Raw genomic sequence first — 229,667 nt, 5'->3', positions numbered from 1 at the left:
GGCCACACGTGAGGGGGAGTGTTAAAGTATAAAAGATTAAATAATTCCATCTCCAACGGCTTAAGCTTGTGGAGTAACTGGTTGTTTGACATTGACATCCATTTAGAGGATCTTAATCAGATAATTAAGATAATCAGATCAACATGCTTTTATCATCAAAGATCTATGTCTGGAATAACAGACTCTATTGAAGCAAAGGTTCGAGCTCTTCACTACAGTATGAGCTTATCTAGGGACCAAATGGAAGGGGAGTTGAAAGTAGTAGGGGATTTTTCAAATGTCATTTCTTGGGTTCAAAGTATGAGCACCGATCTGTGGAGACTGGCCAAGTTTTTAGATGAGATTAGTTCTAAGATTAATGATAGTTTCCTTTCTTTTGCGCACGTATCACGTTCCTAGGTGTGCCAATGATTCTAGCGGATCGACTGGCTAAATACAAGGCTCTGAGGGACTTAATTAACTACGGGTCCACTCTCCCCGTTGATCTGAATCTGTAATCACTTTTTACTTTTCAAGTGAGTAATAATAAGGGGTTTCCCTATGTTTACATGAAAACCTAATAAATGTTGTTTTATAAAATCAGTGAAGCCAGAAGTGTGTGGGAGGACATTATTTCATTGTGTGAAAGAGGCATTGCAAATTACAAAAATAGCATTACTATTTTTCTTATAATCCTTATTTGATTTCTCTCTTAGTGGAAGATGATGATCACACATGTAGGCATATTTACCATTGTCAAACCACACAGTTTTTCTGGTCTCTTCTGTTGGTATTTTTTCTATATTTTATGGAGTACATATTTACATATTTACTGGTTGTGTGAGTGGATTTTGTGGTAGATCACCACAATAACTATCAGAGCCAAGTTGGAATCTTAGGCGTGGAACCCGACGAATGCGATTCTGCCTTTAGATCTATCCAAGTCTTATGCGTAGATCAATGAAATCATAGGTTGTTACACATCTTTAAAAGAAACAAACCAACTATAAAACATTTGATTTACAGTAGATGTTGTTGCTTCCATTACCTAACCCTTCTTTAAAAAGACTAGGAATAAACAATTTTAAAACACTGTGTTGCTTCCATAATTAGTTTCCTAATTACACTAAAACTCTTATTTACTTAGGACTCCTTTTGAGAGTTATCCTAATTATCCAAAACCCATATGATAGAAAATCACCATAAAGAAAAATAATAATCACCATAAAACAAGATCTTGAACTCCAACAATAGCAGAAATGCGAAACTAACATCAGAACTAAGAATTGGTTTACCAAGAACGAAACACCCAATTTTACCAAGAATCAGTTTAGGACTCAAAATCAATTATCAAAATCCAAAACAAACATGGCGTAAGCTTATAACTTCTAAGCTCCAGTCTGATCATGTATTCCTCTTTAGTGAGTCGAATCATAGCAGAACTATCTTTTCAATTATGGATTTAAATCCAGATAGTTGATGTTGCTAACGAACATACAACAACAGCGTGGACAAAAAATTCATTGGGAACTCACAAATCAATTAATATTGCATTTTAGATTGTACTACAAATATATGCAGTAGCAATACCTTTTAAATGCGAGTCAATCTCATCTACTACTTATCTACAACTTGAATATATAAAGATAGAATTGTACGGAGAGAAGAGTGCTTCTTGACAATAGTGCTCTGGTAAAATGAAAAACCCAAATAAAAACTCACAACCTAAAATCGCAGGTTACCAAAAATGGAGCCCAAAATCAGGGAATCAAAAACCCAAATCAGGGTTTTAAAAACAGACAGAACAATGGTTTCTAACATGGTCGAATAAAATCCTTCCTTTTCAGAGGATAGGGTTTTAGAGAAGAAAATTTTCTTGAAATTCATTGAAGGTTGTCCTACTTGTGTAAGATGTGTTCTAGGTTCGAGATGGAGTAGTAGTAACTTTGTCTGGTTTTCTTAGCTCCATGAAATATGTGTAATCTTTCACTGGCTTGGGTTTTTGGCTACGTTTTGCCATGCCGGTTGCATTTCCCCAATTAAGCTCTGGATTCGGCATATGCTTCCGATTCCGCCCAATTCTAGCATTTGGTTGATTGGCTGGAATCAAAGGGATGGAATTGAGACAGGGGGTGGAATACTGGAATTAAAGGGGGGAATGCAGGAGTCTGTTTCCCGTCCCAATAGCTGGTATTCTAATTTCATCCCGGAATGGAATTTTTTGTAATTAAATTTTTTATTTTATTATTTGTCAATCCGTTTAAGGGAGAATCATATACGAATCAGATTAACTAAATAATTGATCCTATTTTGAGTAGAGTGTTTTGTTTCCTGAGACTAGTTTCTTAATTTTTGTTTCCTGATTTTTAGCCACTTCAACCTCATCTCTACTGAGAGACACTGATGTATCATGAAAAAAAAAAAATCATGGTAGCCAAACGTGCCCTCAAGGTTAAGTCTAATCCTAACATTTCTCTTATGTGTATCTTAAGCCTATGCCATTAATGATTCATTTTCATATATAACCAATAATGTCCAACTTGACATAATGTGCCTGTTAGGAATTTAACCGGGTAGAACTCACCCCTAAAAGGTAGCCATTAGAGAGAGGGTGCCCATTCCCTTATAACCCATCCCCATCCATTTCACTTATCTAAAGTGGGACTATTTGCTTTTGCGTGGAACCCCGACAATCTTCCCCTCTATGCGGAAGCAACGTGGACAATCTCGCCCCTCCACGCGGCGGCAATGTGGAAACCACGAGATACTACACCGGGGTTTCTGAGATCTTCCTCGAGCGACATTCCTGCCCTCGGAGGCAAACCAGGGTTACCACGCCCTGAGCTTGATACCATTTGTAGGGAATTTAATCGGGTGGAACTCACCCCTAAAAGCAAGTTGTTAGAGGGAGGGTTTAGATCATCCAGTTCCGTTAAACAAAGTAACTGATAATGAATTATGTGTCATTAGAATAGTTGTTTGATCCGATAACCTATTCAGTCATTAGAATTTAAGCGGTGAGTGCGTGTGAGGTCCAATATTTCTTAGGATGATCCTAACCCTCCAATCTATAAAAGCTTCTAATGGGCAATACCTCTTTAGATCGAAGGGTTAGGATCATCCTATGGAGATGATCTACATGGTACAACCTACTTACATTGTGGCCCAACAAATGATTGGTCTAGATCATCCTATGAAGTGGACTCCAATATACTTTTGCCAAGCTAGTCGATTATGTAACTCATAGGCATTGAGCAGTTCGATTTCCTCGGTTTAGAGTTCCTCTTCCCAAAGTTATGGATCTCCCTTCCTCGTGTATTTCGAGTTAAGGATGGCGTATTGTGCATGCATCTTTTCTCTTTTTTTTATCAAATAAACCGGTAGGGGTCCCTGCGAAACTCTAGCTTACCCATAAAAAATGAAGTGGACTCCATTGTACTAATTTTTTTTTTGGTAGGAAAAAAAATACTAGACTTCACATGCGCTCAACTAGTAAAATCTCCCATTACCACTATTCTAACCATCATGAATAAATGTAAAAATAATCCCTTTTTGGTAAAATACAAACATTTTTGGACTTATAGATATCCATTCAATGCGCACAAAATAAGTGTCTCAAATGAAGAGTGGGCCCTTAGATTACTGCTGGATTGAGGAAATGTCACATGGCAATATGGCATATAGTCGAACTGGTTTTTATTCTTGGGCCATTGAGGATTAGGAGAATTGAAATTAAAGGGCTTAAGTGTAATATAAAAGAATAATAAGGGCTGTTGCTTACACTCGAAGTTCGCCCACAAAATGTACGTGAAGCCGTTCAAAGTCAATATATCTCCGTCATCTCATCAGAGGTCCGATCAGACAATATTCGGCCGCCGTCTCTGACTGTTCGTGGCTACGTAGCTTTGTTTCTTACTGGTTTACGAAATTACCCATGCTATTGCGGGAAATAACAAGCCCGCGAATGACCCAGCTTAAGAACCCTCTTTTTTCAAATGACCAAGGTACACAAATTTTTCTTAATGGGAGACGAAGTTCGCACCCCGTCGTATTGATATTTACACTCTTCCATTTTTTTAATTTTCAACTCCTCCAGCAGCTTTTAATACTCAAGCGCTTCTATGTAATATCCAACGGAAAAACTGTGAAGGAAGTAAGGAAGAGTGGAGCGCCTGTATCCAAATTTGGGGGCCTCATGACTATTTTCTTGGTTTTAATTTGGTATTGGCCAAAAGCCCATCTCGTTTTTTAGAGGAAAAATTGCAAATGGAGGACACCAAAATACGAGAATTTCCAACTGGGGACCCTCTTTTGAAAAATTATAAGCGAGGGTCGAAAACGGGTTTATCAAGTCTAAACAGGGGTTATCAAGTACGAAATAGTAAAGACCTGACCAAAATGCCCCTAGGGGTTATCAAGCCTAAAACGGTGTTATCAAGTCTACAGAGGGGTTATCAAGTACAGATAATCAAGTTCATAAAGACTTGATAACCCCTTGTGAGACTCAATAACCCTATTGAGAACTTGATATCCCTGGGCGAGATTTGATAACCCTGTTTAGTTTATGGTTGTTAAATCATATTTAGACCTCTTAACTAGTTGATAACCTCTTTTTAGACTTGATAACCCCTAGGGGCATTTTGGTCAGGTTTCCCTGCAAATTCCGTTTTCGACCCTCATTTATAATTTTTCGAAAGAGTGTCCCCCATTGGCAATTCTCTTATTTTGCTGTCCCCATTTGCAATTTTCCCTTTTTGAGAATCCTCTCTGCCTATATGATGGGACCCACAAAACTGATGCCAACATGACGTGGACATTCATCTAGCCATTAGAATCTCGTTGATAGGGTCATTGGACGTTACCATGGTTTTAAAATTATTTCAAATTTCGGTTTTCAAATGCATTTTGGTCCTCACCGAAACTGAAAATTTGAAATTTCAACAGAAATCTGACGAAACCAGTAAAAAATATTTTATTTCATACCAAAGTCTGGCCAAGATTTTAGTCGAAATTTCAGGAAAATATTAAATAATTTAAAATTTGAGATTTTTGGTTGAATTTCCTTAAATTTCGGATGTAATTTCGGAAAAACGAAATTTCGACCAAAATTTTCGGCTGAAATCCTATAACTTTTCATGTATTTATGATTTCGGTTTCGGGGTTGACTGAAATCCAAAATATTTTGGTCAAAATTTAAAACCATAGTTTTAAATAGTGGACTGGCATTACCATATTTTGATAGTGGTACTATTGACTTCGTTTTACACTTATGATTGGATGTTGATAGAATATTGGGTTTTCTAACAGCCTTGAAAAACTAGTAAAAAAGTGTTAAACGGCAAATAGTGCAATTATCAAAATATGATAGTGTGGATATTGGTCCTCTTATAAATATACCATAAATTATGGTATTGGAGGGGTTTGTTTGGGAATATTTGAATTTTTTTTTATAATTGGTATCAGAAGGTCTGACATCAACATTTTTAAAGGGAAGTGCCAAACTGAAGACTGCGCTTTCAAAAAAAAAATACAAGGGCGCCCCCATTGGACCATCTCACCAAAGTGCATTTATTATTCATTTAATTGTTTATTTTTTATGGCATTATAAATGCATTTTGGTTAGTTGGTCCAATGGGGTGCCGTTGTAGCTGGTTTTTGCAAAGGAGCCCTTCAGTTTAGAATCCCTATCTATTTTAATGGCCGATACACTAGAAACCAAAGGTGAAAGAGACCAAGGCTCTCAATGGTCAATATACTTACAAACCAAACAGAATAAGAGACAATACACTAAGAAGAATGCAGACACAAAAAACCAAACAAGATAAGAGAAAAATACAAAAAAATAAATAGAAACAAAGAATCAAACTCCTCATGTGGGAGGTCAAAGAAGAAAATAAACATGGCCTATATAAGATAACCTCTACACATTGATTTGCGCACTTGTGAGTCATTAAAGTGCAAAAAACAAAAGAAATACAACAAACTAAGTTTGTATGATATTTGCTTGAAAAAGGAAAAATTAGCAATTTACTATAAACTAATTTCTCTCTCCACTTTCTCTCTCTGACCCAAAGGAGAGAGAAACACACATGGGAGTCGATTTATCACTGCCCTAAACTAATTTATTACAAAATAATGGCTACCGATATTGCCACAATCCCACTGACATGTCATGATAATGAGAGAAACTCACCTTGTCTTTTATTATTTAACCAGCTGTCAAAAGCTACTACAATTCCCACAAAAGCTTTCAGCAGCCAATTAAAAATGAAAAGACAAGGTAACTTTGTCTCGTTATCAAAACAAGTAAGTGAAAATATCAGTAGCCAAAAAAAAAAAAAACGCACTATCTGCAAACACGATTCATGTAAAAAAATTTGTTTTGTATGACTAATGTGTTTGTGGGGCCCACCACTTAGACCTTCGGTCCCATGAGGCACACGTGTGTGGCCCCATTAGATGACTTGCGTGGTCATGGTCCCCCGTCACACGGACACACCCATCTGTAAAGATTAACAATTTGGCTTTTGAGAGTTTATTGGTCTTGGTGGGATCACCTTTCTTCTTCTTCTTTTTTATTTAAATGAGTTTAACTCACATTATAATATATCATATAGCAGTAAATAGATTCCCTTTATTAGTTCCTTCTTATTGCTAGGCAATTTTGCAGAAAGCCATTTCGCGGCTGATCGAGCTAGTTTTGCAGGAGAGACCAACTACCTCAGATGAATTAAATGAATAAGACAAAACCTGCTAAAAATCTTTTGAGTGATCATTAGTTTTTTATTTTAGTTTTGGTAAAGAAAGCAATCATCTACATCATGGACTTTGTGTTGAGTGTACGGTGATCGAGTCCATGAATATTGCTGGCCATCACAATTTTCACCCATGCCTTACTGCCATCCTCATCGAATGATTCTTGACCCAAAAATTAGGTGTACATGTATGCTCAGGAGTGCCTATTAGTGAGGCCAGGGTTGAGGGCCAAGATAATCAATAGGGCACACATGTATACTTAATAAGGGAAGTGATATATTTGCCCCCTTTTCATCCCCAAGTCACCCTCGTTAGTGTATTTATGGCTACTCTTTTTACATTGCTAGAGGGTGGCCCGGGGAAGCAAAGGGGGCGAATATGTCATTTCTCAATAACATATCAAATAAGACGAAGTGGGACCCACATATAGAATTATAGATCAACCAAATACCTTATAAATGTGAGTTTCTTTATAGTATAGGTATCAAATATCTTATACGTGTAAATTTCTCTTTAGCTATTATATACATAATAGATAGAGGGCGAGCCTTGGCGCAACGGTAAGGTTGCTATAATGTGACCTGGTGGTCATGGGTTCAAGTCATGAAAACAGTCTCCTTGCGAAGCAGGGGTAAGGCTGTGTACATCTAGCCCTCACCAGACCCTGTAATGGCAGAAGCCTCGTGCACTAGGCTTCCCTTTTATATTATATACACATAATAGATGTTTCTTTATCGCCATGGTTATAAGGTTTAGAATTGGAAATACATGGGCAAAGCAGAGCCCTCTCCTTTAATAGAACAAATTGACCATAGTTAGATGTATCTTAATCCATAGGTGGTGTTGGACGAATTTGTGTGGTCCCTCTGTGCCTAAGACACGGGATGTCAAACCATGAATGAGGAAAGACACAAGAGAAAAGCATATTGGCTAGGTGTTCTCAGCCACAATTCTTGACCTCCAGGGAGAATAAAAATTAAAAAATGTTTGAGAAAAGTTTGACAAAATTTTGGAAAAACCATATGATTTTAATATTTACTATATAAATGCTACTGATACTAGCGCGACCATGTTTTAATAAGTGCAGAAACTAAGCTGTCTTTTCCTTTCTTTATCCGGCTTCCAAGAGCTTCTTGGGAATTATAAATAATAAAAGACAAGCTAAGTTTGTGCATTTATCAAACCATGGTAGTGCGCACGTGACAAGATAGAAGAATTGTAATAGCCAATGATCTTTTTTTACCAGATGGTGCGAGTTTTTGAATTGTTAGTAAAGTTTAAAAAGGGGGTAAAAATTTGGGATTTTTCTATTATGTGGGGATTTTTTTACTATATTTATAGCTGTTAAATACCTTACCTTTTAACATCTAGCTCAACTTTTACCTCGTAATAAAACGTAAAAACACATATGTTTATTGGAAAAACACTTCTAAAATAGAATTCCATCATGAAAATAAAGGCGAAAGTGAAAATGACCAACGATTTGATTATTTTCACCGTGTTTTTTTAATGCTCGGTGGGGATCTCACCCTTGTTTTATAGCGCACGTGACACGATAGAAAATCCTTATTTTGTTTTTTTTTCAAAATGGATTTCTGTGTGCCTTTTTGTTATAAGGTTTTAAATAACCTCAGGCCGGGGCCATCCATGTTTGTCGTTTGTATATGATATCTATTAAATGCCCTACGGTCCTACACTATATTATATATATGGGATTTGCTAGCATCCATTGCAGAAGGCATTTCGCAGATTGTCTGTTGCATCTGGCAGCAGCCACCTCGTTAATGAAGACAAAATCTGCTGTAAAGTGAGCCTTTGTGGCTGCTGCAAGATGCAATAGACCATTTGCAAAATGCCTTCTGCGATGGACGCTAGAAATTCCTTGTTATATTAAGGGAGAATTTGGGTGTCCCCCAAGATTATATAAAACCTTATATGTAATGGAAAACATTGGGTAGTCACATGAGATTGTTTAAAACCTTACAAATGTGTACTTGTTTTTAGCTATTGAATCTACATACAACGGGAAACTTGGATGGCCCTTACAAATGTAAAGTTTCCTTTCATTATTAGATATCATTAAAATGCAAATTTTTTCAATAATTAGCTACAGAAAAAAATTGCAAGTACCGATATTTGCAATACCATGCTTTGATAATGGGACTAACTCTCTTTGTCTTCTATTATTTAATTGGTTGAGGAGAGCTTTCTGGGAACTGTAATAGGTTTTGACAGCTTATTAAATAATAAAAGACAAGGCAAGTTAGTCCCATTATCGATATAAGTAGCCATATAGTTATACAAGACATTTGATTGCTATACGGAAATTTCATTTCGTACATTAAAATTATGCATAAAACTGATGCCAATTTAGAGAGCCTTTTGGGAACTGAAATAGCTTTAGACAACTTAATAAATAATAAGAGACAAGGTGAGTTAGTCCAATTATAAAAAATGTAGTGCCAATATCAGTAGCCCTGTAGTTATATGGACATTTGATAACCATACAGAAATTTACATTTAACAGAATAAAATTATGCATAAAACTGATGCCAATTTAGGGAGCTTTTGGGAAATTGTAATAGCTTTTAAGAACTTCTTAAACAATAAAAGACAAAGTGAGTTAGTGCCATTATCAAAATGTTGTAGCGCCAATATCAGCAGCTATATATGAGATTTGCTTTTAACAACTTATTAAATAATTAAAGACAAGGTGAGTTAATGCCATTATCAAAACATTCTAGTGCCAATATCAACAGCCATATACCAGACATTTGATAGCTATACAGAAATTTACATTGATTGGACTGGTTAAAAGTTAAAACTACGCACAGAACTAGATGCCAATTTAGCTATTTTGACTATATAGCATGGGTATTTACGTCAAAAAAATCCACACATATATGGTTGATGCACAAATGGCGATGGTGGATCCTTGAGCTAAGCTTTAATTCCTTCTCCCTGCAGAATTATACTGATACTGGAGAAATATGGAAGAAGAAAACAACCCATCTCTCCAATCTCCTTTACTTCAAAACTCTGAAAAGAGCTCTGAGTTTTGTGGAGAGAGTACTCAAAATGGTTTTAGTAGAACTGAGATAGTTGCAGAGGTGAAGAAACAACTTTGGTTGGCTGGGCCTCTCATATCAGTTAGCCTTTTGCAGAACTGCCTACAAATGATTTCAGTTATGTTTGTTGGTCATCTTGGAGAGCTTGCTCTTGCAAGTGCTTCAATGGCTACTTCCTTTGCAGGGGTCACTGGTTTTAGCCTTCTGGTATATGGGTTTCTTTTTTCTTTTCTTTTTTCCAACACATTGATTTAATTAACTTCAATTAATAGTTGGTGCCCTTTTTATCTATTTTCCTATCTTAATGATGTTTTATCATGAAAGATTCAATTGATTGAAAGTTTTTTAGGAATACCCATCTCAAGCTCAATGATGTTTTATCCTGTAAGATTCAATTGATTGAAATTTGTTTTAGAAATAGCCATATCAAGCTAACATCTCTTTTAGTCAATGCTAGTATTCTTTTTATTGATAGTTTCTGTGTCTTCTGGTTTTCGACCATGAATACTATGAAAAAGAAAGTTCATCTCTTGGAAAAATATGGTAAACTTTTCCATATTATTAACCATTTAGATTGAGATAATGGATGTATTATCTGTTGGGAGTCTACTATTTAGATTGAGATAATGGAAGCATTATCTGTTGGGAGTCTACTATTTAGATTGAGATAATGGAGGTATTATCTGTTGTGAGCCTACCCCATGGTTCCATTCAAAAGGGTTGGGTGGTTCAATCCGAAGGTTCAAGAAATTTGTATGGAACTCTTCCAAATTCTTTACTACTTAAATTATCATGACATTTCATCTATCATTTTGCATTTTTACACATGAATATTCAAGAAAGGGTTTAAGAACCCACCGTATCGGAAAGAGCCGGCTTTAAAGAGAAGAGACAATCCAGTCATTTAAATGTCTCCTGGAAGATTTGCTGAATGGAGAGGAGCTGACTTTAAAGAGAAGAGACAATCCAGTTTAGGATGCTGTTTATATTAGTAATCTAGAATGGTATTGTTGTAAATTGTGCTGAGAAGGATGTGTTTTGTTTGAAACAAAAAGACCCTTATCCCACTCTTCAGATTCAAAATCCTTTCTGCTTTATTATTTTTATAGAGAAGTCTCTGTTTTTAAAAATTCTAATGGAATAAGGGTCTATGTTTTATCATGACAAGGCTGTTTATTCTGACTTTGTGTTGTCTACTTTTCCCAAATAGGAAAACACTTTCTATTGAACTCATTCAGGACCAATAGCCGAATCAATCCCCTTGTTCTTCATTTCTTTTATTGGGTGACTAGTATGCTGGGACTGGCCCATTCATCCTATGCCATCAGTTACAACTCAGTATGAGTCTTAGATGCCTTTTTTCTTTAGAACTCAAAGCTTTTAGTATGTTCATGCAATTCAGGATTCGAATGACATTATACAGATCCTTGAAAACTAAGTCTCTGAATTCTTAAATCATTATTTTCCATAACTTACAGTTTTCCTAATGAAGAGTAGGCTCTGTTTCTCACAAAGTCCTTGGTAGCTGAACCAGTTCTTATTCTCATCCATTGCTTATTTTCTCAGAAACAGTCTTTATACAATTTGACTCTCTAAATGCTTTAAATGCCTATTCAAGTATCAAGATATCTTTGTTTTTGTCTCCATTACTCTCAGAATTTTAATGGAAAAATTATGTCCTATAAGCCACACAAAGACAGACTCCAGTTCGAAATTCTTATTACTCCCAAAACTTTAGCAATTCTTTGTTAAATTTTATTACATGGATATCCTAGACTCAAGAGTTCTTTAAAGCTGAAGCAGATTTAGATTTCTCACTATTTCACTCATTGCTTTTCTGTATATATTGATAATTGGGAGACTCCCAAAAATGTGAACCAACAAAGGCATATCCTGATTAGCCAAACCAATGGAGGCAGAAGTTCTCATCTTCACAGATATGCACTATAGTATAGAGGAGCCCTGCAAGAGGTAAGAGCAAGATAAAAAGAACAACAGAAATATGCTACCTTCCATGATGGGGAGCTTGTCCCCTCCTCTTTGATAACATTGTAGGAACCTCTCATCAATGAGCATATACTAGCAAATCAAAATCTTCAACCTGTTCAGTCATGAACTTGATAGTTGGACCCTTTGAAACAAGAAAACTGTAGCTGTTTCATAGTATGATCAATCACCACCAACTTTATCACCAAGGCAGTTTGCTTAACATGCTGCCACTGTCCTTGATTCTTGATTTCCAAACAGTGAAAAAGAATGTGATGAATAATATTGATTTAGCTGCTTGTTAGCTTATGCCTCATACACACCTTTATAACCCAAAATTTTTGCCTTTTAATATGTTTATCAAGCTTGAGTTCATTTCAATCTAAAATTGTTTTTTACAGGTCTTTCAGTATTCAAAATATTTGTAGGCTAAATGAGCTTTCAAATCTCTACTCCCTTTATTTATCAATAATAAGTTTTTATCTAGCCCTCCCCATACCCCGCAATAGCGGGAGCCTCGTGCCCCCTATACAATTCTACTTGTATATTGTACAATCTTGGGATGGTAGAAAGTCAAGAAAATACTCAAAAAATCATGTGCATACAGTGGAAAATCATGTGCATACTAAAAGCTCTTTCTCATAATCTCTCTATTCAATTTCTCATCTAACGGCCACTACTCTAACCTGCATCCCAGCACGTAGAAATAACCATAGCTCAAACTTTTAATGGAATCTCTTTCAAATCAACCTAAACTTGTTATTAATCATGTAACTCTATACATAACCGAATCCTAGTTGAAACAACAACCTAATTTTCATAAGCAATGATTCTCAACTATATATCTTATCAAGTTGTTTAAGAAAATTCATGCATGAAATTCTTCCACTTCCTCTTTTCTATTGCTAGTTGGGTATGGGAAGCGCATTGGATACATTATGTGGGCAGGCATATGGAGCAAAGCAGTATCATATGCTCGGCATACAAATGCAGAGGGCTATGTTTGTCCTTCTACTTGTAAGTGTTCCACTTGCTCTCATCTGGGCCTATACGGGTAACATTCTCATGGTGCTCGGACAAGATCCAGAGATATCAATGGGAGCTGGACTTTATGCTCGTTGGATGATCCCAAGCATTTTTGCATATGGCCTCCTCCAATGCCTTGTCAAGTTCCTGCAGACTCAGAGCATAGTCTTTCCAATGATGATAAGCTCTGGAATCACGGCATTACTCCACATCCTTGTATGTTGGATTCTGGTGTTTAAATCTGGCCTTGGCAACAAAGGTGCTGCATTGGCAAATTCAATCTCGTATTGGATCAATGTGTTGTTATTGGTACTTTATGTCCAGATATCTCCTGCTTGTAAGAAAAGTTGGACTGGTTTATCAAAGGAGGCCTTGCATGATGTCCTCAACTTTGTAAGACTTGCTATTCCTTCAGCTGTTATGGTTTGGTAAGTCCCACTTTCCCACTCTTAAGCAATTTGTCTTTAAATATCAAGGTTCTTTTTTATTTTGCAACTGCCTCTGGGAGTAATTATATGTACCTCACACATGCACACTTGCACACAAATAAGTCTAGTCTTATTTCAGGACATTTTTCTCTTTGAGGAGTGTGAAATTTTTAATATTGTTCTTATGACTTGAAACAGCTTGGAATTCTGGTCATTTGAGATGCTGGTTCTCTTGTCAGGGCTTCTTCCTAATCCAAAGCTTCAAACATCAGTGCTATCAATTAGGTTAGTTTCCAAGTCTTAAAGTTTTCTCTTAGCAGATTGAGAGTTCCCTTAATTTGTTTTGTGAAGAAATGCTAACCACTGGCTTCAACCATCATATGGATAAAAGCAAGGGATAAAAATTAAAAAGAAGTTATTCCATATTACGTATATGCTTCTGGACCAACGTCATTAAATTTCAATATCATTTTGAAAAGTCGGTGCCCCCTTACTTACAACTGTAGGATCTATCGCATATAATTTTCTATATGACTATTCAGACTGTTATTAGTTGTTAATAATAATCGTCTTATCTTCCCAGCCTTAACACATGTTCAATGGCCTTCATGATCCCCTTTGGTCTTGGCGGTGCAATAAGGTCAGTTGAATTGGGCGCAACGATACTGTTTCCTTAACTCTTATTTCTAGATCTTTAATTTATTGTATGTTTCTTTTTCAGTACAAGAGTTTCAAATGAATTGGGTGCTGGGCGTCCACAAGCTGCACGGTTAGCAGTACGTGTTGTATTATGCATGGCGATTATAGTGGGTTTGGTAGTGGGGTCAACCATGATTTTGGTTCGTGGGATATGGGGCTCTGCATATAGCAATGAAGAAGAAGTGGTGAAATATGTTGCACAAATGATGCCATTGCTTGCAACTTCAAACTTCATGGATGGAATCCAATGCGTCCTCTCAGGTATGAACTATGTACTTTCAAATCAACTCTTATCGACATTAAGGGGCTGTTTGGATATGCGGATTTTAAAATCTTGGATTTTCTCAAAATCGTAGTTGGGGGACGAGAAAAAAAGGAGACCTACTGCTGTACTTCTCTTTAGAATCTTGGATTTTAAGTAAGAAATCCAGTTTTTAGAAATCTCTCCCACATCCTGAGATTTCTAAAACCTGGAAACATGGGATGATCTCCTGCTCTCTTACTGACGGAAAGAAGGGTGAGAAAACCGAAAACGATGGCCGGTCTCCTTTTTTCGTCTCCCAACTACAATTTGGAGGAAATCCAAGATTCTAAAATCCACGTATCCAAACGGCCCCTAAGAGTTTACCAGAAGTCGTAAAATTAAGAGTTTATCATTATTAAAGTGGTTTTATAATTGTCACTTTATGAATTCAAATTAGTTTACTCAACGCCATATTGGTTTCCATTAATGGAATTAGCTCTGTATTTTCTCTGGACTTCTCCTTTAGCTTTGAAACTTTTTCATGCTTATGATGATTGTTTAATTTTGAACTGATTGTGAATCATAATATCGGTGGGTGTCTTTGAACATTTAGGCAATTCTAGAGGATGTGGTTGGCAGAAGCTTGGTGCTTTTGTCAACCTTGGAGCTTATTACATTGTGGGAATTCCTTCGGCTGTTCTCTTAGCTTTTGTACTCCATGTTGGAGGAAAGGTTGGTTTTCATCTTTTTTCTTTGGTATGTTCTTGTATATATATGTTGTTGGTGTCGAAAACCATAATTTTGGTTGATGTTATGGTTTTTGGAATTGTTGTCAACAGGGGCTTTGGATGGGGATCATATGTGGGCTTTCTGTACAAGTGTTGATGCTTTTATCCATAACACTTAGCACCAATTGGACGCAAGAAGTAAGTGATTTCTTTCTAACTCATCCTGAATGGAACAAGGTGTTTCTTTCAGTTATTTTCATTATGGATGCCTGCACAAACACTATTTTATTATTCGATAACACAGATAGTCTAGCATTCTTGAAGTTATCATCTATGTTTCATCATGGTCAAGGAGGATCGTGTGTACATGTATGCTGGTAATGGATTTTCCAACTGCGGCAAAAGCTGATAAGATGGAAATGAGTACAGGGACCATGATTTTAACCCAAACATGTTCTCAAGGCCAGTATACATTGGAGGAATGATATGGTTTCCCGAGCCATTTTTGCCAAAGAAAATGATTGTCTAAGTGCAATTGGGGATTGAAGCATTCATTCGTTTCTCCCCATCATGAATAAGCCATGCCTAAAATTCTCTCCATTGGATGATCCTAAATTTAGAACTTTGGGTTTGCAGATGGATGGTTCAGAAAGTTAGAAGGCAGCAGTGCAAATATACGCATAAATCAGAGGGTTATGATTTTCTAAACCAGGAGACTTTTGGTATGATATCAGTTCATTGTGAGGCCTAGGAGATAAGGGTTTGGAACACCATGCTATTTAAACCCACAGGTACTTTTTCCGCCACACTGACCTCATCTGGTCAGGGACCATCCAAGAAAATCAATGCAAGACCTAGATCCAAATATCCAATTAGGGTTTGCTGTCAATAACATGAGTAACAGGTGTATGCCTTAGATCGGCACATACAATGCTGGTACCATATATAGTTTCGAAATTCCCCCATGTCATCTTGGACTTCCCCGAGTCAACTCCCTTTTACCTTAGCTGCGTTCTTGTTCGAGTCCGCGTTTTGGCCTACTAAGTCAGTCACAACTCCTTAGACTCGCTCGAGTTATTACGACCACAGCAACTGAATACTCGACCGCCTCATGCTGAGTTGACTAGGATTTGCTTTGGCCGTGTTTTCAAACACTAGGTGGTAGTGCCCAAAAGATTTATACTTATGCAAGTAGCTTGTTCAAGACAGATAAGGCCAGATGAAATAACGCTAAGGAATAGTTGGGCGTCTGTTTTTCTGTTTTGGAATCAATTATATTTGTTCCTCAGATCTTAAGTTCAAAATAGATTTTAGTGATTCTCAGTTAAAGGAAATAGAATACTTTCAGTTGGTAATCCTTCAATAAATGGTAAGCCAATCTTTTTCTATTATCGATAGTCATTTGATTCTTGTGAAAATCTTGACCAAATGTGTAAAGAATTCACTGCACATGCTGCCTCTTTATTTCAACCCTATTTATTTTGTTGCACATATCTTTCTCATCCTCACAAGAAGTTTATTCCTTCTGTGATTTAACAGGCGAAGAACGCTAAGGATAGAGTTTATAGATCCAGCATCCCCATAGACATTCAATCATCAAGCTGACATGTTACCACTCCCAAGTAAATTTTCACCACAACTATAGTTCTACAAACCCAAATCACATTATTCTGTAATTGCTATTGAACACTTTGAGTGAACTGTTTCGTCTTGATCTGTTACACGATCATATCAGCAAACTTATATCCATAATGTGGCATTACAACGCAGACATGGTGCAAAGTTGTTGCAACTATAAAATCACATTAACACCCATGGAGTGCATTAAATCTGCAGCCAACATTTTCATGATAGATTTAAGTTTTTTGACTGTTGAGGTATAAAACATTAAATAATGCCATCTCCAACAGCTTAGGTTTGTGGAGTAACCGGTTGTTTCACATGGTATCAGAGCAAAGGTTCTGTGTTCAAAACTCCTTGATATTAAAAACCCGTGATTTGCTAGAGACCATAGCAGAAGGCATTTCGCAGATGGTTTGTTGCATGCGAGAGCAGCCAAATAGGCTCACTTTTCGACGGAGATTTTGTCTTTATTGATGAGGTGGTTGCTCTGGGATGCGACAGGCCGTCTGCAAAATGCCTTCTGCGATGGTCCCTAGCAAATCACTAAAAATCCACATGTAATGGCCAACTCAAAAGAGACATGTGCCACGTGTAGGCCAACCCCAAAATAGAGGTTCCACACGTGAGGGGGAGTGTTATAAAGTATAAAAGATTAAATAATTCCATCTCCAACTGCTTAAGCTTGAGGAGTAACTGGTTGTTTCACATTGACCATCCATTTAGAGGATCTTAATCTGATAATTAAGATAATCAGATCAACATGCTTTTATCATCAGAGATCTATGGCTGGAATAACAGACTATTGAAGCAGAGGTTCAAGCTCTTACACTACAGTATGAGCTTATTTGGGACCAAATGGAAGGCGAGTTGAAAGTAGTAGGGGATTTTTTCAAATGTCATTTATTGGGTTCAAGGCATAAAGCATGAGCACCGACCCATGGAGATTAGCCAAGTTTTTAGATGAGATTAGTTCAATGATTAAGGATAGTTTCCTTTCTTTTGCTCACCGTATCACGTTCCTAGGAGTGCCAATGATCTAGCGGATCGACAGGTTAAATCCGAGGCTTTGAGGGACTTGTTTAACTACGGGTCCTCTCTCCCCGTTGATGTGAATCTGTAATCACTTTTTAGTTTTCAAGTGAGTAAAACAGGGCCCAGTCTAACATTTTTGGGGGTTTTATATGCTCTGTGCACAAGAAGTCCAGTATTTTCGACAAAGTATCGTGGGCCCCTTCTTAGGATGATCTAAACCGTTCATTTGTTGAGCCACAACATAAATAGGATAATCCTGACCCTCCTATCTGTTGGGGCACTGCACATTAAAGAAACCTCCATAGATTAGAGGGTTTGGATCATCATATGGAGATGGTTTACAGCGTACAACCTATTTACTGCACATTATAGAAACATCCATAGATTGGAGGGGTAGGATCATCCGAAGATAGTTTGGATCATCCTATGAAGTGGGCCCTCAGCGCTTTTTATAAAAATATTGGACCTCACACGACACTCTCTTAGTTTGGTTGAACTAGTAGTTAATGTTCGTGTAGGATTAGGATAGTTGATTTTTAAGTGAAAGACGTCTCTCTTGAGCCCTAAAAATTAAGCTTTGTAAGTTGATTAGGATGTTAATTGAATGATCTCCCTTCTTTTTCTTTCATCTATTTAGAGGGAAATAATTAGGGTTGGTTCATTACCCGTGGCCGTGGGTAAAAAGGTAGTACATTCATATCCGAATTCGAACGATATCCGGCGGATACGAATTCTGTAATAAATATTAAATATCCGTTGAATCCGAATCCGGATCCGAATTCGGATAGTGTATGTTGTAATCGAATTCGGATATAGCCATATCCTCTCCGAATTCAATCCGTTTACACCCCTATCTATCCTCATATTTTTCCTTCTATTTTTTAACAGTTTTAAACCTCGGTTTATCTATTTTCTAATTGGCCCTTTACACTTGTGAAGTACTGTTTTAATCAGTTTTGTGTGCATTTTTAGCCCATTTAGAGCAAGTTACATCTTTAAACCCATTACATTTTAGCTGTTCTCCCCTAATTAGTAATTCCCTTCTTGTTTGCTACAGAGCACAAACTTGTATTCCTATTTTTTTGAACTTTGAACATATATCATGGACTTAGAACCCCTGATAATTAAAATGTGTAACTTCTTAAAATAATTCCTTAGAAAGGAATCCATTAATGTTCCAGTTTCTCCATTATAAACCTTAATTTTTTGTGTTTTCATCAAATATTGTAAGAAGAGAAAAACAGCCCACATACCAGCAAGCTGAAACCAGTGACACTTGTGAAGGAAGTAGCCATTGAAGCACCAGAGAGAGCAAGTTCTCCAAGATGACCAACAAACATGACTGAGATCATCCTCAAAGAAGAGTGCAAAATGCTAACTGTTATCAGAGGCCCAGCTAACCAAAATTGCTTCTTCACCTCAGTAAATATCTCTGCTCTCCTATAACAAATTACACTCCTCTCTCCTCCAAATTCAAGTATCTTGTGAGAGCTTGGAATTAGAGAGGATTTTAGAGATGGGTTTTCTTCTTTTCCTTCCATTTCTAAAGAAAGAATAGAAAGAGAGGTCCTGAAGAAAATATTCAAAGTTCAAACTCCAAAGATATGAGATCCATTGCACCACATGCAGGTAATTTAAGTATCTAGTCCAAGTTGGAAAAGTCATAATTCTTGACTAGGGAAATGATATTTCCACCCCCTATTCGACACTTCCACCACTGGGGTCCTGTGGCACGTTCGTCAAGATGACAAACTGCAATGGTCCATGTACATAAATTTGCTTGGCCCCATCTCATTTATGAGTAGGATTAAAATTACCAAAAGGGATTTGCTAGGCAATTTCGCTGTAAGTCATTTGGCGGCTGACTTTTAGATGAGAGAACACCCACAATGACTCACTTTTCAACAGATTTTGTCTTATTGATTTCATTCATCTAGGCAATTTCGCTGTTGTTATTCGTGGAAATATTTTTTCTATGGGATAATGGCATTCGAAAATCTTCTCCCCAGAATGATTTTTCAACGGCCTATTTACGCTAGGGACAAGCTACTCCCAGCAACAAGGGCACCACATTGGATTTTGGGTTGCAACTCGGGTTGATTTTTGGGAATCCGGGTTGAGCTTTTACCTTAGAATCGGATCGGGTTGATTCCTATTCATTTTTTTAGCAAAATCTCAACCCGACCCAACCCAAGTTGATTATTTGGATCCACGTCTTTTGTATTTTTTTAGGGCCGTTGTAAATGCAATTGGGTGACGTGGTTCCAATGGAGCGCCCTTGGTGCTGGGTGTTTGCAAGGGCGCCCTTCAATTTAGCATTCCTTTTTAAGCTCTATTTTAAGCCTAAAAAAGGATGTAAAATTTGTTTTACGCTGTAAAAATGAACATAAAACAAATATTACGTTCATTTTTACGTCGAAAGAAAAAGAGCCTAAAATTGGGTGTACAATTTGTTTTATGTCCAACGGTCCTGATTGCAATTTGATATGGTAAGTACTAGTGCAACTCCACTCGATTTGTTTTACGTCGAAAGAAACGGAGCACTAGTACTTACAATTTGATATGGTAAGTACTAGTGCAACTCCACTCGATTTTTGGCAATTCGGGTTGAGATTTTACCTTAAATCGGGTCGGTTTTGCAGTGATTCCAATTCATTTTTTTTTTTCTTTTACCAAAAACTCAACCCGACCTGACCTAAGTTGCACTCTATTGGCAACCGAGAGTGGAACAGAACAAAATCTTTAACCAAGTTATCAATCTTTTCCTTGATTTTTGGCTTTTTGTTTCCTTTTAATGGCCAAACTACCTCTCCAATTCCAATATGGTGTTGGGGGATTTGTTCTGTTCCACTCTTGGTTTCCCTAGCAGCACTCTTTTTTTTTTTCTTATCTTTGGTATGGAACGAGAACCATGTGCGTCGTTACATAATGTTCAACAAGGTTAACGGTCCTGATTACACATATGTCCCAGGAACCAATTTTTGGGGTCCACATGTGCTAGATGGTCTGAAAAAGAGTGAGAATTTCAGCTCATTTTCCTTGACCCCCACCTAGATCGGATGATCCTAATCTCTTCATCCATCAAGCCTCATTTAGAGTTTCACTAAGAAAAGCTCGACCATTGATTTTTGTAGTTCTTTACCTCACTGATGGACGTACGTCCGTTGGGCAGGGCCAGAGGACCATGTGGGTCGGCCTCATGATAGTTTGCAAAATCAACAATCTCAATTACATGTACCCGTCACAATGTGGGTCCAAAAGAATTGATCATTAGGATTGCTCCATGTGGCCTCACTGTAGTGGTTTTCAAGTAGTGGTTCCACTTGGTGGCTTGTTATTGTAAATGCTTAGCACATGGCCCCCCTGGGCAGTTGTAAATTGGCCAATGGCCTGTGAGTAGTTTCTAGAATAGACCTATTTGTAGGCTGACACCCCATGCACCTAAGGCATGGGGGATTGAATGTGTATTTTGAGTGAGAGCTTCCTTGTAAAAGGCTAAGATTTAGAGTGGGAATTCTGTATGAGAGAAAGCAATAGAAATTTCTCGTGCATGTATGCACTGTTTGGCCCAACCACATTATGCATAAACTTTCTTTTTAATTTGCTCTACAGTTTAGAATAAGAAGATAACAAAATAAATCCCACATGCATAAAACTTCTCAAAATAAACTTATCCTAATCTCTTAAACAGATAAGGAGAAAAACTAGGAGATGATAAAGCTTATCACTTTTGTATTATTTTCTACAAGGAACATCCAAGTTTTAAAGATTGAATAAAACCAACAAATCCAATTACTCAAGAACCAACAGAGAGAGTTTGAATAAAACCAGCAAATCCAATTATTCAAGAACAGCAACAGAGGGAGAGAGACTAGACCTAAGAATTAATTTCTAATATGCATAGAAACTTGGATCAAAACAATTACAAACACGAACCAATCCATCTTTGAAACAAGATTTAGCACTTTCCTCTCGGTTGATTCTTTCTGCTAAATCAACAAAATGCCCACAATCAGCACCATTCTTAGTAAATGCTCTCACGAGCTTTGGGAAAAGTTGACGCATTCCACTAGAAGTAAGACAACCCTTACAGGCCTCCAAAATAGAGCAACCCCTTAGCCGAAAATGTCCCATCACAAAGTCCTCAAAATTCTTGGGTGGCCTCCATAAAGTCCACAACATTGTGTAGCACGACAATAAAAACACTTGTTCATTGTAACCATTAGACCTCCACTTTCCAAACATGGTTCCAGCCAATAATCCAAGTCCTGGCTCATTGAAATATCGGTCCGAATTTAGAACTAGACCTTGGATTGAAATTAGCAACTGTAAGATGCTAGAATTGCTAGGATTCCAACGCTCGATTCCTTTTCCTGGCCATGTGTTAAGAAGGCTAAGGCAGACTAAACCATTAGATTTCAAGTTGGGGTTCAGTCCGATGCCACGCGAGTGGTAGTACACGTAGGGTGGTCTAGTGGGATAATTGTGTGGAAAGAGAATGTCAAAGAAGAAGAGTCCATCATGGTATGGAGTTCCTTCGGCTCCAATAATCACAGCCCTCATAAGATCTAATCTCTCTTCATAAACTCTAACGAATATCGAGTCTGGTAAATTTTTGGGTAAGAATTTCCACTCTTTTTGGATAGTGTTAGCCCATTGTTTTGATCCGGTATTCTACTTATATTTCATGTAGTAGTGGTCTGAATAATCAACAACAGCATCAAATTTGATGAATCTATTTGACTCTTTCTCGTGTGGGTTTTCTTCTACTTTTTTGTCTTTCTTGCTTGAACTAAGTTGGGTTGGCACTGTTGAACTACTAGAACCCATTTCTAGATTCAGAAGTTTCTGTTGATCATCTCTTTCACCTTTCAAAAGCTACTAAATGAAATTCCTGTAAAGAAAAATTAGAAATCCAACATGAAAAAAAATGAAGAAAATACGAAAAAAGGCCTACTTTTCTTGCTAGGCCCTTAGTGGCATGGCAAACATATATACATGTGTAGGGCGGAACTTGAAGCTATATGGGAAAGTCCAAGCTTGTCTCCTCTCTCCTAGTTCAACTATATAATAGTATGACACAGTCCCTCTAGAGTCCAGGAAATCCACTGTATTTTAAAAATCAAACATCTCTTAATCCCATTTAGAAATCTAATCAATCTATGTAGTTTTCAGCCGTCCATGTTCAAGATAAAAAGTGAAGATCAGATAGATGCCTTGGATTTTGGGGCAAAGGAGATCCAGAGATGATAAGTTTGAGAGAATTTCTATTATTCTTGGATACAATACAATTAGCCCTAATGAGTGATTATATAGAACACTCGAAGGTTAAACATAGAAAGAGATAAACATAATTAAGGCAAGAGAAATCCTACCTATTAAGATTAGCCTAATTGCTAATTTAAGCTAGCTCTAGCCCTTTTGATCAAATGGTAAGGATCGTTTAATTAGTGAAGTTTTTGGTTAGTGAGAAATCTACCATGAGGCCTACAACTTGATCGGTTTTTATCACCTCAAATGTACAGTAAAATTTGAGGCAAAGCCTAAATTTAGTTGGTCTTGGAAAGAATTGCCTTCAATTTATAGAATGAAAACGATAAAGCGGATACATGGAATAAATGCATGCCAAAAAAAATTGTGGGGCCTACCTATTTGGATAATCTAAACCATTAATACCACCAAATGAATGGGTTAGATCATCTAAATAGGTGAGCCTCATCATATCATATAAAATCTTCGTACTGGATTGTATGAATTTTTTTGAAAAGTTTGGAAAGGAAAAACATTTCTAAAAGGGATTTACCAGCGGCCTCCCAGAAGGCATTTCACGGATGGCCTATTGCATGTGAGAGCAGCGACCTCGTGAATGAAGACAAAATCTGCTGAAAAGTGAGCCCGGTGTGGCTGCTCTCACATGCAACAGGTCATCTGCAAAATGCCTTCACGGGCAAAATGTACTAATTTTTTCCGTATCCGTTTATCAGGTAAATTCGAACATTTTATTGCAGCACTTCATATTTTTTCTCCATCTTACTCGAATGAATTTTCCAAACCCTAAAACTAGACCTTTACATTCTCTTCACAAAATCAACTCTCAAACCCTAAAATATATGAGATCCTCTTCTTCCTTTTAAAACAAAGGCAGAGAGAGAGGGAGGGAGGCGGTGGGGATGGATGATAGTGTTGGTAGTGGTCTTTGGGTTTTTCCCTCTTTTTTTTTGTATATGATGGAATGGGTTTGAGCTATTTTGATGGAATGGGTTTATGCTATTTTTCTTTTCTTTTAGAAACAAACGATAGTGTGTCATTACTAAAAATAAATATTAATGATATTATTAATAATAAATAAAAATGATTTACTTCTCGGATTCGGAAGTTAAACGGATCGGATATACCATTTACCAGATTCGCATCCGCTAAGAGCCGGATATCTCATAAACGGATTCGGATAATATCCGCTTGAAACGGATTCGGATAATATTCACTTTAAACGGATTCGGATGCGGACGGTAATCGAATTTCCGAATATCCATTTACACCCCTAAGGATAGACCCCATGTTATGAAGCCCCTTGCTTTGTCAAAGGGATGGGATTCTCTTTTCTAAGCTCAAACTGTCTCCACTTACAATGTGGGACTAAACTTGGAAAACAAACTGTAACAATGGAAACAAGTTTCAATACAATTTTTTTGGCCCAATAAATGCACACAAAAGCTTGTGAAATTCCATGTCAAAGCTTATAAAAACAACACTTCTTTCACATGGAAAGCTTCTTTTCCACACATTGATTTCAGTTCATACATTTTCCCCTATCACTCCTCTCACTTTACAATTCCAAAAGATCAAGACAATTGAGAAAAGGACTCATCTAAATGTAGCCTGCTCAATTCTTCTAGGATGACCTCCACACATTCCACAGCCCCTAAAAAAAATTTGCTTGTAGTATGTCCACAAAGTTTAGTTCATCCAAATTTTTATGCAAAGATATTTTAAATAAATGCAGGTTTCGTAGGACTCTTCAAATTCAGAAACATCCAAGTCTAAAATGCTTTCCCTAATCCATAGTCATTTTATTTTGCTTTTCAACACTCAGTTTTATATATAATTCCAGTTCTATGTATCTCAATTATTCATGTAATTCTTAGTTCCCTTTCTTATTTAATGAACAGTTGGGCATGGGAAGTGCATTAGATACTTTATGTGCGCAGGCCTATGGAGCAAAACAGTATCACATGCTTGGGATACATATGCAGAGGGCCATTGTTGTTCTTATTGTTGTAAGCATCCCAGTTGCTTTCATCTGGCCCTACACTTGTCCCATTCTAATGGCCCTTGGCCAAAACCAAGATATATCAACAGAAGCCGGACTTTATGCTCGTTGGATGATCCCAAGCACTTTTGCATATGGCATCCTTTAATGTCATATCAAATTCCTACAGACCCAAAACATTGTCTTCCCATTGATGATAAGTGCTGGAATTGCAACTCTAGTCCACATCCTTATGTGTTGGATTATGGTATTCAAATCTTGCCTTGGCAGCAAAGGCCCTGCATTGGCAATTGCCATCTCCCATTGGATCAATGTTTCACTTTTGGCACTTTATGTGAAGTTCTCCCCTGCCTGCAAGAAGACTTGGACTGGTCCATCAAAGGAGGCCTTGCATGATACCCTCAACTTTGTAAGACTTGCTGTACCTTCTGCTTCTATGGTCTGGTATGTAACACTTTTTGAAATATCAATATTTCTTTTTCATTTTCTTGCTGTGTTAAAAGTTGATGCACCTAGTCATTTTTAGTGTATCTTAACTCTCTTCAAGGCATCTGAAAATTTTAGTACTCCTTTGGTAATTGTGGTGTTCTTATAACTTGAAACAGCTTAGAAGTTTGATCGTTTGAGATTCTGGTTCTTCTGTCTGGTCTCCTTCCTAATCCAGAGCTAGAAACGTCAGTGCTGTCGATCAGGTAACCATTACCTCCATGTCTGTGATTTTTTTCCATAGAATTTTGATATTCCCTTCATCTGTTTTAAAATGTAAAAAACATCTAGCTACTAGCCCCATCTTTGGATTGACGAGGGCAGAGGATAACTAATTCAAACCAATCAGTTAGACTTTATTATCTAGGCCCTGTTTGTTTTGGATTTTGAGTCCAAAAATAATAAATGGACTCAAAATTAAACGTAATCTTGAGTCCAATAATCAGTCTTGGACTTAAAAATTTGGTTCTCAAAATCCAAATCAATGTACTTCCCAAGATACACCACTCAATTAGTTATAGCTATCAAATCTACCCACCATGATATTGTACACGACTTAAAGATGCAGTCTAGTCTTTCGCTACTAACAATCATCTATCTCTGCAGCCTTAACACAGCTTCAATGGTCTTTATGATTCCCTTTGGTCTCAGCAGTGCAGTAAGGTGAGTTGAGTTTAAGCAGTGACATTTTCTCATTATGAGTCTGTTATTTGGATCTTTATTTTGTTTTATGTTTCCTTTTTCTAGTACAAGAGTTTCAAATGAATTGGGTGCTGGGGATCCACAAACTGCACGCTTAGCAGTATGTGTTGTGGTATTCTTGGCTGTTCTAGTGGGTTTGATAGTAGGGTTAACCACGATATTGGTGCGTGGCGTTTGGGGCTACGCATATAGCAATGAAGAACAAGTGGTGAAATGTGTCTCAACCATGATGCCATTACTTGCACTCTCAAACTTCATCGATGGAATCCAATGTGTCCTTCCAGGTCTGAACTACATACCCACAGTTATAATCAGCAAACAGTTTTGAAACAATAGATTTCTAATTATTACAGTAATTTTTAATTAGACCATTTCACGAATTCCGTTTTCTTTCTCAAGTAAAACCATCAAACCTCTTTATTTCAATATACAATTTCCAGTTAGCTTTGGGTCGCTTTGGGTCATTTCTATTTTTACATTTGCGAAGATTGTTCAATTTTGAGCTGACTGTATATCAAATTAATCAGTGAGTACATTTTAATATTTAGGCACCGCTAGAGGATGTGGTTGGCAGAAGATTGGTGCTTTTGTCAATCTTGGAGCGTTTTACATTGTGGGCATCCCTGCTGCTATTCTCTTTTCATTTTTCTTCCATTTTAGTGGAAAGGTGGGCTTTCTTCTTTTTTTCCCCTCTATTTCTTTTACTGTATTATCAGTATGGGAAACCCTATCCCTTGGTGCATAAGTTTTTAAAAATTTATGTTAACAGGGCCTTTGGATGGGGATCATATGCGGGATTTTTGTACAAGCTCTGTTGCTTGTAACCATAACACTATGCACTAATTGGGACCAAGAAGTGAGTATTTTTCTGTTGTAATTCTATTTTGAAATCTATTATACTTGATCCTTAAATCAACTGCTCTTCTCAGTTTATGACATTCAATTTTTAATGAGAGAAAAGAACAATCGAGTGCTTTCATTTAGTAATTGTACATAACTTGAAATGGTTTGATTGCTGTGAAGATCATACACCCATTCTCAAGAACTATCACTTTGTCACGCCCCAACCCAAAGTGTAAATATTGTTCGGTTCTGGGTTTTTACACCCTCCCCGGTTTTGTTTTCCACCAGCACTAATCGTGCCCGATCCACTACATGGGGCCCGCCCTTTGGAGATGCTGAAAAACGCATCTACACAGGGACAGGGAGAATCAACACATATAGCCGATGTGGGATCTCACAACTTCATTAGTTCAATCCAACATCATTTATGTCCACGTCCCATTCCCACATCTAATTCCTTTTCTGTTTTCACAGGCAAAGAAGTCTAGAGATAAAGTTTACAGCACTAGCATCCCCATAGTAATGGCACATGAATCTGACATTTTACTATGCTTTAAAGCAAGTAAAAACCATTGAGATTATATCATTTGTATCTATTATCACAAGCTGTAATTGAAAGTGTTTATGCTTTCCCTTCATTTTTACTTTGAGGTAATGTTTGTATATGATTATGGATTTTAGGAGAATCTATACCCTTCTCTCCATATTTTGTCCTTCATTGTATTTATGTACTTAGACCCTGATAGGAGCATTTCAGGAATTTTCTAGAAAAGTTAGGAAAAGTAAAACTTTTCCAAAGTTTCATGATTTTTCTTTAGTTTATAATGATATCCCTGAAATTTATTATTTCCCACTAAATTTTGGAAATAAAAAAATCATAAGAATTGTTTTTCCTCAATAAAAGTTTTTCCCAAACAGGACTTTAAGTAGCTATATTATGTAGTATCCACAGTTATTTTTCCATAGAAAAATTCAAAGAGAAATACAAGCCAGCAAAAGTACATCTAGATGTCATCTATTAGGCTTGCTGCAGATGGGCTATGCCCCTAGAACCTCTCACCCTTCAGCAAAAGTCAAGAAGCAAAAGTTGGAGTTGGAAGGTGGGTGATTTAAGATTTTGAAAAGTGAAATCATATACTCGCCCCTTTTTGTCTCATTCTTCGAGAATCAGAAAAATCCTTTTCGAGTTATAATTTCTTCATATGGAATCTGGGTTCTTCTACTTATTTATTATTTATTTACTTATTTATTTTCTTCATATGAGAAGTGCTTGACAAAATTATCTCATTTCAACTTCCATAAAATTTCTCCTAAATACCTAACCTCCCCCTCTCTAATTGTTTGAAGCTGTAGGCCACTTGTGAGGGGATTTTGATCAGAGACACGGAAAATAGACACACAAATAAACCATGATCGAATGATCAAAATGCTCTAGCATGATAACTAAGTTATGTACCTTGTACAGTTTTATTGTTAGATGCGTGCTCATCATTAGCATTTTTACCATCACAGAATATGAATAACTTGACACAGAAGGATGCAGGTAGCACAGTTGGCAAACTTGGTGCTTTATCAACCCTGAATCATATTATGAACACTAAAAAGATTCTGCGGAACTTACTTGCTTGGGACTTTGGGGTGGGAAGTTCATGTTGGATTTTGTGCAAATACAGTTGCTTCTTATGAAAGCAAAAGCACAAACTGGGAACAAGGAGAGTATCATTCTCTTCCATTCCTGCAACTTCATTCTTACCTAATCAAAGTTTCCCTCCTACAGCCTGGCTTGTCGCATTATGCTAGTGTGTTGCAGCTTTCTCTGCAAATGATGTGCCATACCTTTTCATTTCACTTACAAATGTTACAAAAGTGATGCACTTAGTGTCCTGCACAAAATATTCAGTCGAATGGTTTAACTTCCCACAAAACCCTCAACTTGATTGACTTTCCTTCTTTTCTAGGCAAGAACAGCTCAAGTAGAATTTACAAGTCAATGAAGCAAGCAGATATGACAATGCTTGACTAAGTTATGAAACCGAAGTGCAGTCAATCTTGCATTTTTTTTTTCAAAAACCTAGGTGTATTCATTGACGTGCAGTCAATCTTGCAAGGCAGGTTGCATTGACGCTTTTTGGAAACAATGGCTCGAATTGCCTAAGTTCAGCAGATGAGTAGGCCAGTAGTTTCCAACCAACTAATGAGACAATGAACAACGAAACTCATGAAAGGATTTTTTTTTTTTCTTTTTTTTTGGGGGGGGAGGGGGTTGTTTACATAAAATGAGTTGCTAGAAGCTCCTGATTTGGCTAGACTGTCAGCCAAATCGTTGGCACTTCTGTGAAACACCAACAAATAAAGGGCTTTTTCTTCTTCTGTACTTGTCACATAAGTAGCAAGAGTCCGAATGGTGTAACAAGTCTAACCCCGGCTGTCTTTGACATGGACCCCTGAAAGGTTTATTCCGTATTTCTCCCCGGATTTTGAATCCTGGTATATGAAAGGGCATGCTATTCCATTCCCAACGAAGTCCTTGGTTAAGGGCTGGATCCATAGAGAAAGCATCTCTTCATAGGGAAATTGTCACTGCTTATCAACCTGAACTTAAGTGATCCATCCATGACAAGGATGAAGCTTGGGTGAAACAAAACTGATAAGAAATAACTTCAATGTTCAGTTCAGAAAGTTATCACTAAAGGGGTTCCGTTCCAGATTCATCAACTTAAGTACTCTGAACCCAAACTCAAAATCTGGCAGGCCTGAAGCCCCATAAAAAAAACTTGACTCTCCACAGCCCACATGGTGATGACTGCAAGAAATCGTAGTTCAGAGACAAAACAAAAAAACAGTTTGTGGGAAAAAGATAAAATTATTTCACAATTAGCAGAGAGAAAGAATTGGATTTACATTCACTGAACAATATACTTTTAAACTTCAACTTAATGCTTTTTCTTTTTCACTGAGAAATTTTATGGTTAAGAAAATAGCTCTGTACTAGATGCCATTGTCATCAATGAACTAGCTACTCTTTGAGCCAGCTGCAATGTCATCAAAGAGAATATATTTTAAATACAAAATTGAAATAGAGCAAACCAATATTATTGCAAAATGCGCAGTAGTCGCATCCAAAGAAATATTTGAGCATTACATGATCATAATTATATGCATCAACATTCTAACTTCATCTGGTTCAACACTATAAAAAAACAATATATCCCGCTACATAATCAAAGGGCATCTCAGAACTCTGTAACAATCTCCACCAAATAAGTTAACAAAAGTCATGGGATTGCATCCATGCTATCAGTAACTTAACCCTGTCTCATGGTCTTGAAATTTCAGAATTATAGAAGTATGTCGCAAGAAACCCACACTGGTAGCCAATAAAGCAATTTTTTTCAAAGAAAAGCAACAGCTAACCTCAGTTCTTGTGCTGCATTCTCCCACTCTCTGCACCAGCATAAGGATCAATTGTAACATTTATTACTGCTGGCTTCCGGGCAGAAAATGACTCAGCAAGAGCAGACTTGAGCTCTTGAGGTGTACCAACAAGATAACCTTTCCCTCCAAAAGCTTCAATTAAAGTGTGATATGCAGCACCTGGGACAAAAGAAGTCGGTGCGGGGTCTTCTTTGTAAGGCCCAGTAATTTCTTCAGGGTTCCTTCGATCGCCACCATATACACCACCATTGTTAAAGACAATCACAACCACTGGCAACTGGTACCTCACCAGAGTCTGCAAAAGTTTAAGAAAAACCAATATGGTTTCATGAAATGTATCCTTACAAGCAATTCACCAAAATAGTTTTAACATAGCAAATAATCAAACAAAAGAATTGGAAAAGGCTAACACTAGAAGAGATATTCAGGTTATCAGATCTGGTTTAAAGACTTGATAACTGAAATCCCCACATGTAGATCTCACCAGAAAATAGATCTAAAGAAATGAATAGGATTAAAGAAAATTCAAGCAAGGAGGAAAAGAAAATCAAAAGTGAACGAATATTAATACGATCCGGGAAACACAGATTTAAGGAAGTTTGTTCCCAAGAATGCCTTAAAATATCCTGTTTATCATTTCGGAACACACGAATGCAGGCACCTGGTTCCAAAAAAAGACCCATCAAAAATTAGTTTAATGATTGGAGGTGGCCGCTTTCAATTAGAAGCTCTCCTCTCTAGAACTTCCATCCATAATAATCTCTTACCAATTTCTAGATATATCTTGAATCAAGTAACCCCAAAATTCTGTCTACCCAACCAATTAATGATGAGACTTTTAATGTCCTGTACTAATTTTGTCACAGTCAATGCTTTATCCTTGAATATCCTCCGCTAAATCTCATTCCGAATGACCCAAGCCACACCAAACACAATTAGACTCTGCATGTTTAATCTGATTTGGAATTGAAAATACTCTCCTTATTTGAATGCAGTCACTTTTGCTCCGAAAATTTCTCCAAGAAAGCCCATGAACCAAAGGTTTACATCACCCTTCAAAGAGCGATAGAGCATTTTTTGTTCATTCACCGCATTTTAACTTGGTCAACCTAGGAAAGCTGGATCTGAGTGAATGTGATAACTACACTAGCAGAAAACATATACATAGCACACCACTCTTACACTGAACTCTTCCCATGATTAAAATAGGGTGCCATCATATGCACAATGGCACTCCATTATGTTTTGTGAACCAAGTCACTGCACGAGAAACAAAATAAAGCAACCACAGCACTAACAAATTGAGCAATGGCAAGCATGTCATCATACAGGAAGTGCTACAAATCAAACCATGTGGCACAATGATGCAGGGGTATCTGCAATAGAAGTAATTGTGGCAAGTGGCTGCGAAAGCTTCAAACAAAGATGATCAACTAGTTGAAATAAGGACTGAAATTATGTCACTAAGTCAATCCCTGGATAGCAAAAACTAAAAGCTTCCTAAAATTTATGAGTATTCTTTCACTTTCATTAACCACGAAACCTAATTGGATTATGAGAAGCATGTGCTCAATGCTGAACAACTCAGAGCTTGTAGCTGGAATCCTCAAAAGAAATCACAACAACATTCATAAGCAGGATGCTTCATATTCCTTAGAAGTCCTCTTTTACTTAAAATTTTCAACGAAAATTCATAAAATGGCAGCTCTCATTGGTCAATTCTCAGCATTATTTCATCCAGACATCAGCACAACATGATATCAATCTCCAAGCTCAATGATGAACTAATAAAATTTCAAATTCAACAAACACATTTCGAGTTTCTGTTGATTTGAGTATTTCTAAGATCTGACACAATGTAGAGTGATCTCCAAAAAAAAGATTATTGGAATGGTCAATTACACATACATTTGACACAAAATTTTGCCCCGAAGTTTCTTTCATCAATAAGATAAAAAAAATACTATGGATCTGGACAACAACCGTGTAGAAATGCACAATTTCTTCACTAGTGTGCAGTATTTTCTTGTATTTTTCAGCTGAACAGATCTTTAACAGGCAGAGGGTTTAGATCAGGGAAGCTAGGCCAGTTGATCAAGGAAATTGACTCAAAACATCATATCTAGGATACCTCTTGATGAATTTTTTTGTAATTTGAGCTCAAATTCCCCTTGCAGTACAAAATAATGCAAGGAATTAAAGCTTCTCGATCACGAAACCCTTACCAGTTAAAGCTGAAAGGACTATTGGCGGAAACTTCAAAACCTTAGAAATCACACGGCTGAAAACAAACAAGGAAGAAGCAGAGCTTAGATTCCAGCTCAAACGCTCCTTTTCTTGGACGAACTCGAGAGAAAAATTTATCCGAATTGGATTTTCCCTCCAAGGGCGAGAGTTACAGATCCCCAAATTTCAAAACAAAAGACAATGTAGTTTCCTAATGAAATGGTGAAATGTGGCTTTATATAATAGCCATTACATGAGCTGAAGTCCCTAAAACACCCCTAGGTTATTAGCAATTGTCTAATGACCCTATTAAGCCACTAAAGTCATTATTGTCATATGCAATCCAAATGAAATTTCCTACCAGCCTTGCATCACACGAATTAGAAATATGCTGATGATAAAAAAAAAATTCAAATGGGTGAAATGCGGCACCATAAAGAAATAAGGGTGAAATGTACTAACACTTGTCAAGACCTGGGCATAAATTGTAAGAGAGCACCACATGTGGGCATATATGAGCAACCTGTGGCATGCCTTCATCTCTCTGCATGTTGCCTTCCAATACCTTGATTAATTTTTCTTGTGGAAAAAAGGAACGGCATACACCATAGATTGTGGTAGTGATAGCTTAGGAAAAACACCACACACTATTTTGACATACACATACAACATATAAATTGACATACATTACATTCTACCCCACGATGCATTTACTACTAAAAAGTAACACCATCAATATACATAAACATACACATATATACCGAATGTCAATACAAAAAAGAAAATGCATGAGGATGAATATATTCATCCTCACATGCGTAAACATGCACACAACAAAGATGCATTATTTTGCATCATAGGAGTAAAAACACCCAGCATCCCCAGGCAACAGTTCCTCCCCCCCCCCCCCCCCTAGGAACAGGGCTTCAAAAAGAAAATCTTTTAGGCATACACAACAGCAAGGATTCTGTTTCTAAAATTAACAATTCTACAATCATACTTATTTTTTGAATGGTAATACTACAATCATACTTACGAATACATTTAGTAGTTTATCAGATTCAACATATTAAATCCAAATTACTGGTGTTGCTCACAGTTGATTGCATGAGAACATAGAGGAAAAAAACAAAATGCATAGAGCACCAGATATCTACATACTTATAAAAACTAGCAACAAATATAAAAAATGAAACAACAAATACCTTATCGATTAAGGTTCTAGCATCATCCAATCATGGTGGGATCAGCTGCAATGGACTGGGCTCATGGTCACCCACTAGATCAGTGAATCCCATTATGTACACGAAAAATACATGGGACCTAGAGACACCTTTTTTCTTTGCTTTTTTTCGTCGCATATATTACAATCACATTAAAGTATATAGTAATTAGATGGTTCGGGCATTTTGGAAAAAAATTATGTATCACAGGAATATAAAAGGGTCCATATTTTGAAGTCTAATCAACTTATTATGTATTTTGGAAAACAATTATGATTCACAAGAATGCGAAGACAAAAGAATATGAGCACCTGATCCAGGATGAAAAACTCACGATCACATCTTTTTTCTCAAATGGCTCTTCCCAAAAGATAGTCAGCATTCCCATGGAAGAGAGTGTGGAATGTCCCAGTTCCAACCAAGGCTCTTCAGGTATTCACATGGACAGTGGTAAGAAGAAAGATCAACGCATTGGATATGTTGAGGAGAAGAAAGTTACACCTAGCGAATCGAGGTCCCATATGTAAACCGGAGGAAGAGTCTGCAGACCACTTACTGATTCACCAGCAAAGAAAGGAAGACAAGGGTTAAAGTATTTAGAAGGTTCAAAATCAGCTGGATACGACCAAAGTCAGTCAAATAGGTCTTGGAGAGGTAGCGCTAAAACCAACAAGCCACCTTTTTTTTTGAATGATAATAAATAGCCACCTTGGGTCAGATAATTTGGAATATGGCTCCTATGGTAGTTTAGTGGGGGTATATTGATAGAAAGGAACAAGCGGACATTCAAGGACAACGAAGATAACAGGAGTAAAGTAGAGGTTAGGGCATTACTAACTGGTTTGCATTTGTTTAAAACAGAACTTTAGAGTAAATTATTAATCAAAGGAGATTCAGCAAATGTGATATCACAAATAGAAGGAAACGAAAGAGGTTGGAGACTGGGACAATATATAAATGAAATACAAGATAAAATGAGGGGAGTGGTTGAGGAGTGCAGACATATTCCTAGAAGTACAAGTGAAATAGCGAACAAGTTTGCAAATGAGGGAGTGGGTAGAGATGGATTGTTTCTTGGGAGATCCTTTCCCACTAATGAATCGTTATAGCATTTTCTGTTTTTTGTAATAAAGTTATCTTTCTTCAAAAATAGGTCCTAAGGGGACCCAGTCACTTGTTAACAATAATGGAAACCCCGTGAAGATATGCACTAGCAAGCACCACTTGATGGACAAACAAGCTCCTAGGTTAATAGAGGGGTCCATTTCCCCACCCAAGCCGGTAGTGCCTTCCAATGGTTCTAGCAAGCAGAAAATTTGGGTCCCTTAAACATGTACAAGTCACGGGCCATAAGCTAGGCGAACAACAGTACAACACTGGATGAAATGGCCATGAAACTAGGCAATTGCCTACACAAACTGACTTTGATAATAATGTTTATAATTTTGGAAACAAAGGCAAAAGTCAAGCAAGGAGAAAACCCAATTTACTTACCTCAGTTCTAGCATTTTGGTAATCTTCTATACGTTTAGAATGGTTCTTAAAATTCAAATATGATTCTATAGATTCAATATCTGTTAAATATACCATGTAGTGTCATCATGCCTGCATTATCATGTGTGTGTTCGTGTCATATACAAGGTTTAAAATTTCGGTTTCGGAACGGTTTCAAAACCAGAAATTATTATTTTATTCAATATTAAATTTCGGGGTGAAATATTAAATTAATATTTAAAAAAATTGCTTCAAATTAAAAACCGAAATTTCGAAATAAATGACCGTTTCGGTTTTCATCAATTTCGGATTTCGGTCGAAATTTAAAACCATGGTCATATATAAATGTATGCATAAGTAGAACATTGTCTATCAGTCCATACATTTTTTTTGTGTAATGTCCAAAATATAGATGTATACCTCAACTTCCATGGCGCTGAAACCAAACCCAGAATCCCCTTCAACAGCGACTACAAGCCGACCAGGTGATGCCACGGCAGCTGCAATGCAATAACCTAGCCCAACCCCCATCGTCCCCCACGTCCCTGCATCCAACCTCGTCCTCGGCTCTGTCTGAACCAGTACAGCCCGTCCCACATCCATCGTGTTGGCACCCTCCGAGACCAAAATTGGCGAGGGACTCCCTTCCACAAGAATCGCATCCCTTATAATCTTCATCGGCGTAAGGAAATTAAATGGCACAACCTCCTTCCCCAACTGAACTTCCATCCTCCCCACATTCTCCTTCGCCTTCTTCGCAATCGCCTCAACCCAAGGATGTGATTTCCCAAAACAAAACGGATTATCCTTAACCTCCTTATTAATCAAACCCAGAACTCGCCTTGCATCACCAACCAAACCTATATATGGTTTCCTAAGCTCAATTTCTTCCTTTGAGATATCAACTAATATAAATTTCACATCCTTAGACCACTTTGGCTGGTCCCCAAAATGCAACAACCAGTTAAGCCTCGCACCAACAACAACAGCAACATCACAACGACCAATTGCGAGAGACCTCGCAGCCGTGGCCGCGAGTTCGTGTGAATCCGGCAACAAACCCTTTCCCATCGGCGTGGGCAAAAACGGAATCCCCGTCCCCTCAATCAGCTTTCTCAATTCATCCTCCGCTCGCGCAAAAGCTGCCCCTTTTCCAAACACAATCAAAGGCCTCTTTGCCTCTCTAAGCAAAGAAACCGCTTTCTCAATTTCTAGGGTTTCTAGGGGTTTTCCTAGGGTTTTTTCTAGGGTTTCTTCTTCTTTACTTGCAGCTTCCACTAACCTATCCGCATCCGATTCACAAATCGTCTGGTGCAAAACATCAGTAGGCACATCCAAATAACATCCTCCGGGCCGGCCTGATACCGCGAAACGAACCGCCTCGAAAACGGAATTAGGAATTTCCGAGATATCTTTCGCTTTCACGGCGAATTTCGCGAAGGGTTTTACGGCGGCCATCTGATCGAGCTCTTGAAAATCCCCCTTTCCGAAATCCTTCTGATCACAGGATCCGGAGATCATGATCATCGGCCAGGTATTGACGGCGGCGTTGGAAAGTCCGGCGAGGCCGTGGACGCAACCGGGACCGGAGACTGTGAGAAGAATGCCGGGCCGGCCGGTGAGATAGCCATAGGCGGAGGCGGCGTAACCGGCGGATTGTTCGTTATGAAAAGCGATGAATCGGATTCCGAGAGCGACGGATCGGGTTGCGAGAGAGGTGACCGGAATTCCAACGACGCCGAACATGCATTCTAAGCCGGCACGGGATAGGGATAGAGCTATGAGGTGGTTGCCGTCGATTAGGGTTTCGGAATTGGAATCCGCCATTAGAGGTTGGAGAGTTTGAAGTGGAGAGGAAATCATGACTGATAGAGTAGGGGGAAGAGTATATAAAAAGCCCGAGTCCCTTAGCAGAGCCCTTATACCTTATAAATAGGGAAATGATATCTCCCCCCCTAAACGGATAAAATCCCGTCCTACGGTTTCTGTGAGAATGGATAAATTCACCCCCCTCGAACGTTTTTCTTTGCCTTCAAAACTTAACGATTAACGTTAAAAGGGGGGGTGGATTTTATCCGTATCATTTCCCTCTAAATATAGGAGTTCAAATATGATTTCCCTTCTAAATTTAATAAAGAACCACATTTGGAGTCATTGGATTGGGACGGTACTAGAAGGGAAAGCCAAATCGAATGGGCTTTTGAAGTTCTGGTTGAAGAAGTAGCCAAATCACTCACGGAGTCCAACACTCCAGCCTAATAAAAATACCCCTATTTCAACAACAAAACCCTTATGCACTTAACCGAGGACGGTGCCTTCGAAAGTAACGACCTTAAAGTGACCATTATGAATATTTTTAAAATTAATGCCAAAGCAAAGAAGAGGCATGTGGAGGGTTAGATACATCTGAGTCGGAACTCTTTGATCGCTTTAGCGTATCAACACTAGGGGTGGGCCAAACAGAATGGACTGACTGCACAGTGACAGAAGGAGTGATGAGTAAGGCTGCCTCCAGGGAAGCGGATTTCAACTATAGGGGCCGGCCCTTCCTCAACGACTCAGGTATTGGTCCGTCATTCAAGTGGCGGTAAGGCGGTGGTATGGGTATACTGTTGAAAAAATATAGTTTGTCCAGAGGGTCTGATTTATGGCTTGATCAAATCCAGAGATGAAAAAGGTTATTCGGTCTCCACAAAATTGGGTACTGTTTTAGATTTCCAGTACGAAAATAAAACGGATTTATACTTATCTGTTTTGACGAAAACCTTGTAAAATCAGTATTGAGGAATAGAGGTTGAGCCGTGCCTCACGGTCACTCTCCTTAAAAATCGTATTCGCCTCCTACGGTGCAACGGGATCCGCGAACCGACGCTTCAAGATAAAACATCCAGAAAGGCTCCAATCCACGTACACTCACTAACTGGTCCTCCTAAAACATGATTAATTACCCATTAGTTCCTTAAACATTTCTCTCCTAACAGTCACATTCCAACAGTGTGACGGTTGGTAGGGCACTTAATAGGGGTGCTAATACTAAAAACCGTGGGAGATTAAACTGTTTTAATTTAAAGGAAAAAATAAAAAGATTTTGGGCACTAACAAGATACTTTAATTGTACTCAGACCCGGGCCACGGGCCACCGACCAAGCCTTTCTCCAACTCTCCATCTTATATGGATGGGTAGAATTTTCTTCCAAAGCAATGTGGGACTATTTGATTTAGCTTGTAGATGAGAACCCTTTTTAAAACACACACATCAAGGTTTTCGGTTCAAGTCCCCATTCAAACAAAGTCTTTTGTTTTCAAAATAAGAGAGGGAAACTTTAATTTGAATTTTCTCTCTAATTTTTAATCAAAAGAAAAGAACATCTTTGACTTTTCAACTTTAAAAATTCTAACATGTACTCATTGGTCTTGTCTTGGCTCGGGGAGATGCACTTCATCTCAAAATGAGGTTATGGTTCGAGACAACTTACCTACACAACCCATGTTTTGATAATGAGACAACCATTTTTTTTTTATTGAAGGCTGCTAATATTTTGCACAACTCATGTTTTGATAATGAGACGACCTCACCTTGTGTAGCAGAGCTCTTAGCCAAAAGATACAAATACCCCTGAACACGAAGTGTGTGATAGAGCACCACAATTGTCTTCCCATTTTGCTTTTTTTGACCTAACATTCATATGTTGCGATGACGGCTTTTATATCTTATTATAACTAAAATTCTAATCACTGAAGTATTTGTAAAAATGATTATCTTTTAATATATCATATAGATCCATAAAATTTAATTTACAAAGAAAATCTTTAAACTTCGAATCATCTAATTTTATTAGGGTGAATACTAATAATAGATCTGTAGAATGTGCAAATATTCAAAATTTAGAGTCGTTTACATGTTTCCTTTTCAGATTTTAAACTTTCATTTTCAAAATAAGCTAGCATATGTGATTATGTGGCCGTAGCTTGCCATAAACTATGAAATTCATGACTTCCTATTTAGCCGTTACCCGTATCTTCTGACCAGTTAGAATTGTACCAAACCATCAAAACTCTTGTTTTTTTTTTTTAATTATATTTGGTAGAATATCTAAGTCTCAAGTCGACTAAAATTCTGACAAAGGCACGTGTAAGGCATTCAAATAAGTATAAAAGAGATATACAATAAGATATAATTTATGCAACCCTACGAGAGAATGTGAGGTGTTAAAGTATAAAAGATTGAATAACGCCATCTCCTACAGCTTAAGCTTTTGGAGGAATTGGTCGTTTCACATGGCATCAGAGCCAATGGTCCTAAGTTCCAACCTTCTGGATGGCTAAAATCCGCATGCAATGGCCAAACCCTAAAAAAGGGGCCACATGTGCCACATATAGGCCAAACCCAAAAAGAAGGCCCACACATGAGAGAGAGTGTTAAGCTATAAAAGATTAAATAAAGCTATCTCCGAAAGCTCCCCCCCGGCCATGCAGTACACATTCACCCCCTTTTTAACGTGATTTAAAAGGGGGGGGGGGGGGGGGGGCGAATGCGTACTTAGGGCTGGCAACAGGGCGGGTCGGGGCCGTATGTTAGGGTCCCCTACTCCTTCCCCTTTGCGGGGAATTTTTCCCCTCCCCACTGCGGGGATGGTGGGGAATCCCCCTCCCCTCCCCACGGGGAATATCTAATCCCCCATCCCCTCCCATTCCCCGCCCCGCATCCTTCGGAGACAATCACTTTACTTTCTCATTTTACTTTGTTAAATGTTAGGTTTAAAACTAAAGATTTGCTAGGGACAATCACTTCAGGCATGTTGCGGCTTGGCTGTTGCATGTGAGAGTAGCCACACAACCCACATAGGCTAAGATTTTATCTTATTCATTTTATTAACCTGGGGACAAAGGTGGTTGCTCTCAAATTCATTTAATTGATCACTAGTCCCTAGCAGATCCCTAATTCCCAATCCCACTTACCAAAAAGTACTGTACATGCCACACCATAGGAAGATCCAAACCGTCCATTTGATGGGCACACCATACTACCATAGGCATAGGATGATCCAAACCTTCCACTTGATTGGCACATTGTAGGATGATCCAAACTGTCCATTTGATGGGCCACAACGTAAATAGGTTGTGACCCAAAAATCATTTCCATAGGACAATCCCAACCCTCTGATCTATAGAGGAATTGCATATTATGGTACCTTCTATAGATCGGAGGGTTGCAATCATCCTATGGAAATGATTTTTGGGCCACAATCTATTTACTTTGTGGCCCATCAAATGGACGGTTTTGATGATCTATGGTGTGGCCTGGAAAGTATTTTTAAATTGTAGCCTATGAAATGGACGGTTTGGACCATCCTATGGGGTAGCCCATACATTACTTTTTGAAAAATAATGGACTATACGAGCGCACACCATATAAAATCTCATCACTCATCAGAGAGATGTTGCCTTTATTTGGGAGAGGGATATTTTCAAAGAATTTAATGTTGCCTTACAGTGATGGTTCGAGGGAGAATTTTAGGGATTTCTAAGGGTAATATACTAATATAATGAGGGACAATGCCCAATGGATTATGGGTAAAAGAAAGCATAAAAAGCTATGTCATGGACAAAACTGTACTAATGGATATTATGAAAAATTTGGGAGAATCTTGTAGATATGTTTTGATCCAAGGGGTTTGTAGTAGTTTTCCCAAAAAAAGAAAAACACTTAAAAAATACAAGAAAAAAATGACATTAATGCGGGGCGGGGCGGGGCCAACTACATCCCCTTCCCCACTCAAATCGAGGAATCCCGCGGGGCGGGCGGATCCCCGGTTTTTCGGGTGAAATTGCCAACCCTATGCAGCTGCGGGGTGAAAATATCATTTCCCTTTAATTTACAAAGAAAATCTATAAACTCCGATTCATCTAATTTTATCGAGGGTGAAAACTAATAGATCCCTACAGCATGCATACATGCTGTGCAATGATTAAAAAAGAAAAGACAATTAAAGTTTGTGTAATTACTAAAACATAGTAGTGTCAATGTCAGTATCTTAAAATTTTAGATTCTAAGTTAGACAATCCTTGATTTTTTTTTTTTACCTTGACTGAACTCAATAGTTTTCCTATGTTCTCAGTCTAAATCTTTACATCTTCACTATCATTCTAGCTTAAATCATTGAATTATATATCTAATCATTGATAAGGCTCTAGATCAAGCAAATCTACACTAAGTTATGGAGGATATATTTATTTGATTTTAAGGTTACATGAACTAAATCAAACGATGTATCCTCTCTGTGGTAGCCTTTTTAATCATATACTAGATTATCTTATTAGTTTTTACTTTATCTTTTATTTTTTTTAAAAGAACTAAAACAAAAATTTTCCATAAAACTATGATCTATGATTTGAATTACCTTCAGTTGGATCTGAATTTTGTTTAAATTGATCAATTGTATGCGACATACGAAACATTGTAAGGTTGTAGCATATCCATGCTGCTTCTTAAAAATAAAAAAATAAAAAAAATCTCAGGGGCTGTTTGGATAAGTGGAATTTAGAATATTGGATTTCTTCAAAATCATGGATAGAGGACGAGAGAAGAAGGAGACCATCTGTCGTTTTTTGATTTCTCGCCCTCCTTTCCGTCGAGCGAGAGAGTACGAGATCGCGTATTTCTAGGTTTTAGAAATCTCAAGATGGGGGAGAGATTTCTAAAACCTGAATTTGTCACTTAAAATCCATGATAATGGATTTGTCACTTATAATTCACCAGATTTATCAATTCTAATTTGTGATCTAATTCTTTTCCATAGGATAATCCTAGCCCCTCGATTTGTAAAGGTTTCTATTATTCTATGCCGTCAGCCTTATTAACATTACGAGATTAGCAATTTACACAGGATGTTTTGAAGGCTTAGGATGAGAAGATTTTTAGGGCATGGTTGATCTACGGAGGGACCAACTAATGAATGGTTTCGATCATCCAAATAGGTGGGCCCAAAAACTTTTTTCTTAGTACAAAATACAAGCACACACATGCCGGTGCTCATCACAATTTCCAAAGAGCTCTCATAACCAAATTAATATCCAAAAGACAAAGTGAGTTTGTGCCAAACATGGTAGTGCCAATATCAACAGCCAAAAGAAAACCTACATTGTTCTCACTTCTCAACATGTTTAGAAGGCGAACGCTAACTCTCTGCTCTTCTCTACAGTCGATCGAAAGCTGCAGGAAATGATAAAGAGGCGTTTCTACCGTCAAGATCATGCTGATAAAAACGAAGCTTCGGATTCATCTTCTTCCTCTTCAGATTCAGATGCAATAGAGGAAGAAGAAGAGAAAGAAGAAGAAGAAGAGAAAGAAGAAGAAGAAGAAGAAGAAGTAGAAGAAGAAGAAAAGGAGGAAAAACCATCCTCTCCATCTCCTGGTTCGTTTTTTTTTTCAGTTAGGTTTCGTATTTTATAGATTCATCCTTTTTCATCTATAATCTGATATTTTTCTCATAAATTTCCAATTTTTCGGTGATCATGTAGCTTGTGTTTCTCTGTCCCTATTCTGCATGTTGCCCTAGTTTTTTTATCTGTTATTGTTTTGAGGGTTTTTGGATTCTAAATGCTACCTATACATTCTAGAGCTTTCTCTGTTTATCTTGTTATTTAGGTTGCTCTGATTCGGGCTTTTGTTCATAAAGGCTCGTTTTTACCTTATTTTTATTTGAAAAATCAATTTTTCCTCTGTCCTATTGGGTGTTTAATTTTTATTTTTGTTTTAAATGTTTTGGTTTTTGCAAGTTGCGTTATGTAGATTTAGTGCTATTTTTGTATGAAATATAGGAATTTAAATTATCTGAATTGTATTCGAGTTTGAATATTTTGTTTTGCTTGATAAATTTTCTTGTTTTTAATGTTAATTATACTAAAGTTACTGATTTTGATAGGCTCTGGATATGAGAGCGAGGACAGCTCCGCTAATGAGGTCGACTGTGATTCTCCAGGTGTGCTTTGTTTCTACTCTTGTGCTGTAAAGTTTCTGAATTTTGATCCTCTTAGATTTTTTTGTGGGTCTTTGTTATAATTTGACTTCCATTTAAGAAAGCCATTCCTCCATTTTCTTTGTTAACTTCAAGTAATGTATTTATGTTTTGGAAGCACAATACATGTCAGGCAGGTCAAAATTAGATACCACGTGTTTACTGACATAAACGATAAATATCTTTAATTCATGTAGGAAAATGTAGGGTTGCAACTTGGGTCGGGTTTTACCCGACCCACATCGACCCGACTCGAAAATAGCATGGGTCGGGTCTTAGTTTACAAAACCCTGCTCAATCTTGGGTAGGGTCGGGTTTAAAGAAAAAAAACCCGAAACCCGACCCTACTTATGTAGGTGTACTATGACATTTTTAATTATCTCTTAATCAACATAGCAAATTATTTTTCAATATATTGATTTAACTGTTTTCATTGAGGTGATCATGTTTGTTATGTGGAAATATAGTTTCCTTCTTAAATTTATACACTGGATTACATAAATATAGAGATTTTTGGTGTGAAGATTTGTTTTTTTTTTCTACAATGCGTCAAGGTGAAAAAAACCCGACCCGACCCAACCCAACCCGAGAATTATCATGGGTAGGGGTTTGGGAATCGTGGGTTTTCCAGAAAAAAGCCCGACCCGATCCGAGATCTTTCTCGGGTAGGGTAGGGTTCTTCAAAACCCGACCCGCCCGACCCGAGTTGCACCCCTAGGAAAATGTGATACTTATTTCAATACATGAAACATATCGGATGCTACACCCATTTCTTGAAGCAAAAAGAAATAACTCTAAAAATTTCAAAGAGAAATGGAAAAAAATAAAAGAAGGTACAAAAAGTGTAGTACATAGATAGAATAACATTTATGAATTTTTGACATATTTATGTTGTTTGTAATTGTTCAATTTTGTATTGATGCACTTGTGTCCAATTGCCTTTTTTTATTTCATTATATATCTTGACATGTTCAAGGTTGTATATGAAGTTATGATATATGACACTATGTTGCAGTCACTACTGTAAGATTGGGTAGAAGTGTAGAAGCAAAGTAAAAACAATACTAGAGCTATCAGTTAAGACTAAGGTCTACTGCAAGTCTAAAATGCAAGTCCAAGGATTCTTCAAGAATCAAGACCCTAGCATGGTTCGCTCATATTACCATTTATCCTTTTGGTTTTCTTCAAAAGAATCCCCAAAAGCACCCAAATGACCTTCCTGTAAAAGGAGGGAGTGAGGGAGGGAGGGTTGATTTTTTTTGAATGGTTACAAGTTCATTCAAAAGAAAGAGCAGTCCGAGATGGTCAACCGGAGTGTACAAGAAAAAAACCACTATGATATAAAGAGGAACAATAAGAAAATAAAACAGAGATCAGGGGGCACCTTGTTTCCCTACTCCATCTCTAGCCAGTTTGATTGCTACACGCCTACACTGTTTGCGAGCCTTCTAGTGTGTTTAAATATGATTGACGTCTCTTCCACCTGGTCTTGAATCTCGTCAAAGAAATTGGATTACTTAACCGCTCTTTGAGTTTTCATATCTGGTGATTCATGTTTGTACTATTTGATAAAAATGAAATGCCCATTTGTGCTTGGCGATTTGAAGTTATGGACATTCTAAGATACATGCCATATATTTGTATTGCCTTTTTTTTTTTTTAATAATAGCCAAGATTTTATTAAAAAGGAAAAGACCAAGATGGTCAAATTACAAAGCGGAAAAGGATAGACAACTGGATTTAAACTAAGACAAAAATCAAGGAGGGAGGGAATCAAATAAAGCTAAGGCTTCTTTGGAAACGTCGTCCCTCGCCAAACTATCCGCCACCGAGTTAGCAGATCTTCTGACATGGTGGAAGACTATAGGCCAAGTACCAATCCGATCGAACACTTCATCAAAAAGCCTGTCAAATCTCCAAGGGTGATTTTGTGATCTTCTTAAACACCGAATCACATTTATGGAGTCACCTTCCACCACCAAGGAAGCCATTTGGAATTGTTCCACTAGTTTTACCCCTTGTTGAACTGCCCTCACTTCTGCTTACGACGCATTCGCTTCCCCAATGAGCCAAGCAATGGCCCAAGCAACCTCCCCAAGATCATTTCTCAAAACTCCTCCAATGCCAGCCGGATCTAGATTTCCCAAACTTGAGCCGTCAAAGTTCAATCTGAGGAAACCTGGAGGAGGAGGTGCCCATTCTTGTACAACCTTATCCTTTAATTCCACACTGAAGCATATTTCTCTCCAACCTTCCCATAAATCATAAGCAGAGACAAATCTAAATCAAGGAAGGACATTAACCCGAGCTATTGTTAAGGCCATTGCTTTGATGAAGAGGAAGGATGGACTTTTGGACTCCCCTTTGAAGATTCTTGCATTTCTTTCTTTCCAAAGAACTCACAAAGTTGGTACTAGGGACATGTTCCACAGTGTTTTACCTTTTTTCTTCCATGGGATGTGGAACCAACCTTGGAAAGATTCATGAGGCTCGATAGGTCAAATTTAACCTTTTTTTTTGCATAGATTCATGAGGCTCGATAGGTCAAATTTAACCTTTTTTTTTGCATCTGTATTGCCTTATTAGGTCAAATTTAACACATATCATTCATTACATATAGAAGATGCTTAAATCCATGTTTCAAATTGCATCATGGGCAAATATTGCCTACACAAGATTGGCATGCCGTGCAGCTTGTGTTTTTCTCCGATTTGCCCAAGAACAAGTGATTGAGGAATCGACTTGTAACCTCAATCTGGTGAGGAGTCGTCTTGTCACCTCAGTCTGGTGGAGGAGTCTGACTGGTAACTTCTATCTGCCTTTACGTGTACTGAAGCCCTTGCTGTTCCCTTGCCCCATTAATGAGAGGAGATGATCTCTGTGCACCATAGCATCAGTGCTGAGGTGATCTTCTTGCTGATTGGATACTGACTTACCGAAAACCTTACTGCCTTGCTTTGACTATTTTGTAACATCAGTTTACATGGAGGCTAGTAGCAGCTTTACTTTCATCTCTATGATAGCACTGATAACCTTATTGAGCATATTATCCACTAAGATATCTGGATGACTTCTTTCACTTTTATTGTTTGTGTTCAGCTTGCATGCGAACGTAGTTCAGCCACTCTCTCTCTCTCTCTCTCTCAACCATCTTTACTTAATAATGTATTATAACATGCAATACATTAGTAACGTTACTATATATCATGCTGTTCTATATCTCAACATAGAATATCTGTGTATATTATATTGTTTCACTTTCCTTTTCTTTCAATATTTCTTATTTTCGAGTTTTCCATATTCATGTCTTCTTATTACCCTCTAGATCATAGATTAAATTCGCAGGCAACATCTAATATCAGTATAAATTAATTTGTTGGATGTATATCAGTATTCAGTAGTACCTAGCTCATATACCGGCAACCGTTATTTAAATATGTATACATTAACACAAAAAATAATACTATATCAATAAGTTAAACATCTGCCGGAAATTGATTATATATCACGATAAAATTACAAAAAAGAAAACTGATTCATGTATCATGATATAAAGGCAATATGTTAAATAAACCTTATCGAATTATAATCATGTCACTATAGATTGCACTATTGCAGTATTTGGGCCATGTGTCGGAAACCTTGTGACTAGTGCACTGCTTATTTGAGTCACCTATTCAGATGATTATCACTGATAATCATTTGAGGATTAGTGCTTTTTGACCTGTCCGAAGAAATTGGCTTTGGGTAGGGGCAGCTCTGACTCAACTTCATTAAGCAACAGAATATTGTGACGATCTCTACTATTCCTCGTCTCGGTTCATTTGAATAATCCCATTACCCCTTTTCCTCTTTGCTCTTTAACGCACATTTTATGGATGATATTCTTCTGCCCGAGCAACATATGGATTGATTCTTTATAATGTGGGGTTACTTAGCTGCATCCGCACTTATAAAAACCCGACTGATTTTGTTTGCATTTCCTTTTTATCTTACACTGGTGAGAAAATCGGGCGGAGGGATTTTCTCACCTTTTTCACAGGAAATTTATTTTGGTTGCATTTGAATTTTTTATTCTGGAACAATTTTGTAAAACATTCTATGGATATCATATAGTGCTGGATTGCCAAATGCATTGATGTTGCCGACAAAAAGGCCCCCACCTATGGATTCTTTCATCGTTATTTATATCAGACCACTGTCTGAAAACTCCCCGAGTCAACCACTGACTGGCTCAAGTCAACTTGGTTTTGAACCTACACGGTCAATCATAAACTCTGTTGACTCATCTGGGCATTAAAAACTTGACGTGTCAATCATCGACTTGCCTGTTTTGACTCAATTTTACCTTGGGGAAGTTTTTTTTTTTCCAACTATGAGATGAAACTACCATTTCAATATTTCATCTATGTTCTGATTAATTACATATCATTCGGGAAACCAATTATATCTAGTCTAGATGTTTGATATTTTTTTAAAATGCCATAATAAACCCAAGATGCTTTTGGTCAGTTTTCGGATAGGGTCAGTTAAACACTTTTCATTCATCTGGCTGGAATAACTCTTGCATGTTGGAGATTTTCCTTCTAACCTTTTATCTTTCTTTTGATTAAGTGTAACTATCATGGCCATATTCAGGTTTGCTACTTAATGAGGATGAAGATAGACCTGGAAAAGGCAGACAAAACCTTGAATATAGTTGGGTAACTAGTGAAGGCCCTGTTGAAACAACAGCAGAGGAGAAATATTCTAATGTTGAAGCCAAAGCATTATATGCAAAGGATTCATCCGAATCCGAATCTGAATCTGCTGACTGTATCTTAAAATGCAAGTCCGTCTTCAAGTGCAGGCTCTGCCCAAGAATTGTATGTTTGACCGAGGATACTTTAAAGGCCCATCTTAAATCAAAGGTAAGCACAAATCGACACTTCACTCTTCTTAGAGCTTCTCCTATCATGTACATTAAGGTGAGAACTCTTCTTTAAATAATAAAAAAAGATATGAAAATTTCATTAAATAAACTCACCACTGGGTTTTGAATTTTGATTGATCTAGTCTAGTTAGGCATAGTGTCAAAAATTTGGGTGACATTTTTTTGGGTGAAAATGGCTGATGGTTGTTCCTCTTCACTAAATTGTTGCGTTCACTTTTTTTGGGTGAATTTGATTCTTGTTTATGGATAGTGACTGTCATTTCTGCCGAGGAATGCCTCCCATAACCATTTTGGATTGTGCAACACCACATCAGTTTTATTTCATTTCATGACTTAAACAGTAGGTGAGAGTTTAGCAATTTTAGCAATTTGCAGAACATGATCCTTATTTTTGGTCCATTAATTCTCTTTGGAACTATTTTAAGTAGAGAAAATGTAATATGGCATACCCAGATACAATCACATGGGCTTTGCATTTCAAACAAAGGCCCAAGGCCACGGTGCACTTTTTGGTGGCCAATCCCTTGGAAGCTTATGTGTTGGATCCAACTCGGTCAGATAGCACCTGCTGTCTTTTTAAGTATTGCACTTATGGTTAGAGGTGGGGTTGCTTTGTTATGAATATCTCAATTCTTTTCTGTGTTCTTGATTTCTAAAGTATTTAGTGGCTTGTTACCATTTTATAGTGCAAGAAAAAGTTACTGAGTTCTTCTTGATGATGGGATCAGCAAGCCTGTAAGGACCAACATATTTCTGCCTAGCCCAAGAGAGGAGGAGAAGAGAACCAACACGACTTGTCGGGTTGAAATTTCTATTCACTTGGCGTATATTACGTCACTTTTAAATCACAATAATACCAACAATGATGTGGTACTCCATAAGATCTTTGTGTATGACCATATTGACTCGTGTTATTTCTAACACGCACCCTCAAAATGTACTGTGCTTATAAACATGTTCAGCTTGTCAAATAGATGAATGAGATGATGACTTGTGAGTCCTTCAATGAAAATTTCTGCAACTTTGTCTTTGCTTGGAACAAAGAGTGGAGCTATCTCACTACTTTCTGCTTGTTCTCTTACAAAGTGAAAGTCTATTGCTCGTTATTTCGTTCTGGCATGAAACACTAGAGTTTGTGATAATTCGATTGCACTTTGGTTGCCACAATACATATCCGCACTGCGTCTTCAAAGCATATGTATCAACTGAAGTACTTGTCTTAGCCAAATCATCTTTACAGTAGGAGAAGCCTTGGCTCCGTATTCTACTTCTGCGCTAGATCTTGCAATTGTGTGTTGTTGATTACTTCCCCATGAAACCATACAACTATTCAACATCACAACCCGCATAAGAGAATCCGACCAACTTTACTTCTTTATTTTGACTTGATACACATAACAAACATTGAGTCAAGGTTCTTTTAAGATACCTCATGACTCTGTTGGCAGCTTGTAAGTTCTTTGTATCTTGGATCATGAATAACTGGCACACTTGATTCACAGCATAAGTGATGTTATGCCAGGTGAAAGTCAGATACTAAAGTGCACCGACCATTCTTCTATTCATTTGTGGATCTGCCACTTTTTCTTTGTCTTGTTTGCTAGCCTTCTTATAGAGTGCAGGTGTTGTAATAGGCTTGTTGTTCAAGATACAGAACCTACTAAGGAGGTCCATAGCATACTCTTTCTGAGTCAGAGCCTTCCCCTTGTTCTTTGTACCTCAGTACAAAGGAATTAATGAAGATCTCCCAAATTCTTCTTGTCTGAATTTTCCTTGAGTCTTCTTTTTAGTTTATGAGTCTTGGATTATCTTCTCTGGTGGTGATGATAATATCTAGTATGTTTATAAAACAGTGATTGTCACCCACACTTACTTGTGTCCTCTGCTCTGAAGAGCTTTATTTATCCTCAAACCATGCTCTAGGATCTTGTTTTATACTATAAATAACTTTCTTAAGTTTGCACACATATACGCTCCTGTATGCTTCCTCAAAGCCTTCTTGTTTCTCCATGCATACTTCTTCCTTAAGATGACCATGCAATAATGCATTTTTCATGTCCATTTGATCTAGTCTCCACCCAAGATATTAGCTAAGGCCATGACAGGCCGCACTGTTGTTGCTTTGACTATAATACTGAATGTTTCTTCATAATCAAGGCTGAGGCTGTTCCATCAGGCTTTTATTTTACTTTATACACCCATTTGCATCTCACCACATTCTTGTCTTTGGGTTGAGCCACCACTCTCGAAGTGACATTTTTATGTAGAGCTATTAATTCATAATATTGAATAACTTTTCATCTATGGTAGCTTCTACAAATGAAGAAGGTTTGGTTGGTGGTGAGGTGCTAACTTGCATGTTCAGGGCTTGCTTATGTTTGTTAGGTTAAATCCAATTCCACTAGGGATTTTTACCGTGCCTAAACTCAAGTAGTAACGAGCGATTTTCTGGGGCCACACAGTGAGGAGCCAACTATAACTTGAAATAGAGCAGATAGACAAGCATCTACAGTCAGTTCTTTTGTCCCTGTCGATTTTTTTTTCACTAGATTAACTGGTGTAAATGAAAATCATCATCTACTGGACTCATTGCCCAAGCTCCAAAAATCATTTCTATTGACGATTAGTCCCATCCTTCATTTCTTTTTTTTTTTCAAAAGGTAACTAAGAATTTTATTCCATCAACCCAACTTTAACGTAGGGGGCAAGTTGTCCCCGGAACATAGTATTTCCGTACAAATGTATTAAAACATACAATCAGTATCCAGAACAATGTTAGCATTGAGTCTCCCCCACTATGGCTGTATCCCCTATAAGAATAGACTCGTGATCCACGTCCGCCTTTGCCAATTCATCTGTCATGTAATTCACAGACCTTCTCATGTGAATGAGTTGTGGGCGAATGATACTGACCAGATACTGAATTTCGTCAATCTTATTAGCGAGTCGCCATGACGCACAGTTCTTATTGGTCGCCCATGTGATTGTGTTTGTCCGGTCGCCTTCAACTATTAGGGGACCAAGGCAATGTTTTTCATACCATCCCATCCTTCATTTATGTGCATGGATATTTGATACTTTTGCATCACACCTGTCCCTTGACGATTCAATAGATGTTCTTTCAGTAGTCACTATCTATGCATTTGATGTGATTCTGAAACAGATAATCGCTGGGAAAGTTTTCAATGCCTGCTTGAGGGGGCAGTGTTTAAGAGTTGATATTGTATTGGCTGTGCTTCTGGATATGCTTATATGGTATGCATGCTTTTCTGTACTCGGAGTTTGTGTGCTCACTAATAGTGCCTGAACATTATAACGTTGTATATGCAAATATGGGTATTGTACTTCTTCATATAGGCTAAAGTTGAAATTTGCTAAACAGTGACCGAGTGTAAGGGTATTCTTCTTATGTTCTTTTTGCCATTACAATTGCATCAGTACCTCCTTTGGGAATAATGATTAATACTGGATAGTTTTTCAGTCAGCCTCTTCTTTTTTATCTATTCATTGTGTATATGCTTTCAAAAGGTTAGCTGCTTATTCATATCGTATTTTTTTGACATTATATTGTATCTATGTTTCCCCAATTAGTTTGGGACAAAGGCTAAGTTGACTTGAGTTGAGTTGTATGTTGTATCTATGTTCGGCTATATGATTGCTGAAAATTCTGTGGCTCAGGGAAAACCCAATCTTTGTGGAACTGTTTCTCTGACATAGAAAACATGTGCAAAAGTTGTCCCAAGATCCTGATCTTTCTGTCACATGGAACAAGTGTCCCCGATATGGGAAGCCCATTTCGTGAATAATTTTAGTTGTTTCCTTGAGGTGGACCAAGGCATGGAAATTGCATAGCTATTTAATGGGTAATAACGAGTTGTTTAGTAATATTAAAGCATCCTTGCAATATGTAACCAGAGAGTGCACCTTAATGACTGTACTGGAAAATTTTGCGATGTTCCACCATGGATGTGAATTTAGAACTGCAAAATCTTTTTTTTTTTTGAAGTGACAATATATTTATATACCTAAGTCGCTAGAACTGGAAAATCATTAAGCATCAATAGTTTTTCCCAACGTGTTTTCCTACCCAGAATGAGCAGGATTTTGCTGTATGTTGCTTTCATGAGTTTCTACTGGGAGTAATTAGCGATCGTGTAACCCTTTCCACCTTGCTTTCAATTTAAAATCCTTTTCCCATATTTTGCGTGTAATATTTAAGTATATCTCTTCAATATATTGCTCATGTTACATGTGTTTTTAAAGGGATGTTCATGCTTGCATGTCGAGATGCTCGGACATATTATCCTTCACAATTTTCTTTTTTCCAGAGACATGCTCGTTCCAAGAAGTTACTTGGTGAAGGGAGGCTAAAGCTCATGCTCAATAGCGACGGCGAGATTGAAGAAGACCAAGAAACCCATGCAGAGAGGCATTCTCGAACCGTGGCCCTTGCACAGGTTGTTACCCCTTGAATGCAGTTCATTGTTCTCAAGTCACAACCAAAAAAAAAAAAATGACAGGCATGCTCATACGTGAATGGGTTCTTTTTTCCCCTCCATTTTCAGGACTTGAACAACTCAAAGAAGAAAAATAAAGGGCGCCAGCGACAGAGACTGAGGTTAAGAAAGAAGGTAATATAATATGTTTTTCGCTATACTTCCATTTTCTTTCAGATTTTAGAGAAGGTTGTATTGAATTGATTTGTTGACATTTACTCAGAGATCACGAGATGGTTCGGAAAAGGTAAGTGGGAAGAAATCGGTGAAGAACTCAATGAAGAAAAGGCATAAGACGGAGGATTGAAGTGTGTGGTAACTTTATGTGCTAGACGAAGTTCTAGCTTTTTTTTTGGTAGAGATGGTTTTGTAATTTTTATTGGAAACCTTGCTTAGCATAGATCAGGAAATTTACAGAATCAGCTTATATATTATGTGCATGGAGATGCTATAACATTTCTGTGCAACCAGTGAGGTTCAATTACTTAAAACGTGTCCAAAATGATCATAGAAAATACCATACAGTTCTCTGGATCCGGATTTGCCAAATCCATTTCTCCTTTTGTTTCTGGAAATCAGGTTTAGTTTCCCAATTTGAATATTTTGGGATGTCTTCACAAACTAGGATTTTATTAATGTATTGCTGTGACTTGTTGAGAAATACATATGGGTAGCCTTTGGATTCTCTCACCATTTACCATGCAAGAAATCTCTGTATATCTGCTTTCAGAAAATAAGAAGAAAATAAAAATATGGGGACTCCCCATATAATTTCTCAGTCTAAGAACAATGAAAGGGCTTCTTCACTTTTTCCTTGAAACTGCTGTCGAAATTCCAATACATATCTATACTGAGGGACACACTTACCTTTTTGATGATATGGTTTTAAACGAAAAAGAAGTATGAATACACACAGCATATGAAAATATTTAACTGAACAGTAAGAACAAAGCTATGTTACACACAGCGGCATCGGCACCAGAATGCAGTTCCCCCACCCTTGCCTTGGGCAACGGCGATTTCTTCGTCCACATAAAACCAGATGAAGAAAGGATCCTTGGTGCTTGGTTCCCTCTCTTCTCTTTTACCCAAACTTATCTGCAAGGGACCAAGTGAACCAAACTTTATACGAACAAACTCGAAAATGAATGCCAACATCCTTTTCTCCCATGAAAACCGCCCTTCGAACGTCAGGGATCCGACCGGACCCAGGTATACTCCATTCTCAATCCTCTTTGCCTGGAAATCAAGTTTCTATTGTTAGTCCCTTAAGCACACAGATGAAACCTGACTTGAATATCAGCTGTTGATTTGAGTGAAAAATTCATTTTACAACTTGCTAACAAGAGAAATGAGATCCCACGTCGTTAACTGCACCAGTTTTCCATTGTAGTTCAAGGGTCTGATCTTACACAAAAACCAAAAAGGAAAAAGCTAACATCAATGCATAGGAATTTTTGTATTCTAACAAACCATTCCATCTTTTTTTTGTAACTCGTTTGTGAGAATCCTCCATGAGCATGTAAACGAATAAACAGATTGGGTTCTCCTATCATACTGGAGAAGCTTCTTGTATGAAGTATGACACTTTTATATCTTTGTGCTTCAAAAGTGATCTATTATTGGATATAAAAACAACAAGAAAATCACGATTTCGTAAGAACCCACATCCAGAATCAAGTTCTAGACATGATTTTTCTAAGAGAGAAAATAAATGAGCAGATGTTCTTAGGCTTACTAGACCCAGCTTCAACTAAGGGATGAGAACATCCCTTCTCAGCAAGTCTGAAGAAAGCAAAATATGGATATATTTCCAAGCAAATTAACAGCTCGTATGCCATCTCTTTCAGACGCAAAGGGGCTGCAATCTTTGCTCAATACATTATACACATCCAAAACAGAGAGAGCAAAGAAAAGAAAAGCAAAGCAAGACCTTGTTAGCAGAGATTTGGAAAAAACAAAAGGAACCCTGATCACAAGATACAAAGTGGGAGAGTGAAAGATTGAAGTCCGAACAGGAAAATTCACTGAAATCAATAATCACATGACAAATTCAATTGGACTTCAAAAAGAAGAAGGAACAGTAAGAAAAATGCTTACAGCAGCGTCGAATCGCTGAACGGCAGTGATCGGGAAATAGCTACCGCTCTTCAGTCGTTCCTAAACCTCAGTCCAAAAACCAATCAGCACCAAAACAGAGAGAATTATCAAAATCCATAACTTGATTAAACAAAAACTAGGTAGGAAAAAAAAGAGGATAATTGTATACCTGAGTAGTGAAAATAAGCATCCAGGTTCTCCCCGGCGATTCTGATCCGCCGAGAGTATTTAGAAATTCGGAGGAATCGATTTTCGCCTTCTTGATCACTGCAAGTGCAGAGAGGACTTCTTCCGCCGGGACCCGTCTCGTCTTTGCAGCATTCTTAAGCACCTTGATACTCTCCTCAACTCTCTGAATAGTAAAAAAGAATACAATCCAGATTATCAATAAATTGTGAAGAGCAGAAAGAAGAGACCCCAGTTTTTCAAGCAGTGTTTCAAAACATGAATCTGTGGTCGAAGAAAATCCCAGTCGACTCAGCACGATGTGGTCAAGTACTCGGATGATGCAGCCATAACTCGGTATAACTCCTTAGTGTGAGTTTTTATTGACTGTAATGCGGCAAGGGAAAAGGGAGTCGACTCGGGGATGTCCACAATGACGCAGGGGGTTTTAAAACTATGTTTCAAAGAAATGGAGAAGAAAAACAAAACCCAGGTTTTTCAGGGAGTGAAGAACCAATATAGAGGAAAAACAAAACAGCTTTTTTCAGGAGATGAATAACAGCAGACCCAGATTATGAAAAAATTGGGGGACAAAAGGAGAAGAGGAGAGAGCCATACTTGATTGTCCAGGTCTTCTTGGAGAAGAAGAGGGGTGTCATACTGCTCCCTTTCAAGGGCTTTGAGATTTGATGTTGAGAATCTAGTAGTGTGGTCTCTGATTTTGAGAAGTGGGTAGTTTGTGGTTTTGAGAAGTGGGATTTGGAGAGGGAGGAAGAGGGAAGGATTGGAAGAGGAGGGGTTGGAAATGAAGGAGAGAGAGGAAGATGTTGGTATGGAGGCCATAATTCACTTGGGTTTGAACATCCATTTGGAGTTGGGAAAATCAGGGGAAGATTGGATTGATATCTAGTGATGTGGATAGGTTTGTGTGGGTAAAATGATTGAGAGGCTGGACTTTGTTCTGATTTTTCTCTCTCGTTTTTTGTTCTCTCTAGAAATAATGAAAAAACTGAAAATGAACTAGAAGGAGATTTGCTAGGCAATTTTGTGGAAATCCATTTCGCGGCTCACTTTTGCAGGAGAGAATAGCCACACATGCCCACTCTTTAGTAGAGTTTGTCCTATTCATTTAATTCATCTGATGGGGCTGCTCTACCGCAGAAGCTAACCGCGATATGGCTTTCCGTGAAATTACCTAGCAAAATCCCTGTTAAAAGTTGAGGAGTGTCATTAACAATACAAGTGCGGGTATCATTTCCTTTTTGATGAGATTATCTGGGCCACCCACATGCTGGATCCCACATCCAATGATTCCAACGAGCTTTATAAAGACTGTTGCCTATTGAGTGTGCCTCAATGTGCAAGAGAGCCCCAGCCAACTGTTTGTTTAATAATAAAAAAATAACTCATTTAACTGTTGCAGGTAATTGCCATAATTTTAGCCAAAGTAATGGAAACTCTAGATAAGTAAAATTGGATTAGTTGACTAAACTAGTTTCATGATGGGAGGTGACATTATCAAAAATAAGGGAGTAGTAGGAGAGTCATTACCAACAAAGAGAGGAAAGAGAGAGAGAAGAGTGATAAATCCCAAGACTAGCAAAAAACCTTTCTTTTTCAAGTTTGTTTGGTTGGGGACAAAAGCCATGCCACATGGGCAGACGGAGCAAGGCAAGTAGTCACAGATTAATTTAACCAAACCTCACCAGTAGATAAGGTGGCACCCCATAATCCAAGTAAAAAAGACCCGACCATTGTTGGTAATAGTTTTCATTCTAAAGGCCATGCATAGTCGCTCCTAAAAAACTCCACCAGTGTTTCATTAACTTGACTGAGTCAACTCAGTTTTAGCCCTTCCAAGTTTATTAGAAACTCCTTCCCACGCATCCAAGTCAAAAAATACCATAGGCAAATGAGTTTAGAAGCACTGCTTCAAGTGTTGTGAGACTGCAATAAATATTCCATTGGAGCAATCGAAGAAACCATAAGTAAAGATCTTGAGCAAAACTGAAAGTTTTTTATGGAATTACAGTTGAGTCTGAAAACAACTTCCTAAATTCCAAAACAGAAGCATCAGCATGGCAAGAGCATAACCATGACCAACAATTGGGTAGCAAGATGCAAAAAACGGATGATGAAAATAAAGTAAATGAAACACTATTATACATGCCCATCAGAAAGAACTCCACAGCAATACAATGCTTCTGAATCTTGAATTAGACTTTACCATCAACCATTGTTCCAGCAATTCCTTTTCTTTTACCAAAAATGTGAAGACCAAAAGTTGGTGAGAAGTTTTAATTTTGGTGTGGAACATCAGGTACCGGTTCTTCGACAGGATGTTCTTCGACATAATCATCGGGAGATGGAGCAGGAGGTTGCCCTCCATTGTCATTTGTTTCTGGATGGAAATTGATGGGGAACTTTGTGACCCGGGGTTTGTCAGCCAAGATGTTTCTCTGGACCCTATCAATCAACACCTTTGGGGGTGGTTCCTCCCTTAGCTGTTCATCATCATAATCATTATTCACGTAGTAGCCTACTCTAATAAACTCCTGTCCAATATAAGAGCAAGTCAGCAGCAGAACTGTCACACCAATAATATCCTCATCACGGATCTTTGTGGGATCTGGTGGGTCAGCCTGGCAAAAAATAACTACACAAGTTAGTTTTGATCCCAAGTGTGAATATCAAGAAAATCAAGCCAACCTAGGGACTGCATAGGGAGTGAGAATTGCCTGGAAGACAAACCGATAGTTGCCCACATTGACAGGCCCAACAAGCACACTCTCCAAAAGTTGGTCGTAAGTCTCATCCTCAGCAGATCCAACATAGGTAAGTTTCCATTCCAAATCTGCAAGGGATAGGGTAGCAAATGTTATCATCTAGCAAGATATACCAAAATAGAAATCAAAGTTTGCAAGATTAACAGCCACTGAAATGACCATGGATGGGCATTGAGCTTGATGGAGGCTCGTTCTTTACAGGCCCAAAAAGATACAGATATGCCAAAAGATAAAAAAAAAAAACTTAATAAACCATGCCACATATTTCAAAGGAAATAGAAGTTGCAGTCATATATTTATCTTCCCAAGAAACTGTGTTGGATGTAGTTTGCAGGATTAACCACCACGGAAATGAACATGGATGGGCATTGGGCTTGATTCAGGCTCGTTCTTTATGGACCAAAAAAGATTCAGATATTGCCAAAAGATCACACTTAATAAACCATGCCACAAAAAAGATTCAGATATTGCATGAAACTGTGTTGGATGCATGAAACTATGAATTTCTCTAATGGTTGAACATAGTGCAACATCATTAAAGTGATGGAAATGTTTTGTGCGCATGTGTGTCATCTGGAAGAATCACAAAATCTCTATGTATCGAAAAATCTAAGCAACGAAACATGCATTCAAAGATAGCACAAGTCAACCTCATTTTACATAGCATAATTCTGTTTTCAAATGTAAAATCATGAATTAGATATTTCAAAGATAAAAATGACCACGTAAAGAAGAAAGACTGCAGATCCCTTATGCGGACATTGAGTTAAGAACAAAAACACATGTAATACAATTTTAAAAAGGCAAGGCCGGTAGATAACATCAAACAAACAGTTTTTGGAGCTACCGTGTATTCCTCCATGGTTTAAACAAGGCATAGGTGAATATAATTGTGATTTCGACTTCATTTTGAGATCGATCTTATAAAGTAGCAATCAACATCCATGAAACTCATTATTTCAATTCAAAGGCAATGGAAATTGCAATTGTACTGTTAAAGAACCAAGTCTTTGTGGCCGCCAGGGCGGAAAAGAAGGAAAAGAAGAAGGGAATATGTTTCCCTGATGAGGAATCCAAGATGACAAGAGACTCAATGGAAGCGGAGCTTAGCGGGAAAATTAAAGCCTGCATCGAGAGAGCATAACAGACTACAGGAGAGAGAGTATTGGGGATTTCAAAGGAAGAGATGGCAGTGTCAGAGGAAGAAGTGAAGGAGGTGTCGAAAATGGATGAGGTATCCTCAGAAGAGGACAAGGAAGAAGTATCAGAAAAAGAAGAAAAAGGCTTCTCCGATGAGTTTGAAAAAATGACGACAATGGGAGCCCACCTGGGGAATAGGGTATCAGGAAAATCTTGAAGAGACAAAGATAATGTTCTTTGACATAGAGAAGATGGACGAGGGGGCAAAAAAAGACAAAACCCCAAGGAAAGGGAATAGAGAGCTCATGCTCTCATGAAGTAAGGGGTTAATTCAATTTTCACCATCGTATCCTTGTATAGTTTTTCCTGGGTTAAGATATCCCTCAGTTTTTGGTTTCTGATGTAGACAGTTAACCAGATAGTAGGTTTCTGGTAGATTTTAGCCGAAGTTCAAGCATCGGTGAAGGAAGGTGTAGCTGCAGCTGATACCTTCTATGAAAAATGGTTCTGAAAGCTATCAGGAGTACCCGGTTTTCAAGGAAAACATGCGTCTCGGCCTTTGTGTAGGATCTTTATTAAGGCGACCGTAATGCCATAGGTGAGGAAGAATCATTTTGTAAAATGATAGATTTGGAAAGTTTATCTCCCAAGGCCCTAGAGCTCCTGCCTAGGCTTCATTCGAAGGAGCAAATGGGGGACTCCTGGTCCCTTCTAATGTAACCTTCGTATGATATCAATAAATATTCACTTTTCAAAAAAAAAGAAAGAACCAAGTCACTGCTTCAGTTGAAACCATCCATACTGCATACATATCATAACAGATAAGCTCATTAAGAGAGGAAGCAAAATATCTGGTCAAATTATAATCGTCAAAATTTCCAACTTTCTTCTCATGGGAATCAAATTACTACCAATAGGAATACAGTATCCTATATGGTGGATATATCATAAATTGAAATGGAAATTGCAATCACATTGTTGAAAAATCAACTCATTGCTTTGATTGACACCAACCATACTGCATAGAGATCATTACATAGATAAGCTCGTTAGGCATGAAAGCAAAACTCTATAGTCAAATTATAATAGGCAAATTTGTCAGTTTTCTTCTCATGGGAATCAAATTACTCCCAATAGAAATACAATATCCCATGATGGATTTATCAAAATAACGTATCCCTAAAAAACCACAAAATGAAACTAAAAATACAAGCAACTTGTCTATTCATGAGTTGACTTTAATATAATGCATTATTTTCTATACAGAATCAGGTGCAGCTCCCATTAGTCTACACAAAGAACTGACCAGAATAGCATAAGCAAAAAATCCAATTTCACTATAAAAAGATGAAAATGGAGGGGTCTCAAACTAGACCTTTGAAGTTTAATTTGGCTTTCTTGGTTTTCACCCTTGCTTGTATTTTCCCATACTTGTTAGTGAATTTCTACTTGCTGGATTGCCCATGGATGTAGGCCAAGTGCCTAATCACGTAAATCTCTTGCGTCTCTTGATTTCGTGTTTTTTTCTTTACTTCACTACACACTTGAATTGTTGAACAAATTTTTTAGGGCCTTTTCTTTGAGTTACCGGTGCCTATTTGTTGTTGTTTACTTTGAATAGTTTCTGTTAACCGGATTTCTAGTGGTGGGTTCTTGCTGCAACAATATAAAACTTTCCAACAAATATTAGATAATAATCATCAATATTTTTCTTCTAGATTCTTAAGCCAAACTTCTAAAAAAATTCTTTTCTAGGTTCATTTAAATTCTTCGACACACATAAATGGACGTTGCTCAAAGTTCTACACATCAACTGCTCTTGGCCACTGATTGAACACAAAGTACTGCGCAGCTTGCTCTGAGTAAAAAAAAAACCATTGCATGAAACTCTAAATTTAACTTAGGTATCCAAATAAACAAAATTATACAAACTATAAAGACATTTATCCATAGAAAATCACAGATAGAGCTTAGCAAACAAAGTTCCACGAATAAAAAATTAGGGAATCTAAATATCGCATCTCATGATTTACATGACATATTTTCTTTTCAGAAATTGAACTTCAATCAAAAACCCCAAACTAGCATAACGTTTACAATAACCTATTTTATTCCTATTAACTATTTCTACATGCACTTGCTTCGTTGTATGCAAAGAAAAGCAATTAAAAGGGAAGACCCCATCAAGGTGCATCAGAAACCCTAATATGGGTTGAATAACATCAGAAACCCTAAAATCATAAAAAAAAAAAAAAACCCTTGCGAAACCTCCAAATCGCTCACAATACAGCAAATCATCAAGAAGATGAAAAGAAGTGAGCATAGGGTAAGATCATGAGAATCATACCATCTTTGAGAGGAATCAAGCACTCGTAAGATATCTCGAACTGGAAAGGATTGAGAAATGCTGCGGGATTGTCTAAGACGGTGACGTTCGTTATATTGACGGCGCTCATGATCGCCGATCAGAGAGATTTTTCGAAACCCTAGATGATCGCAGAACCTTCATCAAAACGAAGAAATAAAAAAGGAGTCGAAAATGGAGGCCTCCGAGATTTATCTCGGAAGGTTTATATACGTACACGTCAGGCCGGTTCCCGGTACGGAGTGGCGGTGGAAAGGAAGGGTTATACCGGGAGTAGCCGGTCGATATGAGAGGGAGAGGAGGGAGATTGGCGGGAGATTTTGAGTTTTCCTTGTTAGCGGGTCGGCGAATGGAAAGAGGGAAGGGCAAAATGAAGAAAATGCTCTTCGTTTTTTACTTTTGACCCCCCCCCCCCCTAGTGTGTTTACGAATTACGATTTATGACTACTCTTTTACACTATAGGGGGCTGTCCCAAGTAAGAAAAGGGACGAATATATCATCTCCCAAATGTGTGTCTAATTAACATGTTTTCGTAGGCAAAGTCATTCTTGGATAGGCTTGCTATCCCCTCTTCCCGTTGGACTTTTTAATTTTTATACCAATCATGGTTGGAAATTTCTGACCTAGCCGAAATCCACACATTTCGGCCGAAATTCAGTAAAGAGGCACGAAATGTCGTTTTTTGGGACCGAAAGTTTGGCCTTCGGTCATTTCTGCTGAAATTTGGTATGGGAATAAAAAATTAATATTTTTTCAAAAATTTCGACGAAATTGCCTAAATTTCCAAAATTTAATTTCGACCAAAATTTGGTAGGTTTCGGCGGTTTCGGTTTCGGCACGTTTCGGTGTCGGTCAAAATTTCAAGCCATGATACCAATACATAATTGGGGAATAACGAATAGCCAATTTGAAGTACAGCTTATCCATGGATTTCTATCCCAGTGGCGAACAATCTCGTTGACACTGTTTGGCACAGCCGTGCAGCGATAGCTATCTATGAAGCGGTGTCTAAAGAAAGAAGAGGATGCATGGGAGCGTGGCAGTAAGCTAAACGTGATATGGCAAAAACCCGGCAGGGGAAATTTTGGGTTTGATCCGGATTTGGTGCAAAGAAAGGTAATAAAAATTAGTAAATGCAAAAAATAAGTTTAATGAATAGAAAATGTTTAGGAGAAATTATATGATGAAAGCCAGTATGAACACGTAAAGGTGGTACGGTGAAGGTGGCACCCTTGAAATTTGATCCAACAGCAGCTCCTCACCCAGCTCACTTTTTGAGGAGCTGCTGTTGGATCAAATCTCAAGGTTGGCACCTTCACCTTCACTGTACTACCTTTACAGGTTCATACGGCCTTTCATAATAATCCAGCAAGTTCACAAACAGCCCACTCTATGACAGCTTTCACTCTTACTTTCAGGGACTCCTTTTTCACAGGTCGGCAGCTAACTCTGCGATATACTTTCACTCTAGTTGCTCTAGATAGTCATTGTCACAGCTTGCCCCTTCTGTCTTACATTTCACTCGTGACAATCCCCACTAAGATCTCTTCATTAGTTGGGGGAGATTTTTTGAGGGAGGTATCACTAGAGAATTTGATTTGGTTAGACAATGTGTGGTTACTAAAAAAGGATCGGCATTTTATCGGCGATCTTTTAAATGTGTATAGCCCTTTTCACATGTTGCTCCTTCAATGACTCGAACACAAGACATGACAGTTCATTGACTCTCATACCAAAGGTTAGGAACCTAAACAATATGCCAAAGGCCCCAAGAATTGGTGGAACATATCAGGCTAAACCCTAAAAGCACTCAAGACTTGGTGGAACATGTCAGGCTAAACCCTAAAAGCACTCAGGATCACAACATTTCTCTATTTTTTGTCTTCTAGTAAGATATTAATTTAAAAATTGTTTAAACGGCCCACAAGTTTAACCAATGACCACCTGAAGTAGGAAATTGAGCTATATGCTATTTACAATTTTTTCATGGCCTATACAAAGAAAATAGACACCAGATAGCCTATAAACTAAAAGTTCAGCAAGCTGCATATACAAAACTTGGACCTCAACATTCTACTATACACCACCATTATTGCACTGCATCAATAGGAACTCAATCTTGGACAGTCACTTCCATCTTTCGAGTCTGAGATTGAAACATATCAGCTATATCTGCTGACGTGCTACAATCCTCTGGTTTTCTGCCTGATACAGAGCGGATAAACCTTGGGAATCTGATTGAGATTCCACGAGATGGATGAACTAAACCAATCGCAGCTTGATGAACTGGCGAAATTGTGAAGTCTGTCACATCCAGTTGAGATCAAAAATCAGTGAAATGCATTACAATGCTGCAAGTTAAGAAGCATAAAAGGACTTCACATACCTGCACCTCTGATTTCCCAAACAAGTTCCGGGGAAAACCATATATTGGGCGTCTCAGCTGTCTGATAATAAGGTGGTCTTTTGGAGAGGATCTTTTCACCGGAAAAGAAATCTTTCATCTGTAAAAGCAAGCACCAGAGTTTTGCCAGTGATGAGAAATCTCAACCTGTTGAGTTGAGTTAGTTTAGATTGAATTATGAATTGGTGGACTTCTGTTATTTCTTTTATCTTAATTTACATTAGCAAGATAGGGCCCATCATTAACGGTTCTTAATGGCATTCCATGCAATTAATGGAAATTTACACCTATATACAGTCGTGGGGCTGGAGTTACCATCTCTTCAATCCCTCTTTCTTTCTTCCTTCCTGCTCGCTTCTTCCTTCGTCTTCTTCCATACATTTTGCATATGGCATGGTTGATCAAAAGTTCGACACCACCCAAAAGAAAGTGTAGGGTCTTTCTAAACCAGCAAAACAGGCTTGACTAAACACTCGCTGCTGGCCATCCTAAAGATCTGTGTCTCGAAGTTTAGAAAAAAAATTACCAATGTTACACAGGTTGCCTATGTTACAGGTAATTTCCACGTGGGTTGCTATCTCACCAAGAAATCTCAGAGTTTCTTATATTAGTTGATTTTTGAAAAGAAGTTCTGTTAGAAATTAAAACTACAGGAGCAAATATTTTTCAATACATGTTCCTAACAAGATATATGGCTGTGTCACACTGTCACGTCTTAAATTTAGGTTTCACTTGCTGGCTGGTCCATTTCAGCCATTACGATATCCACACCATAATCTGGTATGTGCAACATAGACTATCTACAACTTGCATGCAATTCAATAGTAATTTGTATTTACCTCTATATAGAAAGTATCTGAAAATCCGGACATGACACGACACACACTTTCAAATTCTTCAGTATCAGGGTTGTAGCATGCCATGAGGAAAGGACTGTACCTGAATCATGACAAGGCTTCTCAGAATCCCTCTGAAAGAAGAAGTCAGTTACCTGGAAGCAGGAAGAAAGAAAATGGTTCTCAGAAAAATACCATCCTGCTTTTCTCCCATTCCCGTGCCAAGCACCAATTGGAACTAAATCTAGAGAGTCATTCAAACCTTCCAAATAATCTCGTTTGACCTATCAGACAAGCGGGTATCTATCAGAGCTTAAGAAATTTCTGTCAAGAACACTAGTTCATGTTTAGAAATAAGCGAACTATCCAAACATCAAATTAGGTACCTTTAGCCATGTGTCAGTACGCTTAGATGCGGCATATCCAGCATCAACATCTAGAGATTTTACCATTATTCCTTCACATGAGGAGTTCAACGCATCTTCAAGAAATGAGTTTATCATAGTCAATGTGGCTTCAGCACTCGTACATGCTTCATCAGCCTCCACCTACACTATGCCAAAATGAGAGAAACTATTATGTAAATGAAAATGACAACGAAAACGAAAACGGAAAAATTAAAAAAAATAAAAAATCAAGTACGCAAGCAAGTGTAGGCAAAAGACTTACAGTTATTTCTTTTGCAAACTCGAAGTAACCCAACTTCTTTTCATAAAATAAATCCTTCAAATCTGTTATTATTTTTGAAACAAAGATTGGGACATTTGTAATATTTACAATGCATGATATAATCTTCGACAGTAAGAAGAGTACTTTCAGTGAAAACAGTAATCACAAAACAGATGGTCATAGATATAAAAAGTTAAAAACATACATTTTCGCCTTTGACGCAGAGAGAAACCCAAGAGCCTGTAAGCAAATCAATTTTAGAACACCTACTATCAGAATCTTAAGAAAGCATCAGTTCAGTTGCTGATATTTAATACCCATCTAATGCTTTTGAAATAACCAACACAAAGGGACAAAAAGATCTCTTAAAAGAGTCTCTTTCTCGCGAAAGCAAACTATTGATAAATGATAACATACAGAGACAATATACAAAATGAATTCAAGCTTCAAACTTATTGAAAAATCCTGCACCCACTTTTCCTGCCACTCAAGAACACGACACAAACGTCGCCTAAAAAGCATCTCCAGAGTTTCTTTCATCCCTTATTTATTATTATCTTTTATAAACAAAAATTTTATTAGAGAAAGGAAAAGAAAATTCGAGGAAAGATTGCCCCAGTACATAAAAGTGAATGACCTATATACCTTTCCTAGCTCCAGAATTGACTATATCTCATTAGCCTCAAATACAACATCAAGTTATAACACAGGACTTCTCTAATCCACAAGTAAGTTCCAAATATCATGTACGCCATGTGGTAACCTACAAAGCCCGTCTCCTTTTAGAAGCTCAACAATTTGAATTCCTGGAATCATTTCAACTACCAATCTTGCTCCAAGGTATATAAAAAGAGTCGTAAACCATTTTAGAGACCTAAAGGCCCTATCATGTTTGAATCTTCAATGCCCAAGGGGCCAGAGATATCCCACTCAGCAACTTAGAATCACTCATAACTTGGCGGAACCTGGATTTTATTTTATTTTTTGAATGGTAACAGAATGCATTAAAAGAAGACTGAGAAGGTCCCCCTTCAAGTACAAGGACAGAGATACAAACCAAGAAAACAGAGACAACCCCACCATTATACAATTAGGGCGGTAAAAAACCAAAAAGTTCTAAAACTTGCTTAGAAACTCCATCTTTTGCCAACTTATCAATTGGCGGAACCTGGATTCTCCAACAGATCCCCATCAGAGTTGAGCTTAAGAACATCAATCACAAATTATTCTCACCTAGCCCAGAATCTTTCCTTTCTGATATCATCTTTAATTACTTAACCCACTTAAATGTGCAAATCTTGCTCCGCACCCCTTGTCTCTTTTAAATCCAAGTTCGATAATAATCAAAATTGTAACTATTTCCCCAAACTTGGAAATAGGAACTGCATTGCTCTAAAAGTTTCTCTCCTTCCTAATTCCTCTAGTAATTTAACATGTGAGGCAACAAGGATCATTGATCATTCCTGAAAAAGTGAACAAAGCATCATGGAATAAATATATGATTTAAAAGGTTCTTTTGTCTTTTGCTTTAAATACATGGAAAAATTCAGTATGATCTTTAAACACCTAAGACATCCGTGAGAAGTCATCCACAAATGTAGCAAAATACTAAAACCCAATAAAAACTAGACACGCGACATGGACCCCAAATATAAGAATAGATTAATGAGAAAGGTGCAAAACTGCTTAACACAGGGATGAAAAAAAGACTGGTGATGCTTTCCATGTTAACACGACTCGTACTCAAGAGCATAAATAGGGCAAAGAGAAGGCAGTCAAGGAACCATTTGCTGCAATATTTCCAGTGATGGATGCACAAGACGAGAATGTCATTCTAAATGAGAAGCAGATGACAGCATAGCAATGGAGTGAAGAGGCCCATCCAGGTAGTACAATCAATTATGTTCATGTTCGCCACCAATCTTCTTCTCTGTCTATAAATTCTGGAAAACACAATGAGATGGGTAGAAGGTAACAGAACATTTTATTAAATTAGTTAATTGATTAAAAGAAAGCAAGTTAAATGGAAATTTTGGGACATATAAAATAGAGGAAAGAGAAAGGGAGATAGGAGAATAGGCCACTCCTTGCTCAGAAACCCTAGATTGAGACACAACGGCAAGTATAACATAAGTAATGGATTCTGAATTAGAGAAAAAAAAGAAAATACTAGACTCACCAATCACATGTGAGAAAGCCTTAGAATTAATGACCAGTTAAGAAGAGGGTTGGGAGACTAGAAAAGCAGTAACTGAGGGAGCAAGAGTGGCGGTATGCGCAATGAAAGAAGAAAGCTGTTGGAGAGGTTTCTCGTACTCTTCTCGTGAAAGGACAACCGTACTACTATCCCTAGATGTAGGATGTGTTGCACTCTCAGTGGATTCTGAGTCAACACCAACATGCACTGATGCTTAGTTAGCCCGCAACATTTATCTACAATATGATTTGTTTACCCACAATGAATAAATTTTCAAATACCTCTTTCTCTACCACAGCCTCCTCAATCTTTGCCCCTGCAAGGCTGCAACGACTAGAAGAGCCACACACCTACGGCCATTAGTAGATGCGAAAACTGAAGATTTCCTTGCCGTGATAGAATTCAATAAGGAAGATTAGTAAATCGCCCCAAAACGTTGCAGACGCGAGTACACATTTTGCATAAATGGAATGTTGTTACTGGTCAGAAGTTGTCCTTTTATTGATTGATAATCAGCACTCAACCCAAACAAAAATTTAGCTACCTGGAACTCTTCATGTTGCTTCCTAAGTAATTCCAAGTTTGTAGAAAGTGGCTGATATATGTTGAGCTCTTACCACATGCCATTAAGGGGATATTTGAGAACCATGAAAAAAAAAACAGGGAATATTTATTTATCTAGTGTCAGAGAGGCAGGAGAGAAAGCGAGATTTGAGGATGATGAGTGAGGAGAGCATAGGATGGGGCTGGAAACAGGGAAAATAAATAAATAAATAAACAAATATATATATATATATATATATATATATATATATATATATAGAGAGAGAGAGAGAGAGAGAGAGGAAAATGATTGTGAGCTTGAAGCTCATATAGCTTATATGAGCTTGAGGGCCCAAACACATGGGTCCCACATTTTTTGTGGTGATCCAAACCATTCATTTGCAAGGCCCCATCATAGATAGGGTGTGTACCAAAAATCAGCTCCATTGCTATATGAGCTTCAAGCTCACAATCATTTTCCTCATATATATATATATATGAGAAATTATATGATGCCCGACCGTGAAGTCCCGTCAAGGTGGTACGTCAGAGGTACCACCCTTGATATTTGATCCAACAGCAGCCTCTTAAAAAGTGGTCTGCTGTTGGATCAAATATCAAGGGTGGTACCGTTTTGACGGTACTTCACGGTCGAGCATCATATATATATATATACACTCCCTGTCTGTTTCCAGTCCCATCCAATGCTCTTTTCACTCTCCTCTCCTCTCTCTCTCTCTCTCTCTCTCTAGCCCTCTAGCCCTCTTGCCCTCTTGTACCCTTCTGTCACCTTGGCTAAACAAATATTCCCTGAAATTTTTTTCATGGTTGTCAGACATGCCCTAAGACTACTATAATACTCGCCCAAGGATGTGTTTCCTTGTTTCAACATAAGAATATCCTCATATAGTTGATAGATTTTGGAAATATTTTTATCATGAGAATATCGCTCTTCTAAAGCCTCCCACACAGCTTAAGCAGAGTTACGAAAAACAACTGTGGAGCTAATAGAGGGTTCCATACTATTGAACAGCCATATCATAATCAGATAGTTATCTTTCATCCATTCATCATAGTCCTTGGGATGTTAAAAAGTTTAGCACACCTTTGGAACCAATAAAATTCTTAAAATATTGAGCCCACACGAAATAATTTTGTCCATTCAATTTAACAGATGTGATTAGTTGGCCTACCAAGTCACCAGATGTGGAATCTTCAGTGGTATCCATACAGAATAACCAAGATGATCATATTACAGATGTCATTACACTCCTGAGAAGAAATAATAACGGATCTGATCACAAATGCTTCCAGTAGCAGCAGCACTCTCAAATCAAGGGTAGATCTGCTACGCACAACACAATGTTGATCAGATACATGTAGAGGGAATTCCAGATCTCAGAGACAGTACGATTTGATCACTCGATCAAAATACAGTCAAACCAGTAAATTAACCATGACCGGCGCATCTCATGAATACACCAGATCTGACTCACACGAACAGGACACGAATATCACAAGACAACCAGCAGTACGGAGGTTGTCCTTCAGAGAGAATTTGTATCTAATCCCACACACCACAAGTATAGCAGCAGACCATTGACGTCACGGCACAGTAGAAAAAACTTTGGGGTGTATATGATCAGATCTGAGTATGGATGAGAGAAAATAAAAAATAATCAGATCACGATGAATAATGACTGTAACCGGATCAAAATGGAGTTATTGGGTCTGGACAACATGTTTTAAAACTGTTCTTGAACCTGTAACAGTTCTAGAAGAGGTTTGGTTCAGAGAGAGAGAGAGAGGCTGTGTTATGGTTTGACATATATAATCAATAAAATCCAGATCGATGTGATGGGAATATTCTGTACTTTATTCACAACCTTTGATCTTATCATGGGTTTTGTCAATTGATTGATTAACAAGAACAGTTATCACTATCAAGGATCTTTCTTCCCCTCAAGAACAGACTATGATGAATATGCTTACTAAGTGTTTGAGTTAATACCTGTAACAACAAAATGTCAATTCGATAGATGACTTTACGTATGCATACAACTACCTAACTGATTCAGGTGAAAGAAGAATTCAAAAGTTTCACCTCGCTAGGCTATTTACCATGTGCAGGCTCATAACATATGCCGCGATATCAGAAATTTCATATAGCAGTAGCACAAAAAATATGCGTTGACCAACTACAAACAAAGCAAATTTCAATTTCTGGAAGCTTATCAAAGCAAATCAGTTCAACAAAAAGATAATGAACAATGAGAATCATCATAACCAGACCAAATAAGGTGCTGGATGAGATGCTTACTGATCTCCATTAACGAACATGATATCAAAGATGAACGCACAGATGTCAACCTGCACCATAAGAATATTGAATAAGATTATTAACAAGAATTTAAACAACTAGAGCAAAAATAACAGAAAAGGAAAACTGTACCTAAAGAGTACTTAAAATGTAAGGGACTGATAATCATGGTAATAGTGTAATACCTTTTTTTTATGGCAGGCAAAAGAATGTACTAATAAAGAGAAACAAGAAAGATAAAATTAAATTTACAGGTAAATGAAGGGATTTTTTTATTCAAAGTGTAGTTGAATGTTCACTTTTGCAAAAACAAAAAGGCTTGTGACACCTGTTGTCAACGTTTCTATACTAGACAAAGGCATTAAAGAAAAAAAAAGAAGGAAACTTGTGCTGAAAATCTCAGTCCATTTAGATATTTCCACGACTAGAAAATGACAACATAAAAGATTTTGAAGCACAAGTACAAACTTGATCTTCTTAACAAATGACATGGAAAACAGCAAACCCATCCATACACCCATTAAGATGAACAATATACAGATTTTAGAGCAAGGAAACCTGATTGAAAACCCAAAACCCCGTCAACATAGCAGCAATGTAAGTGCATCATGCACCACAATATCTAAAATAGTAGACAAGCATTACATAGGCACCAAAACAAGTTTTCCAGTTCACGCATAAATGAAGAAAGCTACAGTACAAGCAATAAATGATATTCTTACATTCAACAACGGCACCATAAATGATAGGTTATAGTTCATTAGAGATTTCAGTAAGTATTTGATACAGTTCACCAATGTTGACTAGGAGGTTAACCTAATTAGAGAAAATCCATATAAGGCACCTGTGTTGCGAAGAAAACTAATATAATAGAGCATTGTGAAACAGATGATCGCAGTGTCAAGATAAAAAAAATGCCTGGCTCAAGTAAATATTGGAAGACCTTTAGTGGCTTCCTCTTTAGCAATTATCTATGTTGACAATGTGCAATTCAACATCTTCAATTGGGTATTACCATAGGAAATCAAATCATATTGAAATGGATAATTAATTAAGTAAAAGAAAAGGTTGACGAATGTGGGATAAACCTCAACAGGTGATAACATTATCACTGAAGGCAATAAATTTTCAATGCAATGATCGTAGTCTCGACTTGAAGGTGAGATAGAGAGATAAAGTCCATTCTTTAATCCATTTGTATACTATTTTATGCAGTAGGTTCATGATAAAATAATCATCTGTATACTATTTTATGCAGTAGGTTCGTGATAAAATAATCATTTGTAGTACAAACCTTAAGCCCACGTAATGAATACTGATGTTAGCAACAGTATCTAGTATCAAAATGTGAGAAACCAAAGGTGCATCCAAAAGCAAAATGTATCTTACCAAATAAATAAGCAATCTTTAGTGGATTGGCTGTGATTTTGTTAAATTAATAATACCAAATTATTGAATTAATTATTGAAATGGTGTTGTTTAAAGTTACATTGGCTTTCAATTTATATCAATTGAATCTTCAAAATTGGAGTGCTAGACCAAAAAACAAAATTTAAAATGTTCAAAGAAAAACAGTGATATATTATACCTTTATCCTATCCATTGAAATCGAGGAATCTTTACCCCCTCTCTCTCGGGAAGAAAGCTCTTGGAAGGACATCAGCTTGCTTCCATTCTTTCTATCGACTGCAACTACCTGGAAAAAATAGATGGGCGCTTACACAAACCATGAATGTGGGGATAGAAACTAGCAACACAAAAGGTGGTTGACTTAGAAATAACAAGAATAAACTCCAATGCAGTAATAACAAATCAATTTATTCTCTAAAAAACTAACACATTTCCAAAAAATATCTGTTACCTCTGCATCCAATATGAAAGTCATTGCAGCGGGCTTACAAAATTCTTTAATTATATTAACCAAATCTGGGAATCTAGATGTTGTTTCTTCCCCACTTCGTGAAAAGACTTGTATAGATCCATCTATTAATTTATGAATTTGAGCACGTTGACCATCATACCTGCAATGAAGTAAAAGAGAATTAGTTTGGCAGCTCACACACTTGACACTTGTTTTTAACAATATATGCTACATGATTGAAATAAGAGATTTGTTCTCCTCCCCTTGTTAAAATAACACAATTACTTGAATCATTGAGAACAAGAATAAATTAATTATCAACTCAAAGGAGATTATAATTCCTCAAGCAACAACAGGTAAGATAATGAGTAGCTCAATCAAAAGACACAAGCTAAGTTCACAAATAACCAAATCTTTTCTCATCATTTTTTAGACCTGACAATGTTTGTAACCTTGACAAAAAATCAGAGCACTCTAAATCTGCTTAAAATGCACCTCAGTCGATTGGACTAAAAGTTAAATGTATAATAGATTCCTTTTGTTTGTTCCACTGACGAGCTTAAAATTACAGGCTAACAGCGAAATTTGTAGTTCACAACAAAAACAGATCAGCTCCAATGCACATGTATTAAGCACTGAGAAAATAAATGTTTAAGATTTGCTCAAGGTGACAAGCATATTCAATGGAATACCAACAAGAGATTCTTTACTTAATAAGTACATTGCAAATGTCTGACCCACAATAAGCCTGCAGTCCCAAGCTTCCAGTACTAATTTTTATAAACGGACAAAAGTACCCCTTGGTACTTAACACACCATAATACATTATACTTTGACATGATGCATTGATAAAAAAAATGAACATAATCATCTCAATGTTTCTTCCCTCATTTTGCAGCATACATATCAATGATGCCCAGCTTCTGAAGTCTCTCAACTAATTGTCTCAGTGATAATATCTGCAAGTTGATTTTCAGATCTGAAAATGGCACAATGATCATATTGGTAACTAACTTTTCTCGAACAAAGTAATAGTCAACTTCTATGTGCTTGGTCATCTCATGAAACACGAGATTGGATGTAATGTGACTGCTGCTTGGTTGTCACAATGTTATCTCATAAGAGTGTTGATTTCTAACCAAATTCTTTAAGAAGAGTTCACAAATTATAAGGCATCACATTTGCACAGCACTAAGGCTTCATAAGAGTCCATTATTTTTGCGCATTTTCTATTAAATTTCAATTAGCGATATCATTGAAGCCTGATTAATATCTTCTGCTTGCTCTTCTTCTCTCTCCCCCACATATTCTTTCCCACTAGACAACCAACAGAGACAAATAGCACGTCAGTGCCACCAACCTGTACCTCATTTTTTCCTTTGAGCCGAATGAGTTGGCTTGATTCCATATCGGGCATGCTAACTTGGGAAGCATCATGATTTGTGCCCTTCCTTTTCCCACACAATCAAGGAATTGGCTACGGCCCTCTTTCCGCCGAAAACAATATATTTGATTTGTAACAGTGATACTTCAAAGTTGAAAGTTGAAACACACTGATCAAGGTGGGTTGACCGTTTCAATCAACATCACTATTGTTTTTTGTTTTTTTTTATTGGCTCAACATCACTATTGTTAGATGATAAAAAAAATTGTCTGTGGCAGTAGAACTAAAGTGAACGTAATCCTCTATCCCATATTTATCTGAATAATGCTAGTACTTTATTTGTTTTGGGTGAAACCATTCACGTAACCAAGTTTTCAATGTAATAGAGAACGACTATAAAAGAAATTCCACAACTCGTCATAGCCATCACAGTTGTTTGTACGCAAACACACCAATCCAATTACCTCATTTATATGTCTAGTAACTAAATAACATTTCTTTAAAAAACATTTTATGATCTTGAAAGAACATACTTTCATATATTTAATACTCATTCATTTCGTTCAATCAGCTTTAGAATTTTCATTGGGATTATCCAAGTCTCAATCATGAATTTTATTCTATGCTATCTAAGACAATTTTGACTTTGTCAGTTGAGGTTTAAGAATATATGCAACCCATCACTCATTCTAGCTGTGTAATTAACAATAATTCATCCTCATTAAAAGGTATATCAATTTTCAAACCAAATTGTGACTTCAAACAAATCGAATGCAAAGAAACAGAAGGAGAAGAAGAAGAAGAAGACCGATTAAAAAAATATCAAACTTACTTATATTCACATGTAAAAGCTCTACCTTGAAACAACTTCAGTGCTTGGTTTACCCCATTGGTAATTCTGCAACGAGGAACGAACAAAACTCAACGTTATGACCTCAAATCAAAACACGATTTGCGGAAGTGCAAACAAGAAGATAGCTACAAACATAAATAATCATTACCTAGCAAGCATGGGCTTAATAGGTATGCCTGGCTTCATTGATAAGGTTGTAGAAGAAAAGTTAATGCCTTTGCTCAAGAGGGAAGGGACAAGCAGATCCTGTTTATATGTACCAATAAGATGCATGAAAGAACAATATGAAAAATATATGCGTGGAATAGTATGCAGGTTAAATCTTATAAAATATAATACAAAAAGTCCATTACTCCAAGTATGTCAAGTGATTAAAATGTTATTTTATGTGTTCGAAATTGTACAGCTGTACATTAACCATTCTTTATTCATGAGATATCATCATTCACTCCGTGCAATTTTTGGGCAACGGTATCTCATGAATGTTTGATGAAAAGTTTGGTCCTCCTGATTAATCTTTTTTCTTTTCAAAATTTCATGGTATCAAACCAAGGTTGATCACAAGAATTTGCCACTAAAGTTTGGGCACATCAATTATGAAATCTCCTAAATCAAATTATTCACTCCATCATTTACCTTCCCAAACATAGATTCCACAATTTTGATCTGTCAATGTTCTCACGAGTGGGAATTTACTTGAGTAGTGTGTCTATTAATCTGTGTCCCTATTCAGTTCTCCATATAAAACATTAGAGAGAGTCTGCGCCCAGAGGGAGAGTCTGGCGATTTTTTATTTTCTTCCCCTTGATGTCCTAACCATTGTATTTTATTTTTTTCTGTGTTCTTGCATTGCTCTGACCTCCTTGGTTAGTGACCCCCTTTTATTCCCATTATTAATATATTCATTTTTATTTTTATTTTAAAACATCACATAAGAAGAACAATCATCCACAATAGTTTAACAACAATAAAAACCTAGTGACATGCATTGTCGCGCATGTTTGATACGTCAGTGCATACCATATTTCACATGTAATTCTTATAAATACTTATACCTAACACATACAGCACATTTCAAATGCAATTCATATAAATATAATTATGAAATACATACTGATATGGTATACCACTGATACACTTAGTTTTTGTTTCGGTATGCTCGGTTTTTGCATGCACTATGGTAGGAATGGAAACGAAAACATGTTGGTTATTTCCTGTCTATTTCGGTGGAAAATTAAACGAGTAGAAAACTATAGCAGATCTCCCTATGACATTCCCAATATTTCTATCCAGGAAATAACTGAAATATGTAAGTAGCACAATAATATTAAGACCCAATCCCTTATGCATCCCTTACACAGAACAAAATTTCAGCAGGAATAGACGAGAAAATAACATTGAGCGTATTTCAGCGAGATTATTCTCAGATTCACCCTTAAAAGATATAGAAAAAACTTAGAAAGCGTACCAAATTGGGAAGCACATTATAAGCCTCAACAACTGCTCCAGAAATGCGCTATCAATTAACAGAAAAGGACTGCTCAGAAATGAGAATTGAGAAAAGCAAGCATTTCAAGTTAGATAGACCAATTTCAACAGGTAGAATTAGAAAAAATTATCAAGCTCTTTTCATAAAATATATGGGGTATTTCTTATTAGGATTAACTAAAAGCGTAATCTATATACTATATAGCAGAAGAGAAAAGAAGAGAATTTTTGGAATTTTTTGAAAATTCTATGAGAATTACATATCACTTTGTTTGACTTTTTTTAACAAATGCACCCATTCAACTCACATATTTTCAATCCTACCCTCTCCTTTATGCTTTCTAACAAAGGCACCCATTAAAGCCACATAATTTCAATCTTACCCCCCTGCTTTATGGTTTTTTAATAAAAAATCTATAGGATGATCTTAACCATCCGATTTAAGAGGAAGTATGAAAACCTCTATAGATTGGAGGCACACACACACACACACACACACACACACACACACACTAATAAAAAAATCCACGCAATGCACGGGCCGACAAAGAACTGTACGGACCAAATCATAGGTTGATCCAAACCGTTCATGTGATGGAACACAACATAAATAGGTTGTGCCCGTAAAACCATTTCCATAGGCTGATCCTAGCCCTCCAATCTATAGAGGTCTCCATAATTGTTGTTGCTCTTAAGGTGCCCGGAATTCGTCAATATTTTTAAAGGTGTCCTGAATCCGTAGTATTATGTAATATGTTCACAAAAATCCGTAGTATTATGTAACATGTGCACCCAATCCGTAATTTTGCAAAGAAAAAACGCCACCATGTTGACTTTGCGGACAAAATGTATAATAAAAAATTCATAAAGAAGGGTAAAATAGGTATTGTGAAGGGGGTAGGATTGAAAATATGGGGCTCTAATGGGGGCCTTTGTTAACAAAAGCAAAAAAAAGTGATGTGTCTATTAGAATTTTGGAAGAAATTCAAATAAATGTTTTATTTTCTCTTCTGCTAATATATATATATATATATATATATATATATATATATATATATATATATGGGTGATGATATTTTCACCCCCCCCCCCTGCAGTACTTGCACACACCCCTTGTAACGTGATTCGACACAAAGTTGCCCACTTTTCACGTCAAATCAGGTTATAAGGGGGGTGTGCACGTAATGCAGGGGGGGTGAAAATATCATCTCCTTTTATATATATATATATATATATATATATATATATATATATATATATATATATATAGAGAGAGAGAGAGAGAGGAAAAGGATTGTACGCTCGAGCGTACCAAGCTTATGGTACGCTGGAGTGCCCAATCACATGGGTCCCACATTTTTTGTGGTGATCCAAAGCATTCATTTGCAAGGCCCTATCTTAGATAGGGTGTGTACCAAAAATCAGCTCCATTGAATCATCCTAACCCCTCCAAAAGTGAAGGGCAAAAATGGGCAGATTTGTGGACACACAGTGTCTATCCATTTTGACCTCCACAAATGGATGGGTTAGGATGATCCTATGGAGCTGATTTTTGGTACACACCCCATCTATGTAAGGGCCTTTCAAATGAATGCTTTGGATCATCCTAACAAAGTGGGCCCACATGTGATTGGGCACTCGAGCGTACCATAAGCTTGGTACGCTCGAGCGTACAATCCTTTTCCTCATATATATATATATATATATATATATATATATATATATATATATATATATATATATATATATATATATGTATGTTGAATAATGTATTAGGTTAGTTTAGACATTACTTGTATTAGTTAGGGGTATAGTAGTCATTATATGTTGTTGCCCTAGTTTGGGCCTATATATACATCATATTCATGAGGAGCTCCCTAGTAGAGACTCTCCATCCTTCACTCCTCTTCTTCTTCCTCTCTTCTAACCCTAATCTCATTTCTAACAATATATATATATATATATATATATATATATATATATATATAGAATAATAAGATATATTCGATTTCCTATAGAATAATAAGATATATTCAATTTCCTATGCCTTCAGTTAGGCAGGCAAGGTGCTTTTGCACATGGAAGAAGCCACCATGTCGCAGAAAAGGTCATGTAGTTTTAGGCAAGGTTTTAAATTTCGGTTTTGATACCGGTTTCAGACCCCCCGGAAATCGAAATTTCGACCGAAATCCGGTGAAACAAAGAAATTAGTATTTTATTTGATATAAAATTTCTGCCAAAATTTCGGTAATTTTGGTCGAAATTTCGGTAAAATATTTATAAAAAAAAAATGGTTTTTTTGGTTTAATTTCGGAAAAAATGAAGTTTCGACCGAAATTCCGAAATTTCGGCCGAAATAAAATACCGTTTCGGGTAAGTGTGATTTCGGTGTCGGTCTCCACTGAAATCCGAAATTTCGGATTTCGGTCGAAATTTAAAACCATGGTTTTAGGTGCTACATGCAAAAGCACTCTGCAAAAATTGCAAGGTGCAAATGCAGCTAGATGTACAAGTACAACTAATGATAAACGGAGGAAGAGAGGATTTCACAGGTATATGAGAATATTGTCCATATTTTTAAAGAAAACACCCTTATATTTTTGTTGTGAAGATTCATAAAAGCATGGGTACTTTGGGAATTTGACATTTTACTTCTTTTCTCAACTTTCTTGTTCTACCTTCTGTTCTTTCCCCCACCATTTCTACGGGGAACTGTGAATGTAAAATTCTAGCACGCAGAAGCTGTTGCAGCTCTGCCATCATCAACTTTGGCACCACCGACATGCCATCAACTCATACCCATTGCCCCCACAAATCCTTGCTACCATAGTATCACAATCATTACTATCTACAGACAACAATACCTTCAGTTTTTCAAAAAGTCGTTGATCCCTACCATCCCCTCATCATCCGATGCCACCACACCTTGGAACCAGGGAAACGAATATCACCGCGTCGCCACACAATAAAACATGGAATGGACAAACACCAAGGCCGTGTTTGGCAACCATGAATTTTTTTTCATGATAAATTTAGTTTCTCAAGCGGTGAGATAGGGGTACAGCGGGTGGTAAAAAGAGAGATTTGAGAGATCACGAATGAAAGGAGGGTGAGAAGTGCCTAAAAACAAGGAAAAATCAATCATATTTTGAGTGAAGTTTATTGTTTCCTTGTTTTTCAGGCTTTTCTCACTCTCTCCTCATTTGTGCCCTCTCAAATCTCTCCTCCCCTCCCACCTGTCCTACCCCTCTCTCACAATCAAAATTTATCATGAAAATAAATGCATGGTTGCCAAACATGGCCTAAATGATTCAAAACTTAAGAATCAGTTGGAAGCAGTTTTTCAGGGAAACAGGAAGTTTATTGAGAGTCAAAAGCTCCTATATAAGAGGGGGTTTTCCCGGAAACCAAATCCATTGGATCCTGATATTGCTATTGATGGGGAAATCGGCAGGAAAAAAGGAAAAACATACAGAGAGACAACACCAAACTGGTTTCATTCTTTTCTTCTTGCAGTCCTAAAAGCTTAGAATGCTGGCAGAGGTTTTCTCATCGGATGATTTTGGGTTTTAAATAAGAATTTTTTCCTAATCCTCTTGCACCAATGAGACAGGGAAACAGGAACTGGTGGCAATAGTCATGAAAGGGAGGAGCATACAAAGAGAACGATAGAGGTAGCATAGATGACAGTAAATACTAAATACAAGAAGGAAGAAGCAGCCCAAAAGAAAATACAAAAGTAAAAGAAAAATAGAAAGACCAAAATGTCCATGTGGTATAATTTTAAAAGCAAAGAGAAAAATAGGGAGACCAAAATGCCCAAGTGGTAGCATTTTAAAGCAAAATTATAAGGGCTAATTGTGTCAAAAAGAAAGGAGAAAATTCCCCTTCCTTCCCTCCAAAGAGAAAAATAGAAAGACCAAACACACACTCACACCCTTAAAAAAGGTATAAGAAAATTGAATATACAAAATGACATGGTAAATACTTCAATTTATGAATGCCAATACCAATTTACATGCACACATTGCAAAAATAGCTAGTATTTTGCTAGAGTTTGTATTTTGCTATTCATGTTCAACTAATGCATACTGATTCTCTGGACCTTCTCTGGATCCCTAGGGATTACAGATTCTAATGAAGTTGAGGTGAGGGCGGTCCTCCAGGGCATTAAGTTGAAAGAGCAGTCTGAAATCTGAATTGCCAAGGGTGATAGTGGAGGGAGACTCCCTCAATGTGATTAGATGGCTAAAAGGTAGCTGTTCTTATCCTTGGAGATTTGAGCGTTGGATCGATGAGATTATGGACCGAGTAGGGGAATCTGGTGTATCTTTCCATCATGTGAAAAGATCGGCAAATTCGGAAGCAGATAGATTGGCCAGGGAAGGAGTAGCTAGAAGGGGAGTTAGAACTATTAGACTTTCTCCCCCCATGACTGGAGGTGTTTGATTTTCTTTGGATTTTGATTTTCTTTTTCTTTCTCCTGCCTTTTTCTTCATCTGACCTCCTCGATCGGTGTTGTACATTCCTTCATGAATCATTGTCATTAAAAAAAAAATGCATACAATTGCTTAGAAACCTAATTAGAGTGCTTCAATCAGCTAAATCAGTCAGTAAAATGCAGAATGGTGCAGAATCAGTAGTGTGTTATCTTGACATTAAATTAAGGGAAGTAATTTGATTTATAAAGCAACATGGATCAAACCTGAAGCTGCAATTTTAAGGTTTCAAGGGCTCCTCCATGAAGCAAATGAGGAGATGAGTTTAATAACACAGCCTGTGCCAATGCTGGGAGAACAGTTCTCATCATGGCTCCAATGCGCAAATTACGAACCTACATATCAAATAAAATAAATAACTATGTAATAATAATAGTAACTGTGACTGATAACAGTAACCGCGACTGATGACTCACAAGTCATGACCTTCCCCATGTCTTAAAAACAGATGGAAAATAAAAACACCAACAGGGTAACTTGTTAGAGCCAAAACATCATTTTTATCTTATGAAGGTAGAATGTGATCAAACGGTATTAGACCATAACACCATTCTCGCGAATCCTGACAGTGAAGCACCCCTTTATTTAATGTAGCAACCATCCTGTAGAAAGTCTAACCTATGGGATGGTTATTAACTCAATGAGAGATATTATCCCTATGTGATGGCTATCCACTAAAGAAATATAATCCCGACTGATACATGATATTATAAATAAGTAAAGGATGATGCAGAAGAAGAATTTGTGGACAACAAAAAAATGAATTTTGGCCCCGATGGTGAGAAAGCAATCCTTATTATAGTGACAATAACGATCCTACCAGCATGAATCGCTATGAAATTGGACACCATTGATGGTCTTCCCATTCGCTGTCATCTACCACCAAACTATTTTTCATGATGCCATATTGAGATTGTAAGTTTGTCCATGTCACAAGCGTGAAGATGTTAATGATGCCCAACTCACTACACCTGGTAACTCAATGACTCCACGGGCATAAGTATTATTAGGATTTTTGTCATTAATATGTAATTTAATACCTATCAGTGATTCAGTATCATAGTAAGCAAAATGGATAATGGCAAAAATGTTGAGCCCAAAAAACGGGTTTATAACATCTATGGCTTGAAAAAAACATATCAAAAACAATCAGAAAAAAAAAATGAGAAATGCAAAAAATGGAGGGTCAAAACGACAGGTATAAAAGGTATCATTTCAAGAAAATGCTACAAAAAACGTGCATACATGTATCAAAAATTCTAAATCCAATCAAGAAATATCATCAAGTTCGAATATCTAAAAAAATAACCCATAATTCATTCATTCTCATCTTATTTAACCAGCACAAATTATTTATAATGCATTCAAGTGAGGTGGTCCTTTCGCTTCTTAGATTGGAGGGTGGAGGACCAGAGGATAGGGAGATAGGGTGGGACGAGCTATCAAAGAAACAAAGAAGAACGGTGGAAGGAAAGGAGGGAGATGATAGAAAGGGAAAAAAAGTTCTCGCATATATGCTTCAGAAAGGAAGAAAGAGATTCAATTGTAACGGAAATTGGCAAAACGTGGAACCAATAAAAAAAGGGAAACCAATTAAAGAGTTGAAAACGGAAAAGTTTTTTTTCAAAAGTCATTTTGAAAATAACAATAAACAGGGTTTCAATAGATACCCTCTATGAAGCATCATATTTTGAAAGGTCGGTCGCTGGTACCTTGGAAGAAAAAAGGGAAAGTTTTTTGAGATGTATCTCTCCTAGCCACCTTGTGGGTTCTTTGGAAAGAAAGGAATGCCAGAGTTTTTTAGGGAGTAGCCAAGTCGCCATCTTTCTTGTTCTTCAAAATTATAGCCTTGACTATAGCTTGGGTTAAATCCCTCCCGTTATTTCGATTCATTTCGTCATTTGATTTATGGGAGGGTTGGAAGGGCAACAGTGTCAAGCGTCGGCCCTCTATTGTGCAAGTGAGGCACCCCCCGTCTGATGGGATGTTGAAATTAAATTTTGACTTTTTTGGCTTAGAGGTTCCTTGGGCCCTCCTTGGAGATTTACTCAGTTCATTGATGAGATCCATGATAAAACTGCGGGTTCATCAATCATATTCTTGCACGTCAAAAGATCGGCTAATTGTATTGCAGATCGTTTGGCTAAGGAAGGAGTAGAAAAGCAGGGATTAGAGATGTTTGATTTCCTGCCTTCCTGATTAAGGGCACATTGTTTCTTTTATTCCGTTCCTTTTCTTGGTTTTTGAAAAGATTGTACTCTTCGGGCTGATTCCCTCAGTCGGCCCTTCCGTTTTTAATGAAATTTGCTACTATTAAAAAAAAACATCATATTTTGAGTTTTTTAAATAAAAGGAAGCCACTTTGCAAAGAGACGCTGTTTAAAACATGAAATCACAATTGTCACGCCCCAAACCCATGGGGCATGACAACAATAAAATGCTAACTTTTGCTAACTTGGGTCAGGATACAATTGAAAACCATTATTCTATGAAACCATGACGTTTTGTACAATTTTGCTAACTAACAACCTTTTCAAAAAGACTTTCACTATGACTTCAAATATTGCATTGCATGCTTATTTCTGAAGATCATAAATCTGTTAGCTTTTCTCAGACCATGTGTGCCATAAACCAATGCCAAGTCCTCTAGAAAGCAAGCTCCAATAGTGGCTCAGTCACAAGCCAAATCACTTTTTTTAGTTTGTGCAAGAATCTATACAGATAACTAAACATCAAATCAAAGGAATTTAAAGTATCTTACCAAAGTTCGAACTAGGAACTTCATTTCCTTCTCTCTACAAGAACGCATAAGATTTACAACAAGATTCTTCTTACGAACAGTAGTTCCACTTCCTGCTTCAACACTGACAAGCCTCAAGGTGAGATAAACCAGCAGCAAATCAATGAACTAGCTTAAAAATAAAACCAGCGCATTAATAAAGCCATTAACAAAAATATATTCTAGCATAGTAGATTATAAACCTTAGCATGGAACATTAATATTAAATAAGCACTAAGCCAGTGAATAAGATCATAAAGAAATTGAAGTAACAAAAGAAGGATAAGATGTTGAAACAAGAAATCAAAGAATATCAACCATGGCGCTGCCAACAATACAACTTACTTTCATGATCGGTTAAATGGCCCACATTATTTCAAGGAAATTCCCCAATCTTCAAGAGCATGTATCTGCTTTGGAGGCCAAGAAATTATAATACTAGAATTCCCCTTCACCAAAAAGCTACCTCATGACTGCTGTTAGAGATCCATAAACCTTGTAAAAACACTTCGACTTGTTAAATACCTAAAAGCTTGTATCATTTAAAAAATATTTACAAGCTTGAATGGCAAGCTTGGCTGGTTTGACTAAAGGTGATCCTCTTGTCAACCAGTGATTTCCTACCATGAGTCCATGACCTTTGCACAACAACATAATAACTCGAGTTAGAAGTTACGTCCAGTGTAAAGACCCCGCCCCACACGGGCATAGAAAGTTAATAACCTTAATTAAATCTAGACCGTAGATCCCTAGACCAAAAATCACAGTGTATTTTCGTTTTTTTTAATATAACCAATTTTTGGGGCCTTGTCCGTTCGACATGATTTTGGTCCCGATAGATGGGTATTTCGAATACCTATCCAACGGACCCAAGATTTAGCGATTCGGACGTGATTTGAGTAAGTTATGACATTTTTCTATTAGGATTAGGCATAGTTACGAGTTTTGTCTTATTAGGCAATTTTTTAGGAGTGCCAATATTAAAATTTAGTATTTTTATTTTTAATTAAGTTAAGCAATAAGATAAAAAGTAAAGAGACCTAGAGAGACTAGGTAACTTACTAACTATTAGTAGTTGATTAGGAAACAACTCTAAACAAAAAGAGAAGCTAGGATTTATAAAAGACCCTTCATGTGGTTCTCCCCTCTCACGCACACCCAAACCGTAGAGAGAGAGAGAGTGAGAAAAGAGGGAAAGAGAAAAAAGAGAAGAAGAGATCCTTGAGGGCTTTTCAAACACTTTGATCCATGTAAGTTTTTGTGATTTTAATGATCTAGGGTTTGTTTTCTTTTAAAGATTAAAACCTAATGAGAAAGGATCTTAAAGATTGTTAGAGATAAATGAAACCTTAATCCCTTTCTTTCGAATAAACCATAGAAATAACTATATTCTTTCGACTCTAAATCTAGAATACGATATATGTTACGAACGTAATTTTTCCTTTCGAATTGAAATTCCTAGATGATCTTTATAATAAAGAGGATGGTTTTCTTTTAGATAATTTATTGAGTGATGTGTAATACGGATAATATCATTTTTTTTTTTAAACCAGCCCATGTGTGTGGAAATCTAAAAGCCCTAAGTGGCTGACTTTTTGCATGTTTATACTAGTATCAATTTTATACCTTATAAAAAAAATCAGATTTATATGTTTATGATAAGTACTATCAAAGACCTTAATTTTTTTCAAGAAATTCCTCACGTATGCTTACTATATATAAATATATACATATATATATATATATATATATATATATATATATATATATATATATATTCTTAGATAAACAACCATATGTGTAAAACTTATGGGAAATATCAGCTGTTTTGATAAAATATCCCACATGTGTAACTTTTTTCCAATGCTTTAAGTATGTGGTTTAAAAAAAACAGCCCTCACGGGTAAACATTGTAAAAATCAGCCCTCAAAGAAAATAATTAAAGAGTAATTGATGGATTTTTTTTTTTTAGGAAACAGTCCCTAAACTATTGATATCACCCAAAGGTAATTATAAACAAAGATAATTAAGAATAATAAAAGGATATGGTCTCACATAAGCCTTAGGTGTGTGTGTCACTTGGAAATATGGATTGAGGAAACTTAGAATTTGGTATATCATTGTGTTTCAGATTCGGTAGCAATCCCTACTCAGACATAGAGGATTTCTTACTCTTTCACATCACAAATAACTAAGGTAGGTGGCGGTAACCTAAACTTGTACTCTTGAGCAATGATTAATTTATATGCATGCAATGAAATTCTTAGTAAACATAGAATTGTTCATAATAATGATGTAGTTAAGATGATTGTTCCTTATTAATATGCATCGTGCTCTCATGTTTTATTATACTAGTAGCATGCAAATGTTGAAAAATGATGCTATGCCAGTAGCTTGCAAAAGATGAAATTGTATGATTCCTTGTTAAAGGAAAAAGGAAAATGTGGAAAGCAATAAAATTGCTAAAAATGTCTTTAAGATATTGGAAAGAAGAAAAAAAAAAGGATATGGATGATCTGCCAGTAAAACTAATAAGAGACAAAGACATTGGGAAAATAATTTGGTGGATTGGGCGGAGGTATGAGTCGTCCAGGAATAATGAAATTCCGAGCCCGGCCTTGGGTTTTAGCGCACCCCTTTAGCGGTAAATGCATCATCTTAGACCATGATGTCAGAAGGCGGAGTGGCTATTAAGCACGTCATAAAAAGTACCTCATGCCCACTACCTGTAGACGAGGGTAGTGGAATATATTGGGGGCGGGACAACAAGCTAAGGGAGCTTGATTGTCTTGGGTGAGTCGTCTCATGCATTAATAATGATAATAACAAAAATATAAATTTCTCACTTGTAAAACGTTGCTAGAATAGTAGTTTTAAATTGATTTATGCCATAGCATGTCCCCTATTACCATTCATGATTTTTTTAGAAATAAATTATGTTACATGTTCTCCCATAGAATTAAGTTGTATGCCTTTAAATTCAAGAGTTGTTTAATTGTATTTGTTTAGGTACCGAATGAATCTACATAGTTCTTTGAACTAACACCAAAAATCCCCACAGGTTTTGCTAGATGACATTGAGACAAATGCTAATGAAGAAATCTAGAATAAAAAGAGGTGTGCAAGAGCGAGGATAGAGTAATTGGTGTAGCCGTTTGGCCTTGGTGGCTATCCGTCTTATTCTTAGTTTGTTTCTGTCTTTGGTAATTATGTCAAATACTCTTTAGTAAGCTTTTAAATAAGTTTTCAAATTTGTAAAAAAAAAAAAAAAATTGTTGTCTTTTGTTAACGGTCCGGGTTTAGAGTTCTCTGAAAATCCGGGTCGTTACATCCGGAGGCGGAAGCGGGGGCAGGATCGGAAACAATCAGGAGGACTAGTCACTAGTCACTTCTCAGCGGTACAGGATTTGGAGCGGTATAGAGTGCATCCTGCTTCTAAGAATTTGATACAATAGTTATCACATGTAACTATCTCTGAAAATCAGCTTGCTAACAAAACAATATAATCAAGAAATGCACCCCATTTAATTGCTAAGCCCTACTCACCACAGTTTCAATTGTGGTGTTCTCTACTAAAACAATACTGCATAAAAAAATGCCCCCATTTGTACCAGAAGGGAAGAGAAAGTAAAATGGACAATCTAATTCAAGTGGAAACAGAAAGAAGCCAAATATGAAATACAGACGTGGTCTAAAACAGCTTTCTTTTTCACTAAAGTATAAAAACAAAGTTGATTATCCAGATATGGAAAGAGTCCTAACAGTCAATTAAGTACCACACCATTCAAAAAAAAAGTCAATTAAGTACCACCTATTGACTGACAATTTGATTCCACGATATAATACCTTATCTTCCTAAGCACAGAGAACACTTCTTGGATCAAAAGTGAACGGGGAGGAGCAAGTAATGATTGTGTCTGCCGAAATGCTTGTGCGACATCACCTTTAAAGAGCACAAGAAAAAAATAAGCCATCCAAAAGGTCATACATACATACAACATGTCGCAAACCTCCGAAAAGAAATCATTAATCCCTACCAAGATCACCCAAATTATTGTACATGTCTCTTATTTTGGACCTGTTTGTACCGCATGCCTCTTCAAGTGCAGCTGAGACCAGACTGCCACCAATGTTCAGTTCCTGGCACCATTGAATAGTATGTAACAATATAATACAAAAGTAAAGGTCTTATAACGAGCCTATAAGGAACTTCCAACTAAAATCTTGTAATGCATATAAAATAGTAAACCCATAAGAAACATCATATATATGTAAAAAAGAAAAGAGAAAGCAGGGATCTGATCTAAACTGCACATGAGAATTGATTTTGATCCGTTGGATCCAAATGCCACAACCCGAACAGATCACGAATTGGATCCAGACACACACAAAAGATCCACGTAGTTCGGGATCCAACACTTTTCATACAGTTTTGTTTTAATGCAAAGGTATCTTTGGAATTTAGTTGATAACCTCATAACTATTGCTTGCATTAAGTAAAAACAGAGAATAGAAAGAGAAAGATGATATGGATTCCTTCGATTAAACAAGGGAACTCTCTCTTTATCTTACAATTTTCCAATAAGACAGATAAAGGTTCCATAATTCCCAAAATCTCTTCTTGAAATTCAAATGCAAGATGTGACCATATCAATTATAAATGTATATTATATAGGGTCTAGTTGATTTTGCAAAATCAATTTCGCAGCCCCTTTTCTGGGAGAGAAGTGCCACCTATGATGTTAGGAAATGTGATGTGAGTGTTGCCACCTCTTACCTCGTTACATGGGGACTTAATTCACACATACACACTGTTGATGGGTTATTGACTTGTCGTTCAACGCATTGTGTATTATTTTCTGCTTGAATCTTGGACGAAAGTGAATTCAAACATCAAATGTAGGACCCAAGGGATTACCCAATTTGAATCCGCCCCGAATCGGATTCGAGCGGACCTAGGCTTGGACATGGGTCGATTTGACTGACCCAAACCCAGCCTGTCGACACCCCTACCCAGGAACGACAATATCCAACTTTAAGTTGCCTTCACGGATCAAAAAGTGTTTCATTTGATTTAGTTTTCGTCATTTCATTTTCCTTATTTTCTCTTACATATTTTTGCTATAAGATGGGTGCTTGAATCTGCAGGACTATAGAAGAAAAGAGGTTCACAGTCAGTCAAGAGAAAGGAGAGGGAGAGAAAGGGTGGAGAGAGTTGAGCAAGAAATGGATGGGAAAAGATTCCTGCATCGGTTGAAAGTCTTCCTAGTCTTCCTGGAGCATCTGATTTGTCTCTCGGACAAGCAAATGGGAAGAGGTAGGGCCTGCCTCTCAAATGATTGCATCTCTCCCTCTGCTGAGAATTTGGGAGTTCTGGATTTCAATAGATAGCCTAGTTTGGACTTGCAAAACATACAGGATATTGGGTTTTCTATTCGAGATATGAGAATTCTATTTTCTTTTCTTTTTTGAATGAAAATCGAAGATTTTATTAGAAGATAGAAAAGGCCCACGAACGAGATGGTCAGAAGCAGAATCAGTACAAACAGAAATAAAAGCACAAAAGAGAACAAACAAAAATCAGTGAGGCAAGAAATCAAAAAACTTAAAAGCGGTCTTGTCTACTCCCTCACGAGCAAAACAATCAGCGACACTATGCGCCGATCTTTTAACATGATGAAAGCGAACGTAGAATCAGAAAGGGACTCCTGAATCTCTTCGATCATATCAGCAATCGCCACGGATGATGGTGGTTCCCATCCATCCATCTGACAACATTACGAGAATCCCCTTGAACAATCAACCTACTTAGGACACTTGCATCTGAACTTCTGATTCCTTATAGTGCCGCTTTTAATTCCACTTCACTGGAACCTGCCAGTCTGTCACTCCTATAGGACCGGAGAATTCCCATCTAGTTATCCCTTGGTCATCCTTGAGAACCCATCCAATTCCAGATGGCCCTAGATTGCCCAAGCTAGAGCCGTCAAAATTGAGTTTCAAGAATCCGTGATTAGGAAGCGTACATTGAGGAGAAGCTGCCTAATTCTTTTCTCCAGAGGCACAAATCTCTTGCCAGCATCTCCATAAGTCTCCATAAGTCAGAGCTTGGTATAAATCTAAAGCTAGGAAGAATCTTCACCAAGGCAATAGTGAGGGGAATGATCTCTGTAAACACACGCAAACTTTTGGCTATGCCTCTGAAAACTCTATGATTCCTTTCCTTTGATATCAACCATAAAGAAGCCATCAGCACTACTCGCAACAAAATTCTCCCCCTACTCTTCCAAGGATCAGAAAACCAGCAGGAAAATTCTCCCCCTGCTCTTCCGGGAATTTTATTTTCTTGGTTGGGTTGTTTATTGTCAATGACGTGGTGTTTACTAGTTTCAGTAAAGTGAATTTAGCCAAAGCAATATAGTGTTTACTATTTTTTTTTTTTCAAACTATGGGCATGGAAGAAACTTAACCAGTATGCGGATGGTAGTCAGATGCTAATCAACAACTTCTATATGCAGCAACATGTGCAGAGGACACTGATGTTGTAGCTTGTAAGTGAAAATAATTGAAATGAGTGCGGAGGTGGAAAGAGAAAACATCGTTCTAAAATCAGAAAGACCTAGTATACAGGCTAAGATGGATATAAAGTCATAAACTAACCATGTTTTCATGGTCAGCAGCAATCTTATTTGTGCAGAGATAAACGGCAGGTAGAACATCTTGGGGAGACAAGGCAAGCAAGCTGTGTGACAGGCAGCGGACACAATAATGATACTACAGTAGACTCACTTGAAAAGGAAAATCCAACTTCCATCACATCAAAATCAATAAAGAGCAGGAACAAAACAAGACATCACAAAAAACCTTCTGAACATGTTGCAAAGCATTCCAGTGGCTTTTATCTTGCCTCTTTCCTGCTCCAGCAAATCAAAAGTCCGAGCAAGATGTAAATAAGGAGCAGGCTGTCCGGCGCTCCAACATGCTGCAAACGTAACTTGTTATCATGCAAGATTGCAGAAGAAATTTTCTATTCTATGGAGTACAATAAATTAGAAATTCCAGACAACATTCGCAACTGAATGGTACGATCATGGTTTTAATTTCAACCGAGATCCGAAATTTCGGACCGAAATTGGAATTCCCAAAATTTACCAAAATTCAGTCGAAATTTCGGAAATTTCGGCTCAAAAAACTGAAATTTCGTATCTTTGCACCGATTTCGGCCTTTTGGCTGAGTCTGAAACCAAAACTGAAATTTAAAACCATGGGTAATATAGACAACTAAGGGAAAATGTTGTTGGAATTGCATAATTAGAAGACACAACGGGAACACCAACCATGCTCAACAGGAGAATACTTTTCAAGTGGTAGCGATACAAACATTGAATTTGCATCCCCTGTTGGAAGTCCCTTTACAAATATATTTGGTATATTTGCTGTTTTCTCAGAAGAATTGCTTTCATTTGCAGTAAAGATAACTTCACTTTGTGTTTGAGCTTGAGCTGATGTGCTGCAGAGCTTTAAAGTTCCCTCATTGTTGCCAATAACACTCCCATAGTTACTATAATACATATCCAATGCCAAATTAATATCTCCTTCTGCTTTCTCCAGTATAGCGGCAGCATTGTCTCTTGACATACATCCATTTATTATCTTAAGAAACTGGTCCAACTCTGCTTTGTATGGCTCAACAGAAGCATTTGACATTGAGTTATTACCATTGGGACATTGCTGGGCCATAGCAACACAATGGTCGCCAACTTCGGAAGAATTAGGTACAAGTTTACTGAAGAACTTTGTTATAGTATATTGTTTATGTCCACTAGATTGTAAACTTGAACATTGTCTTGCTTTCTTCTTCAGCTTATTTTCAGGTCCTGTGCCCTTTTTCTTGGGAGAAACAATATTTTTAATGGGAAGATTGGTATTGGATGACTTCTTATTTTGACTAAAGGTGATTGTTCCGTCAGGGGTGCCCTTAGTAAATCCGGAATCGTTAATGGAAGTGGAATCATAGAGCGAGCCTGTTTGAGAGCCGGTAGCACACGTGGTGCAGGCATTTGTCTGGTCACGAAATTCTGTCTCATGCTCATAGAAATCAGAAACCGCTTCAACAATGTCTCCACCTGAATTAGTTAGCAAACCTAACATCTGATCACAGGTGACCCACAATGGCAAACAAGCACGAAGTTCTTCTACCATCCCTTCTATTCCTTTATCATTTAGCACAGTTAAATCTTGCAAACCAGGTTTTCGCATACAAGGTACCGAGCCCATTATGGACTCTGGGTCAGTTTTACTGGGAGTTTCCAAATTTTCCGAATTCATTTTGACCTCATTCTCCATGTTCATTCTCTTGTTTGAGTCGGTGCCAATATCATCCTCAGCCTTCTCATTAGTGTCCTGTGACTTTAGATGAAAACCCGACAAGAACTTGTGTTTATTGGCTATTTCATCAACCAAACCTGCAAAATGCTTCCGCATTGCAACAGCATGTTTGCTATCAAGTTTCTCAACATCCAAACCCACTGTTGGAACAACCCGCTTGGGTCTCAAGAATCTCACATACTCTCTCAGCTCATCATAGTTCGAATGTTCGCTGTATGGAACAAGATGGATCTCATTTGAACCTTTCACCCTAACAGCAAATCCATCTCGCTTTGTTTCATACATCCACCCTGTAGGAACAAAACCCACAGCCTTTGAGTACCCTCTCTCAGTCATAATTTCCTTCATTTTCGCAAAATTAGGTCGAAAATAAGGCCAAGTATCACCCAACAAATTCCAACCAATCACATGCACATCGCTCGCAGAAGCATCATCCGTAAAAGCCACACAATCACCAAGCCCTAAAACACTCAAAACTGACATTTTCCTACCATCAACATACAACATACAGTGGCATCGGCGCGAGATTTCAAGCAAAACCTTCTCTTTCCCAACTACATAAGTAGCCACAAGAAACAATACAGAGTTCATCAAACCCTCATTTTCTGCCCTAATTCTCTCTATAGCTTTCACAATATAATCTATGGATTCCTCTTGTGAGGGAAAAACAAACTTCGGGTTACAATATGTTGTATCCAAAAAAACAGCATCAGCACCCACAAATTCACTAAGAACAGGATCTAATTTCATCGAATTACAGAAACGAAAATCGCCAGTGTGAATGTACCTCTCATCTCGGCCGTCGATCGGGATCTTGAACAAAAATTGGACGGCACCAGGGCAGTGATTTGCATCAATGAGTGTGGCCTCCGATCCATCAATCTGAATTTTCACACCGAGTGATAGAGAGACGACAAAGAGAGGGGAAATTTTTAGGGTTTCGACTAGGAGACGAGCGGTGATTTCAGAGCAGAAGATGAGTCCTTTGGACCAGTTAGGGTTTATACCGGAGTAGTGATCGGAGTGAAAATGGGAGAGGAAATATGAGACGGAGAAATCACCGGATGATCGGAATCCGTCTATGATGAAGCGAGTTTTGGGAATTAGGTTAGGCTGTGGGAAATTGGAGGGAATTGGAGGGAGAGGAGATTGTTGGGAGAGAAGATTGAATGACAGGGGAGGGGGATTTGGGGGAGATTGATGAGAGAAAGTTCTGTAAGAATCGAGGAAGAGGTCGGAGGAGTTTAGGGTTAGGGTTTTGGTATTGGAAGATGGAGGAGTAGCCATGAACATGAGTGTTAGGGTTAGGGCATCGTTACTGTGAGAGAGAAAATGGAAGGGACAAGAATGAAGAGAACGGTTGCCGAACAGGGAAGGAAAACGGTGCAAGACGCGGGAAACATGTTTGTTAACGAAACTACAACTGTGGCCGCGCTTCACAAATGACAAGATCTGATATGATGTGGGGCCGTATTAATCCATATTTTACAAATTGTACGATATGGCTTAGATGATCCCAACCTTTCATTTGTTTATGGGTGCAACTCGGGCCGGTTAAAGCCAGCCCGAACCCAACCCAAAACTCTAAACCGTCAACCCAAACCCGACAAGACTTGACTCTCAACCCAATGGAGGCTAACCTGACCTAGCCCAAAAAATTAATATCGCAGCCCGAACCCAACCCGATTTCCCAATTCAAGTCAGGGTGGGTCAGGTTTGACCTGTTATGGTGATATCTTTGCCCATTATGTTTATAACTAAGCCTTTGTCCCAAACAAGTTGGGGTTGGCTAATAAATCCTTTATAAATTTTTCATGAAAAACATTAAAGAATCTACTCGGCTCAAATTGACTAAGTCTAATCCTGACACTATTTGGATTTGTCTGCATGAATCATTTTCTTCCATTATCTCGTATACAAGGTCATGTTCTCTGTTCTCTGTTATATTCCTAGCCAACAAGTCTCTCCTCACTTCTACTGAAGTCGTTTTTAGTTTGCCCCTACCTTTTTTTACTCCGTCAAATTAGCACATGCCACTTCTTCTCACTGAAGCATCCAAAGGCCTGTGTTGGATATGCCCAAACCACCCCAGGCAGTGCTCTTTATTTTTAAAGAAGATGCTTAATTATTTTTTGAATAATAGTCATCTTGCTTCAAAGTTATGCAATATACTGTCTAAGGTTGGATAGAGTTTTTGATTTTTATTCTTAAAACCCAACCCGACCCGACCTAGCTTTTCCAACATGAAAACTGACCAAACTCGAGATTCATGATTTATGATCCTAACCCATGAGATTTCTGAGGCAGGTCGTTGCGGGTCCCAAGTTACAACCTTAACTGTCCAGTACACTAGTCGCGTTGTGTAGTGCAAGGCTCACGGAGCACGAAAAAGAATAGTGACCACCCGTGCTAAACCATTATTTTATGGGCTACATCGCATATAGATATAAAACCCATTAAATTTGGGGAATTTTGGGGCGTGTTCGGCGACAATTTTTCTACGGGATTTCCCCCTTCTCCGGGTGCGGAAAATGAGGAAAGCAACAAAAAAAAATCTCGTTCGGCTACCTGACTTGCTAGGCCCATTTCTGAATTTCTAACAACTTTTTTTTGACTAAAAACTAGGATTCTTTGAAGCAACTAATATTTGCTTCTAAAGATTGTCATCAATCTATTTTTCTCATAAAAATGATCCAAGTACCACATGTCAAGTACTTTTATCATTTTTTGGGTGGGTAGGCGGGATCGAACCTGAGACTTCATGGTTGAGAAACAAGGCCTCAACTATTGAGCTACAAGCCCAACCTCACAAGAATCATTTTGGTAAATTCTATACGATGGGGGTAGTTTAGTCATTTTTCATTACACATGGGTATTCTCGTTATTTTTACCCGATATAGGGGTATTTTGGTTATTTTCCATAAATGGGGAGTATTATAGTCAGGGGTATTTTGGTTATTTTCCATAAATGGGGAGTACTATAATCATTTTACCCTATACGAGGGGCACTTTGATCATTTTTACGTCATAGGGCTATTTTAGTCATTTCCCACGGCTCATGGGTATTTTGATCATTCTCGTCCGGAATCATGGTTTCAAATTTTGGCTTTAGAATGCGTTTTGGTCCTCACCGAAACTGAAATTTCAATCAAAATTTCAAATTTCAGCCGAAATCCGCCGAAATCAAATTTACAACTATTTGTTCTCATATAAAATTTCAGCTGAAATTACAGAAATTTCAGGATAATATTAACTAATAATCCCTTAAATTTTAGATAGAATTTCGGGATAAACGAAATTTTAGCCGAAATAAATGATCGTTTTGGGCAGTAGCGATTTCAGTTACAGTATCAACCAAAACCCAAAATTTCGGATTTCGGTCGAAATTTAAAACCATGCCTAGAATAGGGTTATTCCGTTAATGTTCCGCGTTGCAGAGGCATTTTGTTCATTTTTTCGATACTACATCATTTTTTTATGACATGAGAGTATTTTAGGGCATCTTGGTCTTCTAAGATTCCAAATCCAAAGAGTATCCAAACAAGTGATTTAAAAAATAAAAAATAAAATTTGAAATCCAATTCTCTACACGGTCATCCAAATGGCATCATTTATAAATTTGTGAATTTTAAAATTATGGATTTCAAATCTACGGATATTTGAGATCCAAATTCTACTCCAAATCCAAATCGAAGGTGTATCTGGAGTATTTATTCATTGACCTACACAATTTTCTATTTCCAAAACAGACCCATTTTCAGAAGGCTCCGTTCCTATTGATAGGGGTGGCCAGAACCGAATTAGACTAGAAGAACCGAACCGGAACCGAACTGTTTAAAAATACTTTGGGTCCTGTTCGGTTCCACCGAAGAACCGAACTTTTGAATATATATATATATATATATAATATTTTTTATATTTATATTATACATATACGTATTAATATAAATTACTTATAATATTAATAAGTAACAGATAATAATATTCTTATAATAAGAAAGTAACTTATATTATAACTTTAATAAAAAAAATTATAAATTATAATTAGTAATTAGTAATTAGCCATTAGAATCGGAGAACCGGACAGGACCAAACCGATTATGTTCGGTCCGGTTCGGTTCGGTCCTACTATGTACTACGGTTCGGTTCGGTTCTTACGGTTTATGGAACCGAGAACCGGGAACCGAGAATCGAAAAAAAAGTAACCAAGGACCGAGAACCGAACCGGTTGGCCACCCCTACCTATTGACATAAAAATGGACGTAAAATGAACATAAAACAAATTTTATGTCTATTTTTACATTGAAAGGAACGGAGCCGAAGTGTTTTTCATTTTTAAAGTGGTTGCCATTTGGATATGTGGATTTTAGAATGCTGGATTTCTTCAAATTTGTAGATAAGAGACAAGAGAAGAAGCGAACCAAGAGTCGTTTTCTGACTTCTCACCCTTCTTTTCGTCAGCAACAGAGTAGCAGATCATCCCATGTTTCCAGGTTTTATACATCCCAAAATACGGGAGAGATTTCTAAAACATAGATTTCCTACTTAAAATCCAAGAAACGTTGTCAGGACAACATACAACAGCTTGATCATGAACCTTCTTTTACACTGTTTTTAAAGACCAAATTAACTCTTTGCACCAGGAATTCTCTAAGGCGGATCATAACATAAACATGGGCGGATCAGATTCAAAATCCGGCCCATTAAGAAATTAAGACCCATACTAATTGCCTTTATGGGCTTCCGCTCTTATCCATTTCACTGGACCCAAGTATAAGCCCAATAAAATAAACGACCAAAGGCCAAACTTCTACACAACAAACTCAAAAGTACTACGTGGACAAGGCCCAATTTACTTCCAAGCCCACACAAACCCTACTTAGAGCGAATCCTGGACGCCAAACTCTCGCAAAATTCCACCTCATAGTCTCCATCGACGTCTGCATTTCCCTTTCATTTACATCGAACAGAAAGACGCCATCTGTCTCTACTTCTATCCCTCTCCTCCACCTCCCCAACAAGAAAAAAACAGGAATCCCCCAAATGAGGATTATTCTTAGTTGCGGCAACTGATAAAACACACAAAGAAAAAACAAAAACCCTAACCCTAACGATCTCTTTCTCCATGGCCTCTCGCAAGGTCTTATCCTCCCTCCTCAAATCCTCCATCCGCCGGATAACATCATCCAAACCCTCCTTCCGTCCTTCGCCCCCTCATACCTCTCGTCCTTCTCCTAATGGTTTTCTCCTAAACCGCGCTTTCGACTATGCTACTGCCGCGGCCGCCACCTCGACGGCAGCGCCACCTCCGCCTCCTGTGAAGGGAGCCGGACCCAGCGGCAAGATCACCGACGAGTTCACCGGCGCCGGAGCAATCGGGAAGGTGTGTCAGGTGATCGGTGCCGTTGTTGATGTCAGATTCGACGAGGGTTTGCCTCCGATCTTGACGGCGCTCGAGGTTTTGGATAATTCGATCCGTTTGGTTTTGGAGGTCGCGCAACATTTGGGAGAAAACATGGTGAGGACGATTGCCATGGATGGGACGGAAGGGCTCGTTCGAGGGCAAAGGGTTTTAAACACAGGCTCTCCGATCACTGTAAGTTTTTTACTCTGCTTTTTTTTTTTTAATGTTTCATAGAAATCGGCTATTCTCTGCTGCTGATAGTGTAGAAATTTCTGTGATCGGGGATTTCTAGGTCAATGTAGATTGATGTTTAGGGTTTTACTTTTAAGGGGGTTTTGGTCAATGTTATGTTTCACTGATTAAGGAGAACGCAAAATGTTTGTTTTTGATGGATTTGTGTAGATGTGAAGCTTTTGATTGCTTGATGTTAGTAAATCCAAGTTTTAGGGCAATCTCTTTTCCCTAATTTATAGGTTTGTTTCATTTGGGTTTGTCGTGGATTGATACTCATTGCTATTAGTGTTAATTTTGGTGTAGGATTGTTCAGTCGGAAATGGTGGATTTGGTTGAGAAGATTTTTGATCCTGTAGAATTACCTGTTATCTGTCTATTTACTCGTCTTTGTGGATGTAGCTTGTGGTTTAAACTTTAAACTTCTGGGGTTGTTACCTTCTAAGGCTTACACTGGTTTGACTGACAGTGTGAGATCAATTTGAGATGCTTTTAAGTGATTTTGCTTGCATTTGATTTAACGTGAGGTCTGTGTTTTTGAATTGATGCTGGAAGATCATGAATTCCATTAGGACAGTTCAAGGATTGACATTGTGGATGCATTGTATTCTTGCTTCTTCTTTGTTGATTTTGATACTTATCTCATATTTTTTTTGGCAGAGGGAGGGGGTTAGATTAGGATCTGTTTGCCTGTTTTGTTGTATTTGCTTTTATTGACTGTTCCTCTTTATATAGCAATGTTGATTTCATTTTATGGTTTATGTTTGTTTGTTGATTAGGTGCCTGTGGGTAGGGTTACCCTCGGCCGTATCATGAATGTTATTGGAGAGCCGATTGATGAAAAGGGTGACTTAAGTAAGATTACTTGAATCATTCTCAATTTTTGATATTTTTTTATGAAATGTTCTTTTCCTACATATGTTTTTTGGTTACTTTGGTTACAATCACAACACTTTTGATATTGCTTTTTTTTTTTGCTTTAATAGAGACCGATCACTTCTTGCCCATCCATCGTGAAGCCCCTGCTTTTGTTGAGCAGGCGACTGAACAGCAGATTCTTGTCACCGGTATCAAGGTATGCTTTTTTTCTTTTTTTTTGCAGTTTCTTTATGTATTTATTTTATATTATTGAATTTATCCACTTATTAATATATTTAACTGAACTTAAAACGTACTGCAGTATTACTATTCTTTCTTTCTTCCCCTTTATTTATTTTTTCGTGTTTCATTGGATATTTCTGACCTTTCTGTTTATTTTATTCTATACATCTGACACACATTGCGTTGCATTCTACAGGTTGTGGATCTTCTTGCACCTTACCAGAGGGGTGGAAAGATTGGGTTGTTTGGTGGTGCTGGTGTAGGGAAAACTGTGCTTATCATGGAACTGATTAACAATGTCGCTAAAGCTCATGGTTGGTCTTAGATAGCATATTCTAAACACTCTTTGATTTTTGTTTGTATCTTGCGTTAAATGATTTTTTTGTTTGCCAGGTGGTTTCTCTGTCTTTGCTGGTGTTGGTGAACGTACTCGTGAGGGTAATGATCTGTACAGGGAAATGATTGAGAGTGGTGTTATTAAGCTTGGAGAGAAACAGGTATATAATGTTGCATTTCATTCTGTTTGAATTCCGCATGTTCACTAGTGGCCGTTATTTTTGTATTGCTTTCTTTCTCATTGATTCTGTCTTTTCTATATTGCAGGCTGAAAGCAAGTGTGCTCTCGTGTACGGGCAAATGAATGAGCCCCCTGGTGCCCGTGCCCGTGTTGGGCTGACTGGACTGACGGTAGCTGAGCACTTCCGAGATGCTGAGGGGCAAGATGTGCTTCTCTTCATCGACAATATTTTCCGCTTCACCCAAGTAAATCTTTTGCACTTATGAACTTGTTGAAAATTTATTCTTTATTGTTTGACAATTGGTAACAAAACTTTGCCTTCTCCTGCCTATTCCACAGGCAAACTCTGAAGTGTCTGCTTTGCTTGGTCGTATCCCATCTGCTGTCGGTTACCAACCAACCTTGGCCACTGATCTGGGAGGCTTGCAAGAGCGTATTACAACAACAAAGAAGGGTTCCATTACCTCTGTCCAAGCTATTTATGTGCCTGCTGATGACTTGACAGATCCAGCTCCTGCAACTACCTTTGCCCATCTTGATGCCACGACTGTGTTGTCACGACAAGTTCGTTAATCTCATTATCAGCCTTTAAATTGTTGGGTCGGCAATTGATTCTTCTTTGTTTTTATGTATCTTATTATCACCTTCTTCTGATGAACAGATCTCAGAGCTCGGTATCTATCCTGCCGTCGATCCCCTTGATTCCACATCTCGTATGCTTTCTCCTCATATTTTAGGACTTGAACACTATAATACTGCTCGTGGAGTACAACAGGTTCTTCAGAACTACAAGAATCTTCAAGATATTATTGCAATTTTGGGAATGGATGAGCTAAGTGAAGATGATAAGTTGACTGTGGCTCGTGCGAGAAAAATTCAGCGGTTCTTGAGCCAGCCTTTCCATGTTGCTGAGGTGTTCACCGGTGCTCCTGGAAAGTACGTGGAATTGAAGGAGAGTATTAATAGCTTCCAGGTAAAAGAAATTTCCTGATAATTGTACTTTACATTGATTAGGAAGGCGATGTCTCTGGCACACACACATGCACACACAAGTTATCCATCTATTTATTCTGTATGTGTTGGTGGCCAATGCAATCTTTCTTTCCACAGTTTGAGGCAGTAGGCATACCTGCAATTTTTGGCATTATTTGCCTTGAATTATACTTATTTGGTACCATTTTCTCCTAGACCTTGAATTTGTCATTACACATTATCTGAAGTAGTACCCAGCGCAAAAACATTCTATTTTATTAGTGAAGTTTCTTCCTCTCTATCAATACAAGCCCGCAATCAGAATGAATTGTAGCAGGCATTGTTTCTTCCTTTACCTCTGTACTCTTTTAGGGGCTGTGTGGTTTGTGGAAATCGAAGCTGGGAATAATAGTGGAGATTCCTGGTTCCCGCCCGTCCGTTGGTTTTTTGCACTGGGATTTTGCAAAGGGATCTTTCTCACCCTCATTTTCCTGCTTCTTCCCAATTACAGCTGGACTCCCGCAGGATCCCTATTCATTCCTTCTTACCAGTAAACAGAGCGACCCCTTGAGAGAGTTAGCTTCACTGAAATTGTTCTGTATCTGTTTTCCCCCATCTTTGAAGGGAGAATCCTCACACAGGATATAACCATAGATATGATCTTTCCGCAGGTGAAAGGAGAGGATTTTGAACAGTTTTTGAATAACCTGCATTTCCCTCCTTCCATAGAAACCACAATGTGGCTAACGACACTGCTCTCCTTAAAATTCTACCTTTAGAGGTGCAAGGCACTGAGAACCGACTATCCAAAAGCTCTTCTAAACGCCTAGGAAATATCCAGGACATCCCAAAATTATCCCCGATGCGACGTCATACTTCCCTTGCATACGAACAATGAATAAAAAGATGGCCCACTGATTCACTATCCATCACGCAAAAAGTGCAATGATCTATGATCCACATTTGGCGATTGCGAAGATGATCCACGGTAAGGATCTTGTCTTGGAATTGTGTCCACCCAAAAGCACGGACTCTAGGAGGGACCGGAATACTCCAAACTTTAGAGAAAGGAGAGGAGTACGGAACATATGCAATATGTGAGTAGAAAGATTTTACATTGAATATGCCAGATGTGCTCCAAATCCAAACCCTTTTATCACTCCTGGCCTTGCTATTGTAGTCAGACTCAAGCAATTGGATGAATCGAGGAACTCTATCAATCTCTTTGTCAAAAAAAATCCTTCTGAAATTGATGCTACAATGAACACGACCTTCTGTCCTTTCAAAATAGTCTTTGAAAAACACTTCTTTATATTCTTTTTTGTGTGTTTGTTTGGTTTCTTATAGAGCATGCTCACTTGTTGGGATGGCATGTATGTTCCATACGAGATATCTTCCCTGCACTGCATTTTAGTAAGTTATATACATATAAATTGGTAATTTGGATGGGTGTCTCGAGGATTTGCCTCCCGGAGTTAGAACTTAGAACTAGTTCAAGCTCTATTGGTAAGCGGGCATTGCTCTAAAATTTGATTTTACCATGTGTATCGTCCACATCCTTATTTTCTCGTACTATTAAAAAAAATCCTTATTTTCTTGTAAGCTCTATTGTCAAACGGACATTGCTCTAAAATTTGGTTTTATCACGTTTACCATCCACATTCTTATTTTCTTTTAAAGTTTGCATTGCTTGAAGGCGGCTTTTGCTTTTTTGTTTCTTTCTGTTAGGTAATTCAAGGAGTGGTATTGTTCAACCTTATTCGGTGCTTTAATACTGTTATGATCTATGACTGTTTGACAGGGTGTTTTGGATGGGAAATACGATGATCTTCCCGAACAGTCATTTTACATGGTGGGAGGAATTGAAGAGGTGCGGGCCAAGGCCGAGAAGATTGCCAAGGAGTCCTCTTCTTAAGTCTGTTCTTTTGTAATTCAATAATTTGATTGATATGGGCAAATGCCTGTATGCAAATTTTTTTGTGGTCAGCAGCATTTGGCTTTCCGCTTTCCATTTTATTCATCACAGGATTGTGGTAGGTTAGACTGAATGAGCCAGGGTCTCTGCTCTGGGAGGCCCCTTTTTTAAGCCAAATAAAGCGAAAAATGGGCGGACATAATTTAATATTTGCTTTTTTCCTTCATTAATACTTATTCCTATTGGCCTACCAGAACAGCCATTCAATGTATGCTCTTGATCTTTAGGCAGTCTTTGCAGGTTTCTTTTCTTAATTCCTTGCCTTTTAGTTGATTCTTTTTCTCTTGCCTTTAGAAAAATTGCATGAAAGATGTTCAAGGAGTGGGATTATATGCTCCTCGGACTACTATTGCTTGCAGTCTAGCCGCCGTGGCCCAGTTGTTCCACTCAAGGAATGCCAAAATTGCATCACAATTCACCAAGCTAGCCGCTCTTGCCCTTCGAATTAACTATATAGGCTACTAATCTGATGGTTCAGACAGTGCATCCAATGCATTGTGGCCCCGCCCTCAAAGATTAAGATTTCCACTTTCTTAATATATTAGCACAATAGCCAGGAACAAAGGTTCCGGTATATTCTTGTTTTTTTAATACATGATAATGTTTTATCTAACAGAGGTCGATTTGAATAGAGGATAGCAAGTCCGATGAAATAAATCCTATATGGCAAGGAGTTTGTCATGAGTGACCAACCCAGATAAAATTGGTGAACAATATACAAGGCAATTTTAAGATTTACTTACGAAAGCATGAATAGTATAAATCATAAGGGCTGGTGTCAATTTTGGCTCGGGCTCGCTCGAGCTCGGCTCGAATCCTTAACGAGCTGAGCCGAGCCGGCTCGCCAGGCTTAACGAGCCGAGCCCGATTTAGGCCAAGCTCGGCTCGTTAAGAATTTAATATATTTATACACTAAAAGGGTTGTCCAGGGAGTGAAAGGGGGAGGCAAAATATGTCACTTCATTTTAGGAACCCCATTTATTACTTGGACCACCCCTCATAGTGTAAAAAAAGTAGTCAAATTACACTATATAGGGCTGTCCAGGGAAGATGAGGGGTGTGAACTTAATATAACCTAAGCTCGGTAAGGCTCGCGAGCCTGACCGAGCCGAGCCCGAGCCTGGTTCGAGCCCGAGCCGAGCTTTTGAGCTTAACGAGCTGAGGCTCGGCTCGGCTCGGTTACACCCCTAAGGGCTACCGATTGAGGAGATTCTCCAGGCTACCAAACCATTTCCAATTCTTGAACTATCAGAACAAGACAAGATATGTCCATCCCCCAACTATACACGAGTCGTCATTGGACCCAAATAGTTCGCACGTGCGTACGCCTACCCCACCCTTCCACACCATTCCTCAGCTAAGCTTCTTCCTACCTTTAGTCCGACAACCAAGGACCTGACCGCCCGCCTCCCCTAAAAAACACTCTTATTATTATTCCATAAAAAATGTCCCTCGCTACTCTCTACCCTTCTCACTTCTTCTTCTCTCCCCCTCATCATGCCTCCCTCCTCCACCCCCACCACCACCACCACCACCCCCCTCCCCCATGTCTATCCTGCGCCACCTTAACCTACGCCCCCTTAACTTACGCCACCGCCCCATCTACGCCGCCGCCGCCGTTCGGCAAGACTCCACTGTCTGGACTCAAGCCCCTCTCCGTCTGATTCAACCCGCCGCTGAATCCCTCTTCCACGTCACCATCGACGTCTCTGAAAACCCCGATCTCGCTTTCTCCCATACTCGCCCCGGCCAATATCTCCAGCTCCGTCTTCCCGATTCTGCCAAACCTGCCTTCCTCGCTATCGCCTCTCCTCCTTCTCTCGCCGTCTCTGACGGCGTCTTCGAATTCCTCGTCAAGACCGTCCCCAGTTCTACGGCCGAGCTTCTCTGCGGTCTCCGGATAGGGGATGTGGTTGAGTTGAGTCAGGTTATGGGTAGAGGGTTTGATGTTGACCAGATCAACCCGCCGGAGAATTTTCAGACGGTGCTCATTTTCGCCACTGGATCTGGAATCAGGTATACTTGATTGGAATTTGTCTTGGTTTCTGTTGGTTTGTTGGAAAAGATTTAATTTTGTTTAGTCAATAGCGTTTTTGGGTTTGTTGGTATGAGGTGGAGAAGCCTAATTTATTGCTGATGTGGTAAAATTGTGTGTAGTTACTGATTTTATGATGTGGGTTATGTTTTAGTTAGATGGTTTTCTATTGTGGTATAATTAGATAATGAAGTAAGATGGAATAATAATTTGTATTTGTGAGACCCCCCAAGCCTTTTCTTCAGATTAAAGCTCACAGACAAATTGCACCCAGAATTCAATTGGGTTTCTTTTGTTTCTTTGGAAAATAATTAAGGGCCGTTTGGATGCCGAGAAGATTGTGATTTGGATTTCTCACATTTGCAGCTCTTTTTGTGTTGTGGTTTTTATCCGGATCAAATCCTTTATTTCCAATTCAGTGACTTGACAGTGAAAAAAAATCAGATTTCCAAATATGCTGTGGAAATAAGTAATTAGAAATCCACAGATCTGGCAGTTTCCTTCATCCTCTTTGCTCCTCAACCTCTCCCCTCCAGTTGGAAGTACCCCCTTCCCTCTCTCTCTCCCTCAACATGAGCTGGCCGATCTATTCATTTTGTATTCAAAACTCAATTCCAAATCCAAATTCAAAGTATGAAGTATCCAAATGGGCACTAAGTTTATTCGTGATTATCCTCTCTATTATTATTGTTACGAGGTGGAGAAACTTTATTGTAGTTAATTTGGTAGACATATACTGATTTATAATATCTGTTATGTTTTAGTTTAATGGGTTTTTGTTGTGGTTATTCAATAGGGATGTAGGAGAGAGCAATGATAGGTAAAGAACCTCAATTCCTCAGAAAAAAAAAGGAACCTGGATTATATGTGAGACACAGTTTCGGTCTAACAAGCCCTTTCAGATTGCAGTTTACACACAAATTGCACCCATAATGCAGTTGGGCTGTGTTCCCAAACTAACCATTAGATTCCACACTCTATTGCAATATCTTGCTCTGAATGTCTTTTTAACTTTCCTGAAAAATATATGATCAACATGATATCTTGGAGTGGCAGCTCTGGTTCTCTAACTACTGTAGCTTCACATAGCATGCATATGAGAATAACAATGCGTAAAATATTCCATGTCTCCTGACTGTTCTCCTATATTGGGACACTCCAACCACTTCGTTTTGAGTAGATGCTTTCAGCATAAAAGTATAGTCCAGGCTTCCAGCCCTGATCTTCTACTTCCAATGTTTGTAATTTGGTAATTAGGATCACACCAGACATTACATCTAATATACGTAACTTCCGAACTTCCAAACTTGTCAAATTGAAAACCTCAAAAAATGAAAACGGAGACCGCTTAAACCTGAATGTAGTCTTAGTTAGTACTGATTGGCTTAGTAATGATCGTCCTTACCCCTATCAGAGGCACTTCTTCTGATCCAATCTGGGCTAGTCTCTCAATGTCATGGATGGTAGGACTGTGAAGACACACTCTCGAGGTTCAGCAGTTAGCTTGAGGAGCTTTTCCAATGTGGAGATAATGAGCTGTTTACTTAATAATAGCCTCTTTTAGAGAGAAGCTAAATGTTTTTCTGTAAAGAGCTGGACTTTGTGCCGAAGTGGTTTAGAAATAAAGTTCACAGCATTGAGGTTGTGGGTTCAATTCCAATTTAGAGCAACTAAAAAAAAATCATAATCAAGGTGTTTCTACTGTGTTTCTCCTTTTGCAACTGAATGCTCAATGTAGAATAGTTTCTTAAAAAATCTTGAGTCTGTTTGTGAATTTCTTTTTTTTTTTGAGCGGTTGAATATCTTTATTCTGTTGCAATATTTGCCTAGCGATTTGTTGGTATTCTTTTTTTATCCCAAGTTCTTCTTGGGTGCTAAAATGTTACCTTTAAAAATTTTTCGCCACTTCCAGGCAGTGAACTCTTCTTTGCAATACAGAGGGGTGAGTTGTCAACATTCCCAGTTTCTTGGTTCTGTTAAGCTACTTCCACACATTCTGCATTATCTAAAACTCCTTTTCTTTATTACCTGGTGGTGTTTCAAAATGTCAACCAGATTTGCTTTGAATGTTACAATTTTTAACGCGCTACAATTCTACCTGTAGAACATGTACAGTGTTTTATCCTTTAATAGTATTTTATTTGCTTGTAATTTCTTATGACGGTCCAATTCTGTCCCTTATCGAGTCAGGTTTCAGTGCCCAAAAGAGATCAGATGTATGGCTTTATTATGGGGCTAGAAACCATCAGAGAATGGCCTATCAGGTTTGACATATGGTATTCACGATATTTCAATTTTACTTTCTCAAATCTTGACTTAATTCAGCAAGCCATATAAAATAAAAATGAATTGTCTCTTTGTACTCCTTTCTCTGCCTGTAGGATAGGTTCGAGGATTGGGAATCTTCTGGTGTTAAAATTATACCTGTGTTATCACAACCAGATGATATATGGAAAGGTGAACGTGGCTACGTACAGGTAATTTTTTAATCTTTTAATTTACAAACATATTTTAACTTGTTAATTGGCAATCTTATTCTTGCTTTTTCTGCCCTACTGCTTGACATGGATTATGTTTTTTCACAGGCTGCTTTTTCTAGGGTCAAGCAAATACTCAACCCTTTGTCAACTGGTGCGGTGCTCTGTGGGCACAAAGGAATGACTGAGGTTTGTGTCCTTTTTCGCTTTAATTTGTTTGTAGAGATAACGCTAGTGATAGATTTCCCTACATCAGGCCTGGGATCTGTCTATTACGTCAGGTTTACATTTGGTTTGATATGTTTGTCGATGGGACTTGAACACTAATTTCAAAAGTGGGTTTACATGCCTAGCCTTGTGGTTAGTCCAAGATGTTGAAGTTCTCTACTGCTATGAACTTAACAGTCAACAGTTTTGTTGGTTTGTTATCGACAGATAATTACTACAGGACTTATAATATTCCCTTGTGATTGCTACGTAACTTTGCAAAGCTCTTCAAACTTAAACTTTGAGGGAGCCGAATGTTGCTGCAAAACAAGATCCTAGAGCCCCTTGCGATGTGCTCCTGATATAATGAAAGTTAGCACGGATTTCTATCTTAGTTCCTTTTTGGTCGGTCAACCAACTAAATTCAATTCATAGAGGTGGCAGATGACAGAAACGGCCCTACTTTAGATACACTATGCACATAGCCAAAACTACTCCACTTGAGATGAAATGTGGAATAAGAAAAAAATACCCTTAAAACCAGAGCAAAGAATATAAGAACAAGTGTGGAGAAACAAATCTCTAACACGGTCATCTAGGGTGGAAGCCTAACAAAAACCAATTTTTTAGCATATAAAAGGGCAAACTCATATTTAGCATTTCTATATCTATACAAATGGATATGTTTAGTTTTTGTAAAATGAACATTTATGTAGTTTCAACTCATTGTTTTCCATATCATTCACCAAATATTCTTGGAAGGTATAATAGTAATTACTCTTTTTTCTGCCCCTAGTTGTGAGAATTTGTTGGCAATTGTTTAGGATAGGACACCTAGGAGTATCTTGGCTAGGTGACGGATCTTGACTGGCACTGAGGGCACTGCCTACTGCTTAGGCGACTGCTTTTGACAAATTGTGTACCACGTAAAGCCATTCAAAGTTTCAAACTATATTAACTATTAGGCTTGAGTCTTTTTTAAATGATACTATAAATACGTCAAAAAAGAGCCACCAGCAAAGAGCGGCCATAGCTACAGATACAATGGTTTAAGCTAAAAGAAAGAGAAAATACATCACAATAACAGAAACCCATTAACCATGATCCTGGAATGGGATGCTATCCCTCACAACCAATGAGGGCCTAGTCACCCCACAGTGAGCCAACTCTACTACCTCACCGTTGGCCGACCTAGAGAAATGGTAAAAAGCAACAACATGTCTTTCAAATTTCAATGTGGTCAAATCTCTTCTCCATAGCATCCGCAAAACACCACGACACGCTTCTGCTCACTGACCCAACAAATAAAACTCATGGAATCCCTCTCAACCACTGTAGAATTCGAAAGATCTCTTTCCACATGAAGAATGTCTCGAAAGATCTCTCCACACAAAGAATGTCTGTTTTATGAGCAAGGACTTCCGCCTCGTTGGAATTCTTCCCCCCATTGGCCCTGAAACACACATTATTCCATTATCATGCCCATGATGAATCTCTCCAATACCCCCAAGACATGGAACCCCAAAACTAGAACCATCAAAGTTTAGCTTGGGAACTATGGTCGGAGGAGGCCCCCCGTCAATGGAAAGGAACACACCCCAAAAATGTCTCAACAAGGACTTTGAAATCCATTGAAACTCCTTCACTCCCATTGGCTACGTAATAATTGTAGAGTGTCTACGTAATAATTGTAGAGAAAATGACCAACACAAAATCCTCACCGACTTAAATGAACCTTTGAAGATCCTGCTATTTCTCTTTTTTTCGAACCAAATACACCATAGCATCCATAGTAAAGGCCGAAGGGTTGACACAATATTACCACATTGAGACCATGCCATGGAGTGAAATCCCAAGCATCGAAAAAAGGCCCCAATATGCTCAATGATTATCCTGTTCACACAAAACAAGGGAAAGTAGAGCTCCATACTTTACCCAGAAAGCTACAACGAAGCAAAAGACGATTGGCCAATTTTGCTGGTAGTCAACACATAATCTGATATTAATAATTACCTAATTCCTATTCCCCAGGTTATCAACTGTGAGAATCTTATCAATACTCATCCAACTGGAAGCAAGCACCCTGGGGGTGCCAGTATCTTCGAGACCCATCACCGCAGACTGGGAGAAATAAATTCTTTGCCTTGTGACTGTCTTATAGAATCTAAGAGATGCTTTAAGATTATGAATCTCTGTACATTGTCAGAACTTGAGAGATGAGTATCTTCTGCATATTGTAAATTGCTTATGTAGTTATCTCGAATCTTGTGTGATTGAGCTCTTAATTAATCCACCACTCCTAGCCTTATCCAACATTTAAATTCACGATTTGTCCCTTCTACCTGTTCAATATCTTTATGGTCCATCATATTCATGGAAAATTTTACGTGGTATCAATCTTGAGATCAAGAAGATCAAGATCCAAGGACCTATGTCACAATCAAGGCATTCCCCCCCCCCCCCCCCCCCCCCAACCACCACCTTTCATCTTTTGTTTTGTTTCATTCTCTTCTCTACCTACTCGTATTATTTCTTTCCCCGCATAAAATCAGATCCTAAATTTGTGCATTTTGCTTCTTCAATCATGTTTCCAAGCCCTATTTTTTTTGTCCAATATCTTCAAAATCATTGAGTTTTTCTTCTCTAACCATAGGAATATAGGGTTTCCGTAATAGGAATACCAGGTCTTATGTGTGTCATAATTTTAGGCTCGGTAAACACAACGAAATTCCATTTCCTAGTCATAATATTAAATCTGTTCCGTTTTCGTTAATTAATTATGAGGTCTGAGTCCGGCCCTTTTTTCTTTTCGATCTGGACCTCGTTTGTATGTTATTTTTGTGGGTGACCATTTTTGCTCTACGTGGATTTAATTTCTAAAAATAAATATGATATTCTTTCCATGTTTATTTGCACTCACGCTCCTTTTCCCAACATTTTGGTGCTTGCAAGCGATGGGGAGTAGTGAGTGCACATCACAAGTATTTAGAGACTTCTGGTTAGAACATGGTATGCATAAAATTTTTTCTTGCCCACATACTCCATCTCAAAATGGAGTATCAGAAAGAAGTATGGTCACATCACAAAGGCTAGACTGTCCATGTTATTTCACTTTGGCACACCAAAATATTTATGGACTGAATCCTTCCATACAACAATTCATCTCATTAACTTGCTCCTGACGACCCCTCTTAGACAACTATCATTGACATATCTACTTGTGGGTATAGACAGTGATCAGCATAAGTGATATAGGTGCTGTTCCCAACTTGCATCAACAGTTTCAATCTCACGTCGTGTCTTGTTTGATGAGTTCACTTTTATGATCGACCAATCATTAGACGTGCTTAAGGGGGAGAATAAGTCCCCTCGTTGCATGGTTGTCAAACTGGCATCCACATTACAATTCGCACCTCCTACACATGCCAATACAACTATATGCAAAGCACTATGCTCATCAAAATAAGGACAAGTAAGTGCTAGTAACATAGGTTGTCTGAGAGGTTGATGAACATGTGACATTTATAGAGGCTAAATCTAATGACGGTCAAATAGGAAGTATGGAGGAGGAAATTAGAGCCCTTCATGGAAATGGTACTGTGGGAAACAGTGAAGAGACTTGCAGGCAGGAATATTGTAGGTTGCGAATGGGTTTACAAAGTCAAATAGAAGCCAAATGGAACCATTGAAAGGTATAAAGTGCGACTAGTTGCCAAAGGATATAATAAGAGATATGATTTTGACTACGATGAAACATACAACTGTTTAGTCGAGTCTCGAGCACCATGTTAAGATTCATCCTAGACTTGACCAACATCTTTGGATGGACTCTTAGTTAAATATATGTGAAGAATGCATTTCTTCACGGTTTTCTTAAGGAGGAAGTCTACATGGAACAACTGGAAGGCTTTGAAGTTTCAAATAAATATAACTATGTATGCACACTCACGATGTCTATTCACGGGCTCAAGTAGGCTCCTAGAGTGTGTTTGACAAACTACATTGGGCACTCAGACAAGTGAATAATATACAAGAAAAGTATACGGGATGACTCATTGCTTGTTAATTATACCCGGTCATGGATTGTTTTGGTTTTGGTATTGATGATATCATCATCATAGGAAGTGATAGTGCTGACATTTTTAGGAACTCAAAAAACAACTTGAAAGATTCCTTTGACATGAACGATCTGGGACTTCGTCATTCTTTCCTTGGAGTAGAAGTGGAAAGAACCAAAGATGGAGTGCACTTTTCTTAATGAAAGCACACACTGGATTTACTTGATAGGTTTTTGCATGATGAACAGCAAGCTTGTGGATACTCCTATTACTTGTAACAAAAAAATTTAGTGATAGAGAAGGAACGAAATTTAAGGATTCCATGCTTTTCGAATTATGTTAACGACCTTGCAGTATCTTATGTTCACCTGGCCAGATATCTTCTATGCTCTAAATCAAGCTTTTTAGCATTTGCACCCCCCTGGAGAAGAAAAGTTACATGCAATGAAACGTATTTTGAGATACCTTAGAGGGACAATAGACCATAGACTTATTTATAAATTCAGTCAAGGCAGAAGAGTTGCAGATGTGATTACTCGAATGCAGATTGAGGTGGAGATACTGACATGCGGAGATTTGTTGTAGGGTAGTGTATTGATGAATGAATGTCTGATCTGATCCCTTGGAGCAACAAGAAGCAAAAGACAGTGGCCCGATCAAGTGCAAATTCGAGTATCGGGTGATGGCCACGACTTATGTAGAACTTACATGGTTGAGACATCTTCTGGCAGAGCTCTTCCTTTGGCCAGACACTCATGTGTTGTTTTGTGACAATCAAAGTGCCATCAAATTATCACAAAACCTAGTTTTTCATGTAGGGACAAAACATATACATATTGAGATCGACTACCACTTTATTCATGAGAAAGTTGGGAGTGGTGAAGTATTTCCTTGCTATATTATAAGTTATGAATAAATCACAAATGTCTTCACCAAGGGGCTTCCTATCGATCATCGTCATCGCTTAGTAAAAATGCTTAACATGTCTAGGTGGATCGTGCTAGCTTTTGTGTGGGTGTCAGTTAGAATTTGTTTACTCGCAGTGTATGATAATCCCTGTTAAGCATCCATGGCTGGATAGTTAAAGCGCCCAACTCATAATTGGCAAATTCGTAGTGTGGGTGTGGGAGGGGAGGGAGGATTTCACCCATTGTCCCTTTCTATCTTTTCAGCATCTTTATGATCTATCAAATTCAATGGAGATTTTAAGTAAGGTTTATCACAGATTGCAATGGAAATTCCACGATTTAGAGGGAAATGATTTTGCTGGATATCATCGTAAACTGAAGGTCCCTTCGATTGAAATTTGAAGCACACTGGTTCTATTTATTTATTATTTCACGTATAATTAAACAATACCATGAAAAAAAATGTATAGTCCAACAATGGAAAAGTTGGAATTTTCTGGAGAAGTTTGGAAAGACTTTTCCAGAAAATGTCTACGGTCCGAATTGACCCAAGTGAAGTAGTCAATGATACAAATATAAGGTTTCTTTTTAGCCACTACAAATGCCTCCTCCTTTCTGTGTTTATGGAAATCTGATGTTGGATGTTGATACTATTTGCATTTTGGCAGGATGTTACGTCTATTCTCGTTGCAGATGGAGTTTCCGAAGAGAAGATATTGAAGAACTTTTAATTTATGATTGGTATGCACTGCCCTCTGTTGTAGCATTGCAGGCAACACGTCAAAATCCAATTCTTTCATGATATTTCCAGAGGTAAACCTAATTATCTATAAATGTTCTTGTCCTGGGCACAAAGGTTCCTAGAGAAATAAAAGGATCCTTGATTTTTGACCTCTACGTAAGTTTAGAATTGAAATCAGGTGTTTCTCACACCATTTTACTCAAACTTGGTAACAACCTCTCCATTAAACAGGCAATCTTACTGTTTTTGGACAGGCAATCTTGCGAGACAATCTTAATAATCTGATTTGGATTTTTTTATGTGGTAAATGGCTAAGCATGGTCCACATGAATTGATGACCTAAACCATTTATTCTTAGGCCCCACCTGTAGGTACCCCCAAAGATGTGGGCCATAGGACCTTTTGTTATATTCGAGTTTTCGTTACCTCACTACCCAAAATGGAGGTCATAAATTGAATGGTCAGGATCATTTCCTTACAAATATGGGATGAGTTTTATTTTGGGGAGTGATAAATCGACTCCCCATGTGTCTTTCTCTCTCCTCTAGGTTAGAGAGAGAAAGAGGAGAGAGATAGACACATGGGGCGTCGATTTATCACTGCACTTTATTTGTCATAAAGAAGATGGCCTGTCCAAACCGAGATTTTATATGTTGTAAGCTCGTATAGTCAAGTATTTTTCAAAGAGTATTGTACGAATGTACGGGCCACACCGTAGGATGATCCAAATTATCCATTTGATAGGCAACAATTCGTAAATAGTGTGTGCCCAAAAAATCATTTCCGTAGCATATTCCAACCCTCTGATCTTGATCTATAGAGGTTTCCATAATGTGCAGTTCGGAGGGCTAGGATTGTCCTATCAAAATGATTTTTTGGGCACAACCTATCTAACGCTTTATGTTCAGAGAATCGTTAAAGGGAAGCGAATGCCTCGTCCGGGGGTTGAGAATTTATCAGCGCCCTTCGTAGAAGGGAAATAATATCAGGACAATCATATTTTGATATTTTCGCTAACCCATCTTGTCATTTAGCATTTTAAAGAGCTGTCAGAGGGTTAATACATTTCCTAGAAAGCTCTCACGTCATGTCGGTCATGAGCCAACGAATGAAGAAAAGACAGCTGGGTTTGTGCAAATATAAAAAAAAACTTGTGCTGATTAACATTTCCCTTTTGTAAAAACATCTTGCACCAAATATCCAGTGTAGGCGGTCTTAAGAACCCTCCGATCTTTATCAGACAGTTGAAAAGACTTGTTCAGAATCATTAATCGCTCGGCAGTTTTTCCCTTCTGCTTTATCTTCTTTCGAATAACTGTTTCTGTGAGAATGGTTCAATGCTTGGGAATAAATTCACCCCCTTTAAAGTTTTTCTTTGCCATTAAAACTAACAGCGTACACCCTATAAAATCTTTTTTTTTGTTGTGGTGAGTAAGCTGGGGACCCTATAAAATCTTGCCCAAGAGCACAACACAAACCCAACCCAAGTAAGTTTAAAGTAAGCTCAAACACTAGCCCAAGGTGGGTTACATACACTGATACACATGACAAGCTTTAGAGCAGGCGGATTTCGGTACCTAGAAATGAGGCTCTTGCCTTTGCGCGTCCTAGCTGTTCCATCAAAGCCTAACAATTTCCCACTGTTAAAAGTATAAAATATTGAATCGGGCACTCTCTAAATTCTTAAGCTTTTAGAATTCCCTAAGTTTTTGGAGTTGTTGGTTGTTTCACACCCACCATTGTGATCATCACGAGCACTTGGGGTTTTTTGACTATGGACTATTACGAGGCCCAGCCAGAAATGTAAGTCCAACATGCAAAACATGTGACACATTTATAGTGCTGCTTTCAGGTCCTTGGGCCTGCCATGCTTGGTCCATGGCCCAAAGCCCCGAAGTTCTCCCCTGTTGGTGAGACGCCCCTGCATTAAAATTCAACCATTGAAATTTCCTTTCCATTGATCAAAAGGATAGGATCTCACCAGACGGGTAAGAAATTGAGAGAGAGAGAGAGAGGGAGAGAGAGAGAGAGAGAGAGAGAGAGCATATATCAAATATAGATAGACCTGGAGCTTTCATGGCATCGCTGTGGCCACCACCTCCACCAGATTTTCCAGAACCACCCCCACCTTTTCCCGAATTTCCATCTCCTCCCCCACCACCACCTTTACTTGATGAATCTCCTCCTCCACCAACACCACCACCACCTTTGCCTGAACTTCCACCTCCTTTGCCATCCATTTTTTGGTTGTTAACAAGTTAAGCTAAACCACTTTGAGCTAAAGATGTTTATTAGCTTTGGTCTTACGAGTATATATAGAGGTGCAAGCCTTCTTCACTTCCAATTCCCCAAACTGTCTCGTAAAATAGCATGCATTGGTTCCGGCATGAAATGGAGAATTTGGACGTAGTACACTTCTCGAGTTTCTTAACTATAGGGGGGGTGAAAAAGGCACATGACGCTTAGGATTTCTGAGCAATTGAACCCAGGGAATTTTGAAGTTTGACCGAAACACCTTCAGGTATAAATTTTGCTTAATTACGAGGTGGGTTTTAATTGGGTCTGCAAGTAGAAAAATTAAGAACGACTAGGAATATCGCTCCCCTATTAGGTGAGCACACGTGCCTAACATATATAAAATCCCCATGCGAGTATTTTTGGGCACCCCATTCATCTCATTTTTTTCATGCGTAAAACATCCTGAACTGTTCATCCTTAACGTCCACCGAAGTAGCAAAAGCCATCAAAATTGGAAGTCCCATTGGCAAGGAAAGTTGCTAACATACTACACACTGGAATTTCTTTCACATCTTCCGCAGAATTTTTTTACCCGATATCCAAACAGCCCCCCTAATATGTTGTTCCATTTCTCTCTCCTCTTCTCCCACTGCTTCTCTCTGGCATTCTCTTGGAGAATCTTGTAAGTAGAAATCTTGGCGGGTAGCCTTGCAGAAGAAGCCATTTTGATTATGTTTAAAAAACTTGACTTTCCTAGGTTGATAAAAATAATTTTGAATGAAATATATTCCATGGAAAAAGTATACCAGGATTTAGAAGGGTTATAATTCTCAAAGAATATATGAAATTTCTAGAAAAAATTCAATGAAAATGACTTAACCAAACTCTAGATAACTCATTTTCTAGGAACTATATTTTCAAGAATCTCTTAACCTAATGGCCATGTTTAGCAGCTGTGAAAGTTTTTTCCATGGAATATTAGGATATTAAATGTGAGAGAGGGGCAAGGAGAGTGGCAGAGGGAGGGAGAGAATTGAGGGGACATGATTGAGGAGATGGTGAGAAGTGGCTAGCGAACAGGGAAAATATTCCATGAAAAAAACTCTCTCCCTCTCCCACTCTCCCTACGCCTCTCTCAACACTTGGATAAGCTAATATTCCATGAAATTTTTTTCATGACCAGCAAAGATGATCTACGTGTTTCTCACCTTCTGGTATTCAGAGATGGAAACAATCACCTGTAGAAACTATGAATTTTGAACTTCCCATTTCTTTCTTCTTGAAGTAATATTACAGTTTACAGAGAGAGAAACAGTGAAAAAAATATATAAGAAACCTCAACAAACTACATAAACTCACACAGGTTTCCCTCAAAAGAGTAATGACAGTTATGGTTTATGCTGTGCATGGATAGATGTGCGAACCGCGTGATGAGGAGCCGGTGCTTTTCCATTCACAAGTATTTGTTCCAAGAAATCCACACGGATCGATTTGAATCTATAGTGCTGCTTGACATTAGCCAAGAAAATGAAAACAAACTCAAATTAAAACAGGCTACTTCAGTTCTGGTGCTCATAAATTGAGAAATCGGCCATCATAGCTTGGAATGATAGGATAAAGAAATAAAAAGTCAACGCAATGAAGTATAGATAGAAGTCATTATCTGTTTCTTTGCTAGTGATTTGGTTATTTTGCGAGGTATTAAGAGAACTGAAATGTAATAGTTTTTGCTTGTTATGTTTTTTCCACAGTAAAAAAGAATAGTAAATAGTTACACACTAATGTACCTTGCCCTTCCAAGGAAAATCTACAACTCTCTGATTAGGTTCCATCAATGTCACCTGATCTCCTACTTTAATCTGAGGAAAAAAAAGTGTTGAAGTAAAGGGTGCTTGCACATCAAAATCAAATTAAACTGTGATCAATATCAAAAGTAAGTGGGATTGAAGTTCCAATTATTTACAAGATGCGCTCATACACAAAACAAAGCCTGATTTTAATTTTCTTAGCGCCCTACGCAACCCAAGAAGACATTACCTTGGGCTGAAACCTGGCCTGAATGCCTGATAACTATAAATCATGCAGCAAATTGCATGAGAACTACCAGTTCGTTTGTTTTATTTTAATTTGTTTCAACGCGGTGGTTATTACCAGATTTACTACTAATATCTTTGACTTTTTAAGGTTTGTACACATATTTTCTTTCTAATGTCTCTAATACAATGTGCATTGCACACATGCGTGATCTCGATCTTTCATTTATGGTGCCCGAAAAACAATCAACCAGACAACCATCCGATCAAAGTACTGAAAACCACACTTCAAATGTTCCCCAGTACCCCCACATTCATGGGGTAAAAGCTATGATTTGTCGACACAGCGCGTATCGACACAGACGCAGAGTGTCGGATATGGCAATCCCCCCCAAAATTTAGAAACACGGACATGGCTAAAACAGCAAGTATATATGATATATCTATGATTACTGGACACAATAGGATACAATGAATAATATTGGAATAAGAGTTTGTCTAAGGTTTTAGGTTTTGAGGAGGAAAAAAAACAACAAATATTAATTAAAGAATAGCTAAAAATAAGTGTTTATAATAAAAGATAAGTTAATAATAAAAGAGATAAATACAACATTCAATAATAAATCAAAATATCACACTTGACACAGTACAAAGACGTGTCCATCCGCCCACATTAAGTCTGACACTTCTAACAATACATTTACAAGTGTCGAAAGGAGCGACACATGTATCAGTCTCGACATGACACAAGACGTGTGTCAATAAATTCAAAATGTAAAAGTCCTCTAGTTCGATATACATGATTATTTGAACACGATGGACCCAGCCAGATGAACAGTCTAGATCACATGCACATGTGCCACGTGTACTGTATTAAAGACTAATACAGAGGAAAAAAGAATGGGTCAAGTATCAAATACTTTTCCTTTTAGTTTCTAATTTTTTTGTAACTAATGTAATATGTAGTATCTAGATAGTTTACATAGTTACTCTTAAGTTTTATTGCTAGGGAACAACCACTATTGATTAATAGCCATTTTTTTAAAGTTTATAAACAGTTTGGGTCGTGCCACCTATCGGTCCAGAATCTCGTGCCAAAACCTGGGCTGATTTAAACATGCACAACCCGCTCAAAAACACTAGCCTGAATTCGAACCACTAAGGGCTTTAACCAATGTGCAGGGCAGGGAAGGAGGGAAGCACTCCATTTTTCTAGTTTTAGGAGACACTTCATAGATTACTTCTATTTTGTCAGGTTCTTTTGTCAAAGCAATGTTACGTCAGGGGTGAATCTCCCATCATTCATGTCTCCCAAATTAGTTATTCCTAAGAACCCATTGGGATATATGAAAACTTCAGAGTTCACTACTATGCCTGACAAAGGAGAAGTCCAAAGAAGTGCCATGGCTTATGGCAAACATATAGACATAAGACAAGAAACAAAAGGATATAAGAAATTCCAATAACCATCGGTTATGATCCAAGCAGGTCCTGAATAATCAGGAATCTTTCCCTCTTTTTTACCGGAAGCATCTGAACTAAACAATTCGTGTCTCACTCAATCATTAGTCACTGAAGTTAAATCATCCTTACCGATTCACTGCGTAGTCCATAGACTGAGAGAACAAAACAAATCTGACCTGGATCATATACTATATAGTATCTGCACATTCACAAAACACAAATTGGTTCTTCATTAGTAATTAATTTTGAGCCAAAGCATACTAGAGACATTGAAGTGCTTTTTTCCTGCGTTCTTTCAGCTCTCCTTAAAGTGTTACAGGCAATCAGATTCAATTAAAACAAGTAACACATTTGTTAATTCTTAATTTCGCTTGTCAACAATAACTGAAAGACATGGAGTGCATGTAGTATAGAAGTTTCATGATTATAGTACGGAAACCAAGAAGAATATGTCAGTTGAATATGCAATATCAAATAAACAAATGACTCACAAAGGAGCTACATTGTCATGCTTAATGAAGAGGAGCACTTTGCCAATGATTGCTACTGCTCTGTTCAGCCCTTCAAAGAGGTCACTTATAGTGGCTTTCTTGTATGACGAATTCACTCAAAGAAAAAAGATCAGAACAAAACAATCAGTAATTCTAAAAGATCAATATGAGATGCTAAATTTCTACCCAACACAAATACTTTTATAATATGGAATGAATAGATAAGTCGGAACGCTTACAAATAACATCACCCAGGGATGATGCCAATGATGTAAGTCGCTTTGCCTTGGCCTGACCCTGTGAAAAATGTATTTATGAGAACGACTAGGGAATAATCCAAAGCTCACAGATACTATCAGATTCTGCAACACTATATACATTTACTGCAAGTAATACAGTTGTTCAAAACTTAAGATATCTTCAACAGAACATATGTATCACAAGTGAGATTTTGTGAAAGAATGGAGTTTCAACATTTCAAAAAGAAAAAGAAAAAAAGAATGCAGTTTCAAGAAGAAAAGAGGAATACCAACACTCAAATTTTGCTTGGACAAAGAACGGCAAACATCAAATTCAAGACAAACATATAAGTTTGGTAAGTAAAACAACTGCTCCAATAATCAAAAGGTTTAGGGTTTACAAATGGTGGACAAAGATTATAGGCCATTCCATCTCTAATTAAATAGCAAAGATTTCTGCAGTAACAGATAAGACTTGCAAAAGGGAAGCAGCAGAAACAGATGCAGCAAGAAGATGAAGAGAAGCTAATCACCACAATTAACTAGATGTAAAATTTGGGATCAACAGAGAACCCTCTGTAAATAGAGAAGGGAGAATCGATATGCAAGTATATGCACTCTAGGTAAAGTTACACACAAAGATCCGGGAAACATGGGATAAACAAAAATCCAGAAAATACTTCCCCAAAGAGATGATGTCATGAATAATAGTGTTTGCTCCATACTTACAAGCAAACTCCTTTGGGTCATCAAACCCACTTCCTACCCCACTTGCTATAAAGTTGTAGTCTGCTAGCTTCCAAAGCAGTTACCCACAAAAAATAGGAAACCCATCTCTAGACTTAGGAAACTGTTTCCTTCTTCACAGGAAATTAGTATGGCCTTCAAATTTCTATTCCATAAAGCTATATATTATATAGTGATAGTCGAGATTCTCCTGATAGAAATTATAGAATACCAAAATGTTCCGTAATTCTATTTCTGTTATAATTTCATAATATCTTAAATCTTGAACCTTTTATATACTTCTTTCACAAATATAAATTACATTCAGTCATCTCAATTTTCTGACAAAATAGTTGAGAATTAGTTATAAATATCAGGTTTGGGGCTTAAGGGTTTGATAATGTTAAGAAGTTAGGAATTCGAGATCACCAAAGAAGCAGAGAGGCCTGAGCATGTGGAGTCATAAAAGTATAACTGATAAAAATGTATGTATAGCTGTTATTTTTCTTGTATTTCTGATTTGCACATACTATGCATGTAATCATGTCTCTTACCAAAAGGGGAATGACTTGAAAGTAAAATCATATCTAAAACTTATTTAATGATTGCATAACTGCAACCTGAGTCTCAAATATCATTCTCGGAAATTTCACAGCAAGGGAAAATCTCGGGTTATATTATGGAGCCGCAAATATCATTCTCATAGAGGTGTTTGAGTGTTGGCAGTTATCCCTTTGGTGGAAAAAATGTAAGATATTATGGTAATCTCCTTCCTAGCCGTGATTTGGGTGGTTATTAAAAGACATGAAGATTATAAAAAAAAAAAAAAAAAAACTGGTAGTGTATCAGAAACAAAAAACAATATGCAACATCATTTGAAGTGGACATCGTCTTTAAATATGCGCGCACGGCTGAAAGGAATAGAAAAAAACTTAAAACAGGATAAATCTGAATTGAACGAACAGCTAAATTGTAAAAGAAAAAAATGGTTTCTCGGGAGCGGTAGTTCATACTTCATACAGGCTTTAGAATACAATTTTATAGGACATAGCTGCAAATCCCATACGCATATAGCATTCTATAATCCTGAATTGATATCTCCTATTCACTGACCTGAAATAGACAGTTTATCCTAGTTAATCTACTGATCAACCCAAGTTCTTGTGAATGTAATGGAAAAATTTTAGATAACGCCAGTGAGAAGATTAAATTTCCATGACTGGCAAAATGGTTATAAAGCTTTGTTATATCGATTCTTCTGAATAGGCAAAGTACCTGTGCCACATGTGTCAGATTCTAACACTTCATGGATTTAGTGAAACACTTCTAGGTCTCTTTTATCTACTTTTACTGAATATTACTACGACAAATTTACAGTTATATGTTTTGATCTTTAACCATCCAAAAAGTAAGCCTTTTCTACGGAAATAAAACATTGCATTTGCTTAACCAATTAAAACTCCCAATATAATATTACCTGTTATAACCATATTATTGCGCTAAAGTATTAAATTTTAGAATTGATTAAAGTATATTACTGAATTCACAGATCCTTATTTCTGAGGTCTGTCAAATTCGACACTTGGTACCCATGTCAGATTCTGAAATACCTACCCCATACCTATGCAAAATAGCTGCAGAGTTACAGAATGAAATGAACTACCTTTATGGAATTCTCCAGCTTGTCAAGAAGATTGACCATCTTTTGCACCTCCTCGCTTGCATTCAGACCAGGATCCTTCAAAGCAGCGGCTTCGAATCCACTAAGAGCCCTTTCATAGTTTTCAAGATATTTGTTCACCTGAAATTAAATTTGACATCAAATCATTGTGTGGCATGATATCTGTAATTGTATAGTATAAAGACCTGTCAAAATGAGATGTGACACAAGAAGCAAGAATGTCGGATAACAAAAGAACAAAAAGAACAGATAAAAGAACAGGATAGGTCAACATAGAAAAAAGAAAAGAATGTCCAAACAAATTGGATTACATGGCAATATAATTTGCAGAAAAAGAGAAAATTAGAAATTTTGATGTGTTTACATCAACTAATAGCCTCAGCTTTGAATGTTCGATTAGTGTGCCTGTTTCATCCTTGAAAGAGTAACTGAACAACTTATTGACAGGAGATAATAAAGCCAAGGTCTTTAGAATGCATCCTTTACTTCAGTGAAAGGACTAAATTCAAAAATTTCTACACAGTTGAACATTGGAAACAGAACTTCGCAATGAAGGAAAGTTGGAAATTTAGATATACACAACCTATGAAGAACTTCATGCCTTCACAATGGGTCTTCATTATCAGCTTCTGGGTTACAGTCATACAAAATCTCATGTATGGGTATTCAAATCTAGTTTTCACAGATTATCTGAACTCTAGTTCTGGGAAATGGCATCTGTACTCCCATGTTTTAATAATTGCAGTCCACACTATTTTCTTTGATTTGGACTTTTTCTAACTGGCTGTCATATGCTGTTACATTCCAACAACTATTGACATCCAATCAAAAAATGGAATATAAAGAGAGGAGTGCCACTATCAAATCAAGGGAGTGAGGATATCAATCCACTCCTTATTATCTTTGAAGTACTTGCCGAATTTAGCCTTTTTATTGAATGGTGATATTATTAAAAAAGAAGCAAGACTGAGGAAGTCCAAAGCTACAAAGCAGAGAGAAACCCAAAACAATAAAGGGAAAAAAACAAAAGGCAAGCAAAATAAATAGGATCAGAGCTTCTCAAGGGAAAGATGATCAAAATTCATAAAAGTATCTCTATTCACAATTGAACGAGCCAACCGATCAGCACCACAATTAGCCAAACACCAAAAATGACGAATCACAAAATAATGGCCAAGAAGATGGTCACAAATCTCCTTGATCACATCCGCGACCCTCCAATGATGATGAATGACGTCTTTAATCCATCTAACCACATTAAGGGAACCTCCCTCAACAATAAGATGATGGAGCTGCCTCTCATTTGTCAATCAAACCCCTCTAAGAAGGGCAAGCACCTTTGCTTTGTTAGAATCTTTCTCTTCGACAGGACCAGAGAAGGCTCAGCTAAGGTTTTAAATTTTGATTTCGGTTTCAGTCACCACGGAAATGAAAACATTTCGGTTTCAATGGAAATTTCGGTGGAAATCCTGTAAAATCAATGAAACATATAAACACATATGCAAATGATAGAATTTAAAGATGAAACTTCAGGAAAGGCTACAATAAGAGCATATACGCACTTAAAAATCATCATATAAGAAAGACAACCACCCATAATGGTTTAAAACCATCAAACCCCAAACGACATGCACTGTCGCACATGTCAAACAATTTAATACCGCCAAATTTCACACGTAATTCATAAAAATATTTATAAATAAAGCATGCACCACATTTTGCATTCACTTCGTATAAATATAATTATATAATACATACTAATATAGTATACGACTATTACACTTATGATTTTCGTTTATGCATTTCGGTTTCGGTTTCAGTGGGGATGGAAACGGAAATATTTCGGTAATTTCGTGCCGGTTTCAGTGGAAATTTAAAACCATGGGCACAACTATCTGCTCCCTAAGTCCCCTGAGAAGGCCCTGATTCCAGCCAGACGTGGATTACCAAAACTTGAGCCAACAAAATTAAAATTTAGAATTTTGCAGAGGGTATACGCAACCTATGAACTTCATGCCTTCACAATAGTTCTTCATTATCACTATTTGGGCATTTATATGAGCCGACTACTGAAACAGAAGGAGGTTACTGCGGTGACCAAACGATGACTGCTACACGTGCACGCAACAAGAAAAGATTAGATAGATTAGTGAGCCTAGAAACCTTCCCGTAACTACCGAAAGTACCTGTCTAGCGTACGGAAAAGAAGGAATTCTCTTATCTACCTACCTCACTCGGCTAGCAACAGAAGGAATTCTCTTTTATAAACTGCATGACTAAACGAAGAAAATCTTGACTAGTAAGGGCGCTAAGCCTTAATTATACAAGCTTGAGAGCCAAGCCCCTTTATTAGGTTGGTTGCTTTCATAACGAAGTGTCCCGGGCCCTATCTCAACCTCGGTGCCGGCGGAAGATAGGCCTCGTCCCGGCCATATGTCCTCCTTCCACTCTTCGCCTTTAAAGATATTGCGTATAAAGAGAGAGATAGCCAGTCTATCGAGCGGCCGAGAATCTTATCTCAAAAGGACCAACGACAATCCTAATTTGATGAGACTGACTTTCATCTGCATTTGACAATTATTTTCATAAATTACGTATCAATATACACTCCCTTTCCGTCAACTAAACTCTGTTCGTTTCGTCCGTCAAAATGAAATGGCAATAACTCATCTCGGGCAAGAACCAACTACTAAGCGGTCGTTCGGGGTCCATTCCCTAAGTCACGGCGAGGGGAAAGGGAAGGCTGCCCTGTGCTTAGGGCTTTAATTAAGTCGTTGTTGCTTACGTTAGAAGAAGGCACAGACAAATACGGGAAGCTTGATTTCATTTGATCAAAAGGAGGGAGTATACTCAAATCTAGTTTTGACAAATTATCTCAGCACAACTTCTGGGAAATGGTATATGCACTCTATTGTTCTAATAATTGCAGTCCACGCTCCTTTCTTTGATTTGGTGTTCTCTAACAGGCTGTCATATGCTGTTACATTCCCAAAAGGCTATTTGCATCCAATCAACAACGTGTAATATAAAAAGTGGAGTGCCACTATCAAATCAAGGAAGCGTGGATACCAATCCCCTACGCATTACCTTTGAAGTGCTTGCCGCATTTGGCTTTTTTATGGAATGATGATATCATTAAAAAGATGCTAGACCGAGGAGGTCTAAAGCTACAAAGCAAAGAGAAAACCAAAACAATAAAGGAAAAAACAAAAAGACAAGAAAAGGCAAAAGCAAAAGGATCCGATCCTTAAGGGAAAGATGACCAAAATTCATAAAAAGTATCCCTATCCACAATTAAATGAGCCAATGATCAGCATCACAATTAGCCGAACACCAAAAATGATGAACCATAAAAGGATGGCCACAAAGAAAGGTCACAGATCTCCTCGATCGCATCCGCAAACCTCCAAGGATGATGAATCGCATCTTTAATCCATCTAACCACATTAGCAAACCTCCCTCATTAATAAGATAATGGAGTTGCCGTAAAAAAAAAAGATAATGGAGTTGCCAATTGTTCGTCGAGCAAACCCCTCTAAGAAGCGCAAGCACCTTTGCTTTGTTAGAAACTTTCTCTTCGATATGAACAGAGAAAGATTAGCTAACCTCTCCCTCTGAGTCCCTGAGAAGACTCCAATTCCAGCCAAACACGGATTACCAAAACTCGAGCCAAAAAAGTTTACCTTTAAAAATTCAGGAGGAGAATCACAACGAGGACTCAGGCTGTCCTTGCTCCTATTATTTAACCTATTTTCCTCCCCAAGAACTACGAAAAGGAAGTCACATAGATCCCACTGAAGCAAGGGTAGTTGCCCGAAAGATTAGAAAAGAGTTCTCTGGATACTATAAACTCCTCTAGATACCCTACTAACGAATCTTTTGTTGGTCTCCTTCAAGATGAACCAAAGGGTACCTGCAAAGAACAGGCTACAAAGCCAAATAATTCTACCGTTGAGAGGCCAGCCCAAGACACAAAATGATCTGCAATATGCTTAGGAAGAACCCAATCCACAATATAAAAAAATACATAAAATGAAGTGTCAAATCTTTTGGATAAAACCACAATGAAGTAACAAATGATCAATAGACTCGGCGTTCTCTAAACACAGCACAAAATGGTTCACAATAATCATCCTTTTGTTGCAAAGGTGATCCATAATGAGGATTTTATCATGATGGGCCATCCAAAAAAACGGCTTTGACTCTTAGTGGGCATGGGAGCACTAAGCTCTCCAGTAGGGGTAGTAACTGGAATGAATATCTATATGATTGTAAAAGGATTTAATCGTAAACTTTCTGTGAGATGGTCGTTTCCAAATCCTCTTAACCCCACAACCCTCATGATGGAGCCAAGTCGATCAAATCAAGCAAAGACACCACTACCTCTATGGCTCTACTTATCGATTGAAGAAATTCCTCAAATGGTTCTCTTTTCCTTGATTTTTTCACCCTTCCTGAAAGAGGAATTCCTATGTTCCTGCTTCTGATGGAAGCGCTATCAATGAAGCTTGATTTGATATGGTGGCCAGGTTCTGCTTCTCCCACTGAATATGGTCCCAGGGCTTCTTATTCTTCCAATGATGATGATGTGCGGTTCGCTTTCTATGGAGATAAGAGAAAGGAAGCATTGGCTTTCATTAACAAAGCAAGCATTGGTTGGAAGAAGAGGGCAAGGCTTTTTTAAGTATGCAGGAGGGGGTTGAACCTTGATGGATTGGATCATGATTTCAAAAGGCCTGGATCGCTCTTCCGGGCCAGGTCAAGCCTTTCCATCATTTGCATATGTTTATGTGATTTTACAGGATTTTCATTGAAATTTCCAGTCGAAAGCAGCATGTTTCTATTTACGTGGAGACCAGGAAATATATTGAAATCAAAATTGAACCTCGTAACCTTACGCCACATACAACACAAGGTCAGGCATGTGATAGTAAGATAAAGAAGCTTACCTTATAATTGATGGTAGTGGCCTAGATTGTTGTGAGGATCACCATCATCATGAGACAAACGACGATTATATTCTATTGGAGTATCAATAGGTCTCATCCCAAGAGTAACCCTCTCTGAACGGAGATCAACATACTTCCTCAAGATGCGGATATACTGTTTGATGATCTAGCAACTTTGATTCCCAGAGAAGTGCCCCTATCACAACTACATCTTTAATACTAAAGATCATCTACAAACATTGCTTGAGTTCAGGCATTCCCTCATTATCATCATCTGTCAAGATAATATCATCAACACACACAACTAACATGGTAGTCCCTTCTCGTCTTCGCGTCACAAATAACGAGTGGCATTACTTATAACTAAGTCTTACATTATGTCCTTACTCTTATAGTATTTCATTAATGGCAATTTCATAATTATGATTGATTGACTAATATAAAAGTCAACTCCCCGAATTGGGAGTGCGACTTTTTTCCTCCCAAACTCTTTTCTTCCCTTACTTTCTTCTCTTCTTGACTTCTTCAACTGTTTACAGCAAGGTAGTTTCAGATGGGTTCTCAATTACTAGCTTAGTGAAAATAGTTTAACTTAAATTACTTCCAGTCTTGACAGCCATTGAAGATGCCCAGATGAAAGAATGTACAAAGGATCAGACTAGTTATTGGTACGTGAAAGACTTGGTTATTCCTTGAATAGATAAGCTACTGACAGTCAATTGCTTTGCTACCACAACTAAAGGAAAACCATATTGACAAAGAATAATATTTAACCAGGTAATGAGGGAAATTCAGTCATTTGACCAACTTCCATAATAGACCGAAAATCCATGAATCAAGAAGATTAATAACATTCATCTACAAAATTGTTAATTCCAGCATGCTAATTCCGCAATGGGCTAATGGCTCATAGCAAAGTCGAAGACTTACAGTTGCACAGTTGAAGTAGAGATCAGGATTGGACTTCATTAGTTCATCTTTTTCCTGAAATATATAATCAAGAATTAGAAAATAAAAATTCTACGATCGGTTAACAAGTAATAGACCAGTTGGACATCTGCAAAAAAATTCAAATCTTGTCAATATACCCCTTGCCAAAATAAGAATAACTACAAAACCAAACATGCTAAAAAAGAAAGCATATATTCATTAAAAAACTCTACAAGACCAGAAAGTTGATCCACTTTTAATGCTTTAATTTTACAGACGTACAGCATTTTGATAAGCTTTCAATGATTGCAAAAGTCTGTTGTGGTCCCACGTTCCAGTTACAAAAAAACTTGTGAGGCATGCATTTCCTAAGTTGTCTGTCAGGGAAAAACACAACATTAAATTGGCTAACACATTAAAGATAAAATAACTACAAGCAAACAATAAAATGACATGTGAAGTGCATATGTACAGCAGCTAATTGAAGTACAAGAGTAGAAGATTTCAAAAAAGGAAATATGCCAATTTATGGTGTACAAACAGGAGCACTAACCCAAAGATCATAAAAAATATCAAAAACATGTCTTATAAGCATACTGGGTGGAAAATCCTCTTTAATGGGCTAATAACAAGTTGCCACAAGAGTAGGAAAAGCCAATGGTTGACAATAAAATTTATACGGAATTTACTCACAGGAGCTAAATTAATTAAGAGATGCAAAGTGCTGAAAAGTTCCACTCATCAATTGTGAATGGACTTTTTCCATTTCTTCTAAGATTGACAATGAGCAGAAAACAGCTGTGGCTGTACTCTGATACCATGAAAAGTATTGGACATAATCTCACACCAATTTTGAGCTGGAGTTATTTGGTTACTCGTATATATGAATCATAATTGTTTGTGGCTTACAAAAGGAGCCTTTATAAATAAACTTAAGATAATTTAAGAACAAGATGGAATAACAACTGTACAAAACAAGAATAAAAAAATAGAGCCTAGAATAGTTTGCCCTTATTTATTAACAAGAAACACCAGCTAAGAGAAATTCCATTAAACTTGTTTTTATACAATATCGTGGAGATCAAATTACCTTTTAATTTTAACTTTTTCGGGCAAGAAAGAGAGGGTCGAAGATCAGCTTATGAGATGCCAACAAGTGGAACTATATTTGCATATTAAAAGAGAAAGGCATTGTATAGTTTTCTATCAACTCTACTAAACTAGGGAAACAATTATACACTTACACCATGAATTCCCATCCTTGACATCCAGTGCTATGGCTTCCTTTGCATGATTAATGCTTTCTTCAACAGCTTGAGCCTGATTCTCAGTGCCTGAAAAAACACACTAACATATGGCATAAGAAAGGCAAACTTTAGCATAAAGAAATAGGTTTTATTTCATTCAAAAAATAAAGAAATAGGTGAATCAGATAATATCAATGGGTGGAATATCCATTTCTAGATTCCATGCAAATAAATGCATAACAAAATCTGAAATATAGTAAAATTCTCAGAATTAAAATCTGCCTGATTTGAGTCAGAGACTCAGAACCGGGCAACCCAGGCAAGCATATTTTTGTTATGTTAATATATGGCCTTGTAACCTTGTTCACTGGCCACCCAAATGAATTAACCATATCATAAAAAGAATCACCACGCAACCACGATGTGCACAAAATAAGCATGTCTCTCAAATTGTGATAACTTGTCTAAAACATAGCCTCCAGAAGCCAAATGTTCCAGTTGAAATAAGATATTGACACAAATCATCTCAATAAGAGCCCCAAGCCCAATCATAAATTATAAATTGCACAAGATAAGCTCCTTGCCTTGAGCCAATCTTCTTTCAAGCATTGACAATTGGCAAAGTATCTTCTTGTTTGGGCCCTGCAAGACACAGAGTAAAGGTCACAAACAAAGGAAACATCTTGATTAACTTAGACAAGACCCATATAGGGTTAGCTAAGGTCTCAAAAGTAAATTATTGTATAAAAGACAGGAATAACCTTATTTAGAGCTAGAGAAAGGCAGTTCTTCGCAGAAGGAAGATCTCCCTTCTTCCAAATGCAATTACCTAAGCATAACCAAGCATCTGCAAGAGATGGATTTAACTTAACCTGGAACATGAAGTAGCTAAATTTCAAAATATAATTCATAGCCTGCGCAACAGAGTAAACTAAAGAACCAGAATTAAGCTTATGTTATCACATACAGCCTTTGATAGATGATCCTCTGCGTCTTTTCGATAATCAGGAAACACGTCTAGTACCTTTCCTTTCAAAAATTCATAAGTTGCACGTTGCAATGGTGATTTCCTTTGTTCTGAAACACAACACATAGGATGGCGCATTTATGGATGAATGTGACCTAGAAAGTAAAAATCACATAGCCTAGACTGCTAGATTGCTTCCCTAAGAAGTACAAACACATGTAATGAAATCAAGCAGTTACGACCTCTGATTTTGAAAACTCAATAAATCGAGACCTAATCGTTCTAGAACCCTAATCTTTGTACGAAATATTTGGAATGTGATGTCCAAAATCTTCTCAAAACCCTAATTGAAAAAGAAGAAAGTTGAATGATATATATAGGATGGAGATGATTTGAAGGATAGGTACCAGTGGGAATCGAATCGAGGAGATTCAGAACGAGATCTGATTCCTGTTGCAGTCTCGAGGATTTCTCGTTTGGATCGGAGGGAAAATACGTGTCGCGTAGAATGTATAGATCTTCGGCTGCTTTTGTAGCTTTCGACAGTAAGTCGAGATCCTCGCATTCGTTTGGGCTGCTCATTTTAGCACAAGTATTTCGAGGACTGGGTGAAAGAAAACGAGAGAAATAGCAATGAAGATCGAAATGGGAATGAAACATTCTTTTTTGGTGTGTACGAGTGAAGTCTAAGTATTTTTTAGAAAGTGAAGTGGGCCACTTCATAAGATGACCTAAACCGTTCATTTGATGGGCCACAACGTAAATAGGTTGACCCCACAGATCATGTCTATAGGGAGGACCCTAATAGTCCAATCTGTAGAGGTGTATATAATGTCCAGTCTACTGGATGTAGATGATTTAAGGGATACTACAGCCTTTTTATGTTGTGACCCATCAAATGAACGGTTTGGATCATCCTATGTAATGGCCCACTGTGCTTTCTGAAAAATACATCACATAAAATCTCATGGTAGGCATTATTAGGAACTCTGCCTGCTGGTTATTTAAGCAGAAGGCTGAAATTTGGGTTTGGGGGTGAAGTGAATCCATCCATTAAGAATTAATCTCTTCTCTGCAATAAGCTCTCCTTATACTTTTCATAGCTAGCTTCAGCGTTAGCCATCGCTTGTTTGTAAATAGGCCACCAAATCTTATATCATTCCTTTAACATGAATAAGGTGTCACACCCCCAACCCCAATGTGTAAATATTGTCCGGCTCTGGGTCTTCTACCCTCTCCGGTTTTGTTTTCTAGCAGCACTATCCGTACCGACCCACTCCGCGGGCCCCGCACCTTGGAGATGCTAAAAACGCATCTACACAGGAAGAAAGATCTACATATATATGCCTAGTCATTTTCCCTCGCTTTCCAATGTGAGATCTTTATATAAGGTCAAGTGGATCTTGTGGGTTTACAATCTTCACATGGCCTGACATCCCTCCTGCCTTCGCAATGTCCCTCCCACCTCCTCATCTTTGCCATGACCCCCCATGACCGCCGTGATGAAGCCCTGCATAGACCCTCGCCATCCATGGTGATTGCAAACAACATCACCGCACGATTGAGAGTTGTCACCGTCACCATCCATTGTAGGGCTGTCTTTTGTTTGACCTGCAGCTTCACCTTGGCCAATCCAATTCTTCATTATATGCTACGAACCCTAATGCTTATACGAACATAATAGTTGGAATTGGGAGTCCGTCTAAAACATGAATCGGAATATGAATGGCATCTTGTGTTGATTCATGTTCCTAATTCTGGCAATCCAAAGTGTTGGGCGCTAAAATCAAGCACCTACCATGCGGTGGCACGTTGCTTATGGACCCTCAGGGAATCCTCAAGCAAATGTTGCCACATAGCAGGACACGTCACACCTCTACTAATGATGGCCCTCTAGCCAACATGATAACTTCTTCAAACACGGTATCTCCAGAGATCATGTACCACCCCACCCATCAATCAAATGCCGCCGTAGAACCCTTGGGACAAAGCGGCACCAGTGCCAATTATGGAACCCCCTGTGGTGTCCCTATGATGATTAGAATTATCCCTGCAAATATTGGGCGGACCGGTGGTGGCACCTATGTATGCACCATTCCAAGTAGTCCTCTCCATTGGTCGCCTCTTCCGTGACTAGAACACATGGCATGGTTCATGCTTGCTTTGACAGATCGGGCTTCGGTAACCCTAGAACAGTCGGAGCCGCGAGTGTACTGAGAGATGAGGGGGGAATCAGTCAGATGAGCTATATCGGGTCCAATTTGATTTATGGATTATAGTGAAGCACATGTTAGGCCTTATTGCACTAAATCAAACTAGTCTACGGTGCAATTTTGTCCACTCTGATTGTGGAGAGGGACTCCCCTAATGTTATAAGTTGGATGGATATGAGTCGCCCCCACCCTTGGATATTTGCCCCTCTAATAGATAAGATTTGAGATATGGTGGAGGGATTCCCGGTTCATTTTTAGCATGTTCGTAGATCAACCAATATGGAGGCAAATTTTCTAGCTTGTGAGGGCATTGATAGGCTGAGTTTTGTCGTTCTAAACGAGCTTCCACATTAATTATGTTGTTTTCGGGTTTTATCTCTTGTGTTTTTGCTCTTTTTGTACTGCCATGGCCACCTCGATTGTGTGCTCTCTTCCTTTTTATTAAAATTCTTGTCGTTTAAAAAAAAAAAAAAAAAAGTACACCAAAAACTCCATGTGATGGAACGCATTAGGCTAGGTCCTTTAAACCTGTCCCATACCAAGCTAGGTCCCATCTACTCCCACACCTAGGGAAGTCCCCAATCAGGGTCATATCACAATCCTCCCCAATGTTGTGTTTAGTTACAAAAAAAAAAAACAATGAATGGAATGAAAGGGAGCGGAACTAGGGGGTGGGAAAATGTTGGAATCTGTTTCTCACCCCAAGAGGTGTGATTTTGATTCCGCCTAAATCAGAATGGAATTTTATTAAATTTTGTTTGAATTTTTATTAAATTTTGTTTGAATTAAAATCTCTCATTACGTTTAAGGGAGAATTAGAATAAGAATCGGAATATGATATCAATTCTGATTCCATTTTAAAAAAAAATTGTGATGTCAATTTTGATTCCGTCAATCCAAACACAACCTGGTAGAAAGCTTTCTCATCAATGGAACAATCCGGACCAGCCAATAATTGGTCTGTAGATGAGGGAATTAAGAAACAAAAGTGGGTCCATTGATGACAGTGGGGTTTGATGCAATTCACGGGTCCCATTATCATTTCATTATGGTTCCGTCAAATGGTCCAAGTTTACTTGTGAAAGAGAGAACCATATATAATTAAGAGGGATTTGCGAGCGACCATCGCAACAGCCCAGCTGCCAAATGCCTTCTGTGATGGTCCCTTGCAAATCTCTATTTAAGAAGAGTGCAGCCAGGGAGACCACAGCATGGGAGAGGTAGTTTTGCCATTTTAAGGAAACAAAAAGACTTTTTAAGAAACAAGATTGCTAACTATTTGTTCGGTTCCACTCTCGGTCCCAACTTGGTTAGTGTATGTCTGTATAATTATATTCTTTTAGGAGCTCTAGTTACCTACACAACATTCTCACCGGAGTTCGTGCTTTACCCTGTAAATTCAAAACTACTCGACTCTTCTAAGTTATGGCGGTGACAAACTAACTACAGTCGCAAGTAATTTATCACGCCCTGCTAAATCAATTAGGATTTACTTTGGTTGTGTTTTGGCCCATATTTGCATGATATTGAAACCCAATTGGGGACCGAGAGTGGAAGGACAAATAGCCTCTTAACACATTAGCAATCCTTTCATTGATTTTTTTGGCTTTTTCCTCCATGAAAATGGCAAACCTACCCTCGGATGCCATGTGGCATGTGGGGGGATTTGTCAGGTCCCGCTCTCAGAAACCAACTCCTTTTTCTTTATTTCCAATTTCCATTTTTGGTGATGGGTGAAGCTAATGGAGACCACGAATGGAGGCTCATAGATAAACTGTGGAAGGGATTTTAGAAAAACTGTGAAAGGGATTTTGACAATTTTTTTCCTTATCTTTATAATTTTGACATTTAAATCTATGAGAAATTCAACAAACAGATTTGTTAAGCTACTTGCAACTGAAAAAGTAAAAAACGAATAAAAAAAATTCACTTGATTTCCCAACTAAAAGTGCACCTACCTATATGCTCTGCTTTAATTAAATGTACATTTTATGAGATACTAAGATAAGACATGGCTCTTTTACTTTTCTATAAGAACTTTCTTTAGGGGTTTTAAAAATAGTTATCTATTCCAATTTAAAATGCTTCACTGTCTCACACCCTACATTGTTATCCCAAATAAGCAAGCAAAAATTGGGTATTTCTTGGGAGCTGTGAAGTCACAGTTGACATTGAAGTCTTCCAACTACTATCAATGTATGGCTTCAATTGATCCAAAACAACCTTCTAAAAGCTAATCTAATTCTAAATTCACCTGTAAATCCCACTTTTACTACCTCTAATCTAATTTATACACAGATTTCCACTGAACCATGATTATTGGACTCAAAATTTTGAATCCAACAATCATTTTTGAATTCAAAATCCAAAACGAGCAGGGCGAAAAATTAACAGGATGCATGCATAAAAAAGCCTCTACAAATCAGAGGCTTAGAATTGTCCGATAATGACAATTTTGGGGTATGAGCCATCCGTTGTGAGGCCTAGCAGATAAATTGTTTCGATCATTGAACAAGTGGGCCTTAGGCTCTGTTCACTCGTGTTCCCGGGAGACCAAATCAAGGGAAAACACCCCCTTTTTTTCCTGAGAAAGCTAAAATTCGTATGTTCACTTGTTTTCACGAGATTTTGAAGGAGCCTAGGTGGAAAATGTCACATCTAACATGGAAATTGAAAAAAATGATGTGGAAATGAGTCTTTTCTCACAAGTGTGAGATTCATTTTCCCTTTATTTTGGTGGGATTTGCTTTCCCAGGAAAACTAGTGAAAAAAGGTGGGCAAGCAGTTTATTGGGAAACCTTTTCCTGCACAGTTCCTGCTCAAATGAACAAGCGTGGGAAACCTTTTCTGGCACAGTTTTCCTGGATTTCTTTTCCTAAGGCCGCGTCAGATTCCCGGGAAACCTTTTCTTTTCCTTTCCTCGGAAAATAAGTGAACAGAGCCTTATGCTTATATTTTTCTTAGGAAAAATATGTACATGAATCATGACAGCCCATCATTTTGTTACTAATATGTTCCCTATTAGAGACGTGGACAAGATAGATAGCGTGGAGTTAAAAATAGGGAGTGATATCCCTCTCTTTAACTAACGTTTTCTTTTACCTTTGAAACTAACGGGAAACGTCAAGGGGTGGGTTTTATCCGCGGGGGGGGGGGGGGGGGGGGGGGCGGATATCATTGCCCTAAAAATTGTTAGAAAAATTATGTGCAAATCTGTAATTTAGGATTCGAGAATACCTTATAACGAATTAACCCCTTAATTTGAGAAGACGGAAATCAACAGTAACTATTCTGCAAGAATCAAATGTAATGAAACAGAGAAAAAGTTAGACCACTTATCGGGTTGAGGCACGAAGGATCTTCGTTGTCCTTAAGGCAAATCTCGCCCCCATTATGACGAATCAATGGTGCAGATGAGCGTCTCGGCGTATGCCTCCAGGATACAACAACTCTTGCTCCAGGGGTGTGCACTCACGCAGCCTGGATGCCTAAGAACTCTCTTATATGTGCTAGAAGCCTTGATCAGAAAGCTTGGGGGGAAAAGATCAGAAAAGCAGAGAGAAGACCAGAAGAAGAATCCCTTATGCTCTGTTTGGTTGCCGGGTTTTTTTTGTTCCCGGGAGTTATGTGGGAGAAAAAAATACCCTGGGAGATAGGTGGGAAAAAAAGAGTCCTGGAAGTATCCTGGTAAAATAAAAATCCCATGTTTGGTTATGTGGGAGAAAAAAATACCCTGGGAGATATGGTGGGAGAAAAAAAAACCTTTGTTTGGTTGCTTGAACTGTTGGGTAGAAAAAAATTCTTCTCAAGCTTATTTTTGGTTCCTGAGTTTATTTTTGTTCCTGGGGTTATCTTGGGATGGGATGAAAAGGCAATCATTACAAAAGTGGGATTAAAAAATTCACCCCACAAGTAATCATTACAAGAGTGGGATTAAAATAAACCTAGTGCTAAAAGGCAACCAAACATGGGATGGGACCAAAATTTAACTTACTCTCCCACAAAACTCCCAGGCACAAAAAAAACCCGGCAACCAAACATAGCATGGATATCTTTCTGTTTTCTCCAAAACCAATTTTATAGAAAAGCAATCGACGCGTTAGGGGGAAACGTCGCACTCTTTTAGTGCGTGAGAGACGTTTCCCAAACAGTCACTAAACCACGATTAAGGAATCTCAAATGGTAAAAAGAGTTAAAACAAAATAAATAAACTCTTGAACCGTTAAAAGAAAAAGAGAAAAATAAATAATAGAAAAAGAAAAGGCCTTAGGCCCACGTGCGCGGCCAGCTGAGCCAGGCGGCGTGCGTGTGTGGTATGGTCTAATCCACCGGGCCACCCGACGGCTCAAGCGCGAAGGTCTGTCTTTTCCTCTTCTCATTTACAAGACATAAAAAAGTGGATCTATATATATGCCATAAGTTTCTCCTCCATTCTCCCATCTAGGACTAAAGGTTTTCACCTTGCTTTAAAAGAGCTGGAGGGAAACTTAAAATTTGAGTTAAAAGGCTCAAAAGGCAAAGAGAGCCACAAAGGACAAACTATAAAGTAGGTCACGGAGGACAAACTAAAAAATGACAAAATGTCCCACCATTTGTAATTTTGAATTACAACTTGGTTTTTTTTTTTTCAATAAGAAAAAAAAACCAACAACAAAAATAACATTTTGGTTATTTTTGCAAAGCTCATGTCTACAGTAACAAACTGACGGGAGGACAACTTTTTTTTTTTTTTTTTTTGCTTTTGGGTAATTTGGGGTTAGGTAGACCCCCACCGGATATATTGAATGAAAAAAAGAAAAACTACAGGCGCAAATAAGGGATTCAAAATGTACATTCAAAATGTAATTTGGGGTTAGATTCCAGAGGAGTCTTCATCTAAAAGTACATTCACATCAGGAAAATCAGCAAGAGGAATGCTGATTACCTTACGAGGACAATGGGATTTTGACGAGATGACACTTGTTCTGTGTTTGCCCGACGAAATCTGTCACCCTCTAGAAGAAAGTTGGTCTTTACGTGTACATCTATACCGGTGGTCATAAATAACAGACGGTACATTGAATTTATAGATTTCGGATGACGACCGGTACATCAAATCAAATTAATATACCAGCGGTTATAAAAAGCCTTCTCCGGGATATATAAATTGGAGATTTCATTTTATACCTACAAGGGTGGGGTATCCACGCTTGATATTTGATCCAACAACAGCCCCTTAAAAAGTGGGCTGCTGTTGGATCAAATATCAAGGGTGGATGCCATGGCCTTGTACTGCTTGATCGGGCACCATATGATTTCTCGTAAAAATAAATGGAGGAATAATCGATGTAGGGCACCTTGGAATTAAGAGACGGAAAAGGGCATTAAGTGCAGAGAATCTACTTTCTCAACCAATTTTACAAGGTTACCGATCCAATCAAGAGCCCCTTTCCAGCTATTTATGCGAGGACGCCCTTGCATCTATCATTATTTAAATAAATGTACCGGTGGTTTGTGGTTTTTAACCATGGCTGGTAAAAACTTTGTACATAAAATCACACCCGTGAAACACTTGCATGTGGTGGGGTGTACGATCATACAGACACCCGAGTGGGCCCAATCATCTCCACCTAATTCTATGCATCAGGCAGGTCCACCATTTTACACCATGTTTTTGATAGGGTGAGTCCCACCATCTCCACTCAAACCCATGCATTAGGCGGGGCCCAACATTTTACCCTATGTTTTGATGGCGTGGGTACCAAAATTGGTGAATGGGCGCGAAGAGCGAAAAAGGGAATACACTTATTAGTAGGGCTGCAACTCGAGCCGGGTTTAATCCGACCCGCATCGACCCGACCCGAAAATAGCCTGGGTTGGGTTCAGGTTTCATGGGTTTCGGGTCGAGCCGAGTTGAGCATTCAAAAGCCTGCATGAATCTCGGGTCGAGCCGGGTTTGAAAGGGCCCGACCCGGCCCGAGTTTCATAAGTTATAGTATGTACATTTTTTTTAATTGTTAGTTAAAAGTTAAAAGTGAAAACCCACACACCCACTGTTATTGCGTGTGAGTGTAATTTCTGCTTCTATGAGTTGAGTTGATTCAAGTGTTTGATTCAACATTGTTTGATTGTAATTACAACATTGTTCGATTACAGCATTGTTTGATTCAAGTGTAATGTGAGTGTAATTACATCATTGTTTGATTCAAGTGTAATGTGAGTGTAATTTCTGCTTCTATGAGTTGAGTTGCCTTGCCAAACAAGAATTTTTCTTAAAAAATTGCGTCAACGTGAAAAAACCCGACCCGACCCGACCAGAGATTTATCATGGGTAGGGCCGGGTTTGGGAATCGTGGGTTTTCCGAAAAAAAACTCTACCCGACCCGAGATATTTCTCGGGTAGGGTTGGGTTCTCTAAAACCCGACCCGCCCGACCCGAGTTGTAGCTCTACTTATTAGTTCCCAAATTAAATCAAGGTTTTTACTTGAGGCAATTTTTTATTTTTTCACGTGTAAGGATATTTTGTTCATTTTATGAGAAAAGAATATGCCACGAGTAATTTGCTCATAAATTGACGGCAAAACTGGATTTGCAAAAGACCGCTGCTAGGGAGACCGAGAGTGGAACCCAACAATTTCCCCCTAGCCACATGACTTGTGAGGGTAGTTTTGAAATTTTAAGAAAATAAATGGCGAAAGAAAAGAAAAAAAAGAAGGAAAATATTGGTAACTGGGAAAGGATATTTCTTCCCTTACTCTTTCGGTTACCGTATCATTACAAAATTCACTCAAATATGAGGACTCTATTTATAAAAAGGAAGTGATATATCTGACCCTTTTGAGTACTTGGGAGTTGGGACACCCACAGCAGTGTATGTGGCACTCAGCCCCATTGATACATTGCTCCTGGGTGTCCCAAGTAATCAAAAGGGGCGGATATATCATTCCATTTGTAAATGAGAAATTATACATTAGCCCTTTTTTACTTGGGACAGCCCCTCTAGCATAAAAGAGTAGTCACAAATACACTTGATGGAGTTGATGGGGCTGTCCCAGGTAAAAAAGGGGCAAATATATCACTTCACTCGTAAATTGCAGAGGAAGAGACTTTTTTTTATTATACCAAAAGCCCTTTATTTTATTGTAGGACCCACCTTGTTCGACGATCCAAAACATCCTGTCACTCTTAACACACACCCCACCCTCCACGCCAGTACCTCCATCCCCAAGTGCACCTACCAAGAACACTATAAATACGCCCTTAATAACTTCCCACTGCATGGATAACTTTTAAATGTAAACAAAAGATTACAACTTTTGACACCCCCACCGAACCCAGAACCGAACAAAAGATTACCCGGAAAATCTCCCTTCTTTACAAAAGAAAGCAACCAGAGCTGCACATTCCGCGTGGGATCAGTTTTATTTTGTCCTCTCTCATTCATGTTCTTTAAATTACACTAAACTCATCTACAAACTTTCAACTACCACTAGCCATGGAGAAGTTCTTACTCTTCTCTATGTTCTTTCTCATCTTAACAAAATTAGTGCCCGCGGCCAATATTCCGGCCATTTTTACGTTCGGAGATTCAATCTTTGACGCCGGGAACAATCATTTCAACAAGAATTGCACTGTTCAGGCTGATTTTCAGCCTTACGGTCGGAATTTCTTCCACTATCCGACGGGGAGATTCACTAATGGGAGAACGGTTGCTGACTTTGTCTGTGAGTACTTTGATTAATTTTCTGCTTATGTTTTTTGCTCAATTTTGTAGAGTTTGAATGATACGATTGTTGATCAAATGAATGCAGGCGAGTTGCTGGGTATTGATTTGCAAAAGCCGTATTTGGAGGTAGAAATGCAAGTTAGGAATGGTAGTAGCAAGAGTTATCCGGCGAACGGCATCAACTTTGCCAGTGCTGGAAGCGGCGTTTTGAGTGAAACAAATGGGAATTTGGTAAGGATGTTTCGTGTTATATGTAGTTGAACCCTGTATATTGCAAACAGAACTTGGATCCGGAACGTTGTGGAGAACTTCGTGCAATGCACTAATAGGATGGGGTCCGCAACGTTGGGGAGCAAAGTTTTGTCCATATATTGCCAATTTAGAGAGAGAGAGCTAAAACTTGTCCGAGTGGACTTGACTAGTCATTAAAATTAAGGGTGGACATGGTTCGGTTCGGTTCGGTTTTGGGGCATACCCAAAACCGAACCATATATAATCGGTTCCCTAAAATTGGAACCAGAACCGAACCATATAAATTTGGAACCGAACTGAACCAAACCAGAACCATATATAATTGGTTCGGTTCTGAGTTTACCCAACCGAACTACAAACAACCAAACAAGTATATATGGACTACAAACAGACCCTATCAAATTATATGTGAACATGCATATATGGACTACAAACAAGTACATATACCTACATATCAAAGTTTTGGGCAATTCCTAATATACATTATCAAATGCTTATCAAAGTTGGGATAACATTTATATATGGACTACAAACAGGCCCTATCAAATTACATATGAAGTTATGAACTACAAATCGGTAAAAGAGGGGCGAGTTAAAATTTTAAAGGCAAAGGAAAACGTTAAAGAGAGGTGAATTAAATGGGGGAGGGGTGATTTTTTCAAATCCCTAAATAAGTAGGGTCGGTTCTTGGGATCCCAAACCCAGAACCGAACCGAATATCCACGGGTTCTAAATTTTCCGAACCAGAACCGGACTATATATAGCTGGAACCGAACTGAACCGAACCAAATGTGTCGGTTTGGTTCGGTTCCCCTGTTCGAACTGGAACCATGTCCACCTCTAATTATGATTTGGTCCTTGACAACTAGTAGCAATAAAAAGGTGTAAAGCGTTATGAAGTCTAAACCATTAAAAGCTAATCCACATGCCAAGTTATAAGAAGGCTACTGATATTGGCGCTGTCAGGTTTTGGTATTTGCACTGACTCACCTTTGACCACCGGTTAAATAATAAAGACAATGTGAATTAGTGCAATTGTTAATAATTCCGGAGCCAATATCAGTAGTAGTAGCCTATAAGAAATGGAAAAAAATAAAATAAAAATCCTGCGAGTTTTTACTCAAATTTACTCTTTCAAGTTTACTTAGCCCGACCCACTTCCTCCCCTTCTCCCTCTCTCAAGGAGGTCGGAATGCAGTCATTTATTAGAAAAAGACAAATGAAGAGATTGGCAACCCTTGAAAAGAGGTGGAAATATCATTTTTGTGTGAGTCCGTGGCCTTTCCAACGTAAAGCCTTCTCCTTTCTAGAGGTTGTTTCACATCCGATGTGACTTAAGTGTGTGGCCAACAAATCAGCCACACTTTCTTGTGAAGGGCTTAGATTAAAAAACGTGTTTAAGTGAAATTAATCTCAGCCTCACAAGAATGTGGAAGCCAGATTTCGGGGCGACCCACTTATACTAATCACAATCTACTGGTTGTTACTTTTTAATTATACATATTACATACTATCATCCATGTTGGTTTTCTTATATTGCTCATCATGCAGGGCGTGACCCCGATCCGAGCCCAACTACAACAATTCGAGGAGTTAGTGAAACTAGAAAAGATTGATAAGAAAATCATCCAAGAAGCATTCTTCCTCTTCGAATCGGGTTCGAATGACATCTTCCAGTATTTCATCCCTTTTGACACCCCTAAACTAGACGTGGATGCTTTCGTTAAAGCCATGGTGACAGAAGTAGAACACCTGATTGGGCGAATTTATGTGCTCGGTGCTCGCCGCATCGCCATTTTCTCAGTGGGTCCGGTCGGTTGTGTTCCGGCAAGGGTGCTTTTGGGAGCGTCGATTGATGGATGCTACGAGGAGGTTAACCAAATGGTTAAGAAATATAACTTGGGTTTAGAAGGCTTGGTTAATCAAATATCCAAAAGGTTTCCCAAAGCAATTGGTGTTTATGGTGCAACATACGACATTGTCAAACTGTTTATTGCCTCACCCAAACATTATGGTAAGATGTTTGCGAATCCCTTCCATCTCCATCCTACATGTGGCACATTTAGGGTGATCTGGACCACTGGTTTGGGTGGTCCATAGATTATAAATTTACAATAGTTAGCCATTCAATCGGTCACCTCAAAATGGTCAGTTAAAGAAGAGCTAAGAAAAAAATGAGCAACATCATCCAATGATTACGAAAACACACCAATTAATGGTTAGGATTGTCCGATCAGGGTGATCGACATGATCAACCACTCCATTCTTTGTACGTGTGCTACATGTACTATAGAGATGGTGACACAATATTCATATAGCCCAAGCTAGCCATCATAATATTTTGCTATGGTAAGTTTTATAGGGAACTGGAAGTTTTTCCCTGGATTTTATTTTTTGCAAAAATCAAGTACATCGAGGTCTGGTAACCCAGTTTTGTAGGGCATGTTTGGTAATCACGAACAAATTTTACTGAAAATTTTTTCCTTAGAAAATGATATTTACAAGGATTGACAGTACCCCTGTTAGGTAGAAATCCTTTTTTTTTTCAAGGAAATTATTTGCAGTTATTTCTAGTAGAAGGGGGTCAAGAACCTTGGATAAATCCATTTTCAAGGAAAAAAAATTTCACGAAATTATTTTCATTACTGCCAAAGATGCCTTGGTAAAAGTTCTTTCAGATAAAAAACTTTTCATAAAAAAAAGCTTATCTTGGAAAAAACAATCCATGCTATACAGATGCTTTTGTTTTCTTGAGGAAAGAATTTCACTAAATATTCTCAGTGGAAAAAAGATATGAATCCGTTTCATGATTTCTTTCTTTTATCATATGACAAATTCGCTATATTTTTGTATTAGATTTTTTTGGTGAGGGTAATATTTGGGTATTGTAATTTACAGGTCTCTCTAATACATCAAATGCTTGTTGTGGTGAGGGAGCTCTGGGAGGAATGGCGCAATGTGGAACTGGGCAGTACACAGTGTGTGAGAACCCGAATGAGTTTCTATTTTGGGATTTCTTTCATCCATCAGAGCATGCATACAAACTTATTACCAAGGCATTTTGGGGTGGTAAGCAATCGCGGATTAGGCCCTTTAATCTCAAGACTCTAGCAAACATTACATCCACTCCTTGACAAAGTTTGTGTTGTTGGGTGCTTCCTTGAGAATTCCTCCATGTTATTGAAGATGTTTTTGTCTACTCATTTTTGTAATAAATGTTATTCTGAGGAAGACATTGATTATATATTCATGAGTAATGTAATTTTAAAGAGAAGGACTAGGTCAGAAATGTTGGATCAATGGTGATGATCAATTCTAAGGTCTCGTAAGGGGGTCCAATGAATTTTGGATCAACCGCGATGATCAGTTCTAAGGTCTCACAAGGGAGGGGCTCATGGAACTACAATATTCAACTGTTTATATTTTGTTGGTAGAACAGTAAAAGAGGCTTGATGGATCACGGATTAGAATCATCCGACCAAGGTTTACTAAATAGCCAATGTGGCTGATTTTTGCAAGGGCACCCTTCAATTTAGCATTCCTCTAATATTACATACATATAATGGTTATAATTGGCTACTGATATTCCCACTACCATGTTTTAATAACGAGTCAAAAGCTATTACGATTCCCAAAAAGCCATAAGCAGCCAATTAAAAATGAAAAGACAGGATGAGTTTGTCTCATTATCAAAACATTGTAGTGCAAATATCTATAGCCTTCCTTTCACCAACACAATCTCATGCATAAGATAATGGACTATAAAAATCAACGGCTTAGCTTTTCTTGGCGGAACCGTAAACTAAACTTGATGGATCAAGGGCCTAGGATTATTTCATCCCTATGACTGCCGTTACTATCAACGGACCTGATCACGCAAATGCAAACAACATAGAATTGGGCCAGTGAGTGTCTTTTATTAAGGAGCGTAAAAGTTAACTTTCTTGTACGGGTAGTTTTCCTCTGTATAAAACGGTCGTTATAAACGAACCAAATCCCCCTCGATCAAATCGTCCTTTCCAACCAAAAACCCCCTCTCTAAAATGTCTTCAGCAACAATGCCTCTTCACCCCCAAAACCCTCGTCAAAGGGAAAAAAATCGTCGTTATGCAGATGAAGATTCCTCTGCAGAAGAGACCTCAACAGAAATTAGGGCATCGATGCAATGTAGAAACAATCGCGCATTAAAAAGGTAACCCCATTCCTTTAATGTAGGTTTTTTTTTTGTGTGAAAATAAATTGAATTCTATATCTATGTGTGTATGTTTTTTCCTTAGGTTTATCAAGGGGTAAAATCCTAGGCGATGGATCCAGAAGATTTTGATATGCAATTGATTGGGAGTTTTCTTAGCTGTGCATCGCGTGGTGATAGAGTAGGACTCAATCAGATGTTAAGGGAAGGAACTTCTCCTGATGTACAGGACTATGATAAGAGGACAGCTTTGCATCTCGCGGCTAGCGAGGGTCATGCTTCTATTGTGGAATTGCTAATTCAATACAATGCTAATGTTAATCTCGAAGATCGCTGGCATCGGACTGTAAGTTTTGCCCCAATCTCTCTATTCTTTCTCTCTTGTTGTGTACATGTGGAGTCTAGACTCCTGAATTACAGTGTTTTTTTTTTTTTACTTTTTGTTTTCTTATGAATGATAGACAAAATTTTGCGGAAAAAGCAAAGAAATACAAGATGAAATGAGAAGCTGATAGACCCAATGGGACTAAAAACAAACAAGAATCCCCTCCTTAGCTTAAGTCACTATGTTGTTCGCCTCTCCCACGATATGCTGAAAAGAAATATTTATGAACTCACAAATATTAAGGATCTCCACTGGAACTTAAAGTCTTGGGCGACCCTACTAATCATACTCCTGGAATAACCTTCCACTATCAAAGGAAAACTACTCAGTGGAGCAACTGACTCCAAACTTTGTAGAATAGTGAGAACCTCAGATTCATTAGAGTCTTGAATACCTAGCACAGAATAAGCTAATATGAAGGAATACAAGAGGTTTGTAATCAATCTGCCAATGCCAACTAGTTCGGGATTGCAGAAAGAAGAAGCCATCGAAATTAAGTTTGAGATAATCATCTGGAGGAGGATTCCAATGAACTGATTGCAAATTTTGATGATTTTTTTTGTTGACTTAATCTCATTCCAGCATCTTCTAAAGTTGTCACTTGTGAAATCCCTAAATTATTCCCTTACTCTGGCCTAGGAGATGTGCCTGTTGATCCTTGCTACTCATTTTTTCGTAGTGAAAAATCCTACTGTTCTACTTCTTCTGAAGCATGGACACGAGACTCAAGTCCCACAGGAGTCTTCCCCTCAAGTTTGCTCTCTGCACACCTAGAAAATCTGGACCCAAATCTTAATAATAAATGGGCACAAGTGCATAAAGCAAAAGACTTGGAACAGTTTCCTCAGCACTTCACACATGAAGCATCTGTTTGGGATGTGCCTACAACGATTGATGAGATGGTCCACTTGTCAAAGGACCAGCACATGGTTTGAGAACGAGTCTTCGTTATCACCTATCAGGACCTATAAGATCATGGTTACTACTTACGTCATCAACTTGCTAGAGTCAAAGGGCAGGGTTTCCCAAAGGTTACTAAGATGCTGATCTGGCTGAAACTTCAAATAAATTAAGTTTGAACTGTAGTTATCAATTCCGTTTTGGTGTCTGGAATGGAACGTTTCAGTGTTTTGTTTGTTTGGTTTGAAGCTTTTCGTTCCGCTACGACGATTCATTTTTTTTAACAGTTAAAAATATTAAAAAAAATCAGAAATTATTAAAAACTATAAGAAATGGGGCGAAATTCCGGCCGGAATGGAGGGGGGGGGGGTTCCGTTATGGAATCCTGACCAGAATGTTCCGTTCCAATGATTCCGACAGGAACAGAATGGAATTCATAACTAGGGTTTGAAGAGAAAAAAAAAGGAAAAAAGACTTGTCTTTAGGATCCTAGAATAGGTACGACAATAGTCAACCCCCTCTTCTATTTAGCCCTTAACTTAAAACATGATTGAATTTGTAAGTATACCCATGGTCCCATCCTTACTTAATAGACAAGTTACGGACATGGAAAGACTAAATTACCCTCATATTTACATAAGCTTACCGGAAGGTCTTTCAACGCTCCTCCTCAAGCTCTTAGGGAATCTCATGAAATCTGGTCTCCCAACTTAGTGAGAACGTCTACAATTTAGCTTACATATCTTATATACGGAACCCTTATTAACATTGTTTCCACCTTATTCCTAGCAAAATAGAAGTCTACCTGAATATGTGCAGTCCTCTTTTTGAAGACAATATGAGTGGTAATGTGATTTTCAGCTCGATTTAACGTCAAATCTTAACTTAGCCGTGCTTTAGCTAGAATGTCTTATAGGTGCCATGTACTATTACATAGTACTTTGCGTCGAAACTGGACTCATCATTATTGATTGTTTCTTAACCTTCCAGGTAACACCATTGCCACCCAGAAAACACAGTTCTTGGTGTAGAGTGTCTATCAGCCTCCGACCTTGCTTAGTCCATGATTTTAAATTTCCCCGAAATTTCTCTGAGACGACCGAAATGTTTCCATTTCCATTTCCATTTCCATCCCCAGCGAACCGAAATCTACATTAATACCTTCCACGTCATTTTTCCGTCGAAATTCCCGAAATTCAACCGAAATAGTCGGAACGACAAAAATGTGGAAAGAAGTTATGATTTGCATTTCATTTCATTTTATTAATGTAGATGATGGCAGGCACTATCATTGAACTGCACATCAATGTAACCGTATTTTATGCATGGGATGTCAGATTGGCATGGAACCAGCGCATGTCACTAGGTATTCGATGGGATTAATCCATTATGGATCACTTTCTTGCTTATCTGTTGGTTTCTAAGTACGTATTTGTGCTTATTCTAGCATCTCCCAAAGTTTCATTTTAAAATTTCATCATTTCTATCACTTTCCATACGTTTCCGTGATTTTACAAGATTTCCAATGAAACAAAAGTGTTTCCTATTCAGTGCTGACTGAAACCGAAATTTAAAACCATTCGCTTAAGTCTGCATTAGATATATGGGGCCATCGTTTGTGTACATAATTCCCTTTCATAATAAAATCCTTAGTTTTCTTAAGATCCTGTGAACTCCCTCAAGATGAATAAGATGAGCGAACATGTACAAATTCTTTGATCATTTGCTGGTATTGACTGGTCGAGGGTTCCAGAGCACAATAGACAAACTAAAAAAGCATAACCTAAATTCTACCCAGAAAATCAAGAAACATGGTGCAACAGAAACAAAATAAAAAGCATAAGTCTAAAATCTAAATTCTACCTATAAAATCAAGAAACATGCCTCATTCAACGACAATATGGAGAGTAGGATGCTCATTCAACGACGATATGGAGTGTAGGATATGATGTTATGTCAAAGAGAAAATAATTGAGGAAAAGACAACTTTTTGCACAAACATCGATTTCATAATTAATCAGGAAGTCCCCCAAAAAATTGTCACATAAATAAACTCGTTTCACATCCAAAACACTTCCCTTCCTGGACACAAACATTATAGACCATTCTACACACATTCTAGCCGTAGAACACTTATAAATACTCATAAAAATGATATAATCCTTTAAGAACGAACTAGAAACTTTCCGAACAAAATCAACCCCGATGTCCTCTATAAATGTAAATTTCTGTCATTAACTATTTCTAACTATAAATCAGCCCTAATACAACCTTCCCACTTCAACTTAAACCTTCTCCATTCTCAATAGAAAATCTAGAAGCTTCAAATAATCCCTCCTTTTCCTAAACATGGAGTTTCTGTAGCCTAGTAAAAAATATTCCAAAAATTCAACCAAATATAAAATAAAATAATGAAAATTTCTTTCTTCAACGATTGCTCCTCTTCTCTAATTTCTTCCTCTTCTCTAATTTCTTGTTTGAAGGAAGAAATTTGGTTTGGGTGGATTGAAAAACCTATGAAATTGTTTTCATGTTTCAGAGAGCCATTGTGTAAACCTCTTCCACTGAAGGTATTTGGAGTAGTACTTTCCATATCATCTTCTTGATAGTTCTTAGGATCATTATGAACAAGTTCAAAGAGTTATCTTCTTTGAGAATTTCATTATTGAAATTGATTGATATAGACAATTCTCTTTTGTGGATTTATCAATGTCTTCATCCTAAATTGGCTCATCAAAAATTTCTTTAGGTCATTCTTGTCCATTGTAATGTTTGTCGAAATCTGATGCCTAGTGAAACTCAAAATCATTTAACTCCCCTTCAAGATACTTGTTATAGTTTGGATCATTAATTTCTTCTGAAAATTCTTCGTTACTACCTTCTTCGTTGGAGCATGTTGGATAGAGTCGAACTATTCTTCTTCTTCGTTGAAGTCTTCATCCTCCATTTTGGAATCTTGAGTTTGGTTTCCCAAGACTTCACTGAATTGAACCCCATTTCCAACCTCTCGATTGGCCTTGGACACTTTCCTCTACATTAATCCAGATTATTTCAAATCTCGATGGAAGGAAGCATGCTCCAGTTTGTAGTCTGTAGTTTGTTTCTTCTATAAATAATGCATTGCAAAACATTGGTGCATGCCATAGGATAAAATATTGAATGAAAGAATTGGTTATGCGATTTGTTTCATTATACGCATAATTTAAGCTACTTTGTGTAAATATTTCTTGCTTGTGTGCAAGTGCAAGGTGGTCATTTTATCATGAAATAAGAACTAGCTATGGTCACGTTATCATAAATATGAACTAGCTATATCTGTTTTTTGTGCAATTTTCTTGGCGTATTTATTTTCTAGGAGGCATTGTCATTTATGTCATTGTGGTGGTTCATCTTTTATTTTTCTAGTGACAATTTTTTAACATTTGTGATTCTTGTAATGCATTGTATTCATTTGATTTGTCTGCCTCACTTTGTAGTGTTCGCTACTCTATTTGCTAGTTTTCATTAAGGTCCTACTTTTACCAGGCATTTCGAAAGATTTGCCATTCACAAGATGGCACTGCTAGATTTAATGCTGCAACAATCGATACTGACACTTATTTGATGCTTGGAAATGTCAAGCCTTTGACAGATGCTAGACTCTATGGACATAGAGATATATGTAGGATCTTGGAGGTAAATGGAGGCAAGGATGCAATCAATGATCATCCTCTGGTAATTAAATTCCTAAGAGATAACTTATATATTGCTGTGTTTCTTTAATTTTGTCATTTTGTCTTTAATTCATCAATCATGCACAATGCTATAATTATATTTTATTGTATTTTTACAAATGCATATCAATGAAAACTTGTTCAACATGCGAGAGAGGATTTACCATTTCTAACATGGTATCAGGGTGTTTTCTTATTAAGCCACTTTGGTTTTTAATCTCCACAACCTGGATCTCAATATGAAGTTTCCTAGTTTACCATCCTACATTTCCTCCTCATCCTAACTTCCTTTCTCTTATTTCTGTTTCTTGTAATCCATATCATGTGAAAACCCCAAGCCTATATAATTGCAAGTACTTCAGGTTTATGAGAGGGTCCATCACTTTAAGTCGTTAGGATGTGCTGATGTTTGTTTAAGCTGGGGCCCATTGTTAATGAGCAACTAATGGCATACCTATAAATATGATTATTATATATCTTATATTATATTTTATATATATCTATATATACGCACACATATTCAAATAACAAGGGAAGTCATGGGGTACTCCAGGTTTATGAGAGGGTCCATCAAATAATTGCAAGTACTTCAGGTTTATGAGAGGGTCCATCACTTTTAGTCGTTAGGATGTGCTGATGTTTGTTTAAGCTGGGGCCCATCGTTAATGAGCAACTAATGGCATACCTATAAATATGATTATTATATATCTTATATTATATTATATATATCTATACACACACATATTCAAATAACAAGGGAAGTCATGGGGTTTACACTGAACCCTAATGAATTCTCTTTTTCCTCTTTTCCCACTCTTTGTTTCTCTTTCTTCTTTCTTCTTTCTTCTTTCTTCTTCTTCCTCTTCTTCCCCTTCAAACTGGTAATATTGCACCAGAGCAAATCTGATCCCGTGTTAAGTTTTCTCCCTTTTAGCTATTTTATTTTTCACCCTGCAGTTCCATTTTTGTTTACTTATATTTTTTTAAGTCGAAGAACATGTAAAACCCTAATTAGGGTTTTTAAATTTTGTAGCCACAATAATTTTTTTTTGAAACGGATAGCCACCATAATGGTTGGTTGTGTTTCTGATGGCGTTTCTCATACCAAGTTAGGGTATGATAATTAATCTCATTGCAGGCTTTGAGTTATTTACATTGTTGTTATAGAGATGATATATGGTTTTATAAAAAAAGGGCGGCCCAGTGCATGAGGTTCCCGCCATTGCGGGGTCTGGGGAGAGCTAGATGTATGCAGCCTTACCCCTGCTTTATATGGTTTTATAAAGTGATTTAAGAAAGTTTGAGCCTCTCTCACCCTAATTCCTTTTCTCGGTCCTTTTAATGGAATTTGCTGCCATTCAAAAAAATAAATAAAGTGATTTAAGAAACGATTGAATAGAGTAACAAGATACTCATTTCTGTTAGTTATTTATCTCCATATTCTTAAATAATAATATTGTATTTATTAGTATCTTTGGATTGGAAGTTTTCTTTCTGCCGTGAAATTCAAAACTGTATGAGAACTTATAATGTAATTCTAACAGTTAGAAAAATCTTCTTGTTTTGTTCAATATTTTTTTGCATGAGGGGAATGGAATCTATATGCTCAATATTTTCTGCTAAAATTACTTGTTCCTGCCAATTGTATGTGCAGAATTTTCCACGTGAACAAGGTCTCAATGAAGTGAATATTGATCCTTCTGAGTTGGATTTTGAGCATTCATCAATTATTGAACAGGTATATAAGAGAGGACCTGTCTATTATCATTTATTTTTGGCATATGAAAGAATAAAACAAGAACAAGACTCTTCACGAACCTTAATCTGACAACAAACAGACCACAAGCATCTAATGTTATTATCCAGATTGTTAGGAACATCCTCTATGTTCACTTTGAAATCTTTGCAAATAATTTGACTCTCCATGTGTATATGTTATATAAGATATATGTGATGTTTGATATATTTAAACTATATATTCTGCAAGGTATCAAGTTTTCTCTTAATACAAGAACTATCGATCTAATTAGAAGTATCTGGGTGAGTAGTTAGAGCAATTTTTCTTCTAGAAGAACTATGCAGTTTTGGAGAAGACATAATTTGAGATTTTTATAGTTGGAATCTTTGGGTGTCTATTAGAACTAGTGGAACTAAAATGAAATGTTTTTCATCAATAAATGTATTGCTCATGTGAGATAAAAGCATGTAATGAGATTAATTCTTGTATAAATATTTAAGAATGGATAATGGGAATAGATTAAATTATTCAGGACAAATCTAACTCTCATATTTATATCCTACATGCTTTGATGGATCAATGCTTTATTTGTCATTATGTTGGTTTAGGTTTAATTCTCATCTGTTATAGAATTTTGTAACACCAAGTCTCTCTGTAAAGGAGACCAGTGTATTTGGCAGGCATCTTATCTTCGTGGAAGAAATTGGCCTTGTGGAATTGACCATTCCCTTGGTTTTCATCGGCTTTTGGAATCTGTCTCTCACCTTCCTTGCCTCTTCATTTGTATGTTTTCTGTTTATAGTGCCTGTATCTTTTTACTCTCGATACTGGGTTCAATTATGTTCTTTTCCAATTGGTAAATGATTCTTTCAAAACCAACTATCTTATAGTGGTACTCTTTTAGTAAGTTCTGTAATATCTATCAAAATTTTCTACAATAAATTATTTAAACCCGTTTTGAATTCAAATTTTATCAATGATTGAAACCAAGGGCACTTTCCATTTCTGCTAGTGGGCTGTTTACAGAGTAACTTTTTTATATAACATCATGCTTCTCCAAAAGTTTTGATTTTAAATTATTAATGTTCATCTGGTTTTGGATGACTTTTTCAATGTATTAGTCTTGCACATGATAAATACACCTCAACACTCAACCTAATATTCCAATGATGTACCAACTGTACCCAAGCTTGTACTCGACCTGTACCAGGGAATGTACCAAAACTGTCCCAAACATATTTCGGGGATGTACCATGAAAACACACTGGAGACTATACTTTCCCTATCTTACCCACCTTAATCTCAATTAAGTGTATAAACGTTTGCCAACTATATTATATATTCTTGACACATTTACATTCTTCATGGCAAAATTCTGTAAAATTTTCCTTTTTTTTATTGCTTTTGGCACTTTTGCAGAGTCGCTTTGGTGTGTCTGAAAAGGTCAAATGGCGTGGAACATGGGTTCTTAGAACAATAGTCAAAACAGAAACTTTTCACCCTGAAACAATGTATGTTGGCTATATGCTACTCTACTTTCTTGTTTTCCTTCCGTAAATTCAATATTGGAGATCAATAAGAAGCGATTCTTTATAAAATATTGGGAACTTACTATTTCTATTTTTAAATAACAATGCAGAAAATTGTCTGCAAAGGATATATTTCTTCTAAGGGAACTTCGTCACCCTAATATTCTGCAGTTTCTTGGTGCAATTGTGCATGGGGAAGAGATGATTCTTATAACAGAGTACTTATCGAGAGTATGTCTCTAACACTTACGTTCAATTATTGATGATCAATCTACTCCTTCATGTACCTTGTTAGTTTTTTACTGACATATCAATCTGAAAAATGTTGACTAATGTTTCTTACATTCAAAACGGTAGTAATTAGTTTGTTCATTGATCTTTTCATTTGGTATATCTAGGATCTCTTAGTGACAAAACCTAAGTAGACATGCCATCCTGATTTGTAAGAGATGGCATTATTTGTGGCACTTTTGAATAATTTTATTCCTTATTCTGATGCGAAATTTCTCTGTAAATGCTCCGCTCCGTGTTCTAGGGTGGCAGTTGTTTCGAGCATCCGTAGGTGAAAAAATCATCCATAAAACTTGTTGTTCATTTGAGTAAAGGGGATCTATGCATTGGATATAGTTCATGATGGTCAGCTATTAACAGTTGGGACTGATGCAAAAAAGAAAATATTGTATGATCACAACATGACATCCCTACTAAACCCAAACAACTATACTTCAGTACATAGTATATACCATATATTGTAAGATTTTACAGATTAACTACGCTCATTTTGATTTATGATGGTATAATGTATGGAAAAATATAACATTTAAGACATGTATAACATATGGTATCTATAAAGATGTGTATAATTGATATGAGACAATCATGAGCTCCAAGAATGGTACTTCTTTTGTCTCACATTACTGTGTCACACTAGAGATGAAAGCATATCAGTAGCCAAATTGCTTTTCTTAAAGACAACTCGCATTGAGTTTTTCACCACCATTGCCATTTCTACCCTTGAAGAGAGGAGTTCCAAGGAAAACCAAACATTGCCACACTGCCTAGGGAATCCATGCTGATTTGAGAATACCTGAACTGCGTCTCCAAATCACTCTCAACCCCTAAATTAGAAATTGCATAAAAAATAAAATGATTAAAACCATCTAATATGTTCTAAAATGCAAAAGCCCCCTTTGTGTTTTCCTGGATTTTTTCTTAAGGCCATATTTGACATGATTTTTTTTTTCACGGAATACTAGTTTATCAAGTGGTGTGACATGGGTAAGGAGCATGGGAGAAGGAGAGACTTGAGAGGGCATGGGTGAGGAGAGGTGAGAAGTGGCTAAAAACAGGGAAAAGCAATTTATATTTTGAGTAGTTTTCAGCCTTTTCTTGTCCTCTCCTCACTCATGCCCTCTCAAGTCTCTCCCTCTCTCGCTCTCCCTCACCATTGGATAAGCTAATATTCCACGGAAAAACAATTCGTGGTTGACAAACATGGCCTAAATGGCAAGGATGCCCACAAAAAGCATGATAAATGACAAATATATCTTTATTTTAGCACGTTTTTGCCTTTTATTTTTGTTTGAATACAAAGATGTCCTTACAAGGGCTTCAAGTGTGACTATCAGGTGATATCTGACATTTATTTCTCAATGTTTTTCTTTTCACAGAGAAAATGACTTAGAAAGGTATGATAGAAAGATAAAACATATATTTTCCTTTAAGAGTAGATATTCATTACCCTTATTTCTTCTACTTAATGATGAATACTTCCCAGTATAGGCACAAAGCTTGACTAACGAGACAGTTCCTATCCATCATCATCCATCCTTTAAGAATATATTATCCTTGCTCTTTTATCAATGACCAAAATGCCCAAAACTCTGCCATAAAGCCAGAAACTCTACCATTACATTAGTGGTCCAAAGTTTCACCATAGAAAGAGTAAAAGTCACTGTAGCCTCTCCTCGAGATATTTTTATCTACTTGAAGCACTTCTTGAAATACCTTGATTATTCATTGACACATGAGTTCAACAAGAGAAAAGAAGCAATCATTCAAAAAAATGAGAAAAGAACTAATTATTTTATTGGGAACAACTTTTAACTTGACGGTGAAGTTATGAATTTTTGACATCTTTGACGTTGTATATAATTCTCGTTAGCCATAATGAATGTGGGAGGTATACATATAACTAAAGCCTCTCTTTGACGTATATAATTCTCATTAACTGTAATGAATGTGGGTATACATATATTGTTGGAATTTCCAGTCTTGTCTTGCATCAGCTGATGATGTGATATATTAAGCTTGTCTAGCTCATGCTCTAAGTACTCCCAAAGTATGTACTTGCTTGGATGGAATGACATATAGGCCCTGTTTGTTTTGGTTTTTGAGAATGGATTTTGAGCCCAAAATTCCCAAAACTGATTATTGGGCTCAAAATTAAATATAATTTTGAGTCCAATAATCAGTTTTGGACTCAAAATCCAAAACAAACAGGGCCTTAGTATCTGAGTAATGGTTGATATGATTCTTATGTTTTTTGGCACATGACTTATTATGTGTTGCCTCTTTGGCATCATAAGAATACAAAATGAAATGGTCAAATAGCACATTTACAGTCAAGCATTTCTTTTTACTCAATAACAGTTAAGCATTTCATAATTTAGAAAACATTCAGTAAAGGGCGTACCAGTGCCCTTTTCTCTTTGCCATTGTGGGATCTGGGGAGGGCTAGATGTACGCAGCCTTACCCCTGCTTTGCAGAGAGGCTGTTTTTGTGACTCGAACCCGTGACCACCAGGGCACAATGGAGCAACCTTACCGTTGTGCCAAGTCACCCTCAATTTAGAAAACATTCATTATGCAATATATTTGCATATCCCTTTTCTCTTTGCTGTGTGCAATTAATTGAACCATAATTCTGTGGCCTAGAGATGTTGATTGTACATAAGTGATACCATTGACGATAGATTGTCTACAGATGCCAATCAGCAACTCACAAGAATTTGTCAGAAAATTAATTATTTTCTTTTCAATATATACTTGCTAGTTAAAAGTTCCTTGGTTACGTTAGTTGATTCTAATATTGCATTGGTTCGTTGATTCTAATGTTGCATTTGGTATGCTAGGGCAATCTAGGTGATATTTTAAGGAAAAAAGTTCGGCTTGACATACTAACGTCTTTGCGCTTTGCATTGGATATTGCTAGGTAAGGTGCCACTCAGTATTGTTCATTTTCTTTGCGAATTGTTTTTTTTTTTTTCTTTAAAAGAAATAGAGTAGTTACTGGGTTATTCAATTTTTCAAAAAGGAAGGCTCTAGAATATTTATAAAAAAAAGGCTCTGGAAGTTGATGAATATTTTCACAGACAACCAACATGCATGGGATTTTTATTTGTTAATAATGGGCACTAAATCACTTCTTGAAGTTTCATTCTAATGTAGTTAATCAATGTACATTGATGCTTATTGTTTATTCTATACTTGCTGTGAAACAACCAGGTACTCCAAAAGCTAAGCTGTCGGAGAAGGCGTTATTTAATCTTTAATACTTTAACACTCCCCCTAACGTGTGGTCCCCCTTTTTAGGGTTGGCCTACATGTGGCACATGTGGCCCCACTTTTGGGTTTGGCCATTGCATATAGATTTTTGCTATCAAGGATGTTTGAACCGACGACCCTTGCTCTGATACCATGTGAAACAACCAGTTACTCCAAAAGCTTAAGCTGTCGGAGAAGGCGTTATTTAATCTTTTATACTTTAACATCAAATGAGGCTAGCATTTCCTTTAAAATTGTTGATGCTGTTTCGGCTATTTTGTTTGAAATATATTGAATTCCAGAGGTCTTTTTGTTTGCAAAATAAATGATTACTCTTCTATACAGCCGAATGACCTATGTAGTTATTTCGATGAAACAGAGTTCCAACATCCTCAGTATCATTTATTTGAGACATATTGACACCCAATTTAACGTTTCTGGTATTCCACAATCGAGTTTTAATGAGTACAGAGTTCCTGAATTCCATTAGAAGCAAATCAAGCAATGCATGACCAGGTACCTCACCCTTTTAAGGCGGGCAGGACCCGTGTTGGTTTGGGGAACATTAATGAATGATTTGATGCTTTAGAATGTGCATCCTGTTTGTCCAGCATGAATTCCTAAACCCTAGAGGTATGGGCCCGTGCTTCTCACATCAACCCAAGTAATTCAAATCCGACGCTGTGTAAATTAACCCCACGAGGTTGCATGATTTCCAAGTTAAAAATGCATCTTTTATCTTGTTAGAGTGCTTGGTTGTTAGATGTTGCCACTGGGGTAGATTTTTATTATTCTCTTTTTTTTTGAGTGGCAGATTTTTATTATTCTTAACGGAGAGCAAGGTAAACCATGGTTTTTCCCTTTAATTGATTTGAGATTATAATTGTAACTTTGTTTCCTTATATGTAACAATGATGATCTAGGAGATGACCACATTGACAATACCCAAACTATCTTATTCTATTTTTGCAAGTTATCAAAAGGTACAAATATCTTATCCTATTTGATTCCTATAGGTTTTTTATGAAGTCAAATATTTGTGTATCTCAAGCCATTTATTGGTGTTAGGAAATACACATACAAAATATTATATGGCAGGCTTAAGCAGGTTTATGCATCTGTCAATGTTAGATAATCAAAAGCCTTAATCTCAAGGAAATATCTTAGACGGGATTGGGAACCAATGAAGTTATTGATTCCACCAAAAGTTGAGGCTCTAGAGGTACTCTTCTCAATTTAGATCTTGAGAAAGCATATGATCGGCTTGAATGACCTCTCCTTAATGTGGACTCCGAGGAAAATAGGGTTTGATCTTAAATGGAGAAAGTGGATTGAATAGTACATATCTTCTGTTAATTTTTTTTGTTCTTTCAATGAATGTCAGATTGGCTACTTAAGGTAACGAGGGTCCTTACACAAGGGAACCCTCTATGTCCATTCCTATTTACATTGGCACTTGGGAACATCATTTACTTTATATCAAAAGCTTTGGAGATTGGCTTTTGTAAGGGCCTGGAAGCATGCCCTGATGGCCCCTTCATTTTCCATCTTCCATTTGTGGATGACATTTATTTTCTCGGAGGCATCTCTGTCTCAAGTAGTCAGAATTTCTGTTTTTATAACCCTTATTGAGGAGATCACTGGCCAAAGAATTAATAGGTTTGAATCTTTAGCATGTGACATTATTTTGGAATTTCATGAGGTGGAGTCTATTTCTTATGTGCTAGGATTCAACATGTTCTCCATTCTAGTAAAATACCTTGGCCTCCCTCTCAAAGATCGGGGGAATCTCAGTTTTTTAGAATGGGGCCTGGTGGTTGAGAGAATTGAATTGCTTCTTGAATCTTGGAAATGCAAGTGCCTTTCTCTCCCAAGGTTCCCACCTCATGTTGAGGATAGAATCAATTTGACATTTCAAAACTTCTTCTCCAATGATGATTCTACTTTTTTGAGAGCCCATCAGATTATTTCAGAGACATTGTGACATCCTAAGATGACGGGTGGTCTTGACATCGAGAACATCAAAAGCCAGGATTCTCTACTCCAAATACCAAAAACCAGTATGTCTCAGGCTCATTGAGTGGATGAATGATGCATCCCCATTGTGAAGAAATTGGTAGATGGTGTTCCAATATTTCTCCTCCCACCCATCATTGTGTTGATAATGGTGAGAACACTTTCTTCTGGTTGGATACCTGGTGTGAGAAGTCTATGGGCAAGTCCTTTCCATCCTCTAAGATCGCAATGCGCTAGGAGATAAGGGACTTGATTGTTCATGGAAAATCTTGTTTTTGTCAGCAATATGGATAATGTGGAAGGATTTTTAACAATAATTCTAATTCGGTGGGCAATGTCATGAACTTTGTAGTTTTTTGAGATTTTTAAGTGTGCTTCTAAAGCAAAATGGTTCCACCTCCCTGTTAGGCTTCCTGAGGTTTGGACTTTCCCAGCCGCAAGAGAACTTTGATGGTAGCAACCATCTTCTTAATAGGCATGATGATGTGATCCAATCAGCTGGTATTGGGTGTGGGGGTTGTGTGTGTGTTTGATGGGGGATGTGGGGTGCATCTCCGACCCTAATTCTCATCTCTCCTTTGCAGGCCCTTGTGGAAATTGTTACGCCACAAAGGCAAAAGTTCGTGCGGTTTGGAATGGAGTTATCCAATCTCTGGGAATGAAGGGTCAAAGTTACGGATTGAAGGTGATTCTACCAATACAATACATTGGCTTCAGAAGGAGTCCATTTTCCGTGGAGATTTAGATTCTTATTTAGAGAGATTCATGACATTTTGCGGGAGGTGGAGTGTTCATTCTCCCTTATTCATAGAGTTGAACAAGGCTCGACTTCTACAAATCATCTCACAAACTATGAAGTATCTTATTCAGATTGATGATCTGCCTCAAGATAGTCTTTTTGTTTTTTGGATTTTGGTTGGCTTGGCATCCTTTGGATTGTTGGGTTGGGTCTGTTAGGCTATCCTTTTTGGATTTCTTGCTGTGATCGTATTTTTTGTTTTTCTTTTTTCTGTTCTTGTTTGTTAAATTGCATTTGTGTTAGTTTCGGCTAGCCAAGCCCTCTTTCTCTTTTATAATATCACTTATTACAAAAAATATTGACATAAAAACTGAGTTGGCTGCACTGTGAGCTTATGGATCAATTAAATGAGTTGATGGGATTGTTGGTTAAACCATGGTTTGCCCCTGTAATTGAGTTTATAACTGTAATTTCATTCCCTAATAAGTAACACGGATGATCTAGGAGATGGCCACATTGGAAAATGCCATGGTTTGTCTAATTGTAACTTTGTTTCTTGGTGGAGAGTAAGATTAAGCATGGTTTGTACCTTTAATTGAAGCTATAATTGTAATTTCGTTTCCTATTAAGTAACAAGGATGATCGATATGTGACCACATTTCCTCGATGGGCTATTTATTGATGAAGGTGATGTGGTAGAAATTGATGAAAGAGACGTTTTATCAGTGTCATTTAAACACTTGGTGCCAAGTTTTGAAGTATCCAACATGACAACCTCTGAAAAATAACACTTGGGAATGTCTATAAAATCTATGGGCAAAAATAAAGAACAAATTGAAACGAATAGAATTGAAAAATAGTCCCGTATCTTGGCAAAACCTGTTGAAGCACTACCTACTTTTGAACAGGTTGACATCCTCTTGTTTGGATAAGTGGCTTCTCATTGGTTGGTGTGAAGTGTCCCGGGTCTCCAATGTAACTCAAAAGTGAAAGGTTGGAGTGGCTACAATGTACTGAACAAGCATACTAGTTTGATTTATTGCGTATGAATATATATTTATATTGAAATGAGTTCATAAGTCAAGTAAATATTCTTTTGATACACGTTAGATTATAGGAAAAAACAGAGTACCCTAAAAGAAAAAATTATAGATACAATGCATGATTGTAGTATTCTAACATCATTCTATACAATTGGATTCTTTCACTATTTCATCAGTTTTCTACCAAAATGATCAAAGACACTACTAGATTTCATTAGTGAGCAAAACCAAAATCTTACAATATCCCTTAGATTCATCAAAATAGATGATCTTTCGTTGTTCCTTTCTATGCTATAAATTGTTAACTGATACACATAATACTTGAAAAGTTCATACACTTTAGTACTTCATCAAGTAAGATCCCTGTATTTTTTTTTTTTCCGAATATTCATATTATCCATTTTTAACTAATGCTCCCTGTATCATACATGAAGGTGGCGTTATGGGTTTTGACTATGATGGTGATTCTTGGTTTTTCTTTTATTGTATCATGCATGAAGCTTACAATACAATTGATTGGCAGGGGAATGAGTTACCTTCATCAGCACAAGCCCAACCCCATTGTTCATAATAATCTGTCTCCAAAGTGAGTGTTGAGCTTTTATTTTGATAATGTTTTACTATCTTAAATCTTATCTTATGTTCAATGTATTTGATATTTCATCTTGTAGCATTCTGAAGACATAGTTTTCCTTTTGAGAATCCTTCTCCTTGATATTATTTTAGAAATCTATTCTACTAGAATGTAGGACACATATGTAAATATCCTTCACTGGTCATGGGTAGGTTAGGAATTTCAATCTCTGGCATCCTTGAAGAAATAAAATTTCTTACACTCTAAAATTAAGGCGACATCATCAACCAAGAATTTTCTGCCTTTATCCATGTCTTTGATTAGTGATTCTACCTATTATGAATCATACTGAGGGCCTTGGGAATGTTTGGAGGCGGATTTATCATTCTTAGTTGGCATTCTTATACAGGTGAGATCCCAGATACTCTTTGGCTTACTTGCTGGTCGACATCCTATGTTGGCGTGATCCTAATCACTATTCTCGTGTGGAGAGTTGTAGCAGATTACATTAGTTTCCGCACTAGTTTTGGTGTTGTTCATGGATTTCTGATTTTACACGATATATACATACATATGAGAATAGTGTTCCTGCGCAGCTGCTCAGATAGCTTATCTGAACAGCTGCTTCAAAAACTCATGTGGCCCACATTTTTGGGGTGATCCAAAGCATTCATTTGAAAGGCCCTTCCATGGATAGGGTGTGTACCAAAAATCAGCCCTATAGGATCATCCTAACCCAATCAAAGGTGGAGGGGAAAATGGACAGACACTGCTTCTGACCATTTTTTCCCTCCTCAAATGGCAGGGTTAGGATGATCCTAAAGGGCTCATTTTTGGTACACACCCTATCCATGAAAGGGCCTTCCAAATGAATGCTTTGGATCACCCCAAAAATGTGGGGCCACATGAGTTTTTGAAGCAGCTGCTCGGATAAGCTATCTGAGCAGCTGCGCAGGAACACTATTCAAGGATTTCCAGATTTATCTATTTATATATACGTATATATACTAACGAAATTTTGCAGATTTTATAACATGTAATTATATATACGAATACGTATATACCAATCAAAAATTTTAGGTTACATTCTTACCTATACATAGATATGTGTATACAAACAAATCAAAGATTTGGGTTGATATACACATACTTATAATATGACCCAACAATCTTTACTTTACATGCCTATAAAATTTTTATAAAAGAAAAAGTATTAGTGCTCCTTCTTGGATGGCAACGAAAGCCGAAGAATGCGAAGCCTCCTTTCCATAGCCGAAGGAATGCCAAGCTGCCGCCGCCTCCTCCTCCTCCTCTCTCTCTCTCTCTATCTCTCTCTCCTTTTCTCTTCTCTTCTTTTCTCTCTCTCTCCCGCGTTTTGGCCTCTCTAGAGGGAAACGAATTTGCCCTAACTCTAAGGGAGAGCTTAAGGTATATAAAAACTTTTCTCAAAAAGATTTAAGATTTGATTTTCAATTTACATATCCAATCTCTTTTAATTTGCTTTCTAAATTAGTTGGTTTGATGGTATCAATTAGTAAGCTTCCATATTTCATTTTTTCTCCTAAAGATCTAAGATTTGATTTTCAATTTACATATCCAATCTCTTTTATTTTGCTTTCTAAATTAGTTGGTTTAATGGATATCAATTAGTAAGCTTCCATATCCCATTTTTCCTCCCAAAGATCAAAAATTTGATTTTTGAATTAAATACGTAAAGTGAGATGCCGACCCCAACTAGTTTGGGACAAAGGCTTTGTTGAGTTGAGTTGAGTTGAGTAAATGTAAAGTGAGATGTGCTAACAAAGCTTCCTAAAAAGAAATCCCAAAAACTCAAACCTTCCAAGCTAGCTAAGACACACATGTAAATTACATTATGGATTTTAAGATAGATTAAATGAGAGCCTTAGATTTTCCAATCCTCTTGATCTCTTGGAAATCAAAGGAGATTGATACCCAAGTGGCATGGTCTACTACCCATATGGGTCCAATCGACGATCCAGAGGATTCGAGGATTGATCCAACGGTCCGAAAGGCTCTGAATCAGAGATCTAGACCGTTGATCTTCGATCGGAGAATCTACGACCAAGATTAAATCACGAAAATACCAGTTCTACCTACCATTGGTGGGGTCGGGCATTAAAAATAGGCAATAAATAGTAGGACAACATGCACTGGTTAGGGATGTCCCATCTCCCAAAACAATATGCGAAGGGCCACGTTAAGGAATACTGGAGACCATGATATACAAGTCGCAGATAGATGATGTGTGGCAATTGAATCAACCACCCATGAAGCTTGTGATGGATACAAAAGAGAGATCTCCCATCTGATGTGTATGAGCCTTCAGATTTTAGGAGGAATTGTTGATACTTTGAATCGTAGCGATAGTAGTACTTGGAAGCACTGTGGTGATTGCGACCACATATCGAACAACTCATAGATGCAAATATTCTTGGGCGTTGGGGGTGTGAGGGAGTTGCAGATGATTGCCGTTGGGGGAGTAGATGGGGTAGGTAATAGCTGATGTTGAGGACCTCCATGTTTAGGATTGTGTAATTTTTGTTGATGATATGGGGGATGCCTCTGCCTTGGTAATGACCATGTCCATGACCACAAGGAGTAGAATAGTAGATCCAGTAGAATAAAGGACCGCGAAATTGTTTAGAAAGGGGACTAAGAACTTTAGGGCTTCTTAAGTGATGAGGAAGATGTCCTAAGCCCATCATATTGCAATAAAAGAATATGCAACTAAATACAGTTCAGAAAATCCTTTTGGAGTGAGAAGAGAGGTCTTAAAAATCTTATACTCATCCCCAAAGCCAGTCAAGGTATAATGAAATCTATTGCATTCTTCAAGGGTTTGCTTGATGGTCACACATTGATCAAAGATATCTCTTATCTTCCATAGGAATTCATATGTGACTACCTATATGTCAATTTTGGATTTCAGCCTACAGTTGCAGGATGCGTTCTTCTGATTGTTGAATACAAAGCTTTAAGGGCATTCTAGAGTTCACAAGTAGAGGTTGTATCTAGAATCTACATTAGAACTTGTGAGAGGGTGAAGTTGATCCATGCAATTTATCTAATGATCCTTGTGTGCTAGGTCTCTTGCTCTAGATTCTTCTCCCATTTCAGTTTTTTAGTGCCAACTCCTTTCTCCTTCACATATATGTTAGTAGCAATAGTGAGTCCCTCAAGATGAGCAAGGATGCCCTAGGCATGGGCAATAGGAGAAGATGACTCTTCTAAAGAAGATAGTTGTTATTTAGTACGCTTTATAGTAACAAAGTTGAGAGAGGATAGGAAACTAAGGAGGGTAAATTAATGGAGGAAGAAAAAGCCATAAGAAAGATCAGTATTTATGAGAGAGATGGATTTTGAATATGGAAAAAAGAATGAGTCTTTGGTTTGCATGAATATAGGTAGTGGTTTTAGAAATTGTGAGTGGGGCAAGGGAGGGGTTTAGAGTTTTGATTAGTTGAGAAGGGGAATCTAGGGTTTGAAAATGAGAAGAGAGGGATTAGGGTTTTCGAATGGAGAAGAGGAGGTTTAGGGTTTGTAGATGGAGAAGGGACTTTGGGTTTTCAAAAGGAAGAAGGGTTTAGGGTATTCAAACGGAGAAGGGGTTTAGACATTACGAATGGAAAAGAAGAGATTTCTTCTTTTTAGGGTTTTAGAGTTTCAAAGGTGGCCAAGGAAGTGAAGGGTTAGGGTTTTCGAATGGAGAAGAGGTGGTTTAGGGTTTGTAGATGGAGAAGAAAAGGGACTCTGGGTTTTCAAAAGGAAGAAGGGTTTAGGTTTTCAAATGGAGAAGGGGTTTAGAGACTACGAATGGAAAAGAAGAGATTTCTTATTTTTAGGGTTTTAGAGTTTCGAAGGTGGCAAAGGAAGTGAGGGATTAGGGTTTCAAATTGAAAGAAATTAAACCCTAGTGCTTTCAAAAGAAGAAATGTGGAACTAGGGTTTTCGAGTGGAAAAAGAGAGATCTAGGGTTGTAAGTGTTTCAAATAGAGAAGAACAGAAGGGAGAATATAGATGGAAAGATGTGAAGAGGATTTTACCTTTTGTCTAAAGAGGAATAAAGTTGGACTTTGAGGGAACCTTGATCTGATACCATGCAAATTTAATGACATGTGCAATTACTTAAATTTCCATTAATGACTAATGAATTCTCTAGCATATATTAAATACATATTGTACCTCTAGCATGCTTATATGAATTATCATGTTGATGTTTTGTTTAAAATGTCTCCTACTTGAGTCTCTTTCATGCCTGGAGCACCATTTCTAGAATCAGATGTCTGATTGACGATTTTTTCTGTATGAATTATCTTATCTCTTTTGTTCTTTGACAATATAGAAACTTGTTGCAAGATGAAGGAGGACATCTGAAGATTGGTGAATATTGGGTTCAGATGCTTTATGAGAAGATACATCTTTTTGAAGAAAACTGTATGTCAACATATCTGAGAGTTGACTGTAATTTTGGCTGAACACTGACTATTTGAATTTGTTAGATTATAGCATTCATTCATTTAGTATTGTTTGTATAGTAGAGTGTTCAGTATAAACCTTGTTTCTTTAAGTATATAATTCCTGTATTTAATGATGCTTTATATAATTCGTGTATTTAATGATGCTTTATATAATTCGTGTATTTAATGATGCTTTCTTTTGTTTAACAGGTCAGAGGGATGACAAGTCTAGCATCAGCTGCAATTCTTTATGTGATACCAAGAAAGATCTACATTCTTTCGCTATAATATTCTATGTGGTAAAAATGACGGAATTTCTTACACTAGAAAAGACAACTTACATTTCTATTTTTGAAGTCCTGCATTGTTAGCATGTTTTTATCTCCTATCTATGTGGGTAGGTTTGATCATGCATCCATTAACGTTCCATTCTTTCCGTGTTCAGTTTAGTCCTATTCCCATGTGATGGACATTTTGATTGATGTCACTGCTATGTGTGTGTACTTGATTATAACATGCACATGTGCATTTATACTACATAAATGCTTATATGTATGTACACATACAATTCAATCTAGATGCAATAAGCAATTTAACCTCACCTCGTCATAGAATTACTGAAAACATTAAATGGAGGTGATAAGCCTCCCCTGTTTTTAGAATGAGATGTGTAAGTTTGTTTTTCTTCCTCTTTGGAACATGTGCTATCTTTTCTAAGTTTCTTCTCCTTGGTTATTCTGATCGGGCCAAAAGATCTAGGTTTTTCCCATTGTTTGTGCGCAGAAACCTTATGAATATACCTGTGCCCTTGCGCCTGTGTGATGTAGACTGTGTACTACCAATATACATGAAATTTGAGTCTTTGTGGCCTTCATGCTGTTCTCATGCCTAAGAATAGTGCCTTCTTTGTGTTCGTGTGGCTCGTATGACCCACTTGCTGCCTCACTTGTTTGGATCTGTTTCTGCGGTCTTCGTGAGTAGTAGATTGCTGCCATCTTTGTGGACTTTCAATTTGCTGCCTTGTTTATGTGTGTGCTGCCCTTTTTTTCTGTCATCTCCCTGCCTCCCTGCTTCTCTATTTGTGTAGATCTGTTGCTGCTCTATTGGTTGCTACCTTCTTTGTGAATTTGAAAGGTTTCTGCCCTAATTGTTGTCTTCATGATGTTCTTGTGACCAATGTTAGTACTTTTCTTTTGTTCGTGCGGGTTTATGACCCACTTGCTGCCTTGTTTGTGTAGATATGTTGCTGCGGTGTTCGAACTGAAATGGGAGGAGAAATGAAAAGAGGAAGATAGTACAGAGAAAAAGTTCATAGGGTTTTCAATAAAAAAAGGGCAGTGATAAATCGACCCCCAAATATCTTAAATCGACCCCCTATGTGTCTTTCTCTCTCCTCTGGCTTAGAGAGAGAAAGATGAGAGAGATAGACACATAGGGGGTCGATTTAAGATATAGGGGAGTCGATTTATCACTCCCCTAAAAAAAACCCGCAACTTTTCTCCCTTTGTATAGCTCATCTCTTTTTTAATGGTACCTCTATATATCTCACCTTAAATATGATGGTCCCTGTTAAAGTATGAAAGATAAATAACGCCTTTCTCCAACAGCTTAAGCTTTTGGAGAAGTTGGTAAGTTAACATGGTATCAGAGCCAATGGTCTCGAGTTCAAACCTCCCGGATAGCAAAAATCCGCATGCGATGGTCGGCCCAAAGTGGGACCACATGTGCCACGTGTTTGCCAAGTGGGCCACACGTGCGGGGGAGTGTTAAAGTATGAGAGATAAATAACGCCTTTGGAGAAGTTGGTAAGTTAACAGTCCCCATCGCTTAAGTTGCGTAAGTGACCTATTTGATGGGCCCCTTTCCATTACATCATTGTAACAGTGTACAAGCAAAGGGAATCAGCACCGTGGCAGCACAAATAAGTTAAAAATAAATGAAGGCATTACATGGCAATAGAGGTGCAACTCGGGTCGGGTTGAGGCCAACCCGACCTGACCCGAGGAACCCAATTTTCCAACCCCAACCCGACCCGACCCGTTTTCCAACCCGACGAGGTTCAACCTGACCCGACCCGAGGAACCCATTTTTTCAACCCGACCCCGACCCGAACTCAAACCGGGATGGAAAAACTCAACCTGATCTTGATCCTGACCCGAACTCAACCCGACCCGGCCCGACTTTTTTCGGGTTGAACCCGACCCGACTTTTTTTCGGGTTGAACCCGGCCTGAGTTGCACCCCTACATGGCATGGGGCTGGGTTACTAGTTTACTACTACCCCAGTGGGTGGTCTCGTTGTTGTGACAGATTGAAAGCATTCCCACTTGATGCAAAACACCGCATTACATTAGCCCATGAGAATCTTCATATATGTTACATGGAATGTTGTAGTTTGATAAGCATTTAACTAATTTTGTTATATACTAGTATGATGAGCACTTAACTAACTACACTATATATAAGTAATACAATAGTTACAAAAGATGGATGCAACACTGATATATATACACACACCCACATACATTCCATAAGTCAACTAAAGTGTTGAATGGTCATCCTATATATCCTGTGACTTTTGGATATCCATACAACAGGTTCCCTACCCATAGAACAAGTTCCTACTCTAAATGTTATTATTTACAGTTGTTCTTATATGAATACAATCCCTTTAATTTGAATAGATTATTTTAGAGGTTGCTGATGGTTGTTTTACTACTTGCATGCTACATTGGCAACTTGTAAATGAAATAGAAGGTTATCACCTTTTCAAAGGAGTTCTCCTGTATAGTTCTTTTATTTGGAGTGTCTTTGTTACAGATGTTAGAAGGGCGGGCCTTACTTCCTAACGTGACCTTTGACATCACAAGTCCGAAATCATTTGATGTTGAACCCAAGTTTAAGCTAAGTCGATGCCCTGTAAGAATTCAACAGTAAGTGTGGTATTTTCATCTCTTCTCACATTCTTTTTTCTCAAAGCATTATTACTTGAATAAATAGTTTATGAATAATTGTCATAACGATGTATAAGAAATTAAAATAATTAAGAATATGGCATATTTTAATAGCCAAAATAGTTTTTTCTTGGAAAAAAATAATTATCAAAAATATATTCTCATGGTATTACAGTATGGGTCCCAAATGTCGAAGTTAATCTATATACCCTTCCTTGAGAGGCTCGTTTGTTGAGTTTGCTTCTCAATGGAAGTGTAAGATGATACCTCCATGGTTTTGCAAGTACGCAAAACCTCTTTGAACGGGTCTACTATTCTCTACAGATATTTTGCACCTTTATTCACCTACGTTGGATATCCAAAATTGTCACTTCTATAAAATTGGACCTACATTACTCGGTCTGATGATTTTAAGTGTTAGCCTCCCCTTTAAAGGCCCTGGAAGATGGTGGGAAAACATATCTAATGACCTGAAAGAAAGTTAGAATGTCGTCTTAATTCGGATCTCTTACTTAACCCCTCCTGAGTGATATTGAGAAATAGCCCCAATTCTCATTGCCCCCGGATCTCTAGCTTAATTATGATTGAACTTAGGGCCCGTTTGGATACCTCATATTTTGTATTTGAATTTGGAATTGAGTTTTGAATACAAAAGGAATAGATCTGCCAGCTCATGTTGAGAGAGAGTACTTCCTACTAGAGGGGTGAGGTTTAGGAGCAAAGAGGGTGAAGGAAACTACCAGATCTGTGAATTTCCAATTACTTATTTCCACAGCATATTTGGAAATCTGATTTTTTTCACTGTCAGTTGCTGATTTGGAAATCCAAGGATTTGATCCGGATCCAACTCACAACACAAAAGGGCTGCAAATGTGAGATCCAAATCAAAATCTTCTCGGCATCCAAATGGGCCCTTATAGATTTAAGAAGCTCAATTGTGGTGGCTCCACCTGAGTGATCTTGAAAAGTGCCACCAATTCCCATCAGCCCTAGATTTCAAATAGAACTATCACCAAAATTATAGATTTAGGGAGTGGATTGATTTTAGATGTCATCTTTCACCTTCATCTACTTGCCACTACTTCCAACCATCCTTAATATCTACGCAGGGTGTTCCTACAAAAGCTGCAGAATACTTTCCATGGACTAGCCCAGGAAAATGGGCTCCCCACTTTTCTGAGTTAAAAAAATTATCTGAGTCATTACTGGATACTCATGATTGTTTAGCTATGTGAATCTGTGGCCACCCAATGGAAAATTCGCAACAGCCATGATGCTTGACCTGATTTTACTACCTCATTAAAATAGAAGCAATTGACATTGAAGGCTTTTCCATTGCACTGAGTTTCTAATCACATGTATTGTGTCAGCCCAAATTATGCTCTTTCCTTCGAATGGGTCCCTAAACTGCAGAGAGAATCCACCAAAAGGTTTCACACACCATTGTTTCACTATCATCATGTTGAAACAAATATTACTTCTCATCCTACATTAACACTAAAACAAATCTTACTTCTCATCCTACATTAACACTAAAACAAATCTTACTTTGTCTCCTCGGGTAACACTATCTTTGCTTTCTATGTTGAATGTCCTTAAACTACAACACTCCTTTACAGACTATCAAACTCCATATTATTTAGATGTGAATGTAGCAATTGTTCTTGGCCCCAACATGGTGGAATGCATCGATAAAATTTTCAACATTTAGCTCCCCAATACTATTAGATGTGAATGTGAAACCCATGGTGTGAAACGTTTTAGTGGATTCTCTCCGCAGTTTATGAACCCATCCAACCGTAGGAAAGTTCATAATTTATCATTCAAAACCAAAAAAGATGTGCCTGTACCAACTGCTCAGGTTTGAAGTTAGAAATTTTGGAGTCCATTGTACCGATGGATCTTGGCCACTACCTGAACTGCATGCATCCATCAAGTTACCCCTTGAAGTACCATCAGAACCTTGACTTCCTAGGTGCTGGGTGCTTCATGGCTCTATCTCCAACAAAGAGTGGAGTGCTTCACAAATTGCCTCAAAGTCTGATTCATCCGCTCCAGTCTTGTTATTTACTAGGAACCACCTACCACTTTCAATTGGGATGATACCCAATTTTGGTGACCAGGTAATACTCATTTGATTATTCAGAAATGAAAATGCAGTTATCAATTCCTCCTAAAGTGTTTTTTTTTCCGAATAATCCGAACTGGAGTAGCTGGCCAGGATGGCTCAACTTGTGCGAGCTTTCGGGGCCCAGGCTGTAACAGAGGGGCGATAGTGAGCCAACAAATTATAAATATGATTTTGATGAAGAAGTCTTATCAAATTATACTCACCCTTCATTTTAACATAATATGCATTTACTACTATAAAGATATTTCCACTCCTCTATATTGCGTTGAACCAGTTTGTAGCTTCTACTTTCTTTCCTCAATTGACAATTAGATGAGCTGTATTTCTTATCAACATAGCAAACGGCATAACAACATGGATTATGGTTAAAAAATAAAGCATAACAATATGGATTAAATGTTCTGTGGGGACATTGGACCTACCATTCATAAAAACAATTTGTTTGTCACCATGCTTTTACCATTTCTTCCTTTCTACAGCTAGATCCTCAAACACACTTTACCTGCATGGGACTCCGCACTGCAATTTCTCCATAATATGTTTTTATTTTATTTTATTATTGTGCAGGTTGATACGATCGTGCTTGAAACCAGAGCCTTCTGAAAGGCCAACAACATTTGCGTCTGTTATAGAAATATTAGAAGAAGAATCCATGTCCTTATCCAAACCTGGTTGCCCGGTCTGCTAAAAGGTTGCTCCAGTAAGTAGGTATGCGAATTACTATATGATGAGTTAATTTATAAATGTGGACTGCTTGAGATCAGATGCGCAACATTGATAATTTACAGACTTTACATTGTAATTAGGAGCTTGCACATATGTAAAAGTAAAACTCCCATACACTTTAAACTCGTATACTATATTCTCTTGGAATTGTGGAGTCACCATTTCAAATATAGAGGATTTTAATCTTATGTTACTGAATTGAGAGAATTTAGTATTTCATTTGGGAAGTCAAATCTGTTCAGGTGTACCAAAAAACTTATTAGATGATAGACTCAATCCTTTGACACTACCACACTAAATGGTTCTCAGAGTTCTCACTACCATGGTTTTGAACTACCTCCGACACATCTTTATTATGGCCGACATGTCTGAATTTCCATGGGGTCCAAAGTTCAACGTAAGTCCGGACCGAATTCTTAAGTTTGACTCCTTGCATGCACCCGTATAACCAAAAAAATTCATATATCCAAGAAATATTAATCCTCATTTGATTAATAAGACGAGGAAGTAGAAAAGTAAAAGCAATGGCACAATCTTCAACTTTCAAAGCACGTGAAACATCTATGTTTAGAATGAACCTACTGCTCGAGACTGCACATGTCACTACTAGTTGTTTGATCTTGTTTAACCATTATGGATAGTTATATTGCTTATGTGATGGTTTCTAATTCTATATCTGTGCTTATTCTAGCATTTTGTGAAGTTTTTTTTTTTGAATGGTAAAACCTTTTTTTTCTAATGGTAAATCCATGATAGCATTTCCCGAAGTTTCATCTTAAATTTCTCTTGTTTGAATGGTTTACCAGAAACTTGTATGATTTTTACAAGATTTCCATATATTTCTATAAACTTCAAAATGGATTACTTCGACTTCCGTGGGACTGATGTTTGAACTGAAATAGATGTTTGAATCCTTGAAGAAGTCAAGTGTTTGTTACTCAAACTTCCGGAGGGATGCAAATCAGGACTGGTGATATGGCTACTAAGCAAAGGGTTGAGAGGAAAACTTGTATTGTATTTCTCCCTTGTAAAGGTGTATTTTGACAATCATGAGGGGAAATTGGGAAGTTTATGAGACAGGATGCTGTCAGTAAGTAGAGAACCTGTTCAGGGGATATAGGAACAATAAACATAAAAGAGCAACTGATAAGAAAATCTGAGAGTAATTACGTATTGACTTGAAAGCTTAGGGTACTAACACACTCCTATATGGGTAGATGGGATGGATATGATTCTAGGTCCTATAAAGTTGTGGAAGTAGTATCCATTTAACAAGGACTATTTAATGAAAGTTATGTTTAGTTTTGTCCCAATCAATCATCCAAGTAGGATTTGCTTTATATTTTCTGTAGTTAATTACATGAGAGGGTAGATCTTTAATTTCTTGTATATGATTTTGCAAAACACATTTTTGGAGCAAGCTGCTGTGTTGGGAGGATGTTCAATCATGTATACCTATCACCCTCTATTAGGAAAAAGCTCTTAGGATCAGCTCATCTCTATATTGCTGACAGACATACAAACAAAAGAAACTCCAATTTGCCTTTTACTTGAACCCATATCCTGTTATTGGCCTATTTTCACGGGATTGCTAGTGCTAGACGAAGAGGGAATCATATTAGCATCATCCAAGTAGACGGAATCAGATGCGAGGATAAGGAATCCATTATCAAGGTGATTTTGAATTTCTGCCATGAACTTTATTCTTTTGAAGCTGTGGAGTGCCCTAGGCGGGGGTGGAGTTTAGTGAGATTGGTGAGGCTGACAGTGTTGATTTAGAAAATCCATTTGATGATGAAGAAGAGATCAGGGTTGGTATGTTTTCTTTGATAAGTGACCGTGCCCGAGGGCCTAATGGATTCTGCTTAGCTTTCTTCCAGTGTTGTTGGGATGCAATCAAGGGGGATGTTTATACTTTCTTTCGATAATTTTATGAGAGCTTGGCGCTTGACATGAGTACAGATGCAACTTTCATTGCCCTAATCTCTAAAGTCAAGGTGATGCGGATTGTAGGCCCAATAAGAGGCATATTTGCCCATTAGGATTCCTAGGCATTTATTTACATGTTATTTAGTTTCTAGGATTTTATTTCCGTGTTATTTAAGTTTTAAGGCTTCTATTTATTTCCATGGAATTTTAGTTCCATTGCCTATATATAGGCCTTATGTAGTAGAGATTATTAGTTTTTTTACAAATAAAGATTTCTCCCCTCTAAAGAAGTCTTCTTCCTCCCTATTCTCTTCTATTCTACTCCTTCTATTCTCTTCTTCCTCTTTTCTTCTTCCCTTCTTCTCCTCTTTCTTTCATTTCTCTCCCCAGTCATACATCACAAGGGGCCGGATAAAGTTGCAGATTTCAGACCAATTAGCTTGGTGGAATGTTTATATAAAGTCCTCGCTAAAGACTTGGCAGATAGACCGACAAATGTGTTTCACAAGTTTTGAGCTGTACACTAAGCAGAGCTTAACTACAAGAAATGAAACATTAGGATCTGCACTCGGAAACCTGCATCATTTTAAGGCATACCGTTATTTATCCAAGTATAGGGATCTTTTCTAAAAACATTATATTTAAGAATTTTGACAAATTTAATTAATAATTTGTTTGTGAGGAACTGTTTTGGGCCTGTCTTTGCTTCAACTTTTTGATGAAGAGGTCTGAATAATGAAAATATTCTGAAAGCATGGGTCACAACAATGCTGTGCAGATTGCATTTCACATGGAATGATATCAACAGTTTATTTCTATTCTGAAAGCATGGGTCACAACAATGCTGTGCAGATTGCATTTCACATTGAATGATACCAACAGTTTATTGTTTTCTTATCTGAGAAGATTCCAACCTAAGATTAAAATTTTATTATTTAATATAACTATGCTTAGTATTTAATTATGAGTATTTTATGTAACCCTGCTTAGTATTTAATTATGAGAATAATTCTATACTGAACTATACACTGGAACTCGCTGTATACACTATCTCTACAATCACACTAGGGTGAATGCCCATCAACCGATGACTGTTTGATTGATAGCCCATATCTTGGATAATCCAAATCCTAAAAATATCACCAATATCTTGATCCTAACCATCAGATCAATGGACCTTTTGGTGCACTGTCGCTCACAGGTGACTGATCAAATCAGATGGTGATTGGTATGATAGATCCCAAAGTTGATACTTTAATTATTCCATCCTGATCAAATGGTTCGTCCCACTCATCGGATTGTAGAGATGGTTAATGCTCTGAGATTCGATGTATACTTTTTTTTATGAATAATGATGAAATTTATTGCCAAATACATTCAGTGTATACTTCTCTTCTTCATATTTTTTGGTCCTGGGAGCTGGGACAGGAGATATTCTAGATACCCAATCCTGATTATGAATTGCCAAACCAAAGTATTCCTATTTCTCCATTTTCACATTCAGATTAATAGGAAAAATGAGAAATAAAGTAAGCATTTTGTTATTGGCCGAAATGACATGCAGGAAGTGGGTGTGGATTTGCTCTCCAACCTTTTGATTTAGTAACCTTTTGATTCTTGCAAGCAACAGCCATTCACCTCTCTGTATATACAATGCCTTTAATTTTTCGTTTTCTTTTGTACTCAACCGTCACCCTCACCTTCCAAATACAGTTTTAATATAATCTTGAGATGCTATAAGTGAGAGTATGTTAATCAGGATTCCTCATAAAGTGATATAGTCATGTTTACCAAACTTTAAGATGGATTTTTGTATTGGCGTATTGGCTTTTACATATGCATAGATTTAGCATATCAGCCAAGGGAATCATTTCAAGTAGATTTTAATATAATGATGTTTAGTAAACTTTAAGATGATGCATGGATCAAACTGTTCATCCAGTGGGCCCCACATTAGTCATACTAATGGTCAATCACAACCGTTCATTCGGTGGACTTTTGCACATTAAACGTGAATTTCTGACCCTTTTTATTTAAAAATTTGATTGTAGGCCGATGATTGGAGAGGATCGACCCGTGCAATGCAATATGTGGACTCTTTTATCGAAGTGGGGTGACACATTGGATAGTTCAAGGTGCACTTGCCACATCTAGCAAAGATTGAATTGTAGCCGTAGATTGGGTTGATGTGATGGGATACCGGAAGAGTCCTCAAAGAAAATACTAGTTGAGCTCATATGTTTAGGTTGTAGATTATTAGTGAACGTAGCGGCTAATACTTTGTGAAATTTGCCTGCAACATAAAAACTATGAGATGTGACCCATCCCTAAAAAAAATATGGAATTGCCATGTTACCGATAAAAACTACTGTCAAACATCATATAGAATATATATGGGCCCCATCTTTATGCTTTCTAATCTTTCTTAAGAAAAGGGAAATTATATATTCGCCCCCTTTTCTTACCCGGGCCACCTCCTTCTAGTGTAAAAAGAGTAATCATAAATATGCTAGATGGGGGTGGCTCGGGCAAGAAAACTGGGCGAATATATCACTTCAATATAAAAACCCTTGTAGCGTTAGGTGACCCACGAAAACGAATAATTTCGTGTAGTAATAGGTGTTCCATATCTTATCATTTGTCTAGACATATCTCGAAGCGAGCTCTCCCCATGCCGAGCCATGTGCCCCCCCCTTTGTTTAATCCACAAGAAATTCTCTCTCTCTCTCTCTCTCTCTCTCCACAGTTCTCATGCATAAATTTGTCCATGCCCTTTGGGGACTCAAATCAACCACAATTTGAAAAGAACTCATCACCCATCAAATGCCGCTACAAATGAATCGTTCTAACTACTAACTAGTCTCTCTCTCTCTCTCTCTCTCTCTCTCTCTCTCTCTCTCAACCACAGCTCTTCATGGGAAACACTGCTTCTTGTTCTCCTTCCATTATTTGTGGTAGAGAGTTTAAAGTTTTATTCAGTGATGGCAGAGTTGAAGAGTACAAGTGGCCAATTAAAGCAGCTGAGCTAATGCTAGAGAACCCAAGACAATTTGTCTGTGACTTGACTGATCTCAAGGTGGGCCGCCGGATTCCCGGCCTGGCTGCCGACGAAGATCTTGAGCCACGTAGGTTTTACTTCCTTCTTCCAATGGAGATGATCTATTCAGTTCTTACTAATGAAGATATGGTCTCGCTCTCAAACAAGGCCTCAAAAGCAATGAAGCAAGGAGGTTCTAAGAACATTGGAAGGATCTTTCCAGTCTTTAGTGAGTTTTGCATGTTCCCTTCTGAAGTCAAGCCAGTGAATGATCTGGTCATTAGATATTCGGACTCGAACGAGAGATTCTCAAGGCAGGGTTCATGGAGACCCTCATTGGACACCATAGTTGAGACTCCACAGAGGATTTGATCCATCATCCATGTGTAGAGAAACTAAGGTTACTTTCTCTTCTTTGAAGTGGACTTCATTGTAATTTTGGTCGAAGACTTTGACCCAGATATCTAAATTCATCTCTTTCATGGTCTTGGTGTAGGAAATTAATTTGAGATGCTGCTCTTAGTAGATACTATATAATTCTGAAATCAGAAGCAAAGAGGAGGCCTAACACCAAATTTTCGTTAGTTTTTTTTCTTTTATAATGAAGATTTGAAAGAACCATGAAAACTTCTTTTATTTGAAAAACTAATTGGGATAGCGTTTTATCGTTACAAAATAGGAGTTACAGTGTTGGTCGCAGTGAGTTGAATAATAACATGTGAGAGTGCTTTGATGAGTTGAAGTCAGTGTGATATTTGTCGAGTGCATGTCTTGTTTTAGATCAATGGGTAAAGTGTTGGAAATATAACGTGAAAATGTAGGTTTTTTGAAAAACCTTGTGTGAATGTTATTTTATTAAAAATAAAACTTCGACTAACCATCTCAATCCTTCATACTATGCCGTGAAAAACTTTTGGTCCCTTTCGGAGCCCTCTTTCCACCAACCCATCCCTCGTTCTCTCGAAAATTTTAGGCCTATTAACATCTCTCTCTATGAAGAACCGTCTGAGGATTCAATTCTTGGAAGACAGGACAATGAAAGAGAAATTCAGAAAGTCCCGACATAATATCAACAATTTTCTGAGGGAAATCCTCTCTGAGATCTTATCTAGACTGCCCATCAAGGCACTGTCACAATGCAGGTTCTTATGCAAGCTCGGGCTATGTGTAATGAAGGATCGTATAGTTTTCCCACTATGCACCTCCACAATCCAACAAGAAAAATCCCAGTTTCATTCTACGCTATAGAAGCCTCGCTTTGACTATCCCTATCTGCTAGAATACTATTCTTGTGACATACGCAATGCTGTAGCCCCAATCAACACCCAATTTACTCGTATGAAGCTCTCCTATGATATCATGGTATCTTGTAATGGCTTTCTATACTTGACTGAATCCCAGTCCCATGAGCCGGAAGCCACCAAACGTATGGGTGACCGAGTTATATCAGGTTTTATCATGATCCTGAAATTGATGAATCTAAGGTGATAAGAATGTTGTATTCAAATATTGATTATTCGTGTAAATCCGACCCATATATTGTTTTGGAATGCTAGGATGGAGGAAGATTGGACATGTCCCTCGCCCATTTGACATGGTTTTTTTGGTCACTGACATCTGTCAATATGGCCCTTCATTGGGCCACCAATATTCATATCAGTCAGGCCTCTATACAATCAACCGTTGCCTTTGATGCTAGGGATGAGAAGTTCAGACTAGTGCCAAATACTGACTCTGGCTTTGTATCTCGGCCTCCTGTAGTGTTTAGAGGATTTCTGTCTATAATTGATATGTTGGATATTTTATTTAGATATGGGTGATGAAGCAGGAATCGTGGACTAAAGAAATCAGTATCCACTTGGATACACCTTTGTTTATAGGAATTTGAAAACATTATGTATTTGGAAGGATGGGGAAATGCTACTATGGTCTTCGAAAAATTTCATTTCTTACTCTATAGAAACAAAGGAGTTTAGGACAGTTGAATTTCACATGCTCCCATAGAGCTTTGGCACAATTACTCAATGTTGGAAGCCTTATTTCGCTCAGGGAAAATATTAGTGGAAGTGAAAATAGGAAAGAAGTAAAAAGAGCAGGCCAAGCAGCATGTCACTAGGACAGGAAGATGGGGTACAACCTTGTAAGAGTATAGATTGCACAAGAGTAGATTGTGCAATCTATACTCAAGCAAAAATTCAATTTGAAACACTGGCTACAAGAGTATAGAGTGCACCCAGTTGCAACACCAGGGGGCTCAGGCGTTATTTGTTCCCGAGATTTGATCGATGTCCAAGTGCTTTCATGTTTTCTCCATTTTTGTGATATTTTGGTGTTAGGTAGTATTCTGAGTTATCAAGAACTTCAGCTGTATCCCAAGTCCAAACCTTTTCTTTTCAGTTCTGTCAGTGCACAACACGGTGGTTCATGATGATTTTATGTTTTTAGTTGGGAGTGATCGATGGATGATTAAAACTATTTGATAAGAGGACTTTTGGAGTACTGCAAATTGCTGGTTTAATAGAAAAAAAAAATGATTAGCTATAGTTTGTAATCAAATGAATGGTTTGGATCATCCAAACAATGTGGGCCCACTGTATTTCTACCGACGGATTATATAACGTTATCTACTCGATCGAGTAGGAAATGTAATCCCATATTGATCTATCTTGTAAAACATGAAGGGATATGCACTCTGCATAAGGAAATCTCATGAGAGGGAATTCATCATGAGAGAGGAAGGGTTAGAGATTCTAATGTTTTCTCATTGAGAAAAGGAAAAGGATTACGGCCCTAAGGAGTTTTGGGATCTATGGTTTGATCTTTATTTTTTACTTTGTAATTTGGCTATTGCTTCTCAAATTACCACTCTTTTTCACTTATATATATATAAACTCTTTGAGATCATGTTACCATTGAAGATCTCTATGTTGTCTTCTCCTCAACCAAGGGAAAAAAGTTAAACTAAACAGTTATTTCACATTAAACCTGATTATACTCTGCTTAAGGTATTTGGATGGACATGTTTTCCGTATCTACACCCCTCTGTAGAAGACAAATTGAATTTTAGGTTTGTCCTTTGTTTCTCTGGATTACATCTCTCATCATAAAGCTTATATCTATTTTCATCTAGGATCTAGCAGAGAAAAGATTGCTCGTCATGTTATTTTCTTTTCCATGAATTTGGGTATCCCCTCTTAGCCTAAATAAGTTCTTCCACTTCCTCTACACACCCTCCTCTCATGCTTAGTCCCCATCACCTATATATACCCTAAGGGGGTTTCTAGATCCATTTTCTATGTAAAGAAAAAGGGATTTGCTAGGCCATTCCACCAAAAGCCATTTTGTGGCTGACTTTTTGAAGAAGAGGGAATTGTAACAGCCAGTGAGAAAAATTTTAAATAAAAATTTGGAAAGTATCAAAACATGCCAATAGAAACATCAGCCCGTTATACATTAGCTCACTTTTCTTCCTTGGGTCATCTCCTTCTGTGTGTATTTATGGCTACTCTTTTCACACTACAAGGGGTGGCCCGGGAAGAAAAGGGGTGAGAGCAAATATTTCATTTCCCAAAAGAAAGGGTGTGCCGTGTGCTTTCTCTGTGCGAACGGCTTAGAAGCAAAATACGTCATTTTGAAAACTATTGACACCCAACTTTTTCAAGATTAATGGACTTGTTTGGCATGCGGAAAAGAAATTGGTATTGAAAATTAGTCCTATGTTTTCGTTCACCCGCTTTTTGGTACGTTAGTTGTTCTAGGATAGTGGGAATGCAGATAACACCATCCCCCATTTTCCCAGTTATCTGCAATTTTGTATGCGATTTTCATTCGAGCCCAAAATTAGATGAAATCCACTACCATTTTCATCTATAAGAAGTATCAGGGATGAACTCCACTCACTTTTTTTTTTATCAGCATACCAATCAGTCCCAAGAGGCTGTTCATCACAAGTATGGAAATTTTGGGATAACTTGGGATGGGCTATCCCTGTTGAATAAGTTTATCTTGAAATTATCTTGACCACTATTCACAAATTTTGTTCTTGGTAATAAATAATCCAATAACAAGTGTCGGTGTTAACAGAGATAGCAAATCTATCAAGGTTCAAATAAATCTAGGATTGCTAACAAAGCTCTTCGTTTGGTAAGGAAATTAACACAAACTTATTATCAAAATCAATCCTCGAATACTATTCTGTGGTGATTTTTCAACACGATGTTGTATTAATTAATGAGCTAGAGAGAAAATTCTGCATCAATAAGTGATGTTTCTGTCATTGTCCAAAAAAATAAGAACTTGGATCTATTCCAAAATGTTTGACTTAGCCAAGTTAGCCCGGCTGACTCGGTTGAGTTTCATAAATTTCCGGACTTTGAATTGGAAATGTAAAGAGCACAGAATCACTGTTTTGACTTTGTAGAATGTGATAAGAACAGCTGAGTCCGACTTCATATCTGCCTTCGTGGTCAATCCTTCAATGAGAAAATGTAAAAAGACAGGCTGTTAAGACCTCTTCGTAAAAGAAACATACTGAGCTCTACTTTTGCCTCCTAGTTGAGAAAATTCTATGAGTCAATCTGATCCAATCATGCACAGATCGACAGTAAAGTAAAAATAAACACAAGCACGCGATCAACACTTAGATTTTACATGGTTTGGCCAAGATGCCTGCTTACATCCACAGGAGAGAACATGATATTTACTGTGAAAAAAAACTAGAACCCTTTCTCTTATCCTATCAACCAAGATTGTGCCCGAGAGTAATCAAGTGAAAAGCCAAGAGAAAATCCGAGGAACCCGAAAAATATCCTTTCTTCTTCCTTCTTTCTTTCCTCTTTCCTTCTCTTCTTCTTTCTCTCACCTCCCACGGCCTTCTCTTGCCGCCACACCCTCGCTAGTGAGATTAGAGGCCTTTTTATCCGTAGCTTTTCCAAAAGACCTAACACACTCTTCCTTCTATTTTGCCTCCCACACACGTAGTGGCAAACATGCAAGGCAACTTTCCCAACACTCGTGTGTAAACCAAAGCCAAATGCCATTGAGAACTCCTTGATCGGATGATAATTAATAGGCCTATGATCGAGCCTGGTTTAGGATTCCACCCAGAAAAATGGAACCAGTGATCTTTGTAGGCATGAGATGTCCATTACTCATTAGTGATGGGACCACGACCATACATGTGAGTCGCCTAATGATGTTCTACAAAATCAACGGTCTTGATTTCACATAAATCTCTTTCCTACCAGTAGCAAAGTGTAAGCGCGTTTCGCTAGCATTTTTCTACATATTTTAAGATAATGATAAACAATGTTCTTAGACTAATGTTATAGTATGAAACATGTGTAAAGGTAATAGGCTCACATCAGCATGTTGGGTATACTCTACGGTCCATGTAATCGTGCTGAGCTGCATCTCTCTGTTTTTTCTCATGAGATGATGATATTGCGGTACGATAAGAAAATGCAGTGAAGACCATCACTGTTGGGATCGTTGTACTACGGCACAGTGGGTCTCACCTTGGACTGATCTGAGCCGTCCATCTGACTAAGACCAAAAGTTAAGAAAATCATGCAGTCCTATCAAATAGACGGTTTTGATCATCCAAAAGTAGGTTCCACTGTGCTTTAGTAGGTGGGCCCCATTTTACCCTATACCTTGTTAAGATTTGTGGGATTAGATGTGGTAAGATCAAATCGTCGGATCGGGCTACCTAGATAGATTAGGTTAATCTTTCCCAGATTTTATCTTTTTCCCTGTCATGTTTATCTCTTTTTGTAAATGCATATTTAATCACTCTTTACTCATTAATGAAAAATACACTGAGATTAATCTAAAATCTTCAGAATTTAACATATCTTAAACCCTAAACCCTAAACCCTTGGGCCCCACTGAAGCATCCTTTCTTTATAGCTATAACCCTTGGTTCCATATGGACCATGTGGCCAAGGTCAAAGTCTGTCAATCTGGCTGTAAATTACAAGCCCAATCCACCTTGATCAGACGATATTAGCCAATTGATCTATATACGGCCTCCTCGGTTTAGGGTTTGGCAAGTTAAATTTTATTTTATTTTTAAATTTTGTAGTCTGATTCTTACAGATGAGATGCCTGTTTGCCATGTGGCGAGGACCATGAGGTTCACCTCATGATATTCCTTCTGATCAACGGTCCAAATCCTACGCACACATCTCATGTAGGACCCAATATTGATCCTTAGAATTCAATCCCAATAATTGATTAGAATATGCTTTCCAGGATAAATCTTAGGTGGGGGGGTCCCACACGTATTTACAGCATGTCTAATAATTAGAGAAAGAGAGATAGATTCTCCCTTTCTTTTCCTGCTCACGCGGATTCAACTACAATGTCAAACCAAACACAACTGGCCAGAATCTTCTCCAAGCAAAGACACTTTCCCCTCCTTTCCATCACTTATTTAAAAACCCATCATCTACATCTCAGAGCCAAACCAACTCAACACCACATCCCAAAGCCACCATAACACCATTTTCTCTCCTTCTTTGTGATTCTAAGTCTTCATATATATTTCTCTCTCGATCTCGACTCTCCACCATGGGCAATTACATCTCTTGCACCCTCTCTAGCACTACCGGTAGGCACTCTAGAGGAGGCACAAAGGTCATCTTCCCAAGTGGCGAAATCCGACAATTCGATCAGCCAATCAACGCGGCTGAACTCATGTTAGAGATTCCCCACCACTTCTTAGTGAACTCAAGCTCCTTGCAAATTGGACGTAGATTTTCCGCCCTCTCCGCCGATGAGGACTTAGAGATGGGTAACGTTTATGTCATGTTCCCCATGAGGAGGGTCAATTCTGTAATTACGGCCGCGGACATGGGGGCCTTGTTTATGATTGGCAATTCAGCCGTCCGGCGAGCGTCCAGAGGAAAGGCAAGGATCTTGCCGGAATCCGGTGTGTCCGCACAATCGGAACCGGAAAAACTTTGGCTGGAAAAGGATGCACCAAGGTTGAGATTGGATGAAATTGAAGATGATTCGGTGAGTGAGTTCAAGGCTAGGTTGAGTATGTATAGGTCTAGGAAGCCTAAGTTGGAGACGATAGCGGAAGAGACCGTTAGTTCGAGATAACAACGGTGATAGTTTCTTTCTTTCTTGTAATTTTCTATAGAGAGAGAGAGACAGAGAATTAATTACCATATGTAACTGGAGCAGTTTGATTCTTTCTATTTGTTTCTTACGTGCCCTCTTGTATGTGATGGTGATAATCACCATAAAGTTATATATGAATTTGTTGAAATTAAAAAGATAATTAGATTGTAAATGCATTTTATGTACTTTCAGCCGCTGATTTTTGCAAGATGCCCTTCACTCTAGCATTTCTCTTAATATTACATAGAATAATAGAGAAATTATATGCTGTCTGTGCCTGAAGTCAAGTATTTTATACTATGATCTCCATTCATTTGTTGGCCAACTAGCTTTTAGGAGTGAGTTCTACCCGGTTTGATTCCCTTCAAACCTCCTTGATAGCAAAAATTCACATGCAATGAGGAAACCCCGAAATCAAATAAACTCACTAAAAGTGAAGTGATTGTCAAATGAGTAAGATAAAATGAAAACATAAATATGTTGTACCTATATATCATTTTCATAGGATGATCCTAACCCTCCGATCTACAGAGGGACTGCACATTATAGAGGTTTCCATAATGTGCAGCTGAAATGAGATGACAAGGTATAGTCGTCCAATCAATTGCATATACATGGATGGAAATCAGTACCGTCAAGAATAAAGGAATATGAATCGGCAGGGTCACAGGTATAAGTAAAAAATACAGCGATGGATATATAAGGCTATCTGTCTTTTTCTTTTATTAACTTTCTACGACGGAAACATCCTTTCTATTGCCCATAAAGGAAATTGAAGTGTTACCATTGGTGGGAATGCCAAAAAATGTAGCAACATTTATTTATTGGTCACCAGAAGTCGTGTTTCCTGATATGTGATGACTAAGTCCTGTTCGTTTAAGATTATAACAACCAAATGCGAGTCCAAAACCAATTATTGGACCTAAATTTACGTCGGTTGGCATAATCTAATATGAACAGAAACGAGGTGGTGCAATTGACTGCCTATGGCGCATGTAAAAGAAAACTGTTGCCAAAGAGGCGTTGCTAGGTACCTAACCAATACGCCAAAAGCTCTAGAGCTGATGGAACACGTTAGGCAAGGCCCTTCCATACAAGGCTGGGTCCCACCCAGTTCCATACCTAGGTGGGCTCCTACTCAGGATCATAACAGACTGTTTTCTGAAATGAGATGACAAGGTGCGGCCTTCAAATCGATTGTGTATAATGACTAAAGTCAAAATTGTCATTCATAAAGGAAGATGAACCGGCATGGCTGCGGAATTAGTCAAAAATATATTGAAGTATAAAGTAATTCATCTCCTTTTTATTAAATTTAGGGACGACAAATTACAATCGTCGCATAAAAATTTAATGTTTCATAAAGTTAGCAACAACTAATTCAATGTGATTCCTATCTAATTCGGGAGATGGCAAACAGAACACACCCATTATTATAGGCAATGTTGTTTCTGTGCTACCACAAAAAATTAAGGCCTACAAAAAAAACCAATGTTTTTGCTTTAGCTTGTCACTAGTTGCAGACCCGTGAGTTGCACGGGGCATTAGAAGAAACTAAAGTTTTAAAAATATATGACAGTGAAAAATTGCTTGCTTATATAGTACTTCTAAATCACCTTTTATGCGTGGAATTAGTTTTTCCTAACTTTTTTTTCCTAATAGATTTCTTATCTGGCCACAGATCTCGATCACCTAAAAGGTGATCACGTTTTAGGGTGAATTAAGTTGTTATTTGCATTCCTAAAAACACTCATACGCACATCCATGTCAAACCCATATAATCCGATTATTTTCTCATATGAACTCTATCCCATGAGTCTTTGAACCAGGGAAAGGCTATTGGGCAGTATTTAATATATTTTATAGGTTAAAAAATTACTTAATGAAAGTTTTTAAAAGACAATAAAATATCCTATAGATAAGATTACTCGTGTCATAGATTTGATAACGACACCCTCTCAAAGAAACCTAAAACAGCCACTAATATTACCCAATCAAAATCCGGTGGTTGGTATTTATATGCACGGTTCTTTTCACTAAATATAAAAGGAGTAAGTCTCCTAAATCAATTAATTTTCATAGAATTAGAGATAATATTGACTTTCTAAAAAAGTAAGATCTGACAAAAGATTTGCTTGGAAAAGATTGACAAAAGACAGCAGGTTCACCTTGATCCTATATAGGAATATCAGAACAGGGGGAAAAAAATCAGCTCTAACAAGTAATGAAAAGTTAGAGGGAGAACAATGAAAAATAATTCATGATGAAGAAGCATTCCTAATCGTTAACCCATTCAATGACCATAGAGGAAATGAAAAATCTCTTATTTTGTTAACCACTATTAACAAAACCTAGTGGGACCAACCGTGCGATGCACGGGTTGAATGTTAATTTTGATGGAAAAGAAACCCATAGAAAGGCAAAGTTGATTGAGCTAAATATTATACCTAATAACAGCATATAATTAGGTAAAAATTATTAAAATGACTTTTCTATAGTAACTGATCAAATCTTTCTATATGATGCTTCAGTCTAGCAATTAATAAAAGATTGCAACTAAGAATAGTATTTCACAACATACACATGAAAAATCATAGAAGTGAAAATAAAAAATAAGAAAGCAGTCATATTTGTAAATGGCGAATAAACTGAGTAAATTAAAATCGGTAAAAGTTGTATTCCCTACCTTACAAAAGTTTATAATCAAACAAGAATGAAGGAAAACAATGAACCAAGCAACATATATCTTAGTAGCATCTGAAAAAGAGACTCTCACGAGTGAGATTTAACACATAAAAAAGTTAAAAACCAACAGCTTAGCTTGTTTTGGCAGAATCCAGGAAGTGATCATATTGATCAAAGGGATAGGATCATCTGATCATGGTGGGACCAACGGCAGTAATCTGATCATTGATCGCCATTAGACGGGATCACCTACATGTGCTATGTGTGGGCCCCAGGTATCAGAAAATAAAAATCCTAACGGCGATAGTTGAGATAGAGAGGGGCAGTTAACACTATAAACACGCAAACACTTCCACTCTTTTCTGCTCTCTCTGGTGTGTTTTCTAGGGTTTCTGTGTGTTTCTGAACTTTTATTCCAATTCCCGAGCACAAATAGAGATTCTCCATGGCCGGAATCCGATGGCCACCTGAAGATTCCGATATCTATCAGGCCCGAGCTCCGACTACCGCCGATCTGATCTCCGACGATGATCGCTCCATTGCTGCAGATTCGTGGTCGATAAAGAGCGATTATGGCAGTACCTTAGACGATGATCAGCGCCACGTGGACGCCTTTGATGTTCTCTCTGCGAGCCCCTTTCGTGCCTCATCCGATTACAGGTTCGTTTTGTTTAGCCTAACTACTGATTAATGTGTCTTTGGATCTGAATCTGTGGCCTTATTGTTTTGAAATTTTAGTTCCCTTTGCATTTTCGTTTCAAATGTAATTTTCTCTTTCAATAATTCTTTGGATGTTGATTCAGTAGCTTATGATTTTGTTACTGATATATAGAGGAAAAAGATCTGCATTTGTCTTATGGGGTTTGTGTTTGTAACGTTCTATTGTTTTAAAGATTATGCATCTCTGGATTGATTGTGATGGTTATGCCCTAAAACAAAATAAACTAGAGATTGAGTTATTATGGCTAATATGCTGATATTCTCTTTGAGGCTGTTATTAATCTTATGGGTAGAGATCCTTTTTTAGATGTTGAAGTTAAATATGAGGTGAAGATGATGATATTTAGGTTTTCTGTTTATGTTGAGTTTATCTATGATTGCTAATCTTGAACTTCTCTGAGATGGATTGCGACATTCTCTTGTGGAAACAGTTCTGACAAGGATGAGCACGATGCTGAAGTGGAGTCATCAGTGTTGGGATTGCAGAGCTACTGGGATTCTACATATGCAGATGAATTGGTGAATTTTCATGAACATGGCCATGCGGGTGAAGTTTGGTAAGTACTGGCCATAATCACAATCATAAAATGTTAGGGGGCTTTTAATTCGATGTAAGATTCTACCTAATTCATATTGAAGGTCGTCTAAAGCTGCAGTACTAGTATCTCAAATTCTGGAGGCAATTGTATGGAATTAATGTGTCCTGAGACTCTATACCATCTATAGTGCCTGCTTTCTTCACTGTATTTCTGGGTTCCGTTTTCTACTTGTATTTTATCTGTAATGAAATTTAATTACTGAATTAGAAATAGAAAGAAAAAATTTAGTGACCGTGTGACTGTATTTTTGCCATTTTTATTTGTATGAGGACATTTATTTCTGGAGGTATAGTAGGCAAGTTGTCACTCTTACAGATCTTTTATCTAAGTAACTGCATTATTTTCCTTGTGGGTTTTTTTATCCTAGTATCTCTTGCATGCCTTAACATGTTACAATATTGAGGAGCAAATCTTGTGCCTGCCTCTGCATAGTCCATGTGCTTGCAGTGATGCCTTATCGTTCTCATACACCTCACGAGGGCCCTTTGTCATGATCTATCATTTCACCAATCCTTGCTTTGATTATTTGTCATATTAGAAAGTTAGTATTGTTGAAAATATTGATACTCAACAAAATCACCCAAAGAAGATACCTAGGAGTCAGGAACAGATTGATGCGAATTTTTTAAATCTTTCTGTGGTCACTAGTTCGTCTTAGTTTGGTACCCAAATTATAAAACACCATAATAGGTGACTAAATTCGATTAGGAAAAGCCATACTTCCTTTTTTTGGTAATATTGAACACTCCAAAAGAAACAAAGCTGTATTTACTTTTCTCAGATACAATGAGTTAAAATTTGAAACAATGTCTTTCTTGAGTCTTCACCAAAAATCATAAAATGAATTTCATGTTTAAGTTTAATCAACCCATGGGTCACCCGTAACAATCTTTACTTTGGAAGCAAATACATGGCGACCATAGTTCCAGGTGAAGGGTTTCGACTATAGAAGAAAAGGTAGGGGAGAAGGGATAATGTTATTCGTATACTTGGCCAAAAATATTAGCATGTGCTTAGTCAAAATACTTAACTGAAAGCATCCCCCTCCATAGTGGATGAGAAGCAGAGCTGCGACACCAATAGCAATTTGCCCAAGAGGCAAAAAGTTAGAAGTCGCTCGAAAGATGGAGATAGGCAAGCCAATTGAGTTGGCCAGCATCGCTATCCAGGAAAATGGGAGTCAGTTGTTCAGGTTGTACACTACCCACTAAAGACATCGTCAATCTTACAGAAATCAAGATGACGATGAATGGTTCTGTGGAGGGGCTATTTCCAGAGAGAATCAAAGGATGTCTCACCCACCCTTGTAGAAGACGCTGACCATTGTCCTGGGAGAAGTACAATATGCACACGACAAGGTGTTGAGGGCGAAGCACTGGATTGACTAATGGCCAAAGAGCAAAGAAGCTTACAGGAAGCTGACCCTAGAAGAAAGCGGCTCCCTCACCCTTACTTAGAAGGCGCACCACTTTGCCTAGCTCGGCCCGAAAAGCATGTGCAAGGTAGGATTCAAATATGCAAAATACTTCACTATACCGATACCTTTGATTGGTAGGGGTGGCCTTACTATGTGTGTGTGTGTGTGTGGAGGGGGGGGGGGGGGGTCTAGATAGGCCTTACAGAGGAGAAATGTTAGGCGCTTGGTGAGCCGATGCCCTCTTAGTAAGGGCTATAGTTTATAGTTTTAGACACCAAGAATGGCAATCTAGCGACCAGCGGCTTCACCGGATAATTTTATGAGGTAGAAGGTCTCAATTAATGCACCTTTAGTTTAGCATCGGGCCCATCAATTGAGGAAGAAGCAAGGGAAGGCCCACTAGGGTTTTTGTACGGCTTTTCATTTGTTTTCCATTAGTTGGTGCAAATTCAAGGTTCACGGATCATTTTCTGGGAACTTTGTGGCTTAAGAATGATTTCTAATTCAGGTTAGTAGCAACATACATTCTCAAATCAGAATAAACAACACATAATAATCAAATGCGGCTAGATTTTCTATAAGCCCCAAAGCTTTTGAAATAATTCATCAAGGGATAATTAAAGTCATTGAATCAGATCTCTATAAGATTGTCAAACAAATCATGTATGTTGACTAATGTCTGGCTATGACCTAGAAAAGTGTCTAACTTGATATATGACTAATGAGGGTTGGTAGGTTCAAGGTATGAAGCAGGACATGAATTGGGAATAATTAGGTTTAAGATTGAGGGAAAAACGGGAAATGTAGGTAGGCTAATAGGAAAAGAAAATGAATATGTGACTGGGATGGCACAATGGGCCTCTAGTGTTGTCCTGCTAAGTCTTCAAGTGAGGGGAGAGAGATCACTAGAGTAGAGAGGTAATGAGTTGATGTCAACCAAGATAAAGATATTGAGAGAAAAGAATCGAGAATCAAGATCAAGATCAAGAAAGAGATCAATATCAAGAAAGGGAAAATATAGGGTAGAAAAGGGAACAATTTATGAACCCAATAAAAAAGAGTAAAGAATGAAATGGGAAAAGGGAGGAGAAAAGAGAAATGAGATTACAAAGAAAGATAGGAGAGAAGAAAGAGGGGAGTGAGAGAGAACGATGTAAGAAGGGAGCACAAAGGGAAGGAACAAGGCTAGAAAGTAGAAAGGTGAAATAGGAAAGGAGATAAAGAGATGATGAGAAGCCCTTTAAAAAAGAAGAGATGAAGAGAAGATGAGGGAAGAGAAAGATGCGAAAGGAAGTGAGGGAGATCAATGGGAGAAAGAAAGTGAGAGGAAGAGAGATCTTAGTGGGGAAAATGGTCAGAGAGGGAGATATCGAGGGTTTTTTTGGTGTGTGTGCGTGGAGAAAAAGTCGGAGAGAGAGAGAGAGAGAGAGAGAGAGAGAGAGAAGGGGGGGGGGGGGGGGGGTGGTGAGGGAAGTCAACTAGAGAAGGGGAGAGAGAAGGGGGAGTCGCCCAATTGCCGAAGGGGGAGGGGGGTACCTTGTTATTTTCTTCAAATCTTCGCTTAGTGTTAGAGGTTGAATGGTATTTATTTAGAGGCATTATTTTAAGCTGCGAGCCCCTATATTTGACCAATATGTTAAAAGAAATAATTAAAAGAGCTTTAAGTGGGTTTTAGGGATTTAACCAATAAGAAATAAGTAGGCTAGTCCTAAATGTCTATGAAAGATGGGCTTTAAAAGGATGAGTGGGCCCTAGAAAGGGGGCTTAGCTGATGCGGGCATTCCTCACATATAGGCTAAATAAAATGCTGATAAATCAGAGATAGTACTAATTGAAAAGAAAATAACACGTCTAGTAATCTGCTAGAAAAAAAAAATCAAAATCTAATGACTAAGATGATGGTTGGATCACATTAGTTCCCCCATGTGGGAAGAATTTGACTCTGTGGAGAGGTAATCTGGTATGTGCTGAAAAATATCCTCCCAAAGTCGTGTAGCTGCACTTCATCCAACCACGAACACTCGATCAGAAAGCGCCCTCACCAACGAACGACGTATCTCTGGTGAAATCTATGACGCATCTCCTTTGTCCAAACACCAATATTGTAAGCTCTAGATAGTAACGAAGAGATGATGGTAATCTCTGGCAAATCCATCCATGGAGGTTTGCAGATGCTTTAGAAGGAGTTCACGATAAGTTAGAGGGTCATGCTACCGAGGTCCGGCATGTCTGAAGATCGGCTAACTTGGAAGCGGATGTACTTGCTTGCTCAGTGAGTGGTTGATCGAGTGGCGATGACGGCATTTGATTATTTGCCTGCTTGACGACTTTGTGTTGTTTTTTCTTTTGTCTTTATGCATCTTTTTTGGTAGGTAAGCTGGGATTGAACGTCTGACCACAAGGTTGAAGAACAAAGCCTTGACCAATTGAGCTAGAGGCTCAATCCCCTTCGTCTTTATTTATCCGTTGGCATAGCTTTGTTGTATGTATTCTCATTGACCATCTCAGTCATTGGGCTGTAGGCCACCTCTTGTTTTAATAAAATTTCCACCATTCAAATGGAGATTTCTAATAACTAGTAAAATTTCGACCCCCTCTTTCTTTATGCGCTAAACAGTGGTTATTACTCTAAGTAAATTGGGATTTCTAGTAACTAAGATTGCTTATCTGGAGAGAATGGAGCATTCTTGCTGGCCATTGCTTAGTTTCAATTTGAACATCTTGATTTTTGAAGTTAAATGGTAGAGGATATTTCAGTCAGTCATTCTTTTTATCTTCTAATAAAAATTTGGTCCACTAATCGTGACATTAACTTCTATACTTCACTTCTCTTTCTTTAGGTTCGGGGATGATGTCATGGAGCTTGTTGCTGGCTGGACTAAAAACTTGTGTCTCAACATTTCACTAGGCCATACTCAGAATATGGGCAATGATGTCGGTTGGAAATCTGAGTCCGTTGAAGAAGTCAGCAAATACTTGTCTGACTGGAGTGTGCTTGACATTGGAACTGGGAACGGTCTATTTCTGCAAGAACTTTCAAAACAAGGGTACTGATTGAAAGTCTATAAGTGAAGTAATACATACATGCATGCATACATACGCACATGTATTGCTTCGCACAAATCAAAACTGATCCAGAATCCTCCAATGGCACATAAAACTAGTTCGATCTTGCCCATTCTCTCTTGCATGAAGTACACACTGGTATTCATCCTATGTATGTTTACCGATTGGATCTGCACTGATAGATAGAACTGTGTTAGCATCTCACTCCAAAAAGTGCAATATCATAGCCACACAGAAAGCCACGTCCAACTCTCAACCACCCAGAATAAATTTAAGTGCATCTCTAATCATGTATGAAGTATAATAAATTATGCAAAAATGGACCATCTAATAGAATATGCCAATGGATTAACTTGATTTATTTTTCACTCTCTCTTGCATGATTCATGGATTTGCTTTGCACTCTCTCAACCCCTGCCCGTGAGATGCAACTAAATGCCACTTGAGGCCGTGTCATTATTGATAATAAGGTGCGAGGATATCAGTCTGTGGAAGATACATCATCTTTTTACAACTGATACTATATCTATGGAGCCATCTTTTCGGGTTTTTTTTTTCCCACATCCATTCAGCCAAAACATGTGACACTTGAGGGGTTGCATGTTAAACCCAAACCAAACACATTTGGGTCCTGGTGATTTCAGCCAGAACCCCAGATTGTATGGCTTGGAAAACTGAGTTGGCTCAGCCAAGGCCAGTCAGGATGAGCTTTTACTTTATTTTGTACTTGTCACAACTGCTAAAACCCACTACCATATTTATGTAAAATACTATGTATGAAAAGTAGGATGTTTTTTTTTTTTAAATGGAAAAGTAGGATGTTTCATGGGGCTTAATCTTTTTACATACACACTATCAATGGAGATATTTTAATTGAATAAAGAAATCTAGTAATGATTTCCATTAGAATCATTTTCTTTCACTTCACACTGCAGAATTTCTTCCTTAACATTTTTCAATCAAACCTGGTTATTCGTCAAAAAAGCAATCCTGGTTATTTACAACAAAACAACAAAATTACACTTACTGGTGCTTAGTTTTTTGCTCAAATACCGCAGATATGAATTTTGGATGCTGAGAGCTTCTAACAACTAGTTTATAAAACTCTGAAAATTCTTCTCAAAAGAAGCATAATGGGCAAACCTTTGGCATTTTCTTCATTCAGGTACTCTGATTTGACTGGAATAGATTACAGTGAAGCAGCAGTTGATCTTGCACGGAACCTTGCTGTTCGTGATGGATTCACCAATATCAACTTTTTGGTATGCCTTATGAAGTTTGTGATTATTTTGCTGAATCAATCCTTTCCTTTGAATTTTCTGCATTTTCCGTGAATTTGCAAGTTGTTATTACACTTTAATCGTTTTTCTTAATTATAATTGGAAATCATGATTGTCTTGCTCACGCTTAAGACCCTATTTGTTTTGGATTTTGAGAACCGATTGAGTCCAAAACTGATTATTAGACTCAATTTTACATTTTATTTTGAGTCCAATAATCAGTTTTGGCCTCACAAATCGGTTATCAAAATAAAAATAGGGCTTAAGTTATTCAAGACATTACAAAAATATTGATACACCTATCTACTAATTGCTTAAAATTTCTTTTCATATCTATCTATACTATGTGTATCTAAAAAATTGGGGTTGCCATCAGCAACCCTAAACCATTAACATGGAGCAACCCCTAAACCTTTAACATGAATGGAAATCAAATAAATGAGGAATGTTGGGATGCCATACCTTCCAAGGGTCACGGGCCTTCAGTCTGACACCCAATCCCCGACCAAAAAGCCCTTTCCAGTGTTTCCTCTAGACCTGTCATCAATCCTTGAATTTACCCTTTGCTTGTAAACTATATGTCTGCCCAACCAGTCTCGAAACCCATCCTATTTTGATCGCCTAGAAATTCCAGATTCTGTTTGGATCTGTGCCAACATCCCTTTCTATCCTAAATTGTCCCCTTATTTCCATTTTTTATCTACACCTCCATTAGACTCAAATTCCTTAACCCTACAGCAGTAGTGTTAAGATCTGTAAATTTAGCGTCTTCCCCAACCTGTCCTACGTCTTTTGGTATTAAAGCTACAGTATCTAGTTTTCTTTTCTTTTGATCCTGCATCAGCTGATTCTTTTTGTAGCAATGGAGAACTTTTACTAGTTTTTGTGCAATTGTTTTTTTTTTTTTGAATGGCAAGTTTTTGTGCAAATTTGGACTATGGTTCTATAACAATATCCATATCAAAATTGAATCTTTTCTGTTTTTTTTTTTGAATGACAAAGTTGAAGACACTGAGATATTAGTCACGAGGAATCTTTTCTGTTTCTTCTGTAAAATATAAATGAATAACATGGTCAGCCAATAAATGAATAACATGGTCAATCAGGTAAAGTAGAGGTGTTTTTGGGAAAAGCTGAAAATATTAATAGTTGACGTGGGGATCCTCGTGATCAAATTTGCTAGCACTCTTGACTATTATATCTGTGTCTTCAACTTTAAATCGAGGCTTTTTTTTTTTTTCTGATGATGACTAGAAAAAAAAATGAATTGAGGCCTTTTCTTTTCCCTTATTTTTTTTTGTTCTTATTGATTAACTCTCATAGTTTGTCGTGTGTGCACATAATGGTGCGTCTAGCTCTGTCTAGCATATGTATAAAGCAAAATAGTACCAATTATTCCATCCATGTTCAACCAAAAGTGTTCAGTTCTGGTTCTACAGGGTTGAAGAAAGTCAATTACAATTTGGTAGAACTTGTGGGCTTGGTGCGTTACTCATTTTGTTTTTTCTACATAGTTGGGTTGGAAAAGAAACATTGAACTGCTGCCCAGAATAAATTCTCAATCCTCAAAATATCACTGGTTGACTCAGAACTCTCCTAAATTGACTCGAGTTGGCTTCCCTGTTGCAAGCACGTCCTAAACCCAATTATATAAAATGTTTGCTGATTTGATGAATGATTCTGCTAATCTTTTATTAAATTGACCAGTTTTTTATTTGAATTAGCCTAGGTGAACTCAGAAATAAGTAGACATATTTCCGAGTGCCTTTTTAAATGTTGGAACCATAAACCGGCTCCCTTTTTTCTATTATTAAAATCCAAGAAACCTGTCTTTAATAGTTCATATTGCTAATTTAGTTGTTGGTAATTTGCAGTTATTTTCTTTCACCCTTGATGGATTACCAATGCAATTGTGCTTAGCTCTTGGTTCTATTTATTAGCGAGGAAATGATAAATGCACCCCTTTCCATTACTTGGGACACCCAGCTACAAGTATCTATGATTGCAAACTAGCTGATGTACATCACATGGGAAGGAATGAAGGGACCTGATTGGCATCATACACTGCTGCTGGGTGTCCCAAATACTGAAAAGGGGCACATTTTTTTTTGAAATGGCAGAGAAATATCAGTAATGAAAAGAGAAAGAGGGCCGAGGAGGACCACTACAAGAAACACAAAAACAGGAAAAACAAAAAAGGAGAAATACAATTAGGAAGTCAAACCACTCCAAACCCATACGACTAACCCCCCTAGCCAACGAATGCGCCCTCCCATTAGCCGATCACCGCACATGATTGAAAACTATAGCAGAGCCCGAGATTTGATCTTCTATCTCATCAAAAATAGAGGAAAATCTCCAAGGGGGGACCACCGCCCCTTTCAACCAATGAATCACATTAAGTGAATCCCCCTCCACAATGGATCGATCCAGACTCTCTTTATCAAGTCTTTTAATGCCATAATATTCTGCCTTCACTTCGGCCTCTGACACGTCAGAAATCCCAAAAGGGGCGCATTTATCATTTCCCTTATCAGTGTTTGATAATTTGAGTACAGATTGCTAATTTAGTGGTTGCCAATTCAATTGTGGTTAGTCCTTTGTTCTATTTGTAATTGTTTGATAATTTTTGTTTACATAATGATACCTTGCCGGTCATGTACTGGAACAATGAATGTAGCTGCTACCATAGAATCATTGATGCCTTTTGATGGAGTTTGATGGCCTGTCCTTGTCAAATGTATTTGCTGTAGGTTGATGATGTACTTGAGACAAAATTGGAGAGACAGTTTAAACTTGTTATGGATAAGGGAGCTTTAGATGCAATTGGACTTCATCCTGATGGGCCTATCAAAAGGTAAACATTATTATTTATTGCTTCCTTCCCTGTATTTTCACACGTTTTTTCTTTATATTTGAAGTAAATTTTGTGATTGATGACAGAATCACAATTTCATAAATAATGAGTTTGAGTGGCTTCTTTTGGTTGAACTTCATCAAAAAACCAAATAATGATGATTTATTTAGATACATTGTGCTTAATATATCCAACGACACCACAAGCATGTACTGCTCAGTTACCTCGATATCAAGAAACTTCTCTTTGTTGTGATCCTGATCTAAATAAATGAACAAACTAGGGAATAATCATATTATTAAGAGAAGTATTAAACATCACGTTTCGGTCTGGTTGATAGACAAATTGCTCTAAAGGAAATACCACTGATGATTTGTTTGCTAACTTGTACTCTCAGGGTCATGTATTGGGAGTCGCTCTCGAAGTTGATTGCATCTGGTGGGATACTGGTTAGCCATCTTGATCTCCCATTACGGCCTTGTAATTAAAAGAAGCACCTCCAGACTCCAGTTGTTTTTATACTATTGAAATAACCAAATTTCCCTTCCATTTTTTTCCTTTTTATTTTCTGAGGGGTGCTGCTTGTAGGTAATCACATCGTGTAACAGCACAAAAGATGAACTGGTCCAAGAGGTGGACACTTTCAACCAGAGAAAGCTTGGTCTGCGGGACTCAGAGCCAACCAAAGACCACGGAACACACAGAGAGCCGCCACTGTTCCAATACCTCAATCATGTCCAGACTTATCCTACATTCATGTTTGGAGGATCAGAGGGGACCCGTGTTGCGACTGTTGCATTTCTCAGAAGCTGAACAGTCAGTGCTTTGGTGATTTTAACTCAGGCCCTGTTTGGACTGCAAGAAAAACATTTCTTGACGTAAAACAATTTCTTGAGAATTTTTTTCTTTCCATGATTTAGAGGGAAATGATGTGATTATTGTTAATATAAATGGATATCATCATAAATTGAAGGTCCCTCTTAACAAAAATTGAATACGGTTGGTTCAAGCTTATCTTTTTTCCTGTTAAAAAAAAGTTGGAAATTTTACCTCTCAGAAAAATAGTAGGAAATTGTAAAAATACTTTACCTCTCCAAACTTTTCCAGAAAATTCCTGCAATCCAAACAGGGCCTAAAGAATCATGTTATGCTAGTGTCCTTTTTTTCTCTCTACTTTCCTATCTGTGGCTTTGGTTGATTCAAGGGCAAGGTATTTGCATTTCCAGGTCGCAGTTTCTATGCCGAGAAAAACCAAGTGTGAAATGCCCCAGTGGAAAGCCAAGTTGTTGTGTTTCAGCATCATTTGAAAATCACAAGAACTGCTCCCAAATTGGGAGGGGGGAGCCGGTTCATGGAGGTATTTTTGTTTTTCACTCTTGCTGGTAATGCTCTTATCAGTAGTGGCATAGCAAAATATCTTTGAATGCATTGGAAATATTTCTGTAATCTTGGTAGGTTCATTGATCTTGGTAGTTTCGTTGACATTTTGGCACTACGCAGCGACATGTATGTGCAATTGAGACTGTTGATCTTGTAGAGCATCATGAGGCTGCCTACATGGTCCCGTACATAAGATAATGTCTACAACAATCAGTTTACTTTTTCATAGTAGAATCCTCAGCTCTGTTCGGATGCTTAAGCATTCTTTAGGGAAGTCAAGTTTATGGAGGGGTGCAGGATTTTGGATGCCAAACCATGTGCTTTGTTATGTTTGGATGCGAGTTAACCAGGTGAGGGAGAAGGTGATGATTACCTAGAAATCTCTTCTTTTTTGGGACATTTCATATGTAAAGGCTAGTGATGCCATGTTGGCAAACAAACACCACCAAGTAATCCAGAAAGTGCATTTTTTAGCTTAGGGGTTGGGTCCCTTGCATATGGCATAAAAATTGAGGGCGGAGGGAAGGCCTAGGATCATTCCACATTTGGTTGGAATTTTGGCTGTTCAAGTTTGCCATTTGCTCGGCTAACTGTTAAAAAATCTACTCGCAACCAAGGTTTAAAATTTCCGTTTCGGTAACCGTTTCGGACCCACCAAAAACCGAAATTTCGGTCCCAAATTTGGTAATTTGGTTCCAAATTCTGAAATTTTGTAACACTTTTTTTAAAAATAAATAATGTCATTAAACCGAAATTTGGTATAGGGCGAAAAATGGAATTTCGGAAATTTTTGGTTTCGGTCCCCACCGGTATATGAAATTTCGGATTTCGGTCGAAATTTTAAACCATGCTCGCAACCGATCAAAAAGTGCAGAAATGGTGAGGAGTGTCATTATCAAATAAGGGGATCTGGGTTAGAGTTTTAAAATATCGGTCCTTTATAATATAGCGATATATCTAGCTTTTAAATATTGGAATATAGAGTTTTTAAGCATGTACTCATACTTATTAAAAATGTAGTGGGCCCAACATGGTTGGATGATCCAAACCTGTAATTTATTTGGCCCAACTCTTTATGTGTAGCCAGCCACCATATACTACGCAGTCATGCTTTGACAACCAAAGAGCAAGAAGAAGATGACACGAAATAAAGAATGCTAATAAGAAAAACTTCTTTTCAGCTCAATAAAGAATACACTATTGGTGCTCAAAAATTTCTTTTGCACTTTCGAATGACACAGAGAGGAGTGGGAGCCAAACTGGAAGAGGGTTCCCAATCCTCTCTGTCTGTCCCTTTTCAATTTACACTATCTTATTAAGTTATTCAAAGCTAATTACAAATCCAGGCCACAGTGCTAAAGGTGGAGTGCCATTATCAAAAGAACGGAGTGCAGTTCACATTCCCTTTACGAGCTAATACTTAAATCCGCATCGCTCGTGTAGTTCTCCTTACTTTGCAACGTTCTGGAAGACTGAAGACACAGACACCAAATTCTTATTACTGCGCAACGTTCTAGAAGACTGGAGACACCCAGTCCACAATGCTAAGGGTGGAGTGAAGACACAAACACCAAATTCTGCAATTACTAAAATTACCCTCGATGTCTACCACATTTACAAAAGTTCCCCAAATGGCCCTCCACTTCTAATTAATATAACTTCACAAAAACGGATCAAAACACCTCTCTCTCTCTCTCTCTCTCTGAAAATGGTAATCCTCTCGAAATTAATCTCATTCCTCCTCTTCTTGTCAATACTTTCAGTTTCCTCAACAGATCTTGATCGGAAGAATGGAATCTGCGAGATTTTCGTACGGAAAAAGGGATTCAATTGCCATGAATTCATCGTACGTACTATCTGTTTCTCATCTGCTTCCTTTTTCACTCATCCAAACCCGCTTTTTACACTTTTTTTGCTTCATTCTTCTTCTTGTTTTCAGGTCAGAACGAGCGATCTTTTCCTTCTTTCAATTCAAAGGATTTCAAGTAAAAATGCTACAAATCTCAACGAAACGAATCCTGTTTTCCTTTACCACGGAATCATGCAGGTTTTTTCTTTTCTTTGTCTTTCTTTTTATTGAAATCCTCTTTCTGGATTTCTTTTTACAAGAGAGAGAAGTGTTGTTTGAATCTGCCACGTCGAACTCTGTGATTGGGCAGGGAGGGGACATATGGTTGCTGAATGATCGTAAAGAGTCATTAGGGTTTATTTTAGCAGATGCAGGGTTCGATGTGTGGATCGGGAATACTCGTTCTTCTTCTTTCACAACTGGTCACCTTCTTTATTCTGAATATGACGAGGTAGCGTTTCTTTCTTTTCTTTTTCCGGAAATGATATATCCACCATTTTCTTTCTTTTTCTTTTTTTTTCCGGAAATGATAGTTAGGGCGCTGTTACCACCCACCCCCCCCCCCCCCCCCCCCCCCCCCCCCCCCCCCCCCCCCGCGCGCTGATACCCGCCCCGCCCTTGAGGGCTGGCTAACGTTACGTCTGGTCTCCCCCCTCCCCCCCCCCCTCTCTCTCTCTCTCTCTCTCTCTCTCTCTCTCTCTCTCCACACACACACAACAGGAACAGTTGGTGGGCCCAACAGAAACTGTTGGTGGGATGGTGGGCCCATCTTTGAACAACGTAAGCCCCGCCCATACCACACCATAGGATAATCCAAACCGTCCATTTGATGGGCCATAAGCGTAAATAGGTTGCGTCCTAAAATATCATTTCCATAGGCTGATCCTAGCCCTACGATCTAAATAGAAACTACATCTTATGCAACCTCTATAGATTGTAGGGTTGTGATCATCCTATGGAAATGATTTTTGGGGCACAACCTATTTACATTTTGGCCCATCAAATGAATGGTTTGGATCATTCTATGGAGTTGGTCGTAAAGTAACATTAAGGCCCGTCCACAACATAGGACGATCCAAGCCGTCCATGGTTTGGATAATCCTATGGAGTTGGTCGTACAGTAACATTAAGGCCAATCGTAGGCCCCACTGATATTTTTTTCAAATTGAAGCGTACCGTCCACAACATAGGATGATCCAAGCCGTCCATTATTTGGATCATCCTATGGTGTGGTTCGTACAGTAACATTAAGGCCCAATTTAGGCCCCACCCATATTTTTGAAAATGAAGTGTACCGTCCAGACCATAGGATGATCCGAGCCGCCATTTGATGGGCCACAATGTAAATAGGTTGTGCCCCAAAAATCATTTCTGTAGGATAATCACAACCCTACAATCTATAGAGGTTGCATAAGATGTAGTTTCTATTTAGATCGGAGGGCTAGGATCAGCCTATGGAAATAATATTTTGGGACGCAACCTATTTACATTTATGGCCCATCAAATGGACGGTTTGGATTATCCTATGGTGTGGTATGGGCGGGGCCTACGTTGTTCAAAGATGGGCTCACCATTCCATCAAGGAAAGGGGGGGAATAGCCTAGCGGGGGGCGGAGGTGGTGTGAGATATCAGCGCCCCTAATTTATTCCAACAAGGCCCCTAACTCGGTGTCATTTTGGGAAGAGAATTAAAGTCAACTGAAATTTCCGAAAAGGGAAAATACTTCTAAAACGGGAACCCTTTCCGAAAATAAAGACGGGATAGTATGGCCGATCGATTTGGCATATCGTTAGCATTAATCGAGATAAGCACCTTATTATTTGTTTTATGTGCACGTGTCACAATAGAATATACCGTGCTTTTTTTGGGCAAGGGATCCCTTTTTGGTAGCAACCCACTTTTCAAAGGATGAGGAGCGTCCTTTTCTTGCAACTGTTGAATGAATGGTATGTTGATGTTGTAAACTGAAAAAAGAGATGGTTGGGTCCCACTGTTGTTGATGAGACCAGTTCATTGAGTAGATTTCTTCTTTGATAGTGGATGGATGGGCCGGCCACAAGGCAAAAAGTGTATAAGTTGGATAATCCTTACCGTTCGATCTTAGCCTTGACGATTGATTGAACAGTCAGCTTTGTCCTACATTTACAACTTGTACTCTGTGGCCCATCCATGATGGAACCCATAGATGAGAATGGAAAATGTGGCCCATCCATGATGGAACCCATAGATCTAATCACCCCTTTATGCTAAAATTTCGTTTTGTATAGACATTATAAGAGGTGGTTTTAAGACAAGATATGGCTTTTCTATGTGTGTAGCAATATTGGGACTGGAATTTCGATGACATTGTCTCTAAGGATGTTCCCTCAATGCTAAGATTTATTAGAAGAGTAACCAAGAAGCGTATTCTCTTTGTGGGCTTCTCTCAGGTAGTTACTTGAAACTCTTTACGATTCTTCTCATTCTACTTAGCAAAGTTATGGCTTAACATGTGTCGATGCTAATGAGCTTGATGTGATACTTGCTTATGAAGTCATTCTTGTTTCATATTAATTGGGAGACCGAGACCTCTTAAAAATCCATTATTTTAAAAAATTTTAAGATTATTACAACTCTTATTTGTAAATAATCATATATAACTTCATAACCATTTTCTGATTTGCATATGAATATAAGATTATTATAAATAAGAGGAGATGATCGATTTTTTCACCCCCCCTGTAGGATTACGCGGCCCCCCCTTTTAATATGAATGTGGACAGACTATAATGCTTTTTGACCTTAAATCATGTTAAAAGGGGTGAGCATAATCCTAAAGTGGGGTGAAAAAATCATCTCCCTATATAAATAAGGCACACGGTATGAGCGATAAAGAGAGAGTGAGGGGGAGTGATTTTAGGATTTTATTATGGGGTGAGAATAGAGACAGTTGCCGGTAGAAAATGATTTCAATTACCATGCAAATATGCAATGCACGGGTGTAAAATAATGAGCCCCACCCCATCAAAACATGAGGTGTAAAATGGTGGGCCCTGCCTTATCCATGAGCTTGGGTGGATATTTCGGGACAAAGCCCATCAAAATATGAGATAAAATGGCGGGCCCCACCTAAATGCATGGGTTTGAATGGAGTTTGTGGGACCCACCCTATCAAAACATGGTGTTAAATTGTGACACCACCCTAGTCAGGGATTTGGGTGGAGATGGTGGGCCCACTCATGAGTGCAAAATAGTGGGCCTCACTGTGAAGCAAGCAGTTACTCCAAAAGCTTTAGTTGTTGGAGGTGTTATTTAATCTATTATACTCATAACACTCCCCCTCACGTGTGGCCCCTCTTTTTAGGGTTGGCCAACACTTGGCACATGTGGGCCCTCTTTTGGGTTGGCCGCTATATGTGGATTTTTAGCATCAAGGAGTTTTGAGCCCAGGCATTTGATCTCATACCGTGTGAAACGAGGTGAATTGCTGCAATTTTTAGATAATGACAAACAAAAGAGGGTGGGGATGCTGGAAAAGGAGGTTAAAATCTCATTCCCCTCTGGCTGTGCAAATAATTTTCAGTGGGTTCCAAAAAGCCCTTTAATCTGCCTTGTTTTTTTTTTTTGGCTTTTAATTATTATTTTTGTTAAGGGTGCAATGGCTGGGTTTGGTGCCTTTACCAACAAGAAGGTGTCGCGGCTTGTGGAGAAGGCAGTGATGCTGAGCCCAGTTGCCTATCTCTCAAATACCAAATCGATTATTGTTAGGATGGGAGCTTCCTTCTTTCTTGATAAGGTGAGGTTTTCCATCTCAGCTACGTGAGGAATGCTAGAATCACAGGAGCTCCTTGCAAGAAATTGATATTGACCAATGAGAGAGCCCTTCTACTCTTTTCTTGCAGGGCTCCTGTGAGTCTAGCATTCCTCCAGCTACGTATATATACCTTCTAGCTAGTTTTCTTTTCGTTCTTATTGTTACAATTTAAACCAGCACTTTATAGCAAATTAAAAAATAATGACATGGTAACGGAGAGTAGAACCGAACAAATAGCCTTTACCCACGTTTGCAATCTTCTTTTTTTTTTGGCTTTTTGTTCCCTTAAAATAGCAAAACTAATCCTCCTATGCCATGTGCCGTGGGGGGATTTGTTCGGTTCCACTCTCAGTTTCCACAGCAGTACTCTTTCTCAAATGCTTGGTGTATTGGACAAGCAACTCAGGTGGTCCCTCCTGCTCATATGGTAGGACAGGACCCACCATTTTCATAGGTTTCCATTGGTGGGTCCTATAATTTTTATTGATGACTCCTGGATTGGTATCCAACGTCTCTATAATCTGGCTTTTTTTTTTCTACTTTGGCAGCTGGACCGTGCCCTAGGAGTCTACCGTTTCAGTCTTTCCGAGTAAGTGGCTCATGTGTTCTGTCATATTCCCTCATTTTGCTTTTGCTCAGTTGCACCAACAAACAAGTAGAGGGCATGAACTTTCCGAGCTTACTTAGAGAAAAGAGGTTTAATTATTGTGTTGTTGTTTCAGTGAGTTGGTAAGACAAATACTGGAAACGATTTGCTCCGCCAGTAATTTAGACTGCTACCAGCACCTCCTACAACTCATTGAAGGTAAAATTGCATCAAATTTTAAGCTTACTTTCCACATCCATCCATTTTCTTCTTAAAGAAACATGGTCACTGTTTTATGCATATGGAATTTATATTTCCACACCCTTTTCTAGCATTTCCATCAGTTTTTATTTCTTTTCCTTGAGAATAGAATCATTTTCATGAAACGGTGCCTCTAGGAAGACACGTGGAATGTTGTACAGTTTCAGATTTAACTAATCCGTGATATCTTTCATTAATCCGTAAAGGGTGCTTAAATAAGCGCTAACAGATAAAGAGATAAATATGAAAGAGATAAAGATAAAACTTGGGAGAGATTATCCTAATCCAACTGCCTAATCTATCTAGGTAGCCCAATCCAACGGTTTGATCTTACCACAAGAGATCTGGTATAACTTAACAAATGTCCCCTATAGTTCGTTAATTAGGACAATATTATCCTCACGACAACAAACATGTACCCACTTTAATACAGTAAACAATATTTTGGCGACTAGTTTGGGACAACCCTGATAGTCTGATACATACTTGTCTTAGGATCATTTTCCCTCAGTTTTTCCCAGTTCTTTACTTTCCTTTTTCCCTAGACCTGAGAGGAAGCTAAAACGGGCTTGCATTTGGGAAATTTCCAGCCTACAAGGACTGTTGTGCTAAATAGTGAATGGCAACCAAATAACACAAGGAAAAGAAAAATGATCTACTATTATATAAATAATAATATTGAGTTATATATTAGTCGAGCCTGCATAGAGTGTTAAAGTATAAAAGATAAATAACGCCTTTCTCCAGCAGCTTAAGCTTTTGGAGAAGTTGGTAAGTTAACATGGTATCAGAGCCAAAGGTCTCGAGTTCAAACCTCCCAGATAGCAAAAATCCACATGCGATGGTCGGCCCAAAGTGGGACCACATGTGCCACGTGTTTGCTGAGTGGGCCACACGTGCGGGGGAGTGTTAAAGTATAAAAGATAAATAACGCCTTTTCTCCAACAGCTTAAGCTTTTGGAGAAGTTGGTAAGTTAACATAGAGGGCCTAATTAATGATCACTTTTTGGATTTTTCTTTTCTTATTTGAACTTTTTGACCATTTTACAATTTTGAATGACTAATTGTATAATATTTTGTATTGTATAGGGAAAAAATCCCTAAAAAGATTAATGAATTCTTGGTTTATGTTCAAGTAATTTGGTATCATTTCTAACAATTTGAACACAGGTCCCAGCTATTGCATAAACCAATCGAGGACTGCATATTACAGTAAATATGAGTTGCAGTCGACTTCGATGAACAATATCGTACACATGGCTCAATGTACGTATTTTGTTTTTGTATTATACAATTTTATCTTCTAAAAATCTACATACTACTTGCTTATTTCAAGTAAATAAACATTACTAACTTATATTTTTCAATTTCTAAAGTGGTTAGGTCAGGTGGATTCTCTAAATATGACCATGGGTTTTTCGGTAATCTTTTCCAATACTTGACCATCTCACCTCCATCATACAAACTGAAGAAAGTGCCAAAGGGACTTCCAATTTTGCTGGCTTTCGGTGGGAACGACTACTTAGTGGATGTTAAAGATGTTTTACGCATAAAAAAGGAGATCAATGGGAGCATGGAGATACTGTTCATTCCAGAATACTCGCATGGGGATTTTGTGTTAGGCACGTGTGCTCACCTCCATGTCTATCCGAGGATTCTCAGCTTCTTTGGGAATAACATGACCAGCTGAAATTGTCTTGGAGCAACATGAACTCTGTTTGTGTCAAAGATAAACTGTAATGTGAATTTCATATAGTCACTCCCTTGTTTTGATAATGACCATCTTTACTTTATTATCATGATGATACTAGAGATTCTAGCCACTCTTGCAATTCCAAAAATTGCACACGTATATACCTGTAGTTAAGAAGGGAATGATATTTCTAGGTGTCCCCACTTAATTTTCCAACTTCAAAACTCGAAACATTCAATTGCTCCAAAATCCGAAGTGTTATGTAACGTTTTCCGAAGCGTTTTTCACTCCCCTAACAGCTTTCTACAGAGTTAAGAAACTCGAGAACTGGACTACGTTCAAATTCTTCATTTATTGCGTCCATCAATGCATGCTAATTTACGAGAAAGTTTGGGGAATTGGAAAGTAGTGAAGAAGGCTTGAACCTCGGCTTGAACCTCTATATATACTCGTAAGACCAATGCAAAGAAACATCGCTCGCTCAAGTGGTTTAGATAAGCTTGTTAATCAATTATAAAATGGGTGGCAAAGGTGGTGGAAGTTCTGGAAAAGGTGGTGGGAGTGGTGGCGGAAATTCGGGTAAAGGTGTTGCTATTGGGGGAGGAGGAGGTGGAAATTCGGGAAAATCTGGGGGAGGTGGTGGCCACAGTGATGCAATGAAAGCTCCAGGTGGGAATGGGAATATTTCGAGGTCAGGTTTTGAGAGCGACCCTAAAGGATACTTTGATGGTCTTCATTCAGGAGGAAAGGAGAAGAACTAGAATTTGGTGGTTGTCTTTGTTTGGGGGTTGTTTTTATGTGCTGGGTATGCTTTTAAGGTCTCTTTATAGGAAGTATAGCAGTGTGTATTTCTTTGTTTTTGTTGTTTTGTTCATTTTGTCTCTTGGACCTGTTGGGTTTATTGCAGTGTCAACTTCGATGGTCCATATCTATATTCTATATAAGATCATATAAGCTTTTTATGCTCTCTCTCTCTCTCTCTCTCTCTCTCTCTCTCTCTCCCCGAAGTGTATAAACAATGCGCAGAATAGGGCTGGCAATTTCATCCGGTAAAGCGGGGATCCGCCCCTCCTCGCCCTCTTTTATGCTATTTATTTCTTGTATTTTTTAATTGTTTTTTTTTTTTTTGGGAAAACTACTGGTAACCGTTTAGATTAAAACATATCTACAAGATTCCCTCAAAATTTTCATAGTTTCTATTAGTACAGTTTTCTCCCTGAAATAGCTTTTTTTGGCAGCATTAAATTCTTTAAAAATCTTCCTCCAAATAAAGGCAACATCTCTCTGATGAGTGATGAGATTTTATACGGTGTGCGCTCGTATAGTCCATTATTTTTCAAAAAATAATGTATTGGCTACGCCATAGGATGATTCAAACCGCCGGTTTGGATCATTCTGTGCAGCGCGCCCTAAAGTAATTTTTTGTAAAATATTGGAATATAAAGCCCGACACCCTATAAAATCTCTTGTTACATATACCTTTCTCGAGAAATTATATGACGAATGGGTGTATAAACACATACTCATCATCCCATACTTGATATTTGATCTAACAGCATGATCAAATATCAACAGTACCTCCATCGTACAAACTCCAATTCATCATCATATAATATCTCTCTCTCTCTCTCTCTCTCTCTCTCTCTCTCTCTCTCTCTGCACGTGTGTTGCCATCTTATCAATCTGTTACGCGTGTTACCATGTTATTTTTCTGTTTTATCGTTTAAAACTGATTTCCGTTTTGCTGGCACCTCTCTGTGGCCATTAGATGAAAAAAAAAAAATACAATCTCAAAGCTTTAGTTGACATTTGGAAGAGATGGATAGCTGTATCTGTTGGCACTTGGTTGGCTTCCTAACAATACCCATTGCTTCAAACCTCCTCTTGACAACTGACAAGGATTCTACGTCATACTCTAATTTTAGATAAAAAACCGGTAGGGCTGGTGCGTTCACCTTTTTTTTTTTGGCTTTTCTCGAGATTGGAGCTATCTTCTTTGTTTCTTGCACACGTGTCAAGATAAAGACTATTGGATTCCAGTTTTGGTACGAGACCTCAGAGTACCGTTGATTTGGTTAATTTCAAAGTGATTTTTATGTTTTTAGGGATGCATGCCCCTTTTTGTCTTTTGCGCACGTGTCACGAGAGAGGCTCTCGTTTTTTTTTCTAGAAACCTTCTTATCTTTAGTAGTTGTCAAAAATTACTCCAAAGTTCAAAAGAGAGAGAGAGAGAGAGAGCAGAGTAGGGCCCACCATAGCCCACTTTAAAAAATTCTTAACCGTTTGGTGAGATCCCATCCGTTTGATCAATGGATGAATTTTAATGCAGTGGCGTCTAACCAATAGGCTAGAACTTTGGGCCATATACCAAGCAGGGCAGGCACACGAACCCCGAAAGGAGCACAGTAAGTCAGTAACACATTAACACATGTTTGGCCTGTCGGACTTAAACTTATAGATGGGCCTCACAATAGTCCTTGTACGAAAGCCTGAGTAAATAACCCACCTTGGGTGTGTTTGTGCAAAACTTTAAACTTACCCTATCTCTTTTTTTTTTCCTCCCATAGGAAAACAATATTTCTCCAAAATACAATTAGTAAAAAACCAATCTTTATTTACAAGCTTTGGAAGAGATATAGGAACAAAAATGAAAAAAGAAAAAGAAACTGCCGAGCCATGAGGAAATCTTTTCACCTCCACTTCATTGACTCAGATGAAGTACGAGGGAAACCAAGCAAAGGCATAGAGTCCCACTAAAAACCGTAAAACCAAGAGTTCCAGCTACTATACCTGAAATCTCTATTAACTCAGATAGTTTATCTGCTCTTTTGAGTTTACCGTCATACCCAGATTGGTAACGCCACCCGGCACCACCTCTATACTGTTGCAGTGACCTTTCTTCAATCCTCAATTTCTCTATTCTCTCTCTAAGAACATTCAAGTTAGCATCTACCATATTCGTCGGCTTCCCTTTCAAACCCAACATGAAAAATAAAATTAATTAAGACATGATTATTCCATCAGAAATATCAAAGTTAAAAGCTATGTCAGTTAAATAATTCAAAGTTACCTTTGTCTCCTGAGCTTTGAGCTCTTGTATGAAGGGGCCTTCGAACCTTTTGCAAAGGAGATGGTGGTCTTCTATAGAGACCACAGCAAGGAGGTAGAGAGGAGGCCATACTCTTCTAAGATATGTACCTAACACTTGATTTATATACTAACTTTAGGGGAAGTGATATATTTGCCCCCTTTTCTTACCAGGGCCACCCACTTGTGGATTTATTTATCACTACTCTTTTCACACTACTGAGTACTAAGGGGGTGGCCCGGGGAAGAAAAAGGGGCAAATTATTATATCATTGCCTCAATTTTAGTTAATAAATTCGATGACTTTCCAAAACGTGTTGGACACTACAGCTTGTTGTATATGAATTATTGAAGTAAAATATAGTATAGAAACTAGCATTCCTGCGTCCTGGCTCATTGGCATTAGGTGTAAAATGGTAGGGGCCATCCCATCAAAACATGAGGTGTAAAAAAATTCCATGGAAAATAAATTCTATTGGAAAAAAATCCAATTTAGAGTATGTTTTCAAATTTCCTTTAAAACAGGGATATTTTTATTTGGGACAATAATTTCCAATAAAACTTTCATAATAAAAATTTTCCATGTAAAAAACAAATGACAACTGACGGTCTATTATAGACTATAGATAGTCAATCAAATGTCCAAATAAATGAATTTAGAATATGGCTATGATATAAAACGGTTGTATCTGTGGGTTTTTTGTTTTCTAGTGATGGACAATTTAGACTAGATAGGGCCATAGGAGTGCTGAGGTGAACGATTCAAAATGTTTGACCAGGTGACAGGTCCTCTCTCTCTCTCTCTCTCTCTCTCATGAGATTTTATACGGTGAAAGCCCTTATAGATGCGTATTTTTCAAAACGTATTGTACGGACCACACTATAGGATGATCCAAACCGTCCATGTGATGGGCCATGACATAAATAGGTTGTGCCTTCAAAAGCATTTCTGTAGGATGATCCCGACTCTCCTATCTATAGAGGATACACAGAAACATCTATAGATAGGAGGGTCGGGATCATCCTATAGAAATGATTTTTGGGGCACAAGCTATTTACGTCGTGGCCCATCATATGGACGGTTTGGATCATCCTATAGTTTGGTCTGTAGAGTACTTTTTGAAAAATACACAACTATTAAAAACTTTTTTTTATTACTGTCTTCCTTTCCTCTCAATTAAGAGAAAAAAGAAAAGTAAATAAATAGTAACCTGTTTTCTTTTCCTTAGTAAATAAAAGAAAACTACACCCAAACGGGCCCAGGATGTAAAATAAACGAAAAGGAAAATAGATTCCCTGTCTTTTACTTTCTCTTATCAACTGATTTCGGATAAACGTGAGACAGTAAAAAAGGGGCTGCATTTGGAAAATTTGCAGCCGACAAAGACTCTCATGTAAATGGAAAAATGGCAACCAAATGGCACTAGTAAAAGGAAAATAAGTCCTACTTTAAGGCCATGTTTGGCTACCTTTTTTTCATGGAATACTAGTTTAGCAAGTAGTGAGAGGGGATGGGATGGTGTGAGGGGAATTGAGAATGCATGATTAAGGAGATGGTCCGAAGTGGCTGAAAAAAGGAAATAAAAATCTTTATTTTGACTAGTTTTATTTTTCAGCCCTTCTCACTGTCTCCTCACTCATTCCCTCTCAATTCTCTCCCTCTCACATCCTCCTTGCTCCTCCCACCACTGAATAAGCTAATATTCCATGAATAAATTTTGTGGCCACGAAAGGTGGCCACAATTTCCCATAAAATCCTGATTTTTGGTGCAACCAAATAGAAATAGACCCTGCGGAATCGGGAGCAATAGCTTTAAAGCACAAAATAGGGGTATTTTTCTCGAGGTCTTGTTTTTACTAATTTTTTTTTCACTTTCTTCGATAAGATGTAAAACATCATATCTCTGCATCTATGATGTCGATTAGTGAACAATAAGTAAGTCATTTCCCTCTTAATGTTTTAAATATTTTCTTAATAATTGAATGTATTACACGGTTTCTTATGGGCGCTGATATCCCCCCCGCCCCCGACGGCTGGCTAACGTATTCCCACCATTTGACCGGTCTCTCCCTCTCTCTCTCTCCACACACACAATAGGAACAGTTGGTGGGCCCAACAGAAATCGTTGGTGGATTGGTGGGCCCATCTTTGAACAACGTAGGCCCCGCCCATACCACACCATAGGATAATCCAAACCGTCCATTTGATGGGCCATAAACGTAAATAGGTTGCGTCCCAAAATATTTTTCTATAGGCGGATCCTAGCCCTCCGATCCAAATAGAAACTACATCTTATGTACCTCTATGGATTGTTGGGTTGTGATCATCCTATGGAAATGATTTTTGGGGCACAACCTATTTACATTGTGGCCCATCAAATGGACGGCTCGGATCATCCTATGGTATGGACGGTACACTTCATTTTCAAAAATATGGGTGGGGCCTAAATCGGTACGAACCACACCATAGGATGATCCAAACCATGGACGGCTTGGATCATCCTATGTTGTGGGCGGTATGCTTCAATTTGAAAAATATCGGTGGGGCCTACGATTGGGCCTTAATGTTAGTGTACGACCAACTCCATAGGATTATCCAAACCATGGACGGCTTGGATCATCCTATGTTGTGGACGGGCCTTAATGTTACTGTACGACCACAAGATGATCCAAACCATTCATTTGATGGGCCAACCCTTTTGGGGGCACAACCCATTTACGTTATGGCCCATCAAATGGACGGCTCGGATCATCCTATGGTCTGGACGGTACACTTCATTTTCAAAAATATGGGTGGGGCCTAAATTGGGCCTTAATGTTACTGTACGAACCACACCATAGGAGGATCCGAACCATGGACGGCTTGGATCACCCTATGTTGTGGACGGTACGCTGCAATTAGAAAAAAATCGATGGGGCCTACGATTGGGCCTTAATGTTACTGTACGACCAACTCCGTAGGATTATCCAAACCATAGACGGCTTGGATCGTCCTATGTTGTGGACGGGCCTTAATGTTACTTTACGACCAACTCCATAGAATGATCCAAACCATTCATTTGATGGGCCACAATGTAAATAGGCTGTGCCCCAAAAATCATTTTCATAGGATGATTACAACCCTACAATCTATAGAGGTTGCATAAGATGTAGTTTCTATTTAGATCGGAGGGCTAGGATCAGCCCATGGAAATGATATTTTGGGACGCAACCTATTTACGTTTATGGCCCGTCAAATGGACGGTTTGGATTATCCTACGGTGGTATGGGCGGGGCCTACGTTGTTTAAAGATGGGCCCACCATTCCACCAACAGTTTCTGTTGGGCCCACCAACTGTTCTGTTGTGTGTGGAGAGAGAGAGAGGTCAAATGGTGGGAAAGTGACATATCCTAACGTTTAACGTTAGCCAGCCGTCAAAAGGGAAGGGGGGAATATCAGCGCCCTTTCTTATTTATAAATAATGATAATCTTACATTATAAGGTGACTTGATTATCATTTAATAATGATATTGACACGTGTTTTGACAAACTTAAGTCACAAATTTATATAAAATAAGAATAATACTAAATGCTATTGAATATTATAGTCGGCAGCAGCCTAATTGTGAGGATTAAATTATGTTTATATAATGCTTTTCAAGATTATCTAATGCTGCTTTGGGTGCAATTTGTTTTCAGATTGGAAGAAGTCATGTCAAATCAAATACCTTGAATAGGAGTGTCAATGCATCCAGATGGTTCGAATTCTAAATTGGATCCATATCCTAAGGTACTAAATTATTTCAGATTGTGACCTAAATGTAGCCACAAAATCCAATGTTTACGACTTGCACCGCCTACTGAGTTGGTCCTCGAGGAAAAATGAAAAATTTCCTTTTAAATATGGGAAATGATATATCCACTCCTTTTGATTACTTAGGGCACCTAGTAGCAGTGTATAAATGACTACAGAGGTACTGATGTACTGCACGTTAGAAGGATTCAATGGTGCTGATTGCCATGTACACTGCTGCTGGGTGTCCCAAGTAATCAAAAGGGATGGATATATCACTTCCCTTAAATATTAGTACCTTATAAATGTAAATTTCTTTAATAGCTATTATATATTCTTCTTTTTTTTTTTTGAAATAGTAGCTAATATGTGTAAATTTCTCTATATGTAAATTTTGTTGTAGCTATTAAATACCTTAAATTTTCAAGCTGTGTAGCTATTTTACCTCATAAAAATTTAGTTATAAAAATATTCATTTTTTGTATGACTGACATTCGAGTATAATACTGGTGACTTTTTAAAGGCCCTTTTCAGATTGCAGGAATTTTCAAGAAAATTTTGCAAAGGAAAAATATTTCAAAAATTTTCTACTCTCACACATGAAAACAAGTAAACAACCCTATTCAATATGTATTTAGAGGGACCTTCAATTTATAATAATAATCCTCTAAATTAAACATAATCATATAATTTCCCTCTAAATCGTGGAGAGAAGAAATTTTTTTCTTTCAAAAATGTTTTTCTTGCAATCCAAACAGCACCTAAGAACAATAAAAACTATTAGTATTACAGAGATGTTTAGATTTCAATCTCTAGAAACAATAACAGAATGGTTCATGAAGTAGTGTTCCAGATGAATCAAATGTTCTAATAATGAAATGTCTATATTTAGCTAATGAAACAGACACAGGAAAATATTTTATTATAAAAACTTATCACATGGAATTGCTAGTACCAAGGGTCTCAGCTGCACAAGTATCTTTGTGTATCCTTCTTATGGGAAATATAAAGAGTCATCGTTTTACTTATTCATGAAGACAGCAAAATAGGAATCGTCCCCTTCAGATATCAGAAAAATCATATCAACAGAGCTGATATGAAAAGAGCCATTCAGGAAAGAAAAAGAGCTGATATGAAAAGCTTGCCGGCCATTACTAATTGTTCATCTGTTAGGATCCTCAGAAGCAGCATTGCCTCCATCTAAGAAATAAATAATGTACCACGAAACTATTCTCAGTGAACAACAGCCAAGTAGAAAATAATTATCTTTGAAAATAGTAGTGTTAAAAAACTTTAACCCGTATGAGAACTCGGCCAAGGTAAAAATTAGTCCACTAGAGCGAGTCCATGATTGATGTGGTCAACTTTTTTACTAACTCGGGTGAGTAAAAGGAGTTTTTGATTGATTTAGTATGGCAAAACTCAGTCAGGCAAGTTATAAGTGAGTCAACTCAGGCGAGTTGATGATTGACTTGGGGAATTTTTTAACAAATGGAATAAGAGTCAGGACTGATTATGGCTGGAAACAGCAACAGTGACTGAATACCAATGAAATCATCATACGCATTACCTTCACCATAGGCAGGAGCACAAAGAGACAACATGGAAAGCACTTGCTGGCTTGGTGTGGGCTAGGAGAAGAGAATAGGAAAACAAAAGAGAAGATGGGGAGGAAAAAAAATCAACACATAGGGCCCGTTTGGATGCCGAGAAGATTTTGATTTGGATTTCTCACATTTGCAGCCCTTCTTGTGTTTTGATTTGGATATGGATAAAATCCTTTGATTTCCAAATCAGTGACTGACAGTGAAAAAATTAGATTTCCAAATATGTTGTGGAAATAAGTAAATGGAAATCCACAGCAGTGTCCTTCACCCTCTCCCCTCCAGTAGGAAGTACACCCTTCCCTCTCTGTCTCCCTCAACATGAGCTGGCGGAACTATTCATTTTGTGTTTAAAACTCAATTCCAAATCCAAATCCAAAATATGAGGTATCCAAACGGGCCTATAAGGCATTGATTTGACACAAAACGAACTCTTATAAGCGGAATCTAATTTAGAATGTAATACATGGGTCCGACATGAAATAATTCAGAAGGTTAAAAATTGAATTACACCATAAAGTAAGCAGAAAAACAAGTCCAAACACAAGCAAAATGCCCGATATCAATACCTGTATTTTTGGTTGAAGGACCTCAGATCCTTCAGTCACCTTAAAGAGAGAATGTAGGAGCTACCCGAACTTATGTTTTGAAGATGAGTGTGCATGGTTAGTCTTGGATAGGTAAATCTTTCCAGACGAAAATAAGCGCAATCAGCAGAATCTAAGTAAGCAAGGTCTTAATCAGTTAAAACACATGATGTGTTGGAATTATGAGTTAGAGACCTTAAATTAGAAACTAGAAGAAAATTATCAAATAATTTCGGACTACGAAGTACCAACTGCAAAAGTATACGGCAAAGGAGGAAAATCTAACCCTTTAAAAAGGGTATTTTGGTCATATTAACGTCCTGTGTATTTCATCTTTATTTCTAAAACGGAGTCCCGTTCGGAAACTGTTTTTCTCCCTTTTCTTAAACCTTCCACCCCTTCTCTCCATTTTCGACTTTAAAAAAGTGGATCTGGTTCTCCAAAATCTCATATAAAAAAAACCCTAGTTTTCTTCGTCCGATCTTTGCTTCTGTTAGATGAAGATATTGCAATTCGGATTAGTTGTTGCTTTGAGTTCTGGACTTGCCGCGATACTCATCTATATTGCTGGAGTCTCATCTTTCTGTAAGTTTTTCAGATCTTCTGATTTTGTATGGTATCGAATTCTCTAAAAATCGGTTGTTTAATTCGTAGTTGCTTCTTTTCAATCGAATTCTATAGATGTTCTTTTCTAGAAATTAGGGCTTTGAACCTGATCTATCTATCTCTCTTGATTTGCTTATTAGACGAGACAATTAGGGTTTCAGATGATGATTTGAGTGCTTTGATATCCCTGCAGAGCGGTTTTAGGAAATGTGTGGTGAGTTTTGGTCCTGAAATCTCTTCATTTTTTTTTCGAATGTTATCAATTTCATGCTTCCAAGTTCGGACTCGGATCTAGTTCACGTACATGTCAGATGTGGAATGAATCGATCATATCAGTTCTTACATGTTGCAATCTATTTGATCCAGTTCCCAATGTTCCATCTGTATAATTTATGTCGTAATTTGGTTACGAGTAATTTAGGGTGCTAAATGATGTCTTCATTAATAAAAGACCTAGTCACCTAGGAGTTGTAGTGACTTTCATGAATAAATAAGCAGTATTCTTATAGAATTCTGCATCTTATAGAAATCTGTTTTTTTTTTTTTTTTTTTTTAAAACTATGCCCCTTAGGCATAGTAGGTGGTGGGAAGAGGAGGGGTTGAAATGAGGATCTTGGGTAGTTGCAGGTGATGAATGATGGTGGGTAGCTGAAACTCTTGATTCGATCGGGGAAAAATGACTCACCTGTGTCAATTCAGTTTTGGCCCTACCGACCTGATCAAAAACTGTTTTGACTTTTGCCCAAATCAATAAAAACCTTGCTGAGTCATCCAACTTATTGACAGCACAAGTATATCATTAACTTGCCTAATTCAATTCAGTTTTACTTAGGCGAGTTCTTGTGCTAGTGTATTTGCTTTTAAACACTAAAGAAAATAATGTGATACTAATCACCGACAAGATAAAGAATCGTTAACGTTTGAAAACTAGTGAAATGGATGTGGCCTGTTCAGTTTGAAAACAATGTGATACTAATCGTTGATGTTGAAGAAGCTAAAAATTATCATACTTGAAATAAATTATTACTGTCATCATGTTTTCTTATTCATCTTCAAAATGCTATTTCTGTTCATATTTTCCTTTTCATTTTGAAAGCTGGATATATTGGCTCTTGGAATATGCTGCGACATGAGAGTGCCATCCTTGGATCTTGGCTGAGTAGATATTTGGGTTTCAAAGTGGATTCCTTCTCTATTGTTCTCTTACTATTTTATGAAAATAAATAATGCCTTTGGTTGAACGACTAATCTATGGTTTTGGTTGAACTGCTGTAAGTTTTGGTCCTTTCCCTTACTATAACATCCTTCGTGTTAGAGCTTTGAATTGTTTATAGCAAAAACCTTCTACAAAAACTTATAATGGTCACAATATGTGGAAGTTTCTTTCTTTGCAAACAAAGAACCATTTGGCCAATACAGACTACTAAGTCCAAGAGTCAGAAAAATTTAAAACACATTGGCACAATTTTTTATATATATCTGTAGCAATCATTGGAATTATACTTAAGACTTGAGACTCTAGAATAGTCATTAAATTAAATTAACTCCATGTTACTTATTCCTGGTCCTGTTTGGCAGGGCACGAGGTGTTCATTTCTGAATCTCCCATTCTAAGTTGGGCAGTTGAGTCATGTTGCTCAAATGAAGGCTTGGGCAATGTGGTTCTTAGAGCGGAGGGCAATGCGCGGGGCTGGTTTCACATAGCAGAGATCACCTCCCGCTCCCAACGGTAGAAGGACAATGAGTTAGCGTACCTTTTTCCCAACAATGTCCTTAGGCCTGGACTCAATTGGACCACGAGCTTTTTAATTAAACCATTTAAAAAAAATAAAATAATAAATAAATAAATTCCATGTATCTATGAAGTCCTTTTTTAAATCAATACCAGTGCTTTCTTTCCAAGATTTTATTAGAACATTTTACAGTCCATATGTTGAATGTTGCCATGCTTAGATGATTCTGATCATATTAATCATTTCTTGCCCTGAAATAGTTTAAATTGTTCTAGAAGTTTGGAATGGAGAAAGATTTGTTGTAAATATTCATGTTTTTGATGGAACCTAGTGCATGGTTTGATGGTCCAGAATGCGAATGGGCTTGGTTTACAAGCTCTGAGTGGAAGAGATTATTGTGAAGTTACGATACAGTTTCCTAACGACACAGTGCCAAAGTGGGTATGTTTTTCACTTATATTTTATTTGTGTTTGATGGAATTACTTGTTATATCATGATAGTGTTAAAAAAAATCACTTCTATATAACTCGGAGACAGATAGGGTGATCAGTGTGAAGTCCAGTCAATGTTGTTTCCTTGTGGCACTTTTTTCTTTTTTATTATTTAAGCTAAAGTATCCTTTTTGTTACACAGATTCTCCCTGTTTACTTAATTTTTGTCCAAACTGCAAAAAATCTTAACAGAGAGATCCCAAATCTGGAGAACTAGAAGGCTTATCATTTGATTTTAATCTCTGTGAAGCAGTGGCCACATGGGAACAGGTATGAATGCTGGTCTTGTATTTCTGTATCTTATTTATCATAAATAGTTCCTGAGCATCTCCATGAATCACCACATTCTTGTTTTACTGGCATGTATTGATGCTGGTCAAGTATGCTTACCTGATTCCACAGCCATCCCTATCGAGTTTGTATAGAATCCTTTAGGGGCCGTTTGGATACATGGATTTTAGAATCATGGATTTCCTTAAAATCCTGGATGGGAGACAAGAGAAGAAGGAGACCGTCCATTTTGCTTCTCTTTAGAATCTTGGATTTTAAATAAGAAATCCAGGTTTTAGAAATCTCTCCCCCATCCTGAGATTTCTAAAACCTGGAAACATGGGATGTTCTCCTACTCTCTTGCTGACGGAAAGAAGGGCAAGAAATCAGAAAACAACGGCTGGTCTCCTTCTCTCGTCTCCCATCTACGATTTTGAGGAAATCCAAGATTCTAAAATCTGCATATCCAAATGACCCCTAAATGTTTCTTTCTTCAGCTTGATTAATGCTCCCATTAATTTCTTGCCAGTCTGGCTGTCAATTTCTGCCATTAAACTCAGTTTGCCTCTGCGTTCATTATGTTCAACGACAAAATCTTTAGAACGACCTGCTTTCTTTTAGAAGTTACTGTTCTTCACTTATGTGTTTAGTTAGCTATTTAGTGGTCCAAATTGACCAGGTACGCAATAGTACAACGATACTGACCAAGGACTTCATTGATGCTTTGCCCAATGGATGGGATGATTATGCGTGGCGTAGGATCAATAAGGGCATACTTCTGTAAGTACTTACAATTTAGAGGTTACTACTGTCAAAAGAACTTTCCCCCAATGGGATGTACATAATGCATTGATGAGAAAGTATAGTATATACAACATTCTAGATCTTTGGAAGGACTGCTGGCATTGGTAATTAATTGCCTATTAAAAATTTACTGCTGGATTTATCTAATCTTATTTGTCTCAACGTGGCAGCAACAATTGCATGAATAAAACACTTTGCTTGGAGAAGCTTGCACTGGTACTCCCTGAAACACCACCATTTGTGCCACGACAGTTTGGTCGGTGTGCTGTAATTGGTAACTCAGGTGATCTTCTCAAAACAAACTTTGGGGAAGAGATAGATGGCTATGATGCTGTTGTCCGTGAAAATGGTGCACCGATCCAGGTCTTATGAACAATCCTCCTTTGGATATGATAGCTATGATGTTGATTTTAAAAAAAAAAAAAAAAACTCATCTTTTTACCTTTTTGTTTTATTGCAGAACTATGCCAAGTATGTCGGTAGAAAGAGTACATTTCGCCTTCTCAATAGAGGATCTGCAAAGGCACTCTATAAAGTTGCAGAATTAGATGGTATGATGAGCGTGCCCCACTTCTATTCAGGTCAATATCACTGTGCTAGAAGGATGCTGCTAAAGATTTGCATTGTACAGAAACTGGGAGCGAGGTCTTGATCATAAAAACCACAGTTCATGATATCATGAACAAAATGATTCGGGTGTGTTTGCTGTTTCTTTCCTTAATATATCCTGAACTGAAGCTTATTTTCTTTCGGAGCAAGGGCATCTTGCTATAGTTTTCACTGTTGGTAAATACTTCACATAATTTTGTAACTTGCCAAACTGAAAATTCTTAAACTTTTCGTCTCTTTTCTCATCCTTTGGCAAATATCAGAATATGAACTGAAGTTTATTCTACTAAAGCAAGTATTTTCTCTACATTGGATGAGATTTTCTTTGACTAGCTTGATCATACGAACAATGATTAGCTGGAAGCGGAATTTAGCGAAGAGGAAGTGATGGCCATTCCTTTTTCTTTGAAAGGAGAGAGGACCCCAAGTCCAGACGGATTATGCCTCACCTTTTTCCAGTTTTGCTGGTGGGATGGGAGATTATGAAGTTGATATTATGTCTTTGTTTGAGGCCTTTTATAGTGACCTGTCATGGGAAAAAGGTATGGGGGCTACTTTTATTGCTATAATTCCAAAAATTGAATGACCAGTTAGAATCCCTGAATTTCATACTATAATTTTGGTGGGTTGCGACTTGCGTGTATAAAGTGCTGGCCAAGTTCTTGGCGAACCGGATGAGGAAAGTTCTAAGCAAAATTATTGCACACGACCAAAGTGCTTAAAATGTACTGGGGCTGCCAACATCTTGTGTCGAATGTGCTCTCCTCGCCAACAAACATGATTTGGAGGACTCTTGCTTCGCCAGGAGTCTGTGCATGTGGTTGGACTTCGTACCTTTACAAGATTATAACAATTGATCACTACGTCATCACAACATCATCTTTGTCGACCATTGCGCCCTTTGCATAGAGGCATGGCTTCATGGAAGACTATTCTGATTTTGTTTGGCATTGCTTGGGTTTTCCCAAACAAATCTAGCATGAAACTTTGCTCCTTGGACTATGCCGAGCCGCATTCTAGAATTTGGCCTTTCTTGTTATGATCTGGGTTAGTTGGAAAGAAAGGAACATGCACGTCTTCAAAGGTTTGGCAAAAAATTCGTATCGTATCTACCAGCGGATCATATCAATGATCATTCATTCTTTTGGAGAGTTGTTCTAGTTTTTATGATGATATCTGAATCTTCTATGAAATAATCTTGTCCTAAGATTTGTGAGGGTAAAATTGTTGTTCAGACCCATCAAAAAAATTGTTGTTCAAACCAAACCCATTCTCCATGGTGGTCCCCTCCTGCTACTAGTCAGATTAAGTTGAACTTCTACGAAATGAGGATGGAGATACTAAATAGGCTTTCTCTGGGCCAATAGTGAAAATGATGCTAATGAGGGGGAAGTGCAAGCTTTACTGACGGGAATCCTTCAGATGGATCTTAGGGACCTCAACAAGTTGAAGTGAAAGGTGTCTCGCTCAATGTCATCAGGTGGATGAACCTTGGGGCGTATTATCTGTGGACATTGGCTAATGCAATAGAAGAGATCCAGAGGGTGGTTACGTTGCATGTGTTCAAATTTACAGCATGTTCTCCATTCTGCATAAACTAATAAAATTCAAACTTTTATTAGTGTCCTATACGTCAAAATATATAACCAGAATCCAGTGTCAATGCTATTTTTGGTACTTTTGCGTCTCTTATACTCTTTCATTAGCCTTAGTTCAGTTGAAGTGGTTGTTCCACTGCATGCTAGTTCACACTCAGAAAATGAGACTATTTTCAGAAAATGTGACTATTTTGTACCTAAATTTCTTAGTAATATACTAGTCCCTTTATGTGTTCAGAAAAGATAAAGATTTTTTCACTACATTACCATTACTACCAGTAAAATGTGGAATCATTTTCCATTCAATTGATAGGTTGCAGAAAGTAAACATGAAGAGTTTCATATAGAGATCCGTAGGTTGAAACTTCATTCTAACATTTTGAATTGGGTACCAGTGTACCACCTATTTCAGCTAACTCTGCCATATTTTTCTGTAACTGTAAATTATAAGCTTTCTTTGTTGCTTGATTAGAACTAAATCGAAAACTAAAATTGGGGGGGGGGGGGGGAGGAGTTTGTTGTGTTGTGTAATCCATTGTTTCGGCGTTTTGAATGTGCTGAATAATTTTGCAATCTTAACTTGTTGGATTGCATGCCATCATGTTCATGTAATTGTGCTTGATGTCATTTGCCTGTGATATGCTCATTTCCATCTGTTCCTTAGTTTATCAGAGCTCAAAGTGAAAATGGTTCGGGGGAATTATTTTTCCTTTAATTAGCATTGTTTTTTTTTCTTGCCCATCATTTTCAGACTCTATTTTCTGTCCTCTGTAGGAAGTCCCAATACACAATCCCGTATATCTCATGCTGGGTGCATCCTTTGGTTCAGCTGCAAAAGGAACAGGGTTAAAGGCACTTGAATTTGCTCTCTCTGCTTGTGAATCTGTTGATATGTATGGTTTCACCGTGGATCCTGGTTATAAGGAATGGTAAAAAATGAAAAAAGAGATTGTACTTTGGTATCTTCTTTCAGAATGCTGATAATTGTATCCAAGTTTTATCTGACAAGGGAGCTTTTGGTTTTCTTTCAGGACTAGATATTTCTCGGAGTCCAGACAGGGGCACACTCCACTTCAGGGTAGGGCATACTACCAGATGATGGAGTGTTTGGGAGTATGACCTATAAACCCTGCTCTTGTTATCCTGAAATCTCTTTCTTTGGTTATGATTTCTTTCACTTTTTTTTTGGGTTCTCTGATACCCCTATCTTGTATGTTCTTCTTAAGCTTATAAGAATCCACTCTCCAATGCGGTCAAAATTTAACCGCATAGTTGACTGGGTACCAAGCCAGAGCATGCTTCATGCTGCAGGAATTGCTTCAGAGAAAGTGTTAAGGTAATTAACTGATCTGCCCCACTTTTCACCGCATAATCTTAAAGCATTTATGTGTAAAAGAAGATATGTAGATATGAGAGGCCCACATGCAATACATGTCTGGGCCAATGAAAAAAAAATACTCTTCTACCTCTTGGCGTAAAGGAACCTGATTCCTTGACAGTATAGAATTGAAGATCATGTTGACAAAAAAACCAGTTCAAGTTGTTAATTGTATACATCACTTAAAAAAAAAGTTGTTAATTATATATTCTGAGAATTTTGAATAATCCTCTGATAATGTCTTCTAGGAATATTCTGGGTTCTCTCTAGTTGTTCATCCATCAGAAACGAGAAAACAACAGAGGGGAGATGACTGCTGCTTCCTTTTTCTTTCTTTTTTTTGCAGTAGAAAGTAGAAATCATCACTCTTGGAAAATTATATTTTAGGCTTAAATGAGAAATCCCACTTTTTTGAATGGTAAAATCCCACTCATCAGTCTGAGATCCAGAATAAGGCCCTTCTAAATTAGTAGGAATTGAAACCTTTGATCTCTGAGACTCATTCTCCAAGTATTCTTCCTAATTCCTATCATGAGCTCTCCGTTTCTTTTCCAACTAAATTTCGGTGCAAATAACAGAAAATCCTGCCCTCCAATCCTGCACTCCACTGTGTCATTAATGAGCCCCCTCTAATTTGTGGGCTTTTGTCAGTTCAAAGCTAATGGCAGCGAAGAAAAAAAGGAAGCTAATGGTGGCAAAGATGTGTGACTTGGAAATCATCCCATCAACCACAGCTACCATATGATCTAGACCTAACCTGCATGGTGATATCAAAGATGTTTAAAATCTGGGTTGATCTAGAATAAGTGCTCATGTGCTCATCTCATTGGAATTTGAATGCTTATTTCAGGAACTACACTAGTAATGATAAAAGTCCCTGTTCTTTTTGGATTTTGATAATTGATTTTGTCCAAAACTGATTGTTGGACTCACACTTTTGTTTAATTTTGACCCCAATTATCAGTGTAGGACTCAAAATAAATTTTCAAAATTCAAAATAAACAGCCAACATACCGTTACTAGTCGATTTTGTGGTAAACCCAGTCTATGACTGTCCAATTCATATTCTTATAGCAAGAAGGACCACTACCATTGATACATTGATAGTTATTAAGTGGCAAACCTACACTATTACCAAGTGGTTTAGGTGGCAAACCTATAATATACCACCACCAATATGTAACAGATTAAACATGTTGATATTATCAGTAATTGCAGTTGTTTCTTTTTGTGATGCTTACACTTGAAAAACCACTATATTAGTTCCTACATTTACGATAGATGCACATTGATTACTATGTATCTTACACGATTTAAAGCATCTTATTGGGCAAACACTGGACCTTTTTGTTTGGCTCTCAGGAGGGTTGGAGGTGGTAAAGAAGACCCACTCAGTCAGTGTTCAATCACCAAGAAGGGAGATAAGGGAAAGGTTAGGAAGATGAGTTCCCTCAGAAAGGCTGCTCTTGAGCATCAAAAGTATGTGAAAGGTGCTACTTTGTATCCTCTGGAACACAGTCTTGGACATGGAATGCTTTGTACGGTTCCATAGGATTTGGATCTCAAGGAAGAAGGTTCAGAAGTTCCAATGGGGTCTCACAAGGGGAGTTTGATGACCCTTCTGAGAATTTTTCGGTTCCCCAATTGCATGAAGTTTTTGCTTGAGTCATTCTTTTGGCATGGTGCTCGGTGGTCGCGATTCACCTGCCGAAAAATAGATGAGATAAACAGAAAGGTATATGTATACTCAATTCCAAAAGCCCGACTTCTCTTTTGTTCTCTGTTGTCTTTTCTTGTGCTTGTCACTTGCATTTGATGAAACCAATGGATTCCTTTTGTTACCTCATAATGTTAATTGCAAATTTGGCAGGAATGGTCTTTCCACCTAGTTAGGGTTTTCTCGGGAAAACCTTACTATAACTTCACTTTTTGAGATAAAAGGCCATGTTTGGCAACCATAAAAAAAAAAGCCATGAAATATTTGGTTACCCAAGGTGAGAGAAGGGTAGGGGGAGGCGTGGTGTGAGAGATTTTAAAGGGCCATGTCCATGTGTGGAGAGCACGAGGTGTGGCCATGTGATGAATGTTGGTAACAACAAAAAAATATTTATGTTTAAAATAGGAATTTTGTTTTCCCTGATTTCCAACTCCTTCCCATGCTCTCCTCACTCACCACCCCTTAAATCTTTGTTTCTCTTTGGTCTCTTTGCTCAGCTCTAACTCTAGGTAAACAAATAGAGTGCTTCACATATGCTAGGTATGGACAAGATGGGAGGGTCCAACACTGATTATTGGACTCAAAATTAACGTAATGGCCAATATGGAGGGTCCAATAATCAGTTTTGGACTCAAAATCGATTCTCAAAATCCAAAACAAATAGGGGATAGAAAGCCAGGAGTTTATCCTCGGATAGACTTTGTTTCCTCTATTCACCTCAACCTTTGTTCTTGTAAAAAATACCATGGTAGTGAACAAGCAAGTTAATTCCAAATAAAATTATCTAAGTAATATAATTAATTATATAAACGACTTATCCAAGGATTCTTATTCTGTCGTGAACAAGCCCATTATACTATAGATTACCTCTCACTGGATAACATACACTAAAAAAACCTAGGTTCAAAGTGGACTGTACCACCCACACCATAGAATGATCCAAACCGTACATTTGATGGGCCACAACTGATTTTTTACCCTAACACCATCTATGTCTTGGTCATGACTCCTTATCGTTTGGATCCTTTTCGAGTGCTCTTCGAATCTTACTTTCTGAGTCCAGGTCACAATCTATTTCTAATAGCACCATCCATCGGAACCTCCTAGGTCTAGGTCACGATCAATTTTGAATTACACCCTCCATTCTGACTCTCCTTGGTCCTATTTACACTGTAGACAATTTTATGACTCAGGGTAGAGAAAGGGAACACGGAAAGCAGCCTGAGAATAAGAGGAAAGCAGCTTGGGCAAACGAAAATATGTAGGGAATTTTTGTACATTGGCACCCTCCATTTGGATCCAGGATGCCCCATCGGATTTTTTGGCTATGGTCAGGATCCAAAATAATTTTGGACATTAGGATATGGATCCAATGGACAGGATCAGATATAGCAGTTGTGCTCAAATCGTGTCCATTAATGATTAAAAATAAAAATAAATAAATAAAGAGCAATTTAGGACTGGAAACATTAAAAAAAAGGGATTTGCTAGGGGCCATCGCAGAAGGCATTTCGCAGCTGGTCTGTAGCATGTAAGACCACTCACCTCGTTAATGAAGACAACAGCTTTTGTCTCCATTCATTAGGTGGCTGTTCTGACATGCGACAGGCCAGCCGTGAAATGAGTGGTCTGTAGCATGTCAGATCACTCACCTCGTGAATGAAGACAACATCTTTTGTCTCCATTCATGAGGTGGCTGTTCTGACATGCGACAGGCCAGCCGCGAAATGCCTTTTGCTATGGACGCTAGCAATTCCTCCCCCTCCCCTCCCCCACCCCCCACCCCCCACCCCCCACCCCCCACCCCCCACCCCCCACCGGCCCCGCCAAAAAAAAAAAAAAAACTACTTTCACCTTAAATACTACAGCTTTCTTTGATCCACACTGATCATTCTGTTCTTTAAATCAAATGGTCCATCCCTTGATTCTTAATAATATGTACAGTGGCATCTTTTAATGCCTCGATACTTTTCGATGACAAATTATATACAGTGTATGAATCTGACAGCTTTACTACTGAATCCTTGAAGAAGCACATATGAACAATGTATCGCAAGATAACTGTCATCGAAAGATCGCTTGTTACTTGATTTTGGAGAGGAATGACACACTTTTGCTGGTTATCAGGGAAATCTTCCATCTTTTTCGCACCTGTGTTTCTGTCCATACAGTAGTGACAACTGATATGCAGCAATTCACAGGGATGAAAGTAAGAATCTGAAGCTCATCACATCAGTTCACATGTATGAGATGTGGCAGTGGCTCCGGTTGCGACTCCTCATTTTCTTCTGATGTAAGCGATAAGTCATGGAGCGCCTGCATTAGAAAGAATACTATCATGGATGAATCTGAACTTGCATCTTTGGATACCTCGAAAGATTATTTGCATCTAATCTCATATGCAAATGGTTTTAGAAGTTTTATAATAGTTTTATGATATAGTTAATGGAGAGATTATATGATGTAGGGCCTTATGAACTGGTACTCATTCATCCCATCCTTGATATTTGATCCAACAATAACTCAATGTTTGAGCTGCTGTTGGATCAAATATCAAGGATGGTACCTCAATCGTACCGCCTTAATGTGTTCATAAGGCCCTCCATCATATAATTTCTCAGTTAATGGATTCCAAATAGGCCTTAATATGACCCGTTTGCAAACAAAGGCCAATTTACGCCCTTAAGAGAAAAATAGAACTACCTGTTGCTGGCGGCGGCGTTGAATCGCAGTCAATGCTCGTACCATTATATAAACAGGGATAAGAATTCCAGCAGTCCTTAACAGCAATAGCTGTTCAAGAATGAAAAGGGATTAGAACGTTGCAAAGAACAGTTTTTCAGAAGAGTTGTAATAGATTAGTAAAATCGGATGATGATTCTTCCTCGAGCCTTACTATGAATAATGTGAACGAATACTCTTCAGCTCCGCTAATTATGATTGGGAGAGTGTGGCGTAGGACCAAAAGGACCATGAACTACATAGAATAAACAAGCGAAAGAAAGCTTAGCAAACTTGGATAACAATCAGCACACGAACTTTCATTTTGGTTCAGTTGAGGTTTCAAACGTTTTAACTGAAGAACTTACAATTACGGCAACTGAACGGCAGCAAATCATGCTTCTTGCGCTGTGAGACGAGTAATCGTCATAGTCAGAATCCAAGAAATCACGGTCTGCTGCAACCATTGCTATAAAGCGCGGATTATGCAGGTCTCGTCGGGAAATCTCCCAGTTTCCCCTGACAGAAGAACCATAAGCTAATTATAATGTGATTGAGGAGAAAAAAGAAATAGTTCAAAAGTTACCTGAAATTCATAGGAATACCCCCATATTGAAACAACTGAGGAGGTGCTGTATATCCTGGTTTGAATTGCTGCAATCCGAAAAATGGAACAAATTGAAACGTAAAAAATAGTATTTGTGGCATTTTAACGAGGAAATATAACAGGTAATCACCTGGTGGCAGATTTCACACATCGTATCACCCTTCTCATTACACCATCGTTGGACACATTTGCGGTGAGCATACTGCAACAGATTCCACAGTTATAGAAGCATAATTTTATATTTTTTTTCCATCTCCAGAGTCCAAAGAATCTATTATAATAACAAATAACAAATGAATAAACAGAAACTAGACAAATCAGGTACCATCTGAAACTAATGATGGAATCCAACATGAAGAGAAATAAAATGGGCATTGTTGCCATTTGAGAAACAACTGTATTACACATCGAGAAACTGGGATTGCTATACAAGCAACTGAGTCAATGAAGTAACAATTTAACTTGCCACACTACTAGGAATTCATCCAAAAAAGAAAATCCAGAAAGCAATCAAAATAGAAGAAGAATAGGAAAGCTGATAACCATTGCTATAGAATAATCCCAGGACAAGGTGGGTACAAACATATTATAGTTGATCTTTAATTGCTTATATTACAATGATTTAGGTCAGTAGGATGTCCTTTTTAACTATTAAAAGGAATCAATCAATCAATCAAACAAACAAACAAACAAAAATGGGTGATGCTCGTAGATTCAAGTGTCCAGGCAAACTTCATGCAAACCAGATAAACTGAAAACCACTGAATAACTCATTGTATGACCAGAATATACGTCATGTTTAAATTGTGCCACTGCCACCATACCCTAGAGCAGATTTTCACGAACAAAGGACCCACAAATAGGAAGAATCTGGAACCTTTTATGCATAGAAATTTGGCAGATGAAATTGAGGTAACCTGGGTAATTCCAATCTCCACATAGGCTTCTAAATGCAATGAAACACACATATACGCCCCAGAAGTATAACACTGGAACACATTACAGGCCTCCACAGTGGTGAGTTAAAAACTATACAGACCGTCATCCTTAAGGGAGAGCTGCCAATAACAAAAGCAGAATCAGAAACTCATCCTAAAGAATTAGGCTTCAAGAGACGAATGAAACTGGCGGTCTTTATAACTGAATGCAGAAATTCTTATACTGAGGAAAACAGATAATCATACTTGTTTATATCTTAAATCTGTTGTGCTCATATCCTATGTTCAGAGCTATTATCTTCAAACTATTATGATTACATATAGAGATAAGCATGGGAGCAGCCCACTTGTTCAGAACTCGCTTTCAAGCTCCACATGCAAACCAAATAAAAATATGGTTAGACTTGTAGGTAGAAAATGAGACAATTATGCAGGTAGATTATATCCATGTTCCCTTGTTTAATATGGTACTCTCTATTTTACACTTTCAAATCAGCTGTTAATTCCAAAAAACTATCAACAGCCAATCGTGAAAGTGTAAAATAAAGAGAAAAGGCCACTATCAAAACAAGGGAGCGCAGATACCATTTTTTTTTATTTTTGGTAACGAAGGGTGTCCCCACCCCCTTCGGGGGTAGGACTATTTCCCTACGGATGCACGCAATCACCCGGATACCACGCGAATCGGGTAAGCAAGGGGGGATTCGAACGCTCGTCACTGGGGAGCGCAGATACCATTCTTAGCATCTGATAACTGTTGCATTATTTCTCAACAAAATTTGAACTCATCAGGGAACCAAGTCTGATCAAAAGAACATGTATGACAGAGAAACGCAAACCAACCATAATGTATATTTTGCAGCCCCAAAATTCAGCAGAGACATCCAAAACATATGAAAACCCGCAGAGGTTCTATGTTGCAGGCAAAGGACTTTGGGACTCCTTCCATTTTTCAGAGGGGGTTAATCTTTTCTCTTTATGTAACCCCTTTGTAATTGTTGATAATCTCTTAACTAATATACTGCCTCGATTTACCCACCTAAAAGGAACGTGCTAGGTGAAATGAATTCCCGTAACAAGATACTACCCAACCTTCCAAACCCAAGAAGGACCTTAAGTTTCAGACAAACCCATTTAAGAATCATATACAACCATGCCAAGTGATTAAATAGATAAAATTATACATCGACTAAGACGCTGTCGTTTTAGATTGTGAAAACCGATTGTGAGCCCCAAATCTATTATTGAACTCAAAATTAAACATAAATTTGAGTCCAATAATTAGTTTTGGGCTCACGATCGGTTGTCACACAATCTAATACGAACAGGGCCAGAAGAACGTTTGGAAAAGAGTTATTGAAATCAAAGCTAAAATTTACCTTCAAACTGCCACAACAAGAACAGGGTGTCTCCATGTTTGAATCTTCATCCTCGTCCTGGCAAATCCGACACTCAACCAATTTTCCAGGTGATGAAGGACAACCAAAATTCCTCTTCTGCATAGCAAATTCAGTCTCGATTTCTATTGCAGAAGCCGCAGCGATTTGAGACTGATTTCTGCTCTCAATAGCAGCTTCAATGGTAGATTCAGTGATCAATCGATCCACCAGCAACACGAAATGATCGCCCATTTTCAAATAACACACAAACTAAAATAAAAGACAATCACAGGCCCAAGCCCTAGGAGCAATCCCTTCCTTTTCGCCACAAAATCTGATCATAAAAAAGAGAAAAAGGCTGAGTTTTTGGGTTAAACATTCAAATATTAATAAAAAAACAAGGAAAACATAACACTCCATGGAAGGGAAAAGGGGATAATTACATTTTTATGAGGTAAAAGCAGTGATGAAATTGCAGCAAAATGAGAACTAAACATCAACACAAAACAAAGGAAAGAGTAATGCCCAAATGAAAAAAAAAATCACCTTTTCTCAACAAAATTAGGAAAATACCAAAAAGGAATAAATGAAAGGGTTACCTTTACTAGAAAAATACAGGAAAATAACTGTATCAGAAATTAAAACCCCAACCAACCACCTAAAGGAAAAGCAAAAGCCAATACCAAAAGAAAAAAGAACTCCAAAAACTACAATAGAACTGCATTCAAAACAACAGAAAAGAAACCAAACCCAACAATCAAAAAACAACCACAAAAATATTTTTTAAAAAAAAAAACCCAAGAAACGAGAATAAAATGACAAAAACCCAACAAAAAGAGGCACCTTTGTGAACAAAAAAGAAAACCCAATTAGCAAAACAGAAAAGAAAAAGTACCCAGAAAGGAAAGATGATAGCTTTATCGATCTAAAACAATGAAGAAACAAAAGAGAATGAGAGCAGATAATAAAAGAGGGGTGATGAGAGAATAAGAAACTTACAAGGTGGGGATCGGATTTCTTCAAGGGAAGAAAGAGAGAAGAGGGGGTTTCTTCAAAATCTGAGTTTTGGGAGGAAGCAAGAGATGGAGTGTCGTTACTGATAGATATTTATATACAATACACAAACTCACTTTCTCTCTCTTAAATCTCTGTTTGTTTCTCTCTCTCTCTTAAATCTGTAAAAGAGGAACTTAAAAAAGGAGAGAAAGGGATGGATTGGTGGAAGAAGAGACGGTCTGATGCCACGGTAACGGAAAACCCACGTTCGCCACGACCCTCTCACTTCTTTCTCACCGTTAAAACCGAAGCTTCCGATAAATCTTAATTTCTCGTTTCCAAATCAACTTACTGAGAAGTAGGGTCCGTTTAGTAATTTTCAACTATTGCCCTTTTTTTTATTTTAGTGCAGTAATATTTTCACCCCCAACCCCTGCAGTACACATACGCCCCTGATGACGTGAACACAGGGCAATTTTAACGCTATTTGACGTCAAATCACATTAAGAGTGAGGCGAGTGAGTACAGCAGAGGGGGTGAAAATAACTTCGCCCTTTTTTATGGCGATAAACCGTCTTTATTCTT

At 37.9% G+C, this 229,667-nt stretch overlaps 17 protein-coding genes, 2 long non-coding RNA genes, 1 other non-coding gene and 2 pseudogenes across 29 annotated transcripts; 13 read left to right on the top strand and 9 right to left on the bottom strand.

The window, feature by feature from the left end:
• The first annotated feature begins 9,645 nt into the window (after positions 1-9,645).
• Positions 9,646-16,683, top strand: LOC143884353 (protein DETOXIFICATION 16-like). Its single transcript, XM_077387864.1, has 8 exons — positions 9,646-10,010; positions 12,699-13,243; positions 13,442-13,528; positions 13,827-13,883; positions 13,965-14,203; positions 14,800-14,918; positions 15,026-15,112; positions 16,454-16,683. Exons 1-8 carry the CDS (start codon positions 9,726-9,728, stop codon positions 16,517-16,519), a joined length of 1,485 nt encoding a protein of 494 aa, XP_077243979.1. The 5' UTR covers positions 9,646-9,725; the 3' UTR covers positions 16,520-16,683.
• Positions 16,684-21,460: 4,777 nt separating this feature from the next.
• On the bottom strand, positions 21,461-22,399 carry LOC143882726 (putative ubiquitin-conjugating enzyme E2 38 pseudogene; annotated as a pseudogene).
• A 2,345-nt stretch (positions 22,400-24,744) lies between these two features.
• Positions 24,745-27,446, top strand: LOC143882724 (protein DETOXIFICATION 16-like; annotated as a pseudogene).
• A 2,501-nt stretch (positions 27,447-29,947) lies between these two features.
• On the bottom strand, positions 29,948-37,269 carry LOC143884352 (Thiamine pyrophosphate dependent pyruvate decarboxylase family protein). The gene is made up of 2 exons (XM_077387863.1): positions 35,669-37,269; positions 29,948-30,600 (listed from the first exon to the last, which is right to left on the bottom strand). Exons 1-2 carry the CDS (start codon positions 37,109-37,111, stop codon positions 30,286-30,288), a joined length of 1,758 nt encoding a protein of 585 aa, XP_077243978.1. The 5' UTR covers positions 37,112-37,269; the 3' UTR covers positions 29,948-30,285.
• A 5,131-nt stretch (positions 37,270-42,400) lies between these two features.
• Positions 42,401-53,229, top strand: LOC143884350 (stress response protein). Its single transcript, XM_077387862.1, has 6 exons — positions 42,401-42,663; positions 43,174-43,230; positions 47,905-48,176; positions 52,528-52,656; positions 52,765-52,830; positions 52,919-53,229. The coding sequence occupies exons 1-6, from the start codon at positions 42,471-42,473 to the stop codon at positions 53,000-53,002; spliced, it is 801 nt and encodes a 266-aa protein (XP_077243977.1). The 5' UTR covers positions 42,401-42,470; the 3' UTR covers positions 53,003-53,229.
• LOC143884351 (uncharacterized) lies at positions 48,184-49,193 on the top strand. The gene is made up of 2 exons (XR_013252824.1): positions 48,184-48,800; positions 48,928-49,193. It is a non-coding gene; the product is annotated as an uncharacterized LOC143884351 (long non-coding RNA).
• A 247-nt stretch (positions 53,230-53,476) lies between the features above and the next one.
• On the bottom strand, positions 53,477-55,803 carry LOC143882723 (microbial collagenase). The gene is made up of 4 exons (XM_077386160.1): positions 55,579-55,803; positions 54,965-55,147; positions 54,796-54,855; positions 53,477-53,934 (listed from the first exon to the last, which is right to left on the bottom strand). Exons 1-4 carry the CDS (start codon positions 55,801-55,803, stop codon positions 53,653-53,655), a joined length of 750 nt encoding a protein of 249 aa, XP_077242275.1. The 3' UTR covers positions 53,477-53,652.
• LOC143885702 (small nucleolar RNA snoR77) lies at positions 54,417-54,562 on the bottom strand. The gene has a single exon (XR_013253565.1). It is a non-coding gene; the product is annotated as a small nucleolar RNA snoR77 (small nucleolar RNA).
• Positions 55,804-56,924: 1,121 nt separating the features above from the next.
• Positions 56,925-61,569, bottom strand: LOC143882891 (histone chaperone ASF1B-like). Its single transcript, XM_077386278.1, has 3 exons — positions 61,234-61,569; positions 57,699-57,814; positions 56,925-57,602 (listed from the first exon to the last, which is right to left on the bottom strand). The coding sequence occupies exons 1-3, from the start codon at positions 61,340-61,342 to the stop codon at positions 57,258-57,260; spliced, it is 570 nt and encodes a 189-aa protein (XP_077242393.1). The 5' UTR covers positions 61,343-61,569; the 3' UTR covers positions 56,925-57,257.
• Positions 61,570-63,246: 1,677 nt separating this feature from the next.
• LOC143884348 (DNA ligase 6-like) lies at positions 63,247-92,903 on the bottom strand. Of its 6 annotated transcripts, XM_077387860.1 has the most exons (21): positions 92,261-92,491; positions 90,423-92,027; positions 89,950-90,067; positions 89,746-89,827; positions 87,123-87,225; positions 86,932-87,028; positions 83,068-83,170; positions 80,513-80,641; positions 75,788-75,835; positions 74,468-74,565; positions 74,299-74,364; positions 72,083-72,242; positions 71,810-71,917; positions 70,222-70,271; positions 65,367-65,401; positions 65,162-65,223; positions 64,879-65,040; positions 64,688-64,776; positions 64,496-64,595; positions 63,639-63,756; positions 63,247-63,556 (listed from the first exon to the last, which is right to left on the bottom strand). In XM_077387860.1, exons 1-21 carry the CDS (start codon positions 92,349-92,351, stop codon positions 63,366-63,368), a joined length of 3,615 nt encoding a protein of 1,204 aa, XP_077243975.1. In that variant the 5' UTR covers positions 92,352-92,491; the 3' UTR covers positions 63,247-63,365. The 6 variants fall into 6 exon arrangements, 3 of the variants coding, with proteins under 3 accessions (XP_077243975.1, XP_077243974.1, XP_077243976.1); XM_077387859.1 differs by having other exon boundaries at positions 90,423-92,903; XR_013252820.1 differs by lacking the exons at positions 63,247-63,556; positions 63,639-63,756; positions 64,496-64,595 and having other exon boundaries at positions 64,879-65,045; positions 90,423-92,903.
• A 3,481-nt stretch (positions 92,904-96,384) lies between these two features.
• Positions 96,385-101,863, top strand: LOC143884347 (ATP synthase subunit beta, mitochondrial). The gene is made up of 9 exons (XM_077387858.1): positions 96,385-97,069; positions 97,888-97,963; positions 98,095-98,183; positions 98,406-98,523; positions 98,603-98,706; positions 98,813-98,971; positions 99,066-99,290; positions 99,388-99,699; positions 101,500-101,863. Exons 1-9 carry the CDS (start codon positions 96,599-96,601, stop codon positions 101,611-101,613), a joined length of 1,668 nt encoding a protein of 555 aa, XP_077243973.1. The 5' UTR covers positions 96,385-96,598; the 3' UTR covers positions 101,614-101,863.
• A 1,331-nt stretch (positions 101,864-103,194) lies between these two features.
• Positions 103,195-112,253, top strand: LOC143884346 (fruit protein pKIWI502-like). Its single transcript, XM_077387857.1, has 5 exons — positions 103,195-103,689; positions 105,899-105,972; positions 106,090-106,185; positions 106,294-106,374; positions 112,027-112,253. Exons 1-5 carry the CDS (start codon positions 103,620-103,622, stop codon positions 112,087-112,089), a joined length of 384 nt encoding a protein of 127 aa, XP_077243972.1. The 5' UTR covers positions 103,195-103,619; the 3' UTR covers positions 112,090-112,253.
• A 3,328-nt stretch (positions 112,254-115,581) lies between these two features.
• On the bottom strand, positions 115,582-129,738 carry LOC143884345 (uncharacterized). Its single transcript, XM_077387856.1, has 13 exons — positions 129,473-129,738; positions 129,066-129,175; positions 128,860-128,970; positions 128,683-128,740; positions 128,096-128,185; positions 127,134-127,228; positions 126,852-126,905; positions 120,955-121,092; positions 118,566-118,623; positions 118,327-118,441; positions 117,965-118,034; positions 116,126-116,197; positions 115,582-115,843 (listed from the first exon to the last, which is right to left on the bottom strand). The coding sequence occupies exons 1-13, from the start codon at positions 129,723-129,725 to the stop codon at positions 115,727-115,729; spliced, it is 1,341 nt and encodes a 446-aa protein (XP_077243971.1). The 5' UTR covers positions 129,726-129,738; the 3' UTR covers positions 115,582-115,726.
• Positions 129,739-138,551: 8,813 nt separating this feature from the next.
• On the top strand, positions 138,552-142,510 carry GLIP6 (GDSL-motif lipase/hydrolase 6). The gene is made up of 4 exons (XM_077386265.1): positions 138,552-138,982; positions 139,070-139,215; positions 140,788-141,250; positions 142,135-142,510. The coding sequence occupies exons 1-4, from the start codon at positions 138,754-138,756 to the stop codon at positions 142,368-142,370; spliced, it is 1,074 nt and encodes a 357-aa protein (XP_077242380.1). The 5' UTR covers positions 138,552-138,753; the 3' UTR covers positions 142,371-142,510.
• Positions 142,511-143,221: 711 nt separating this feature from the next.
• LOC143884344 (serine/threonine-protein kinase 12-like) lies at positions 143,222-174,218 on the top strand. 4 transcript variants are annotated; one of them, XM_077387853.1, is made up of 14 exons: positions 143,222-143,428; positions 143,514-143,774; positions 148,335-148,427; positions 150,081-150,164; positions 150,825-150,947; positions 151,584-151,675; positions 151,804-151,924; positions 154,828-154,907; positions 159,561-159,623; positions 163,975-164,066; positions 164,300-164,388; positions 166,909-167,021; positions 169,741-169,881; positions 173,880-174,218. In XM_077387853.1, the coding sequence occupies exons 2-13, from the start codon at positions 143,541-143,543 to the stop codon at positions 169,859-169,861; spliced, it is 1,305 nt and encodes a 434-aa protein (XP_077243968.1). In that variant the 5' UTR covers positions 143,222-143,428; positions 143,514-143,540; the 3' UTR covers positions 169,862-169,881; positions 173,880-174,218. The 4 variants fall into 4 exon arrangements, with proteins under 4 accessions (XP_077243968.1, XP_077243967.1, XP_077243970.1 ...); XM_077387852.1 differs by having other exon boundaries at positions 163,975-164,093; XM_077387855.1 differs by lacking the exon at positions 150,825-150,947.
• A 524-nt stretch (positions 174,219-174,742) lies between these two features.
• On the top strand, positions 174,743-175,237 carry LOC143882722 (DUF4228 domain protein). The gene has a single exon (XM_077386159.1). The coding sequence runs from the start codon at positions 174,743-174,745 to the stop codon at positions 175,235-175,237; it is 495 nt and encodes a 164-aa protein (XP_077242274.1).
• A 6,201-nt stretch (positions 175,238-181,438) lies between these two features.
• On the top strand, positions 181,439-181,975 carry LOC143882721 (uncharacterized). Its single transcript, XM_077386158.1, has one exon. It carries the CDS (start codon positions 181,439-181,441, stop codon positions 181,973-181,975), a length of 537 nt encoding a protein of 178 aa, XP_077242273.1.
• Positions 181,976-184,985: 3,010 nt separating this feature from the next.
• Positions 184,986-196,259, top strand: LOC143884343 (uncharacterized). The gene is made up of 8 exons (XM_077387851.1): positions 184,986-185,341; positions 185,833-185,958; positions 190,258-190,464; positions 191,649-191,745; positions 194,517-194,620; positions 195,018-195,069; positions 195,209-195,436; positions 195,847-196,259. The coding sequence occupies exons 1-7, from the start codon at positions 185,127-185,129 to the stop codon at positions 195,431-195,433; spliced, it is 1,026 nt and encodes a 341-aa protein (XP_077243966.1). The 5' UTR covers positions 184,986-185,126; the 3' UTR covers positions 195,434-195,436; positions 195,847-196,259.
• A 1,410-nt stretch (positions 196,260-197,669) lies between these two features.
• Positions 197,670-204,313, top strand: LOC143882865 (triacylglycerol lipase 1-like). Its single transcript, XM_077386258.1, has 9 exons — positions 197,670-197,846; positions 197,940-198,047; positions 198,160-198,300; positions 200,169-200,279; positions 201,482-201,625; positions 202,192-202,232; positions 202,366-202,448; positions 203,661-203,756; positions 203,867-204,313. The coding sequence occupies exons 1-9, from the start codon at positions 197,709-197,711 to the stop codon at positions 204,178-204,180; spliced, it is 1,176 nt and encodes a 391-aa protein (XP_077242373.1). The 5' UTR covers positions 197,670-197,708; the 3' UTR covers positions 204,181-204,313.
• A 2,398-nt stretch (positions 204,314-206,711) lies between these two features.
• Positions 206,712-207,530, bottom strand: LOC143882860 (uncharacterized). Its single transcript, XR_013252321.1, has 2 exons — positions 207,254-207,530; positions 206,712-207,153 (listed from the first exon to the last, which is right to left on the bottom strand). It is a non-coding gene; the product is annotated as an uncharacterized LOC143882860 (long non-coding RNA).
• A 6,065-nt stretch (positions 207,531-213,595) lies between these two features.
• On the top strand, positions 213,596-222,608 carry LOC143884342 (sialyltransferase-like protein 2). The gene is made up of 12 exons (XM_077387850.1): positions 213,596-213,819; positions 213,981-214,054; positions 215,925-216,014; positions 216,258-216,335; positions 217,015-217,115; positions 217,310-217,502; positions 217,600-217,690; positions 217,771-217,835; positions 220,121-220,275; positions 220,378-220,459; positions 220,573-220,682; positions 222,087-222,608. Exons 1-12 carry the CDS (start codon positions 213,732-213,734, stop codon positions 222,274-222,276), a joined length of 1,317 nt encoding a protein of 438 aa, XP_077243965.1. The 5' UTR covers positions 213,596-213,731; the 3' UTR covers positions 222,277-222,608.
• A 1,668-nt stretch (positions 222,609-224,276) lies between these two features.
• LOC143882856 (uncharacterized) lies at positions 224,277-229,408 on the bottom strand. Of its 2 annotated transcripts, none has more exons than XM_077386253.1 (8): positions 229,086-229,408; positions 228,087-228,420; positions 225,900-225,971; positions 225,749-225,816; positions 225,531-225,681; positions 225,338-225,418; positions 225,145-225,234; positions 224,277-224,757 (listed from the first exon to the last, which is right to left on the bottom strand). In XM_077386253.1, exons 2-8 carry the CDS (start codon positions 228,336-228,338, stop codon positions 224,674-224,676), a joined length of 798 nt encoding a protein of 265 aa, XP_077242368.1. In that variant the 5' UTR covers positions 228,339-228,420; positions 229,086-229,408; the 3' UTR covers positions 224,277-224,673. The 2 variants fall into 2 exon arrangements, with proteins under 2 accessions (XP_077242368.1, XP_077242369.1); XM_077386254.1 differs by lacking the exon at positions 229,086-229,408 and adding an exon at positions 228,530-228,657.
• Positions 229,409-229,667: the final 259 nt, after the last annotated feature.

Source organism: Tasmannia lanceolata, unplaced genomic scaffold, assembly GCF_043159265.1.
Source record: "Tasmannia lanceolata isolate RefF3 unplaced genomic scaffold, GAP_Taslan_0.1 ptg000008l, whole genome shotgun sequence".
Taxonomy (NCBI): domain Eukaryota; kingdom Viridiplantae; phylum Streptophyta; class Magnoliopsida; order Canellales; family Winteraceae; genus Tasmannia; species Tasmannia lanceolata.
The sequence above is the reverse complement of the archived record's forward strand: the minus strand, read 5'-3'. Positions and strand labels throughout refer to the sequence as shown.

Excerpts from the sequence above, each read along its gene's own strand:
- LOC143884347 (XM_077387858.1), top strand. The coding sequence starts at position 96,599 with ATGGCCTCTCGCAAGGTCTTATCCTCCCTCCTCAAATCCTCCATCCGC. Across the intron at positions 98,184-98,405 it reads TTCTTGTCACCGGTATCAAG|GTTGTGGATCTTCTTGCACC; the intron begins GTATGCTTTTTT and ends TGCATTCTACAG. Across the intron at positions 99,700-101,499 it reads AGAGTATTAATAGCTTCCAG|GGTGTTTTGGATGGGAAATA; the intron begins GTAAAAGAAATT and ends ACTGTTTGACAG.
- LOC143884343 (XM_077387851.1), top strand. The coding sequence starts at position 185,127 with ATGGCCGGAATCCGATGGCCACCTGAAGATTCCGATATCTATCAGGCC. Across the intron at positions 185,342-185,832 it reads CGTGCCTCATCCGATTACAG|TTCTGACAAGGATGAGCACG; the intron begins GTTCGTTTTGTT and ends TTGTGGAAACAG. Across the intron at positions 195,070-195,208 it reads TTGCATCTGGTGGGATACTG|GTAATCACATCGTGTAACAG; the intron begins GTTAGCCATCTT and ends TGCTGCTTGTAG.
- LOC143882723 (XM_077386160.1), bottom strand. The coding sequence starts at position 55,803 with ATGGCCTCCATACCAACATCTTCCTCTCTCTCCTTCATTTCCAACCCC. Across the intron at positions 54,856-54,964 it reads TGCTTATTTTCACTACTCAG|GAACGACTGAAGAGCGGTAG; the intron begins GTATACAATTAT and ends ACTGAGGTTTAG. Across the intron at positions 53,935-54,795 it reads TTCAGCGATTCGACGCTGCT|GCAAAGAGGATTGAGAATGG; the intron begins GTAAGCATTTTT and ends CTTGATTTCCAG.
- LOC143882856 (XM_077386253.1), bottom strand. The coding sequence starts at position 228,338 with ATGGGCGATCATTTCGTGTTGCTGGTGGATCGATTGATCACTGAATCT. Across the intron at positions 225,972-228,086 it reads CTTGTTGTGGCAGTTTGAAG|TATGCTCACCGCAAATGTGT; the intron begins GTAAATTTTAGC and ends AATCTGTTGCAG. Across the intron at positions 225,419-225,530 it reads GCCGTTCAGTTGCCGTAATT|TTCATGGTCCTTTTGGTCCT; the intron begins GTAAGTTCTTCA and ends TATTCTATGTAG.
- LOC143884352 (XM_077387863.1), bottom strand. The coding sequence starts at position 37,111 with ATGATTTCCTCTCCACTTCAAACTCTCCAACCTCTAATGGCGGATTCC. Across the intron at positions 30,601-35,668 it reads TCAGCGCCATGGAAGTTGAG|ACTCTGGTGAGGTACCAGTT; the intron begins GTATACATCTAT and ends AAACTTTTGCAG.
- LOC143884348 (XM_077387859.1), bottom strand. The coding sequence starts at position 92,766 with ATGTTCATGGCTACTCCTCCATCTTCCAATACCAAAACCCTAACCCTA. Across the intron at positions 90,068-90,422 it reads GTATTCTCCTGTTGAGCATG|CATGTTGGAGCGCCGGACAG; the intron begins GTTGGTGTTCCC and ends TTACGTTTGCAG. Across the intron at positions 80,642-83,067 it reads AGTTCCTAGTTCGAACTTTG|GTTCGTAATTTGCGCATTGG; the intron begins GTAAGATACTTT and ends TTTGATATGTAG.
- LOC143884344 (XM_077387852.1), top strand. The coding sequence starts at position 143,541 with ATGGATCCAGAAGATTTTGATATGCAATTGATTGGGAGTTTTCTTAGC. Across the intron at positions 143,775-148,334 it reads AAGATCGCTGGCATCGGACT|CCTTTGACAGATGCTAGACT; the intron begins GTAAGTTTTGCC and ends GGAAATGTCAAG. Across the intron at positions 151,676-151,803 it reads ACTTTTCACCCTGAAACAAT|AAAATTGTCTGCAAAGGATA; the intron begins GTATGTTGGCTA and ends ATAACAATGCAG.
- LOC143884346 (XM_077387857.1), top strand. The coding sequence starts at position 103,620 with ATGTTGACCAGATCAACCCGCCGGAGAATTTTCAGACGGTGCTCATTT. Across the intron at positions 105,973-106,089 it reads ATCAGAGAATGGCCTATCAG|GATAGGTTCGAGGATTGGGA; the intron begins GTTTGACATATG and ends CTCTGCCTGTAG. Across the intron at positions 106,186-106,293 it reads GTGAACGTGGCTACGTACAG|GCTGCTTTTTCTAGGGTCAA; the intron begins GTAATTTTTTAA and ends GTTTTTTCACAG.
- GLIP6 (XM_077386265.1), top strand. The coding sequence starts at position 138,754 with ATGGAGAAGTTCTTACTCTTCTCTATGTTCTTTCTCATCTTAACAAAA. Across the intron at positions 138,983-139,069 it reads AACGGTTGCTGACTTTGTCT|GCGAGTTGCTGGGTATTGAT; the intron begins GTGAGTACTTTG and ends AAATGAATGCAG. Across the intron at positions 141,251-142,134 it reads TGCCTCACCCAAACATTATG|GTCTCTCTAATACATCAAAT; the intron begins GTAAGATGTTTG and ends TGTAATTTACAG.
- LOC143884342 (XM_077387850.1), top strand. The coding sequence starts at position 213,732 with ATGAAGATATTGCAATTCGGATTAGTTGTTGCTTTGAGTTCTGGACTT. Across the intron at positions 217,503-217,599 it reads AAAATGGTGCACCGATCCAG|AACTATGCCAAGTATGTCGG; the intron begins GTCTTATGAACA and ends GTTTTATTGCAG. Across the intron at positions 217,836-220,120 it reads TCATGAACAAAATGATTCGG|GAAGTCCCAATACACAATCC; the intron begins GTGTGTTTGCTG and ends TGTCCTCTGTAG.
- LOC143882891 (XM_077386278.1), bottom strand. The coding sequence starts at position 61,342 with ATGAGCGCCGTCAATATAACGAACGTCACCGTCTTAGACAATCCCGCA. Across the intron at positions 57,815-61,233 it reads CTTGATTCCTCTCAAAGATG|ATTTGGAATGGAAACTTACC; the intron begins GTATGATTCTCA and ends TATCCCTTGCAG. Across the intron at positions 57,603-57,698 it reads ACTATCGGTTTGTCTTCCAG|GCTGACCCACCAGATCCCAC; the intron begins GCAATTCTCACT and ends ATTTTTTGCCAG.
- LOC143882721 (XM_077386158.1), top strand. The coding sequence starts at position 181,439 with ATGGGCAATTACATCTCTTGCACCCTCTCTAGCACTACCGGTAGGCAC.
- LOC143884353 (XM_077387864.1), top strand. The coding sequence starts at position 9,726 with ATGGAAGAAGAAAACAACCCATCTCTCCAATCTCCTTTACTTCAAAAC. Across the intron at positions 10,011-12,698 it reads TCACTGGTTTTAGCCTTCTG|TTGGGTATGGGAAGCGCATT; the intron begins GTATATGGGTTT and ends TTCTATTGCTAG. Across the intron at positions 13,884-13,964 it reads GGTCTTGGCGGTGCAATAAG|TACAAGAGTTTCAAATGAAT; the intron begins GTCAGTTGAATT and ends TTTCTTTTTCAG.
- LOC143882722 (XM_077386159.1), top strand. The coding sequence starts at position 174,743 with ATGGGAAACACTGCTTCTTGTTCTCCTTCCATTATTTGTGGTAGAGAG.
- LOC143884350 (XM_077387862.1), top strand. The coding sequence starts at position 42,471 with ATGATAAAGAGGCGTTTCTACCGTCAAGATCATGCTGATAAAAACGAA. Across the intron at positions 48,177-52,527 it reads AGGCCCATCTTAAATCAAAG|AGACATGCTCGTTCCAAGAA; the intron begins GTAAGCACAAAT and ends TCTTTTTTCCAG. Across the intron at positions 52,831-52,918 it reads GACTGAGGTTAAGAAAGAAG|AGATCACGAGATGGTTCGGA; the intron begins GTAATATAATAT and ends ACATTTACTCAG.
- LOC143882865 (XM_077386258.1), top strand. The coding sequence starts at position 197,709 with ATGGTAATCCTCTCGAAATTAATCTCATTCCTCCTCTTCTTGTCAATA. Across the intron at positions 198,301-200,168 it reads TTTATTCTGAATATGACGAG|CAATATTGGGACTGGAATTT; the intron begins GTAGCGTTTCTT and ends CTATGTGTGTAG. Across the intron at positions 203,757-203,866 it reads TATCGTACACATGGCTCAAT|TGGTTAGGTCAGGTGGATTC; the intron begins GTACGTATTTTG and ends CAATTTCTAAAG.
- LOC143884345 (XM_077387856.1), bottom strand. The coding sequence starts at position 129,725 with ATGTTTCATTCCCATTTCGATCTTCATTGCTATTTCTCTCGTTTTCTT. Across the intron at positions 128,971-129,065 it reads AGGATCATCTATCAAAGGCT|GTTAAGTTAAATCCATCTCT; the intron begins GTATGTGATAAC and ends TTCATGTTCCAG. Across the intron at positions 121,093-126,851 it reads TCTACTTCAACTGTGCAACT|GTGAACAAATATCTTGAAAA; the intron begins GTAAGTCTTCGA and ends ATTTAATTTCAG.